Below are 288,358 nucleotides of genomic sequence, written 5' to 3'. Positions count from 1 at the left end.
GGAGATTTTGCAGTATCTTTTCCCTGCCACACCCACCAAGCCACGTCAAGCCCACGGGAACCGGTAGTAAAAAAAAATTTGAATCCCACCACTGCTTAAGAACCTAACTTAAACCAAAGAAAGTGGTATCTGGAAGTTCAACCTATGCTTATGACAAGAGAACCCTTGGGATTTGGGCTCTGTCAAGCGCCCTTCTAGTCCAGAAAGAAAAAAGAGCTGGATTGAATGCTGGACATATAAACAGAAAGGCATGTTACAGATTCAAAAGTAATTCAACCCATCAGCAGATTACTGGAAGATTTTGGTAACTGGTCACTTATAAGTAGTGTGTGCTCTTGGGGCACATCATTCTTTCACACGCGTGCAATAGGTGTTAATAGCAACCACCCTGCAGCCAGCTAAAAACCCACAGGTTTCAGTGGCTCTAATCATGCCAGGTTCTGCCTTGGACTGCAGCCAGTTTGTGGCAAACGATGATACAAACACCAGCACGCTAATTCTGCCTGTTGACAGAAACTGGGCACAGCTGACAAGCGCTGAGAAATGCAGAGTGTGGGAAGGAGAGCGGTTCCAGCTGGTGCAGGACCAAGTGGGAGATCTTCAGAGGGTGGCTTTCCTCAGCTTCTGGAGCTCCAGTTTCATCCAAGGCCTTCCCCAACTGCAGATCTGAATTGATTCCAGCTGGAAAGAAAGAAAGAAAGGAAGAAAGAGTTTCTATAAAACTGATCTAAACACACATTGCCCCCATTTGGGAGAGGGTGGGCCACCTCGGAGTCACGCTATCTGACTCTCCTATCCCTGAGAGTGCCATGGGATAGGATGAGGCATCTGCTCCACCTTCCACAGGCTTCCTCAGCAGAAAAGGAGAGAGATAAGCCTTTTGTCATATGGAGTGCAGCTCCTTCTCCGTTCTAAAAGAATCTTTCCGGGAATGACTTTTTATCATTTTCATTAAAACGGCTCTCTTGGTAGAACAAATCAGGTGATTTGTTGTCATATAAAAGCTTAGGAAAGATTGACTGGGAGCGGTGGGCCTGTTAAAAGACGGTAAATTCCATGCCTACAGATTGTCTTCTTACTAACTCTGTCATGTGGTAAAAAAGCACAAAGTGTGGGGAGGATATTGTGCAGTTCATTGACTAAGGTTTAATGCAGACTTTGTGGGGCAAAAATCTCCATCAAAGACTCCTGGTATCCAACAATCTATCCTGTATTCAGGCTTACCTACACAAGATTCGCACATATCCCCTATAATTGCCTGGGCACAAGGACTGGGGGGTTGCTAGTCATGACTGTGTCTCCTTTGCACATCTCTCACTCTCATTATAAACGGAGGTGGGGAAAATCTGGAAGCTTTCAGATTCAGGTTAATGTCAGGGTTCCAAATAGCATCCTCAATCCAATAAGAATCCGAGGCTAGAGATTCCTCAAAGTTCCAATTTATTAGAAGAGCCATGTTGGCACATCTGGGAAAACCCGAATCTGAAAGCTTCCAGGTTTTCCCCATCCAGTTTAAAGTTCAAGACCCGGCCCCAGCACCCACAGAGATGAGCACCTCTCCCTAGAGTTGGGAACGACTATCACCGTGATGGCGAACCTATGGCACGCGTGCCACAAGTGGCACGCAGAGCCATTTGTCAGGGCACGCAAGGCACTGCCCTGTCAGCTGGCCAGCGCACATGCATCAGCTGGCCAGCGCGCATGCGCCCGCTGGCCAGCTGAGTTCACCTTTTTAAAAGCTATTTTTCGCCTTCCCCAGGCTCCAGAGGCTTTATTAGGAGCCTGGGGAGGGCGAAAAGAGCCTCCCCCGCCCCCCCGGAGGCTTCAGGGACCGTCCCTGAAGCCTTCGGAACGCTTAAAACCACCCTCCGAGCAAACCGGAAGTGACTTCCGGGTTGCTCAGAGGGTCGTTTTAAGCGTTCCAAAGGCTTCAGGGACTGTCCGAGGCTTCCCTGATGCCTTCGGAGCGCTTAAAACGACCCTCCGAGCAACCCGGAAGTCACTTCCGGTTTGCTCGGAGGGTGGTTTTAAGCACTCCGAAGGCTTCAGGGAAGCCTCTGGACAGTCCCTGAAGCCTCCAGAGGGGCTCCGGGGGGTCGGGGGAGGCTCTTTTCGCCCTCCCCAGGCTCCCATAAAGCCCCTGGAGCATGGGGAGGGCAAAAAAAAACATGTAAAAATGGGGGGGGCGCGTTGCATTGTGGGTGCGGCACGCCCACACCTGATCCCCCCTGTGCTCCCCCCACTTGTGGCACGCGAGCCAAAAAAGGTTTGCCATCACTGGACTATCACATATGTGCGAGGAGAACCTTTACCTTTACCTTTAAGTCTGGAGGAGCTCTAACAGTGCAGTGGTTAGATTGAAGTATTGCAGGCTAAGTCTGAAATTTGATCCCGATGGGCTCGAGGTTGACTCAGCCTTCCACCCTTCCAAGATCAATAAAATCAGGACCCAGATTATTGGGAGCCATATACTGACTCTGTAAGCCACTTAGAGAGGGCTGTTAAGCATTATGGAGAAGTTTATAACTCTGAGACTAAACAATCTACACCAAAGTTGCTTGACCCACACAGGTATGGGCAGCAGCCAATCCTCTTTCTAGTGTCTGATTTACGGTGCTCCTCCATACAAATACAATAACAGTGAAAGGAACCAAAAAAGAGGGTCAGGCAAGCAATGAAGAATACCTCTAAACCCGAAGTGAGAGAGCAAACAGAACCCTTTGAAGGAATCTCTGCACATTTTATGTGCTTCTTAGCTCATTCAAACTAGGCTTCTACAGCACAGGGCCGGGGATGGAAATAGAGTGAAGCAGGAAAGAGAAGATAAGAGAAAAGAAGAGAAGAGAAGAGAAGAGAAGAGAAGAGAAGAGAAGAGAAGAGAAGAGAGGACAGAGGGCGGCTGAGGGAATTCACCAATTCCAAATAACCATTCACAAGGAGAAAATAGTTTTTTACTATCTTCTTGTTGCACTGTCAAGTCCAGACACAAACATCCAAGCACAGGGCCCCAAAAGGAACTGTAGCAGAAAAGCAATTTGGAAGGAATCAAGTGCCCCTGCAGCTGTTGCTGTTATCATCTCTCCCGCTGCCATTTCAATGCCAGATGTTGACAACGCCAGATGTAGCAACAGCAGCAGCAACATGCAATGGAAACGGAGCCTTCAGAGCCTTGGGGAGATTGGCTTCTTTTTCTCACTTGGCTGCTCCTTCCTTCCTTGTGAAGGAACCAACTGTGCTGCAGAAATGTGGATGATTCTCATAGCTGCCATCTAGTGATCATCCAGAATTCTGCAATTCTGGTAAAGTAAGCTTAAAAGGGAAAGACTTTCAGGGGCCTTAAAGTCTGGTGGGTCTTCTGAAGTAAGGAAGGGAGTTGAACAGGAACAAGGACACTTTGGGTGATTGAGAAGCAAGAGGACAACCTAGGGAGGGCAACCTGCTTGCTACAGCCTGTGGGTGGTGCCCAGGTTGCCAGCATTCGGGGTGCCCCATCTGATCTTGGATCCTGGAGAAGTCCTCATACAGTCTAGGGCAGACTTCCTCACCGGATGTCCAGCCAGCACTGTCCCCTTATTATAATGCAAATCATAGTTAATTGGAAATAACAAGACACTCTTTATGACCAAGATAGAAGGTGAGACAGGAACAAACTGTAGATGCTACCTAGCCTGGTAACCAAACATTCAGAAACCAACCCACAAGGCTCGGAGAACAAACCTTCATCCTCAAACTGAACAGTATTTGTTTCTTCCTTTTCAGTAGCAATTATTAATAACGATGCTGCATCTTAATAGATCAGATACTGATTCTGAAGCAAATGCGTTTGACCCAATAGGCAGCATGTATCAATCTGATTACAACCTTCCACAACCCCACCCCCCACCCCCAAGTACATGGCGGAGAATTATGCTGCTTCTCTTACTGGCCTTGAAACCTAATTTTTGGCGTGCTGGAGGTTCTTTCTCTTCATCAGTCACATTTGCTTAATAACCTTGTTGCGTCTCTCCAGAGCAGAAAATTGACAGGGTCACATGAGGTATCGGTGAGGCGCTCAGCTGGCAAGAAAACGCACTAGATGGACTGTCGCTCACAGCCCCCACCCCACCCCTCCTTGGGAGAGCAAATTCTCACTAATTTGCTCACCCAAGGAGCTACAGGAGTCAGCTGCCCCTTCTAAAGTGCTTCACCCTGCGTCATGTAATGGACTTGGCAGCCACGAATGTATAATACCCTGGGTGTGGGTTGACTGACAGTGTGTAGCTGTGCTGTAATGGCATACCAAAGATAATCATGGTTGACACCTAAGAAAAGATTACACATGCAGCCTATCCATTCATTAGCTCATTTTGCTAGGAGGCGCTCTCATTAAATGAAATCACAGCTGCTCTCTGTAAACTATATTTTAGATATCCTGGGTAGAAAAATGATGAGCCAAATCCTATCACCTCTACTCCCAACGGGTTGCTTTGTAAGCCTGATTCTCCTATTTGTCTGCTTGAGGTTGCTGGGCATAAATTTGGTGGTGGTTCCCCCCTCCCCCAGTCCTCCTTGCTCAGATATCCTTCCCTTTATTATTTCATCTCTCCTCCTTCTTAGACCGCTATTATCGTAACACAGTATTGTTATAGCTTATAAATCTTTTTAAAATTCATCTTGCCGCAGCATAATATTCTGCAAGTAAGGGCTATAAAATATTTTGTCCAATAAAAGTGTCACAGAGAGAGCTGATAATGCCACTTGGTGATTTCTTTAACTGAAAAGGGAATAATGAAATGCAGCAACCTATCTGAATATTTATTTATTTATTTTAAATAAACAAACAAACAGCTTCCTTTTACTATCCTAACTGAATGTATGGACACGGATTTTGCATTGAATGAACCTCCAGGTTACCCCCACCACCCACCCCCACCACCCAATGATTTTTTTTTAAATTGAAAAATCCAGCATTTACATCCCTCTGCTGGGATCTCAATGTCTTGAGTTACAGTTCTTCAGATTTCCAGCTATACACTGTTTCTGATATTTTGCTCAATCTGGGACAAATACAGCCCAAATGTAGATACTGGATTTTTGTATGTAAACATATCTATTTTTCCCTCCTGAACATAAAAGCTATCACCTAATCTAAATACAAACAGCTGCAATAAAGTAAGCTGGGAGGAGTAGGAAGTGGGCTTTATGTGTATGTGTCTCTGTGTGAAAAGAGTCTGCACTTGGTTACGATTTGGCTACACAACATAGCAGAAAATAAAATTGAATTTCACACTCTCAGCAAATCAGATATGATTATACTTGTGCTTCTGTATGCCATTCTACCACCATCCATTTAATGGTCTTTTAAATTAAAATATATATAAAAAATTTAAATCCAAAATTAAAGTATTTATTTATTTAGTGTTTTGAATTAGTGCTGTGACTTTAATCAAGACTTGATCAAGAATAATCTTCAATGCCTAAGTACTATAGAGCTAGAAATAAATATACCTCCAGCCCATGGAAATCTTATTTTTAGATTTCTATAGGACTTATTTTTAGATTTCTAAAACAGTCCTAGGCTGCATTAACAGAAGGACATAATCAAGATCATGTGAAGTGTTAATAACACTTTATAATGCCTTGGTAAGGCCACACTTGGAATCCTGCATCAAGTTTTGATCGCCATGATGTAAAAAAGAGGTTGAGACTCTAGAAAGATGATTAAGGGATTGTAGGCTACAACGTATGAAGAACAGTTGCTGGAATTGTCTAGTTAATGAAAAGAAGGACTAGGTGTGACATGATAGCAATGTTTCAATATCTAACGGACTGCCACATAGAAAAGGAGGGTCGACCTATTCTCCAAAGCACCCGAGGGCAGGACAAGAAGCAATGGACAGAAATTAATCAAGAAGAGAAGCAATCTAGATCTAAGGAGAAATTTCCCGACAGAAGAATTAATCATCAGAATGACTTGTCTGCAGAAGTTGTGGGTGCTCCAACAATGAAGGTTTTAAAGAAGAGATTGGATAACCATTTGTCTGAAATGGTATAGAGTTTCCTGCCTGAGCTGGGAGTTGGCCTAGAAGACTTCCAAGATCCCTTCCAACTCTGTACTTCTATTTTTTGGGGGGGAGGGCTGTTTGCATGAGGTCCCGCTCATATTTATTACAACACATATGAACTTTCAGTAGCAAAACTCCTGTTTTCTACTTGCAATTTTCTGAATTTTAGTATTCAGGTTGCTACTTGCATTATATTACTTTATATAATTATAATATGTCATTGAGAGTCTTGAAGTAGCATACAAAACCCTGTTAAGAAACACCATACATGCTCACTGATAAATCCTCAACCCTCAAATTTTTAACTAAAATACCAAGAAGAAAATGTCACCCAAGGATAAATCAACTCTCACATTTTAATTAAGTCATGTTTTAATTAGTCACCTTGTATGTTTTAATTTTCCCAATTGGCTTATCTGCTTATTTTTCAAAGTACTTCAGTTCAAAATTGGAGGGTTGTCTTATCGGTGGATGAACCTATCTGGGATTATATACAGGTGCTTTAAAAAGGGATTACCTTTTTATATTTACAGATAAATCTATCTGTGGATACGCCAGACTCAATTTTGCCAACGTGTTTTGGAATCTAAACTTCTCAAGTTATCCACAAATACTGTATAGAATAGTGATGGAGAACCTTTTCAGCACTGAGTGTGCATGTTTGTCCGTGCATAGACATGCTGGAGCACCGGAAACCCAAAGACCAGCTGGCTGGCGCATGCATGCCTGGTTTTTGGCCATTGTTGGCTGGTTTTTTGGCCGTTGGGCTGTTCTCTGGCTGTTTTTTGGGCTACTTTTGGCCCCCAAATGGCCTGAAAACGACCCAAAATATGGTCTGAAAATGGCCCCAAAACTGGCCGGGGTTTTGGCAGTTTTTCGGGCCTTTTCTTGGAGCTCTGGCACCCATGAAGTCCATCGGGCTGGCATGCCACAAACCAGAAGAGCAGCTGGCGATGGCGTGTGTGCCATAAGTTCGCTATCACGGGTATAGAACAAGGGTCCTCAGCTCTGTGGACCGCACCAGGCCGCAACATGCCAGAAACTGGGCCACACAAACAAGCAAAGCCACATCCACAGGATGCAGGCTGCATGGAAGACCACGCCCCCCCCCCCCCCCAGTCCACAGAAAAACCATCTCCACAGAACTGGTCTCCGGTGGCTAAAAGGACTGCCACTGGTATAGAGTATAAGGGAAATGTCACTTGGACACTTCAGCAAAGCAGTTTTCATCCATTAATCTATTTTTGGATTCCAGCTGACCTGGCAGTCATTGTGGGAAGCTGAAGCCGAAAAGATGAGCTGGCTATAGTTTGGCTAGTGACTGTCAGTGAATGCAAAAGTCTGAAGTGGATCACCAGCAGACAAGTGGTGGGATTCAATTTTTTTTACTACCAGTTCTGTGAGGGTGGCTTTGTGTGCGTGGTTTTGTGGGCGTGTTAGGGGAAGGATGCTGCAAAATTCCCATTCCCTCCCCACCCCACTAACCTGCTTTCCAGCTCTGTTCTCCTGTTTAGGGCAACAAAAGATGCTCAGCTGGGAGGCTGCAACGGTGGGGCCAATCTATTTGCCGGTTCTCCAAACTACTCAAAATTTCCTCTACCAGTTCTCCAGAACCTGCCAGAACTGGCTGAATACCACCTCTGCAGCAGACCACACTTTGAGAATTAGAATAATAGAATTGCAAGGATGGAAGAGACCTTGGAGCTCTTCTAGTCAAACCCTCTGCCAGCAGCAGAAGTCTTTAATGGTTGTCCAATCTGTTCTTGAAAACCTGCAGTGATGGAGTACCCACAGTTTCTGGAGGCAAGTCATTCCATTGATTGATCATTCTCAGTGTGAGGAAATTCCTCCTTATATCCAGGTTGCATCTCTCTCTGAGATGGCTTCCACCCATTGCTTCTTGTTCTACATTCTAATAAAAATGAAATAGATTCCAGATGTCTGTGGTTTCCAGTGGTGGGTTTCAAAATTTTTAGAACCTCTTCTGTAGGTGTGGCCTGCTTTGTGGGAGTGGCTTGCTGGCCATGTGACTGGGTGGGTGTGGCCAACTTGTAAAATGTGGTGAAACTCACTTAACAACGCTGTTGGTCCAAAAACTCTGGCATTTGAAGCACACAAGTCTTAAAGCTGTCAAGTTACAAGACCCTTGCACCCCTAGCCCTTTAGAGAAAAAAAAACTCAGGGGTGTTCACACTTGACAGCTTTAAGACTTGTGGACTTCAACTCCCAGAATTCCTCCTCTCGCTCTTCATCTTGATGATGTGCGGACGGGTGGGGGGAGGGAGCTGGAACCGGTTCTAAATGGCACTGTAGATTTGTGGAACCTTCTCTATAGAAGAGATTAGAACTGGCAGGAACCCACCCCTGGTGGTTTCCCACCCTTGGCCTAAAAAATCAACTCTGGGATTACTTTGGCGAAGTTAATTACCATAAGTTTTTCAGTAATTCTATTGCTGCAACTTCCAACACAGTGAATGCTGCATTATCCTGATTTCACGGAGTGGGAATGCTTCATTAGTGCATTCATTCCGATTAGCATTCTTGAATTCCCTTTTTCAGGGCATAGTTTTTAAGGGAAGATGCATCCAAAGAAAAATCTATCAACACTGATGCACAAAAATGGGCAAATAAGGAACAGTAGCAATCTGATAATCTCAAAGGATCTTGAACTTGCATTCAATACTGTGAATTGAAGCCAAATTCAAATTGGTTTGCTAGCCATATCTACTGTATTTTTAATTTTTATTTTATAAAAGGTAACTAAGTACCTTATACAAAAATTTCTTAAACTTATTTTGCTAAATTACTTTCCTCCAGTCCTGGGTAAAAACTAGGAGGGTTAAAAGTGGTATTGAACTGCTTTCATTCTTTTTCATACATTTCTGAGGCCTCAAGTACAATAAGCTTGTTTTTTAAAACCAAAATCCAAAAGCTAGAGATTTTGAGCAAGGCACTCAAGAAAAGAAAAGTCATTCATCTTTTTTTTAAAAAAATAAAAAACCTATTATGATGGATTCAACTGCCACATTACAGCTAATGGGTAATATGAAATAAAACATAATTATTTGAGTGTAACATTTTTTTCTAAAAAGCCTTGTGTCCATAGAAACCTCACCAAAGCCAGCAGATTTATTTCATAGAGAGGGAGGGAGGAAGAGAGGGGGGGAGAGGGAGGGAGAGGAAGAGGGAGGAAGGAAAAGAGGGGGAGGGGGAGAGAGAGGCAGGGAGGGAGAGAGAGGGGGGAGGGAGGAAGAGGGGGGAGAGAGAGGGAGGAAGAGAAAGGGGGAGAGGAAGTGAAGAAGAGTGGGGGGAAGTGGGAGGGAGGGAAAGGAGAGGGAGGGAGAGGGGTGGGGAGGGGGAGAGAGGGGGGAGAGGGAGGAAGAGAGGGGGCGAGAGAGGGAGGGAGAAAGGGGGGAGAGGGACAGAGAGAGGGAGGAAGGAATACCAGAGTCACTTGCTAAAGTATTGAATGCTAGGTAGGTGTAGTATAATTTAATCCAAAAGTCATTGCTATCTTCTCTTGATAGCCCACAGCAGCACCTTTTTAGGGGATCCTGAGATCATCAAGCCCATCCTGAATATTGATGATCAGGCCAAATTGAATATTGTATGCAAGTGTGCGTAATGGGCTCTAATCTCCATAGAACTTTTAACTGTTCAAGGGGTGATTTTAGAGAATCATAAGAACAAATGAACTTGATCATCATCAGAATCAATGGGGTTCACATTGGAGCCATAATTGCTTGGGGATTGACCAACTTTCCATAATTAGCTATCCCATCCCAAGCTTTAAGAGAGAGATCATCTCTTCAGGCGACCTCTCAGAGGACATGTCCGGTGTGAGAGCAGGGCTTACTGGGAAACGCTACCTCTTGGTTCCTTGTCTTTTTAATCTCCCTATATGACCATACTTAGCCACTGCAGACTTTTCAGGCCAAACAGACAAGAGATGTCAAAGGCAAAAGGGGTGTACTATACTCTCAGCACTCTTTGCTATGACAGGAAATAATCCCTTCCCCATTTGTGGCGCATCGCTGTTTGTGTCTTGCTGGTAAGCAGGGGTAACTGCTCTCAAGGCCAGCCTCCACTGAGGAAAGAGAAATCTTGGCAGAAGAATAAGGATGGAAAAGAAAAAAGAGCAGACAAGGAAGCAACAAGATCTTCTCTCTTGTTTTCCCCTCCTTGTTGTGCTCCAGAGGCATACTTCTGAGGCCAAGTGTAGGTTCAAAAAGCTTGTAGAAAAGAATGATTTCAATTATAAAATGGGTTTTCTTAATGCAGAAAAGTGAAACACAAGCTGTATATAGACAGACTCATATCTAAACATATGAAGAAAGGCTGCAGGAATTCGGTATGTCTCGTTTAATGAAAAGAAGGACTAGGGGAGACATGATAGCAGTGTTCCAATATCTCAGGTGTTGCCACGAAGAAGAGGGAGTCAAGCTATTCTCCAAGGCACCTGAGGGTAGAACAAGAAGCAATGGGTGGAAACTAATCAAGGAGAGAAGCAACCTAGAACTAAGGAGAAATTTCCAGACAGAACAATTAATCAGTGGAACAACTTGCATCCAGAAGTTGTGAATGCTCCAACACTGAAGGTTTTAAAGAAGATATTGGATAATCATTTGTCTGAAGTGGTGTAGGGTTTCCTGCCTAAGCAGGGGGTTGGACTAGAAGACCTCCAAGGTCCCTTCCAACTCTGTTATTCTGATTTTCTAAAAACAGGTTATATTTTGCTAGGCTTCCCTGGACATGATGAGATAGTTGATATTATGTTGGCTTCAGATCTAGCATGATTACTAATCCAGATCAGGAGGTGACACAAGGTGTTCCCTTTAGCTTCCTTTGATGTCCACCTTATTCTGAAATGCTATTTCTGGTGTTTCTCTTCTCCTTCCCTCCAATCAACTGGAGATCCCCCAGACAGAATGAATTCTTCATTGTATACTTTCATGCATAAAAATTCTTGCAGCAATATTTTGGCAGAGGTATTGACTCAGAAAATGACCACAACCCTAACCTCCTGAGCTTTCCCACACATTATTCACATAACCCCACATTGATCTAGGCTTGGCCCAGTAAGAGCAGAATCTCTCTTCAAGGAAACCCTAAGGTGAAAATATTGGTGGATTTTGGCTGGAAAGAGGCATAAGTTATATAAACGTTTTAAATGAATAAATATGGGTTTATAGTTTTACTACAGCTTTTATACTATTTTAACTGTTGATTAGGAGCCAGCAAGAGTTGGTTATAAGTTGAGGGGGGGCAGAGGGGGGTTCCTACTGGTTCAGACTGCTTTGACCAAGTAGGTAGTAACTTGGCTGGCCACGCCCCCGAACCGTTTTTATCGGCGACGGTGCCATGGGCACCGCCATCTTGTTTTTTTGCTTCTGCGCATGTACATGTGCCGGAACCCACCCCTGGGTGCGGGGAGGCTATATAAATGTTTTAGACAATAAATAAATAAATAAATTTTGTGTGGCTTGGTCAATTTGAATAGGTTTTATTAAATTCCTAAGTAATTGTTAGGAGATCTTTGTATTACAGGTTATTCTTTTTTAAAAAAAAATTCATCGATACAGTATTGCAGGCCTCTTCAAGGTGAAAACTCTAATTCACAGTAAAAGTTTTTGTTATGCTGTTATAGCAATCTCCACCAAGGAAGCAATTTAACGATCATGCAGTTACAAAACAAAATATTTGGACAAAAAGGCCTTATGGTTTCTTTCTTTTTTTTTTTTTTTTGGCTTGGTAAATTGTTATGTTTTGCGGTTTAAAGTAATGCTGAAACGAAAGCTTGCAAGCTATTTTAACCCCAAATGTTGCACCTTAGGCTGAAGTTAAGGTTACATTTTATATTGCTCACATTTCACAGGTTTTTTTTTAAATATTCAAACAATAAAACACCTGCCTAATTTTATAAGCTCTTCAAGAAGAAATAAAGTGTAGAGAACACCTTCCCCGCTATCGGATCCCTTTGGTTGCTTAAGGAAAGATGCTTTTGAATGCAAATGAGAACTGGGTCATTAACTGTGGAAATTAAAACCAGACAATAATTCCCAAGTACTCCGATTACAGAGTCAACCTCTGCTGAAATGTATAGCACTTATTTTATAGCTTACAAAGGGAGCATTTGAGTGAAATATAAAATTCTTTTTTTTTTCAAAGAGAAGTCAAGCCTGAATTCCAGTTTGCAACTTGTATGTGCCCATCGCTTGAATGAAATGCAAAGGTGTGTGAAAAGAAAACCCTCAGGTGGGTTAGGAGGGTTTCACGAGAAGGCCATGCCAACGTTAATGCCCTCCAACTTCATTTCCTGGTCCTTTCCCCTTTTGGCTCACACCCAAAGAAGAGGAATTGCTTGCCAGAGCCCGCTTGTATTTATTTTCTTTCTTTGTCATCCCATTTATTGCATGACTAATGTCTGCTTTGCTTGATGAGAAAAGAGGGGGGGATGCAAGCAGTTGCCTTTATTTATTTAATTTTAGAGTTGGGAATCGTCTTTGTTTCCAGCAGTGCCAGAGTGACCCAGGTGGTAATACACCTGCCACTCAGGCTGGTGCCAAAAAGCAGATAGAAAGAATGCCAGAAGCAATAAGATTCAGTGTGACAACTAGAGGAAGGGCAGAAGGCGACTAGAATCCTCTTGTCTGAAAACACCAGCAAACAAAAATATGCCATGTGAATTTCAGTGCCTAAGACACTGAGCTTGTCGATCAGAAAGGCTGGCAGTTCAGCAATTCGAATCCCATATTGATATCTTTGATAGCTTACAAACAACTAATTTTACTGTTAGATGCTGATACTACAGAGGAATGCAGTGGCTCAGTGGCTAAGATGCTGAGCTTGTCGATCAGAAAGGTCAGCAGTTTGGCGGTTCGAATCCCTAGTGCCGCGTAACAAAGTGAGCTCCCGTTACTTGTCCCAGCTGTTGCCAACCTAGCAGTTCGAAAGCACATAAAAATGCAAGTAGAAGAATTGAAACCACCTTTGGTGGGAAGGTAACAGTGTTCTATGTGCCTTCGGCATTTAGTCATGCCGGCCAAGGAGATGTCTTCGGACAATGCTGGCTCTTTGGCTTTGAAATAGAGATGAGCACTGCTCCCTAGAGTTGGGAATGACTAGTATATATGTGCGAGGAGAACCTTTACCTTTAGTTGAGAAAGAGTCAGTCACAAGCAGTCCTAGTCCAACCTTAAAATAGAATACGCAAAATGTATCCGAGAATGTGCATTGCCCTCTCAAATATTAATCACAGTAAATTCTCAGTAGCCTCCTTTGTCTCCCTAAGTCAGGGGTATCCAAACTTGGGAACTTTAAAACTGCAGAATTCCAGCTGGGGAATTCTAGGAGTTGAAGTCCACAAGTCTTAAAGTTCCCAAGTTTGGACACCCCTGCCCTAAGTCATCCATAAGTGGAGTTTCTCTGTGTGAGGAGATGCAAACTTATTTTCTTTTCCAGACCATCTTGGAGACTAACAAGTTGATCTGAACTTTTTGATTGTCCAAAGAATCTAAGAAGTTGGGAACATAATTGAATCTGTTCTGTACTAACTATCTAAAAGATCTCAGGAAAAGTAATGACAAGTCAAAATCCAGAATCAAAATGAAGTGAATTACTTTTTTTGAATCTGTGATGCCTTCAAAATCCTTCTTGATTCTTTGTTATTTCTATTTCATTTCCTTTCTCATTTCTTGCTCCATTTTTTGGTTTTATATTAGCCATATATAGGGTGTAGAATAAAAAAAACATGCCAAGTCTATTTACCGTGGTGTTCAAGAACTGGAGTGTTTTAATCAAATTATTGGGTATACGTGAAGCTATGAAACTCACCCAGAGCAGCAGACTTTGGGAAATATTACAGTGAATTTTCATTCATACTAACCCATTGTTTTTATCCAACTTTCAGCTTATCAGCAATTCTATTTCCTCCCCACATTCCGGCAGATGTCTGTCCTTGAGAAGGACATAATAGCTTTGTAAAGATACCTCTACATGGAATCTCTGTAGTGGTTCAGGAACTGTTTCCTATGAAATCATTGGTATTTTGCAGCTGAGTTGCTGCTTTTTTTAACTTTCTTTTTTGAAACTGACCAAACAGTCTTTCCTTTTGCATTCTGCAGGCTTGCAGCTCTGAGTGAATGTAATAAGCAGGTATCATCACTGTATGGATGATTCCATATCCCAAACTGTTGAATGACTCCTGAGTCAGGGAGGGTCTCCTGCTTGAGCAGGTGGTTGGATTAGAAGTCCTCCAAGGTCCCTTCTAGATTTATTCTGATTGATTGATTGAGTAGCTTCATTATTTATTTGTTTCCTAAATAAATATTATATGACTGCCCAACTCACGGTGACTCCAGGTGGCCCTCCAGAAATAAAACCACAATACAAAACCCAATAAACCCCCACCCCACACCTTCCCAACAACAATCAAACCAACCACTTGACAGCTCTGTATCAACCTGGTATCCCCAAGCCCTCTGACAAAATCATGTCTTAAGGGCTTTTCAAAAGAGAGTCAAAGCTAATCTTATTTCTCCAGGGATGACATTCCATAGGAAGGAAGCTACTGTCAGACCTGGAAGCCATCTTTTACCTTTTGGACTTCAGGCTTGCCACATTTTCTACTGTGGGAAAATGGGAGGGGGGATTATACAGAGTGTGGATGATATATAGCCATAATAACATTCTTTCTCAGAAAGTCAAGACCATTTTGCCCTGCATTTGCGATGAGGTGACTGGGAGGCATCTCCTGTTTTGGATGGTACCTGATTGGATCATGTGATGGACACATGAGTGCTGGACAGGGACTTGAACTTCCTTTTGGGTGGGGAAAACCTGGAAACTTTCAGATTCACGTTTCCCCAGATGTGCCAATATGACATCTGTAATAAAATGGAACTTTGAGGAAACTCAAGCCTTGGAGTCTTCTTTCATTACTTGGAACCCTGACACTACTATGGGGAAGGCCCTTCTTTGTCCCACCAGATGTCTCTCCTTTAAAAAAGGCACCAGTAACATATCCTACCTCCCTGCTCTGGTGGGTCAAGTAGATATAACTTGGAAAAGACAGTCCTTCAAATAAGGACCTTCGTAAAGGTTTTAAATAAAAGAAGGAAGAGGCTTAAGCCTTATGGTGCTCCATAATGGTGCATCCAAGGGCTTCTTTGTGTCTTGAGGATTGATTCAGGAAGGATTGGAACCATTGTGAAATGATACCCCCAATTTCCAACCCTTGCAGACAGCCTGTAGTCAATTGTATTAAAAGCTGTAGAGAGTTTTAGTGATTTAATATGGTGATCTCATTATCTAAGCCTTACCACAGACCATCAATGCAGTTCCAATTTCTTTCCCTATGCCTGGGTTTGATTTAAAGAGTCCAAATAATCCACTTCTTCCAAACGTTTTTGCACTTGCCATCTGCTCAACATCCTTCTCTGAAAAGGAGATGTTGGAGAATGTATGATCCAAATAGAGTGGGTCAAGCTCAGCCCCTTATGGAATGGGCACTCAAATGCCATCTTTGAAGTTATTAGCAACTTCCTCCTGCAATAAAGTGTTCAGAATAGCCCAGATTTTATATTCCTGTCTGTGTTGTGGCCCGCCTGAAGCCAGCAGAGCTGGCAGCAGAGTCGGACAGTGAGGAGGTTGGGGAGGAACATGGGCCAGTCCTGGGGGCTGAGGAAAGTTCAGACGAGGGCTCTGCATCAGAGGCAGAGAGGGAACTAGACAGCAATGAGGCAGAGGAACAGCTGGAGCCTGTTCACAGTGTGCCCATGCACAGAACTGCAAGAACAACTAAGAAAGCAAGGTTGACTTAGAAATAAAGCCACACCTTGGAGGTGATTGGCCCCTCCCATAGGAAACAAAAGAGGAGCGAATGAGAAGTGGACTTTCGCAGGAAACAATTCATTCATTTGGTCATTTCAAGTGTGGAAAGTTCTGTTTGTGACTATAAGAGACTGTGCCAAGTTTTGCCTTGCCCTGCATTTGGAAACTAGTGATCTGGCATTTCTCCAAACGAGATAAGGTTTGATAAATATTCCTCAGAAAGACTGTTTGCTAAGTTTTGCTGACTGTGAATGAAAGGGATTCACAGACATGTACATAAAAGGGATTTTGCCGGGACCAAGACTCTGCTTCTTGCTTTTAAAGGAAGCCTGGATCAGAATAGTCCCATCCTGGATCACATATACTAGCCAACTGGGGCAATGTGTCGAAGACAGACAAAGATAGAGCTGAGCAAGTATGTTCACCTCCTCAGAATCAATAGGTTCAAATTCTTCCCAGGTAATATCATAAGATATATTCAGCTTCTGTCTGGTAAGCTTGCAATTCTAAACAAGCATGAATGATTTTGCCCACAAAATGATCCATATCACAACAGCTTTTCCAACTTGCCCTTGTCTAAAAGGGTACTTTAGAAAGAGCTATTGGAGAACAGCATTCCACCGATACGCTAAGCGCATGAACTAATTCCGCTTTCCCATCCTTACCACCATGGTATAAGGCTGAATTTTGGTTCACACTTGTTCCTGTCAGACTCACTCCTAGTCTTTGAATAGTACAGCCCCAGACAAGTCTTCTGGTGCTTTGACTCTTGGAACTTCTCAGAGGAACAAAGAACTGCTGTTGAAGGACAGGCTTATTATCCAGTTATCTGGTTATAGAATAACAATCGATCTTAGGAGCAGGTTGTCCTTTAGACTGCTTGTTCAATTACTTTTCAGAATGAAACCTGTTTGTATTTATTAACTTAAAGGATTATTGGTTTGTTGTTAACATGCATTTATTAATTTCTTGTTAATATAATCAAGAGAAATCAATAAGTCCATTTTTATATACCTATATTGATATATTAGGATACAAGTGAAGTAAAGAAGACTTATCCCAATTTATCTTACAACCAGAATGTTTTCCAAAATATTGCACAATCTCTATAAAATTAGCCAAAGAGGTAGAGTATGGATTGAAAACTGCCAAACGATCACCATCATACAGAAATAATTCATACACACTGCCAATATAATGACCATAATATTCAAGGATTGCCTTACCATGATTGACCAAAGTTCAAGGATTAAATTATAGAGCCAGGGCAAAGCAGTACCACATTGAACTTAAACTGAAAAGAAGGACTAGGAGTGACACAATAGCAGTGTTCCAATATCTCAGGGGTTGCCACAAAAAAGAGAAAGTCAAGCTATTCTCTAAATATTGTTGCTGAGGGCAGGACGAGAAGCAATGAATGGAAACTAATCAAAGAGAGAAGCTACCTAGAACTAAGAAGAAATTTAAGAAGACAGTTGGAATAATTAATCAGTGGAACAATTTGCCTCCAGAGTATGACATCATTTGATTTATTATAACTCTGGCACAGGGTTGCTATATGTCTAATAGAGTGGGATAATAAATCCCAATCTACTGGACAAATTCCACAGAAAATCATATTTACTCATCACTTATTTTAAAAATGTAACCAGAACCAAATCATACTATTTCTTAATTTAAAGATACTAATATAGCAGAGTTTATTTGATCCATTATACCAATTAATAACTGTAAAATGCCGATGTTTGATAAACTGGACTGGAAAAGATTAATTATATCTGGTAAGACCTTCTGCAAGCATCTAGCCATTATGGTAGTTAAGATTCACGTAGACTAATGAAATAGGTCTATAACTAGCTCAAAAGTTAGGATCTTTTACCTCATTTTAAAATCAATGTTATAAAATAATGATGGCAATTTACCATCCTGGAAAAGATTCATTATACGATTCCAGAAGACATGCTAATGCCTATATTTTGTTCATTTCAGATCAAACTGCGCCAAACTTAGTAACCTCCTTTTCTCCTCCATCAGTATTTGGAGCCTAAGTTTACATAACCATGTTATTAAAGGGTTGTCTGAGAAAAATGGGGAGGAAAGTAACAATAGAGTTTGAATAACAAAATTTAAAATCTGAACAATAGAAACAACTTTTGTGTTGTTGGTTTTTTTTTACCAGAATCTTGATGAAAGGAAGTGTTTGACAAAAATTAAAATGAATACTCAGCATCATTTTTCAAGCCTTAGCTTACTTCTGATTGATATTCCTATATCCAAATCCTGTCTTTGTTAAGCTATGAAAACATTTCTGTTCCTTATTTGTTTTTCCTTTCCTAAGTAGTTTGCAGCTGTGATGTTTTGACTGAAAATGTCCAATTCCCGTCCATTTCAGTTACCGCTGCCTAAGATTTCAGTGTATACTTGATTCATTTCATTTTTCAGTATGTTTAACTTTTACATGTTCATAATTTTTTATGTTAACATTATAATGTTATAATTATATATACATTATAATTCAATTGTTATATTTTTGCATACAGTATTCTTTCTTCTGCAGGGTCAGCAATTAAATGTCCCAAAGGGTTTAATCTAGCCACATCATAAACTCCAATTCTTCCTCGGTAACATGTTGAGTGCTATCCAGCCCAAGGGACCTATCAACCAGCATTATATAATCCAGCACTATAATCCTCTCTTTTGTAAGCTTGACATGGCTGCTTTGAAGGCTGGTTGTCTATCCTAACATGTACATGCGCAGGGATATGGCTGCTTTAATACTTAAAAGGTTAGGGTTACATTTCTGCTAGATTTTGCACAGGCCTAGTAAACAAGCTAGCAATATAAATTTCTTTACCACTTTAAGAATGTGATGTAAAGGCAAGCGGTTTTTCTAGTAAAAGTTTTTGCCACACCTTTCCTCTCTGAAATTAGTTTTTAAGTCACTTCCATAATTTTCGGAATCTTTAAATGATTATCTGTTACTATGTTTTTGAAATGACTTCAATCAGTTAAAAGATGTCCTTTAGAATCTACAGCGTTTTTTTTTAAAGAAATTTTATTTTTCTCAATATTTGTTTCTCTCTCTATTTAAAGGAGCAATGCAATCAAATCTACCAAAATGAACAAAACACCTACATGTCCCAGTACTTTTGACAACATTATCACACAGAACTCCTCCCCACAAGCAACATTATGAAAGTAAAAGTCTTCTTCGTGGTATCTATTAGCAGGCGTAGGCAAAGAAACATTGCACAATTCTAAATTTATTTTATTTAAAAAATAATGTTGCATTTTTACATATGCCATGCTTGCTACTTTTTCAAGTACAAAACATGTGAGGTTTAGAAGAATTAGCCACTTTCCATGAGGGAAATGTACATAGTCCTAATATATGCCTAAGGAAGCTAAGTCCTTTTACGTAAGTTTAGCTTTGGGAACTACACAATTATACCAAATATTTTGTCACAGGTCCCATCTAAATCAATATAATTTAATGGCTAGAGATGACAGCAATTGTCCTGTTGGACTGAGTGAGAGCTGCAAGTATGGAGTGTGAAGACTTTAGAGTCTTGTGAAGACTATTTCGAAATTCCAACAAACATCAATCCGGCAAATATGACCAGTTCCTACCCCTGAATTCTATCCTATGGTATCATGCAGAAAAATAAGTCTCCATGTGGGGATGACTGTTAACATCAAGATGGTCATAAGAATAAGCAGATCCAAAGAGTACAGCCAGTTTCAAGCATCCATCACATTTTGAAATGATGATATAAAGCAACGCTGAAATCTGAAGCCCCAGATCTTATGATATGAAGTGTGAACTTGAAGATACAACCTGTAGTCTGGAAATCACCTATACCTCCCAATGGCTTTTCATGGAGATCCCAGACTTTACCTGAACTACGTTCTATAAATAATTCACTTTTATGATTTTATGACGGAGTAAAGCAGGTGAGAGTGAAGGGGGAAAAAACCAATCTAGGTCTGAAGTTCAATAAATGTGATACTCTGTATATATCCATTTTCTACTGTTACCTTTGCTGCAAGCCACAGTCCAGGAGTCAAAAAATATTATGAATCTATAATTTAGGCCCTTAATGGGGTTTGGAAAATCAAAAGGCTACTTAATAGCAGCATTTCTCTTCAAAATCCCTTAAAACCTAAGCCCATGTTGCTACATTATTGTGTGGATTGAATCCTCCAATACATTGTTGTTTTGGTCACCACAATATAAAAAGATGTTGAGATTTTAGAAAGAGCACAGAGAAGATCAGCAAAGATGATTAGGGCACTGGGGCTTACAACATATGAAGTATGGTTGTGGGAATTGAGCATGTCTAGTTTAATGAAAAGAAGAACTAGAGATGACATGATAGCAGAGTTCCAATTTTGAAGGAGCTGTCATAAAGAAGAGGAAGTCAACCTTTTCCCCAAAGCATCTGAAGGCAAGACAAGAAACAATGGATGGAAACTAATCAAGGAGAGAAGCAACCTAGAACTAAGGAGGAATTTCCCGACAGTTAGAACAATTAATCAGTGGAATGACTTGCCTCCAGAAGTTATGGCTGCTTCAATAATGGAGGTTTTAAAGAAGAGATTAGACAAACTTTTGTCTGAAATGGTATTGGTTTTCATGCTTGAGCAGGAGGTTGGACTAGAAGACCTCCAAGGTCCCTTCGAACTCTGTTCTGTTATTATTACCTTTTTTTTAAACTATCAGTGATGTTGATGAATGCCCATTTTACACCGAAAAGCAGTTGTTAGAACAACTTGTGATCATTTTAGTTTCTCACAATTTTTAATAGGATGAAATACATCCCAATTTCACAAAGGCAGGGGCAGTCCTTCACCCCCAAATTCTCTCATGCTTGCCACCTCAGTTTGTCAGTGGCAATAAAGCGTTGTAGAATAAATGTTCTCAGTCAGTCGCTTTTACTTTAAATCAGACTCCCATAATCTCATGATAGCATAGACAGAAAAACCATGATGGGATTACATCAGAGGTGGGTTTCTGCAGTAGTGACGGTGGTGGAAAGCTCCACCCACCTGCCTGGATGCTTCTGCACATGTGCAGAAACATCGCACAGGTGCGTCGCAAGCAAAACTGTAGTAAAATAAATTGAACCCCCCCCCCCCCACTGGATTACATCTAGAAACATCAAGTTTGAAAAGGGCTAGGATAGGATATATGATTCATAATATCTAAACAGCTGGAACCAAATGTTTCTAGGAGTCTTTTTTAAATGCAAACGAGGCTTCAACAGTTAGTATTTGCCTGTGAATGGATTTACCTGCTAAATTTAACTTGGTAGGCAAAGTTGCAGTTGGTATGGGACACTGCTAAACAGTCGACAGCTGCCTCTTCAAGGCTGTGGCAAGCTTCTCTGGGAACATGCCACACAGGCAGCTTTATATGATTTCTTTCACCATTTGGTGTTCAGTCAACAAGCAAATTTTGCCATGGTAACGACTCTAGCAGAAGAGACATCTGCAGCAGTGTTCCACTCAGCTAGCATGCGTCTTCTTTGACTCTGCCGAGCAATTCCTTTGGCAGCAGGAGAAACAGAGCTGTATTTTCTCGCTTGGCTTCCCTCTTGTCCTTCCATTACCTTTTTTAAGAGGGCAATCTATCCCCACTGACTTGCAGGGGCAACAACCTCTGAGAAAACACACACAGCAAGTTTATTCTGCCAATCTTTTTCCATAGAACGTGCACCGGGAGCTTAACTCCAATTCTGTGGCCATAGGTGTGACTCATTGAAAATGATCCCACTCTTAGTGGAGAGGAGAAGACGGAGGAAGACACTGAAGCTGGTGGGCTTCGTGCTGTAGCAAGGTTAGCATTTAATGGGAGTGAAACAAGCCTTAACTTCCCTCCCTCTGAAAGATCTCTCCATTCAAGTACAGTACGTGAAATCTAAGAGTTTTCTCGCTAAATCTCCTATGAAAATTTGCAAGTGAGAATGCAGGCACGATTGTTGATAGCTCATCTTGAGGGTCAAAAGGTGCAAATTTGAGGAGTTTGGCAGAGTATATCATGTTGTTGCAATCTGCTAAAAGCTATTTGAGGATTCTACCAGGTTCAGGTGGAGTATAAATACTTAAGCGGAAGGCTTGGAGACAAGTTCCCTTTTTATTCTTTCTATGTTCGGAAAGAAATTAGGCAAAGAGGTTTAGGATTCTGTTTGAACACCAGCAGGGCAACAATTGAAAAAAACAGAACAAAATAGGACCCAGTTTGACTATGTGGGGAAAGCCAACGTAGCTCATAAATGGGTCATGCATAGCCTAGAGGGCTAAGCAGGTGGTTGGACTAGAAGACTTCCAAGGTCCCTTCCAACTCTATCATTCTATTCTATTCTATTCTATTCTATTCTATTCCAGTCCATCCCATCCCATCCCATCCCATCCCACCCCATTCCATATACAGCCAGGAGCCAGTTTCCTTGGGGCCACTCCAACATCTCAACCACTGCACCAATGCACCAAATCAGGTTTCATTTTGGGGAATTCTTTTCTCTTTAGTTCAAATCTACCTTCAACTGTGACAGGTCCCTGAATGATTTGGGAGCAGTTTCCCACCTGAATTCACTTCATGAGATTGTTGTGTGGGGGAAAAAAGTAAGAATAATGCTATACATATTACCTTGAGTTTCTGTATGAAAGGCATGATATGATTCTACTGGTGAAATACAAAATAGAGGAGATGGGCAGAATAAAAATTTAATAAATAAAAGAGATATATGCCAGCTGTCACTGGGCAACAGCTCAGAATTTTTGCTATATTTATTGGTTTATGGATCAATAAAATTGTGGCTTTGGACAATGAATTCCTGCTTGGTCAAAGGAATCTTCTTGTGCAGAGATAGGGAATCTTGAGCAATATTTTTATGTTCTATGAAGCTTCCCAGCCCAGGCTCGCTTTGACGACACAATTTTGGAGCCAGATTTTGAAGAACTCTCTGTCCCTGGATCCACCCTGCCCATCAGGATGGGAAAGTTGGGAATGTTATGGGTCCCATTGATCAGGGGTAGGACCATGAAAAAGGACATTCTCGGTGATGGCCCCTACTGTATGGAACATCTTTCACCCCAAAGTTTGGTTGTCCCCAACTCTGTTGCTTTTCCAAAAGCCATTAAAGGTATAGTTTTGTCAACAGGTCTTGGGACAACGAATGGAGATAGATGGTTTACTTGATTGTGTTGCTGCTCTCATGGAGGAATGGGGGATTCAGTTTTCCACCCTTCCGAGGTCAGTAAAATGAGGACCCAGATTGTTGAGGCCAATATGCTGACTCTGTAAACTGCTTAGAGAGGGCTGTAAAAGCACTGGGAAGAGGTATATAAGTCAGGGGTGCAATTCAGCAGGTTCTGACAAGTTCTAGAGAACCGGTAGCGGAAATTTTGAGTAGTTTGGAGAACCGGCAAATACCACCTCTGGGTGGCCCCAGAGTGGGGTGGAATGGGGATTTGCAGTATCCTTCCCCTGGAGTGGGGTGGGAATGGAGATTTTGCAGTATCTTTCCCCTGCCACGCCCACCAAGCCACGCCCACAGAACTGGTAGTAAAAAAATTGAATTTCACCACTGATATAAGTGCTATTGCTATTGCTACTGCTGTTGTGTTGTGATTTTTAATGTTAGTTTCCTGAGACACCTATGTATGAATCAGACAGCCTTATAAATTTGTTTAATCAATAGTAATAAGTTAATACTGCACTGCTTTTCAGCTGTGCATTTCCCTTCCCTTTTAATGGTTAATATTTTTATTAATTCATTAATTAATCAAAGAAAGAAAGAAAAATAATACACACATACACACACAATCTCTGTAGGCTCGACACATCTATTCTCTACTGAACCCTGCCCAGATTTCCAAACAACAGTAACAATAACAAACAAAACATTTAACTCTGCTCACCTTAGTGATACCAGGCACGTTCCTCAAACACCTGAGAGATTATTTTCATTTATTGTAGTGAAGCTCTTAGCTGCAGAAATGGGACTTGCCCCTGCTTTATTTTCTGCCAACAGTTGATAAAGAGATGCTCGAGCTGGAGTCCCATTGCAAACATTATTTGCAGAAAATTACCTTTACGGGACTATATGCACATTCTCAAATGAAAACGCGGTGGGTTGGATTGCATCCATCTATAATTTTTAGGACCCCCGTGGTTTATCCATTTAATTAATATCCTGGCATAGACAGGCGTTTGCAATTGGGCAGGCAATGAGCATAATCTTTTTCACATTTTCACTCCTAAAACATGACCTCAGTACTTGAGAATGCTCTCATGTGTTTCTATATGACAGTATAAATGCCTCTTCTATTGATACTATTACTTCATTTGGGATTAGCACAGAATCATTGCAGTGCTTTACACCCGATTGTACATTTCAGCATGGCCATAGTTCACAAAAGGAACACACTTGAAGCACATGCTTTCATGCTCTCACACACAAGCATAATTCGACTGCTGGTGCTGTAATCTTGTTCTGTGACCAGGGAGATTTACCTCCCGTCAGGCTTAGTCATAATGGATTCTCTGTGGTGAAAAACATTTTCAGCATGTCTAGATTTTGCTTGTTGTTGGTAAGCCATAATTTATGTCTTGATCCACAAAATCAAAATAAGTGCCAGACCTCACCACTAAGAAATCCTATCTCCAAATGAAGTTCAGCTGATAGCATTATTTGAAAGGCTGGAAAACAGTATTTACTCAAGAGCCATTGTACATATAGTTGAGCAAAGATTATGTCAATATTAAGTTGTAGGCAATTGAACGAAGTGTAATGGATTCTGTTTAATATATCTTCATTTGACATTTATTCATTTATAATTTAATTCAAATTTCAAATTTTTGTTAGTTACGAAGTCGTGTTCAACCCATCGTAAACCCATGGACAATGTTCCTCCAGGCCTTTCTGTCCTCTACCATCCTCTGGAGTCCATTTAAGCTCACACCTACTGACTCCATCCAGCCACCTCATTCTCTGTCGTCCCCTTCTTCTTTTGCCCTCAATCTTTCCCAGCATTAGGCTCTTCTCCAGTGAGTCCTTCCTTCTCATTAGGTGGCCAAAGAATCTGGATTTCTAAAGAGCAGTCAGGGTTGATCTCCTCTAGGACTGATCCGTTTGATTGCCTTACAGTCGAAGGGACTCGCAGGAGTCTTTTCCAGCACCATATTTCAAAGGCCTCAATTCTTTGGCGCTCAGCCTTTCTTATGGTCCAACTTTCACAGCCATAAATTGCAACTGGGGAAACCATAGCCTTGGCTATACACACTTTTGTTGGCAGTGTGTTTGCAATTTTTGTTTGTGTTTGTTGGCAATTTCAGATAGTCCTTGACTTATAACAGTTCATTTAGTGACCGTTCAAAGTTACAATGGCACTGGAAAAAGTGTCTTATGACTGTTTTTTACACTTATGACAGTGCCGCATCCCCAGGTTCACATCATCAAAATTCAGACGCTTGGCTTCTGACTCAAATATATGATGGTTGCAGTGCATGTGATCACCTTTGGCAAACTGCTGACAAGCAAAGTCAACAAGGAAGCCACATTCACTTAACAACCATATTACTCACTTAACAACTGTGGCAAGAAAGGTTGTAAAATGGGGCAAAACTCACTTAACAAAAGTCTCCCTTAGCAACATAAATTTTTGGGCTCAATTGTTGTCATTAGCCAAGGACAATGTGTATATTTAGCAATTATATAAATGGCTTGTCAAACAAATCTGGGCATCAGACAACATTACCAATAAACAAAGAAATGAAAATAATATAAAGTTCCCAAAAGGAGAGGAAGTATCCCAAAGAAAATATGTAAAAATATCAACATCACTGGGGTCAACATTCATGCCATACATATTATCATAGTCTGAAGCCACGACAACATTCTGGACCATTCTGGTCAAAGGAAAAAATTTATTTATTTATTTATTTATTTATTTATTTATTTACTGCGCTTCTAGACCGCCCCCTCTCCCAAAAGGGACTCGGGGCGGTGTACAGTCCATACAAAAAATACAACATAATATAATTAAATAGCTGAACAATTAAAATTGTTAAATAGGTAGAGTTAAATATGGAGGAGGTTAAAAAGAAAGTTAAAAAGAACTGTACAGCTGAGTAAAGTGTATATAAATATAATTTTAAAACCCCTAAAAATATCACACAAATTAAATTTAAAAGCAATTCCCCTAAAATAACCAGTTAAAAATATGTGAGGGTTGGGGATGGCAAAAATGAGTAAAAAACAGGCTACTTTTTGCTCGTTTTTGCCCCCCCTCCCCCATCCCCAGGAGCACTTTGCAGGCCTCTCAAACTCTCTGCATGCCCTGTTTTTCACAAAAAATAAGGCATGCAGAGGGTTTGGGAGGTCTGTAGAGTGCAAAGACTTTTTTTAAAAAATTATCTCTTCAAAATATTGGTGCGTCTTATAGTCCGAAAAATACGGGTAGATAACAACATCAGTCTTCAGGGCTTTCTAATGACCAGCAAGATCAGAACCATCTGAATCTTGGGGTGGGAGTGTGGGGGGAGGGGCAGGGGGGCCATGCTGTTCCATGGGCAGCTGCGATGATAGTGCAAGCAAACCGCCTCAGTCCTATCCGATTTCAATGGTTAATAGAAACGTTTTGGCTGGCCTGCCCTGCCCTTTCGTTACTTGTTGATTGACAAAAGCAATCAAAGGTAGATGTGCCTTGAAGAGTCCTATAGCTGACAATGACTATCTTGAATTGTACTTGTAAGCCTATCAGGAACTACAGCAGCTTGTAGAGTAGTGATGATACATGGGCATACAACAGGAATAATGTTACATGGACATACACCAAATATCCTAAATACCTACAATGTTGCATTCTGGAGCAGGTTTACTTTCCAGGTGTTATTCAGCGGCAGCCACAACTTCATAAAGTGCAATTGCAACAATAAGAGGTCACCAAATCACATGGGTGATTGTGAACAAGGCCTCTTATATATATATCCACTGTTATTTATTTATTTATTCAATTTATAAGTCGCTCCCTCTCCACGAAGGGACTCGGGGCGGCGTACAATTAAATATATAAACATATGGTATGGAAGAGGTATATACATAAAACATTTTACAATTTCATAAATAAATAGCTATGAAGTTAAAACAGTACAATAAAATTAACAATTAAAATACCCAAAAATTTACCATTTAAAATTGCCAGGGGGGATTCGAGAATATAGTTCTTATTTAAGCCAGGCCGGCTAGTTGGAACAGGTGGGTCTTGAGTTTCTTACGGAAGGAGCGGAGATCGGTAGTTGTCCTAATGTCGGTGGGAGGTCATTCCAGAGGGCCGGGCCCATCACAGAGAAGGCCCTACTCCTGGGCGCCGCCCTCTGGCACTGCTTAGTGGACGGCACCCGGAGGAGTCCCTCTCTGTGAGAACGAATTGGTCGCAGGGATGTATGGGGCAGGATGCGATCCCGCAGGTAACTAGGTCCTGTGCCATGGAGCACTTTAAAGATGGTAATCAACACCTTGAAACGCACCCGGTAGACTACAGGGAGCCAGTGCAGCTCGCGCAGGAGAGATGTTACATGGGAGTACCTCGTACTCCCCATAATTGCCCGCATCCAGCCCAGTCATTCTACTTCTCTCAATGTCAAATTAGTTCTGCAAAATTATTGCACCTAATTCCAAAAGCATTACAGTAATAAGAAGCCCAAATCAGCCAGGTAAATAGCACAGCCATCAAAAATACCAAATCTTAACAATAAAAGCCACCATAGCTGAGCACCCTGTTAAAAAAAAGAGCACTCAATCAATGGAAGCTGCTTTTTTTTCAGCCTGCAGGTGTAATGTGAAAAAATGTCACTCAGTGCATTAACTAAGGGAATTCAGATAGAAATGAGACAAGAGTTGGAAAGAAAGTATCAGGCTAGAAAGTGGGAGATGTGAGTTCTAGTCCTGCTTTAGCCACGAAAGCCATCTCAGTGACTTTTGACCAGTCTCTCTCTTTTACCCAATCCACTTCACAGGGTTGTTGTTGTGGGGAAAATAGGAGAAGTAAGGTGTGTTGCATAGGTTTTCCACCTTGTTGTTGTTGTTAGTTGCAAAATCATGTCCAACCCATCACGACCCCATGGACAATGTTCCTCCAGGCCTTCCTGTCCTCTACCATTCTCTGGACTCCATTTAAGTCACACCTACTGCTTCAGTGACTCCATCCAGCCACCCATTCTCTGTTGTCCCTGTTAGATATTAACATATATCGTAGCAAGTCTCCTCTCTGGTCCGCTGCTACAGCAGGAAACAGGTATCGTTCTGATTGGTCGAGGGGCGTACCCGATCCCTATAAAAGGGGAACCCTCTGACCACAGAGCAAGCTGGATCACTATTACTACTAATAAAGAGCTGTTAAGTCACTTCGTGTCTGCAGTCTGTTCTCTCGTTGCCCAGATCTAACATTGGCGACGAGGATGGGATTGAGAGACAAATAGGACGAAGAACGCTACTTCAGAATCTCCGGATTCGATCCAGCCCAGGAATTCGGCAGAAATTCCGGCAGCCATCTCAGGACACCGCAGCGCGGCAAAATCAAACGAAAGAAGATGGCGATGAACACTCCGCCCGCTCCATTCGACCCAGCGAACGACGAATGGGAAGCCTTCATGATTCGTTTCGAGTGTTTTCTCGAAGCGAACGAATACACGGGGATAACCGACGCACGAAAGAAAAACATCTTCCTCGGCTACTGTGGAAAGGAAGTCTTCAATACGGCCAGAGACCTCACCGCGCCTACTCCAATACAAGCGGTATCATGGACGGCATTGCAACAGGCTCTACAGACTCATTACGCGCCAAAACCTTCCCGCCACGTTTGCCGCCAGGAATTCAACACGCGGAACCAGAAGGCGGGAGAGTCAATCAACCAATATGTTGCAGCCTTGCGTAAAGCAGCAACTCACTGCGAGTTCAGGGATCTGGACGAGCATATACTAGCACAATTTGTCTGTGGGTTAAGAGACATTTCCCTACAAAAGAAGCTGTTGGCAAACCCAAATGTAACCCTACAGATAGCACTAAACGAAGCAAGGGCATCAGAGTCAGCAGAGAAATCATCGGTGACCATACAACGAGGGGCCAACGTAAACCAGCCAGCACCGAGGCAAACCAGAGTTCACTACGAGGACACAAACCCCGATTACGAGGATCCCGAGTTCGAGGACAGTCACCTGATGCGGAGCAGTCACATGAGGCCAGGGGGGAGACCCGGATCCCGCTTGCCGCCCTGCGCAAGTTGCGGAGGGAATCACCCCCGGTCTACCTGTCGGTTCAGGAACGTTGTTTGTTCAATCTGCAACAAACTTGGGCACATTGCACGAGTGTGCCGGAGCGGAGTCCCTGCCTCATGGCAGCCACCTACGTACCGCCAACAGAAGCCCAACCCAGGGGCTAGGCGAAATCAGAAAGGGCGCCCAGAGAGAAATCCACAAGTGTTTACCCAGAGAGAAAATCCCCAAAGAGCTGAGAGAGCGTTCTATCAAGACGCTCAACAAGAGTATTTTCAGGATACAGATGCTGAGATAGAGTTGACCCAGAGAGAGGAATTGCGAACGTATCTCACCACAATAAGTCAGGTCCGCACCAAGCGGCCTAAAAAGCTGAAAGTCACAGTCCTCTTGGAGGGCTCACCTTGCGAGCTAGAAGTTGACACAGGATCGTCCCTGACGATCATTTCATGGGCATCCATGAAACAGGCTATCCCTAGCCTCAAAAAGAGCCAACTACGCGCTCCAGACATCCTGCTACGAGACTACCAGGGGAACCGAGTCCCCATCATGGGCCAAGGCACGTTCCAGATCCGTTTCAAGGACATCGTAGCACAGCTGCCCGTGACCATCGCCAGTGCACCGTTACAGAACCTCCTAGGACTGGATTGGTTTGAATCCTTGGGGCTAGAAGTCACCGGAATCAACGCCGTGGAGAACAGCAGCGCCGAGCAGATTTTTAAGGAGTTCGAGGATGTGTTCAGCCCCGGTCTTGGTAAGTATGTGGGTAAACCAATCTCATTCAATTTAGACCCCAAAGTGGCGCCAATCCGACTTAAACCGAGACGAGTGCCTTTTGCACTCCGCCCAAAAATAGATAAGGAGATAGATAAGTTAGTGGAGCAGGGAATCCTTGAGCCGGTGGATCACGCATGCTGGGAAACTCCCATTGTGACCCCAGTCAAGCCAGACGGATCTGCGCGGACTATAAATGTACAATTAATGTCGCGCTACAACAAAGCGCATATCCTGTGCCAGTAGTACAACACCTATTGCATTCGTTGGGGCCAGGAAAGATATTTGCTAAGTTGGACATGGCACAAGCTTACCAGCAGTTGCCCGTGGATAGCGCCACAGCGGAGGCCCAGACTATAGTGACGCACAGAGGAGCATTCAAATGCAACCGGCTACAATTCGGTGTGAGTATTGCTCCAGGTCTGTTCCAGAGCGTCATGGAACGGCTGTTGCAAGGGATACCGGGAGTCGTCCCCTACTTCGACGACATCTTGGTATCCGCTGCAAACGAGGAGCAACTATTAAAAAGAGTCAGAACTGTTTTGGCCCGAATCAGAGAGAAGGGCCTCCGCCTTAAAAAGGGAAAATGCCAAATTAACGTGCCTAGCGTAGAATTCCTGGGATATAGAATCGATGGTCAGGGAATACACCCCACTTCAAAGAAAATTAAGGCGATCCAGGATGCCCCCACACCACGAAATCAGACCGAGTTGCAGGCCTTCCTCGGACTACTTAACTTCTACAGCGTTTTTCTGAGACAGAAGGCGACCGTTGCTGAGCCATTACATCGACTACTCCAGAGGAACGCACCATGGAAATGGGGACGATCCGAAGCAGCAGCTTTTGCCGCAGTAAAGCGCCTGCTCACCACTGACTCACTGTTAGTCCAATACAGCCAGACACTGCCGCTGGTATTGACCTGCGACGCATCACCCTTTGGAGTTGGCGCAGTCCTTAGCCACAGGATGCCAAACGGAAACGAAGCACCCATCGCCTTCTACTCTAGGACTCTTTCATCGGCCGAGAGGAACTACAGCCAGATGGACAGGGAAGCGTTAGCTGCTGTAGCTGGAGTAAAACGTTTCCATGAATACCTCTACGGCCGTGATTTTGAACTAATTACAGATCACAAACCGCTGCTGGGACTTTTGGCGGGAAACCGCCCCACTCCCGTCTCCCTTTCTCCACGCATGACCAGGTGGACTGTTTTCCTGGCTGCGTACTCATACAAGTTAATTCATCGACCGGGCTCCACTTTAGGACACGCAGACGCACTCAGCCGTTGCCCATTACCGGACCTTTTGCCAGACCCCACTCCCGAAGTACCGGTGCTGCTCATTGACTGTTTGGACTCAGGACCGGTTTCTTCCTGCGACATTGCAAGGTTCTCCTCTAAAGATAATATAATAAAGCAAGTGCAAACTTGGGTTTGGAGGGGGTGGCCGAAGGGAAACATGGGCCCGGAATTCAAAGTGTTTTGGTCAAAACGGGATGAACTCTCAGTGTTACAAGGTTGTTTATTGTGGGGGGATCGAGTTGTTATTCCTTATGCGTTACGTAGAAATGTGTTAGATGCATTACATGTGGGTCATCAGGGGATTGTCAGGATGAAGGCGTTAGCAAGAAGTTACGTTTGGTGGCCAAACATGGACAGAGAGATAGAGGAATGGGTGGCCACTTGCGATCCATGCCAGGAATCGAGACCAGCACCCCCGGAAGCGCCCGCCACAGAATGGGAGAAGCCTAAAGCACCCTGGTCGAGAATACACATCGATTTCGCAGGGCCAGTTCAAGGTCAGACCTTCCTCATAGTTGTGGATGCATACTCCAAATGGCTAGAAGTAGTCCTAATGACTTCAACCACGGCAGAGGCAGTCATTAAGGTTCTACGGCGACTTTTCGCCACTCATGGCCTGCCCGACCTCCTGGTCTCTGATAACGGGCCCCAGTTCACGGCCATGCAATTCGAAACGTATTTAGCTGGTCAGGGAATTCGGCATGCCCTCGTCACGCCATTCCATCCGGCATCAAATGGACAGGCGGAAAGAATGGTGCGATCCGCAAAAGAGGCCCTCGCTAGGATGGGTCCAGGTGATTGGCAAACACGCATTGACCATTACCTATTAATCCAACACATTACCCCCAGCGCAACGACAGGTAGGAGCCCCGCCGAGCTACTCATGGGCCGCCGGCTACGGTCTCACCTGGACCGTCTTCACCCAAATTACTCTGCCACAGCACCCCCAAACTCCACAAGCAAAATTCGGAGTTTTAGCATAGGGGATTCGGTATACGCCCACAACTATGCAGGGGGGACATTGTGGATGCCGGCAAAGGTCATTGGCATCACGGGTCCACGATCGTATCTGTTAGAACTGGAAGATGGGCGGAACTGGAAAAGGCACATCGATCAACTTCGGGGTCGCCTGGCGCACTCAGATCTATGAACCGAGAACGAGAGCTACCTGCCAATGCAAAGTCAGCCACTCGAGAGCCCCAACACAGAGAACTACGACAACTACGAGCCCAGAACAGAACAAGAGGTCGAGCGCGAAACGGAACAACCCCCACGAAACGAAAGCGAGCAGATCCCCGAACGCCAAAGCAACGAGAGCCTGCAAACGCCCGGAAACGAAACACAGAAAGCAACCAATCCTGCAACTACTTCTAACCAACCTGAACTGCGACGCTCCACCCGAGTAAGGCGAACACCAACGTATCTTAAGGACTATATTACTAACCGCAACGTTCCGTCTAGGAGGGGAGGGGTGTTAGATATTAACATATATCGTAGCAAGTCTCCTCTCTGGTCCTCTGCTACAGTGGGAAACAGGTATCGTTCTGATTGGTCGAGGGGCATACCCGATCCCTATAAAAGGGGAACCCTCCGACCACAGAGCAAGCTGGATCACTATTACTACTAATAAAGAGCTGTTAAGTCACTTCGTGTCCGCAGTCTGTTCTCTCGTTGCCCAGATCTAACAGTCCCGTTCTTCTTTTGCTCTCACTCTTTCAGGCTCTTCTCCAGTGAGTCCTTCCTTGGTGTTTGCAAAAAATTATAAAAGTGGGAAGAAGGAAGGAAGGAAGGAAGGGGGAGAGCAAGGATAACAAAGCTTCCTTTGCACATAATTTGTTTGGCATGCATACCATATTGCATTTCCAGTGCAAAATTAAATCAAGGCTGTAATTTATATTAGACAGAGATCAGACCTTGGGAATTCCTACTGACTAATCTTATTTTAATGAATGGGAGCCACACAAAAATAGAATTTTGTCAATGTCTTTTCTTTTCAATTATCCACATCCAAACGAAGGCTCATAAAGGTTTTACCCATTATGCTTAAACCAACTTGCAGCTCAATTTAGCTTTGAGTTGGCTTTTGCTTTCGCTTAAAAGGAGAGACTCATTAAGTCATTTATGCCTGGCTTGCCAGTTATTTAGGAGATGAAGAGCAAGTCCACACTCATTTTGGAGAAGGCAGCTCATAGAAATAGGGACTGAAAAAAGTTTGGACATGTGGCTTCTTCTCCTTCCCCCTGTCCCTCACCCCCAGATTCAACTGCTTAAAGAAATCAAGCAGAAGAAACTACAGTTGCTTCATTAGCACTTCGTGCAATACTTTGTGTATTTATTATTCATTTATTTCGTCCTCTGAAGTTTTACATTAAAAAGTTAAAACAATACTTCCTTCCTTCCTTCCTTCCTTCCTTCCTTCCTTCCTTCCTTCCTTCCTTCATTTATTCATTCATTCATTCATTCATTCTCCTTCACTTGTTTATGGGACAACCAATGCCAGTACAAATTAGTATCTTTATCTTAGGGCATACCTTTCAAAATAAGAAAGTTTATTCGGTATAATCTAAGGAGAGTGAAGTAATAATCATCTCCATTTTCCATACTGGTTCAGTTGTGTTAGTGCACTAAGCCATATACATGGTTTAATAATTAAGGAACAACTGCTAAGTCAAAATTAAGCAATATTATGGCTTAGCATAATGTGTGAATCCAGACCTTTGGTCTAGCAAGACTTCTTGTATTATTGATGTGTTTGATAGCTTACAAACAACTAATTTTACTGTTAGATACTGATACTACAGAGGAATGCAGTGGCTCAGGGGCTAAGACGCTGAGCTTGTCAATCAGAAAGGTCAGCACTTTGGCGGTTCGAATCCCTAGTGCCATGTAATGGAGTGAGTGCCCATTACTTGCCCCAGCATCTGCCAACCTAGCAGTTCGAAAGCATGTAAAAATGCAAGTAGAAAAATAGGGGTCACCTTTGGTGGGAAGTAACAGTATTCTGTGCGCCTTTGGCATTTAGTCATGCTGGCCACATGACCATGGAGATGTCTTTGGACAGTGCTGGCTCTTTGGCTTTGAAATGAAGATGAGCACTGCCCCCTAGAGTCAGGAACGACTAGCACATATGTGTGAGGGGAACCTTTACCTTTACGATACTACTTTTCATTTTTGTATCTGTATTGCATGGTATATTTCACTTGATTCATACATAATCCTAACTTTTAATATAATTGGTTTGTTAGCTGTTGAATCTATCCCAAGAATGATCTCAGAGCTAAATTTTGGCAGCATACCACAATCAGAAACCAGTTTCTTCTTCTTTTGTGAATTTTGGTTGATTTTTACAGTGACATGCTGTCAGGTCTAGAAGAAAAATCATGACTTATTGCTTTGTTTTAATGCATCAGCTTTTTATCTGGGTAGAGATAAACAGAGAAAACTGATCAGAAATCTGCTGAACAAGCCATAAAACATTTAAGACTGATTCCATTTTACTTCGGGCTTCTTCACCAAGCGCAGGGTTAAAACAAATCTTGATGTACAGGGAAAATGCAATCACCTTGTATTTTCATAAGGGTCTTGCTTGTGTAGATATATTACATACCGTGTTTCCCTGAAAATAAGACAGTGACTTATTTTCTTTTGACCCCCGAAATAAGCACTTGGCCTTATTTTCGGGGAGGTCTTATTATTTTTGAAGTGCAGAGGTGGCGAGCGTTGTAACCTCATTGCTGCTACTGTGATGCAATATTTTCGGGGAGGTCTTATTTTTTTGGGGAGGGCTTATTTTAGCACATGCGCCCAAAAACCGATTGGGCTTATTATCCAGGGAGATCTTATTTTCGGGGAAACAGGGTACTTCCCAGATAGTCTGGCTTTCTTCCAGCATGGAGCAGGAGACTTTCAGATCAACAGAGCAAGACCTTCTGATCTCCAGCAAGCTGGCCTGCCCAAATCCTGCCAAAGAAAACTGGTGATTTTGCAAACTGAACTAAGCCATTAGTCTCCTCATCGTTCCTATCACCCAACTCTTCCCACTTATGACAGCAGGACTGTAACTTTGTTGCTTGTATCCTTATGATTTATATTGATATTGTTTCCTGATTGCTTATTTGTACCCTATGACTGTCATTAAGTGTTGTATCTTATGATTCTTCATGAACGTATCTTATCTTTTTATGTACACTGAAAGCACATGCACCAAAGACAAATTCCTTATGTGTCCAATCACATTTGGCCAATAAAGAATTCTATTCTATTCTATTCTATTCTAAACCATTGCTTCTTGCTGAAAGCTGTAACTTCAACAAATTGTCACAAACAAGTTTTGAATTAACAGAAACTTCTGCTTTTAAAATAGAGTTGCAGCACTTTAGATCTTTCTTTGCTTGTTCATCACTGAGATGTTTATTTTTCCTTAATGAAAAGCCTAAAAAGCATCAAAACTCTCAAGAAACATAAATAATAACCCACAAAAGTTATGCTGTTCGATCCTGGTGTTAGAATTGTCACCATTTCCTCTTTGGACAACTGATTGCAGAGTTAGTAGTTTTGTGTATATTCCAAAAGAAATATAAGTAATCCAAAGCCAAAAGCAGTATTCAATTCCTTGGTGCCTGAAGGAACAAAAGAGAGCAGCCAGAGCCATTTCACTGCCTCACCCTCAGCTGGCACATTCTGTTTGTGAAATGAATATACAATGTAGCTCCTAGTTGTCCTCTTGCCCTCTGAACTGGGGCCTTTCCCCTTGACCTGTGCTCTCATCAATGCAAGGAGAAAACAAAGAACCACATTCTGGCTCCTCCCCATCTCGGGAAGGGCTGCTTGGGGAGTTCCACGGGGAAGGATTCAGCCCCGAGCACGGGCCAGCTGGCCAAAAGTTCACCCAAACAAAACTATGACGGCCAGTGTTTTGTCAACCTCCAACTTTACAAAAGATGGAAACTTGCCAACAAATCCGTCTCAGCATCTTGAGTTGCATTTTTAAAAATCCGTGTGTGTGTGTGTGTGTGTGTGTGTGTGTGTGTGTGTGTTCAGCCAGCAAGGTGCCAGGGCTGATTTGCCTTAGGAGGCATCACTGTTAAAGAACAGGAAGCAGCCTGGCAAATGATCAGTACAGTAGCAGGGTGCACGTTTCCAGTCTTACTTTATTACTCAACCGAGCTCTAAAGGATCAGCTTTCTTGCTATCCTCCATAATTTTTCATTGACCTAAATCACAATGCAAATTGTTTGTTTCTCCTTCCAACGATCTGGTTTCTCCCTCACCTCTTTCCAACAGCATTCACAGCCCCCAGAAATGTTTTCCTATAAATTCCAGCAGCTCCTTCCTGTTGTTTTTCAGCAGTAAATAACAAACAAGCCAATTCCTGTAAAAGCACCTGTTGAGGCTTGAAAAAAAAATAACCAAGACAGCTCCTGCCTCGATATTAACTTCAATCTCTTGGTATTTTGCGTTTTACTTTTAGCTACCTTGGGAACAAATTTGAACAGAAAGACAGGATATAAATTAATTGAATAAATGAATAAATAAATATCTCATGGCCATAGACCTTTTTTCAAAATCTAGAAATGCCTAAAGAACTCCCAAAGGTGCTTTTTCAGGAGTCACTTTCTTGTTTTTTTTCTTTTGAAGATGTTTCGCTTCTCATCCAAGAAGCTTCTTCAGCTCTGACCGGATAGTGGGGAATGGAAGGATTTATATTCCTTGCAGACAGCTGGTCATTTGAATCCTTTTAGAGGATCGTTGAAGCACTTGGAGGTTTATCATTGTCCTCAGGGTCACCGGAGTGGTGCTCCTAGTTCCTGTAGTATGCAATTCTCTTCTTCTTCTGGAAATCCATTCCTACTCCCACACCATTCAAAGGGTGTTCATCCCAAACTGTAAAGCTAAACGTCGGTAGAGATTCTCAGTCTATACAATTTGGGATGGACGCCCTTTGAATGGTGTGGTGTAATAAGTGGCGGGCTGCTGTGTGGTCGCACGGGTTCGGGCAAACCCTTAGTTTTGAGCACTGGCTGGGACTGCCTACCTGCCCTTGTGCTAAGCTATCCATTTATAACTAACTTTCTGGCTCATTCCCTCCACTCTCACTGCCCAGCTGAGTTTTGCACTGCCCCTGCTTTACTCACTGGAGCTGCCTGAGCTGATTACCTGATTCTTTGAAGCTCTGTTTCACTCGCAAAGGGGCGTGCACACGCTCACAACCAGCGAATCGTTTGTGAACGTAAGTGCAGCCCACCTCTGTGTGTAATGGTGTAAAGAACTCCTTCTTCAGTGATACCACTTTGTCAGTGGCCCACTGCCCCATCCCTGTTTCACAAGCTTATGCCTTTCAATAAAATGCGCTCCCAGACTCCTTTTGATTTTCCACCAATGAGGAAAGAATGAGGAGCCCTTAGTGCTCTCTGAGCTTGCTTTTCTTGCAGATGTTACATTACCCAAACCAGATAACATCATCAGCTAGCACAAATATTCTCATTTATTGAGGAAAGAATTTTAGACAACTTCTCAGCAGAATCTGCATTCTTCTACCGATGGGTCCAACTACTGTTCTGACCGAGGCTTCCCAAGAGCATGCAGCAAACTCTTTGACCCGTCCAAAACCCCTTTTATTGATTTACGGTGAATTCTGCTCAGTCACATCCAGCAAAGTCTTTCAAGGGAGGATTTACAGTCACAGACCTTACCTGGCTTGGAGAGCTGCCAGGTCGATATCTGTAAAACTTGGCAAGGAGTCTCAGAGATTCACAAACCAATTAAGCGAACTAATTGACTCCTGCAAAATCCTTTTGTTCCTCTTTAATTTCCTCTTGGAGGGGCCATTCATCATCCACGTGTGGCCTTACTCCCAAGGGGCCTTACTCGACCCCTGTTCTTTAGCTGTTCCCTTCATCTGGCAACTCTGCGCATGCGCACACTGGGCTCTATGAGCATGTGCATGCACAGGCTCCAGCTGTTCACCTGCCTAGCTGATAACTGGCAGACGGCCCTGTCCCCCTCTCTGCCTCCGACAGCCCTCATCAGAGCTTTCCCCAGACTCCAGGACTGGCCCATGTTCCTCCCCAACCTCCTCACTGTCTGAATCTGCTGCCAGTTCCGCTGGCCGGCCACAACACCTACTTCTTTCCTTTTGTTGCTCCTGAATATCCTGCATTTTCCTTTCAGAAAATACCAAGGCATCTTTTCTAGTTAGGCTATTTCTCTGTGACCACGGGTGCTTGTGGCAAGATTCAACCAACTTTGAGCCTTTCAGCTTTCCTATTAGAGATTCACATCCCCAACACTGTAAGAAGAGAAACACCTCATTCACCACTTTACGATTCTCTGGTATTATATCGCCCAAGAGGTAGAATAAAAGTCTGATAATCTCTCTCCAGAGCAGAAAATTAAGAACTGGAGTCAAAGTACTGGTTGCCACTGCGAAAGCCCAGGTTTTGCGTTTCCAAAATGATAAAAGCAGAATGGGGCTCTGGGAGTACATGGCGTACGGAGTATATTATATCTTTATCTTCTTGGCAGGTAAAGATGCAATTGATTTCCAACCTCCGCTGGGTTTGGCTCAGCAGAAGAAAGCAATTTCAAGAGGGAGGCAAGAGCACAATTAACAGACCATTTTGGGGGACCAGAAAGCAAATTCAAAGGGTGCTGTTACCTCAGGAGAGAATGCTTTCACACTTCATATCAGAATAGTCAGTGGACTGCACATCTGTCTTGATGAAGAAGACATTCCCTGAGACTCAGACAGCCTCAAAATTGTCAAGTACTTGAACTTAGGGCAACAGCAATTGTTCACTTTGCACTGGCACCTCATTGTGTGGGCACCGTTTCTAAAAATGTTGAAAGAAAATTGCTGAGTTTACTACGCTGCTGCTACAGATGGAAGCAATCATGTGTCAGGGAAACCGTTTCCAATAATCATTCTCAGCATTTCAACTCAAAGAATAGGGCTTCGCCATCAAAATTAATTGAGGTTAAAAATACACCTATTTGAGATTTCCAGTATGATTGCTTAATAAAGGAAACCTGAAAAGAAAGGAATGTCTTAGTTGAAATGCCTGGGCCAGACCCTGCTATTCACAACAGATTTGACCTCTCTCCTTCCCTCCAGCAGTCTTTGAGAGAGGGCACTATTTGCCTCCTGAAGGGATGGGGGTGTCCATTGGGACTCTTGTTTTCAGGTGCAGCCAGCATTACAAACCAGCACCACCCGCTATATTGAAGAGCAGGTCACCCCAAACAAACATTTGTGCAAGAGCCTGCATCAGGATTAGTAATTGCAAGGCAATGTTCAGTAAATTCCAGCATAGATAAAGGAGAAAAGAAACAAGTTTGCAAACTTTGGACTTACTGCATAAGAGCTTAGCACACATTTGAAACACTTGTGTTGAGCATGCATCAGAAAGAATGGAAGTTGGCACTGAGAATATTATTTTTAAAAATTTCATAGTTAACTGTCCAAGGAATTCTATCGGTTTATGTTGAGTGTAAAATGGGGCTGCCTCCAAGTAAGACATAGTGGCTGCGGCTGTTTAGCTGAACATGCTTCTGCTGTTGAGGTCTATCTTTTGGTCGAGAACCAAGCCACCATTGTGGTCAAAACGTAACTTCAAACATGATTAGCAAGATGTACTTCCAGCACACAAATTCACTTGTGTGTATTCCAATACACTGGTGTGTATTTCATGCATGACGTGAAATTGAATCCATTTGTTGAAATTCCAGAGAAAAACATCTCTGCTGCGAAAATGCTGAAAAGCTTGAGCTCACTTCACACCATCCTTCTTAAACCTAGGGCAAACAGCTTCTTGTTTCTGAAAAGTTATGACCAGCACACAGTGGAGAGACAGGGGGGAGGGAGGGAGGGAGGGAGAGAGAAGGGGGAGAGAGAAGGAGGGAGGGAGGGGCAGATTTGATGGAGTGTGGCAAATTCTTTGCTGAAGTTAACTGTCTGTAGGACACATGCCCAGAATATGTGGAGAAGATACCTGCAAGATTTCTCTTGCTTTCTATGGGATTATCCTGAATGACTCTAAACTGAAGTCCGCTGAACTTTCTGTCAAGATATGATGATCTGCCCTTGTTCAATCAGCTTAATGGAATATTGAAGAAGGGTCAATAATTCTCTAACACAAGGGTGTCAAACTTGATTTCATTGAGGGCCACATCAGCATTGTGTTTGACCTCGGGGGGCCAGGATAGGCATGACCAGGGATGGGCGTGGCCAGCTAGGCGTCATTTGTGTTGGGGATGCCTGTGGTGGCCCAAGTGCTCTGCCAGCGAAAACAGGCTCCTGATCTCTGTTTTCAGCTGCGACGGCCTCCTGCAAACCTCTGCCAGTGAAAACGGAGCCTGCAGCCTCCCGAGCTCCATTTTTGTTGGCGGAGGCACCATCGGTCCTTTGGTGTTTCCAGGGCAGCCCTGCAGGCCAGATCTAAATAACCCGCAGGCCAGATCCAGCCCCCGGGCCTTGATTTGACACTCCTGCTTTAACACATCAAAAAAGAATAAAACATTTTGACAATTCTAGAAATATTGAGTGTCGCGTAGAACTGTCAATCTTATTTACTATTTCCTCTCGTAATGCAAATGTAGGGCAGGCTTCTCACCATGCAAAGCCTGAGAACAAAAGAAAGAAACAACTTGTCTGCTGAGTCATTGAAAAGGGATTCTACTCGTACAGTACGGTTTCAGAAAATGTTACAGTGATGAGGTAATTTGATGCAGTGGAGTGGAACCCCATCAAATGATCATTTCCAGACTTCCAACCACTTTCCCAAAGAGCAGGTTCCTGGAGTAGTGGGTGGGTAGGATCAGTAATTCTCCAACAAAAAGCTCTGCCTAGATTTCATCCTTTTATTCCCCTGTTCAAGAGCCTCCTAGAAACCATCTACTCACTACTATCCATAAGGAGCACAAGAAAATGCCCATGCTCAACTCCCAAAATCCCAGGAGAAATAGGACCAGGAGGCCACAAACTTCAACCAGCTGCAGAGACCTTCCCTCCTCCTGACCAAGATGTCTTCTCGAGAATTGCTCAGGAGAACCTTTTGAGTCCTACCTGAGAACCCATCATCCGTCTTCTCTCCCCACCCCACCTTTCTGGTTCAGAGGCAGGGGCAAGAGGCACAATGAATTCAGGTTAGTAGAGTGGCACTTCTGGCTCTAAATTTGTTCCTGTGAAGGCTGTAGGTTTTTCCTGTCAGTTCCATTCCCAACAGTTGCCCTAACCAGTTGAAGACAGTTGGGGTGAGACATTGTTGTCAGAGGCTACAGCAGTCTTGTTCTTTCTGATTGTTATGCCACACAATCCCACTGCCATAGCTCTTCCAATCCAAGACAGTGGTGGGTTCCTACAGGTTCGGCCCAGTTCGGCTGAACCAGTAGTAGCTTGGTGGCCTGGGTGGCTGGAACCGGCAGTGACACAGTCCTGCCACGCCCCTGAACTGGTTCTCCCAGCACCGCCATCTTGCTTCTTGCTTCTGCTCATGCGCAGAGCAATTTTCATTGTAGTGTGCATGCACACGCAGCGTGCATCAAGCGCATCTGCACGGCGTGTCCCTGAGCGAGCCAGCAGTAGCAGCTGCCAGAACCCACCCCTGATCCAAGACATCTGCAGTCAGTTTCCCCCTCCGCCCCGCCAAGCTACTCCAAGTGCAGACAAGGGGCCTTTCCCCTCTGCCTGAATTAAAGTCTTTCCACAAATCCTCGAGGAAAACTTTTGTTATTGTAAAGTTTTCTGCTGTGGTGGCGATTACTCTCTTGCCTCTGTAATTTCATTTACGGAGTCCAAGCCTTTTAAAAAAAATAAGGGGGTTAAATGGTTTTCTTGGCTTTGTTTTGCTGCCTTCCCACCAAATGTCACCCAGCCAGCAAGGATCCACCCACAGTCAGCTTTTCAGCTTGGGATCAGGATGGAAAGAAGGTAATCTCCCAAGATAAGTAAAACGGCGTTGTGCAAATATTTGGCATGGGTGTATTCAACAGGAGCCTGGCCAACAGCTACTTGCACTGGAGACGATTGTGTGTTAGAGAGGGAGGGAGGGAGAGAAAGAGAGAGAGAGAAGAGAAGGGAAGGGAAGGGAAGGGAAGGGAAGGGAAGAGAAGAGAAGAGAAGAGAAGAGAAGAGAAGAGAAGAGAAGAGAAGAGAAGAGAAGAGAAGAGAAGAGAAGAGAAGAGAAGAGATGAGATGAATGACTCTCCCCTTTAGGAGGCTGCTACCACAACCCTGGTCAATCCTTTTGAACAGGCGTTTGTTCCATGGTCAAAAGAAGTAAAAGCTGTCCAGGATTTTCTGGGGGGTGGGGGTGGGGAGAGGCAATGAAGAAAGGATGATAATTTATTCTGTCTTGCCCTGTGTGCTGCTTCCCCCAGTGCCTGTGAGTTTCTAATGGAGGTCCTTTTGAAGACGTACTGAACATCCCCTGTGTTCAACAGCAGCTTGCCTAACAGCTGCCTGGTACAGCTCAGCTGTTAGCTGGGCTAATCTATTTTTCAAAGCCAAGTTGCCAAAGCAATTCTGTATAAAGGTCTCTGGTGTGTGCAGAAACAAAGTCCCAATTCCAAACAGTCTAATTCTCATAATGTTCTAATCTAACCTGAACAACCCACAATGTACAGTGCAAGTCCCTTTTTGTTTCAGGGCAGGGGTGGGTTCCAGCTTCTGTTACTGCCTGTTTGCTCAGGGCTGCACTTCAGGCGCATGTACGCTTGCTACGTGCTATGCATGCATGCACAGTAATGAAAAATTGCTTCTGTGCATGCGCAGAAGAAAAAACAAGGTGGCGATGCCTATGGCGCCGCCGATAGAACCGATTCAGGGGCATGGCCGGCCGAGTTGCTACCTACTTTGGGTGAACTGGGCAAACCAGTAGGAACCCACCTCTGGTTCAGGGTGAAAACAAACCTCTCTCTTCTGTAGTGCTCAAGCTTCAAATTCCCAAACACTCTAGATTTGCAAGCTATTCCCAAAGTACAGTCCAAAAAATGAAGTAGAAATGCTATTTCGACAGACCCACCCAAGCTCCGTCTGAGAGCTTTAAGCGTACATATTTGCCATTTTAGACGTGCCATTCAGAATACAGCCGTGTAGAATAAAGCTAACCCAGGCAATCCTAGCACAATGGTGTGAGTGAACACCGAGGACGTTAGTCAGGGTATATTAATTAACCATTAGGGACATTAATTTAATTAAGTCGGTAACAGAATGGTTCTCAGCTGGCCTTCCCCTCCCTCCCCTTGTTCTTCTTTAGAGGGCAAACTCACTTGGCCTTGTTCATTTCCACAAATTAGCAGGACTGTATAAAAATTGACATATGATCTCTAACACTTATGTCGGCCAACATAACAAACACAACAAAGAAATATATTAATAAGCAAGACTAGCAGGACCATGTGCTGGAAAATCCATGGGGCTCCGTTCCAGCCTAGTCTGCACCCAGCAGACTCGCCCCAATTCCTATATCCGGCTCAGAGCAAACACAAACAGCTCAAGTTCAGCTAGCAAAAAAATAGAACTTGATATTTATTCATTCAACGTTGGCAAAAAAAAAAAGTCGACAGACAAAAAACATACTTAGACAGGAATTTACCATCATGAAAGACAGGCAAGAATTTGGATTATCTAAATATCTGTCAACAAAACACAAGACTTTCCAGAGCTTCTGGAAACAATATATGGACAGTTAGCATGGATGTTCCCATAGGCAGAGAGTGTTGTTTATTCCAGTTTCAATCATTAAGGACAGCAGAAAGAGAGGAAAAGTAGGACACCAGGTGATCCTTTCTCTACTCTGCACCATTTTAAAAGTTAAACTTTGTCTTAAAAGAACACAATATAAGCAAACTAACCCTAAGTGGGTTTAGATTTCACCACTGTTTAATGGATCTTGAAGCTCCATTCACCCAAAGTCATTAAGTGTTGCCAGGACTCAGCCAGAGACTGTTGTCCCCCCATCTAGGCCCCCACAGCTTCCACCATGAGAGGGCAGTTATATTTACCTTATCCACATTTCCTGGTAAAATACATGGGAAAATCCCATTGGGGGAAAAACCCGGTTAGGGTTAGCTCCCCCTGAACTCGTACAGCAATATGGACATCGCCAATAGATTTGGAGCGCATTGGTATGCTTAGGAGGGCAATGACTTTTCCAGCCTACCTTATTCACATTTCCTGGTAAAATAGATGGAAAAATGCCATAGGGGGAAAAACCCACTTAGGGTTAGGGTTATCTCCCCATGAACTCGTACAGCAAAATGTACATCGCCAACAGATTAGGGGTGTGTCAGTATGCTTAGGAGGGTGCTGACATTTCTTGCCTGCCTCATCCATCTTTCCAGGTAAAATACATGGGAAAATCCCACAGAAGCAAAACCCACTTAGGGTTAGGGTTAGCTCCCTCTGAACTCGTACAGCAAAATGGACATCGCCAACAGATTTGGAGGGTGTTGCTATGCTTAGGAGGGTGCTGACATTTCCTGCCTACCTTATCCACATTTCCTGGTGAAATACATGGAAAAATCCCATGGGGGAAAACCCACTTAGGGCTAGGTTAAGCTCCCCATTAACTCATTCAGCAAAATGGACATGGCCAACAGATTCGTGCGCGTCGCTATGCTTGGGAGGGTAGTGACTTTTCCTGCCTGCTTTATCCACATTTCCTGGTGAAATACATGGAAAAATCCCACAGAAGGGAAAACCCACTTAGGGTTAGGCTTAGCTTCCCATGAACTCATACAGCCAAAGGGACATTGGCAACAAATTTGGGGTGCATCGGTATGTTTAGGAGGCCGCTGATTTTTGCTGTCTGCCTTTTCCAGGTTTCCAGGTAAAATACATGGAAAAATCCTATCTATCATTGTCTCCATGAAATGACTGAGATAAAGGGAAGAGTTCTCATATGTGACGCAGAGTCTGAGTCATGCTAGTAGCAGAAGAAAGTGAGACATGTGGTCTAGTGGCTGGAATCAATCTTTTAGATAAGGAAATAAAACAGTATCTTAGGGGCAGAGGAACTTAACAAGGGATGCCATGCATTCTTGGGGCCATGGAGAGGCCAAATGGTAAAGCACAAATTCAGTAAACATCTACTTACAATCAAACAAAAGAGATACTATTAATACGTAGAGGGAAAAATGAATCTTGCATATCCATTGATATAAGCCACATCCCTTTCTCCAAGAGAAGAAGAATGAAGACGTCATTATCATCCTGTAAGATGCTTTAAATCACAGTTAAGATGGCAAAGGTCCAGTATATGTTCAAATTCATCCTTCACTGGGACAGTGTCATATCTAGAAAAGAAGACAGAAGCAGGCATGCATGTATAAGCACACACCATTTCCTCAATTTGTCCCTTTTTTGTATAAGGAAAGAAACCTCTTGATGTAACCCTGGCATATTTTGGACGCTACACAATATTTGTGGAGCCCAGTGGTGGGATGCAACCGGTTTAACAACCAGTTCAGTTGAGCATGCGCTTTGCGAGTGCACCCAGTGTTCAAAAACTGACCTTTTTAAGCTTCAAAACTTACCTTCTATGTCAACGCCTGTGAGTAAAACAGCTGATGCAAGGCAATCCACTGTGTCTTGTGAATCAGCTGGGGTAAAAGACAGGGAAATATAGGACAGGAAAGTGCAGGGGCAGGTGGGTGGGTGGGGCCAAATGCTCACCAGAACTACCGGTTCGCCCGAACCGGCTGAATCCCACTACTGGGGGAGGTCTTAAGCATCAATGGTCCTAGTCAGTAGTTGGCATCTCCAGGGGCATATAAATGTATGAAACACTCATTCCAAAGAAGGGTATTTAATAGGTATAGAGGAATGGCTGCAGTTATGACAAGGGTGTTATTACAGGGACTAAAAGGGACAGCAATTCCAAATGTGCAAAATTTCGGACTCCAATTTAGTGGTATGGTAGCATGGGCAATCCACTTCCAAGAGGTAAGAAATCTCAGGGCTTTGGTTAACGTGCATTTTCTATTTTCCTGCATGCATATGTTTGTTCATGCGTGTATATATATATATATGTCTGTGAAAGAAGTAAGGACATTGAAAACCTTGCATTTCAGTTATAACATTTGCCAATGCTATAATTGGTAATAACAGTAATTATAATCCTCTCAGCTTCCAATTGAAGGCAGTTTAAGAACCAGTCACACACTAGAGGGAAATATCACCAGGTTTATGAAATTCCCAAGGCTTGTAGAGGCTCACAGTTCTGTGATGGAATAAATCGAGTAGGGGGTGGGGATTGGGCAATGACTAAATCCCACAATACGTTTAGCAAGGCAGGCCAGGCTGGTTGTAGAACAGAAAACCTGATTGGGAGAATAATTGGAATTGTTACAGGGAGCAGGGAATTGATACAGAATAACAGCTTATAGGAGCATTCTCTCCTGCAATGTTTTGTTGCAGTTAACAATAAGAATAATTTAAATCAATGGACACACAATTGCCATACATCAGTAATGCGGAATGGGGATAACTTTTATTCTATAGGGCTTAGCTTATAGAATAAAGCTTATAGAGTAGACGTGGATAAGACTTCACTGTTAGGAGTATATTTATTTATTTGTTGTGGTCACAAAAAAGACATTGCTCTGAAATCCAACTCACAAAACCTAAGATGAAAAGTCTGCAATAACCTCCCCCATATTGCTCTATATACTACAAAACTACAAGGACGATCTTGGTCTTTCTCCTGGAGAGCATCACTGACTTATATGTGAAGAGGATATAAAGAAGCAGCCTTCATTTGAAGACTCAAGTAGTAAGTTTTTGCACCAAATTATATAGGAGACTGAAGAAGAATATAGTACTTATTCCAGTGAGCAGCAACATTTTGCAAAGAAATTCCATTAGGCCTTCTTAGATCATTAGAAGTTCACTCTTTAGAATTCAAAACTCTCCCTCCCTCCCTCCCTCCCTCCCTCTCTCTTTTAGGTGGGTGACATGATTAGAAATTAGATAGGATAGAAAGAAAAAGCCTTTTAATAAAGGATTACAGGATTAAAGATAGAAGAAGTGATAGAAGAAGGAGGCTCAGAGGCTGAGATGCTGAGCTTGTCGATCTGAAAGGTCAGCTGTTTGACTGTTCGAACCCCTAGCGCCGCATAATGGAGTGAGCTCCCATTACTTGTCCCAGCTTCTGCCAACCTAGCAGTTCGAAAGCATGTAAAAAAAAAAGCATGTAAAAAATATAAGTAGAAAAATAGGAACCACCTTTGGTGGGAAGATAGCAGTGTTCTGTGCGCCTTTGGCGTTTAGTCATGCCGGCTGCATGACCACGGAGACATCTTCGGACAGTGCTGGCTCTCCGGCTCTGAAACTGAGATGAGCACTTCCCCCTAGAGTCGGTAACAACTGGCACATATGTGCATGGGGAACCTTTACCTTTTAAGTGATAGAAATAAGAGAAGGGGGAATATTAATATATACATTTTTATATAATAAAATAAAAGTAACAACAAGAGAAAACATGGAATAATTGAATAACGATAGATTGCAACCTAACATAAATGTGTATTATTATTATTATTATTATTATTATTATTATTATTAGGTATTATTATTATTATTAAAACATAAGTTGATTGAATGCAATAATTATGATTAACTTTATTAGTTTTACTTGTATTAGAATGCATGATACCCAGGTACCACGCTGTTCACGCATCGATTTGATATATTTGTAAAAAATAAAAATAAAAACTTGAAGAAAAAAAAGAACTCAAAAAGAGAATAATATTCTGCAAAGGAAAAGGAAATTTAGACTATTAAGAAGGAGAAAGCTTTGGTATATTCAACGAATTATTTATAGTTAAGCCTCTAGCCAAAACACAGAGCACAATCTACTGTTTTCATTTGCAACATCCTGATTATCACCACCCCAGAATGATCTAGTGGGAGACTCTGGGTCCTTGGCAGAGTAGAACAGTTTATTCTGCTGGGAAGGAAAGACCAGGTCCTTCAGTAGTGAAAAGCGATAGCAATGATTTCAGCAATGCTATGCTAGTTAATCCTCACGAAGGAAATGAGGTAATAAGCCTCTGCTTGCTGTTGTGGCTATCTTTTGTTGCACTGTCTGTCCTCAGTCCAAGGTGTCCTTGATCAGGAAAGTCCACAGCTGTGATTCTCTGAAGGCTAATCGCAATTAAATATATAAAGAATAAGACCACCAACTTTACAAACTTCTCTTTGGATAAGACAGAATAACAAACACTCCCTATCCTCTTGGAAGGATGGTACGTCCTTGGTCATGATCTGTGAAATGAAGATTATAAAAACTACAAGAAGGAAACATCCAAACTTCACATGGGAACAGCCAGAACACAAAGGAAAAAAAAGGGAGGGGGGGAATCCCTCTCTCTTGGCTCATCCCGCTAGATCACATCAATAAGGGACTCGTTGTAGCTCTAACTCAGTGTTTTTCAACCTTGGCAACATGGAGATGTGTGGCCTTCAACTCCCAGAATCCCCCAGCTTCTAGTATGCTGGCTAGGGAATTCTGGCAATTGAAGCCCACACCTTAAAATTGCTGAGGTTGAAAAACACTGCTCTAGCTCCTGGATTAGAGGTGTATCACCTCCCCCCCTCCCCAAGGACACAGTTTGAGTAATTACTGAGTGGTGCATTCCAACAAATGGCAGAGTCAAAAACAGAGCGGAGGAGAGAAATTAAACAGGATTTCAATTAATTCAATATAATCAACCCCACTATTCTCTCTTCATTTAAATAAGTTCTGCATTAAATGTTACAATTTGGTGGCAACTTGTGACGGGCTTCTGCAGCTTCAGGAGGCCACATGGGTCCCCAGGATTCTGCATCTCAGACTATTGCTGGAGAAAGTATTTGATCTACCTGGAGTGCAGGCACAGGAAGTGTTGAAACAAGAGCACCCATAATTAGTAAAATCCGTGCTATTTTGGCTGGGCCTCTATAGCCCAGGACTGACTCCTAGGACCCTACTATTGCCTCTTCATATTGGAGGACCTTCAAGCATTTCCAGTGGTGAAATTCAATTTTTTTTACTACCGGTTCTATGGGTGTGGCTTAGTGGTGAGGTCCTGTGACTGAGTGGGTGTGGCCAACTCAATGTCACTCATAGCCGTGCCCACTCAGTCACAGGCCCCCACCACCACCAAGCAGAGAACCCAGTAGGAAAAAATGTGTGTATTAGTCCATTCACAGCGGTCTGCTGCTCCCTTTATGGTCCCATTCCCTCCCAGTGGTCAAAATACTTCAAAGGGACAGTAGCTCTGCTGTGTACAGAGGGAGAAACGTATGGATTTTCTCTGCTGCATTTAATGTTGAATTCTGTGGCAGAGACAATCTGAACGTTTTCCATTCCATTCACAGCAAAGCTGCTGCTTCCTTTATGGTCCCCTCCTCCCCCCCAGTCCTCTCCCTCCCGGGGACTATCTTAAAAGGACAGGCTGCAGCAGCTCTGCTGTGAACTGAGGGGAAAATGTTCGGGTTGGGTGAGTGGGTCGATTGGCTGAAAGAGGTGAGTGGCAATAGAGAGACCACGTGGGCATGGGCAGGGCCACCAGGGATTTTTGCCACTGGTTTGGAGAACTGATGCCAATCGTCCCTGTCGGTTCGGCTGAACTGGGAGGATTTCACCCCTGAACATTTCCCCATTAAGGTGGGAAGTTCTATATCAGCTGATCTTTGTAGCTTTACTTCACATTCTTTCTTCGCAATTTTCTGCCTAACAGAGGAAACTTTTCATCAATCCAAAGGACAGAAGGCATGAGTTACAGTGTGCCTCCCCCACCTTCCCACATGCCCACATGCCTGGCTCCCAGCCTAGCAAATGAGCTTCCCTCTTACAGAACTCAGCTGTTTAACAGAGAGTTCCCTGCCCTCTTTCAAGCTGGGCTCTCTACAGCCTCTTAAACCACACAAGTCAACAGTGCTCTCGCTCTCAAAGGCAGAGCCAAAACATTTTATCACAATTTTGTGATGCCTGGTGCACAACATGTTACAAGACCGTCTTCTCCTAATGCCGTTTCTTCTCAGCGTTCTACTTTTCCCTAGACTTTTCTTTTTCAGTGATTACAATTTCCATTTCCATGTGCTACTGAGTTACGTGCACTCTAATCTAACAGCAGGTCTTGCCAGCAGGAACGCAATTAAAGCCATCCAACCTGTTTTGCAACATTTTTCCCAACCTTCCTGTTTGACCTTAAGGAGCCATAACGTCAGGCAGAAAATCTGTGGTTTTTTTTTCCCCTTCTCATCCCCCGGGTCCTTTTGTACTAAGTACCTTCACAGCAGTGCAGCTGTGAATAACTACACTATATTTGTAAACTTGCACTCTTGCACAGCTGTGCAGGTAGTTCCTGGACTTAACCTAAGCAACAATTTGGAATAGCATCAGGATTGCTCTTTTCTCCTGCAAACTCTGCACCTTGCACTGGCTGGTATTACTGGCTTCTGTAGGAAGTTAAAAGCCACCCCTCTCCTAGAAAAATGAAATATCCTGGGAAATATTGAAAAGGCAGAATATTATAGTTCCCTGTATAAGAAATGGGGAAACATGTTTTTAGGCAGGAAACAGACTCAAGCCATGTGATCTTGTCCACCATTAAACCATCCTTCCAATCAGCCTCTATGTTTCCAGTGTCTTTTTCCCCACTTGGAACTGAACCCAGAAGGACATTTCTTCCAACACTCCTTTTGTAAACTCAAAGAATAAAACACTTGTGACTTTTCAACTCTGCCTATTTCCCCCCACAACTACAACACCATCTATGCATTGCTGTGTGGAATTGGATTGCACGAGAAGCACAATGGCTACTATGCTCTGCTCTCTAAAGGAACAATCATCAATGAAGAGAAAAAATTGGCACAGCAGGACTTCAGAAACACAGATATTCCAGAGTGGATCTCACCCTACATACTTTTTTCCCTCTTCTTGCTCTCAAATATCTTCTTGGTTAGTCTTATAAATTCAGCAACATCTGTTTACCACAGATGAGATGATATTTTCCTTTGTTCTTCAAGACATTTTTTAAAACCTTGGATATTTTTAGATCACAAATGTATGTGTACACTACACACACATACTTTGAGACATACGTTGAGACATACTTTGATATTCTTTCTAAAACTTCTTGCAAACCACTTAAATCAGTCCAGCTCTGCTCAGCTTCTCTCCAAACTTACAAACCTGCTGATTAACGATAAGCCATTTTTACCCATATTAGCAGAGAATAAATCAACACATCCTTCATTGTTATTTTTCTTCCTAAATTAGCAGTGGGGTTAATATGTTTATAAAATGTATTTATTGGATCTTTCTTTTCTATTAAAAAAAAAACCCACTAAAACAAGACCAGGAAGAGACTGATGGCACTTGTGTTAGAAAAGCGTTATTAATACACGAATTCAGGCTGCACATGTGGTGAAAAATTGCCAGGATTAAGAAAGTAATAGTTTTCTGCTCTGCAGCAGATTCTTCACAGTGTGAGGAAGGAAAATGAGTGATCATGATATCCAAGAGCAAACTGAAAACCTTTTTGAGGGTCATGAAGTCTTATGAAGAAGAGTTGAGGAAGCTAGAAATGTCTATGTTTGGAAAGAGAAGAGAACAGAGAGATAAAATAGCATTTTTCAAATATCTGAAGGAGATTCATAGATGAAAAGCCAGACCATCTGGCTGTCACGAAGAAGAAGAGGGGGTCAATCTATTCTCCAAAGCACCTGAAGGCAGGACAAGAAGTAATGGATGAAAACTTATCAAAGAGAGATCTAACTCAGAACTAAGGAGAAATTTCCTGACAGTGAGCAGTGGAAAGGCTTGCCTTCAGAAGTTATGGGTGTTCCATCCCTGAAAGATTTTAAAAAGAAATTGGACAACCATTTGTCTGGAATTGTATAGGGTCTCTTACTTGAGCAGGGAGTTGGACTAGAAGATTCCAAGGTCCCTTCCAAGTTTATTATTGTTATAGTGCTCAACAAGAAAATAGAGTCCAAAGGAATGTTAGAAAAAGAAAAAAAATCCTAAAAACACTGTAGGAGCTGTCTGACAGTAGAACAAATTATCCAGAAATATACTAATGTGTTCAGTTGGAAGTGAACAGCTATTTTCACACAGTGCTTCATTTGGTTTATATGGTTTGGAGTATAAAATGCTCCAGACTATAAGATGCACCTACCTTTTGGGGAGAGGAAAACAAGAAAAAAAATGTCTTTGCCTCCCAGCATCCATCTGGTATTCATCTGACCCATTCAGTGCGGCCCGTTCGGTGTGGCCCATTTGCTGGAGCCCGTTCACAACCAGCGCAGCCCATTCAGTGCGGTCCATTTGCCTCTGTCTGTTCGCTGCCACCGCAGCCCATTCAGCAGTTCTAATCCCGGCCGCCTGGAACCAGCTAAAAATGTAATGCACGAAGGCTGAAAATGCAATGCATGGAGCTGAATGGTGGGGCTGGTGGGTGGGAGGGGCTTTTGCAACATTCGGTGTATAAGACGCACCACAATTTTCACCCACTTTTAGGCGGGGGGGGTGCGTTTTATACTCCAAAAAGTACGGTGTATTGGATTTGATGGCCTGAATGGTTTTTTTTAACACTGGGCTTCTCTAATCATTTCTATTATACTATTCTTTGGACATTTTATTGGAAACACAACCATCAATTGCCCATTGGTCATGGAACCAAACTAGATGAACATAAAGATTTACCAACTGGACATGATAGATACTCTGAGGACACCAGGCCAGTCTTCAAACTCCTAACAGCAATGAGAGCTAAATGTCGAAATAAAAGCAAAGGAGTATGTATGAACATCACATAGAGAATAAAAACAAAACTAAAAACAATTGAAAACTGATATTATAATGTATTCTGTATGGTTCCAAAGATCTGAGGACTGCCTTAAAAGGAAATTCAAAATTAGAAAGCATAAATAAAATAGCTTGGCATACCCATAGCGAATTCTTTATATTTGGCTCAACAATTCAGAACAATGCATTTCGGGTATAGAATTATTATACAGCTGTTGTTTTTCCCCAATACATTTCACCTGACAACTTAATCTTGACAATCATGATTGTATCATAACAAACTGTCTTGTCCCAGTTGGGCCTGAAACTATCAGTTACCCAAAGCCGTACCAAAAATTCAGAAAATCAGTAAAAGAACAGAAATCAAATCAAAGCTGGAGATAGCCCACCTGAACGATGTGATACTGAAGCATCTGGTAATATCTGCACAGTGTCTCTAGAATCTATTTAAGTATCAAGAGTTTGTGTTTCATTTAATCAATCAAGAGCAATCAGTAATGTGGGAATGCCAGAGGTTGATAGCAGGTGTAGCTTTCCTGACTGCTTATTCTGAATTGTCAGGTTCCAAATTGGGAGCATATGGCTCTGTTTAGACTTCATCTACCAACCATTAGGCCAATCTGAACCAATCTGTAGGGATTGTTCTGAAATCATCAAGGTTGCTTTCCTAGAGATGGGTAGAACTCTTCAGCTTTTTTTTTTCTGTCAATCCCAGAGGAGAACCTTCTGCCTTGTGGTAGACTGATGTGGAATTTTTATAAAAATGTGTGTCAATCCCTGACATCTCAATTTAGAAAAGCTCATGTAGCAAACTATGTAATCCTAGAAAACCACAGGCAGAAAAGACAATATAATGCTGAAAGGCTGACCTACGGTAAAATAATTCCCTGTGTCCTTGCTTGGTCCTCATAGCTTTCTCATAGAATATTATTAACAGGTTGAACCAGACCCAGAAATCTAATGGGTAGGACACATGAAAGGCTCTCCATGACATTACATTACTGGTTCAGACAAGCAATTGCATATGGCAGATCATCCAAAGGGACCAACAAGGATGGATTTGTCAGATTTTGTACCTAGAACATTAACCAAATCTCAGAACAACTCTATGGAATTAAATGTTTTTGAAAGATAGTCATTTTTTGTCTAGTGGGACCAGAGGTGCATTGCTAATCTTTTTACTACCGGTTTGGGCATGCATGCGCCAAAGCATCCAGGCTGGTGGGCAGAGCCTTCCGCCACCGCTACTACCAGTTTGGCTGATCCAGGCCGAACCGGCAGCAACCAACTTCTGAATGGGACTGAATCTAGGTTTTGAACCTCTATTTAATAACAAATAACATTTTAATAATGAAAGCAAGTTTCTCGTTTCTCTGCAACTGATCGCCATTTGTTATTCCTGGGCTCTTCACTGCTAGTTTGTTCAACATTTGTGAGATGTGCCAGCACCCTTCATTAGATTTTTAAAGATGAATGACTCAATTCTTCTGTCAATCTCACAAAGCAGACATTATTAAACTCAGCCCAATGTTTATGGGCTATTGGATATAACTCATGTACAGGCAAGTCCTTGACTTACAAACACAATTGAGCCTAACATTTCCATTGCTAAACAAGACAGTTGTGAAGCAAGTTTCCCCCCTTTTTATGATCTTTCTTGCCAAAGTTGTTAAATGAATCACTGCAGTTGTTAGTAACACAGTTGTAAACGAAACCTGGCTCCCGCATTGACTATGCTTGCCAAAAGGTCACAAGCGGTGATCACATGACCCCAGAACACTGCAACAGTCAAAAATACAAGCCAGTTGCCAAGTGCCCAAATTTTAATTCCATGACCACGGGCAGAGGTGGCATTCAGTAGGTTGTGACCAGTTCTGGAGAACCGGTAGCAGAAATTTTGAGTAGTTCAGAGAACCGGCAAATTCCACCTCTGACTGGCCCCGCCCCCATCTATTCTCTGCCTCGCAAATCCTAGCTGATCGGGAGGGAATGGAGATTTTGCAGTAACCTTCCCCTGCCACACCCACTAAGCCACACCCACCAAACCATGCCACACCCACCAAACCACACCCACAGAACCAGTAGTAAATTTTTTTGAATCCCACCACTGACCACGGGGATGTTGCAATGATCATAAGTGTGAACAATGGAGAAAAGTCACTTTTTTTCATTCTCACAACTTTGAACGGTCACTAAACGAATGATTGTAAGACCTGTATCTGTATATGGTAATACAATTGATAACAGTTTGCATCTTTCAGGGCTTTAAAACAAAAGACTGGATGAACAGGAGACGAACCCAGTTAAATTTGAGCCTTTTCCTGTACTCTTCTGAAGCACATCAGTAAATTAAGATGTTGTATCCGGATACCGTTTTCTCCTTTCAATAAGCAGAAGAAAGCTGTCTACACCCGCCCTGCCAGAACTGCCTAAAAAAAGAATTTGCAGAAGGCTAAGGCTGAAGTTACAAGCATTGTAGTTATAGCAACAGGCCCTTTAGTTTATGCAAAAGAGCACCATAAAAACAGTTACGCAACATCCAACTTCGCATGAAGAAGGGAACATGCCAGAAAAAGGCTGTGATCACAGGAGACAACAAAACGCTGGTAGCGGGCAAGGGGAAGATTGCTGTCGGCAGTGAAAGGATCCCTTGAGACTGACTGCCCCTGCTTGGCTCTTATATTTATTTAATCCTGGAGTCTCACTTATTTCTCACTTGGAGACAAACATCTCTGTTGCCGAAGCTCATTCATGCCCCGGTGTAATCAATCTTCACTGCAGAGGGGAAACAAGAGAGCCCTCCTACATATGGCTTGTGACTGAATGTCACACATACATTCTCGGAGGCAAGCGGGGTCCTTAAATTACACAGCACTGACTTTCTCTGGCTCATGGCAGGCAGGAGAGCTGCTGGCAATTCAAGAGCCCCTGCTAGAAAGGCGAGAGTCATTTGGCAGGATCCTGGCTATGGAACAGGCCTACTGCAGCATCTCCAAAGAGGATGTCAGCTATGGAAGCCATATCAATGCTGGAAGCTTCCACACTGCCACATTCTTGTCCCTGGTAAAGCAGGAGGGGGGATTTAGTAGAGGGGGTGTAGTTAGATAAAATAGCATTCTTCTTTTCGGTCAAGGTCATGGTATTCCTGCACCTGGAGGAGGAGTGGTTGGAGTGATGTCTCGAGTTGGGATGGATTGGGATTGGATGAGGTGATGGAGTGATGGGTGCCAGAGATGGGTTTGGACTTTTGACTTACTGAGGGAAAGCCCGGAAATCTCAGATTTGAGTTTTCCCAGATGTGCTTGTATACCTACTCTAATAAATGGGAGCTTTGAGAACATGCCTGTCTCAGGGTTTCATTGTAGTTGGGGTTTTCAGGAACGCTGACAGAGGATGCTTATAGTTCCACATCTCTGGATCGCACACATTCATTTTGAAAATGTGGTACCTACAAAATTCTCCACCCTTGGTTCCACTCTGGTCCAGTTCTCCCTTTCTTCGTGTTAAGCTGTCCAAACATCCCTCTGCAACCTAAACCTGTCATCTTTCACACTCTCATCATGGACAAGGTCATCAATGGTGAGGTGCGAGCAAGGGTGAATGCTGCATTCAGTGTGTTATACGACAGACAAATGCCAACCCATCTTAAATCTAAGATTTACAAGACAATCATCCACACTGTATGGCACTGAATGCTAGGCAGAAACAACAGGGACTGAAAGCTATTTCCATGCCACAGAAATGCAAATGATCCATTGGATATCGGGCATCTTCCTTCTTGACCGCATCACAAATGACACCTTTCGACAACATTTTGGTGTGGCCCCAATTATAGAGAAGATGAGAGAAAGCCGACTCCACTGGTATGGACATGTCCAAAAGCAGCACCTTTCAGGTGGCCAGGACTGCCCACCAACTAGAAGTCAGTGGTCATGGACCTCATGGACATCCAAAACAGAGATGGCAGGACACCATCAATAAAGATATGCAAGCCATGGGTTTGCGCCCTGGAGATGCAGCCGACCATGCAAAATGGCATTCAATGATCCGAAAAGCAGACCCTGCACCTGTGGGAATACGCTAAGAAGAAGATGATGATCATGGACAGGCTGATGAATGAAGTTAGGTTGCCATTCTGCAACATATTGGGTGAACACTATCCTGCAAAATCTGCAGCTTACCCAAACCCAGGGCTCTTCACAAGTCAAGGTGTAATCAACTCCATGCTTGGGTTATACTCTCATAGTAGAGGGAGCTGCCAATCAGCTGGAATGTCATAAAATGTATAGTAATTCTGAATTCCTTCAGTCATATGTTCTTACCTCAGATCTTATAATTTTTCTAAGCACTGTAATTTATTTATTTATTTTCACCTCCTCTATATGATACTGTTTTGATTGTTGCTTTTGTACGTCGCCCCGAGTCCCTGTGGGGAGAGGGGGCGACTAATAAGTTCAAATAAATAAATAAATAAATAATAAACCCCAAGCTGAACTTCATGCATGTTACTCCTTTATGATACTTTCAAAGTTTGGTTTTCAAAGAAGTCCCAACGAGCAAAAGCCAAAGTCCACACAGGGACTAGTGGCTTGATGTTGTAGTGCAAAGTCCAGAATTTTTGCTGATGTTAGCTTCCTTGAGAAATTCCTTACTGAAAGAGAAGAAATCAGCATTTTACCTCTTGAAACCCAACCTGCACATTTAATATCAGAAAGGTAAAATGTTTATTTTTTTTCTACCCTACCCAATAGATGGAAGCAATGCAGGTTTACATCTCTTTGAAGCATCTCTCAAAGGAGGGGGGTGGGTAGAAAAAGACTGGCTTTCCCCCCAGGGTGTTGCTTGTAATAATGGGAAAATTAAGACCTCTAATCTGTTTCCAATGTAGAGGTTACAGAGGGCTATTTGGGAAGGAAATTTTCTTTCATTTTGCCAGTGAAGAAAGTTTGCAGAAATCAGCTGCTTAGCTACAAAGGAGTCCTCCAAAAAAGGACCCCCCACCCCCTCACAAGCAGCTGGCAGCCTTATCAGAACAAGAGTGAGCTCCATTGACCATCTGGGGAGACTTGAAGAGATAAAGCTATCCCTCCACCCCGGTGCTGACTTTGGGGATAAATCACCCTGTTCCCTGCTCTGCGCCATTCCGCCTAACCTCTACTTGGCCCTTACCAATTCTTAGACAGCTTTGCTCCACAAGCCACAACAAATGAGCAAAGCATCTGCAAGTTTCTCAAGCTTCTCCATGCCAGGTGCAGCACACAGAGACAAACAAAAATGTAAGAGAAGGAAGAAAGAACATCTGCTTAGCATTAAAGAGCAAAGTAGCCCCATTATATATGGTTCTATCCCAGGAATAGCCTCAGGCTGCCACACTTGCACACACAGAGGCACAGACAAGAGAGGTGAGAAGGTAAAAGCTGGGGAGAGATGAATTACAGAATAACAGAGTTGGAAGGGACCCGGAAGGTCTTCTAGTCCGGTGGTCACCAACCGGTGGTCCACTGGTGGTCTGTGAGAAAATTTTGGTGGGCTGCAGAGAAATCTTTGCATTTCTCTCGAGGAGCTCAGGCAAGGTTTTCCACGCCACTCACGCTTCAGCGCTTTGACTCCCTGGGACAGGATGGGGTCCTTCAGGCAGTTAGCTTGTTAGCAGAGAGAAGCGCCCTGGGGTCAACTCTTGCTTTGCTGCCCATTGCAGCTGGAAATCTCAAATACAGCTGAGAATGAACATTTCTCTTATAGCCAGCCTGGACGCTAGATCGGCTCTCTGAAAAACTCTCATCTCTCAAGGAGTGCTCTTTGAAGCAGTGTGGAAAACTTCGGCCATTGTCTTCGAGAGACAAGAGTTTGCAGGAGGACGATCTAATATAATGGACAACAAAGCTAGAGTTGGCTCCAGCTGCTTCTCTCTGCTGTAGTGCTACCCAGACAGTTTACTGCTCGAAGTCCCAAGTGGCAGGAGATGAGGGCTGCCTTGGGGTCACCAGCTGGCACAAATATACCACAGTGAAGGCGGAATGCAAATGCAAGTAGCGCTTTGCTCCCGCGCCTTCCAGCCATTGCCACTGCCTCAACAGCACCATTACTTCGTTCCAGCCGGCGAGGGCTGCACTCCTTTTTGCACATTATGCCACCTGCAAAGTTGCACATGGCACATGCTACCTCCTATGGTGGAGATTTCCAGCCCCACCACGAGCTGGTCCCATATTCCAGAGCTGTAGTAGTCACAAGACTGGCCCTTGGTCATCCCGGAGCAGCTCCTCCACCAGCTCCCCTGCAGGCCAGTGTACCTGGGTGGAGGAACTTCTCTGGGATGACCAAAGTGTCAGTCCTGTGATTACTACAACTCTGGAATATGGGACCAACTTTCCCACCAATGTCAGCAAGCCACCATCAGTCTGCCCATCTTCATTTTCCTTCACTCAGATTGACCAAGCTTCTTGAGAGAAGGAACACAAAAGAGGTTTCCGGGCTGTGTGCCTGGACCAGGCGCTTTCTCACTTGCCTCCCACCTGGAGTCCTCACAGAAGCAGACAGGGAGGCTCGAAAGACTGCTGAGCCTCCCCCCCTAGTGGTCTGCATGATTTAAAATTATGAATTTGATGGTCCCGGAGGTCCAAAAGGTTGGAGACCCCTGTTCTAGCCCAACCCCTGCTCAAGCAGCAGACCCTATATCCTTTCAGACAAATGGCTGACCAGTGTCTTCTTAAAAACCTCCAGTGATGAAGCACCCACAACTTCTGAAGGCAAGCCGTTCCACTGATTAATTATTCTCACCGTCAGGAAGTTTCTCCTTATTTCTAGGTGAGTTTGGGGTTCACTTTACACAGATGCCAAATACATTTCCCCCCAAAAGAATTAAAGCCTTATGGATAATGTATCATTTACCCAACCTTCAGGAACTACTAGCCCATCCGCAAGGGATAGCTATGCTTTTTTTTGAGAGAGAGAGTGTGCAAACTTGTTCCTGACCTCAATTTGCACGTAGTTCCCGGATAAGCTCTTGGAGCAAACTACCAGATCAAAGAGCAGAATTCCTGAGTCTATCGGCAGAGCTTCTCCACAGCTCAGATGCACTTTGGTTTCTTAATCAGTCATAGTTTTATCAATATTTTCCATTAGGAAATTAGACTGGCTATGAGATCCTTCTTCTGCCCCATTTTATTCTACTAAGCCGACAGAGTTAGGGTGTCTTTAGAGCCTCTGTCAAAAGTGTTCGTGGTTGCTTTGTATGTTGGGAATGCTATTTTTGTCCAAGCAACTCTATTGTTTTAGCTGGATTTATAACTTATGTATTGCACATCATGTAAGCTTCCCAGAGCCCTTCTGATGTTTTATTTAGGCTAAGAAACTTAATTTTTTTTAAAAAAAATCTACAGTGAGTCATCTTACAATTTTTCATAGAAAAATACATGTGTAGGCAATACTGCCCCTCCTATTTACCTTTACTGACTTCAAATCAACCTTTGATTCTAGCCCAGTGGGTAGAATCTGAAAGAAACTGTTCACCCACGTCTATTGATTGGTGACTACTGTTCCTGATTAAGATGCTGGGTGAAAATACCGTCAGTCCAGTAGTGAAATTCATTTTTTTTTACTATCGGTTCTGTGGGCATGGCTTGGTGGGCATGATGTGGCTTGGTGGCCGTGGCAGGGGAAGGATACTGCAAAATCTCCATTCCCATCCCACTCTGGGGCCAGCCAGAGGTGGCATTTGCCAGTTCTTCGAACTATTCAAAATTTCCGCTACCAGTTCTCCAGAACTTGCTGGATTTCACCCTGTGTCAGTCTCATTTGGAGTGACAGAGGGATTCTTTCACTCCCCCGTTGCCTACTATCCATGTGAATTCAGAGTTTGTCATAACCAAAAGGAATTCCAACCCCCATAACTTAATGCCAAGCAATTGGCAGAAAAGCTGTAAGCTGATGATGCAGCTACTCTTTCTCTTGCTTAGGCCTGGAAGCCCTACCAGAATTCTCTGAGGAAAGAAGGGCTTAAAATCAATTACTCTAAAACCAAAATTATGGTTTTCTTGGGAAGACCCAGTCACCGCAATCATCAACAGCAAATTAGAAATAATAGAATTAGACAAGATCCAACCTTTAAATACTTTGGCATAATTTTTCAAGCCATAAGAATTGGGCGGGAACAAATTAGAACCATTTCTCCCAGAATCAACAACAGTGTCAAGGCAATTCTGGAGTTCTTTCATTCCAAAGGAGACAGACAGCACAAAACATCGTGGGCTTTCCCCTGATACCACTAGATGAGATCGCTAGGGTTCGCTGTCTTAGAAGAGGGAGGAAAATCCTCAGGGATGACTCCAGGGCTGGGTTCCTGCCAGTTCTAACCTCTTCTATAGAAGAGGTTCCACAAATCTACAGTGCCATTTAGAACCGGTTCCAGCTCCCTCCCCCCGCCGATCCACACATCATCAAGATGAAGAGCGAGAGGACGAATTCTGGGAGTTGATGTCCACAAGTCTTAAAAGCTGTCAAGTTTGAACACCCCTGAGGATTTTTTTCTAAAGGGCTAGGGGTGCAAGGGTCTTGTAACTTGACAGCTTTAAGACTTGCGTGCTTAAAATGCCAACATTTTGGTTGCTGAGCAAGAGCGTTGTTAAGTGAGTTTTACCACATTTACAAGTTGGCCATGCCCACCCGGTCACATGGCCAGCAAGCCACTCCCACCCGGTCACATGGCCAGCAAGCCACTCCTACAAAGCAGGCCACACCTACAGAAGAGGTTCTAAAAAAGTTTGAAACCCACCACTGGACGACTCACGCCCTGGATGGCTCTTCTTTACCCTCCTATCATCAGGAAGGAGATATAGAAGCATAGCCAGCTGCATAAACAGGCTGAAGAACAGTTTTTATGCCACTCTGAATGGGAAATAACATCATAACTACCCAGTACGATGGACTTTCAAGGCTGGTGCAACGTGTAATATGTTCACACTGGTGCAATAGGACTGGGTCCTATTAATATTAATATGATCTATTGGGTTAGGGATATTCTGTCTTCACTGTGAGTTGTATTGTGTTGGGGGGAGGGGTTTGCACTGAGGGAGCTAAACCAATTGTCAGGTTTCCAAATAGAATCCAAAAATAAATCAGAGTCCAAGGCAAAGTATTTCTCAAAATTCCAATTTATTAAGAGAGCCATGTTGACACATCTGGGAAAACCCGAATCTGAAAGCTTCCCAGTTTTCCCCACCTAGTTGAAAGTTCAAGATCTTGCCCCACACCCACAAATCCATCACATGGTCCAATCTCCCATTGCCATACTGGCAGTTCCACCCATCCAGTTCCGGTCAGGTGCAGAGGCGCAGAGACGAAGGATGACCTTGGCTTTCTAGAAGGAATTTTGTTTTGGCTATACATTAAGTAACTCCGTACAGTCCCCCCTCCCATTTTCCCACAATAGAAAAAGGCATAGTAGAATAATAGAACATGTGGTAGGCCAAAGATCCAAAACAAAACTGCAGGCCTGACACCAATCTCATTGTACACATGTTGTGCACTGACAAAATAAATAATAATAATTATTATTAGAGGCATACCACAAAACTTTTCAAACTAAAACTGTATCCCTAATCCCTACTCCAACAGGTATGTTCCTACAATGATTTAAAGCCCTGAGGCATCATTTGACCTAGATTTTTATGAGGGTCCCAGGTTTCAAATGCTTTAATCCCCATGGAAAACTGGTATGATCCCACTGAAGGTGAGATGTTGCGTTGGTGTTGGATTAAGCTCCTACTTTAGAGCAGCTCATTTGGCCCATTTATTCTTCTTGATGGCTTTTCATCCAGGGGAAAGGGGGAGAGAAGCACTCTCAACTGACCTATGTTGTTTTAGCCTGTACTCTCTGCGGTCTCTGAGTTTAGAGAGAGCGAAAGCCAAAATCCCTCAGTCTTTGACATCGAATGGCAGATGGATTTGAGCATTGTGGTGTAGAAAAAGACCGAGATGGTCTTGAATAAAATATGCAGCAATCATTACAAAAACATGAACTTATCCCAGAAAAGTGGAAAGCCTGGAAAATAAACCGAAGACTGCCCTGCTTTGACTCTCTTGGGCGTAACAGTAGGAGAAAAAGAAGCTCTGTTAGGCTTTCAAGGTTCTGTTATTATAATCTATATTGATAAAGTAGAATTTTAGAATTTCTTGTGGTGCCCTGTTTCTGGTTTACCTTGAAGTGCTGGCATATAGCCAACCTTCCATGGAGGCTTCCAAGATGAAAAACGTTTGCATGACTGTTGTGCCTTTTCTTTGGATCATTCCACTCTTCACTTTCAGCTAAAAGCTGCGGTGGCACAGTGGTTTGAGTGCAGTACTGCAGGATACTTCTGCTGACTGCCGGGGGGCAGGGGCCCTGAAATTTGGGAGTTCAAATCCCACCAGGCTCAAGGTTGACTCAGCTTTCGAGCCTTCCGAGGTTGGTAAAATGAGGACCCAGATTGTTGGGGAAAATATGCTGACTCTGTAAACTGGTTAGAGAGGGCTGTAAAGCACTGTGAAGCGATATATAAGTCTAAGTGCTATTGCTAAAAAAAAAGGGAACACACAATAGGACTCTATCTATGGAGAAATGCTTAATATTAGTTTACTAAGTAAACCCCAACTATCCGGCTTTGCTCATTTATGATTTATATTTTTATGCTGCTCCAATGCAAAGACTCTCCATGGTTTACAAGCAGAAATATATCAGTCTGTCAGAATATAATGATAAAACGTATCAAAATCCGTCGATATAATTAACAATTATGCAGGTGGTTCCAAACTTATAACCATAATTGAGCCCAAAATTTCCATTGTTAAGCAAGGCAGTTGTTAAATGAGTCTTGCCCTATTTTACAACCTCTCTTGCCTCTATGATTGAGTGAACTACTGCAGTTGCTAAGTGAATAACATGATTGTTAAATGAATCTTGCTTCCCATTGACTTTCTTGTCAGAAAGTCACAAAAGGTGATCACATGATCCCGGGACGCTGCCATCATAACTACATGCCAGATACCTACTGTCCACATTTTGATCATGTAACTATGGGGAAACTGAAATGTTCGTAAGTATGAAAAATGATCATAAGCCATTTTTTTCCAGTGCCATTATAACTGAATGGTCAATAAAGGAATGGTTTTAAGTCAAAGAGTACCTATAATATTATCCAGGCTAGTAAAATGAATACTTTGCTTCAGGAACAATATTTGTCTCCAAAGCAGTGTTTCTCATCTTTGTTGACTTTATGACAGGTGGACTTCAATTCCCAGAATTCCCTAGTTAGCATGCTAGGTTTCTCACCAAGGAAGTTAAGGACCATGACACTAGACAACACCCACCGACCCACCCGGTATTTCTTCATGAGGGCTAGCTGGTTACGGCAAGGATGCCTTGCTCTGCTCAGGACAGCAAGGAAGCCAAGTAAACAGTGTAATCCAGACACGAGCATTTTACGGCCCCTGGGCCACATCCAGCCTTTTCTCTCTTCCTGCCTGGTCTGTGTGGGGTAAAATGGAAATTAGGAATAAAATATTTAAATAAAACAAGCATGCTGTAGGGGGCAGGAGAAGAAGCCCAATCAGGTCCATGTGTTCCTTTAATCATCTGGCAGCCGCAGGATGGTGAGGAGAGAATGTGCTTCTCTGCGCCTGCGCAGTGCTCAGGTGCTCATCCCTTACCAGGGATGGGATTCTACCAGTTCATCCCAGTTCGGGCGAACCGGTAGCTCCAGAGATCAGATGAGAGCGAACTGGTTCCCTCCTACCGCCTTGTTCTTTAGCCCAGCTGATAGGCACGGCAGAACCAAAACAGATGTTTTGCTGCATCTTAGCTGCAGTAGAAGCTAAGTTTTTAAGCTTTGTTTAACCCACTGCGCATGCTCAGCGAACCGGTTGTTAGACCGATTGAATCACACCACTGCCCCCTCCCCCACAACAGCCTGTGGAGTTGAGGTGACGAGGTTTGAAGGTGTCAGCCTGTTTTGCTTGCTATCGGCTGCCATAGGAACGGGGGGGGGAGGCGTGCATAAGCGCACCAGAGTGCCTACCGCCCCTGTCCTACTGTCCCCATTTATTTGTATTCATTTCCTTCGTTCATGTCCATGTTCATTCCTCATCCGTCTGCCCTGCTCTTTTGGCACCCTCAAATGCTGAAACTTATTCGGCAGCTTAGAATACCATTTGCTCTGTTCTCAGGGGCCTTTAGGATTGTCTAAATTCCTTCCTCTGCCAACAGTGTCCTCTTAGCTCTGCAACGATGCTGTCTGCTGCGTTTCTGCCCTTTTAAATTCCAGGGCAAGAAGAAAAGTAACAAAACCAAAACCAAACCCAGCAATGACTCAGTGAGGGCTGGTGACACTGCAAACCACCCCCCCCCCCTCTTTCTTCACACCTTCAATCTCTGTGTAGAAATTGCACGGGGGAGAAATGAAAGTAAAATTCTGAAGAGAGACCGGGTTTTTTTTTTTTAAAGAGACGCACCTCCTTTCACTTCTGCTCTCCCACCTCTTTTGTTCCTGTTGCACAATACAGGTTGTAGCCAAGGGCTGTTAGGGCTAAGTCCACCCCTTCTACCTGCATTGTTCACGGGATTATCATATTTGTACAACACGGCAACTCCACCCATGACCCATTTAAGTGTGTCAGGCAAACACAGCCCTTGACCTTGGACAAGGCTCATTGCTGTCCTTCTCTACTTCCTTCTCGCTCAATAGCCTAGCAAATCTGGAAGGGAGGATTAAAAATATGGAGGGGATGAAAAGAAGATGCTGTTTTTTGTAGGGAAAGCTTAAGGAAGTAAAAGGAGAAAGTCTGTCAAGAAGCCACAAGCAATTTGGGTTCTTTAAAGGTGAAAGTTGTTACATCACAAAATTGGACATCCAAAGAAGCAGTTGCAAAGCTAGCCTTGAGCTTGAAGCACCTTGTTGTGATTGTCAGCAGCATAGGTCCAGTTTGAGTGTTGGACACCCACAAAACTACTCCATGCTTTCAGATCTTACCATTAATATCATCTTTGTTTCTGGGGTCCTGTGACTAATGATCTACAACAACAATAAGCTGCCCGTATCAGATCTTTCTTCTCCAAAGGGAACATCTTCCAACAGCTCGTGGTTTCCTTGAACACCTCCCCACCCCCACTTGAAAAAGAATGAAATTACGGGTAATCCTTAACTTATAAAACCCTAGTAAGACCACATCTGGAATACTGCAAGCAATTTTGGTCAACATACTACAAAAAAGATGTTAAGTCTTTGGAAAAAGTTCAGAGAAGAGCAACTAAGATGATCGAAGGCCTGGAGACTAAAACGTGTGAAGGACGGCTGCAGGTTTTGGGTATGGCTAGTCTAATGAAAATAAGAATTAGGGGTGACATGGTAGCAGTATTCTGGTATTTGTGGGGCTGCCACAAAGAAGGGGGGTCAAATTATTCTCCAAAGCACCAGAGGACAGGACAAGAAACAATGATTGGAAACTAATCAAGGAGAGAAGCAACTTAGAACTGAGGAAAATTTTCCTGACAGTTAGAACAATTAATCAGTGGAACAGAAGTTGCCTCCAGAAGTTGTGAATGCCCCAACACTGCAAGTCTTTAGGAAGATGTTGGATAGCCATTTGTCTGAAAAGGTATAGGGTTTCCTGCCTAGGCAGGGGGTTGGACTAGAAGACCTCCAAGGTCCCTTCCAACTCTACTATTGTATTGTATTGTATTGTATTGTAATAGTGAGGACAATTTAACCGGTGGAACAGCTTGCCTTCAGAAATTGTGGATGCACCATCACTGGAGGTTTTTAAGAAGAGACTTCAGTCACTTGCCTGAAATAGTATAGGTTTTCCTGCTTTAACAGGGGGCTGGCCTAGAAGACCTCCAAGGTCCCTTCCAGTTCTATTCTATTCTATTCTATTCTATTCTATTCTATTCTATTCTATTCTACTCTACTCTACTCTACTCTACTCTACTCTACTCTACTGTACACTACTCACAACAGGGACCAGAATTTCCATGGCTAAGCACATCCCTACGACCAATTCGCTCACACAGAGAGAGACTTCTCCGGGTGCCGTCCGCCAAACAGTGTCGGGGGGCGACACCCAGGAGCAGAGCCTTCTCTGTGATGGGCCCAGCCCTGTGGAATGACCTCCCCCGTGACATCAGGATTATTTCCGATCTTCGCTCCTTCCGTGTACAGTTGAAGACCCACCTCTTTCAATTATCTGGCCTGGCTCAACCGTAATTTTTCATATTCCTCCTGACTGTCTTTTTTTTAAATTTTAAATTTTTATTGTATATTGGGTTTTTATTATTGGGGTATGTTAATGGTTTTAATTGTCTAAATGTTGTAATCTATTACCTCCTCCGTGCATGTATGTCTTTGTATATATGTATGTTTATATATGTCCTAGTGTACGCCGCCCCGAGTCCTGTCTGGAAAGGGAGCGGCTAATAAATTCAAATTTATTATTATTATTATTATTATTAAGCAAGGCTATGGTGCAAAATAGAGTTGTGCCCAATTTTAATACCTTTTTTTTGCTCGTGGTTCTTAAATGAATCATACAGTCATTAAGCAGTTTCCCCTATTGACTTTGTTTGTGGGAAACCGGCTGGTAATATGTAATCATATTACATGCATCAAATACATGCCAGCTGCCAAGTATTCAAAGTTTGATCATGCTACCATGTCGATGCTATGATGGTTGGAAGTGACAAGTACCAGTTGTAAGTATTTTTTGTTCAGGATTATTATAACTTGGAAGAATCACTAAGTGGTTGTAAACCAAGGACCACCTGTATCATCTCAACTCTAACTGATCCCTGGCAGAAAAATATTATGATACCAATTTATTTTAAGTGTACTTACAATAAACAATTCTGTTGCCCACTTCTCTAATGCATCTCTAAAGACAAAGACATTTACCACTGGGATTTAGACACCAAAAGGGTGGGACTGACAAAGAACAACTTCTAACATTATGCAACAATTAGGAAGATCACCAGAAATAGAATTGGGATTCCTGGGAAAAATTAAGCTACACGTTTCTTTACCAATTGACAGGGAGGATCTTATCATTTCCTTATTTTCACATAAGGATCAGGTATTGAAATGTGTAAAATTCTCTTTCCAAATAGCAAGATAATAGAGAGAGGTGGTCTAGCCAACGATTACACCGCCCACACAGAAATAACATTTGGATTTAAGAGATGCTTGATGTTCAACCAGGACCATATTTAAACGTTCAAATTAACCCAGGTGAATTTTCCTGCCTTTTTCACACGAATACAGAAAAATGTGTTCAAATCAATATACCACATGTACCAAGTTGGCAACCTAATTATACTACTGAAGTGCTTTAGGCTTGCGTCTGATAGTGTAAGTTAAGAGTTTCTTAGCATGGCTTGCATTTAAGCACATTGGATCAATTAAAATCAATTTGACATTTACACACTTCAGGGCTTGGCTAGTTTCAAATCAATTAAAGTCCTTATGACTTTACGATTAGTACCCCAAGGTTATAAAACATTAATGTAAAACTTATTTTTGAACAAAATGCACATGTATAATTCCAGACTTACATTTTGAAGGGGGGAAAAAAGCTTCACTGAACAAACACTGAACTATTTTTAATTAGGTTTAGACTTCCCTCCACCCCTCCCTTTCTTTTTTCTTTTTTCTTTTTATAAGCACAAGCTATAATTAGGCTGTGTTGGACAGTTAAATGAAAATGAGGAAGTAGAGTTAACTAGTCCTCGTTGGCATGAAGGCAGCCAAAGAAACAGAACTGCCAAATAAAAATGTAAATAGTAAACAGAGTAGGTAAACAGAGTCATTTGTCTTTGCTTTCATTTGCAAAAATAGATCTTAAATCACAGCAACCATATCTCAGCCATCTCATTTCGTTGAGCTCTGGCACAATTCTGAATAAAGCAAGCTATCAGAAGGGTTGGGAAATCACAATTTCCAGAGGGCACTCAGCGTTCTCTTCCCCTCCCATCTCTACATCCAGATCAGAGCAAACTCACAGGGTACTTGGTTCATATGGCAAAAAAAGAGGAGGTGGTGTATATTTATTCAATATCAGCAAAATAGTTAACTGGCCACATGGGATAAAAGGTAGGCAAAAACATAGACAACAGATAACACTGGACATCCTCCCTCCCTCAATATATCAAAAAGACAGAACTGGAAATAATTCTGCAGGTAACTGGCACAGATCGTCCAATGGAAGTGGCTTTGATTATTCCAAGTTTTACCTTTTTTATGTCGATAACAACAGCAGGATAGAGATGGAGAGCAGGACACCAGGTGATCCCTCTTCTATTTTACAATGTTAAAGGAAACAATTGACAGATGGGATGTTCTAGCCAACATTCCCTCCTCGCCCACACTGTGCATCCAGTAGTGAACCATAATCAATGGAAAACTAGAACATTGTTTCCTGCTCTGCATCCTCTCAGCCAGAAGAAGCAGTCTCTTGCCTAATACTTGCTGAGTGCATCTGCCACTCTATCGTCAACTGGATTTCCCTTTTATTTGTCCTTTTTCTTGCATGTCTTTCACATGTGTAGTTGGCTGCCTATGTGTTCAAGCACATTGTGTTTGAACTGCTTTGTGTCTGCAGTTAGCAACAGCACGTAGACTTATATATATCGCTTCACAGTGCTTTACAGCCCTCTCTAAGCGGTTTACAGAGTCAGCATATCACCCACAATAATCTGGGTCCTCATTTTACCAACCTTGGAAGGATGGAAGGCTGAGGCCACCTTGATGCTACATCTCAAGTTGTCCTCTGATCAGGTGGTATTCAGCAGGTTCTGACCAGTTCTGGAGAACCGGTAGTGGAAATTTTGAGTAGTTTGGAAAACTAGTAAATGCCATCTGACTGTCTCCTCTGCCATCTATTCTCTGCCTCCCGAGTCCCAGCTGATTGGGAGGAAATGGGGATTTTGCAGAAACTTTCCCTTGAAGTAAGGAGGGAATAGAGATTTTACAGTATCCTTCCCCTGCCATGCCCACCAAGCCACGCCCACCAAGCCATGCCTACAGAACCAATAGGAAAAAAAAATGAATCCCACCACTGCCTCTGATGATGTGGTTGGGCAGTTTTTTCAGTTTGAGGTCTAGCAATAGTTTGTGCAGCTTGCATGCTTGTTCTGCAGTTTGTATTCAGCCTCTATAGATCACAACGTTTTGTTTCTTGCTATATCTGGTAACAGGTGCAGCCTCATAAAGGAATATATATTCTGTAATTGATTTCTTACCAGATTTATCTCCACCCTGATCCAAATCTGTACTGTATATGCAATAAGTTTTGAATTATTAGTAAGAGACAGTTTTAAATTAAATTCCTTTAATGCATTTGCCTGATCTTTTTACTACTCCAGTCCTCTTGTGATGGCTCACTAGTCTACTCAGCAATTCAACTGCACTGGCTATGTCTGATCTACTCCCAATTGCGAGCTTTCCCACAGCTCCCCTGTTCTGCTTATTATTGATAACTGCTTTGGACCCCTCATTGTTCAGGTATTTGGCTTCCATGGGCATATAGGTAATCCTTGACTTACAAGGATTTAGTGTAGGGGTACATCAAACTCAATTTCATTGAGGGCCACATCAGGATTGTGTTTGACCTTGGGGGGGACAGTGTAAGCATAGCTGGTGTGGGCAGGATAGCTCGATATCAATCCTGTTGGTGTTGCCTGTGGTGGCTCGAGGAAGACTGGGGTGATCCATTGTCTCCAGTGGAGGAAGGCAAGACAAGGGAGAATGCCAAACTGTTGTCCTCCAAAGGAGCCACATGGAGGAACTCTGGATGGAGGTGCAAGCTGTCTAGAGCCCTAAGCAGTGGAGGGAAAGTGCCCAGCCCAGCCCTTGAGCTCCCAGGGCACTAGAACTCCCCAGCCCAGCCCAGTCCCACTTTCCTGAGGGAGTCCCTGGCTGCACTTACCTCCTCTAGGATGCTGCTTGCTCTTTTTGTCCAGGTTGCACATGGTGTGTGTGGGAGGGCAAAGTGTGTGGGTCAGAGGGAGGCCCACTCCCTCTCCAAGCGAGGAGACCCAGCTTTTTTAATCAAAACATCATCAGCGATAGGATGGGTCAGGCCGAGGCACCGCCAGCTGGTCCTTCACTGTTTCTAGGGCAGTCCCGCTGGCCAGATCTAAGCATCCCCACTCATCTTCCATTTTTTTACACTTATATACAAACAAGGATAAGCTTTCCCTTGTTCAAAGTGCCTGGTGTGGAACTTTTGATGTAACTGATCAGAGCCTGCTTTAGCTGCTTGCTTTAGCCCGTATGTGGATTTTGCAATTTATAGCCTTATTTCTCTGACTATTCCAGATCTGGTGTTTGCATGTAGATCACCAGGCAGAAATATGGTCTTAATTATAAGTGCTCCACATGCAGTCTTCGAACGGCGCTACCCTTCGTAACATTTTGATGCTTGCCATTTTAATTACAGCTGCAAAAACTTTGTCATAGCCCCATCGTATTTGTGTGTGTGTAGCCCTTTACTTAGAACATCAGGCTTTGTTTTGAAAGCCCACCTGGAGCCAATGGCTTTCTGGATGTTTGGTAGCTCAATTAGAATCTATGCTTTGTTTTTGTGCAAGAGTTATATTTTTGTGCTACACTGTCCCTCTTTGAATTGGGATCAGGCACATCCTTTGCTCTGACTGTGCCCCTTATTCCCTCAGATGGGCTTTCTTTCATTAGAGATCTTCGTAATTATAATTCTGTGTCTGACCACATGTTCTCCTTCTAGATCTGATGTTACTCTTCTGACTTTGCTCTAACAATATCACTTAGATGTCAAACTCACAGCCCGTGGACCAAATCAGTCACGTGTGGGCCACACCCACCCCTGGTTGAACGGGGAAATATGTCACATTACAACAACATGTCATCGTGCTTTTGACACCCCTGACTTAGACTTATATACTGCCCTACTGTGCTTTACCCTCTGGTCAGTTTACAGCATTAGCATGTTGTCTCTTAACCATCTATTCCAAGTAGCTGGCCTGGCTCAACTTTGATCTAATTATATCGCTCCTGGCGGGTTTTATTTGGGTATTTTAATTGTATTTAATTTTTTAGGGGTTTTTAAACATTGTATTTGATTGTTTTTTATTAGCTGACCTCCTCCTGTACATGTCTTGTTATATGTTTTGGTAATATGTATGTATGTCTTGTCTATATATTTATTTCATATGTTTTACTGTACGCCGCCCCGAGTCCTTCGGGAGAGGGTGCGGCTAAGAAATAAATATTTATTTATTTATATTTATTATATGGGTCCTCTTTTTATCGACTTCGGAAGGATGGGAGGGTGAGTCAATCTTGAGCCCTGCCGGGATGAAAATCTAGACCCGCGACATCTCAAGTTGTCTTCTGATCAGGTGGTATTCAGCAGGTCCTAGACCCGCGATGCCAAACCTATGGCACAGGTGCCACAGGTGGCACGCGGAGCCATATTTGCTGGCACGCAGCAGCCCTCAGCTCTGGTGCACATGCATGTGCTGGCCAGCTGATTTTTGGCCTTCTGAAGGTCTGAGGGAGGCTGTTTTCACGGTCACCAGGCTTCAGGAAAGCCTCCGGAGCCTAGAGAGGGCAAAAAACTGGCAAACCAGAAGGTCGTTCCTGAACTTCCGGTTGGGCCATTTTTCACCCTCCCCAGGCTTCAAGAAAGCCTCCGGAGCCTACAGAGGGTGAAAATCCTGCCCCCGCGTGTGCGGGGGTTGCTTGCGCATGTGCAGGGGGGTTGCTCGCGCATGTGCAAATTGGGAGTTGCTCACGCAGGTGGGTGGGCACACACATGTGTGCAATAGTGTGTGCACACACAATTTTGGCACACCTTCAGAAAAAGGTTAGCCATCACTGCTCTAGACTGTGGCCAGAGTTTGCCTGAAATACTGTATTCTAACCACTGCGCTACCAGGGCTCCCATTTTTATTGCTGTGCCGTTATTTTTGCCATTGTTATTTGCTGCTTTCCTTTCTGATCTTCCTGGGTAAATCCAGGTGCTCTTGGCAAACCCAGACAGCTTTGCACTAACATCTGTGTACTAGGGTTCATCTGGGATTATTCTTTCATTTATTCATTTAAATGAGCAACGCTGCATGTGTTTATTTTTCCACTCTTTAAGGACCAAACCTATTTGTTCCCAGCATTATTCCTAACGGCGTTATGCAATTTAATTTATCCCTTTCTTCCAATTTCTAAATCCTAATCCTTTATTTTATTTTATTTTTAATCTCTGGCTTATCCCTGTGATCAAATCTCCTATGCCATTTTGCAGGAGTATTATTATGCATGCATTCTGCTGCTCTGTTTGCTGTAGGTCAAAGGGTTTCAACCAATTTGCTTCAATGTGCTCTTTTTTCAACATTTCTTAGCAGTCCTTTGCAATTCTGCAAAGTCCATTTTAAGCACAATTTTACAAGTACTTGAACTTAAGATAACATAGACATGTAATTTGCATCAAATTCAGGAAAACTACTATTAGCTTCTTAATATATTATGTTTCTGCTTTCATTATGATTTATTAGTATCTTAGTTTACAGACACACACACACACACACACACACACACACACAAACCCATACAGACTGGTAAATACTTATTTGCTGCAAAAACATTAAGCAGATGCGCCACTATCCAGCAAAAAATCTTTTTTTTTCTCTCAGAAATTACTCTGCAAAGTTTGACTAACTCTATAATTCTCTGGCAACGACTGTAATTTATTTATTTATTTATTAATCAAATTTATATGGCCGCGAAGCTCACATAAAGTGGCTCTGGGCAGCATACGGCAATCAATTAAAACTGTAAATGTATAAGGCACTCATTATTAAAATATAAAAAAGCTCACAAGGCACAAGAGAGAACAAATGTCAACCGCAATAACGCACCCCTCTTAAAATTTCACTGGTCCTTCACTGGGGCATTCAGGCCTAATATCAAAATCAGATCTTGAGAGACTTGCAGAAAATTAGCAGGGATAGAACTAACCAGTGATGGATTGCTGCGGGTACGGCCCGGTATGGCCCTACCGCTAGTGGCTGGGAGCAGCTGAGAGTGTACAGGTTTGGTGGCTTGTTTGGCCTGCCGGCCTGCCCGCACTCTATAGGCTGTTTTTATGCCAAAAGGCACACTGCGCACGCATGCACAGCGTGCGGTGCCTGTGTGGACCCTGACAAGCAGCTGGGTGTCACAGAGGCAGTGGATTGTGCATGCATGCACGTCACACTTGTGCCCAGCTCATGTCAGGCTTGTGCAATCAGCGTACCGCAACCCACCACTAGAACTAACCTCATTTTTTGGGCCTGCGGGGGTGGGGGGCACAATATTCCATAAGGTCTGTGCCACAGCAGAGAAGATCAACTTCCTGGAACCTGTCAAGTGTAGTTTTTAGCACATGAGGCCCACAGCAATGCTTTTCTATCAGATCTGATGGGACAGACAGATATAATATAATGGCGGTTCTAAAACATTAGAAAGCTTCACACTGTTTTTTTTAAATCTTCTAAATAGAGAGATACTCTGACAGATGTTCCATTAATCTTCCATTTCCTGGTGCTTTCAGATGTATGAGTTGCCTGCATTAAAGTATCATAACTCATTCTTGAATATCCATATGTCTGTCTCGGTTCATCCCAGATCGCCTTTCCTGAAGCATGGTTTTGAATCACCTTAAAGTTTGTCACCTTTAGCTTCAGGATTATTTTTTCTGTAACCCACCCTTTTTCATTCAAGCGATCCTGCCTGAATGGCATCTGAAACACCAGCATTTCCTGGTCTTTTGTGAGGTCCAGTTTGTCCTGTAGTACCTCCATCCTCAAGCTTTTTTCTTCTCATCTTCAAGCATGAGATATTTCTGGTATCATGTCATACCCATTTTTTAAAATGCTATGATATTTTTGAAGTGGTGAAAAAAACATTGCTCTTCAGTTAAAATGAAGCCCTACTACACAGTGGTGAGTTCCGGACCCCGGCACAGCCGGTATGCTGCGCATGGGGCCGGGCGTCTTAGATGAGGACGACACCACCCTGGGACACCCAGCTGCTCGGAGGAGGTTGCGCAGGCATTGCACACTGTGCGTGCATGTGCAACAGGCCGGTCGCATTATAAACAGCCATGGAACGCGGGCAGGCAGGTGGGCCAAACAAGCCACCGTACTGGTACGGTGGCTGCTGTTCCCACCTACTACCGGTACGCCTGTACTAGGCCGTACCACCCAGAACCCACCACTGCTACTATATATCCATATTGTGTAGGTTCTGAGCTGATGCTTGACTAAGTGTCTTGAATTTAAGAAATGGAGTATTTTTTTTTATTGGATGCTGTGATGGGTTCAGAACAGAGGTGGAATTCAGCAGGTTCTGACCAGTTCTGAAGAACTGGTAGCAGAAATTTTGAGTAGTTTGCAAAACCAGTAAATACCACCTCTGACTGCCCCCCCCCCCATCTATTCTCTGCCTCCCGAGTCCCAGCTGATCAGGAGGGAATGGGGATTTTGCAGTAACCTTCCCTTGGAGTGGGGAGGGAATGGAGATTTTACAGTATCCTTCCCCTGCCACGCCCACCAAGCCACAGCACACCCACAGAACCAGTAGCAAAAAAATTTGAATCCCACCACTGGTTCAGAATTTAATTTTGGGTCCTTTCTAGGTTCATAAGCCTTATGATGGAATATTATTATTGGTAATAGTTCCATCCTCTATTCTGCACCATAAAGGGATTAATTTGGTGGATGGGATGATATATACAACAAGATGAAATAGACCTTAACTCAGATTCTAGCCCAGCTATAAAGTTCAGGAACCAAACTTTTTTTTAATAATAGGGTGGTTATGATCATTGTTTGACATCACATTTTGCAAGGGTTTTTTGGTTTTTTGTTTGTTTTTGGTTTTTTTAAAAAAGTAGGAATGGATGACAGGTGGTAGCTAATTTAAATCCTGTTCTTAACATTTTATGATAGGGATTTTGAACAGCTGGGGGGGGGGGCTGTTTTGGAAATATTCAAATCAGAGTCAGCATGGTGGATTTTTTTTAACATTAAATTTATATGCTGCCCATCTCATTATCCACTTGGATTAGAAGGAGGTACTAACTCAAAACTCCTGCTCGGTAGAGAATCTTCAACACGTTAGTCTCTGTTTAGATATATCCATATTTCTCTTGGTAGTTGGCTCCACTCTCTAACTTCTTTTACTGTAAGGAAAACGTTTATATATAAAATTCAGTTGGACTCCTTTCTCCCTATTTTGCATTCTGGAAGGACAGACATTTTGGGTGAGACATCCTTCGAATAGTTTGAGAGTGCCATAATATCTGCCTTAGACTCTTCTTTTCAAAACTAAGTGTTCCCAATTATTTCAATCTTTCTTCATTGTTAGATTCAATTCCTTGATCATCCTCGTTACCCTTGTCTATCTCAGTTAGAAATCTTGTCAGACAGGGAGTTACAGCCTGATCTCTCCCACTGGATTGGGGAGAGTATTCTGTACTGGCAAAAGATTCAATCCCATTTGTTGAATTAGCTGATTCATAGCTGTAGTTAGAATAGCCATCTGTACTGCCACTTGTTCTCCACGTTATAGCAAGTCAGTAGCTAATCGTTTAAGCGTAGTTGGCAGCCCTCCATATGCGTAGCCAGTGCTTTGGCTACTCTGTCCTATGCATTCTGAATAATGAACTCTCCTCTTGCTGGTAAGGGAGTAAAGTCTGATATATATACTATATGTGTGTGTAGTGAGAGCTTGTCAAGCTTTAAGATTTCCTCCACAGGCAATTAGTCTTTGGCTAGGAAATATTGATTGCGTACAGGAGGCAGCAGCCATATTGGATAGCTGACCATCTTTGAGCAGGTGGGAGAGATTTCATAGAAGATCTACCCAGTCCACATGCTTCAGACTCATTAATAGAACTACCCCCTGTTAAGGTGGTTTTTTGAAAAGGCAACTGGGCTTTCTTAGTTTTTTCCCTTGAAAGTGTTTTGCTTCTCAACCAAGAAGCTTCTTCAGTTCTGACTGAATGGTGGGGGATGGAAGGATTTATATTCTTTGCAATTAGCAAAGTTAGCTCTCTGAAAGTCAGTCTTTAGCTCTCTGAGAATTGTTGAGGCCACTTTTGTGGCCCGCCAGCAGCCAGCGGAACTGGTGGCAGACTCAGACAGTGAGAAGGTTGGGGAGGAACATGGGGCAGTCCTAGAGTCCAGGGAAAGCTCTGAGTGCTCTGTGCTGGAGGCAGAGATGGGGCCAGGGCCATCCAACAGTCAGATACAGATAGAAGAGAATATTTGTAGCTCGGGTGTTGAACTGTGGGGTCCTTGGTGCTCTCTGTGCTTGGTTGTTTTCTTTCAGACGTTTCATTACCAAACTAGGTAACATCTTCAGTCCTAGCTGATGTTATCTAGTTTGGTAATGAAATGTCTGCAAGAAAACAACCAAGCTTAAGGAGAGCAGCAAGGACCCCACAAACATGTCAGAGTTTGTAACTCATCCAGCAGTTTGGCACATGCCTTCGCTGAAGTCAATTTATATTACATCCACAGGATTCCCACAAAAGGCTAAAAAGATATCCAGATTAAAAAGTTGACCTTGGGAAATTATTGCATTTGTACTTTTCCGGAATCAGTGTCAATCTCATTGGTCCCTGGTACCTCAGATACTCCCAGCCACCCACCCATTTTAGAAAACATAACATTAATCTTCTTTCCGTCGGCTGGCTCTTCGTTAATTCTTCAGGCTGTTAAAAAATAGCATGTCCAATTTGAACAGATGAGAAACAATTTCTTTCAATACTCTAGGACAGTGATCGCAAATCTTTTCAGTACCGAGTGCCGAAAAGGGAACGTGTGTGTGATGAAGCATGCACACCAGCCGATCATTGCTTTGTGCATGCTTCATCTGGGCTCCAACCTGTAAGAGAAGCTGTCCAGGGGGCATGCACATGCTGGAAAATGAACTTCCGGTTTCTGGCGCATGCATGCACACCGGCCAGCTAGTCTTCCAGTTAGTGGCGTGCATGCATACGCAATGATCAGCTGGTGTGCATGCTCACGCTGGTAAATGGAGGAACAGCTCTTCCAGTTTCTGGCACTACCACATGCACGAAGGCCAGCTGATCGTCGCACGCACATGCATGGCAGAAACCCAGAAGAGGAACGGGTGCCAGGTGACATGGCTCCGCATGCCACTTTGGGCACGTGTGCCATAGGTTCACCATCACAGCCTTAGGATGAAATGTATCTGGATTTGTAGATTTAAACTCACCAAAACAAAATTCTCTGACTGTCACAATCACAAGTGTCATCCAGTCCCTTCTTTGTGCTCTTCAAAATTACCTAAAGTCAACATATATTTCCGTGGTTTTGAGCCTTGGTGGCACAGTGGTTAGAATGCAGTACCGCAGGCTACTTCTGCTGACTGCCGGCTGACTGCAATTTGGCAGTTCGAATCTCACCAGGCTCAAGGTTGACTCAGCCTTCCATCCTTCCGAGGTTGGTAAAATGAGGATTCAGATTGCTGGGGGCAATAGGCCATCTCTGTAAACCGCTTAGAGAGGACTGCAAAGCACTGTGAAGCAGTATATAAGTCTAAGTGCTATTGCTATATATGTTCTTTTTTGAGAAGCCTGGGGAAAAAGACTTGTGTTGATCTGTCCTTCTTTGTTCCAGTGTTTTGAATGTATTAAAAGATGCTCAATAGGTTGTTGTAGGTTGTCATTATCAGTCTTTACCAACATCTGTTCAATTTGAACTCCCCCCCCCCTTTTTTTTGATACCCTCTCTATGTCTCCAGACTAGATGCCTCTATTTTTCCATAGAGACCTGCCTTCCTTTCCAGCTCCTAAAAAGTTCCCTTTCTTGCATTCAGATTTTCATGACACATTGGGGTTTTTGCTCTCCCCTCCCCATTTTTTTCTCATTAGTATTGAATATTTTTCCTGCTTTTTAGGGTCTTCCAACCACCTTGAAGTTATTTTCTGATTAGTTTCTCCTGCCACAGTTATCCCTCCTATCATTGCACTGAATTTTTTAATAATCCGCTTTTTTTTTTTTAAGTCCAGGTGATGTCTTTCGCCTTGAATTATTTCCTTTTAGGCAATTTTCCACGGTGGATTATAAACTCCTTTTTGGCAGTTTTGGATTGCGTTGTGCAGACTGATCCTTGGGGGTTTTGTGAAGCCAAATGCACTTGCTTATTTTGCAGGAGGTGTAAGAGTATAATCTGACTCTGGGACCAGAGTATTTATGAAACTCACTGGGCGAAACATAGCTAAATTTGGCTCCTTTTGCAGCCTGCCACCATAGTTATGCATGTGATGATCTTGAGAAAGATCTTGGAACCTTTGACTTAAATGTATTTTAAACAAGCTACCGTTAGCCAGGCTTGTTTTTCTGATGAGTTGGTTATCTTGACAGAGTAGACAGACTGTACTTTTACATTTTTGATTGCTGTTTGGTTTTGCTGCAAAACTACAGACCATTTTAACGCAGAATAGAAAAAAGAAATGCCAGTGCAGTCTCTTTCCTCCTTCTAGTCCAGCTCCTTTCCCTAGCAAATCTCCAGGTTGTCCTTCACTGTATTTCCACTTCACTGCTTCAAATTGCTGAGACAGTAAATCTTTAAAAGTGCTTCTGGAGAGACAAGACCAAGAGTTATGATCAGGCACTGCTGAATGATTACAGTTCAAAGTCTTCCCGGATACGGGCGAGTGGCAGAAGGGGCTGTTATTTGGTCAGCAAAGGTACAAGGGGGTCATTAGTGTGTGTGAGCATGGCAGATAACTGGGTCAATTTGGATTTGCTACTCAGCTGACAAGATGGAATTGCCACTCTTGGTCTGCTATCAATAATTAGGTTTTATACCTGCCATTTAGAACACTGGCAGGCTATGGTTTCTTGCTTGGGTTGTGAAGGGGATGCCGTGTAAGTGTGGGTCTGTCTGTGTATGTTGTGTGTGTTTGACAGAAATTCAGCTGCTAGAAGTAGCCTTTGTGAAAATCATTCATTCAACTAAATGTAATTATAAATTTATTTATAAATTTACCTCACTTATAGCCTACAGGCAGGGCCGGATTTTCCTATAGGCTAACTAGGCTTCAGCCTAGGGCCTCAAGATCAAGAGGGGCCTTTTATTTTTATTTATTATCCGTGCCACATTTTTTATAAAGGTTAGTACCAATTACAACATGTTTCATTTAATATATTGATATATATCACAGTAATGATGTATTTTATTATCTCTCATGTAATTTACAAACTTAAAAATGGGAGGTGAAAGGGCCCCATAAGTGGAATAGCCTAGGGCCTCTTTTCATCTAAATCCGGCCCTGCCTACAGGTAGTCCCTCGACATACAATAGGGACCAGAATTTCTAAACAAGGGAGTTGTCAAGTAAGTTACACCCAATTTTACAACCTTTTTTCACCATGGTTGTTAAGTGAATCACTGGAATTGTTAAGTGAATTACGTGGTTGTTGAGCAAATCCAATTTCCTCCATTGACATTGCTTGTTGGAAGTCAGCTAGGAAGGTTACAGAGGGTGATCACATTATTCTGCACCATCATAAACACTCGCTGGTTGCCAAGCCCCCTAATATCGATCATAGAACTGTGGGGATATTGTAAGTGTGAGGAACAGCTGTAAGTCATTTTTTAAATTGTTGCTAAATGAATGGTTGTAAGTTTAGGACCACTATACATACAATTGAATAAAACCAAGAAAATGGATTGTCCCTGTTGGGCATGTTCTGTTGTCCGTTGTGACTACCATGTTATACAGCAGGGGTGTAAAACTCACATTGTCATCACATGACGTATCGTGACTTTTTCCCCCTTCGCTAAAACGAGGGGGGCGTGGCCAGCGTGTGACGCATCCGGCCTACAGTCTGACAGCCCTGTTATACAGGAATCATGTGTGCATCTTTTCAGGGCAAGGCCCCTCCTTAGTCAGTGAATGATATCCTGCCATCTGCCCTTCAAAAACAGGTGGTCGAGCTGAGGATAGAAAAGCAGTGGCAAACGTATCATTTGATGCAATGCAATTTTAATTAAATTAAAGATAGCTATCATGAGGACACCTCAAGTTGCAAATTATTACATGGTTAAGCTTTCATTTGACTTAGATATGGCATGGGAGATGTGTAACTAAACCCACCTTGTGCTTTAGTGGTGTATGAAGATATCCAATAGCCAGCAACACCTCTTTCATTATACTAGGAACTGTATATAGACGGCTGATGGGTATGAACTATTCACATTTTTTCATCTCAAGGGTCTTTTCAGACAAATATGAGGATGCATAAAAAGAGAAAGAGGTTATCTTGCCCTCCAGAAATACTATAGAGTCAAAAATTCCTTTAGAAAACTGATGGGATCTGTTGCAGTGAAACCCTCACATTCTTCTCAATCTTTATATATGTATAAATAGACAATATATTACAGGATTATCTTAGTTTACCATCACCATATATAGTTACTAACATCCAAACAAATTAGTTGCAAGGAAATTCCAAAATGTCTTATTCATTGTTCATATCCAATGGCATATTCAGATACCTGCAGCTTAGAAATAGATGTATAACACGGTAGCCCATTCAATTCTCAATGGCAGAAATGTAGTTTGATACATAAATATTATTACATACTGGATTTTAACAGTAATTACAGTGTGCTCAATTGACTCATGAAAACAATTGCAGTCTTAAGAATGACATACAGTAGATACTTTTTTAAAATGCTCTCCTGAACACATTTTTTACGTTCCCAAGTGGTCTAAGACAGTGATCCCCAACCTTTCCACCTTGGGGGCACGGCACGGCCCCTCCTGGCCCAGCCCAGTGCGGGGAGGGCATGTGAATGGGCGCACACAGCTCCATTGGTGCGAGCAACAGACATGTGTGAATGCAGCTTCGCATGTGAGCAGAGGATACTTGTGCTCACGTGTGAAGCTCCACTCACATGAGCGATGGGCAAGCACATGCATATGAAGCTCCTCTTGTGTGAGCGGTGGGCTGCACCCTGGGGGCTGGGGGTCCCTGGTCTAAGACACTCAACAAATATCACTATTTTTGCTTGGTGTGTTACCTAGAGTCTTTTGTATGCTCTTTCCCTGTTTGCAAATTTGTTCTATGGTTATATAACTAGCTTAAAAAAAATATTCCCCATATTTTATACTTTATACTTCAAGAAGTTAAGAGATTCAGCTTGATATATCTGTTTGGATGGAAGTTACTATGAGCTGAATTTTTGCTGTTTAAATATATGTTGCTCAGCTTACAAAATTTGTCCCACCCAAAAAGGCATTACCAGTGAAAAAAATTTCTGAAGTGAGCATTTCATTTATAAAGAAAACAACTTTTTTAAAAAAATGAAAGTGCTTGCAAATATTTTGGGGGGAAATTGAATGCCTTGTCTACTCCAAGCTCTAGTTCTGCCTGATAAAGTTAATATATACTGTTTTTTTAAAAAAAATAAAATAGTAAGAGAGAGATGTATATAAACCTGAGAGGATTTGGTTATTTCAAGGATAAATTCCATTCCAAAATCAAACTTTTTCTCTGGGGAATAAGCTAAAATGTTTGGCATTTTAGAGTGCCCTGTACAAAGCAGACCTTCATAGTTTTTAACCATATGGTTTTAGTTCCTACAAAATTGTATCCGGTCCCTCCTAACTTCCTTTGTTTCTGATACACAATTTATTACAGGAAGAAAGAATGGGCTTTAAACTAAGTGATCATATGAGAAGGAAACCGTAGTACAGCCTGAATGTTTTATAGAACGAAAATATCCCATGTGCCTGCACAATACATGCTCACACCAAAAATCTGAGATGCAGGAAACATATTTTTATATATTACAACATGTTTTTTTAAAAAAATCTAGTTGAAAAGAAATGTAAGAATTATTTCAGGATAAAAGGGAGGGAGGGAGAAAGAGAGACAAAGGTACTATTTTTATCTTCAAAATTGGCAAACAAATTTCAAATTTAGGTAGACTTGATAGTGTTACTTTAAACTTTGCCATCTTTTTTTGCAAGGAACCAGAATCACTTTTGAAGCTTGCTCACATTCCAATTCCCCTTCCAGTTTAAACATAATGGAGCTTCGGAAATCTCTGCCCTAGCTAATTCATTGCCTTGCCTGCTGGCAACAAGCTGTGACTGATTGGATAGATTAGGCAATAGATTCATAACATCTATCTATTCCATTTACCCGTTTAAATAATTTAAATTGTTTTTATACCACCCGTGTTGGCTTCTTTAAGTGATTGTTTGCCTAAATTGCTGCTGTCCCTGGACAATTACCACAAATATAGGAAAAATATCGCTGTCGGTAGAATGTATGCATATTCATTCATAGTGCATGTCCTTAGTAGACAGCCATTCGTTTTCTAATCACTGGGATTTAGTGTCAGTTCTTCTGTACTACAGAGGAGCACAGAGGTGACCTTGGAGAAGGTATGCAGCAACTGTTAATGAAACATGAGCCTAGCCTGGAAAAACAGGAAAGGATGGAAAAGAAACTGAGGACTAATCTACCTTGCCTTGACCTTTTTTGGTCTAAGAGGAAAGGAGGAGAAAGGTTATCAGGCTCTAAAGATTCTGTTATTATAGCCAATACCAATAAAATGGAGTTCTCATGGTACAGCCTACGTCTTTTAGGAATAATTGTTAGGCAGAGAAGGTGCTGACCTTTTGCCATCCCTGAATAACATGGCTCTCCTCCTATATTATTTATTTATTAAAACGTTGGCACCTATAAGCCAATTGGTTTCTACTGTATTGTCCTTGGGACTGGAATGGATCTGATTTTTATAGCCATTCCCCCGTGTTTGGCTGCTGGTCTGCAGTTGCACAAAGTAATAGAATTTTTATAAACCTGGGATCCTGAGGAACACTTAGGTTGCAAGCCCTGAAATATTCCAGCTCCCTTGATCTATATCATTTCTCATATATAGGCAGTCCTCAACTTACGACCACAATTGAGCTAGAAATTTCTATTGCTAAGTAAGACCGTTGTTAAGTGAGCGTTGCTTCCTTCTTGCCACAGCTGTTAAGTGAATCCCTGCCGTTGTTAAGTTAGTGACGTGGTTGTTAAGGGACTTCTGGCTTCCCTGTTGATTATGCCTGGTCGCAAAAGGTGATCTCATGATACTGGGACAGTGAAACTATCATGCCAATCGCCCATCACCATGGGGATGTTGCAACGGTCGCATGAAAAATGGTCTTAAGCCACTTCTTTCAGTGACGTTGTATCTTTGAATGGTTATTGATGAATGGTTGTAAATCGAGGATGACCTGTAGGTGTTTTGTTGACCCTCTTTTGGTACACCAACCATATCTCTGAGCTTCCAACTCACACTCCATCCATGATTAACACTTCCCCAAAAACTTCTCCCTTCCTGGTGGATGATCCTTTTTATAGATGGATGCTTCGATTCCTTCTAGGAAACTTATGGCTTTTCCTGGCTCTGCACTCCGCAGCCCCCCCCCTGCCCCCCCGGCCCCAGGTCCTGCTTGGCTGGGCGCTTCCCGTCGCCACCATTCAACTTACCCATTACAGGAATTTAATGAAGCTGAGCGGCTACTCTGCTCCACCCAAAGGCATGAAAACAGAACGCAAAAGGAGAAACCCAGGGTGGGGGTGCCATGTGCAATTGCAGGGCACAAGCGTGCATGTGCAATCTGGGCTCTGCGATTTCCCATGGCCCCCGCCATGCCTGGGGGTGTTTTGGGGCGGTTGCAGCCAGTTCCTCCTCCCCACTTGTCCAGAGCCACGATTGGGTGAACTTTCTTCCCTCCCTCTCGCCCTGCTTGCACAGACCAGCACCTTTATCTGGACTTTTTCCTATCTCCCACCCTTTCCTTCCCATTGTTCTCTCCCCCCCCAATTCACCCACCAGATTTATAAACACAGGCATGGCCTCTGGGCTGCAAAGTTGATTGCTTTGATTCCTTCTAGAAAACGTACGACTTTTCCACACCCTATATTCTCCAGCGGTCTAATTTGGGGAGTTTTTCTCCTCTCTCCCCCCCCCCACTTTTCCTTCCTTCGCCACCATTTTGGTGGGTGTGGATTTGGGTGGGTCATGTGACTGAGCTTGTGTGAGTAATGTCAAGTTGGCCACGCCCACTCGATCACATGCCTACCACCTAGCCATACCCACAAAACCAGTAGTAAAACATTTTAGAACCCACCACTGAAACTAAGGTACAGACCACATCCCTAAAGCACCAGCTTCTTAATTTCTTACAGGGAAGACAAGTAGAGATTGAGGACAAGAAGCAAAGGATGGAAACTAATCAAGGAGAGAAGCAACCTAGAACTAAGGAGAAATTTCCTGACAGTGAGAACAATTAATCAGTGGAACAACTTGCTTCCAGATGTTGTAAATGCTCCAACACTGGAAGTTTTTAAGACGATATTGGATAACCATTTGTCTGAAATGGTAGAGGTCTGTGATGGTGAACCTATGACATGCGTGCCGTAGGTGGCACACAGAGCTCTCTCTGCGGGCATGCCAGCTGTTGCCCCAGCCCAGTTCCCCCATGCAAGCGCGAGCACACTCCCGTGCCCCATTTTGGGCCTGGAGAGCTTCCTGCCCCAACCTGGAAGCAGAAAATGTGCAGGGGGTGGGGAGCATGCACATGGGATGCTTTTGCATGCACGGGGGGAGGGGAGCATGCGTGTGGGGCAGGGTTCATGCATGGGGGCGTTTCGCACGTGTCAAGATGGTGGCTATGACACTTTAAGCTCCTCCCCTTTGTTGGTGTGTTACATGCATGGCAAAACAGGAGCAGGATTTCAATTGCATGTGTGGGATTGTTAATTTCCCACCCCCAGCCTGCAGATGCCCTTGACCCTTCACCCTTAGAGAAACTAATCAGAATATGGCCCATTTTGGTTTGTTGGATTTGTTATCACTGTTTGGTTCTATCAAAATCTTAGCAGATTCTAAATCAACTGCTTACCCTGTTTCAGGTTTAGGTCTGCATATTGGGAAAGTAGTTTGCGTAAGAATAATTAAGCAATTTATCCCCTCCCCAGTTCTTGTAAAATGGGGTTTCTTTTAAATTAAAGTGGCTAATTCCATGTTTGAATACAACCCCTTTCAGGAGCAAGTTATGATTTCAGTTGACATTTCACAGCTAATGAAAAAAAGAAAAGGCTGGGCACATGATCTACTCATATGAGAAGTGTAATGTCATAGCAATTAGTGCCTGAAAACTAGACTTACTCTTAATCATAAACTTTGGCATTACCCTGCTCTTGTGAACAGACAGCTGGTGGCAGATGTTCAAGCCCTTATTCTGTCTGGGTTGCTGAGATGTTCTGGGGCTAATCCTCTAGAGCCAGTGAAGGTCAGAGCCCTGTAGTCCAGAGAACCTCAAACTTAATCGTCATGTATGTCCTCGTTGGCAATTGCAACCTAACTGTTTTTGCAAAATGAGGAAAGCAGCGTTGTGCTTGCTTTGCTTTTCGGTATGCTGGTTTAGGCCAGTCTGACACGGTCCCAGGTCCAGGTACACAGACAAGTCTTCACAGCTATGCAAATGGCCAACAGGATCAAGGTCATCCTGATATTTTAATAGAGAAATATTCCTGAGGGGAGGAGCTACAACCAAGAATGTAAGTGTCGAGCCCCAGCGCAGGGCTCTCCATACCTGAGGGGGATGCAGTGGGAGCAACGAGCAAGGCAGCGGCTTGGTGGCGTCCCGACATCTGACAGCGTCAAATGGCTGAGGCATTCCCCTACGAACCCACACCGCCCTCCTGATTGGATCTGGAAGCCTTCTACAGTGGCTATGCACCACCCGGCGGGCCATTCTGGGCAACAAGGAAAACCATTGCCACCAGATGGGTGTTGGCCCTGGTGGCTACCGCAGCGGCTGGATATGCGTAGCCCCAATGCTGCTGGCTACTAGATGGTGGTTACCAGTGGGCATGGGCAGCCGGATGGACCTGGGGTGGGATCCAAACTAGTGGTGGGATTCAATTTTTTTTACTACTGGTTCTGTAGAGGTGGCTCGGTAGGCATGGCATGGCTTGGTGGGCATGGCAGGGGAAGGATACTGTAAATTCTCCATTTCCTCCCCACTCCAGGGGAAGGTTACTGCAAAATCCCCATTCCCTCCCGATCAGCTGGGACTCGGGAGGCAGAGAATAAATGGGGACAGGGGCAGTCAGAGGTGATGTTTACCGGTTCTCCAAACCACTCAAAATTTCTGCTACCGGTTCTCCAGAACTGGTCAGAACCTGCTGAATACCACCTCTGGTCCAAAGACCTAAAAGGTGCTGGGAGGTGGATGCTCAGTCAAAGTACTTTGCAAGGAACATGTTACCTACTTGTCGCATTCTGAGGCTCCAGCCTGTTTGTGGGGATTAAAGCTGAGTTTTGCCGCATTGAAGTGCGTGTCTCGGCTCCCTTCTTTTTCCCTACCAGATCTGGCCTAGACTAGCTGAGAGCCAGTTTCCTACATCTTGCCAGCCAGTGTTCCTTGGCTGATGGGACTAGTAACACACACACACATCTTGCCAGACAGGAGTGGATAGGTAGAAACAACTGGGAGAAGATGGTCCCTTAGGCAAACGGACCCCAAGCCATGATGTGCTTTATACACCTATAACCAGTACCTTGAATTGTATTAGTGTGAAGTTTTTTTACCTCAGATTATGCTGTTGATAATCCTTTATCCTTGAGTGGAAGAGGTGCAAGCTTCAAACCTTTTGTTTCAGATGAAATATGCCTGTGCTGGATTGCCTTCTTCTATCAGAGCTGTTTTTCACAATCAACCCACTTTATTTTTTTTTTAAAGGGAAGACAGTCCATGCTGAGGATCTCCACCAGTGATGTGCAGTCAGGTGAGGCAAGTGAGGCACAGCCTAACCTCTCATCATCAGGGCAGCGAGTCATTCGATGGGAAACTTGCCTTTTGGGAGGAATGTCCCAGCTTGGCTCCCACTTTCGATCTGCCGCCCAACGACCGAACGGAGAAGTGAAGAGGCAGGAGAGACAAAGCAGGAGCCAAGCCGAGTCATTCCTTCCAAGAGGCAAGTTTCCTATTGAATGACTCGCTGCCCTAGACTCGAGGCTCCAGTCCAGCCTGCGGTGCTTGCAGCCCCCGCCAGCTCCTCCAGGGACTCCCAAGCTCGGCACCAGAGAGCCGCCGCGAGAGAGGCCGGCCAGGTTGCCCGGGCGGCAGCAGAGGTTCCCTTCGTTCTTTCGGGTGTGGGAAGCGGGGGGGCGAGAGGCTTCCTCCACTCCGTCCGCTCACCATCTGCGCTGCCCTCGCCCGACAAGCACGCCCCGGATTCCGCGCAGCTCTGGCAGGCGGTGCCGTGGCCGAATCCCAGGGCGGAGGGCGGCAGGTCGCAACTGAGCATGCCTGACTGTGGAATTCTGGGAGTTGAGGTCCACAAGTCTAAAAAAATTGCTGCCTCACCAGCTATAAACCTCACCGCACGTCACTGATTTCCACAGACTTCTTTGCTTAAAGTTCAACTAAGAATGGTAAAAGTAAGATGGAAACAGGAGAAGCTTAAGCAAATGTTTGTTCAAGCTCTCTTCCAGGGAATTCACAAGAGATTCTTGATGTCTGGTCTTCTGCCAGCCTAGCACCAGTCTAGTTATTAGGCAACCTGTTGGCTTACCAGGAAATTACAAACAAGTTAAATCCTTCATACAGCAATGTGGTATATTAAGCAGATGAAGAATGGATAATATTGCAAGTGGGAGCCAGAACATGCTTCTAAAACAAGACGTCATGATTCCTTTATGCACAATAACTTCCAGAAATCATTTCTTTCCCTGGTGGAACTATACCCCCAGTGAGGAATAGTAAGTAATCAAGAATAATACGGGCGAGTGAAGAGAGATTCAGATTAGTTCCGTACATTGGGCTGAGGAAAATCACAAGGCCAATGCAGATGAAATGATGAATGTTCAGCCTGAAAATGAGATGATTAAATATCAGTTGAGAGGAAAGCACAGATGGGGACCAGTCAAAAGAACAACCAAATTAATGGTGAACACTAAAAATGTCGGCGACCATGAATGCTGCAAGGGAAAGAAATCTTACTTTGTGATGTTTTAACACTGACTTTTTCAATCTACTGCTTGGATGCTTTTTCCTAAATTTTTCATGAAACTGCTTTTTCCTAATTTTCTCTTTTTTTCCTGCTCTGAAAACATTATCTGAAAATAGGGCCACACAGAACCAGTTAATACAGTAAGCAAATATGTTTGCTCCGCTCCTTTTGTGTAAAGCTCAAGACCCACCTATTTCAAGTTGCTGGCCTGGCTCAACTCTGATCTAATTTTATCGCTCCTGACGGGTTTTTTATCTGGGATATTTTAATTGCATCCAATTTACTTAGGGGTTTTTAAACATTGTGTTTTTACTTGTTTTTATCTACCAATTCACCTCCTCCTAGTATATGTTTTGTATATGTCTCGGTATATGTTTTTGGTATATGTATGTTTGTCTGTATATTTATTTCCTATGTTTTGTTGTACGCCGCCCCGAGTCCTTCGGGAGAGGGTGCGGCTAAGAAATAAATATTTATTTATTATTATTATTATTATTATTATTATTATTATTATTATTATTATTATTATTATTATTATTATTATTATTATTAAAATATTGATATTTTCTTCAACCTGAAAAATATGAGGTGGGTGGTTTTAAAAAATGTAATATATTTGACCTCTGGAATATAGCTTATAATTATTGGGAAAGGAAGGAAGGAAGATAGATAGATAGATAGATAGATAGATAGATAGATAGATAGATAGATAGATAGATGATAGATAGATAGATAGATAGATAGATAGATAGATAGATAGATAGATAGATAGATAGATAGATAGATAGATAGATGATAGATAGATGATGGATGGATGGATAGATAGATAGATAGATAGATAGATAGATAGATAGATAGATAGATAGATAGATAGATAGATGATAGAGATAGAGAGATAAATAGATGCAGAAGGATTGGAGCAAGAGACCTGGAAAAAATATTCCAACAGGAAACCAAGATAACCAGCTCTAGAGTTTGGGATCAAACTAGATCCTGTGACACTCCTCTTTACCATATTTTTATTTAAACAAAGCAGTAATGACCATGGGAGGAGAAGAATTCAGACAGAAAGCACTTTATCTGTTAGATCGGGTAATGGAAAGGCACACTCAAGCTAAAGGCAACAACGGCTCTTTATTATAACACAACAAGTAAGAACAATCCAGTGAAGGTTGAGTCTGACAGCAGCCCTTTTATAGGGAGCTGTCAGACCCTTCAACCAATAAGATTAAACCTCTGTTCCCACTGGAACAGAGGAGCTTGGTGGAAACCACCATAACTGAAGCTAGTATCTAACACTATCCTTCACTGCTGACTCTTTCTTCCAATTGCCCTGGAAAAGCAGAAAAACGTCCCCCAAAGATCAAACCTCCACTATATCCCTGAATCTTATTCCCACCCACCCTGAGACTGGCTTCTAGGCACTATGCCAAGGTTGGCCTTATCATGTTTCACCAAATAAGCCCCAACAAGCTGAATTAGTCCAACATCAGCTTAATTGCATTTTATAAATTGCAATGGCTGGATATCAAACTAAAAACAAGCATATCCCATTGTGAGATATATAAACCAGATCACACACAATAGTTTTATCTTTTTAAAAAAATATTCACATCACATATTTATAAGGAATGCTTGACCTCATATATGGTTGCTTATCAGACTGCAATTTAAGGACTCTGCCTGGTACTCTGTCATAGAAGGGTGCAACTTTTGCTACAAGATTGCTGAAGAGTAAGCAATGTATTTACAGCAGCTAACATTATCTCTTCCCACCCCCTCCTAATCTTTGGCATCAATATATGCAAAATATATTCAGCTAGTTTTTAATTTCCTAGACTACTTCAAAAGTTTTTTATTAGGACTACTGGATCTGAAGTGTGAAAATCTGGATGATTATTAGAAGGAGGGAAGGTATTATATTTAAGGGGTCCTTGGTGCTCTTTGAGTTTGGTTGTTTTCTTCCATATGTTTCATTACCCAGATAAGATAACATTATCAGAACACGTCCTAGTTACCTAGTTTGAGCAATGAAATACCTGCAAGAAAACAACCAAGCTCAGAGAAAGACCCCTCATTTTAACACTGAACTACAAATATTCTCCTTTATTAGAATTATATTTTTCAGTATCTTTTTTTTTTTGCCAATCTAGAGGTCATCTAGATTTTTTGCTGTTCAGATCCGGTGGTCTTACCTTTTTAATATATTTTTCACAACAAGCTTTATTATCCTTGCTTTAGGGATTTTCTTAAAATTGTTTCTCCTTACAGAAAGAGACAGGCTGAAAGAGGAGGCGGAATCTTGAAAGCAGAGAAAGAAGCAATAGATAGGCCTGATGGAAATAGCAATTTTCTTCACCATTGTTCTGGCTTCTTACTGGAGATTTAAATTCTGAGAAAAAGAACAATACTTTGTAAACACCTCCTTTGTAAACTTTAAAAGAAAAGAAACAGATATTGATGAAAAGGATATCATAAATGCATGAGAATGTTGGGAAATGTGTTGATTGTTTGTGGACTTGTGTGGGTGTGTGGGTGTTTATTTGTATCATGTGATTTATATGCTAGTCTAGTCCTGCCTGACTCTGAGGGACTTAAAGACCTAACCCACAATAAATTTAAAACTGAAATATAAGAATATAAATGTAAGACAATAATCTGTGCTCCTCTACAGTGTAGAAGAACTAGCACAAAATCTTAGTGATTATAAAATTAATGACTCTCTACTAAGGACTTGCACCATGAATGAATATGCATACATTCTACCAAATGTGATATTTTCCTTTTAGTTGTGGCAGTTGTCCAGAAACAGACCCACAAATTATGAATCAACTCTCCACAGATAATCACAGAGTGAAATATGGAATATTTATGGCATCAGTTGGCTTTCATACTGAAAGTCACTCTGTTCTTCTGGAACCAAGTTGAATCCTATTCATCTCTATACAGACATTCAATGCATAACCAAACCCCATTTCCCTGTTTAACTCAGAGGTGAGATATACCACCAAGTAACATCTGCATATTATGATTAAGGGACTGTAGACTAAAACATATGAAGAATGGTTGCAGTAATCTAGTTTAATGAAAAGGACTAGGGGAGACATGATACCAGTGTTCCAATATCTCAGGGGTTGCCACAAAGAAGAGGGAATCAAACTATTCTCCAAGGCACCTGAGGGTAGAACAAGAAGCAATGGGTGGAAACTAATCAAGGAGAGAAGCAACTTAGAACTGAGGAGAAATTTCCTGGCAGTTAGAACAATTAATCAGTGGAACAGCTTGCCTCCAGAAGTTGTGAATGCCCCAACACTGGAAGTCTTTAAGAAGATGTTGGATAGCTATTTGTCTGAAATGGTATAGGGTTTCCTGCCTAGGCAGGGGGTTGGACTAGAAGACCTCCAAGGTCCCTTCCAACTCTGCTATTGTATATTGTATATCAACAAGCTGCTTGTATCAGGGGATGATCTTACCAAAAGCTTCATGGAGACGTTAAATAAAAGACAGCAGAATATATATTTTTTAAAGTGGGAGAATGTTGAACCCTGTGGCACCCCACTCAAGGTCAACTTCATACCACCCTAGCTGGAATTCTCCACTGCAAAATAGTTCCCCCTGGTTCTAATCCTTTGAGTAATTCCAGAGAAAGGCCACGATCCATGGTTTAAAAGTTTGCTGAGAGATCAAATAAGACCAGGACAGTTGCATTCCTCCTATGTTGTCCCACCAAAGATAATTCACAACAGTGGCCACTGTGTATTTGGTTCCATACCCAAGTCCAAATGTGAAGAAAAATATAAAGTTCAAAGCACAAATATCTTCTTTATTCTTTATTGTTATTGCATGTTAAAGAATGAATATGTTCATTCACTTTATGCTTATAAAGTAGTATAGGGACACAGTGGAAGCAAAGTTAGTTTGTCAAGAAAGACGGTCTGCATTTAGCTGCATTTATAGTGAAGGGCAAATCAGTTTGAACTCCATAGAAAGCAGTATTCATCTAGTGCTCGATGTACAACCATTAGTGACTGTTTCAAGTTACAAATTACAGCACTGAAAAAAAAAAGATTTATGGCCGTTTTTAACACAGCCGCTGCAGCATCTCCATGGTCACCTGATCAAAATTAAAATGCTCGGCAACTGGCATGTATTTACGACGGATGCAATGTCCCAGGATCATGTGATCATCCCCTTTTGCAACCTTCCGACAAGCAAAGTCAGGGTGGAAGCCAGATTCATTCAACAACGGTGTTACTCACTTAACAACTTGGGATACAGAATTTCAGCCGGAGAGAATGAATTTCTGCATATAGCAAAGAATACAGATGTGCTGTATTCTTATCCTAACGTATGTAAACATTAGGCATTCCAAAGGAGACCACATGTGGGAGAGACACATGTGGTCTCCTTGGGAATGCCTAATGTTTTCCTTTATTCACACAAAGATGCAGCTAGCTGACAAGTTCAAAGCACAGAGCTGATGAATGAATCTTTCAGGAAATTCCTGCTGTCAAGAGTAAGGAATGTCTCCCTGTGATCTATTCTTAACGGAGCTAACCAACTCTTTAGCCCTCTTTCAGCGGCAGTTCTTTATATTTGTGCGGGGCTTTTAAGTGCGGTGTATTTTATTGCTCATCCTATATGCTTATTCCTGCATACAGTTTTCAGCTTTGCTGGTATACAGCTTCACTTTGATCCAGCAGGGTCATTTTTGTACTTTTGGCAGCCAGCTCACTCTGACATATTTGTAACCCAGTGGTGGGAAATGGGTTGTTAAATGCAGAAATGGCGAAGGAGGCTAGCCGTAATAGAAACCGTTTGACTTTGGGCAGACAATCGGTCCACATTTGGGGAGCTTTCTGGCTAAGATTTCTTATTACTTCCGGTGTTCTGCTGTTTTGGAATCAATAGCTGTAGACACTTCCTGAGGGAGTTGTAGTACAAAGCACTTAAGAGGCCCCACGCTGTCTCTTTCTGATCTGAGATAAAGAGAAGGTAAGTTTGATATAGAGATATATGGTATGACAAATGGTGTAGATCTGATTTAAAAAGCATCGGCATTCTTGAGTCAGTATGTGACACTGTGCTATGCCTCTGAAAAATGCATAAAATTGCTCTTCCAGCTTATATGCTCAGTTTTGCCTAGCAGCCTTTGTTCCTCCTGAAGGCTGCTGGAATAAGTGAAGCTTTCAATCTCAAGAGGAGGAGGGGGGGAGAAGAATGAAGGAGGATGGAGGGGTGGGGTATAAGTTGCATCTTAGAGTCCTTGCTGAAAATCAGCAAGATTGCTTTGTAAAATTATAACCCATTAGGAACATGGAGTTTTACAATGGAAAGAACTGATCTGGAATCATTTCAATTTTTTTAAAAATGCTTGTGGAAGTTGTTCATCTCAAAATCAAGAATACTAACAATGAAAACCTGAAGTAGTATAAGCATGATTAGAGAACTTAAGACTGGAATTACATCCATTTGTCTCATTGTTCTCCCCAAATTAAAGGTTTCTAACTGTTGATAAGTATTTCATTTATGACAATATAGTCTCTATTTGCACAATACGATAACCTATCATTGGTTAAACTATGATTTATTCAATTAACTCAGAGGTCTGGATTTCAATACAATACAAAATAACCTCACAAACTAGTTAGAGTTAGCCCTGTTTCTTGGGGTTCGGGAAAACAACAGTGCCCTTTCCCCTCACTGACCTTGAATCAGGGCAGGCAATGTGCAACTGCTCCAGCCAGATGTCTAGGGACCGTCTATTCAGAAGTGTAAGCTGCTAGCTGATGATGGAAATAATAAGGGACTTTTCTCCTGAGATATGGATGGGGTCAGCTGCCAGCATTTGGAGTGAGGTGAAAGGTTAGGTGAAGCATCCCTCGTGCCATAAAAGTCACTTAATTGCTCTTTAGGAACTGAGTATTCAACATTGCCTATTAAAAGGGAGATCGACAAACAGATGATTTTGTGAGTAAAGCATTTTTTGGTTTGGCTGTCTCACAGCTGATAAATTTCATTCTCAGCAACGTCACCCTGGTGCCAAAAGAATAAGCTGTTCACAGGGGATTCTTTCCGAAAGACTTCAACACTTCACTTGAGGCTACGATTTTTTTTTCTAGTAAAGGACACAAATAATGGATATCTTTTTGAAAGGATTGTATGTTTCTAGCCATGAGCAATTATTTGCAAACACATGGCATTTATTTTTTTATTTGAGGGCAGGGTGTTTTTTTTCCTAAGCCAGCTTTTATGGATCATACATTTGTGCCCTACATTCATCAGCGCAAGGGGAAAAAATGCTTCACTTCTTCATCTGCTTTGGCTGCAAAGCCAAACACGGCCCTAGATGTATTTCTCTGGTTTAAATCCAACGAATCAGAAGTGGAATATTGTCTGCTACAATGTCCTACCTGTCAACAACTTCTTCAGCTTCAACCGCAATAATACACGGGCAAACAATAGATACAAACTCAAGGTAAACCACTCCAAACTTGATTGCAGAAAATATGACTTCAGCAACAGAGTGGTCACTGCCTGGATTGCACTACTTGACTCTGTTGTTACATCCTCAAACCCCCATAACTTTAACCTTAAACTGTCTAGCGTGGACATCACCTCTATCCTAAGAGGTCTGTAAGGGGGCGTGCATAAGCGCACCAACATGCCTACCATCCCAGTGCTATTGTTCCCATTTATTCGTACCCATTTCGGGCGTTGATGTCCATGTTTATACTTATACCTGTTATCTCGTATGTTTGACAAACTAAATAATAAATAAATAAATACATACATACATGTTCTGACCCCTCCCCCTCCGTCCAGTAATGAATGCCGACACAGGCTTAGCTGGATGCCACACTTTAATAACAGGACTACAATCTTGGTGACTGAAAGCCCAAACACGAACTCATAGATAAGACCTTGGCAGCAACCCAGACTCCAACAGATACAGATAATAGCTTCTCCAGCATGTTACAAACAGAAACAGATCAGACCAGACGTACTGCAGATTGCTTTAAACGGTTGTGTCCTGCAAGAAGTCTCCTTCCAAAATCTCTGTTTATATAAGCTCTTGGGAGGGGCCACACCCCAACCACCTGAGCTTCATTATTTTTTATGAGCTTGTTTCCGGAGCAGCTGTTGCCTTCGTTTCTCCGCCCTTCTTAATCTGGTGTCAGAAACAAACTCCCTCCGATCTTCCCCACTGCTCCATGCCTCAGGCGCCTCCTGGTGGCCAACCAGCCTCTCTGGTCCCTGCTCTGCGTCTGAAGCCTGCCCAGGGTCCTCCACCTCCTCCATAGCCGACTCATAGGGTTCGTCGCTATCTGAGTTGCTCAGCAGCTGCAAAGGATCCTGCTGGGTCACAACCCATACATATAGAAATAGTTATCTTTATTTAGTTAAAGAAGATAGGAAGAAAGCACTTATTTACATCCATTCAGGAGATGAAAATGGATGACAGATCTATTTTTAAGAGGGAAACATGTAATATTAATGAGATGTAGTTTAATTTAATTTGATTTGGTTTAAATTAAACAAAGCACATATTCTGATAGAGAGACGTTCCCAAAGGATGGGGTCTAGCATGAGTCCGAAAGCTCAGAAGATTAAAACCTCTGGTCCTGGTGACCGACCCAGACTGGATCTCGAGACTTCATTTACTTGTTTTATTATATGCTTACCTAATATGATAGCCACTTGTTAGTTTGACAAACAGCGTCTTCTCACCTTAGCTACAAAAAGAATTGAGAGTCCGATAGTGGTCACCAATGCTGCAACTTCTCTCCATGTCAAAATCAGACTCCCAAATAGTAGGTGGGTTCATAGTTTATACAAAGCCATAATATAACTTGTCTAGTTTTGGCTTAGTATGTTGTGGTTACACCAGTAATTGTGTAAATGCTTACACAGCATGGTTGATGACTTAGTGCATTGTACGAACCTAGTAAATTACACTTTATTCATTAAAACAGGGTTTTCTGTAACATATGAAAGTGTCACTGAAATAATGCTAGTTTGAGGAGGAACTGTGGCATGTTCGCTTTCCATAAAATCTTTAGCTCTTCATCAATTAGACAGGTTTTTATTGAAGCCTTCATACCTGCCTATGACTCATCTGTCTTGGTGCTTTTTACTGTATTTGCCTAAAATATGTAGCTCAGAGGTTGTATTTTGCTTGTATATTGGTGGGAAGAAAGTGTCCTACTTAGGATAAATAAGGTTTTGAATGTTGTTGTTCACTTACCCATAGGGATAATTGGATTTATTTATCAAAACATTTCTATGCCTTTGATTCCACCTAAACTCTCAGTGGTTACAAATCTTTACATCAAATGTGTGAAACAAAGATATAATATAATTAAAATATATCCATTCTCTTAGCATCCAGCTACTCAAAATATTGAAAATGCTGTTTTCCTTGTTGTCTTAAAGGCCATCGTGGTGAATGCTAACTAAGAATAAAAACATGATCTCCTGTATCTGTGTTCATGAACTTCATGTGAATGGATAGAAGTTGATGTTCCTTATACTTAACACATCATGGCAAAGATGTCCTTTGTTAGATAAGGCAGGGATTTCCCTTTGTACAGTTGCTGCGCTGTTCTTTCTTGATTGGTTACTCCAAATATTTATCTCTTTGGCTGTTACTGTTTGTGCCTAAAAAGAAGCAGGGGAATGTTTTGTGCTATTTCCTGGTGGTTTGTAAAATTTGTCACAACAAAGGACACCAATCTTTATGACTGTTTTGCCACTTTCTCAATATTCTAAGGCAGTTTCTTGATGAAATGACATGCCTTCTCCTTCCCTGATGGCAAAAAAAGTACCTTTTGCTATAGCTAAACATAAATCAATATGAATGACTTATGAAAATGAATAAACATAAATCAATATTGAATGATTATATGGTCTCTATATAAATTATCACATCTTACCCAGAATATTGCATTTTACCACAATACTACTACATTATTCTGGAACATGCCTAACTAAGATAAGATTTCAACAACAACAACAATAATTTACTATTACAATCTTAGACCAGTCTTCTTGTTGTTGATAAGATTTCACATATTCTGCTAAGCAAAGAAAACAATGTTTTGAATTGGATCAGTGGGCTCAATAAAATTGTTCCTATGCTATTTCTGTACTGGGTAGTGCATAAGGAATGGCTGTGATTTTATGGAATTTTTGATGGGGCAGAAATTTCTATTTATAAATAACCAATCTACTTCAAAGAAAAGAGCATTATGTAAAGGCATCAGTGCACTACAAGAAAGCAGATTATGGAGACAAATCCTTCCATTAATTCTTCCCACAGTTCACAATGAATGCAGCTTTATCATAATTCCGCAAAACAAAACAAGGGAAAGCATTCAAAATTATGACTCCACCTTCTCCAACCAGCGGTGCCACAATCTGTTGTCACCTTCCTTTCCTGATCCTGTTATTGCAACTTATTGAACTGGGCCTGAAACGAAAAAAGTTTGTGAAACTAAGGAAACACTTTTCTGAAAAACTTTGGAGAAAGCAAAATCATTTTTTTTTCAAGAAATAAGAATATTCAGCTCTGATTTTTTTTAAAAAAAGTTAAGGATCGTCATAAGGTACTTTATGTATTTTAAAGAGGTGAGCAGGGAATGTGTTATCTGTAGGATCTTCAGTAAAGGATTCAAGAACCACACACATCCAATCACATAACAGGTAATATCTAGAAACATTTCAGAAACAGGCTTCTAACTGGATAAGAGGAATCTGGAAAGTGGGTTCTAATTAATTAAAAGTCTGTAGAGATTCTCAGTCATCCAGGTCATGGTTGTCCCAAAGGTGCTTTTTCAGGAGGCGACTGGACATTCTTGTTATTTTCTTTTCTTTTCTTTCCTTTCTTTTTTCTTTTCAAGAGGTTTCATTTCTCATCCAAGAAGCTTCTTCAGCTCTGACTGGATGGTGGGGAATGGAAGGATTTCAAGGCATGAAGGAATATTAATTGCAAGGAATATTAATCCTTCCATTCCCCATCTCCATTGAGAGCTGAAGAAACTTCTTGGATGAGAAGTGAAACCTCTTCAAAAACAAGAAAGTCCACTTTCCTCCTGAAAAAGAACCTTCGGGATCTAATTAATTAATAATTAATGCAATTAATGTCTGAATGCACTATAAACTTATCACAGCCGTCATGGTACATGTATTTTTTTCTACACAAAATAATTGTGCGTGGTCCTTAGTAAGGAGTAAGTCCAAAGTAAATCCTGCTTCCTTAGGATAGCATTGAAGAAACTACCTAGGGCAATCAGGAGGGTAACACTGAATGCTATAAGAAGTGGGTGAGAAGAAAGAAGTACTCATTTGTGTAAGTTTCTGTGATATTACAACCCTCATTTTTGACTCTTAACCATTCATGGGGTATTCATGTGTACTAAAACTGTTACGCTGCTTTTTGTTATGTCCCTGTTAATCACATGAAATCTAAATACAATCAGGCACCTTCTCCTCCTTCCTTTTACATGACAGCAATGGACTAACTTGTGAGTCTTTATCTGTCACACAAACAAGAATTGGGAGCGGAAGGAGAATGCTAAGTGACGTTAGTAATAGCAATAGCACTTTGATTTATATACCATTCCATAGTTCTTTACAACGCCCTCTGAGCGGTTTGCAAATGCCCCCAACAATCTGATTCCTCATTTTACTGACCTCAGAAGGATGGAAGGCTGAGTCAATCGTAGGCCCTGTCAAGATCAAACTCTAAGCTGTAGGCAAAGCTGCAATATTGCATTTTAACCACTGCACCGACATTAGATAATCCTTTAATTCTGGTGGAATCGGTGGCTAGAGTAGAGAGGGAATAAAGAGATGATCTAGTTTCTCCATGGCAGAAAGTAGCAGAGGCCAGATTAGTGAAGTTTTTATTTGCCTGTTCCCAAGAAAATGCAGTTAGTCTGGTGAAATTCTTTAAATTGTTCAACAATTTAAAAACCCTAACATGAAGTTGTTCTAATTCCTTGTTCCTGTGCCAATCCAGATAAGTGATAGCAGCAGGAACTTCCATCAGTTGCACCATAGCAGAAAGATGGCAGAAAGGGGGCCAATTCTAGAGGTCTCTAGGAGAGGACCTGGAGTTCTCTGACCTTTTATCCTGGGGTGGGGGACTTAGACCAGTGGTGGGTTCCTACTGGTTCAGACTGGTTTGGCTGAACCGGTAGTGGTTTGGCAGCCTGGGTCACTAGAACCGACAGCGACCCAGGCCTGCCACACCCCCAAACTGGTTCCCAGGGTGGCGCCATCTTATTTTTCAGTTCTGCGCATGCGCAGAACAATTTTAATTGCACGGCACGCACACAAGGAAACCAGCAGTAGTGCCTGCCGGAACCCACCCGACTAGAAACTTGGGGTTCCAGCTGCCAGATGTGAAAACTCTGGAACAGGAAGGAAGTCTTAGCTCCTCTCTCTGGCATGGGTTTGCTTCTTCTTCATTTGTATCAGAATAAGAGCAATTTTCCTAACACTAGTTACAAAAGAGTCCTATTTAGGATATGATTCTTTTAAAAAAAAAGTGTTCCAGACTGAAAACCATGAAATCCAATTTCAGTTCAGGCTCACAACAGGTTTTTTTTTCCTGCTCCCTCAGAATTTTCACAGGTTGAATCAATTTTTCATGTTCAGAAGGGATTGAACAATCTACACTTTGCCCTAATGAGATGTAAATGTGATCCCTTCTTTGTATGAAATGTTTCAAATCATTTAATAGCACAAACCAATATGCTTTACGTAGAATAACATGGGGGAAATTCAATCAGCAATATATTTCTGCTGCTGGAAAAAGCTACACATTAAGCTATTCCACAATGGCATGCTGCTAAAAGTTTACCAAAAAGAGTGGAAATAAAATATGAGCCCTGCTGTAAGTCATACAGAAATTTGGGCAACTTTTATTTTTCTTTCTGTCCACAGAAGTACATTAAACCTGATTTTTTCCCCTGTTTTACTTCCTTGTCTGTGCCGTTTTGGCCCCATGGTTAGAATGCAGCATTGCAGGCTAATTCTGCTGACTTCCCATTGCCAGCAGTTCAGCAGTTCAATTCTCACTGGCTCAAGGTCGTCTCATCCTTCCAAGGTCAGTAAAATGAGGACCCAAACGGTTGGCGGCAATATGCTGACACTCAGTGGCAGACTAAGGCTCACTGGTGCCCTAAACACTCACAAATCCTGGTGCCCCTCCTTTGTGCATGCTATGAAAATGTTTTTTTTTTCCTTTCTCAACTTTGTGGTGCCCCCTTGGGCCTGGTGCCCTAAGCATGTGCTTAGTTTGCTTAATGGTTAATACACCATTGCTGACAGCTTAGAGAGGGCTGTAAAGCACTATGAAGCTGTATATAAGTCTAACTGCTATTGCGATTTTAGCTTTATTGGATTCAGCATAATTATATAGAAGGAATAACTTTGTATTCTATTATAAACTGAAATAACTATTGTATCTTTAGTTGTTCGTTCTGGTTTTATGCCCATGATTATGCAAGCAAAATACATTTGTTGATTGCATATTCTTTTCAGTTTTTTCTTTCCTTCCTCTTCCCTTCCTTTCCTCTTTTCAGTTCTGTTTCCTTCCTTTTGCACCTAAACAGCTGGACAGATGTTCACAGTAAATCCATCTATTGACTGTGACAACTAAGCAGGAATCTGAACCCATCCTCCCAACTTCTCATTCAACACTTGAATCATACTTAAGAGTGTCTCTAAGTGTTTGTTTGAATTGAACATTACAAAGATAAGAGTTGGTGAAACGGCTAACTCTAATAAATTCCTTAGCTGTTTTCTGGAACTCAACCCCCAAAGCACCAATTATTCACATTTAAATGGATCTGGGGGCTTTCAGTCTAAACACAGAAATCGACTGTGTAGCAGACACATTCCCTGTGTTTGGCCTGGCTCACCTTCATTTGTTCTTATCAGCTGATGGAAAACGTAGAGACGGGAGGAGGCAAGCAATTGATAAAAGATGGAACCAGACCCACTCCGGCTAGTGGAAGCAGTTCAAGAAGCGCTGGTTCCCGCTGGGTGAAATTATGTGCAGGAGAGGGAGGGGAAATGTCTTCCCAACTGCACAAAGTGCTGCTCACCCAGCTCAACTTGGATTTCTTGGCCTGCTGTTGAACCATGATGGCTTAATGTAATATATAAACAGATGTGGATTTGCTTGTGGTTTATGTGATCTTGTATGAAAAGAACCAAGATAGGTATCATGGTCTCCCCCCCCCGCCCCCCCAGATATAAAACCACAATTTGAACTCAAGGCTTGTTGGCTTACAGTCTGCAATTGCAACTGAGTATGAATGTAAAAGGGACGTGGTGGCTCAATGACTGAGATGCTGAGCTTGTCGATCAGAAAGGTTGGCGGTTCGAATCCCTAGCACTGTGGAACAGAGTGAGCTCCTGTTACTTGTCCCAGCTTCTGCCAACCTAGCAGTTCAAAAGCACATAAAAAAGCAAGTAGAAAAATAGGAACCACCTTTGGGGGGAAGGTAACAGCATTCCATACACCTTTGGTGTTTATCATGCCAGCCACATGACCACGGAGATGTCTTCGGACAGCGCTGGCTCTTTGGCTTTGAAGTGGAGATGAGCACCACCCCCTAGAGACGGGAATGACTAGCACACATGTGTGAGGGGAACCTTTACATTTATGAATGCAAAGAGGGACAAACCATTTGTTTATGGCTTTCTTCGATATTCCTGGTCTGTTTGATTTCTCACTCTCAAGTTAATATGCAGAAAAAATATTTTTTTTAAAGTAAGCTGTATCCAGAAAAAGCTGCTCATGCTTTGCTCATCTGCAGGACTGACACAGGGTTATTTCTGGCCACTTTGGTTAAAACGAGCAAAATACAGATAGTCCTTGGCATATGACCACAATTGGGACTACCTTGTAAAACAAGGTGGCTGCTAAATGCATCACATCCAATTTTATGACCTTTTCCCCCCAGGGTTGTTAAGTTAAGCACTGTTGTTGCTAAGTGAATCAGGCAGTTATTAAGCCAATCTGGTTCCCACCATTGACGTTGCTTGTCAGATTTCAACTAGGAAGGGTTGCAAATGTGATCACATTACCTCAGGATGCTGAAACATAATCATAAATACATGCCAATGGCCCAGAGTAAAATCAATTTACCTTTGCTACCGGTTTGCAAATATGAGTGCACGCTCCACCTCCACGCATGCGCAGGACCCTCTGCACATGTGTAGAGTGTAAAAAAAGGAACATGATGATGTCTGGGCGGGTGGGCGGAGCCTCCTGCCGCCACCGCTACCGGTTTGCCCAAACCGGATAGAACCGGCTGAATTGCACCTCTGCAGTGCTCAAATTTTGATCACGTGACAGTAGAGTTGCTGCAACAGTTGTAAGCGCAAGGACCAATTGTAAGTCACTTTTTTTCAGCACTATGCTAACTTTGAATGGTTGTTAAATGAATGATTTTAAGTCGAAGATCATCCGTACTGATGCATCGTAAGAATGCAGCCTTATATTGAAAATATTGTGTTTGGTCCCAAATGCTGATTGATTCACATGATTTTGTCCATGATATGCAGAAACATTTTGTTAGATTAGGTAATGGATAGGCACACACAGGCTTAATGGTAAACAACAGCTCTTTATTGAGTACAACAAGTGAGAACAATCCAGCGAAGGTTGAGTCTGACAGCAGCCCTTTTATAGGGAACTGTCAGACCCTTCAACCAATAGGATTAAACCTCTGTTCCCAACGGAACAGAGGACCTTGGTGGAAACCACTGTACTTAGAACAAGTATCTAACACATTTCCTTCCCCAGACTGATCTGATGAGAATATAGGAGTAGAAAGCAATAAAGGCCATCCCAAATGAAGAGGAGGTATGGCTCCATTTTCTTAGGATTAACAAAAACAATAAGGAGAAGAGATATAAAGAGATTTGAAATGCAAGCAAAAAATTTTGGCAGTCACCACAACCGAGAAATAGGAATCCATAGTAATGATTTATGGTGGAAGTGCTGGTTAGGCATCTCTTGGATGTGAAGCAGCTGCTATATTGGAGAAAGGTGGCTTATAGTCAACCATCAAAGACTAAATTGTTTCTGTCATTTAGACTGCTTTTGGATTCAGTGTAATGAGTAATTACTTGTACTACTATAAAACACAGGGAAAACTAGCCCCTTAGCAATTATTCCACCGTAAGTGTGAATACTCAAGTGCTTTCTTGACAGATGTAACTTCAGGGTTTAGGACTACCTGTAAGATTTAATTGCCAGCATATTGGAAGGAGGTTCTTCTGTGTTGGAATGAACTGTCTATTTACAGAAAACAGAAGATTTAAAAGAAAAATCTCAGAGCTGCGTTGCCTCTTTTAATTGTATTATAATATTTGGATGACTAAAAAAATTAGGAGATGTTTGCCTGCAGTCATGTTCTTTCTTCCCCAAACCAACAAATCACAAAAGCAAATTGGACTTCTGTAAATATGACTTGAATGGAGGAATTGTGGTTGTTAGATAGGGCAATGAGAAGGCAGACTCTGGCTTAACGCAACAACAGCTCTTTATTGTAACAGTCAAGTATGTACAATCCAGCCACAGTTTGGTCTGACAGCTCTCCTTTTATAGGGAGCTGTCAGACCTCTTAACCAATCAGATTAAACCTCTGTTCCCGCCGGAACAGAGGACTGGAGTGGAAACCATAGTAGCTAGTGTTAATATATAACAATGGTAGTCTTCTGAACGCCACATCATGTGTTAAATGTATAACTCTAAGCATCTTTCTAAATCAGATTTGGGTTCAGGGGCACATCTGAATATAATTACATAAGTTCAAAAAATTGCAGAGCTGAGGTGGCGCAGTGGTTAGAGTGCAGTACTGCAGGCTACTTCAGCTGACTTCTAGCTGCAGTTCAGCAGTTCAAATCTCACTGGCTCAAGGTTGACTCAGCCTTCCATCCTTCAGAGGTGGGTAAAATGATGATTCAGATTGTTGGAGGCAATATGCTGACTCTGTAAACCGCTTAGAGAGGGCTGTAAAAGCACTGTGAAGCAGTATATAAGTCTAAGTGCTATTGCTACATGTATTGTCCTGTTCAGAAGGTTTATATAAATTCTGAATTTAAAGCAAAGAATAATTGAAAATTAAGCTCAACCTTTTCACACAGTGGCTGGGAATATTATAACACATGTTTTATCTGGTTTGGAGAAATGAAAATGAACTATCTAAACAGTGTCATGCTTAATGTTGCAACTCTTAATGCCTTTTTGCTTTTTCCAGTTTTCTCTATTGTATTGTGTAAAACTTGCCTCTTTGCCTCTTCACACTTTACAGAGATGAAAACATCTTCATCCATTGAAGAGTACTTGCAGTTAACCTGTATATGCAGTTAATTTTTTTTAATCTTTCCAAGCTACCAGAATATTTGAAATAAATTATTTAAAGGGGATCCATCAGCAGAATAAGTACTCAAACACTGAAACAAATGTAAATGGTATAAGGGAAGAAACCAACAGTCAGTTCCAACAATGGGTTGGATTCAAGTGGGTGCTACAGAGAAGAAGAAAAATCAAACAAATATCAATAATGCATAGAATATTATTACATAATCTTATAATTTATTACAATATATTACATTAAATCTTATACTTGGACTGTATGTTTATCCATTCTATTCTTCATACTAGATCATCCTAGCCTTGTGGAAGCACAAATTAAAATTTCCTACATGGCCGTGACAGAAAGAGTCGTCTTAATACACACATCATACATTTCTCTGCATTACTATCTGTAGAGAAAAACCATTCCCGAAAAAATTCCCTCCAGTGCATGGAAAAGCCAAAAGGGTAGAGAGTCACATGATTGTCATATCCTCCATTCTAAGATAGCCCCCCCCCCTTTCTTCCTAGCTATGGGACCAGATTACAGCTATTATGAAGAAGTTGGAAATGATTTCCAAAGTCATGCTCCATATGTCTTGAGTACCTTACTCTTTTAATGATACAACATCAAAATTGTGGCTACCACATTGGTTGCTAATATGCTTCCAAGTAGAATTCAAAGTCCTGGTTTTAATCTATGGATTCTTTCATTGCTTAGTCCCTAGGTAACCCCGGTACCATCTTCTTCAAGTAAAGCCAATTTGTGCAGTGTACCTTTCCTAAATTGGGATGTTGAGGGTTCTCCTTATGTGAGGTCCAGGGACATGAGGACAAGATACTACGTTTCTCACTCTTTGCTCCATTCTTTTGAAACAGCCTGCCCCATAAGTTATGGCTGATCATACTTAGGAGAGCAATAAAGGCAGATTTCCCCCCCCCCCCAATGCTCTTGGGATTCAGATGTCATGATTTGGAAATTCAGGTGCCAAGAGGGCAATTTTATGCACACACAGCTTTGAAGCCAAAATATTATGAATCCGCTCCCTCTCTATGAGAGGCAAAGTGGGGCAGCAGCTCAGAATATTGCTGACTCTTCCATGTTTAGCCCCCTTCCTTTCTGCCTTCAGGTCATGTATTGGAGTAAAGCTATTTTTCAGGAATTGTGTGTGTGTGGCGTGCAGGAGACAACAACTGGGAACATGTAAAGAATAAAGGATATGACCTTGATAGAAACATGCAAGAATTTTTACCTAGGCAAAGAGGACTGGGAAATAGGATAATATTCAGAAACAAGTCAGGCAAATCTCAAATTCACCGAATTATAAAAGGAGAAGGGAGGCTGGCAAGATTCTGTTATGGATAGTCCTTGATTTACAACTGCAGTTGAGCCTAACATTTCCATTGCTAAGCAAGATAGTTGTTAACTGAGTCTTGCTCCATTATACAACCTCTTTTGCCACAGTGGTAAATGAATTGCTGCTGTTGTTAAGATAGTAAGGCTATTGGTAAGTAGCTTCACCATTGACTTTGCTTGTCAGAAGGTTGCAAAAGGCAATCACATGTTCTGGGGACACTGCAACTGTCACAAATACATGCCAGTTGCCAAGTATCTGAATTTTGATCACATGATTATGGGGCTGCTGCAATAGTCATAAGTATGAAAAACAGTTATAAGTCACTTTTTTTTTTAGTGCCGTGGTAACTTTGAATGATCACTAAACAAATGCTTATAAATTGAAGAGTATTTGTATTATAACTAATGTCAATAAAGAATAGCTCAAGTCTTCCTGGGGAAATTGATTTTGTGATCTGGTGTACAGAGTGAGGCTGACAGACGTTGCATGCTTTTCTGGTTTGTTTATTATTGTCCTGTTCATCATTTGGCCAAATATAAGGAGAGAGTAATCCCCCGTTTCTGAGTATTATCCTATTTCCCAGTCCTCTTTGCTTAGGTAAATTGTTTTTGCATATCTCTATCAAGGTCATCGCCCTTATTCTTTAAATGTTCCCAGTACCCCTACCCCTACCCCCGCACACACAATTCCTTAAAAATCCCATATCTTCCTCACTGCAGCCTTAAACATTAAATCAGAAGATCTCAAAGAGTTGTATTCATATTCATTTGGATGAAAGTACAGTATGTCTGTCAAGGCGATATTTCTATTTATTTATTTATTTTTATTTATTTATTAGTTTGTCAAACATGTACAAGATAGCAGGTATAACATGGACATGAACACAGGAAATAGGTACAAATAAATATGGATAGTAGGACAGGGATAGTAGGCACGCTGGTGTGCTTATGCGCGCCCCCTTTACGGACCTCTTAGGAATGGGGTGAGGTCCACAGTAGACTGTTTGAGATTGAAGCTGTGGGGGTATGAGGCTGTAACAACAGAGTCAGGTAGAGCATTCCAGGCGTTGACCACTCTATTGCTGAAGTCGTATTTTCTGGAATCAAGTTTGTCAACTTGATTTTGTTGCAATCAATATGTCAACTTGCTTTATTCAACTCCTAGATTTATAATCATTCACAGTTGCATACATTTAAATCAATAGTTCTCTGTCTTTAGCAATGTTCTAGCAAATGTCACATTAAATATATAATTTGGTGGCAACTTTGGGTTAGATTCTGGGGCTACAATATCTGTAACACTTTCAGGAAACAAGTGGGCTCTGAGGCTTCCGGTTGCACACTCTTTGGTTTAAATAAACACACACTGGTTTAAAATGTTATGATCAAACAGTAGCAACAAAAACAAATTAGGGTCTTCACATTATTTTTCCTGGGCTGGGTAACAAGACCTTACAACTTTGATTTGGAAACTTTCTCTTATGAATTTGTGAGAAGGGTTGGTTTGTTGTGAAAGTCTCATTTCAAAAGGAGTAAGAAGAAAAAGTGTCAGAAGGAGAAGAATGCAGAAAATCCATCAGTTCAGCTGACTGCTTCCCATATGTTCCATGGAAGTCAGTCACCGTGTCAGATATTCATTGATTTGCGGGCTAAATATCTTTTTCATTTCTGAACAACTTCAATTTTCTCTGTGACTGAGGGAATAGTTTATGAGGAAATAGGACTTGGAGAATGGACAGATGGAGAAAAATCTCTTCTCCTCACACAGCTGATCGCTGCAATCTTTCATCCCCTCAAAGCAGACTCAGCCTGCTGGCATTCAACTCCTTCTTCTCAAGCAGTCTACTCATAGCTGAAGAGTGCGTGGGTGTAAATGACCCCAGTGATTTATTTAGAGTGCTTTCAGACAGGCTGCAGTCATCCCAGTTCTGACTGACACTGGCTTGGCTTACAGTCAAAACAATCCCTCCTACAGTGCTGAGCTTCATTTTTTGTCACTGAAGAATTGACGTAGGTCAGCTATTACAGGAAACATCCGGTTGACCCGATCTTCTAGTAGCTTGGGAAGGATATGACATGTGAGTGTGCTGGCATCTACTCTTCTGAGGTAAATCTCATTCCTGTCTCATGTGCTAATCCCTTAGTATCTTGCTTGGTATAATAGGAACTCAAGGCGCAAGTTCACGCAACATCTCTTATCATAATTTAAAAGGTATTTTCTAAAGTATTAAAATTATAATGAGTTTTGTTTGTACAGAGATAGCTTGGTTGATTTCTCATGCTTTCCACCTATCGAGAGGACTTTACATTTCACAAACAAATTTAACTGATAAATCTATACTTCCAAAAATCAGATGAATATGAATATTTTCTGGATTCTTTGTCCCAAGAAAGCCTCAAACCTCTATCTGACAAGGATCAACATGCATGTCCTAGACCTAGAGTGTTTCAATCAGGGCATGGAAGGAAGTCACCTGCTAGAGGGTTAATATAGGTATCCATCTATTATAGCCTCCTCTCCTCTCCCCTCCCCTCTACCAGAATATTCCAAATCGTGTGTGTATATATTGTATGTGTATATATTGTATGAGTATGTGTGTGTGTGTGTTTGTGTGTGTGTGTGTATGTATGTATATATGTGTGTGTGTATACCAGGGGTTGTAACACAAATACGTAACACAAATACATACATACATACATACATACATACATACATACATAGTGTGTGTGTGTGTGTGTGTGTGTGTGTGTGTAAATCTATATTTCGTAGATTTTCATGGGGGTGGGTATGCTGGTCTTGTTGTATTCGGGTCTTTTCCCATGTAAGATTGAGATTGTCTATACATGGAACATTTTGAAACTAACCCCTTAGATAAATCTGTATACAAACCCAATCTCTGGCTTAGATATGTAGATGATGCTTTCGTAATTTGGCCACATGGGAAAGAAAAACTGGACAACTTCCTCACACATCTCAACAGTCTACACCCCAAAATACAATTCACCATGGAAACAGAAGCAAACAACCAACTTCCCTTTCTGGAGGTCCTAATCTACAAAAAACCCAATGGCTCCCTAGGACACACCATCTACCAGAAAAAAACACACACCAACCTCTACTTAAATGCACAATCCCATCACCACCCTGCACAGATCAACTCTGTAGCCAAGACCCTCATCTCCAGAACCAAACGCCTAGCCGACAAAGACCACCTGAAAACTGAATTACACACTCTCACAAACCTATTAATCTCCAATGGAAGATTACCAACTACCAACCTAATCCAAAGGGAGACTCCCCCCAAAAACCAAGACACAGAACAGGACAACAGCATCACCCTCCTCCCTTATATCAAAGGCACCACAGATAAAATCAGCAAAATTCTCCACAAACACAATATCAAGATAGCCTTCAACACTGACCAAAAAATAGCCAACATCTTAAGAAACCCCAAAGACAAAATCCAGCTAGAAAACCAAGGAGTCTACAAAATACCATGCAAAATCTGCCCTGCAACATACATAGAACAAACGAACAGGAGAATAAATGCACGGATCACAAAACACAAGAACGCAGTAAGAAAAAAAAGAAAAAACTTCCTCCCTTTTCCAGCACCTTAAAGCTACAGGACATGAAATTAATTTTGAAGGAACCAGGTAAATCTCCAAAACAGAACACTTCAACAAGAGAATAATTATGGAAGCTATTGAAATAGAGAAACACCCCCACAACATGAATAAACGTGACGATACCTCCCGCCTACCAGACATCTGGAAATCAGCCCTAGTCAACAAACGAGCCCCACCCACCACCCAGGCCGTTACAACACGAAACAACAATAGACACACAGCTAGCACCAATCAGCACCAATCTACCAATCATGATACAACCACACAACCAATCATTCCACTTACTGAAACAAAGCCAGCACTCCACACACCCTCACCAAGATATGTATGTATGTATGTATGTATGTATGTACGTATGTATGTATGTACGTACATGTGTACATATATATATATATATATATATATATATATATATATATATATATATATATATATATATATATATATATACACACACACATATATACACATATATACATACATACATACATACATACATACATACATACATACTGTATGTATGTGTGTGTGTGTGTATATGTATATGCCACCATGCACTCTCAGTGACTCTGAGTGACTTACAAGAAATCCAAAAGCTTGTATGCTATTTAGTGACATTTGAGATGAATAAAATCATCACCCCTAAGCTAGCCTGGGGAAATCCCTTGCTTTTTTGCCAAGGTTAGAGTCTGAAGACTCTGTCTAACTGGTCAGCTTTCAATACTGTATCTCCCTCTTAATTCTATGGCCTGATCTGGCTTTTGCCTTCCCTTAGTGGTTTTTCACAGGAGAATGAAATCACCATAAAAAGCTGCTGAAAGGATACTGAAAATTAAGGTCCTACCTTGCCTTACGTAGGGAATCTCTCCTGGCGGGAGGTCACAGAGCAAAGAATAACATGTTTGCATTGAGAAGAGGCTGCCCAAGAATAACTGTTTGTTTTGGGCGATCCCTGTGTGAATTGCCTGCCTGATTCTAAATTACTGGCACTTGCTTTAAAAACTCCACTGGAAAGGGAGATAGATATGCCTATTAAAACAAATAAAGTGCCATGTGCCACACTTTCCACATATATTTAGTTTATTGACAAAATTGGGGAGATTTGAAATGGTGCGATGTGAGAAGATTCGTGTCTTTGGACATTGCTAATATTTGGAGGGAAGTTGATCACAAAACGTGCTTGCAGTGAACCAGTACCATCCAATACAGGAACCCACTCCTGGTTCTTCTGGAGCTTTTTTGCAAACTCAAAGTGGACTTTCATGTGTTTTGCACTGAGGAAAGGCTTCTATCTAGCCACTCTGCCATAAAACCCAGTTCGATTGAGGGCTGCAGTGATGGTTGTCCTTCTGGAACTCTGTCCCATCTTCACACAGGATCTCTGTAGCTCAGTCAGAGTGACCATTGGGTTCTTTGTCACTTCTCGCTAGTGAAAGAAATCTAGAAATGAAAGTAAGGGGAGGCTACAGAACCCAGACAATACACTATTAAATGGAAAGGGGGGGGGAGGGAGAACAGAAAAGAAAATACTAAATATAGAAGTACTGTATATATTCAAGAGTGAGATATAAAGAGAAAAAAACAAAGTTAGGTTAGACTAGCGAAGGAAAGGGAACAAGAACTGATAGTATATCAAACTATATCTGAGTTTGCGGAAATACCATCCCAAGAAAACATAAATTGAGATTTGAAAGAGACACCTATAACAACAGAAAAAGAAAGGGAGAGCAGAGGAGAGGACAAGGGTAAGAGGAGAGAAGGAAGAAAGCAGTAAGGAGAGGAGAGTGGAAGGGAGAGAAAGAGAAGGGTAGGAAGGGGAAGAGGAAGAGGAAGACTAGGGAGAGGTCAGGGAAGAAGGAAGGGGAAGGAGAGGAGGAAGGAAGAAAGTAGAGAAGGGAGGGAGGGAGAAAAGGAAGGAAAAATAAGGTGGTGTTAGAACAGTTGGATGGGATGGTAAATAAAGCAACCCAAACTGTATATTATAACCATTTAAATGGAATAACAAATGTATGACAAATGTAAAGAAGAAAAATAACTATGTAAATGTATACCTATAATTATATGTAAGAGAATAAAAAATAAAAAAACAACAACAAATAAAGTGCCGTGTGCCACACTTTCTTCGTCACTTCTCTGTAAAAAATGAATCTCAACAACTGTAGAATTAGGCTGCAACAAAACAAAATTGACAAAAGTGAAAGAGGTCCGAATACTTTCTGAATGCAATGTATTTGTATATTTGTGCATAAAATACCAAGTTCAAATCACATATTTAGAATCATCTTCATCCTTCAAATGCTTCAGAATTACTCCTTCTTCGTATGAGATTCTGAATTACCTGGGGGTGGAGTCAATATTTAAATATTCATTGCATTGCTTCTCCTTCTCTGGGAGCTCACAATCCAGAGCAATTGAACAGGGCTAAACATGTAAATGAATAGGAGTAATAAATATGAACTTTGCCAATGGAGCTTTGAAAGAAGTTGAAAAGGAAATAAATTACAGAGCAGCTAAATTCTTTGAAACATAATAGGGATTCTTGTTACTGAGGTTTCTTGGCCCAGTGAAAAGGCGTCTAGATGATAATTAAGCATCTAGGAAAATTTAGAAGCAAGGCAGAAGGGTAGGTCAAGAAATTGTTCTCTTTTTCTCAAAACAAAGTTATTTTTAGGTTTTAAAAAATGCAGTTAGGAAAAGCAGTTATAAAGATAAAAATAAAGCAGGGATGAGAGTCGCATACATCTAACTGTTGAGCAGGAATTATGGATAGAAGAAATGTGGGGAATGACAGAGGAGTATTAAATAATGCATGACAAAGGAAATATTCGGCTTCTTGCAAAATACAAGAACTTGGGACATCAAAATGAAGGTAAATGACATGAGATTTAGGACAGACCAAAGAAAGTCTTCACACAATTGGTGGTGTAATGACGGTCTACATTTTGTTCTTTTAAAATATAGCAGACAAATTCATAGAACACAAGACCATCAAGTAGCCACTAGTTAAGATCAGTACATAAACTCTGCAGTAAATTTAGTAATAGTTGACTTGCATAGGTGCTTCTCACTGCCATCTGTTTGGCAACTGTTGGAACAGAATATCACATATTTATATGTCTTTGGTTCACTCTAGTCTGGCACTTCTGATGATTTTAACGTCAAATTCCTAGCCTCATTAGCATAATCCAGAAAAAATTAGATCCAGCCGAACAGAAATTCAACAGTTAAATTGCTCCGTTCAGAATATGACAGATTGGAGGGAGCAACAGTGGTGTGATTGAGAACCTGTACTAATCACATCAATTGATATAAATTACTTTGACAGCTCCACTATGCAGCTGCCAGTAGGATTTACACCTCATTAAGCTTCCAAGAGCTAAATGAATCAATAGGCTCAGCTCTACCATTTTTAATTAATTGTTCTAGTAATAGGGCAAAAGGAACATGGAAAGATTTCATCAGAACTTTGCTTCGCTTTTGTAGCTCCAGACAAATTCACAGATACAGTCTATCAATTTGAAGATGATTCCTTTTAAAAACTAGAACAATAAGCAATGCATCGTTACTCGTGATTGATGTTGCCCTTTTGGCTGTCCAAAACACACAGTAATCCTTGTTTCATTCAAACCCTTAGATCTCTGCTATGCTTTTTAGCAGACATATCTAAGCCCTGGAAACTGAGTGAAGGAGATGATGAATTCAAATGTTACATTAACTAATGGTTTAGTATGATATGAACAAATTGTACTGGATGTTGGTATTAAGAGCTCTGTTTTTGCCATTATCTTTTCATGTCCAGCTCTAAGACTTAGAAGTAAGGATTCACTGCTAAACTATCTCTAAATCTGGACATCCAGACTCAGTTTTAATCCAGGGATACATATAAACTCCATAATATGAGTCTTTAAGGTGAAAAAATCTCATTCAATATAAGTCGAATCTCTATTCCTTTATCTGCTTTTCTTTTGCTTGGTTGAAGCTTGAGCCATTTGTCCTTATCCAGTACATTAGCCATTGATTTATAACTTTGAGAACGGGAAGAGGCTGCCAATGGTTTGTGGGATGCAGCTGGTGTGTCTCTAGTCTTGCAACTTTTTGAGACTGGAAGATTGGAGACAGACTAAAAAAAAATTCCAATTTGACGGTGCAGTAAAATACATATGAAGGTTTCAATTCTTTTTCTTTTTTCTTTAAATAGGAAAGAATCACCCACACTGGAATCACAACCTCTTTTTAAAAAATAATTATGCCTATTCGCTTAGCTAATTCCCCTTCCTTCAACATATCACCTAGTCTTATTAAAGCATGTACAGTCTCATTTTCCCACAGAACCTATCCAAATTTAAAGAGAGTACAAAGTGAACCCCTGTCATCCATCCATGGTATCTAAAATCAGCGAGATATAGTTTTGGTTATGTACAAAATATTGTGCAGATGTATCAAGGCGACTGATTGACTAGGCTCCTTATATGACTTAAAACTAAATAGGCACTTTGATTGTTTGGGAAAAGAAAGTATTGTATGTGTGTATTGTATGTGTGTAGAAATGTTAGGAAAAAGGAGAGGAATCTTAAGAACATAAGAAAAGCCCTGTTGGGTCATCTCAACCCATTCTTAGCCAAAAAAAAATTTCTTATAATGGTTCTGAGCTGCTCACCAGTAAAACGTGGATGTATATCCCTCCCTCATGGCTCTTCCTTTGCGAGTAGTATTTGGAAACATGCTATTCCCAACTAGGAGTAACAATCAATCTTCAAAACCAATAGCTTTTGATATATCTATCCTCCATTAATGTATTCTATCACCTATCTTTTCTCTCTCTCTCTCTCTTTCTCTCCCTGCCCCACCATATGTATTGTATACTAGCTGGTAACCCGGTGTTGCCCAGGTATTTATTTATAGGGGGAAATGTCTGGACCAAACGTAATGTCTAATGTTGGATTTTCCCTCTGATCAGAGGGAGCCCCCTTGTGGAGTACTGTGAAACCATTACCATAGCAACTCCACTGCGCTGTACAGTAAAATCCATTTTATGGCAGTACACTAGAATCCATTTTAAGGCACAACAGGCTGTAACTTAAAAGAACACACACACCGAGGGGTTTTGGGGATGTCCTTCCCCCACAGTGTTTTTTTCCAAAGAGTAAGTCATCTGTGTACCAGTTTGGATGAAATTGTTCGAGGTGTTCCAGAGTTATGATGGAACACACACACACACACACACTTTGCACTATGTGAATAAATGTTTTGTTTACTTTCATTCTTAAATGATATGCTTGGAAGGAGTTGAAAAATAATGGGTAATCGTGGATGGAATCAAGCATTTGGGGGGAATCCATAAACTGCTCATCTCCGGTCTAGAATTCACAGCTAATTACATACCTAGGGCTAGGCATTCTCTCCCAACAGATAACTTTGTTACTATGTACAGATTAGTTAGGGAAGTGCTTGTGCTTCTCTAGAATTTCCAAAGCTTTGAAATATCTGAAATAGAAGATAGTTTTATTTGCGTTTACTTAGAATTAACAACGAGGATCGTAGAATCTGATATTTGGCAGCTACCTGTGCCCCTGCACTAATATCACTCTTTATTTATCCTCATGGGTGTTGTTCTTATTATTCCTTTGATCAGGAGCAAAATGCATCTGAACGACATATTGAAAACAAATACCCGGAATGGCCATTGCCAAAAATTCTACAGACTAACAAAACATTCAAAGTTTGCTGTCTTCACTGCAGAGATGCCAGAAATTCAAATGAGATCTTATTGGGAATCTACTTCTTTTCTTTATAAAGTTGAATAGTAGCTGCCTCAGTTTCTAAGATACTTTTCTCTTAGTTTTTCCATAAGCTTTATAGTTCGTGCTCCTCAGTTGAGAAACTGGTGCTCAGGATGAGTCATACTGAAAAATAAGGGATTTGAATTTCAATGGAAATTTTTTAAAAGTTAATTAATACTCAGACAGCTCCATTTTATTAATGAAAAATACCAATAAAGGGACACAGTGGCTCAGTGGCTAAGACACTGAGCTTGTCAATCAGAAAGTTAGGCAATTTGAATCCCTAGCGCCGCGTAACGGAGTGAGCTCCCGTTACTTGTCCCAGCTTCTGCCTAGCAGTTCGAAAGTATGTAACAATGGAAGTTAAAAAAATAGACATGGTGGGAAGGTAACAGCATTCCGTGTGTCTTCGGCATTTAGTCATGCCGATCACGTGACCACGGAGACATCTTCGGACAGCGCTGGCTCTTTGGCTTTGAAACGGAGATGAGCACTGCCCCCTAGAATTGGGAATGACTAGCACATATGTGCAAGGGAACTTTTACCTTTACCTTTTTACCAATAAAGGAGAACATTTATAGTTCAGGTTGAAATAAGGGATCCTTGGTGCTCTCCGAGCTTGCTTGTTTTTTTGTAGATGTTTCATTACCCAAAGCTCAGAGAGCACCAAGGATCCCTCATTAATGAAAAATATTCAAGAAGTCCTTCATTACTTATTTTAATTTAAAATAGTAAAATCACAATTGGCTTATCATTTGTAAAGTCAACTCTGTTTCCATTCCTAAGCTAGAGAAAACTACTTTGTGGGGTGGGTAGAAAACAGAGAAAATAACTGGGCAGTTTTTGGAAGTGCTCTGAATAAACCCTTCCTATTCTGCTTGACGGTTTTATAGAGGCAGCTAATAAGTCATCAGTGAAACTGGTTGGTGGACTAGATGGAGCATGAATCTAATCCAGCAGAGTTGCTATTATGCAATGCTTAATAGTTCATCGTTCTTGCTGGTGTCCTGCCCTCTGCTTTGGTTCTATTCCTAGGCAGACGCAAGAGACAGCAGGGTGATCTTGGAAACAGCAGCACATACCATGCTTCTTGTCTTAAGCTGCTTAAACCAGCCTGCTGGTCCTGAATACAGCGATTACCAGTATGAAGTGATCAGACTTTGTATATGGAAATGAAATGAAGGGGCATCTCCTTCCTAGTCTCTGGAAGCAAAATCTCTTTGTCTGGCCTGCCCATTAGCAACTTTGGATGTTGGCCCAGGGGTGTCAAACTCAAGGCTCGTGGGCCAGATGCAGCCCATGGGGTGCTTAGATCTGCCCGCAGGGCTGGCCTGGAAACAGCAAAGCCTCCTGCAGCCCTCTGCCAGCAAAAACAGAGCACGGGAGGGGGGGCACAGGAAAGGAGAAAGAGGGAAGAAAAAGAAGATGGGAAGAGAGCAAGGAAGGAAAAATAAAGAAAGAGGGGAAGGAAGAAGAAAGGAGAAGGAAGAGAGAAGGAAAAAGAAGAAAAGGAAAGAAGGTTATAATGAGAATGAAGGAGAGTGTCAGGGAAGTCCTGCCTTAGCACTTGGCCACTACAGGTGCCCCCGACATGAGTCCCGTGTCATGCCCACCATGGCCAACCCCCTAGGCTACCCCCCCAGCCCTCCAAGATTAAACACAACCCTGATGTAGCCCTCAGTGAAATCGAGTTTGATACCCCTGTCTTAGGCAGTCAGTACATGAATAGGGCTTTGCTGGGCTTCAAATTCTAAGAGGGTAAAGGCAGCCATGTTGGAAACTCTTTAACCACATCTTTTCTCTCTGCAGTAAAATACTGGGAAAAGGTACATGTGATTAAAGGACTTGTCTACACATGTTCCAAAGCACCTTTTCCCCTTCAAAACAAAGCACTGCCAAGCCCAATAGGAGTCATGACATGATATCATGAATCCACTATTTAGCTATTTATTTCTTCTTATGATGATGACAATTGGACCAGAATTTCTATTGCTAAATAAGGCAATTGTTAAGTGAGTCCTAACCTGATTTTATGACCTTTTTTTGGCCATGGTTCTTAAGTGAATCACTGCAGTTGTTAAGTTAAACACGGAATCATTAAGGGCATTTGGGTTTTCCTATTCACTTCGCTTGTTGGAAGCCGGCAGAGAAGGTTGCAAATGGTGATCAGATGACCCAGAGGATACTGCTACCATTGTAAATATAGGCTGGTTGGCAAGCACCTGAATTTTAGTCACATAACTATGGGGATGCCACAGCAATGATAATTCACTTTTTTTCACTGCCGTTTTATCTTTGAACAGTCGCTAAATTGATTGTTAAAGTGAAGGACTATCTGTAATGACTTTCCCAGATCACATTTGGAAAGAAGGCATATTTCAAATTAGGGCTTCATGTTCAAATCTTATTCAAACGGATTTTTAACTAACTGGTGCTTATCTGTATAGCCCAAGATTTCTACCTTGCAATTGGGCATCGTCAATTAAAAAAGCATTTTCTGAAATACTATCATGAGACAAGGAGATAATTTGTTTTTAATTTCCTTGTTTGTTTCATTTCCATCTCAAGGCCTCTCCTTGCTCCCATTTTCTCTTTTCTTTCCATTCTTTCCTAGATTTTTCACCCAATCTGTTAATCCTATGGAGAGTATAAACTCCTGGAAAAACCCAAGACCTAGTCTCGGTTTAGATTATCCAGAGGAGGGGATGAAGGAGATGTGATCAATTGCTGACAATTGCTTCCAAAAGCTCAATGAATATAGGCCAGTGATGGCTAACCTTTTTGTTGTCGAGTGCTGAAAATAATGCAATGAGTGTGCAACCCTCCTGCATGCCACGCCCCCAGGCATGACCCCCTGTGCTTCCCCACCCCCTGCACATACACACGTGACCCTCGCATGCACCTTGTGCATGCGTGTGCAACCTGTCAGCCCTGCACATGTGTCCCCCACGCATGTGTCTCCCGCATGCACCCCGTCCTCCGCACATGTACGTCAGAAACCTGAAAACCAGCTGTATTTTATTTCAATTATTACTTAAACGTTTGAACAAGAATTCCTTCCTGCTCGAAATGTCACTGGTTCCTAAGTTAAATCCTCATGATTTCCTTTGCAAATACAAGAATGTTTAAACAGTATTGATTCTCCTGGATTTAAACCACGTCCATAGAGAATAGAAATTCCTCTGCCCCATTCTGACTGCACATACATTTCTGAAAAGGTGACAGATCCTTTTATACACCCTAATTGCTTTGGGGTTTCCACTCAGAGAGTCCTACTTGGCAACACAAAGCAAGGAAAAGCATGAAAACCACGTTCTTCTGTGGAAAGTCACTTCACACCTCAATTACAGCTTCTGCCAACCACTTCAGATGTGAAGTATAATGTTTTTTTCCAGCAAGAGGATGCTATTAGCACAATATGCTGTTAACACTGAGGCTGCAAACTGAGCAGTACCAGGGGAAATCACCTCACAGTGGAAGCTCTGCAGATGTCAGCTTTCATACCACTCGGAGGAATTATTTCCATGGATTCAAATGAGCCTCTACCACAACTACTATTTTGGCCTCAAATGACCCAGGTTTGTGAAAGGATTCAGGTCTGAAGCTGCCAGATTAGGACCGTACATGTTTGCAGAATGGCCTTTTGGGGCAGCTCTGAAACGTTTACACCAAGGGTGTCCAAACTTGGGAACTTTAAGGCTTGTGGACTTCAACTCCCAGAATTCTCCAGCCAGCCATGAAGTCCTTATTCTCCCCCACTCTGCACTGGTGAAGCCAGACCTGGAAGACTCTGTACAGTTCTGGACACCACGTTTCTAGAATGCTATTGGCAGGTGGAAGTAGGCTTAGAGAAAGTCAACAAAGATGATACAGGAACTTGAGGTTGAAGATGTGCTTAAACTTGAGGTGGTGCTTCAGGATAGGTTGAAGGAATTTGGGATGTTCATCCTGGAGAAAAGACAACTGAGGGGAGACAAGGTAGACAAAGTGGCCAGTTATGACGGACCTCTCCACAGCTCCTTATGAACCTATTTCAAATTCTGTTGGCCACCCGCCCGCCCTTCTCATAGTAACATCATTGCATTTTGGGTGCTTGGCAACTGGCCTGCATTCATGGCTGTTTGCAGTGTTCTGTGATTACGGGACCATGGTTTATGTCATTTTCCCTGGAAACTAGTGTTTACATCTGGCAAAAAAATGTTCATTGAGTACAATGGATTTGTTTAATGACTGCTGCAAAAAACTTGTAAAGCCAGACTGTTACATGGTGATCCACTTAATTACTGGTGTGACTTATGGCCATGATTCCAGTGCTGTTGTAACTGCAAATAAACGAATGGTTGTAAGTCAAGGACTATCTGTATATTGATACTGAAGTGCAGGATTTTCACTGAAAAAGAACCTATTACAAAAAGCAGGACTGAATGGATAAAATTGAACTGACCTGAAGTAAGAGATGGATGAGTCTGAGAAAAGGGACTGCTAGGAGAGTCTGAACTCCAGGCTTCAGCTAAAACATTATAGGCACACAGCCACACTAATGGAAATGTACAGATTTTTCTTGCTACAAACACCAGCTCCAAAAGCATCACTCCCAGTAAGAGAGAGGGCCAGAGAAAGTGATCTCTACCTATGGTTCGCTTCTCTGCATCTATTGCAATTTCAGGATTCAGGGAAACACAGGAGCTCAGCACCCTTCTGTCCAGCTCCCACCTCTTTCCTTTTCCCGCTGCTTCCATTTTGCTCAAAACCCTTTCCCTCTGTAGGAAGTTAGCACACACCCCTCTCCTAGGAAAATGAGATATTTTAGGAAATATTAAAAGGGCAGAATATTCCCCCTAAAAGGGAAGCAGAAACTCAGCCCCTCCCCTTTGTCAATGGACCATTAAGGCCTGAGCCAGTCAATTCTACATAACAAAGACCTACCTTCTTCAGGCAGAACCATAGTACGAATTGCCCAAAGCCAGAAGTGGGTTCCCACCGGTTCAGCCCGGTTCAGCTGAACCGGTAGTGGTATGCCAGCCTGGGTCACAGAACTGGCAGTGATCCAGGCTGGACACGCCTCCAAACCGGTTCCCTGGTCACCACCATCACCATCTTGTTTTTGAGTTCTGCACATGCGCAGAACAATTTCCATTGAGCTGCATATGCGCATGCACTTGCAAAGCATGCACACAAGTGAACTGGCAGTAATGCCAGTCAGAACCCACCCCTGCCCAAAGCCCTTTCATTACATCATCACCCCGCAAGAGTCAACCAAGCTTGGGACACAGGACAGCCTACAGAGTTGCCCTGCATGGCAGAGTCTGACAACCAATCAGAATACAAGCTCAGATTCAAAAGCCCAGAGAGGGCATAAAACCCAGGCACTCTCAGCATCTCGGCCCTTTTTTTTATTCACCCAACATCTTCAAGGCATGTGATCCTGTCCACCATTAAAACCATCTTTCTAAACAGCCACCATGTTTCCAGTGTCTTTCTTCCCACTTGGATCTGAACCCAGAAGGACATTTCTTCCAACACTTCCAAATCACTGAAGCCCACAAAACCAGGTGAAACTAAAGGAGAAAATCATGACAGAAATTCTTGTTTCCTTTCAATTCTTCAACTACAGTATGCTTAGCGGGACAAATTCAGCACTGGATGATTTAAAATGACTCAGCAATGAGGCTGGTGTGTGTGTGTGTGTGTGTGTGTGTGTGTGTGTAGGGGCACAGGTGTTCATTTCCCCCCACCACACCCGGAAGACACAGTCTGTTCCAGAGACACCTGTGTGAGAGATGCCTTTTCCTGCTCGCTATCCCTCCCCCCATCGTGCCCGCTTCTCTGGCCTCAGCTCTGCAGGAACAGATGGGCTAATCATTGTTCTCCTTCCACAATGAGCCCCCCTGCTGTAGCTGTAAGCCTTCTGCAGTTGTCATACAACAGTGTACAGCAGGCAGAGTTACGTCCAGAAAAACACATTCACTCTGGTTGATTCTAGGCTCACGAATGGGACTCTTTCTCGCCAATTACTACAAAAACTGTGACCAGAAACTCATTATGCCAGTGCTGGGAAGTGGTATGGAGGGAATGGGAGGCCTCTCCAATCTTGGCCAACATCAAGAATATTTAAGGGTGGAATTTATGGGATTAGTTCCTCGTTTGGCTCGCAAGTGATTTATGCTTACAAGTCCCATTAACATTTATGACTCACTGACTGGAACCATCTTTGTATTCATGTTTAATTAGACAGCGCATTGCTCCATCTTGTCCCTAGCTTCAAGTGGAACGGTACGATTATCATTCTGTGCAGCCAGACTCCATGCCAGGAGGCTACTTGCTGCTCATTCACACATGAAACAGCATCATCAGGAAGGTGGTATCCTTGTGCAAAACTGCTGCCTGAAGAGCTCCCAGACAGCTTTATTGCCTGACGTCTCAGATTCTCAGCTTTTCAATACGGACAACTCGCAGTTCAGCTGCCAAGATGCTAAGCAATCTGTTATTAAAACCATGGATAGGCAAGTGCCCACTGACTTCAATTAGGCAGAAGGCTGCATTGCTGTATTGGTGCTGCTGCACGTTTTTTACTTCGGGAAAACTGATAGGCATTCACAGGACTGGAGGATTAAACACGCAGTAAGTCTATATTTATAGAGACAAACACAAATGACATCAAATAATACCAATTAAAGGCACAGCTGATATCCAGTTTGATGACTTATGGCCGGTCACTTAATAATAGTTTGAGATTACAACAGACACTCCTCCCCCAAAGGTATTTACAGCCCTGCTCCAATGGCTCCACCCCCCCACCCCCACCCCCCACCCCCACCCCCCGCCAGGCAGTCATGCCACTGTATTTCAAGTGCTCAATGACCAGTCCCCATCTTTACGGCTGTTTGCAGCGTCCTGTGATTTATGATGTTTTTTTTCAAAAGCCAACATTTAATTTTGATTTTCAGCAAAAATATTTCATGCCGAACAATGAGTTCGCTTAATGACTGTGGTGCTCGCTTAACAACTACAGCATTCACACTACAACCGCCACATTCACTGAATGACTTCTGCAAAAAAGATTGTAAAATCAGCTGAATCATGTGATAACTTGCTTTATAACTGTCACAACTTTTGTAATTGGCAGGCTCTACTAATGTGGCCATTAATCAAGGAGTATCTGTTAAGGCATCAGGCTTGAAACCAGGAAACAGGGAATTCTAGTCACGCCTTGGGCATGGAGCCAGTTGGATTACTTTGGGCCAGTCGGTTCACTGAAGATGTTACTTAGCCTGATAACAAAATGTTTGAAAAGCAACCCACAAGCTCAGAGAATAAACCATCCTCATAAGACCCACCTGTTCAATTTAGCTGGCCTGGCCTAATCACAGTTTAGTCCCTCAAGTCTGTATTTTAAATTTTTAGGGATGGGTTTTTAGGTTGTTTTTAATTTTTATCACTTTGTACAGCCTATTGTTTAATTCGATTTTATGGGAATTTAAGGGTATTTATTTTTTATTGAGATGTCTGTACACCGCCCCGAGTCCCTTCGGGGAGAGGGGGCGGTCTATAAATCTAATAAAACTTAACATAACAGCAGTTCCTTTAGTAACCATTCAAAGTTACGACGGCATTGAAAAAGATGACTTACATTAATTTTTTACAATTGTTGCAGTATCCCCGTGGTCATCAGAGGTGGGTTGCTCCCAGTTTGGCCCAGTTTGGATGAACCGGTAGTGGCGTGGTGGGAGGCTCCGCCCATTTGCTTCTGAGCATGTGCAGAAGCATTGCACATGCGTGCAAGAGCGCACATGAGCACGAGTGAACTGGTAGTAAACCGGTTAGCAACCCACCACTGGTGGTCATGTGATCAAAATTCAAACACTTGGCAACTGACTCATATTTGTGACGGTGATCCCCTTTTGTGACCTGACAAGCAAAGTCAATGAACCAGATTAACTTAATAACCATGTTACTACTGTTAACAACTGCAGTAATTCACTTAGCCACTGTGGCAAGAAAGGTCATAAAATGGGACAAAGCCCACTTAATGACTGTCTCACTTAGCAACATAAATTTTGGGCTCAACTGTGGTCATAAGGCAAGGACTATATGTAATTGTCACTTGTCACTAATGGACACAAGCCACTCTTTTTCACATCCCCTGAAATTCCACCTCGCACCCACTAGGGATGTGGGCACTCCCAGAGACTGGAAACCTGTTTCTATGTTCATTCTACTCCTCTGAGCTTCTTTGAGGGTGTCCTGCCTGATCAGAGAAAGTCCCGCATCCATTGTCCTAAACAGCCAAGCCATTTATCTGCTTTGACCTACATTTCCCCCGTTTTCGTTGGCCTTGACACACAGTTTTCAGAACATTTAGCTCTGTCATTGATGGCAAGCTGCACACTCAAAAGTTACAAATCAATTGCCCTGGTACATTCATTGCTTATTGAAACAACCCGAACCTCATCAACGTTACCTTCACTTGATCCAGAATAAATTCTACATAGGTTTCCAGGACAAGAGAGAAAGATTCAAAGTCAAGTAAAAACTAATGAAGCACATTAGCATTTTAAGAGTGTGGGGTATCATCCAGAAGGCTTTCCTCCCCTGAAAGTTTAGTCAGAATTTAATTTAGATAATCTGAATGGACAGGCCTTCTGTTTACACTAAGGCACAACTGATTTGGCCCAGTAACTCATTTGAAAGGATTACTGAATTGACTCTCACATGACTTCAGTCTAACCAGTATTCTGCTTTATTGTACAGTCAATTGCCAGACATACTGAGAAGCAAAACATAAAGAAAGACTAATTCTGGGTGGGTGGGGGGGTTTCCCCCTTCAATAGATCATTAATAATAAACAATGACTCCATTCAGGCTATGCAGAGGCTGAGGGGCTATGGCATTCAAAATAAAATAAGACCTGCTTTTTTGTGGTTGTTGATCCTGCTTCTCTGACCAATTTGCTCTTTTCTAGAAAAAAAATATCACCTCAGATTACATCTGCAATTATCAAGTACCAATAAAAGATTAATATTTATTAACATGAGATAGAAAGTTTAACTACCGTATTCAATTAACCTTGGGCTTTTAGAAGCCAACTCAAAGTCACAGTATTTTCAGAAATGCTATAGTTCTGTCACGCCAAACTTAAGTTCCAGGCAATGGAAGTTCATCTCTGCATATTGTGTAACATACACAGCGTTGTTAATTTATTTTTGCAGGATAGTCACATGCTTTGATGTTTTTGCTTCAACCAGCTGATGGACTGCGATCTCTGAAAATTTAACTCGGGGGTATCAATTGGGCGCGACTGACCCAGGATGGCTGGGTCGGGACAGAACAACTCGCACTGGCTAACTCGATGTGAGGACAATTCAGTCCACCTCAACTCTCTTCAGCCTCAATGGTGGGACTTCTGCTGGACAGGGCTGCTGCTGCTGCAGTGGGGTGAGGTGAGGCAAGGAGAAGGACGGTACCGGCCTAATGCCCTTTGCTTATTTGATGCGCTGGACTCACATCCAGCTGGCCATCACTGCCGGCCAAGGGGCCAACAGCTGCAGCTGCTGCCGGGCACCACCAGCCTGTGCGCTCACCACCTGTTTGTGCACCTAGGAATGCCCAGTCGGACTGGGGTGAGCCAAGGTGGTGGGGGCTGAAGAAGAGTGGGGAAAGACGAGGCTTGACACAAAGAGGAACGTCCAACTCTATTTTATTCACAAGAAGCAATGACAAGTAATACAGGAGAGAATCTCCGTTCCTTAGCCTGACAGCTATTTATACGAAGAGCTGTCAGGCCGAAGGACCAATCAGGAGAGCGGAACAGCCCGCCTTCAGCCATGCTGCGCCTGATTGGCTAAGGCGCAGCATGGCTGTTGCTGGCTGACAACAGAGGGAATCCCCGGTCGTATGTCGGGGAGGAAAGGAATATAACACTCCTTCCCCCCCAGCGAGGACGCATGCGCGACAGCGGAGCATGCGTAGTCGCTAAGATAGGCTGGACGGCGACGGACACGCCCAGAACGCCTCAGAACTGGGCAGATCGCCGGAGGAGGAGGTGGTGTCCGTGGGAGCTCCTCCCTGAAGGGAGTGGAGCTCCGGGCGCCATCTTGAAGGCCTATCTCAGACGGAGGAGGAGGCGGAGACTCAGGGACAGGTAGGCAGGGCCGGGGTGGCGCGGCCGCTGGCGGGCTTGAGACAGGGAATTTTGAAAAACAACTAGGGGAAGGCTGGCCTGATTGAGGGAAGGCCAATTTCGGTTGCAATGGTGGAGCTGGTAGCCCAACGGGGGCTGGAACGATGGAGGGCTGTGGAGGGCGGAAGGCGCCTGGAACAGTCTCTGCCGAAACTTCTTGTGGCATGGGCAACTGCCACGGCGGGGAAATCGGGTGCGGCGCCAACCCCAGGGCCTCGGGTGGCATGGTCGAGGCCGACCCTGCGGGGTTGTTGTGTGGATCCGAAGGTTCGCGACGCCTTAATTGATCCACGTGGCGGCGCCAGTCTGCACCGTCGGCGGTCCGGACCCTGTAAGAGCAGGGGCCGGTTACAAAAGTGACGGTGGCAGGCACCCACTTAAAATCCCCGGAGAAGGCCCTTGCCCATACTGAATCGCCCTCACGGAAGGAACGGGGAGGGGGTCCCAGGTTGCTCGGCTGTGCCTCAGCATAGGTTGGGTGCAACCTATCTAAGGTGGTCCGCAGGCGCCGGCCCATCAGCAGCTCAGCAGGGGTTTTCCCTGTCAGTGGACACGGGGTGGAATGCTGAACCAGTAGGTAAGCAGCCACCCTCGTGGGCCAGTCGCCCTTGTCCATTCGTCCAAGGGCGTCCTTGGCCGAGCGGACAGCGCGTTCCGCCCGGCCATTGCTGGCCGGATGATAGGGAGCGACCGGGGCGTGCCGGATGCCCTGGGAGGCCAGGAACTCCTGGAACGCGGTGGACGCGAACTGAGGCCCATTGTCCGACACAACGACGTCTGGCAAGCCATGGGTGGCAAACAGGCGCGTTAGTGCTCGGACAGTGGCCTCCGCTGTGGTGGAGGACATGAGGATGAGCTCCACCCAGCGCGAGTAGGCGTCCACCACGATCAGGAAAACCTGGCCCCGGAAGGGCCCAGCAAAATCCAGATGCAGGCGTGACCATGGGCCGCGAGGAATCTCCCACTCCCGCGGCGGGGCCGCCGGAGGCGCTGGACGGGAGACCTGGCAGGTGGAGCACCATGGCAACCCAGGTAGCTATCTCGTCGTCCAGACGGGGCCACCAGACATAGCTGCGCGCCAAAGCCTTCATGCGCGCTATGCCAGGGTGCCCCTCATGGAGGCGAGACAGCACCTGGTCACGCAGGGAGGGTGGAATGATCACCCTGTCCCCCCACAGGAGGCACCCACTGTGCAGGGACAGCTCCAACTGCCTAGCCTTGTAGGGGCGGTGGTCGTCAGACACCGGCCCCCCAGGCCACCCCCGCAGAACCCAGGTCATCACCTGTGAGAGGGTGGGGTCGGCCAGAGACGCTGCCGCCACATCGCCCGCAGAGAGCGGCAAGGCGAGGTCTGCAATGGCCAAAACAGACAGGCAAGGCACTGTCTGAGGGTTGGACACGGGCAAGGGGCAGCGGCTGAGGGCATCAGCGTGCCCCAGCTGCTTGCCAGGGCGGTAGACCAGGGCATACGAGTATGCCGCTAGGAACTCCACCCAACGTGTCATCCGGGGTGACAGAATGGGAGGGGTCGGACGGTCACCGGCCAGAAGCCCAAGGAGCGGCTTGTGGTCATTGAAGAGCGTGAAATGCCGTCCGTAAAGATACTCGTGGAACTTTTTAACCCCGGACACGGCAGCCAGAGCCTCCTTGTCAATCTGGCTGTAGTTCCTCTCCGCTGGAGAGAGTGTCTGGGAATAAAAAGCTATGGGGGCTTCTGAGCCGTTGGGAAGGACGTGGCTCAGGACAGCCCCCAAACCCACGGGGGAGGCGTCACACGCTAGAGTCAGGGGCATCCTGTCACTATATTGGACTAGGACTGCCTCTGACGTCAGCATGTCTTTGACAGCCGCGAACGCATGCGCTTCGCGGCTGCCCCAGCGCCAGGCTGCCGATCGGTCGAGCAACCGATGCAGCGGCTCGGCTAGTGACGCCTTGTGTGGCAAAAATGGCGCGTAGAAATTTAAAAGCCCCAAGAACGACTGCAGCTCCACCTTAGAGGTGGGGGTGGGGGCGTTCCTGATGGCTGCGACTTTTGCAGGGGTGGGGTGGATTCCGTGGGCATCAATGGAGAAGCCGAGGAAATCCACTTTAGGCACAGCAAATGAACATTTGCTGCGCTTTAATTTGAGACCCGCGCCCCTAAAACGGTCGAGGACCTTCCCCAGTACTTCGAGGAGTCCTGAGCGGCTGGATGCAGCGATCAGGACATCGTCGAAATAGGGTACCACGCCAGGGAGCCCATGGAGCAAACGCTCCATGAGGCTCTGGAAGATCCCCGGGGCCACGGAAACGCCAAATTGAAGGCGGCGGCAACGGAAAGCCCCTCGGTGGGTGACGATAGTCTGCGCAGCCGCCGCTTCGTCATCCACCGGGAGCTGCTGGTAGGCCTGCGCCATATCCAGTTTCGCAAAAATACAGCCCTGCCCCAGGGAGTGGAGCAGGTGCTGTACGACAGGGACTGGATAGGGGTTTGCCTGAAGGGCCAAATTGATGGTGGATTTAAAATCGGCGCAGAGGCGTATGGAACCGTCGGCCTTCACAGGGACCACTATTGGGGTCTCCCAACGCGAGTAGTCAACAGGCTCCAATACGCCCTGCGCCAACAAGCGGTCAATCTCCTCATCAACTTTGGCCCTTAAGGCAAAAGGCACCCTGCGGGCCTTCAGCCTAATGGGAGCAACCTGGGGATCTAAGTTAAGAGAGATGGGGGTGCCCTTGTATAGTCCCAGCTGGCCGTCAAAGACGTCCGCGTAGGCGGAGATGACGGCAGCTACGTCAGGGGGCGTGTCTGAGATGGAGTGCACCCCCTGCACGGAGAGACCAAGGGCGGGGAACCAATCTAGCCCTAGCAATGCGGGGAGGGGTTTCTCAACCACTAGGATTGGCAGGCAACCCGAAAACCCCCCATATTCAACCCTGACTGTATGGCAGCCTAGGGTTGGGATAAGTGACCCCTGATAGTCCCTTAAGGCCACGGGGCTAGCAGACAACTGGCGTTTAAGGACGCCAGGGCAAAGTTTCTGAAAGTCTGCCCAGGCAATCAAGGAGCGGGACGAGCCGGAGTCCACCTCCATTACGCAAGGCGCGCCCTCAATGAGGACTGACGCCTTGATTCTGTCCGCACCTGCGGAGGCCTGGTAGATCGCCTCAGCAGGGGCAGCTGCTGGGCCTGGCTCCACGGTGTAACAGCTGGCCTTCGAGCGCGGCTGGCGGCGGGGCTGCTGCTGCGGTCCGGCTGTCATCTGCTGGCCTGTGGCTCCCTGGGAAGGCGGCGGTGGTAGCACAGCTCGGCAAACTTGGGCCAGGTGCCCTTTTTTCGAACACCGGCGGCAGATGGATGCCCGGAATGGGCAGGCTGACCGGTCGTGGCTGCCCCCGCAGCCAAGGCAGGCTGTCACAGTCTGGCGCGGAGGTCGCGGATTGCGGCGTCTCTGCAGTTCTGCCAGGCGAGCCACAAGTTCTTCCTCTTCCTCAGCCGGGCTCGGAATGGGCACCAGCTGATCAATGAGGCAGGTCTGCGCTGGGGAAGGGTGAAACGGGTGGCGGTCCATCTCAGCGACGGATTGCTCCGACAACTCCGCCGCCCGTGCATCAGCGACCGCCTCTGACAGGGTGATTTCTGGCCGAGCCAGGAGACGCCTCCTCAGCCGTCGGTCCCTGATGCCGCTGACGAATTGTTCAACCAGATTGTCCTCCAAGTCAGGGAACTCGCAGGGTATGGCTGTGGTCCGCAAGGACTGGAGGAACTGGCTGACGTCTTCGTGCGGCTTCTGGACGCACTGACGGAAAGCGTACCGCCTGGTGATCTTCGATGGGGTCGGGGCGTAATGTCCCTTCAGCTTGGCCATCAGCGTGTCCCAGTCGAGGTCGTGGACTGGCACAGGGGCTGCCAACGCCCGGGCGGCGTTGAACATCGGGGTTCCGCAGCTACTGAGGAAGAAGCTGCACTTCTCCTCCATCGGAATACCCCGTTTTCCGTTGGCTCGCAGGAAGCACTCAAAACGCTCCAAAAACCCCGTCCATCCTTCTCCGTCGGTGCCGAAGGGAGCGAACGGGGGAAGTGAAGACATAGCGGCTTGGAGTAGTGCGGCTCGGGGAGCTAAAACAAGCGGCTGTGTAAAAGAGGTCGGGTTCCGTCAGGGTCGTCGCCTCAGCAGGATCCCACCTTCGTCGCCAGTGAAGAAGAGTGGGGAAAGACGAGGCTTGACACAAAGAGGAACGTCCAACTCTATTTTATTCACAAGAAGCAATGACAAGTAATACAGGAGAGAATCTCCGTTCCTTAGCCTGACAGCTATTTATACGAAGAGCTGTCAGGCCGAAGGACCAATCAGGAGAGCGGAACAGCCCGCCTTCAGCCATGCTGCGCCTGATTGGCTAAGGCGCAGCATGGCTGTTGCTGGCTGACAACAGAGGGAATCCCCGGTCGTATGTCGGGGAGGAAAGGAATATAACAGGGGCCACTCCCTCACCATCTCCAGAGTGGCCGTGTGGGCCAGATCTAACCATATTGAAGGCCAGATTTGGCCTGCAGGCCTTGAGTTGATTGAAATGATTATACATTAGGTGCCACCAGACCTAATTTTTGTTAAGAAGCTTTAGGATTTAATAGCACTTTGACTTTGAGGAAGAACATGAGATTTGGATTGAATATATTGTATGTGAGCATGTAGTTCTATCAACAACTCTTGGGAGCAGTTATATCTGTTCCTGGATTTGTGCAGCTGTTTTGGAATCAAGGGGAAATCAACCTGTTATGTTTCAGGTGTTGCTAAAAATGCTAATATTTTACATTAATAAATACCAGTAAACAATAATCTCATGCATCTGTTGTGGGAAAGTATGAAGACGACCTGAGTAGGAACATCTGCCCCAGAGATGTTAAGTAAGAATTGGTGGCATCATAAAGGGAAGCATGTTTTTTCCTTATAAGTATTTTTAAAAATATAATAAATGAATACATTTGGAGAGAAAAGCAGTAAAGATTAACAAAGATTGACAATCATCTGATATCTGAGAGGGCTGTGATAATGGATTGTAGGGTGGTTAAAAGCCACACTGAAATAGGAATAAGATTTGATTGAGTTTTGAAGGGATTCTGATCTGTGCACTCTTTAAAAAAAATATTTATGTTAAACCTATATTGGGCTTATGCGGAAGGAGTGTTGCTACATTATGATCTCATGGCATAACTGTTACTGATTATTGTAGGAAAGCACATTCTAATATTATTTTAAGGAAACACTTGAACATAATATGCTGTTTTCAGAGGCAGCCTTATGCCATGCCTAGAGCATAATTCAGTCAAAACAAAAACTAGTTCTAGAATTTCATATATTTCTAAAACATAAAGTGAAAGCTGTTGTTTTGTTTGAGGGACGAACAATCATAAATATTGGGAGTCAATCCCCAAAGTCACAACAAAGGCAGATTGAAGTAAAGATTTTGATTATGTAGGAAAAGGGTGGAATAAAAAGTGTATTTTCATCAATAGAGCAGTCAATTCTCAATGAGGAAGCACACTTCATTGCCTGTCACAAAATGGCGGGCTGAAAATGAATAACGGGCCACTTACCTTTTGCAGTAACAGTTCCAGTGCTTGAACGTATGTATACATGATATCTCCACAGTTTTATTTTCAAATTTGCACAAACTAAACATATTGACCTAGCTGGTGTCTTAGGTGCATTTTCTATGTAGTTTATTATTATCACTAACCACTGTGGAAGTACATTGTGAAAAAATGCAAATAATATGAAAAAGTATGCCAAAGTATGAATACAGACATGCATATTGTGCATCTTGGATGCAAATGAAAAAATACAGCTTTGCCAATTAGTAGCAAAGAATGTAAAAAAAGAACATGATTGGGGCATATAGCCCTAAATGAAAAATGCTCATCTCTGCTCATCACACTCATCTTTTATTAAGCCACTGGTATAATTACAACTATATTATTTCCTACAGTTCAGATCTGCATTCCAGCCAGCAAATCACATTTTCTTCAGCTGAGCCATAGACCAGTAGCATAAAGATAATCTACAATCAAATGTTTAACAATCAGCAGTGAAATATAAATATAGTCACATCTCACAAATGAGGATTTTGATGGATAGAAATCTATCAATTTTACTCTCCATGAGTTTTGATCCCCCCACCCCAGTTTTTAAGTTTCCTAATCTTATTTTTACATTTTTAGCAAAGATTGGTAAGAATGTATTTGTACTTATAATTCTCATTCATCCAAATATACATAAGATAAGGTGGGATTTTTGGACTATATATCCAAAGAGAATACATATCAATTCCTTCTCTTTTTTGTCACATATCTGTAGCTAAAACAAATATCTTAGCTGTTATTGATTTTCGTCAATAACGTTTACATGTATTTCTCCTAACTATACCAATATTATTGATTCAGCCTCCAAAATTCGCGTATTGATTTCCTCTGTGGTGGTGAATTATCACAATAAAATATTTCAATATATATCATACACACTCTATGATATAGCTAAGCATACTCACACAACCTAATTTATGTTCAAATTTTTGAGGAGATAATTACATTTCGTAATTTGCATAAAAATAAATATTGAGAGATATCTCGATTCCAATTTGTGTATTGTTTTAAGAATTGAATTTAGATTGGTTCATAGTAAATTATTAACTGAACCAATTTCTTCCCCATCACTGTCTGCAGTAAGTCTCAGTAAATTCCACAAAATTCAGTGGAATGTAAATATCATTACATTAATCTGAACAGATATTGAACATGCTGCATATAGAAATCAACTTGAAAGTCAAAGATACTACATGCAAACATCTGGAAACTACAAGTCTTTTTACTTCTACTCAGGCACAAACACCTCAAAATAAACAAGATATTAAGCTGTTAACAGAACTAATTTTAAAATACAAAAACAGTCAAGCATACTTTTTTCCATAAACCAATAACCTTCTTCCACATTTTATACTTTCCTAATGCAATTAAACTATTGTAATGTTAAGATTGTAGAAAAATCTTACTTTAGGTTTCAAAATTAAATTAGACTTTACTATTATATATTTATAACACCTTTATCTCATAAAGATCTTGATGAGGGACACCCATATTAAAAAAAAATACTAGTTTTGCTTCCATATGTCAACAAATTCTCCCTAATTATTGTCTAAGAAGCTTCATCTGTAATACCCAAAAACTTTGGAGTCACCTCCAAGAAATGTTCCTTTCAATTAGGATCCAGTAAAATGTTCCTTGTACTTAGGATCCTCCAGGCTGAGCTGTGCAGTTGGTTCCCATGTCTTGCGAAGAGCTGCTGCAATCCTGGCCATCATCCCTTAGAGAAGGTGCAGCTTCAGGCATCTCCGTCAGCCTTACTGCCGCTTGCATTTGCTTTTCTAATTCCTCTATCAGTTCTCCCGAAACAGATGTAGACTGTAGAGAAAGCTTTGATTTTTCATTACTACCCTCCAGTGTCAAAGTCCCTGTGTCTCGCCTTAATCCATTATCGTCAATAAGTGGGGCTGTCCTCTCCTCTAGGAGTGTGCATTGCGAAGGATTTACTTTCCCATCTTCACTGGCTGAGGACTCTTGTTCATCCGAATCAGAGACTTCTGTCTCGTATGATGAAGTGCTGCCCGAGTCCTCGGATTCACTGGCATCTTCTCGGGAGGGAGGAGGCAACTGCTGCTCAGAATTGCCTGCGTCAATCGCTTTTAACTCTTTCTCTTCCTCGTGTACCAGAAGCGCGGCTGTTTCCAGCTCATTTAATTCAAAACCCAAGTCCTCCTTACTCAGCTCTGCTTTCTGCATGGATTCAGCGAGCGTTGCCAAGTTCTTTGACCTGTGGAAGGGAAGATCCAAAAACATTCAGTGTCTTGAATGGCACAAATGCAAAAGTGGCTAAATCAGTGGCTCCCAACATGGGCCCAATGCCCCACAGGGGCCAATTTGATTTTTAATGTTTACACCATGTTAATGGCTATTTAGGCTTCCTCCACATGAATAGAGTTCACTTTTTGAGTAAAGTAAGAATTATATGTCACGGGGAGGGGGGGAGGCATCAGGATTTTAAAGATGTTTAGGTGAGTCATGGCCAAAAAAAGGTTGGGATCCACTGGACTAAACCAATGCAAATAATACACAAGACAATAGGTAACAAGGGCTCCCATGAGTAGATTTTCTGATTATTCATCAGCGGGGGGTCAATCATGCTTCTGGTTCTTTTTGTCTGTTTGATTTATAAAAGCACCTTTCCCCTTAGTTCCACAATTGCTAAAATTTCTCAGTAAATTCAGTACTGATGGGATGAAAGGAGAGACAACATTATTCGGGGGGGGGGGGGTGAAAGCTTTGACAGCTGCCCAATTGTTAGGCTTGGCAATGGACAATGGCTTTTCTTCCTCTCTCCCTTCCCATTGTTCCTCTGATAAACACATATCCCTGCAGACTAGATTTATTTTTGTACTTGATGAGTTTATATAGCCACCCATCTCACACACATGCCTGTGGGTGGTATACAAAGATAAAAACACAAAAACAAAAAATGAAACAACAACAAAAAAAGCAAGAAAATTCCTTTTAAACTTAAAAATAATACAACCCATTATGTGAGAAGCATAATTTGCAGGACGATGAACTCATTTTCAAAGTAGCAATACAGCCACTCTGCAGGCTCCATACCCACTTCATCAGGCCTCCCCAGACCTTAGGGACAAAGTCATCACTTCAGGTCCTTCTGGGAGGCCAACAAAGTTGGGGCCAATCTGAATGTCAGGGAGAACAACGTTGCAAAAAATGGGTGCCAATGCAGAAAAGGCTCTTCTCTTGGATTCTATCAGGCAATACTACTTTCTGGATGGGATCATCATGCTCTTTATGCTAAATCTGATGGGGCAGGTAAAGGTAATTGGGGAGAGGTGGTCCCTCAAATAATCCAGCCCCATGTTATATAGGATTGTAGCAGTAATTACCAGCACCATGACTTGAACCCAGAAGCAAACTGCTAACCAATGTAGCTAGCAGAGCAGAGGTGTAAAGTGTACTGATCTAGGTTCCCACATCATTCATTTTTGTACCAGCTGGAGTTTCCAGATGCTATTCAAGGCCAGTCCCATGTACATCATGTTACAGTAATACATGTGGGAGGTGACAAGGGCACGAGTGACTGAGTGCAGGGTCTCCTGGTCTAGACATAAGAGCAAGTGGCATACGACCCAAAGTTGTGCAGAGTTCTTCCCAGCTATGATTGCCATTTGTTCATCGAACATGAGTCATGAGTTCCACAAGGATCACCAGATTGTGCACCGAGTGTGTCTGGAGCAGTACCACCCTACCCAAAACTAAAGATGGTAAATTCTCAAGTGCTGGTGGCCCTAAAAGCCGCCAGTGTTGGGCTGAAGCCTCTTGTCCCCTATCTAAATCCCCAAGTTGATATCAAGACAGGATATCAATAGCATTGCTTATTTCACTTGATGTGAAGCAAGCAATTTGAAAATAAGTGTGATGCATAATGATGATACCTCACACCATGGCTAAAGATGACCTATATCAATTGCTTCATGGAGATCAGGGGTGTCAAACTCACAGTGTCACATTGTCATCACGTGATGTATCATGACTGATTTCCCCTTTGTTAAATTTGGGATGGACGTGGCCAGCTTGTGACACATCCAGCCTGCGAGCTACAAGTTTGACACCTCTGATGTAGATGTTAAACAGGACAGGAGATCTTGGCTGTGTCAGGATAGTTAGAAGAATAAAATATAAAGTACTACCCTCTCCCACTGCTCTTAATCAAGATCAATGATCAAACCGTATTTTCAGGATTAATGGCAGTATCCCTCTGAATAATAACTGGTGGGTATCAGATGAGAGAGGATGTCTTCTGCATGTCCTAGCTGCAGAATTGCTGGCTAGCAGATCTTTATAAAATGCTTTTCAGACTCTAGTCATTGCATTGTTTTATTTAATTATTTTATTTATTGGATTTCTATGTTGTCCATCACAATCTGGTGACTCTGGGCATTTTTTACAATATGGCAACAGTTAAAAAGTGTTTAAGAAGTTAAAAAGCAAAAAAACCCCAGTTAAAATAGAATAAAAATCTACAAATTAACATTAAAAAGCAAGCTGATGATCAGCTTGGTGGACCTTTTTCTCTATCTCATCAGCCACCTTCAATGTAACGGACTCCTGTCAGGGTACCAGGCCAAAAGGTAGACACGTTTTTAGGATTTCCAGAAAACCATTAGTGGGAGGGAGGGAGAGATTTCATCTCTGAGAAGAGACTATTCCAAAAGGCTCTTCTCCTGGATCCCTCTAGTTGCAATTCTTTGGCTGATGGGACCCGAAATAGGCCCTTTCCACTGGAATGAGTGAGGTAGGTTGATCCCATAGCACTTACCCTGACATTCTCCCTTAAACCATGTGGATAATAAAAGGCTGCATTGATTTGTAATCTGGAGAAATATGAATTCAACAAACTGCAAAGGTATTTCTAAAATATTAGAGGGAAAAAGAGCCACCTCCTCCCCACAATATTCTAAAATCACTTCCTGATACTATTCAGCAGCCTGTAAACCACTGGACACTTTATGCCATATCTATTTACTCATGATAGCCAACAACATTTTAAAAAAATATAAAATTAACATAACTCTGAGATCAATTAACAATTACAAGCCTGATTAAACAGATGCAGGTTTACAGATTTTCTGTTTCCTGAAAGGGCCAGAGGTAATTCTTGAACGCTTTGTTACCAAAAAGGTCAATATCACCCCTTCAAATTATGCTTGAGAGGGAACTGGCAACAAATGCCCAACACCCTATTATACAAGCTCCACATGATGCCTGTAAATTCAGTGACAGATGACGATCAAGTTGCCTTTTCAGAGTGAATACAGTATATATATTTCTTTCAGAAGAATGCATGGCTGTTTGGACTTTAATCCTAAATCAACTCTCTACTAACAATGGCAGTCTTGTGCCTGGATTAAATGGTAGCTTGTTCTCCCTCATCCGTGTATCACTGTTTAGACAATGCTTCCTTAAGAGTAGCTGGAAAGCAGAAACAGATCATTCCAAGTTCTGAATGATCACCCTCAGTGTTTCATGTAGCTATTGAATGTCAAGAGGGATAAGTTGGAATCTTACAGGCTATTAGAGGTCAGAAATCCAGGCTCATATAGTAAATTGCAGTATAGTGCTTAATATCCAATCCTTCCTGAAAATCCTGAAGGATAGTCTTAATAACAGAAGTTGTGAGCAGTTCGGGAAAATTAGCAAGTCTGCTTTTATCCCATCCAATTTCAACCAAGACATTGCAGTACTTATCTTGGTTGAAAGCCCACCTGAAGTGAATCCAGATAGTACATTTAAGCACCTTTACTGTTGGAAGCAATGTGTGCCAAGACCATTATTCACTCAGCAAATGTAAACTGTGGTCTTCTTTACTTCCAACATCAACTCCCACTACCAAAAATTAACAAGGGATTTCCCTTCCCACATCAACTTGCCCAGCAGCCAATATGGGCATCTCTAATCTTCAGACAGCAAAGGAAAGGCATAAGAGTTGTAGTGGTGCAGTGGTTAGAATGCAGTATTGCAGGCTAATTCCGCTGATTGCCAACAGTTCAATTCTCACCAGCTTAAAGTTGACCCTGCTTTCCAGTCTTCTGAGGTCAGTAAAACGAGGACCCAGATTGCTGGGGGCAATATGCGAACTCTATAAACTGCTTAGAGTGGGATGTAAAGCACTATGAAGCAATATATAGGTCCAAGTGCTATTGCTATTGTTATAAATGGCTGCTTGTGGTGGGAGATGGAATCTCAGGAATGCCAAAGAAGGGAAGAAAGATTTCATTGTAAATTAAAATTCTTCAGCCTCGCTTAAAAAGCACAGCGCAATTAGAGGATGTGGAAATGTGCTTCTTAAAGGGCCCCCAAAGAATGTTAATTTGTAATACTTTGTGCCAATGCCATTTTCTTTGTGTGTGTATGCTTGGGAATGTACTTCCCCTTTTTCCTGTTTACATTTTTGGTCACATTCATTTCAGTCATGGCATTGCTTCAATTTGGTAAAAGCCTATGAATACAGGCACATGCAAACTGTTCAAATTAAAAAAAGAAATGGCGCATGCCTCTTTATCACTCTCACTGAGTAGGAACAACAGTCACAATTAGCATCTCTCCCTGTCAGCGTGGCATGAATGGTATGTTTGAAGGCATGACAATTGTATAGATGAGCAGATGCAAGTGAGAATTGTTTCTTCTGCAATCTTTCCCCATTTTATGAAAGCCACCTGCTTCTTAAATTAAAAAAAATGTACAGTCTGCACACTTATTTAAATACCTTGTCTCTATAGCTAACTATGTCACACAGGAACAAAATGTTTTAATTGCATTAAGGGAAACTGAACTGAAATTTTTATGTGTCGTTTTTTTCTTAAAGACTCTGGAGTATTCAATGTTATTTGATCGCTTTTAAATATTTCTACATAGATAATATTTAGGGAATATAGACGAGCAAGGGCAAATCCTTCAGCATAATTATCATCATTATCTCCCACTCGCCAGGTCTGCAACAGCTGTTTCTCCAGGCCCTGGTTCCTCAGATTCTTTTAAGTGGCAGCATCAGGAATCTGAACTTAGCATGTGCTCTCCAGACTTAGCTGCTGAGCTACCACCTTTTTCTTAATAGTCTTATAATTGGGGTTGAATATTCTGCTGGAACATGTTTTCAGAGGCTGCATTGCCCCCTGGAATGAAGGTAATTTAGAAAGGGCTGAGAACATTAAAAAGAAAAAAACCCACGCCATCCAGTTGTCTCTGTCCTTTCCACGCACTTATAAATAAAATTCCTTTAGGAGATTAAGAAATGCTCTCTGTGTTATACTGAGTAATTATCCCTCCTGGGAACTAGAATATAAAGATCTTTAAAATCATTCGGCTGAGAGAACAAGCACTTTTAACTTTTGCCTCACAGGAGTCCTGTATTACATTATCAGCTGCTCGCTCTGGTGTCACTGTGTCATGCCTCGCAGGTTAGTAGACTTTGGCAGAGGAAATGAAACCCAATCAGTTACAGCGGGATTTATTGCAGACCTGCTGTTGCAGGAAGTGGTGAAAAGTTGATTGATAGCCTGAGAAAAAAAAAACCCCAGTGCTGCAAAAACAAAATAAAACCCGAATAAAAAACTACAACTAAAACAAAAAATGCCAGCATGTGTCTGCTATTCACGCCTGATTTCCTTTTCCTCCTTACTCTCACTCTTGCTCATTTCATGCAATACTATTGTTTTATTCTCTTTGTAAAAAATGTATTTACATACACCCAAGAACTCCACAAATCAACCAGAAAGTAATATATTTAACCTACCAACATTGTAGAAATTTTTCTACCGTTTAATTACATGACAGGACAGCTGACTTCTCTTAATTATGGTCTCTATTTTAAACCACTTGATCTCAAGTTTTAATAAATATCCAACTTATTTATACCACCACTCCTTTTGAACCAAGAGGTGAATATACATGTCCTAAAAACCTCCTAGAGTCAACAACTTAAATACATTAACACATACCTGAGAGGCTGATAAATAAAACAACTAGCATCTTAGCATAAGTCTGGATCAATGTCCTTTTCAACGTTTCCAAACATTTCATGTTCCAGTAAATTGGAGCTGGCCCACAGTTTTAACTAAATCTACAATTGTACAATCTACAGCCATACTTAATATAGGGCTGGTGTTTCGTATACTTTGGTTATTCTAGAAATGGACTGATGTAAACTTGCCATTTGTCAGTTATCTATCTTTGACTATGTAGAAAAATAAACTTCCTATGACCTATATACTATTTAATCTCCCTATAGTCTTAAAGAGATATACAATAATTTTATTATTTATTTATTAAAGACTTTTTTGACACATTAAAAAGCATTTGTAAATCAGTTGCAGATTCCTTTTAAAGAGAAGAAAAAAATACTGGGTTCTTTGCTGTAATCTTTCTGTTTCCTCAGCATTAAAGATGGAGAGCTATTCAAGTATTTAAACTCTCGTGTGCAACAAAGAAACCTCGTAACAGCAGCCGTTCCTTTCAAAAGACAAACATCCATGTTATCAGAATGAATATTACATATGTTTGGCTGACAGCCAGATCAGCAAACTTCATAACACCAGGAGCATTATAAGCACTTCACAATTCTGGCAAGGAGTCAGGCAAACGTATGACTCATTCAAACAAGACACTGGTGTTTATTTTTAAAGATACAGACATAATCTCTTGTCTTCCATTTGTGCTGCAAATCAGAGTTCTGACATCTTATCAAAAGCAAGGATATAACATGCACTCTGCTCAGAAAACAAGCACAACAGGCAGAATTTCCTGTCACATGGGTACCTCCAACATGTGTCTCTTTTCCTGACAAACAAGAGCAAGTAAAACAGGCCTTTTTCAAACAAATTCAGCCACAAAGTCAAGAGGATGACAAGTACATGCCATCTGAGGAAGACAGTTATATTATCAAGAACCATCCCTCGGCTATAATTCCTGAGAAGGAGAAACCTCGCCTGAACCAATTTCAAGCTATTCAGGGGGCTTCTTGGTGTTGTTCATATGAAGGAAGAAGCCTGGTTGAGGTGGACATAAATCCTGGTGAATACAGGAGCACATCTGTGTATCCTCTTCACAATAGGTTGGGGATGATTTGGCGTGGAATATTTCCTCTGGAAATATTTTTCAGCTTTCCGGTCTAGTCATTCCAGCATATGTATTCCCTGGGTAAATAGTAGGGTGTAAAGCTAAAGTTCACCTTACTAGCCTTATCATTTAAAACAAATGGAAAAATTATCATTGGGGAAGCAAGAACATGCTCTTAGAAACAGATCTTCAGCTGTGCTTTTAACACTGTTCTTTTTGTCCTTTAATTTTTTAAGCAGTTTTAAAAAACCTAGAATTTGTTTCTTGCTCCTAATGGTTTGCATCAGTTTCTGTCTCTACTTTCCTGTCCACCTCAACCTTCCCCATCCAGCAGATCCTTTCTTTGAAATAATCTTCCATCTCTTTCTTATCCAGCCTCCATGCTTTCTCCTGAGCAGTGCAGGTATCATTTTCCTTGAAAGAAACCAGGAATAGACCCATTCAAAGTAATTCCACTACAATTTCATTACTATCACCACAAAAATTTCTTTGCAGATTTTTTCCCCTTAAATGAAGACAAACATGTAGCCAAAACCCATTGTGCGTATGTTCCATTTATCAGAAAAAGAAAAATAGTGCTTTGATATGAGATAAGACCTTGAGAAAACAAAATTCATGCTTCCATGAAAATATTGAGTTTACTATAGGTAGTCCTCATTTGTTCAGCAATTGTTGAAAGTTACAACAACACTGAACAAGGGGGACATACAATGAGTTGTGGCTACCAGAGCATCCCCTCAGGACATGATCGTGATTCAGGTGCTTGGCAACTGGCTCGTACTTACAATATTTGCAGCATCCTTGGTTAACATGTTTGCCACCTGTGATCCTCACTGCTGATTTAGAACAAGCAAAGTCAATGGGGAAGCCAGCAGGAGGTCACAAATGGCAATTATGTGATACCATGCTTAACAACTGTGTGGGATTGAATTGATAACAGTAACCAGAACTGGTACATTGACTTTCATAAGTTGTTGTGGTCATATCACATTGTGTTTTATGACTATGTCACTAAGCAAGACCTCCCGGTGCCAATTACCGTCTTTAAACTATGGCTATTTTTGCTGTAAACTGTATTTTAATGGTAACAGACATATAGAAATGTTATACTGTACCTATACAGAAAAAAACATGGGTTGCATGCTGGCTGAAATATTCCATAAAATGGGGGCCATCATTGAGAATGTTTGTTACCCAAACCATATGCCATGAACTCACAAGGTGAGAGCTACAGTAGGCCTTTTCTAGATTATTGGACTGGATGGATTCAATTTTGCCATTCAATGTTGATGTATTCCAGTGTTTGCTGTCAAGCTTTAAAATACTAACCAGCACTTGTACTATACCAAGATGTCTACTGAAAACTAATGTAGTAACTTTAGAATAGGTATTATTCTTGCTTAACTGCACTAATCCATCAGGAATCTAGTAGCTGCAGTTTGCACCAACTGTTCAATAGCTTCTAGGTCACCCCCAAAATAGCCCCACATTGCACTAATCAAGTCTGAGGGTGGTAAGTCATTTGTTACGTTGTCAGGACTACTTGGCACTAGCTGAAGCTGGACAAAGCCTACCTTGCCCGTGGCTTTCACCTGCTATTTAAGAAGGAAAGCCAAATTTAGGAGAATTTCCTAGTCATGAAACAACTCTGTGGGGAGAAGCATCACGCTATCCAGAGTTATCTTTTGGAGTAAATGTTATAAGATCACTACAACGTCTATGGATGACAAGAAATTCATACAGAGGTTCTAGGGGCTTCATTACTGTAGGTCAGTAATGGCTAACCTTTTGGCTATCACGTGCAGGGGGGTCATGTGCAGTGTGCCAACATCTATAATTATATGCATGTGACCCACCCCCCTGAACACATGTGTCTACAACCTCTGCCCTCCCCCTGCTTTTGGCCCGCGATGGACCCATTTCTCACCTTTCCCAGGCTCCAGAGGCTTTTTAGGAGCATGGGGAGGGCGAAAATGGCCTCCCCCGCCCCCTCTGGAGGCTTCCGGAGCGCTCTCCGGAGACGAGGGAGAAAAACGGCCCTACGGGCAACCCAGAAATCCATTCCGAACTTCCGGTTTGTGTGTTGCGAAAAACAGCTGAAAATGAAAGCCAAAGTCAGCTGGCTAGCGTGTGCATGTGCGCTGGAGCCGACAGGGCAATGCCTTGTGTGCCCTAACAAATGGCTCCGTGTGCCACCTGTAGCACCTGTGCCATAGGTTCGCCGTCACGGCTGTAGGTTTTCAAAAAAAGATTGGACAGCCACCTGTCTGAAATGGTATAGGGCAGTGATGGCGAACATTTTTCTCCTCGGGTGCCAAAAGCACACGCACAATTGGGCTCGCTCGCATGCCCACCACATAATTTAATGCCTGTGCCATGCCCCCTGCGCATGTGCGCATCATCCCCTCGCTACCCTGCGCATGGCTTTCTTGGAGCCTGGGAGGGTGAAAAAGAGCCCAACACCCAAACTGGAAGTTCGGGAACGGACTTAAGGGTTGCCCACTGGGATGTTTTCCTTCCTCTGGAGGTCTAAAAACAGCTGAATGTGCAACCTGGAAGTCTGTTCCTGAACTTCCTGTTTGTGTGTTTGGCGGTTTTTCACCCTCCAGAGGCTTCAGGAGGCTTCCCTGAATCCTCCAGAGGACAAAAAACAGCCCAACTCGCAAACTGGAAGTTTGCGAACGGACTTCCGGGTTGTGCATTCAGCTGTTTTTTGTCCTCTGGAGGCTTTAGGAAAGCCTCCTGAAGCCTCCAGAGGGCGGAAAACCGGCAAACACGCAAACTGCCCACTGTAAGATTTTAAAAGCATATTGGCTCAAGCTGAGGTAACTGGGGATTTTTGCCACATTAATGATATGTCAACCATATTATGAATGATCTTCCCCCGAAATTTCTAGTAAGTGTCAAATAATATGGGGGTTGAATAATATGGGAGAAAGCACCAAACATCATAAAACCCTATATTGGGGTTTCCAGAAGTTTTAGTGCTATTCCCTGCTATGACAACTGATTTAGAATGCTCATTGAATTAGCGATGGAAGTACGGTAAAACAATACCCACAACCTGTAATTCTTGTAGACAATTTAGAAGGATTGAGACTGTCAAACACCATTAAGAGAACTAATAGAAGAATGAGTGTAATTTCCCTATTGAAGTACAGATGGAACCAACCAGAGTCACCAATGCAGTTCCTCTCCTATGACCAGATCCAAATCTTCTCTGGACAGAATCTAGGGAATCCATTTTCTCTAACTAGTTTGCTGCCACCTTTTCAACTACATTTGTAAGAAAGGGAAGATTGGAAACTGGATAAAAGTTGCCATATACAATTGCCTTCTTTAAGGTGTGATTTAATATTTATCAGACCTGAGGAGTACGGAGGATGTAGAAATCTCTCTTCTCTATTACAGAAGAGAGTCTTGAGCCCAAGGGAGGAGAATTGTGAGAAAGAGATTTCAGCAATTCTGCTGTCTTAAAATTGTGAGGGAGAATTACTCTGGTAGGCTTTCAAGACTTTCTCACATTACGCTTGCTGGCAGTAAAAGTCTTTCCAGAAGTCCATGTAGTTTTGGTTTGCGAAGCTTGATAATGAAGTAGTATTGTAGTAATGAAGTAGTGAGGGTATAACAAGAAGCAACGGGTGCAAACTAATCAAGGAGAGAAGCAACTTAGAACTAAGGAGAAATTTCCTGACAGTTAGAAAGATTAATCAGTGGAACAACTTGCCTCCAGAAGTTGTGAATGCTCCAATACTGGAAGTTTTTAAGAAGATGGAGAACCATTTGTCTGAAATGGTATACGGTTTCCTGCCTAAGCAGGGGGTTGTACTAGAAGACCTCCAAGGTCCCTTCCAAATATATTATTCTATTCTATTACAGCCTCATCACTGACTATCTGTTAGTGCCAGCTGCTCACACCTCTTCCAGCATCCAAAAAAAAAAGAATCTTGCTTCAGCCTGCAGGTGGCAGAATTCAAACCATAGAGAACACTGTTAACTTTTTCAAGCTCAAGATGAATCAAATCCCAGGTAGCAATGGGGGGCGGGGGGGAGATACTTTTCATTAAAATAGATTCTTCCTAACTGGAGTGGTTATGAACAACTTTATCAAGAAACCTGAAAAAATATATCCTTCATACCAGTGGTGGGTTCCGGATCCCGTTGCAACCGTACTGGTTGCAACCGCACTGCAACCGTACTGAACATGTGCAGCATGCGCATGCATCTTACCATGCGAGTGCTCAGAAGCGCCAAAGAGTTTAAAAAGTTTAAAGGAACACGGGTGGGCGGGCCCTCCGGAGCACCGTACCGGAACGGTACCCGGTGCTCCGGGCAGGCTCTGGTACACCCTACTGGGGCTTACCGCCTGCAACACACTACTGTTTCATACCTATGTTTTATCCAAAATCTTCTCTAAAAGATCCAGATCATCTCAACGGCTGCAAGTGGACATCAGCAGTTAATTAAGTATTTCTATATTTAAGCTCTATGCTCTTACTATCACTATGCCAGAGTGCTGAGTTCTTACCAGCATTCAGTCATGTCAACTAGTTTTCTCACTGTTTTTTAAGTCCACCACAGCTGTTTAGTAAACCAAGGGAATGCTAGGGATTGGTAGCAGTCTCCTCAGTTCAGTCTCATATAGTCGTCTTCCCATTCCTGAAAACTATCAGACATGAGATGGAATTGCCTTTACAGAAGAATAACAAAATCCATAATAAGGTGTCCCACTATTCCTGACAACTTCCTAGCTAAAAGGGAGCATTTATTTAACAGCTAAATCTCCACCAATGAGAACAGCTGTTATAAGAATAGTACAAGCAGTTAGTTCAAGAGGGTTGGGGGGAAAGGGAGGAAGGAAGATTTTGCTCCATAAAAACTATGCATTAAAAAAAAGTTAAAAGATGGAGTTTGCCTGTGACTTCAGGCAGCTTAACTAATTATATAAAAAAGATGTGTCTAAAGCAAGGCATAGAGACTTGGTAAACGTACCCTGAAGTTTTAAACTCCTTTGATAATTTAGGAAGATTAACGTAACTCATTTTAATTTTCCCATGCGATTAATTGAACCTAGTGAATACATTAAGGTGTACTCTAATCATATGTACGTTTACAGCAATGATAGCTTGTTATTATGCCAAGAGTGATCCTACATAAACAAGCATAATACAACTTTTTCAAAATGTTGTTAGTGGTAATTATCCGTTGCTGTGCTGCTAACCGCTTAAGGAAAATGTTTAATTGCAAGCTAAATGTATGCACGCTTTTATTTAACATGTAGCTTTAGGGAGCAGTCAAAGCAGTGAGAGGCAGCTTCCCAAAACGCGCCCATACATCAGGCATAACAACTGATATTTACCACTGCATTACTGTGGGTGGGCCTGGTAGTTGCTTGAGTTACCTGCCACATTAAAAGGCTTTGAAAATTCTGCTGCAACGTGACTTATACTTTTCCTGTCTTATCCAATTCAGTAAGATAGGTTTATAACATTTTTCAGTGCACAGAAGAATGGAATAATGCAAACTCCTTTGCTTTTATATCCTGAACCAGCCTTCTGTTTTGAGGTAGTGGCTTGGTAACTACTATCATAAGCTACTACCATATAGGAGGCATATCACCTTAAGTTCATTCCCTATCTGAGGTGTGCTTGAGACAAGAGGCTTCATTCCTTGGGTTGCTTTTCAGGCAATTAAGAAATCATAATGTTAAAAAAGGGAGAAAATATTCAATAATGCCATTTCTTGCAGAGGCATATGACTCACTAGAAAATTCAGCCTTTCCACCTCCAAACTTTGTTGATGATAAAGCACAAACAAAATCAAACTTTATTTTAAAATAGATTACATCTTCTTCCCTTCCATTTAAGGTTAAATTGTAAAATACAAATGTAAATATTTGGTGTTGAAGAAGAAAAAATAGACATCGCCAGGTGGACAAATGACAACTGGCAAATTGGTGAAAAAAACCCCAAAATATATAAACATATATACTGCTCCTGATAGTCCACAAGATGGCAGTGGTATGCTATAAATACAGTTCTCCCTGCCAGGGTCTCTTGAAATAAATTAGAAAGAGTGCATGAAACATTATAGCGTACAAGAAGATTCTAATGTTAATGTATAGCATTGTGAAATAACTGAGAGGCTGAGAGCAAACATCCAATTTCTTAACTTGTCCACACAAAGAGAGATTATGAGACTTTAGCATGATGCAAAAAATATAAATAAATCTAGCATAAAGAAAGAGCTATCTTTTTGGAATGAATATTTCTTTGCTTCAGTTACTTCTCCAATTTTGGGGGATATTTCAAGTGTTAATTCAGAAGCTACTGGAGAAATGGAAAACCTCACATCACCCACTTCAATCCATAGATACTTCCCAAGCTTTCCTTTTGTTTTTTTTTAAAGGGCTAAATTGAGGTAACTTGAGTGTAGATGCAGGTATCACATTTCACTAATGGGGTATGGACTCTGCCATGCAGACTCATCACAAGAAATATATATATGAAATGTATTCTATCAGCGCATGCAACAATTTTTGTTACTCCTGTATTACCTATAGAAGGCAGCACCAATCTAGACATTCAAATTAATTATATTATTTAATCTAGTGGTGGGTTCCGGGCGGTACGGCCTAGTACGGCCATACCGGTAGTAGCTGGGAGCAGCGGCCACCGTATCGGTATGGTGGCTCGTTTGGCCCACCTGCCAGCCCGCATGCCTTACTGGTTTTTGAAGCAAATGGGCCAATTCTGCACACGCGCACAGCTTGCGGCGCTTGCACAACCTCCGCCGAGCAGGTGGGTGTCACAGGCCAGTGGTGTGCGCATGCGTGCATAGTGGTGTGCGCATGCGTGCACAGTGCGTATGCCCGACTAGGATGCCTGGCCCCATGTGCACCGTATTGGTTGCGACGGGATCTGGAACCTACCACTGATTTAATCTCCTTGAAAATATATTATTTTGTGTTGGAACTAATAGATAAAATTGAAGGCTCTTCCTTTGATATTGTCAGCTTTCCCAGATAAACCAGATAGGAAAGCCAATCCTGCTTTATTGTAAGGCTGCATTAACAGAATCTTGCAAGTCTGAAGGTACAAACTTGATTAATTAGAGTGAATACTTCCAAGTTTCTTTCTGCGACTGATATGCAACCATAAGCTCATTCCTCTCTTGTCTGATTCATCTGTAGGCAGCATCTCTTCCCCTCTTCCCCAAGGTCAGAGCAATGAGCAGAGTGTGAACAAGTCATGATAATGTTCCTGCTTTGCCTGTACAAGCCAGATAGTTTTCCTTTTTTTAAAAAAGCAACCCTTTGGGTTTGCTTACAATCAATCCCACCTCCATTTGAGGTGACATGGCTCTATATCTGTAATCAGTATTTAATATGTATTTGATGAGGTTTATGAGAGGATGATTAATTTGGGAATAGAGAAAAATGGGAATGGAGAAAGTACCTGACACAGAATGCAAAGTTCAGAATATTTAATTATTTAATAGTACCTTCTCCAAAAAGTTCAAGATAACTGCAGTTTTCCCAATTGGGTGTCCCATCAAATAGTTTTGGGGCAGTTGATACAGATTTTATCTTCTTCCTCTACACTGATCACAAAGATGCAGCCTGAAAACTTCACTCAGAAGAAACTCTGTACAGGGCCGTGATGGCGAACCTATGGCACGTGTGCCACAGATGGCACACGGAGCCTTTATTAGGGCGTTGCCCTGTCAGCTCCAGCGCACATGTGCACGCTGGCCAGCTGACTTTGGCCTTCTTTTAAGGCCATTTTTTTGCTCTCTGGAGGTTTCCTTGAAGCCTCTGGAGCGTGAAAAACCAGCCCTACAGGCAAATTAGAAATTCAGGAACAGACTTCCGGTTTGCTCATAGGGGCATTTTTTACCCTCTGGAGCCTTCAGGAGGCTTCCCTGAAGGCTCCGGAGGGCAAAAAAAGGCCCTACAAGCAAACAGGAAGTGACTTCTGGTTTGCTCATAGGGCTGTTTTTCGCTCTCCGGAGCCTTAAGGAGGCTTCCTTGAAGGCTCTGGAGGGCGAAAAACGGCCCTGTGGCCAAACCGGAAGTCATCGTTCCCAAATGTCCGGTTGCCCGTAGGGCCATTATTCAACCTCCGCGGGCTTCAGGGAAGCTCCTGCAGCCTCCGGAGAGGGCGGGGGGTGTTTTCGCCTTCCCTAGGCTCCTAGAAAGCCTCTGGAGCCTGGGGAGGGTAAAAAAAGCGTGCCAAAAGCGTGGGGGAGCACTGGTCGAACACACGTGCGCCGGGGGGGGGGGGAAGTGTACCCATGCACGCTGGGGTCACATAGTATTATGTGTGTGGGCACGCTTTTTACACGCGATCCCAAAAAAGGTTAGCCATCACTGGTATAGACTACCCCCCCCTCTACCAAAGGAGAAGTGGAAGTCAAATATAAAATAATATGCATAGTAGCTTAAAGGAAGTTGGACCATATACTGTACATCATTCTGATAGTCTTCTGAAAACTTCAATTGAACTTGGTTTCAACCTATTTAGGCTGAACTCCCCCCCCCCAATTTTTTCTCTCCAGGTTTGGTGAAACAACTGGTTAGGAATTCTAGGAGTTGTCATTTAAAGTTTGTTAGATGGAAAGTTTTGTTGAATAGGAAAAAAAAACCCTCTTTGGAGCTTCAGAAAATATGAAATGTAAGGTATTATATTTCATTGTGCATTGGCTAAAGTTTAAAATACTCACAAGTATTTCTACTTCTACAGTTGATTAATTCAAACATTCATGTAATCATTATGAAACATTCCTTTTGAAGTGTCTACTAATTTGAATTATCAATATTTATTAACAAGTTGTTCATATTATTAAAAATGCTGAATGGGTCATAACAGTATCACCCAAGGAACTACACAAATGCCACAACTCAAATGACACCATTCAGCACATTCTACATTGTCATCTTTATTATCAATTGTTATCTTAAACCAACATTATTACAATCCATCTTTTAAAACATAATTCTCAGTACTGCTCTCTCATCAAAATACTGACCTGTTTTATTCATTCTATCCTGCAATAAATGGTACTAATTCAAAGTGTTGACATCTAGAATCTCTTTTTTTCAAAATGTTTTAATAATTATACTATCTACTCTCAAGAGAAAAAGATGCTCTCAACAACAAAAAATCTGCCTGGCTTGTCTCAATATTGTCAAGACAATTTTGGGAAAAGTATTTTTGAAATGATGCTCACAAATAGTTGACTTTAGTGGGGTGCACTATACAGTATCATTAAGGAACTTGCCAAGTTAAAAGGAGGTAAAATTAATGTGACAAGATTTCTTTATGGCAAGCTGGAAGGAGGAAGAGTAACTTTATTGTCACTTTGAATGTACACTAATCAACATACATTAAAATGAAATTTCATTGCAAACAGCTCTTAAAGGGTTAACACCTCCAATATACACTAGATAAACATGACAAAATAAATAAAAAGTATGCATATATCCACATATATGACACAGAGAAACAACACTGATGTTCATGTTTGATCATTAACAGTTTTAAAGAGATTACATATCAGTCTCTATACTGTAATTAGCAATCTTCCCAACTACTGATGGTCAGATTGACTGGTCCTTAGTTTTCTGTAATTTCCCTTTTGTTCTTTTTAAAGATAGTTATATTTTCTCTCCTATATTCACCCAGTACTTCCTCAGTTCTCTAAGATTTCTAAGTGATACTACATAAGGATTCAATCAAACTGTTTCAGTAACCTAGGGTGCAATTAATTTGCTTCTGGGAGTTTAAATGTATTTAAGATAATGGGGTTTTCTCTAATCATACTTCTATCAGTCTTAAGATTCAATCTGCCCTTCACAATCTTTTTTGTTGTTGTTGTTGGAGAAGACAGAACCAAAATAGGATTCTATCTTTTCTTTGATAATTGTTAGCATTTGTTAGCTGTCTTGGTTGAGCAATCACTATACATGTTTTTTTCTGTTCCTTTTATTTAGAATGTATCAAAGGGCATTTTTGTAATGCTTTATATTCCTCGGTAATTTCTTTTTTCTGAGTTTTTGCTTTCCTGAAATTAACTTTATTGTTCCAGCATGCCTATGTAATCTTTCCCTTTGTCATCTGGCATTTTTCCACCATTTCCAATATAGATTCCCACCCCCACCCCCACCCCCCAAAAAGCTCATTTTGATTGTAGCCAAATTGACTTCTTTGTGGTACTCCATTCTGATTCTTGCAAATGTCTGCAATTATACTTTTAATATCTCATTCTTTAAGAACTCCCACTCACCTTGGGCAACTTTTAACATTAACTTCTTCTTCCATGAGATCTTATTATATATTTTGGGAAGTCTGTGCAATTAACTATACTCACTTCTAATTTCCCTTTAAAAATGTCAGCATTATATAGTCATTTTCCTCCAATATTTCTGCTACTTCTTAAGGAGAAGCTGAGATAACACTAGGTTGGTGAATATTTTTCTCTCTCCATATTTGCTTGGTTAATACTGAAAGTTTACAAAATGATTATTCCAGCTGGAATCACACAGCTTAAAAGCATACCATATAAAACATAACATAAAAACTATACATAGTACTTCCAGACAGATAGCAAACAATTTAGCATAATTTAACTAACAGAAGCTGCAACTGTACAAGAAGAATGGAAACATTGATAAAAACTCAATTAAGCTGAGTTTAATTAACTTAATTTTTATGGGTTTTCAGGAAAGAAAAAAGGAATCCTGAAGTAGTACTGTATCACAGTAATATTCAGGAATAATGATCATGAAGAATATCATTTATGTCAGAATTTGTGGTGTGTGTGGATGATAATACTATACTATACTATGTATCTGGATTAGTCAACCGTTTTTGAGATGTGGCCATTATCCAGTCTTCAGATGAGTAGATTGTGTTGTTGTTAGTTGTGAAGTTGTATCCGACCCATCATGACCCCATGGACAACGTTCCTCCAGGCCTTCCTGTCCTCTACCATCCTCTGGAGTCCATTTAAGCTCACGCTTACTGCTTTGGTGACTCCATCCAGCCACCCTATTCTCTGTCATCCCATTCTTCTTTTGCCCTCAATCTTTCCCAGCATTAGGCTCTTCTCCAGTGAGTTCTTCCTTCTCATTAAGTGGCCAAAATTCTTGAGTTTCATCTTCAGGATCTGGCCTTCTAAAGAGCAGTCAGGAGCCTAGATTGTAGGAGGCTCCAAGTATCATGTGGTCAGAGAAGATGTAGGTTGAATAGTGGCAACCTGGGGTTTTTAGGGGAGTCATTTTTAGTGGGGAGTAATTTAAAGAGAGAAATGGGAATAATTTCACCCTCTAATGGCCTTTTGGTCCCATATCTACACTTATTTTTTGATTTTTTTGGCCAAAAATCACTGAAATTGCTGATCAACAAATGATAAAGAGGGTATGCTGAACAAACTCAATGCCCACTGCTATCCTGGGTTGGAAACATGGTGAAAATTCTGATTCAGCATTGAGAAGCTGTTAGGCTATGGATGAGAATAAACAAATAAGCTGAAACTGAACCATTTTAAGAAACGATTAGATACGTTGCTTGTTCCAGTGATAACTCTGGCTTCTAGACTTACAGTGACTGTCAGGCAGATGGAGACCATAATTAGTGGTTGCTTTGTCAGTTTTAAATGGGGCATAATTGCTTGGGATACCCCATAATCTCATCTGTTTGTAGATAGCCTACTGCAATGTACTTGGATGGCTTCCTGAAGGCTTCAGCTGTTGAAGACACCAGCCTTTTATCAGTATCTGCTTTCCTGTAACTTAAGTTCATTATTCTGTGACCTAACATTTGGAATAATAAAGAAATCTTGAACAATCAATTAGATGTAGCATTCTTTCCACTTCTTCATCTAAATTATTAGTGAAAATATTAAATGACAATTGGCCCAGGAACAAATCCCATGCCTCATTATTTATGCTTATTAATTGAGAGAACTGTTGAGCATTTTAAAATTTGCATTTGTTACATGCACATCCCATCTTTCTACAGGGAGTTCAAGATTTTTCTTCATTTTATCACGCAAGCAACTCTATGAAACATATTCAGCTGAGAGTGAAACTAACCCAAGCCATCTAGTAGCTGGGAATGGATTAGAACAGGAGCTCCTTGTCAAATATGTAAGTCACTGTACCATATTGGTCTCCATTTTCAAACTATTTGTGAGTCCATGTAATGTGTATTTAAAAAATATCAATGCTTAGGTACTTGCCAATCAGCATGCCATGGATTTTTTTTGTCAACCCATTTATTAACATTCAGGTATGTGATGTCCATTATGTTTTCACATATGATTAAGAAATTCAGGATCACAATGTAAAGACTTGTTCATGATCACCTCATGCTGCCGTTTAAGAACTATCTCAATATTTTCAAAGCACTTGCTACTCAATTGCTTTATGAACTATTCTAAAAGCTTCTCAGATACCCATTGTCAGGCAGACTGATCAGTAGCCCCCCAATCCTCTTTTTAAACATTGGAACTCCTTCAATAATTTGACTTATCCTCTGTTCTCCAGCATTTTACAAAAATGTTTCTATTTGGATTACACTGATGTTAGCAACAGCAAGTTTCTTCAGTGTCTAAGATGTAACTAATTTGAGCCTGGAGAGCTAATAGCCTTTAAACATATTTCAGGGAATATTCTCAGTCTCGAGATTCAATCCTGTCCCTTCATCATGCTTTCTACAATATATTGGATTGGAAAAATCAATAAGTCATTCTGCTTCGTTTTAGTTTCCAAGATATATGAAGTACATTTTGCTGCTTAATATTTGCAACTTTGGCATTCCAGTTTCCAGCTGCAAGCAGTACATCTTCCTTGCAAGTTCTGTCAATTTCAGATTGACCTTGACAATATAACTCAACTATTTCCTCTTCTGCACCAGTAGAGTTTAAACTTGAATAACTCTCATATTAGTTGTTCATGAAGTCTAACTGTTGTTATTCAGTCATTCACTGCATTGCATCCAAGCCCTATCTTTGCTATGTTCTTTCTGAATTTTTAAAGCTCTGAATAGTAAATGGACTAATCTTCTGAGTGAAAGTGCCCAATTGAAGTCCCTTTCAGTTTGCCGATACCTAAGTTGTCAGTGTGTAATTGATTCATTTTATCTTCTACTGTGTTGAGCTGCCTGTTTGTGTTTTTTGCGTTTCATATTCCCGCTGGATTTCTGCCCTTGCAGCTTGAGGTTTTCTTTTCCTCCTGGGTAACATCAGCAACTAGATGTCTCAAAGGCTTTAATCTTGCTATGTCATAAACTCATTAGTATTCTGAAAACGCCTCAACTCCCCCTCAGTACCATGTTCAGTGTAATCAAATTTAGGGGTCCCTCATCCAGCACTATAATATAGATCACTTTATAATGTTTATCAAAGTGTTTTTCATGATAAAGTATAGTGTTTTACTATGCCTTCTCCTGTAAAGTATAAAATCATGCCTGTTTTTCTCACTAGAGTGGTTAACTACCTCCAACATCTTCCCATATTGGTGCTACCCAATATAGGTCTGAATATATCTTGGGGTTTACTGCTGTTGTTCACCATCATCCTTCCAAGGAACACTTCTCCTCTATTACCACAATGAGCCAGGCACAGCAATGAGAAGTGGGGAAGAGTTGTTACTAACAATTGAGATTCTTTCTTTTATTAGCTGCTAGCATTTTGTGGTCTTCACTGAGCAATTGCCATATAAATATATACATTTTTTAAAACTTTGACTATATCAGAAGAAACCCATTTTTTTGTCCTTGACGATCTTCAACAATTCCATTTCTGACTCCTTACATTCCAGCTTATCTCTCTGTTCTCTTTCTTGATGGTCCCTTCCTCTTTTGAATGCTGGCATGTGTCCAACAGAATGCTGGAAAGAAATTACATGCTGTAATGTGGCTCGGAATTCAATTTCCAGCTACCTCTCCCGAATAAAACAAAAGAAAAATCAAATTTGGTGTGGCAAAAGAAAGACTTTGAAATTGGCACTTTGAGATTTGGTTGGAGATTGCAGAGAAAAGCATTCCAGAAAAAAATATATATCTTCCATTGCATCTTGAAATGTTGCCATGTGCTCTATTATTTTCTCCCATTTCTAGTATACATGAACAAAAATGTTTATGTATATGCATATGTAATCTACCTTATGCTTTCCATTACACACATAAATACACATAGATACAACATGAGGGGAAAATAAGAAACATACAGAGGCAACTTATATACAACCAGTCTTAATAATATCAGTAGTCCTTGAAAAAAAAGTAAATATACTTACGCAGACGCCAGCCATTAATTACACAGAAGAAAACATGGTCACCAATTTGCAAATAAGTTGGGGAGAAAATTCCAGAAGCCATGTTCTTCATGCTTTCCCTATATTATTGAATTTCATATTTATATTAAACTTTGTGAGAAAACACAATGGCTTCTTTTACCATCACCCTTTAAAAAAAAAAGATGTTAGCATCTGTGGTTCTGGAACTTTTTTCCCCTTCTGCTTCTTCTTGGAATTCCCACTTATTTGAAATTCTTTTTTTATACATATAGTTTTAATAGAAGAGATGGTATGTAGCTCAAGGTAGAACTGTGAAGTCAATCAATCAATCAATCAATCAGAATAGAGCTGGAAGGGACCTTGGAGGTCTTGCAACCCACGCCCCTGCTCAAGCAGGAGACCCTACACCATTTCAGACAAGTGTCTGTCCAGTCTCTTCTTAAAAACATCCAGTGATGAAACACCCACAATTTTTGACAGCAAGCTGCTCCACTGGTTAATTGTCTTCACTGTTAAGCAGTTTCTCTTTAATTCCAGATTGCTTCTTTCCTTGATTAGTTTCCATCCATCGTTGCTTATCCTGCCCTCTTGTGCTTTGAAAAATAAGTTGACCCCTTCCTCTTTGTGGCAACTTCTCAAATATTGGAATACAGCTATCATGTCCCCCCCTAGTCCTTCTTTTCTCTAGACTCACCAAACCCAAATCCTGCAACCGTTCTTCTTATGTCTTTGTCTCCAGACCTTTAATCATCTTAGTTTTTCTTCTTTGCACTTTTTCCAAAGTTTCAACATCTTTTTTATAACGTGGTGCCCAAAACTGGATGCAGTATTCCAGATCTGACCTTACTAAGGCTTTAGAAAGCGGTACTAATACAATACAATAGTAGAGTTGGAAGGGACCTTGGAGGTCTTCTAGTCCAACCCCCTGCCTAGGCAGGAAACCCTATACCGTTCCAGACAAATGGCTATCCAACATCTTCTTAAAGACTTCCAGTGTTGGGGCATTCACAACTTCTGGAGGCAAGCTGTTCCACTGATTAATTGTTCTAACTGTCAGGAAGTTTCTCCTCAGTTCTAAGTTGCTTCTCTCCTTGATTAGTTTCCACCCATTTCTTCTTGTTCTGTCCTCAGGTGCCTTGGAGAATAGCTTGACTCCCTCTTCTTTGTGGCAACCCCTGAGATATTGGAACACTGCTATCATGTCTCCCCTAGTCCTTCTTTCTCTTAAGCTAGACATACCCAGTTCCTGCAACCGTTCTTCATATGTTTTAGTCTCCAGTCCCCTAATCATCTTTGTTGCTCTTCTCTGCATATGTCATAATTGACCTCCATTTTTCTCCATGGATGCAGATTGACGAACAGACCGTGAATTACTGGTGAAAAATGTAAATGTTAAAATTAAACTGCAGAAACGTAGCAGCAGAATTTGAACTGGAGGACACACAGTTACGTAGAAAGTTAGCACCCACCCCTCTCCTAGAAAAATGAAATATTCTAGGACTATGATGGCGAATCTATGGCATGTGGAGCCATTTCTGAGGGCACGTGAGATGTTGCCCTGTCAGCTGCAGTGTGCATGCGCGCACTGGCCAGCTGATTTCAGCTTTCATTTTCGGTCATTTTTCACCCTCCGGAGGGTTAAAAACAGCCCAACAAGCAAACTGGAAGTCGGACAACAATCTGCTTCTGGCCCTGGAGGGCCTCCGGGTGGGGAGGCCATTTTTGCCCTCCCCAGGCCTACTAGAAGTGGAAAAATTGGCCGTTTCTGGCATCTGGAGGGCCTCTGGGGAGTGCGGAGGCTGTTTTCGCCCTCCCCAGGCTCCAAGAAAGCTGTGCGGGCATGTGCAGGGCAGCAGCGGTGTGTGTGTGTGTGTGTGTGTGTGTGTGTGACGCGTGTATGTGCAGGAAGCACGGGATAGGGGGCCATTAAGTTATGGTGGTGGGCACACACACGCTGGTGCTTTTGGCACCCAAAGTGAAAAAGGTTCACCATCACTGTTGTAGGAAATATTAAAAAGGCAGATTATATTTCTCTAAAGAAGAAACATGAAGACATAAACTCAGAGTCTCAGCTCCCCCCCCCCTCCCAGCAGATATTTTGGTGCCAACCTATCTACAAGACAAAGGCTGGGGAAGCTTATCTACAAGACAAAAGACATGGTCCTCAGGACATGATAGGATTAACCCTCAGTCAAGATCCAAACTAGTCATTAAGCCAAAGCCCCTTTATTACATCATCAACCCAACAAGATTCAACAAGGCCTGAGGCTCAAGACAACCTACAACCAGAAGCTCCAAGGCGGGCTTTCTCCCTCTCTCACCCATGTGCTCTTTCTTGCCCAGGACCTCAAACCATGTGATCCTGTCTACCATTGTTGGAAGTTATCACCCAGCCCTCTCCCAGAAAAAATGAAATATCCTAAGAAATATTGAAAAGGCAGAATATTATATTTTCCTGGATGTGAAAAAGGGAGAAACACATTTTAAGCACAAAGTAAATTCCTGCAGCTTCCGGCCCATCCCCACTTTGTCAATGGGCCATTAAGAAGGCCAAGCTAGTCCACTTTACATAATAAAGAGTTCTCCCCATCAGGTCCAGGGGGATGGGATTAAGGCAGGATAATATTGCCTTTTACTCAACTGACCACATGGCATCTGAGAACTCAACCAAACCTGGATTCAAAACTCAGCCAAGGGGTTGCCCTTGCCCGGGCCCATGGGAGTCTGGCAACCAATCAGAATACATTTCTTACACAGGAACAGGAAACAGATAGGTGGGGCAGAACAGATTATAAAAAGCCCTGCAAGCCCTTCTTCAGGGTTCTCTTTCTCTTCTCTTCCTTTCTCTTCTTCTCCACCAACACTGAAGCATGTGATCACTTTTTCTGTTCAGGACTCAGGCCATGTGGTCCTGTCCACCATTAAAACCATCTTTCCAAGCAGCCTCAGTATCTCCAGTGTCTTTTTCCCCACTTGGAGCCGAACCCAGAAGGACATTTCTTTCAACACCATTAAACCATCTTTCCAAGCAGTCTCCATGTTTCCAGTGTCTTTCTTCCCACTTGGAACCAAACCCAGATGGACATTTCTTCCAACAGTTAGAATATAAAATCAATGTAAGGATAGGCTCAGTATAATTAACAAGCAAAAGAGAATCTAAGGAGTAAAACATAACAAATACATAACACTGAGAAAATCAAAGAAGAAAATATTCCCAACATTTGATGAAGTAAAGATCCAAAAGGCTTTCAGAGCAAGACAGATAAAGAAAGATCTCAATCAAGAACATTAATAATAAGAAAACACAAAAAGAAAATAAAAATGATTTTTTTCAGAGGTCCAGGGAAATCATAGGAAAATGTATTTCGAAGGGTAATTATGGAAATCTCATTAAGTCAAATGGGGGGAAAACCCATTTGGAGATAGTAAGTGTATTCTGGACAAATTGCAATAGGGACTGAGGTAGAACATGAAATAGACCAGCTGCCAAGTAGGAATTCAGTAGTAACAGGTTGACCCAGTGACATTTTTTAATCCTGTAAGAGAAGAATCATTTAAACTGCCCCATGGTCCTATCTCAAAAGATATGGAACAAGATGATATGGCAGAGAAATAGGAAATAACAGCCATCTATCAGTTTTGAAGAAAGAGAATGCAAGTGTGTGTGTGTGTGTGTGTGTGTGTGTGTGTGTATTTGTCTAGATCCATTTCAAGCTATTTAGCTCTCATCAGCTAGCCATACCCTTACTGGGATTTGAACCTGGGCTGTATTACATATTAGGCAGGAGTCTTAGCCACTAAGCCACGGGCTCCCCCCCTTTATCAGCTGAGCCAGGGAAATAGGTATGTATTTGTGTTACAACCCCTGGTATGCCCAAATATGGGAGGAAGCTCACTACTCCCTCTTTCTGTCCTTCGGCTCATTACAGACTCTTGCCTAATATGTAATACAGCCCAGGTTCAAATCCCAGTAAGGGTATGGCTAGCTGATGAGAGCTACATAGCTTGAAATAGATCTATACTAGTCTCCCTTTATTTATTTATCAGCACAAATACAACACAAATATAAAAAGGCAACATTAAAAATAAAAATATGGTTTTCTGCCTGGATGGTTTTCTGAATTGAGCCGAAGGACAGAAAGAGGGAGTAGTGAGCTTCCTCCCATATTTGGGCATACCAGGGGTTGTAACACAAATACATACCTATTTCCCTGGCTCAGCTGATAAAGGAGGAAAGCCTGTGGCTTAGTGGCTAAGACTCCTGCCTGATATGTAATACAGCCCAGGTTCAAATCCCAGTAAGGGTATGGCTAGTTGATGAGAGCTAAATAGCTTGAAATGGATCTATACTAGTCTCCCTTTATTTATTTATCAGCACAAATACAACACAAATATAAAAAGGCAACATTAAAAATAAAAATATGGTTTTCTGCCTGGATGGTTTTCTGTATTGAGCCGAAGGACAGAAAGAGGGAGTAGTGAGCTTCCTCCCATATTTGGGCATACCAGGGGTTGTAACACAAATACGTATGTATGTATGTATGTATGTATGTATGTATGTATGTATGTATGTATGTATGTATGTATGTACAGAAATGATTGCACTAAAGCAAAACCATATATAGAAAAGAGGAATACCAAGTGAATAAACATATTTCAGAAAGCAAATAACACAAGATCAGAAATTGCAGTATATTCCATCTTGAAGGAATTAAGAAACCATGCAGGGATGCCATAGAATTTGCAAGAACTGTTCCATATATTGTGTGGTAATTGAGGTGTGATTGGAACATTTGAAGGATTGAGAAAAGAAGGGAAGGAATTTCACAGTTTCTATGTACCCCATGGCTGCCCCAGAGCTCAACAGCAGAATACCCAAGCAAATATCAGCAACCCCTTTTCTAACAGAGACCTAAGTTTGTGTTTCTATTGTGAAGCCAAGGAAAAACTAGCCAAGACTAGAAAGGTTAGAACTCTGAAATAGTTGCAAAACCTACTGGCCACATATCGTAAGCAAATCTTCAAATCCTCTTTGGAGAGCTTTGCAGACTCATTTTCCAAGAACTCAGCAGGAGGTTTCCTCAGATGATTAAAAAGAGCTCAACGGCCAACCACAGGCCAGTACATTTTATTATCCTTGTTACTCTTCATACAATCTCTGGCTTAGAAATACAACTCTCCACTGTTTTAGATAGAGGGGTAATAACCAACTTCATAGATAAGATCACAAAATAGCAATTTACCTTTGCTTATGAAAACGATTGAGGGCAAGCAATTTGAGAAGATCCTAACACCCAACATCCAACACCTTGGCAACTCACAATAAATAATCATACATAATTATTGTCACTGTTATAACAACCTTATGTGTTCCCTTTGTGCTGAACACTGATTGGCTGTCAATCCATGATCTAGAGGTCTAGTGGAAACAAGGGACAATTTATGTGTTTTTAATCTCAAAACTGCCAACTGCACAATTTGCAATCTTCCCTGTCTTACATGTCTTCTGCAACCCTGAATCCCACTCCTTTCTAGAAAAAGTATGAAAAATTTGCTGTTTTTTTTTTTTTTTTGAATGGTATGGGGGTAGAGGGGAAAAGAAGCAAAATATGGCATGTTTATGTTAAGGCATGTTAACATAAACATGAAGCTCAATTGGCATATTTTGATTACAGACAGAAAACAAATGGTAGATGCAAAAGCTCAATCTCTATTACCTGACAGGCACTTAGAAACATGGAAGGATGTCCAACATTCTCAGGGTTTTATAAATGTTTAAAGAAAGTTCTAGCCCCAATTGTGGTTGTATGTGGAGAACTTTGTATAGGGGAACAGTCAACTGTGTAATTTGAGACTGTGGGTTTCTAATTACAATACTTCTAAGTTTGGAAAACTTTAGTTTAGTTATTAGATAAATCAGATTTATTTGTCATATGTAAATCTTTAGCCTCAAATGGAAAACTGGAGAGGAAAAACCAATTATTATAACAGTACTTAAGGTGCTATGCCTCTTATTAACAGGATAAACAGACCAAACTGTTGATTCTTGCAGAATTTGCCTATAACACATTCCTCCATTGGCAGCTGTCCCTTTCAGGCAGTCTGTGGCTGCCACCCCCATACCTTGCCCTCCAGAAGTCTCCTATCTGCTGTTCCTCATGCCTCCAATTTCTTGTAGGAGAGATAATTGCTCAGCTCCTCTTAAAGGAACAAGATTTGGCAAAAGCTGCACACAAACCTGCTACAGATACACACAAACAAGAGTCTGATAAGATTGTGGATAGGAATTTGGTGTGTGACATTCCATTAAGTTGTTACCTTCTGCCTGCCTGCCTATAAGCTGGATTCAACGTCTCTTGGTCTCTTCCCAGTTACCCAACAAAGTAACCCTTTCATAGGCAATTGTCTGCTTCAATGAAGATTCAACCGTTTTTTATCAGTTCCAGCTTTTTCATGAGAACAAAAGAATAGAAAATGGACTTTTACTTTTTCTCTAACAATCATAGCAAGCCTCTGGATACATTGTGGAAGAATGTGGAATATATTAAGGCTAGTGAGTGCACCAAAATATCTGCTTATTCTTCATTTACAATGAACAAAGATCCTGTGATAATTGAGTGTAGAGAAAGAGATTGGACCACAATATGTAAGGGACTGAGCCAAGGGGTGCATTCTTCACTTAAATACACAGACATGTATTATAAGAGTAGCAGCATTAGGAAATAATTAAGTTGGAATTGAGATTGAAGGTTGAAAAACTAAGAGTTTAAGATATATTTTGTTAGCTAAAGTATAGATAATTTAGAGGATCCACTCCAAAAGTGAAAAAAATCCAGATTAATGTTAAATATTAAGAAGACAAGGGTAACGTCAATCAGCATGTTTACTGGACTTGCAATGGATGGGAAGAATTGAAGTTTTGTTTCTAATTGTCAAGAATAGGCAGACAACGAGTCATTGAAGTAAAGAGGGGAGTAGTTCAAGGGAGAAAGGGACAATCATAGAGAAGAGTATGAAGGATAAGCAAAGATCAAACAATGGTCTTCCACTGTGGAAAAGAAAATCAACAGCTTTTGAATTATGGGTTTGAAGATAGTACTAAGAGAAACATGGGATGTAAGACTATCAGGCAGTCTATCCTGGATGAAATACAGTATGACAATTCTTTTGTAGTGACTGTCGACAATCAAAATCTCACATACTTTGGGCAAGCATCATTTGGCAAGGTTGGCAAGGTTTGGAGAAGTATCATGGATAAGATGGATGTATGGGATTAAGAAATCAGTGGTATGTTTTTGTGAGAACTTTAAACTGTTCCTATAGATGATGACAGCGTTTGTCTACATGATTGCCAGGTGTTTGATGGTACTTATTTAACTGTAAGGAAAAATGATGGACAAAAAAGAATAGAAGCAAAATCCACACAGCAAGCATTAAACCAAAATGCCATCAAAGGAAGAGTCTATTTAAAGTCATGTTTCCTAAAATAACACGGGGCTACATTTTGGACCATAAGTAATATGGTAGAGTGACAAAAGACGCTAAAGACAAAACCCAGAAAATTATGAGAATTGAGCTGAGTTTCTACTGGAGCCACAGTCCCTTATGGGTGTCACCACAATTTTCCAAATATACAGTTGGGAAAAAAAAGACAGAAAATAAATGATATAAATCAAAAAAGCTTTTTTTTTTTGCCTTGCGTGGAGAACCTTGCAAACTTGTATTATATCAACTACAGAATTTGAAGAAAAACAGATAAAATTGAGTTGGCTTGAACTCTCTCATCAAATGATACAAATTTATATCAATATATCCATATAGATGGATGGATAAGGATGGACTTTCAACTATCTAATGGGCATCTTACATTAGCTGCTGCCATAGATCACAGGCGTTTTTCTTCTTGATAATATAGAGAATGATTGCAGAAGAGCTGATAGCGGAATGACATACCCACCCAAACCAGAGATTATCACTTCAATATGACATTAAAGGAAACGTGTGAAAGGAACAGTTGCTCTTACTTTCTTCCTTTTTTTCCTGCCTCTGATCGCGCCGGTTAAGTGGCTGATGGCAGAATCGCTGTCAAAGGATGTCAGCTCCTGACAAGCCTTAGAACAGAACAGAAAGATGCTATTTGCATGGAAAACAGCTCTCTCTCTTTGATCACAGCTGCATACTGCAAGCTGCACCTGCTTAAAAAAAGAAACAGCTTATGCAGGCTACATGTTGCCTCTGTAGTCAAAACAGGAGAAACAGCGGATAAGTGCTGACTGAAAAGAGAGGACATGAATTGCTGACCCCCTTTTGCAAGTGAGTGACAAACTGCCTATTGGCATGCAACGTCAGAGAAATCAAAGCCCAAAGAGACATCATTCAGGCAGACGCTCAAGGAACAGGGCAGTGGCGGGTGGGGATTGTATTAAATAGAGAAGAAAGGCAGAAAGCGAGGAAAAAATGTCAAAAAGCAATGTGAATAAGTAGCTGGGACCATTTAAAATGCAAGGTTTTAAAATCCCTGGTCTTTGGGACTGTTACGATCACAGATATCCACAAAGAAGCATAAAACACCTATTTTGCAACTCATTCCTTTCAGATCACAACCCAAAGGTGCTTTTTCAAGAGGCAACTAGACTTCCTTGTTTTTCTTTGAAGAAGTTTGCTTCTCATCCAAGAAGCTTCTTGAGGTCTGATTGATTGGTAGGGAATGGAAGGATTTACGTATATTCTTTGCAGACAGCTGGTCATTTGCATTCTTTTAGAGAGTTGTTGAGGCCACTTGGAGGCTTGTCTGTGTCCTCCAGTTGCCAAGCATCTGAATTTTGATCATGTGACCACGGAGATTTTACAACAGTTGTAAGTGTGAAAAACAGTCATAAGTCTGTTTTTTCAGTGCTGTTGTTAACTTTGAACAGAACAGTCAATAAATGAACCGTTGTAAGTTGAGGCAGATGAAACCACCCCCATCCACGGAGAAACATTCATTACTGCTCAGACTCTACCACCTGCTGTGACTTGTGGGAGACCTTAATCAACCTAAAACTCAAGTGGCCAGGTTCACAGCTCCAGTGACCGTGCCCATTACATTAGGGCTAACAGTTTTGAACACTGCCCAGATAACTGGGCATGGATGTACCCCAGGAAATTCCAAAGGATAGGTACAGCTGGAGTAATCAACTTTGTTAATTTAATTATTTTGGTTTTGTGGAAATTGCTTTGTGCTGTTTTTGTAAACTGTCGGGAGTCACAATGAGCTTGCAGAATGAAAATACTTATAAGTAATAAGCAAATGTGGTTAGCTGTTGCTTTATCAAGATTAGGGGTGAGCACTGGGAACATATTAGAACCCATAGCACCTTGAAAGAATGGAAAAGATGAAAGCTGACAGTGAAGACAGAAGCACCGAAACGAAAATGTTGTAAGTATTGTAGGAATTTAAAATCCACCCCTCTACTAGAAAATGAAATATTTTAGGAAATATTAAAAGGGCAGAATATTTCCCCCTAAAAGGGAGGCAGGAATTCATCCCCCGCTGTCAATGGGCCAGTCTATTCTACATAACAAAGATGTACCTCCTTCAGGAGGACCCATCTAGCAAACAGAAACTCACCGCATGACACCTGGGAAGATTACACCAGCCAGCAAGGCAAACAAGCTTGGGTCTCAGGACAGCCTACAAAGTTAGCCAAGACCCCCCAACCCCCTGGGAGTTTGACAACCAAGCAGAATACATTTCTTATACAGGAACAGGAAACAGAGAGGTGGGGCCCAACAGAGAGCATAAAACTCAGGCTCTCTCAGAGTCTCTGCCTTTTTCTTTTCTGCTCAGGAGCTCAAGCCATGTGATCCTGTTCAGGAACTCAAGCCATATGATCCTGTCCATCATTAAACCATCTTTCCAAGTAGTCTCCATGTTTCCAGTGTGTTTCAGTGTGAACTGAACTCAGATGGACATTTCTTCCAACACTATAAGCAAATTAATATAGAGTATGTACCTATCCAATAGAGGATATTTTTCACCCAATTTACTCTTAAAATGGGAGGACTGTTTCACTTTGCTTTTATTTCTTTTCTAGGCATTTTCATAAATTGCAATTTATGAATGCCAAGAAGTGATCAGAAGATACATGATACAGCTGCATTGCTGAAGCTCAGTTCCTGGATGAGAGAGGTGCTAAGAAATCCCTTAAAATTCTATTATGAAATAAATTATGAAATCTGAAGATAAAGACTGGAAGCCTCATCCAGAATTTCAGGGAAAAGTTTCCCCTCCCCCTTCTCATCAAATCCTTCACAGAACCTCCTGAAATCAGCATGCAGTAAAAATTTAGAAGAGGTGAAGTCATGGAAAATTGGATGCAGGAACCATATTGTTCTTCCTTTGTTTGCATTTTTACAGAACACTCAGTTTTACGTAGTTGAGCAGGCAACCATTCCCCAAATCTTGCCTGGTAAGAAATTAAGGAAAGAAGGATCAGTATGTGTGTGTGTCCTTAGCACTGATTTCATTCCTGTTTGGCATAGTTTTATTTTTTCTTTTAATCTAGCAACTCTGTGTCTCTTTTATCAGATTTGTCTCCTTTTGGAATTTCCAACGTAAGATTTTCTAATTTATTAAAGAGCTGGATTTAGAGGTTAGTGGGGCGGGGCGTAGGGGTGTTTTCAACTTGCTCTTCTCCATTCAAGTCAAACCCTTCAGTTCTGAGCTTAAGTCTTAGGTGTTGGTGGCACTTTCTTAAAGATCACAAGATTTGTGATCTTTGTCTTCAGCTGAACTCACTCCCAAAAAAAGCAATGCCGGGAGGTAATTGCTATGCTCAAGGCACAACTTTTGGCTGCTTTCAGTGAGGTTTAGCAGAAATTTCCAGGTGGGTCTTTTAGCAGCTCTGTATGTTACAGAAGTCCTGACTGTACATTCATTAAAAGGATCATACAATTCAGACTAAAGGCTTACTTAGTCCAGGATTCTGTTTGCACAGTAGCCACCCGGAAGCCTGAGGGAAAAGTCTTTTTGAAATAAGAGGAATTTAACTGACGACAATGATCACTTTAAAAAAAATCAGTGATGGCTGATATGGTTGATCATGGGCTTTTTCAGTCCATTAATTTAGAAGATGAATCCACCTGATTTCTTGATGGATATAACAATTCTATTAGTTGTGTTTGCTGTTTCAGTTCTTCTTCAAGAACCTAGAACTTACTCTATAACTTTACTTTAAACGTGCTATGAAATGAACGTATATTAGAATTGGTTAAACTTGCAGTGCATTACACTGTAGACATTGCAGACATTTATAAAATTCTGTTTTCACTTTGTCATTATGGGGTACTGAGTGTAGGTTAATGAGGAAAAAAAGGAATTTCAGCAACTGTAGAATCAGGCTGCAGCATAACAACATAGACAGAAGTGAAAGGGGTCTGAATACTTTCTGAATGCACTGAGTATGAAGGCTTAAATCAAATTCAGATTACAGGTAGTCTTTGGAAGCCTCAAGCTGTCGTAAAATGTCACACTGCACCTTCTCTGTGGTCACATGACTGTATTTTGACCACTTGGCAACCATTTATTCCTTAACACTCTCTCTGGTAGCATTCCTCTTTTAAAATGCGTTTTCGCTGGATGTACTTTAGCAAACATTTATTTTACTTTGGTTGTATTATTTTATCTGATTTTTTATGGATTGTAAAGATTGCTGTAAGATCTTCTAGGTCAAGCTTGTACAACATACGGCTTGCCAAGCAGCTTTGCAGAGCGTGCCAGCTTTTTCTCTTTTTTTTAAAGCACAATAAATTCACTCCTGTCAAATAATGCCATCAGGAGGGATCACCAAGCCTCTGAAGGATATGCTATCAAGCATTTCTGATGCATGCAAACCTCACCATCATTGCTGCCTCCGATGCTGCTACCATTCTGCTAGTCATGGAACAGCTGATTGGCATGTCAGATATTCCTATGTGGTCCCTGATTATTTTTAATTTATCAAAATGGCCCCCTCCAGGGGTGAAATTCAGCAGGTTCTGGAGAATCGGTAGCGGAAATTTTGAGTAGTTTGGAGAACCGGCAAATACTACCTCTGGCTGGCCTCAGAGTGGGGTGGGAATGGAGATTTTGCAATATCCTTCCCCTGGAGTTGGGTGGGAATAGAGATTTTTCAGTATTCTTCCCCTGTCATGCCCAAGCTACGCCCACAGAACCAGTAGTAAAAAAAAAAAGTGAATTTCCACACTGGCTCTTTCCTCTCTAGAAGTTGTGCAGACATGCTCTAGATGGTAGAAAGAGCATAAAGCTTTTTAAAAAAATTACATCCAGTTTGATAAACCATAACAAGTGTCATTTTTGTGCCCCCGTACATTATCATATGACCATAACCTGTTTTTCAAAAATCTTATATATGCCCAGGCAAACCATCTTTGCTGATGGCTAAAGCTTCTTCAGTTAGAACTGAAGAAACTTCTTGGATGAGAAGTAAACACTTAACCCCCCCCCCCCCCCCAAGAAAGTCAATTTGCCTTTTGGAAAAATCTTGGGACAACCATGACCTGGATGATTGGCAATTTCCATAGAGATTGAAGTATCGAAGACCAATTCTAAGAGGCAATGAGAATAGATTGGAAGTATTTGTAGAATAGCAATATCATTTAGACTTATATACCACTTCACAGTGCTTTACAGTCTTCTCTTAAACTGCTTACAGAGTCAGCATATTGCCTTCAACAATCTGGGTCCTCATTTTACTGCCCTCGGAAGAATGGAGGGCTGAGTCAACCTTGAGCCGATGAAAATCGAACTGTTGGCAGCTGACAGTCAGCAAAAGTAGCCTGCTGTGTCACCACAGCTCTGCTTCTCCATTAAATGGAAATGGAAATTAAATACATGATGAAATTCAGAGAATCTTATGAGGAAACACTTAAGATATCTCCAATCACCATGCAAATCCAAGCCTTAGTCTTAAATCCATTCTATTTTTAGGATACTTTGATAGCTAAGTACATTTTTGCTTACAAAAAATTACACTGGAATCCAAAATGCATGAAAAAACAACTGCTGCTAGAGCTTTACTGACCATAATCAACTGCTGACTGTAGTTAATCTGTTTTGTTTACAGGATGTTGTGCAAAGTTAGCCTGCTTGGTTAAATAGCAAGTTATTTGGGCAAACCCGGTCCTTAAGTTGTTGGAGGGGAAACAGATTTTTATAGCAGATGTATAAACAGAAAAGGTAAAGCTGGCTAGCATCCATTAGATTTCCAAGATATACTTGTAAGAATTATACTATTGTTCATGAGCAACCATATGATTTCATAGGTTACTATAGGCATCAAATAACAAGACCATAACAGTAAGGTAAAGGTTCCCCCGCACATGCGTGCTAGTTGTTTCTGGCTCTAGGGGGAGGTGGTCATCTTCATTTCAAAGCCGAAGAGCCAGCGGTGTCCAAAGATGTCTCCGTGGTCATGTGGTCGGCATGACTAAATGCTGAAGGCGCACGGAGCGCTGTTACCTTCCCACCAAAGTGGTTCCTATTTTTCTACTTGCATTTTTTGCGTGCTTTCCAACTGCAAGGTTGGTAGAAGCTGGGACAAGTAACGGGAGCTCACTACATTATGCAGCGCTAGGGATTTGAACCCCTGAACTGCGATCTTCTAATCGAAAGCTCAGTATCTTACCCACTGAGCCACCATGTCCCTTAACATAATGGTAAACACTCATAAATTAAAAATTAAAAATAATTTAAAAATAGCCCATACCTCTCATCGAATTGACAAATGTAAGATTTTATTTGAAAAAGCAGGATTATTTTTTATTCTTGCAATTACAGAAAACATCTAGGTATGTCATGAGTGACACAATACCATGGGCACTGCATTGCCAGCCCTGATGTGATGATGAACTCTTTCGTATAGTCCCGAATAATTCAAAGTCAGTAGAAGATACAGTAAATTCAGCTATAACTTAGAATTCCTCCCATCTAGATGATGTCATCCAAATAGGAAGCCCAACATTTGAATCTGTTCAGCTTCCAAGATTGGCCAAGTGGTACCACCTGTTGCAATGAATCAAAAATCTCCAAGCACCTTTGCCTAATTTTAACCCTTGCAATGAGATTTTATTAAAAGAGAAGGCATGCGTGCTTTCTTAGGAACATTTTCTAGAGAGAAATGAAAAATAAAATCTACTAGACGTTTCTTTCTGCTCCTTTGTAAAATGGAAGTTGTCCAAAGATGTTTGCATCTGTTCACAGCCATACAGGCAAGTTACTCAGGCATAGAAAGAAGATATGGTACAGTAAATGGATATAACCGCAAGATTGGTTCTTCATTTATGAATACCAAATGTCACGCCTACAATATTTTTGTAATCAGCTATCAAGAAAAATGACAGATTCCGTGACATATTCCAAGGCAGTCAGGAAGTGGTCAATTCTTCCCACAGCTTACTTACAAACCCAGTCAGCCAATCCACAGGAAGACAGAGATTATCTCCAGACAACAAAAGCTAGCTCAAGTAACCAACTCCATAGATCAGAGTCTAGTAAATCTGAAAATCTACAGGAGAGGAAGGAAAGGAGAGGGGGGAAAAAAACTGGCATATTTTTATTATAGGAGCCTTGACTTAAAACCCCTTTTTTAAATATATTTTTCTTTATCTTACTTTCTCCATTTTCTTTGCTTGCATTTTTTATTATTTTTCATTCTCTCGCTGGGTTTAATTTTCATTTGCTTTTACTGCTGTAATCTAAATAATAAAATCATTTTTAAAAATGTATTAATCATTATTTTTTTACTCTTCAATATTTTCATTAATCATTTGGATGTTTTTATTAGAGCAGGCTGGACTTAAAACCACAGGAAAACTAACTTCAAAATTCTCAACTAAAATTATTTTCTTGGGATTGATTTTCCAAGAATGATTCATGTAGGTCAGCAATGTAACGTAAGCAAGGACAAAGCAGAAAACAAACAAACAAAAAAAAACCATTCACAAAATAAAGGGGACTAAATTTTGTTTGGCAATGCCAAGTCTTACAATGCTTTCTTAAGTATATCTCCCACCAGATACAAAAGACCCCAGGTCTTAATGCCTTAATGGTGATTCTCAGTCATCCAGGTCATGGTTGTCCTAAAGGTGCCTTTTCAGGAGGCAACTGGTCTGTCTTGTTTTTCTTTGAAGACATTTCGCTTCCCATCCCAGAAGCTTCTTCAGCTCTGACTATACACAACATATATGCACACTGTAAGCTCAAGAATACACTAAGGCAGAAGCTTCTCCACCCCAAAGATAAAACACCCAGACACAAACTGAGCAATGTGATATATGCAGTGAGCATGTGCGGATCTATACATTGGAGAAACAAACAACCACTTCACAAATGCATGGCACATAGGAAACCCATCAGGACAAGATTCAGCTGTCCATCTGCATTAAAAAGACAAAGTCCACTCTTTTGAAGACATCAAAGTCCACATTTTGGACAGGAATGCCAATTTGAAAGAACGGTCAGAGGCAATCTATGTCAAAATTGAACAGCCTTCTCTCAACAGAGGGAGTGGGATGCAACATCATCTATCTCATGTCTACAACACAGTCCTTTCAGCAGTTCTAAGAAGGCTCCACACCTATTTGCACTCCTCAAGTGATCCTGAGGACACAGATAGATCTTCAAGAGACCTAAAGGACTCTTTAAAAGAATGCAAATGACCAGCTGTCTGCAAGGACTATAATTCCTTCCATGCCCCACCATCCAGTCAGAGCTGAAGAAACTTCTTGGATGAGAAGTGAAATATCTTCAAAGAAAAACAAGAAAAGTCCAGTTGCTTCTTGAAAAGCATCTTTGGGACCTCAGGACTTAGCTTGAATTTTTTAGAAAAATCAAAACAATATCAAAGATTGGCAGCCAGGAGTATTATAGACTTGTTTAGCAGAAGGATCAAATGGGAGTGGCAACGTGTTATACGAGCTCAGGGGTTAAAGATGCAATTTTCCACCTGGGCGCACCTGGCTTTTCAACATAAAATGCTGACAACACCTACAGAGATCCTTGGATGACCTGCTTCCTATGTTTGCCATGTAACTACTGCAATTTGGAAAGAGCTTTATTACCAACTCTATTCATGTTTCAAAGATTTTTTCAAGAATACATAACTGCTCAACTAATTACAATGGAACATTTGGTGGGGAGTATACAATATAAGGGAGTATATAAGACAATAAGCATTAGAAAATTATTGGGCACAGGGTATATTATTTACGGTGCTGCATATGCTGAATCTAATATTGCCAAATGCTTTATTGAATGAAACATGAAAAAAGATCTTGGAAAGGAAAAACAACAAAACGAAAAAAGAGGCCAATTAAGCTTTTCAGGCTAAAAGGTTCTTTACAGGGAAAAATATTTTAATTTGCTCATTTTTTAACCCCGTCCAACACAAATTAACATATTGTATAACTGAAAAATGTTGGTTGATGCTTTTGCTTGGGTCTGTAACCACTGGAGATTTTCTTTTGAAGAATTCACAGGAGAATTCAACATTTTCCATTTAGGGAGTTCAACCATATCCTAAGTGAAATCAAAACAAGTGCCTGGGATGGCAAAATTAGGCAGCTACTAGCCTTGTAATAAATCATGTATAAGAGCAGCCCCCAACCTTTTGGGCACCACGGACCAGTTCTGTGGAGGGCAGTTTTTCCACGGGCTGGGTAAGTGTGGTTTCACACACTGCCTGGACCCCACACATGTGTGGATGCGGCATCCCTTGGTTGTGCAGCCCAGTTCCTGGCAGGCTGTGGATTGGTGCTGGTTCATGGTCCGTGGGTTGGGGACTCCTGATATATAATAGCCAACCTGAAATGATCCAGACTATGACTGGTAAATACATACATACAATAATATGGTTCAAAGGCATTTAACTTTCCAGATTGTCCCTCAAAAAATGAATCTAAATGGTTGAAGAATAATTTGCTTAATGCAGATTTATTACATTTTGCTTAAAAACTACTTACTGTGCAAGCTTATTGAGACACAGTTCTACAAATTATTTACTTTAGCATAAGCATTATGCAATATCATTTTCCAGACAATGGTAATGTAATTCTCTCCCTCCGTATGATGCTCTAAAATACATAGGAAAACATTTCAACCACATTTGAAAGGCAACAGATTGCGGAAGATAAACTAGAAAATCAAAACTTTAATCAAAAGGAAATAGGCAGTCTACAAGTAATTGAACAATTTGAGAACCTATGATCACATGTGCCCTGATGGTTCTCCTCAACCCACAAATAGAGCAATGACATGATTATTCTATTGGGCTGGAGAATAATAATAAAGAAGTGAGGTTATTTTCAATTTAATTATTTTTCAATTAAAGGCAATAACAGGGACTGCAGTGTCCTTTGCAAAGGGCACTTATTAGAACGATAAATCCCTTCACAAGAAAGGTGGATTCATCTACAAGGATTCATGGTTCTCTAAAGAACTTCCATAAAAATAACTACCGGTAATAGATCTAAAATATCCAAATCATCACAGGATAATTGTCTTCTTCCTAGGCATGTTCCTTCAGCATGTGGTAGTTGACTGAATTAAATTTATTGAATTATTTTCTGAATCCATTTCAGCCAGTATTTAGAACTACTTATAGTTTACAAGAGACCTTAGTTGATTTGTACAATGAGGTCTTCTATATCTGCAAACCACAGGCATGTTTTAACAGAACAGTAATTTTACTTTCTGTTTTCTAAAAGTACACAGTTTATTATGGCATTCACTCATATATATCGGAGTGCTTTAAAGTTCTAACTTATCAGGAACTAAATAAGCTGATATAAAACATCCATTCTGCAGGATCTTCCAGTCAACAGAGGAAGCTGCACTAGTGTTTGGTTTAATTTAGGGTTTTTAAATGTTTGAACTAGTGAGACAATATTAAGATTTTGGAAGATATAATGAACATTTCCCCAAAATATCAATGTATCAGAAGAAAAAGTTGATCCTACTTATCCTTTTTCAGGCAGCTCCCTCACCTCAACTTACTTTTATCCTTCTTCAAGCTCCTTTGGGCACACTTCCAATAAAAAACAATCAGCTTCAGTCTATTTGTTTTATTTTTGAGAACAGCTTTGGCACACATGCAGTTTGAAAGCATGACGGGAAATAAAAATGTACAGATGCACCTCATGTTGAGTTTAATTCCAGTAACTACATGAACATATCAATTAAGTATTGTGGACAAAAATACTTAAAATGGTTTGTTACCTGTCTTCTGAATTTTTTTAAAAAAATCTAGCATTCTAATGTAGAATTTAACCCTGGAATTCCCTGTTAGTTAGTTCTAGGATGGGGTGCTAACTTTGCTTAGTTTACCTCAGAAAAGGTAAGCCACATATTTCACCTGCTGAGACTTTCTTGAGAATAAAAAACTGTGTTTGATACTGACTTCCATTTGTGGCATGGGAGCTTCCTGTTTGTTTTATTCTAAAGGTATCAGAAAGGGCATGATACTCAATGGATGCCAAGTGTCAATGGACCTCCAGAATTTGTGGGCATGATATTCTCCCAAGAAGCTGGGATCATAACTAAGGGCTTGGCGACTTACTATTGTGAAGAGACTCTTATATTTTGGAAAGCCACAAAGATGTCCTTAAACTTGCTATATAGAGACAGTTACAAAAATGTTTTAAAGCCCAACAAAAGAAGAAAGCATTAAAACAAAACTAAACTAACTGCCTTCTATTCCCTGGGGTATGAGAGAGGGAGAGAAGGAAAATCAGTCAGTCTTTCCAGATTCTGTTATCATAGATCAATAAACTTCCAATCATTCTTGAGCAACTTGTTTCCTGTCTTGGGGAAGGGATGATAATATAGCAAGCACTTTTAAAGTACTGTACCCTACATATCTAGTGAATCAAGACTGAGAAAGGAAACTTGTCCATTGTGCTAAAGTGCTTATGCAATTTATATCTCAAATGCATATAATAAGTACCTTAATAATAGCTCACGTTTCTAACACTCCCACAGATAATCAAGAGGAAAGCACAGCAGAATGTTTCTCAACTAAGGCAAACATTGATTATACTGTAGTGATACTAGGGACAAGGAAAGCAGTAGTTAAAGGACATATTAGCAGCCTCGTCTTACTGCTGCTTCCTCATCAGTAAAGCATGTTAAGTACGGAAAGCATGCTAGACCGGATTCTTGGAAGGATAAAAAATGTAGATTTTTGGGCCTAAAATGTAAACTCTACAAGAAAAGAGTTTGTAATTTTTTTAAAAAACGAGTATCTCTCAAAGTCTGTCATTTATTTTCCCTACATGTACTGAGGCTAAGTAGCTTCATGACAGCATAGCTTTATTTGCTTATCCTGCTTATCCCCATATTGGTACTCTTTTACTTAACAAACCAATGCAATTTTAAACACAGAACGTATAACTGTTTAATAACTAAAATTTAAAGCATCTTTCTAATTTACACATTGTAATGAGCCACAAATCTAGTAACCAGAAAAAAATTTGGTGGGTTTTTAATGATATTTTTAATCCCATGTTATTATTTTTATACATAACTGAAGGCAGTAAACATATTTAACACCACTTAATGTTCCTTTTTCCCCACAACAACCCTGTGAGATGAGTTGGGCTGAGACAGAGTGACTGGACCAAAATCAGTCTCCTTGTTTCTAGCCTGGAGCCTTAATAACTAGACCAAACAGGCTCGTCTTCTGTAAACAGGAAAAGGGTGACACTGTTATATTCCAATATGGCAGGTTTTCTGACTATCTTCCTATTAACCCATATAATTTTCTATCATAGTTGAGCATATGTATGAATGTGGGGATATTACCTGCAATTTTTTGAGTCATCTGTAAAAGAGAGTCCTGTGATGTATAGAAATGGTTAGCCTGCATCCCAGGTTTGATGTATAAAATTGGAAGCAGGAGTTTTAGGAATGCTTGTCCCCTTGAATTATGTATAAAAAGATAGGATAAAAGCCAACAATGGCTAAAGAACTTGCAGCTGTGATTTCACCTTTGTGTGTATATAATTTGTTTATCTATATTCCACACTTCTTAGCCATCCATTTTCCTCTGAGTAGTGTACAATTTAAACAATGACTACAAATAACAACATGACAAAGTAGCAACAATGGTATATTGGAAAATCTGCAAGAAATATCATTTGCCTTGCAAGCATAAACTGGTGGGAGCACAAAACGGGCAAATAGAAATTGAAGAAACTAAAGTGCTCTTACAATTCAAATAGACAAGTATCTGCAATGCAACACTTAACAATTGTTGATAAGAAAGACAAAAAAAAAGTCTGGATAGTGGATATTCAAGTACTTGGGTAAGGCACAATAGAAGTAAAAACTGGGGAAAAAATAAAAAACATACATAGATTTGCGAATAGAAGTAGAATGACTAGGAAAAGAAAGCAAAGTAATAGGAGCCTTGGTTCAATCCCAAACCAACTGTAGCGCAGTGCTTGAACACATCAGTCAATCACCAAAATCAATCAATTGAAAAAGGCAACTTTACTTGGAACTATCTATGTCCTGTGACAATATCTTTAACACTATCAACAACAAGATCTGCCTATCCCAGGTCCTTGGGAAGAAGTCAATAAGTGGATAAAAATGCCAAGTCCGGTCTAAACTGCTGCCTGCCTTTGTGATCAACTATAATAATCTGTCAATTACAAAAGGCCATACTGCTTAGATCCGCCCATATACTATGCCAATATATTATGACATTCCAAGTTCTTGGGTAGAAATTAATGTGTATGAAGGCCAACTCCAGTTGAAAGATTATAAGGTGCAATTTCACATTGTGGTGTATATAATAAACATACTTTCAACAGACCTTTTTACTTCTTTTCTACAAAATAAAACACCCACAATCATAAAAAGAACTACAGATTTAGAACTTACTTAGCTTTTTGAATCCAAATGCAGTAATCTGTGATGTAAAGGTCATTGAGAATATATGCAGGATCATTCTCCCGAAAAATCTTGTGAATATCTAGCAGACACTTCAAAATGGCACTTTTACCTGAAAGAGGAAAGAAAATATTAATTCATATAATTACAATTATCAATTTATCACAACAACTACTCAAATACTTGTCGGCAGAGTAAATTGTTTTAAAGATACCAGGGGAATCATTAATTGTAAATGAGGTCTGTTCCATTCTTCCACCCCCATCTTTCCTATCACAGGACAGCAAATGCAAAAAGAAAAAGGCAAAAGAATCACAGCTAAGATTCGGGGGGCAGTGAACAATCACAAGCTCTTTGACCAATTGTAGGCACAACGAGATTCTCTCTTAACCCGAATGCATCTCTATTTAGTATGACACCCAAGGTTTTTTTTAAAGCTTTCAATTGTTAATGTTACATGCAACATTACTTCTCATCTCTTAAAACTGATTTATATTATGGTTTGCCACACAGTCAGCCAGACTGGATTTAATTTGAAATTGATATAAATCTGCAGCATATATAATCTACAGCATAATTTGCAAAGTTCAAATTGTCAAAACTTCCACCTTTTATTTTTATATAGAAAGTCTGGAATCCATTACTCTCTAGCATCGTTTTTAAGACAATGCATTTACACATTTAAAGGCAACAATATATACTGTTAGACCTGGAAGCCATCTTTTGCATTCAGCCTTCAGGCCTGCCACTATTTCTACTGTGGGAAAATGGGAGGAGCAATTATATGGAATATGGGTAAGATATAGTCAAAATAACATTCTTTCTCAGAGAGTCAAGGATACCTTGCCCTGCAGCTGCAATGGTGTGACTGGGAGGCATCTGCAGTTTTGGATGGTGCCTAATTGGTTCATGTGGTAGGCACTTGAACTTTCATTTGGGTGGGGAAAACCTGGAAACTTTCAGATTCGGGTTTTCCCAGATGTGCCAATATGACATCTCTAATAAAATGGAACTTTGAGAAAACTCAAGCCTCGGAGTCTTCTTTCGTTGGGGGTGTTACTTGGAACCCTGACATATACGTTTAAAAATAATAAAATGTTCTAAAAAATTATTGCCGAGAAATGAAAAAAAAGTTTCATATCTCCCAATTTTCTTTAAAAATCTGTGCTCGCTTTGTTGTTAATGTTTGCTCTTCTATGTCAGAAGCCTTTTGGCAAATAAACGCGGCAGGTTTACAGTATATTTCATAAGTACCATCAAACCATACCAAATGACTTACTTATATTTTATTTTAAATATTGTTTGGTAGTCTCTATTACTACAACAACTCATATTCACTCAAATTGTCAAATAATGTTTTATTATTTGCCTCAATTCTTCTGAAATCCATAATATAATTATGTACCAAGTGTAAAAGCTGAAAATTCACTCCTATTAACTATTTGCTTAAGAACATCCTAAGTTACTTCAATTCCATTCATAACACGAACAATGAACCAAATGAGCCAATCACATTCCATCTTACAATAGTTTCCTAGGTAACCTGAGACATCCAAATGAAAGTATCTGGCAATATGGAAAGAAATTAAACAAGTTTCATGTTGACTTTAAAACTGCTAAACATTTTTAATGAGTAGAGAGGCAAGACAACTCCAGGGGATACAGGGATGTTTGGCTTTACCTATTCTATCCAACAATTTTTTTTGTTCCATGGTCATTTACAGGTATTCTAAAAAGGCTTTCAGTAGCACATCTTCAGAATTTGATCATAAAAATGATACATTATCCTTTAATTCTCATTGAAAAGTTGACTGACCTGAATTTCCCTCCCCTTACTTGTGAATGGATCAAAGACTTCCTGACAGATTGTCCACAAACAGTAATGGTTGGATCCTTTACATCTTCCACACTGAAGCTCAGCACAGGCCCCCATCAGGGCTGTGCACAACACAACCTGTACTCGCTGTATACATATGACTGCATATCCTCTGAAGCATCCAATATCATACTAAAGTTTGCAGACGACACAACATTGCTGGGTCTCATAACTGGAGGGGATGAATCAGCATACAGGGAAGAAATCCAGAAGGTATACGCATGGTGCTCAAGAAACAACTTACATCTAAATACTAGTAAGACAAAGGAGATGGTGCTAGATTTCCGGAAGCACAGAGAGGAACCTGCCCCACTGTGTATCGAGGGAGGCTGTGTGGAGAGGGTTTCCTCTTTTAAATTCTTGGGAGTTCTTATTAGTCAAGATCTCACCTGGAAAAACAACATGTCTCTGGTGATTGGAAAGGCCCAACAGAGACTTCATTTCCTTAGAGTCCTGCGAAAAAAGTCAGGTGGAACAATGGTTGATGACCTCTTTCTATTGGTCCACCATCGACACATATTGTATTACAGTATGGTATGCTGGTTTAACAGCTGGGGACAGGAAGGCCCTACAGAGAGTGATCAATTCGGCATAAGAAACCATTGGTTGCCCTCTGACACCACTGACATCTCCGGATCTCGCTGCTTTAGCAGAGTAAGGAAGATACTCAGAGATGATTCATACCCTGGTCAGTGTCTCTATGCACTTCTACCATCAGGCAGAAGGCATCAAAGTATAGCCAGCCGAACAAACAGGTTTAAAGATAGTTTCTGTCCTTGGGCTGTGAAACTTTTAAATACAACCACAATCACTCCATGCACATGGCAGTTCTTTTTTCGTTTCTGTTATAATTTTGCACCAGTGAGGTTAAAACCAATTTCGTTGTATTAAGTACAATGACAATAAAGATGATACTTATACTTACGTAATGTACATTTATGCAGCCTTCTATACAAATGGTAATGTTACTCATCTGAAAATCTTTTACTTCTTGTTCGGTCTATCAAGAGGACATTTACTGGTGAAAAAGAAATCACTTCTGATAAGTGATCCATCAAAGGGAAGGACCTCTATTCCTCTCTGCATGAGTTACTTTTTGTTCACTGTGAAATTACTATACCTACTATTTCTATATCTACTCTTATCAGGCCCAAATTTAACTCTAGAGGATTTGCCAAATAAACAGGGAATTACAACTGGTTTTATATCTCAACCTGTATTATATACATAGATACCGTATTTTTCGGAATATAAGACGGATCTTTTTCCCCCCAAAAAAGAAGGTGAAAATCTGGGTGCGTCTTATACACTGAATACAGCATTTTGGCCTCTCGAAACCTCGCCCCCACGCATCCCATTTTTCTCAAAAATGCAGGGATTGCCATAGCCTATTGCCGCCTCCACAAGCCCCATTTTCCCATTTGCTGCAAGGAGGTAAATTGCTGGGAGGCAGAGGCCAAAGGGCTGGGGCTGGTGGGTGGGCAGGGCTACATTCGGTGTATAAGACGCACCCAAAATTTCACCCTCTTTGGGGGGGGTGCGTCTTATACTCCGAAAAATATAGTAGTTTCTCCTGCAACTCTTCTGGTCCATTTATTTATTAACACCACTAGTTCAATTGAAGCAACACAAAGATCATTGGCCAAGCTACCACCAACATGCTCCTGAGTTCATCGAAGCATGGCACTCCACAATCAACCAATTCCATCAATAGACACGCTGACCTACATCCAGCCTACAAACCCCTCAGAATCCAAATCAACCGCCCAACTAACCAGAGACAGCATTGACCCTCAATGAACTCACGCAAACGTCCCACAACAAGTCCTATCTCTGAAGTATCTAAAATATAGATGTAACATTCAACTCAAAACCATTTGATAAAAATATATTATCTTACCTAATTTCAATATCATTATTGTGTCATTCCAGGCTCGTATCACTAACCCAAAGTATCTGTAAAGTGGGTAGCACAGAACTCTTCTTCCAAAGGATATAAGGACTTCCGAAATGCTAGTAAAACTCTGCATGGAAGATTTAATAACAAATGGTTATAAGAGATTTTTTTAAAAAAATATTTAGTTCAGTATTGGTTAAGACTAAAGATTAAAAAAATGCCTGTAAAAATTCAGAATATAAACAATCATGTCTTTAAAGAAATTTCTACTCATATATCTAAATGTATTTTCTTTAGAAAGATAATTTTAGAAATTATCACACCTCCAACCAGCATAAAGTTGAGCTCAATTTTCGTATGTTCCATGGTGACTCGACCTTAAAGAGAAGGATATAGAGAGGTCATTTATAACATAATTCTATAAACTGAGCTTAAGAAAAGATAACATTATGTTTATTTATGCCAATCCTGAGGATAAGGCTATTGCTAAAATAAAATGAAACTATAATGAACATAATTTTGAATCATTTCCTACATTGTTTGAGCTTGTTAGTTTTCTGCTATCCAAACAAAATTGACTAAGACCCAAATGTCTGAAAAGGATTTTACAGGACAAGTTTTTTTTTAAAAGAAATAATTAGAAAATATTAATTATTGTTAATTATTTTATTATTAAATAAAAATAATTATTAATTACTTTAGCAATGTGATCTTGTGTCCTTTTGGAAGAATTTTTAAAAATATTAAAAATTCAACAACAATCCTTTTCTTATCTACCATATTTATCCCAAAACATTTCTTTGATTATTGAATGTCATAGAATAATAGATATTTTTGGCATTACTAAAGAATGTAGAGTACACAGTAGAAGCTATGGAAACCACCATATACAATAAGAAGTTGGAGTAAGCATTTGCATCACTCAGGTAGAAAAGTGGATACCTAATTCTGGGGTAAATAAATTTTGGGAGCCTAAGATTGCATTTTGGGTTTGTGTGTGTGTGTGTTTCTGGGGACTGCAAAGTTGGTAGGATTGGACACTTGGAAGAGGTGATCAAAGGTAAAAGTGAGTACTTCAAATCATTTTTTCTCCAAATAGGGGGAAAAATCAGCCTTCTGAGGAAGGAATAGATCAGGAATGGCTAACCTTTTCCAGACCAAGTGCCCAAAGTGTGCGTAAATGCAAGCACGCATGCTCAAACTCCTAAAATACAATGTTTGTGCCTCCCACACGTGCCCCGCCTCCTGCACATGCGCGGCAGAGACCCGTAGACCAGCTGGCCAGTGGGAGGCAAGCACGCATATGCGGCATAGCTAAAGTGAGGTTATGGCTCACATACCCACAGAGAGGGCACTGCGTGCCATCTCTGGCATGCATGCCATAGGTTTGCCATCATGGGAATAGATCCTTTCTCAAGGATCTATTCCTTTAATAGATGCAATGGGAAAACTTGAGTCCCTTACCTTATAAGTTGAAAAACTATTTCACACATAGAGAGAATGGGATTGTAGGAGCTAGAAACAGGAAACCTGGGTTATATGCTCCATGTCTACCCTTGTATTATGTGAACAACATAAAATGGAATACAAGAATGCTTTGCAGGAGGGCTGAAGTACCGTATTTTTTGGAGTATAAAATGCACCAAGGTTTTGAAGAGGCAATTTTTTTAAAAAACTAGGTAGGTAGATAGAGGGATTGAGAGGGAGAGAAAGAGAGAAATACAGTAGGTAGGTAGGAAGAGAGAGAGAGAGTAGTTAGGTAGGTAGATAAAGGGAGGGAGAGGGAGGGAGGGAGAGAGAGAGGGAGGGAGAGAGAGAAATACAGTAGGTAGGTAGGGAGAGAGAGAGATTAGGTAGGTAGATGTTTCCAGGTGTATTTATCCATGTGCTGGAGAAGGAAATTGTTGATAATCTGCAGCACCTAACTTTGTTTCTGCTGGCATAGCACTTGATCAATGTAATTCTCATCAGTTAAAGAGCTTCCCAAAAGGGGAAAATTTTTTTTTTTCTGCAAACCTCCAAAAAACAGCCTGTTTTTTGCGAAAACGAGCTCAGTTTTTTTTAAAGGCATGAATAGCCTTTGGGAGGCTTGCAGAGTGTTCCTGGGTGGTTTGGGGGGCCAAAAAAAAAGCAAAAACAGGACTGTTTTTTATGAAAAAATTGCACGCATAGCCTTATGGAGGTTTATAGAGTGCTGCTGGGGGTTGGGGAGGGGGCTTTTTTGCTCATTTCTGCCCTCCCCAGCCTCCAGGACCTCTTTGAAAGCCTCCATAAGGCTATGCATGGCCATTTTCGTGAAGGGGACGGGGCTTCAGGAGGCAAAAAATGCTGTATTCAATGTATAAGACGCACCCAGATTTTCAGTCTCTTTTTTGAGGAAAAAAGGTGCGTCTTATACTCCAAAAAATACGATAAATTTTTAATCTCCTGGCATTTGCCTGGACAAGTCTCTGTAATTCACTTGGCAAGATTTTTTGGAAATGGTTTGCCATAGTCCAGCGATGGCGAACCTTTTTTGGGTCGCGTGCCACAAGTGGGGGGAGCGAGGGGGGGGGTCGTGTGCGGGCGTGCCGCACCCATAATGCAACGCGCCCCCAGTGCGCATGCGCGCACAACGCGCCCATTTTTGCATGATTTTTTCGCCTTCCCCAGGCTCCAGAGGCTTTATAGGAGCCTGGGGAGGGCGAAAAGAGCCTCCCCCGCTCCCCCCGGAGGCTTCAGGGAACGTCCGGAGGCTTCCCTGAAGCCTTCGGAACACTTAAAACCTCCCCGCCCCTCCCCCGGAGGCTTCAGGGAACATCCGGAGGCTTCCCTGAAGCCTTCGGAACACTTAAAACCTCCCCCCCCCCGGAGTCTTCAGGGAACGTCCGGAGGCTTCCCTGAAGCCTTCAGAACACTTAAAACCACCCTCCGAGCAACCCGGAAGTGACTTCCGGGTTGCTCGGATGGTCGTTTTAAGCGCTCTGAAGGCTTCAGGGAAGCCTCGGGACGGTCTCTGAACAGGCACGAGACGTGCGTCTCCATCGCCCGGGCCCGGATTGCCTCCGCTGCGCGGCGCCTCAGGCTTCACATCGCTGACGCCGCCACCGCCGCTAGGACAGGCTCGGCCGAAGGGAAGTCCGTCAGGGTTCGGCCGCGACGCCCTCGCCTCCTCCTCCTCCTCCTCCAGCCGCGCCATCGCAAGGATTAAGGCGAAAGGGGGAGGACGGGGAAAGCGAAGGGGGGGTTGTTGTCCTCCTTCTCCTCCTTTCCCCCTCCGGCTCGAACGTGGCGCTGGGGCCCGGCAGGCAGCGAACGAGTCGGAGCCTGCCGACTGGAGGAAGAGGGTGAGAGTCGGGTCCTGTGAACGGCGGCAGCAGCGGTGACAATAGTCGCAACTCGGCTGCCTGCTGCCTTTCCCCTTCTTTGTCTCCCAGCCGGGGCGGCCCGCCGCCGAGTTACGACTTTTGCCGCCGCTGCTGCCACCGTTCACAGGACCCGCCTCTCACCCTCTTCCTCCAGTCGGCAGGCTCCGACTCATTCGCTGCCTGCCGGCGCCGCGTTCGAGCCGGAGGGGGAAAGGAGGAGAAGGAGGACAACAAAGCCCTCTTCGCTTTCCCCGTCCACCCCCTTTCGCCTTAGTCCTTGCGATGTAGTAAGGGAAGCCTCCAGACGTTCCATGAAGCCTCCGGGGGGGGGCGGGGGAGGCTCTTTTCGCCCTCCCCAGGCTCCTATAAAGCCTCTGGAGCCTGGGGAAGTCGAAAAAATCATGCAAAGCCCTCTTCGCTTTCCCCGTCCACCCCCTTTCGCCTTAATCCTTGCGATGTAGTAAGGGAAGCCTCCGGACGTTCCATGAAGCCTCCTGGGGGGGGAGGCTCTTTTCGCCCTCCCCAGGCTCCTATAAAGCCTCTGTGGTGGGTTCCGGCTTCTGTTCCAACTGGTCCAGTTGGAATGGCCCTGAAGTCATCCACAAGCACGTACGTGGTGCACGCATGTATTGTAGCATCAAATGACGCTTGTGCAAGCCTCTGTGACGCTCCAGCTACTCGGTGGAATGCCATGCGCATGCACGGAAGCGCCAAAAGCTTAAAAGCACAGCTAAGGAGCTCAGGCGGGCGGTTGGGCCCTCCGGAGCACCGTACCGGAACGGTACCCGGTGCTCCGGGCAGGACCCGGTACGCCCGTACCGCCTGCAACCCACCACTGACTAGAACTCACATTCTTCTGGTTTCTAATCTGTGCCTTAACACCCGGTTAGACCAAAATGGTTCTCTTATGCTTTGTTTTGCTTATTGAACTAAAAGCTGGGAAGAAAAAAAATCTTTATATTGAGGCAATGTTGCTATACATTCCTAATTCTCATTTCTAATTTTTATTTATCTTGTACATATTCTGAACTTGGAAGTCCATACTGAATGCATCGAATACAGGCATTCTTAAACTTACAACCCTTCTTTTAATGACTGAAGTTACAATGGCACTGAAAAAAGTGAATTATGATTGGTTTTCACAGTTATGACTGTTGCAGCATCCCCAGGTCCACATGATCAAAACTCAGGCATTGGCAACTGGGATGTATTTATGACATCTGCACTGTCTTGAAGTCATGTGATCATCATTTGTAAACTTCCCAGCCTGCTTCCAACAAGCAAAGTCAATCAACTTACTTAACAACTGCCTCACTTAACAATGGAAATTTTGGGCTCAATTGTGATAGCAAGTTGAGGTCTACCTGTAGTCATCTTGCCCTGGTTTGCTTGTTTCGTTCAAAAAGAAAGTCCTAGTTTATTTATATGAACGCCATCAACTGCTGTTCCGAAAATATGTCTATACTTTTCCAACACACATTCAAGCCGCATTTTCTCTCCAAATCCCCCCTTCATTTTCTCTTCTGCTAAACTTAGTTCAAAATACCTGTCAGACCAAGATTAAATCTCCTATTCATTTCTGTTTCTTCACACAGCAAGCTACCCAGTGATAATACCCTGCAGTTCTGTACTTCAGCAAAGAACAAAGTCTAGTTTAAGAACTAAACCTCCCAAATTACAGAGTAGCTCTCTATAGTTTTCATGATGGAGCCACTTAACTAAAATACCATACTGTGAAGCAAGTGAAGAGAAGAAAGACTAACTCACATTATTTTCTCCTTCAGTGGCACAGACCTCATAGCAATATGCTAAAAGTATATCAATTAAGCTCAGATAGACTTGTTGGCTGGTTGTTTTATCAAGCAGGAATGTCTTGTTAGTGAATTTTCTTAACTGTTCTTTCTCATCTTCTGTAAAGGAAACTGAAAATAGGAATGTTACTTTAAGGCACAGTATGCATAGCCATTCTAAAATATATTTATCCATACCTTCAATTGACAAAAGAGGATATTGATGAACATGTTCTCTAAATTCTGTAACTATTCTTAACTTAAATGCTTGATTTTCTCAGCACCTGGCCAATTATTCTTTCTCATTCAGAAATAATTGTTAATACATTTATTTGCTTCTCCTCCCAAAGGCGCCCAAAGCGCCTTTAAGCACCTTAAAAAAGAAAAGAGTCTTTCATAACCATAATCAAAACTGAGTTTTTTTAATTTAAAAAATACATTTTAAAAAAGAAAACAAAGTTCCTTTAAAAAAGGAAAATAATTCAATTTAAAATCAGTCTGGTGTTAGGGTAATTTTAATGCCAGAATGCTTAGGTAAATAGGAATGTCTGAAAAAAGAATGTGGGATAGCTAAACATCCACAACTACCTCATACTTGGTTAAGCATTTACATACTGGCTAAAGTCACATAACACACTAATGTTATTACAATTTGTGATTTGTTTGGGCTTAACTTGGAATGTTGCCTGAAGCCTGTTCTTGCAGTTGGCATGATATAGTTTATGACTTAATGTGTTGTGCAATGCTCGGCAAGTGTAACTTATTGAAACAATTCTTAAACAAATGACAACATAACATAATTATGAATCCAGAAACAAAACAAAACAAAAAAATGAAATTACCCAATGTTTTTCATAGGAAACATGGTTTTCATTTAAAAGATAATTCTGGACCAGATGTAGCTTTAGCATGCACAAATCCAATAGGAATCAGCCCATTTCTAATCTGCAGGTAGTTTGCAGGATTCAATCTGGGTCGGTCACCAGACCAGATATTTTGTATTCCAAGCTTTCAGATTCGTGTTGGAGACCATCTTCAGGGAACGCCTCTCTAGAATTGCTAGATTGGATCCTGCAACATTATCCTGAGACATGTATATTTACCTTCATTTGTGGGTAATTTACTCAAGTAAGGAGTTGTGTTTTAGATTTTAAATATTAGAAAAATCTATTTTTTCGTTTTTTTTCCTTTTAATTTTAGAGACATCAGTTCAAGATAAATCCTATACTCATTCAAAGACGCACAAAACTATATATTGAATCATAGAACTGGAAACATTTACTTAATGTTGCTTTAGGATTGAAGTAATTTGGACTAGAGAAGTATAGAAATGATAAAATAAATAAGCACCATTTTATAGATATTGATAACTAATAATAATACAGCTCCTACATCAAAATAACAATCTGTAAATTTCCTTTTTAAAGTTAAGAGTGTGCAAATGCCCAGTCTTTGAAAATTAAGGGAATGTACAGTGTTGATTTCCAAGTTAATTAAAAGGTTATACACTCTTATTACAAGAACTTGAACACAAATCTAGAATCCTGAAACAAATATAAGCTTGAAGGGAAGTCAAGAAATAATTTTTTGAGACATGGAAAGGAAAACGTGGAAAAATATTTTGCAGAAGTAAATTCTAATAGCAGTGTTATGCTTGAGGGTTCCAAAATGTGTAGAGCATAATAATACTATATTAAAGTCATAGGGGAGGAGATCAAGAATGGGAAAAGGAATAAAGAAAACCTATATGTTCCTTTCTCTTTATGGGTATGTCCAAGCTATTCTATGTAGCATTTTATGTCTGAGTTCCATATCATCCTAACCTCATGCAAAGAAGCACCTATTTTGTTTTCCTTTCACTTTTGTGCAATAGCTCATATAGAAATCAAATAAAATACCAACCAATATTTGAAAGTGAGTTTAGGTTCTGTAAAGAGGGACATAGTTCAGCATACCTACACTCTCTATATAATTTGTAATAATAGGCTAGATTATGTCCCGTCAAGTTGATGTAAACTTAGTGACCAGATATATTTTCTCCAGAAAGATCTGTCCCACCAAGACTCTTTAGGTTTTCCACTGGTACACCCATAGACATTTTAATCCAATCCATATACCTTGTTTCTAGTCATCCTTCTTTTTCCTTACAAATTTCTTGTATAAAGTTTTTTATTTTTTCATTTTCATAACATGTAACCACATGTATACTATTACATAGCCAACATCGTATTGTATTATTAAATGTTTACATCAATTCATCTTACCATCAACTCCCAAAACTATTGGCTCTTCTGCTCTCCATACACCATATTTCTACCTTATCCATCACTTTCTTCTCCCTATCTCCTCCTCCTCCCTGCCTTCTTTCTTCCCTCTGTCGTCCTTCTCTTCTTTACTTCCCCTTCCTCTCTCCCCTTTCCACTCCTTCTTTCTCTCCTCCTCTTCCCCCCCGCCCTCTCTCCTGTTCCTCTCTTCTTCCCTTACCTCTCTACTTCACACTCTTCATCTCATTTACTTGGTGTATTTCAGCTTCTGAGCGAGATCCATTTTATGTTGATGGTATTTATAATTCCTTTTCAATATACATATTTAATTTTAACATATATCTTCCTCCTTCTTTTTTTAAAAGAGAGAGAGAAAAAAGTATACATATATAGTAATTGTACTTTTAACCCCCCCACACACACACCTAATTTTGGCCGAGATGTAGATCTGGTTACAATTCCCAGCTATTCTCATTATTATATTTATGTAATTATGCATCCTTACATGCCCCAACTTTGTTATTCTGTCTTTAAATCTCAATAGTTTCCCATTATAAGTATATCTCATGTTCCCTCTCCATTTTTCCATATCTTGGTTTAGGTTACTCTTTAATTGTCTATAAATGCCAATCCTTACTGTTCAATGTTCATTACAATTCCCTTAATCTACTATATAGAATAACAAGCAGTACAGATCTCACTTTGTTCATCATCTTAGAAGTTCTATATATGTCCATGTTTTGTATATTTTAACCCATGCTTAATTATCCTTCTATTGTCATATTCAATCAATTAGCAACTCAGTTTAATTATCATGTATAAAAGTGAATCACAAACCTCTGCTTTACAATCTCCCCATATCAGTTTCATATTTGTCCATATTCCATATATTTTAACCTTTATTTAATTATATTTCCATTATCATATTCAATCAGTTAGTAACTCAATTTTATTGACATATTTAGGAATAAACATCTTACCTTAGCTTTATATTTTCCTGTATAACAATTTCTAGTTGGCTGCTTTTTTCCTAGTAATTCTTTTGTTGCACTTCTCTATTTGCCTTCTCCCTTTTCTTTGTTTGACAGATCCACCCTCTTCAATCTTCCCCAAGCCACCGTCAAAGAAATCTTTTATATTTCCCTTTGTTGGGGCGTAACCTCCTTCTTCAATTTTTTCTTCCAATTTTCCTCATGCCACTGCCAACCTCAGAAACATCTTTTGTCTGCTTTTTATTTCCTTTTGTTGGGACACATCCCCCCTTTTCAATTTTCCCCATACCACTGCCGGACCCAATGGAGATTTTTGTCTGCTTTTTATTCCCACCGCTTCTACCCCTTCATTATCTCTCCCCCTTCTTCTTTAAATACCTGCTTCTCTGAGTTCAGAATTCTATTTAGGCTTGATTTTAATGATTTGTGCAGATTTTTTATAATTTCACATAGTTCCTCAAATTCTTATCTTTCCATAATGTCCAGTTCCAAAGTTAGTTAATTATACAGTTCTTATTTCAGAGTTCTGGACCACCTTAAATTTATCTAATTCAACTGTTGTGGAGAAGAGCAACGGGAGCCATCTTGGTCTTTTGTTCTTCCTTAATGTCCAGTTCCAAAATTGCAGTTAGTTATACAGATCTTATTTAGAAGTTCTGGTCCACCTTAAATTTAGCTAATTCAACTAATATGAAAATGGAAGAGAAGCTGGAGCCATCTTGATCTTTTGCAGAAAAAAAAGAAAAAAATCTTTGTATTTCCCAGTTCTTGTTTTTGTTATTATTTTTTCCCCTTGCTACTTTCCACCTGTCTTTAGTTATAGTTGCGAAAAATATATTAATTGGAACAAACTTGCATACAGCCAAACTTGTGTATGTTTCTCTTCGCTTTCTCTTCACCTCCTGCTTTTCCAAGTTCTGATTTATGGCAGTTGGTTAATAGGAGCTTCCCGCACAGGCAAGTTAGGTTATCAGTTGTCAGTGAGAAAATAGTGCTTTTTCTTGATCTTTCTCCCTTGTTGCATTCCACCTCTCATTAATTAGAGTTGATTAAGATATGTTAGTTAGAAGAAACTTGGATGAAGTAAATCTTCACACTCCTAGATTCCTTTAAAAACACAATCTTTTCAAGTCCAAAATCAAATTTAGAGTTTGTATCTGAGTGTGTTTGTCACTTCTCTACTTTCTCCTTTCTGTCCAAATTGTTTCAAGCAAATGGCTCTCATTTGAGCTTGTGATTCAACCCTCCATTTTTCTTTCTTCTTTCTTTCTTTCTTTCTTTCTTTCTTTCTTTCTTTCTTTCTTTCTTTCTTCTTCTTCCTTCCTTCTTTCTTTTCTTTCTTTTTGCCAAAATCCCAATCTGTCCATCAATATTATTTATGCTGTCAAGGTTCTTTGCCTTTTCCAAATTCTGATTTATAACTGTGGGTTAATAGATCTTCTTACCAGGCTTTCATCTCACCTCAGCACGCTCCTGCTCAGCTGCTTTGGCCCGAAGCCAGCTTCTTGTGCAGCAATGTTGCCATGCTGCCGCCCCAACTCTGATTCAGAGGGCAAATCTCTGACCTATGAGGGACCTGTTGCACTCCCTCTGGGTCTGATGAGACACTGCCCTTTCTTCATCCCCCTCCCCCACCACAGGGAGGTTCTGATCCAAAAACAGATCTCAGAATTGGTTTGTCAGACAAGGTTCACCCCATGTCTGTCCAGGTAGAGAACTTCTGGTCAACTCCCTTACAAATTTCTTAAGGAAGCTGAGACACCCCAAAGACTTTAATCTCACCTCAAAAATTTCAGAATACTATCTGAAAAATAATCAAATCTTCCTCAATACCATACTCAGTGACATCTGACCGAGAGTCCATCAACTGGCATTGTACCACCATATGACTTTCTTAGTGGCCAATATTTAAAACAATTCCAACTATGAGGTTTTTTTGGTATTATTTAGAATATTGGTAGTAAAGCCCAGAGAGATGGGAAAGATTAAATAATTATCTGCTTCTGAAATTTCTATCCTGCGCTAGTTGATTCATCTTGCAGGGTTGCTAAAATCTCTGATAGGAACATTTCGTGTGGGAGGAAAGGAAATACTTTTGCTTCAGATCCCATTTGTCTCCGTCACAGTATACAACTTAGTTTATTTTCCTGCTTCTTACCAAAGGCTGTGGCAATTTATTGTTGGTGTCATACAGAACCAAGTTGTAGGTAGCATAAATGTCTTAGCTTAAGATACTGATCGTATCACAGAGATTCAGTAATAGAAGATCTTCAGAGTTTTGTCTTTACTACCACAATTCTGTAAGACATTGTCACTGAAGCAGCTGGTGATTTACATGGTTTACACCATCAAAAGTAGGTGTTTACCTGACAGGTGAAAAAGTGATGCAGAAATAACACAGCTTTTGTGATCTCCTTTAGATTCTACATAGAGCATAAGTGCCTGATTTTGAAATCAACTGTTAAAATGAAACTTTAATAGAGTAACTGAAATAAGGATTTGCACATAGAATAAAACTCAAAATTGATCAAGTTATTCATATCATAGAATTTGAATACTGAATGAAACCCAAAGCCACTAATCCTTTGCTGATGGCAAGTTTCAATCACATATCCATCACACATCCAGATGCAGTACACCGGAGATGGTTTATTAAGGTTGAGTGAAGCTTCAAATAGGTGCTTCACTTTTATGAAGCTTTGAGCAAAAGATGTTCTCAAAAGTGCTTCAAAAGTAAATGAGGTTCAATACCAATTTAGAGCACATTCTGCACTCTACACTGGAGAGTGTTCAATTGTTCTTCTTCTGCAGAGCATGCCCAATGGGAAAAGATGAAGCTTTTTTTCCTGCAGTGTTAAATCAGGAATCTTCCAGGCTGCACAGCTAACACCATCACTCAACAAAACTCTCTTTGTTTAGCCACATAACACATGACAGCCCACCAAATTCTAAGAGGCTTCATGTTGTGAAGCTCAACCACTAGACAGCTGGAATGTGGTTGAAAATGTATTTCACGTGCTGTTGTCCTCTCTCAATCATTCACCAGGGGTCAGAAGACAACCATCAAGAAAGAATTGTTGCCAGTGCTGCAACTGCCTAGGTTTGAAGAGCCTTGGGATGTAACAAGGAGGCTCTAGACTAACTGCTTCCACTACACAATGATACTAGTCACCACTATTGTGGTGACATGCCTCCAAACATGCTGTGTATATATGGAGAAGGTTTTAAGGAAGAACTACTCGTATGTGCTGACAAGAGTTTTTTCCCATAGCATTGCCATGCACAAACTGAAGTTCTACTAGACCTGATGGAGTATTTGTTGAGGCCATCTCCCTGTACGCCTTTAAACCACCATTCCTGAAGCTATCCAGGGCGCCATTATTTTAGGAAGAAGGGTGATAGAAGTCTTCTCCTGCAGTACTGAAGATAACTCAAATTGTTTGTTGAAGTGAATTAAGTGGTCTCTTTGCTTCATCAAAGCAAGTACCTCCTAAGGCTGACCCATCACAAAATTAATGTACATTTTTTAGCACAAAAACAACTTCAGAGGATCCAAAAGCCAAGCTGCCAACTCTGTTTAAAGCACTAAATTAGGCAGTCCAGAGATTTTAAACTTCTGAATATGCAAATTAAACATATGCAATGCAATTATCTCTGCATTTTGTAGAAGATTTTTAATACTGATAATGAATAAAAATGACAACAGCCTGCTCTTAAATTATGTTCACTTGTACTTTTTAAAAGAATTCACAATGTAAGATTTCTGGCAGAATCTAAAAGGAACTCCACTTTCAATTATTTAACTGTGAAACTAATTATCTTTCAGCAAAAAAACCCTCCACAAACTTTCAAGCAATTTGCTCAATTTTTTTTGAGGTTTTTAAAAAGCATAATTATAGATACCTTTTTTGCTTTTCTTGAAAAAAGTATTTATCCCATATTGTGTTTGTAAGTATTATCAATTTAGAGCCCCTAGCTTGACAGTGTTTGAAACATACAGCATTGAAAATGATATTTGTCCTTTTGTTATTTTTCCTCCTTGCGATTAATACAGCTGCATAACTTTAAATGACTTGTAAAAAATATATTAAGTCACTTCTTAACACTGTCATTTATTACAACAAATTTTCAGATAGTAGGCCATAAGCTAGGAGAAAAAACAGATTTATCAAGAATTTAAACATAACAAAAAGCCCCTTGGCCACAATTTTGCTCACTTACAACAAAAGGCAGCTTTAACTTAAAAACATATTTTTCACCATAGGTTCATAAATATGTAAAATGATCTTTAATGTCTTCTGTCTCATGAGTATATTCAAAGGAATTGAGAGCTCAAACCTTTTGAAACTGTCATGAGTTGAATTTCTGAAATTAGTTATTTGTTAAACTTAAGCATAGATATTAAGGATGCACAAAATAACAATAGCATTCAGACTTATACACTTACAGCCCTCTCTCTAAGCGGTTTCACGAGTCATCATATTGTCCCCAATAATCTGGGTCCTCATTTTACTGACCTCGGAACAATGGAAGGCTGAGTCAACTTTAAGGCTGGTCAGAACTGAATTCCTGGTAGTGAGCAGTGAGTTGGCCTGCAACACTACTTTCTAATCACTATACCACCACAGAGAGAAATGCAACATTTCTCTTCTGGACCATGCTGTTCCAGGAGTGGTCCATTGGTTTTCTGAATATCAATCCTCTGAATCAGCAGTTATTTGTTCAAACATGATGTTCAAGATGAAAAAGAGTTGTTTGGGTTGAATAGCCCTGGAACTCCAGAGAACTGTTTTATCAATCCCCCACAAATGGGCAGATTGGGTCCAGAGTAGGGATAGAATAGTAGATTTTACCAAATCTATTAGATATAACTGCTTTCTGTATATGTTTTGATGCACTGTAATTTTTCCTCAGATTACACTGGTGACATTGATGCAAATGTTTAGTCCTGACTTGTTTGTCTCTTACTTCCCCCCAGCCCTTTGCAATTTGAAAGTGCCTCTGCTTTGCTCAAGAGCAACTAAATCCAGCCAGTAACATCATTTGGAATGAATCTATGCTGCATCCACTCCAAGTCTTGAAACTTGAAATGATTTTGAATTGGTGAGAACTAGTGGGCTTTTTTGTGATGATGGGGAAGAGAAAAATGAGGGCAAAGGGGGGAATTCAAGAAAGATAATAATAGATATCCAGCAATTCATAATGTAGATGATTTTCTTAATTTTTATAGACCAAGAATGGGTAATAGTTAGTATATCAAGGGCCACGGCTTTGCTTTTAACCTCCTGGAGAACTCACAGAAAAAACATAACCATAGCTCTGTTGATTATGCTATGCTGATCCCTTAATTTTGAAGGGGGAAAAAAACCAAGAACAGTTTCAAAATTTATCAATTTCTCTACCAAAAATCATCATAGGATGCTTAGAATCAGAAAATACATGGCAAGAGGAACAGGGCCTGCATGCAGTCCACAGACTATCCATCCATTACAAATATATAAATATCAGAAAAACTCAAATATTGTCAAGTAAATTTTCCAGTACTTAGAAAAAAACAACTGTGTTGAGTTCCTTTTACAACAGTGGGAGACCTATTATGTCAAGTAGCACAGACAAGAGGGATTTATATAAGCTGTAGAAGTACAATCCTACCAAGTGAGGATTGATTGTACTTACTCCATGAAGTGCTTTCTTGAGCATTCATCATCAACTCGTAGGCGTTAACCCACCAGGGCTTATAGTTCAACAGACGGTGAATAGCTTCATCTTCAAAAAAATCAGCTCTGGAAAGAGAAAAGCTTATGAATTTGATATGAGGATTGTACACATGTAGTCACAGTAATCCTACCTTAGAGACATCTCAGCCACCTACATCAGCTTTAGACTCTTAAAAGAGTACAACTTCAATACAAACTGAGATTTCAATCTAAGTATGAGAGAGATTTAAAATACTCATCATTTTGGTACACTTAAAAAGTATGTCTGATTTGATATACTTCAATATATGCATATTAGTCTTCCAATATTCGTCCATGATCTGTAAAAATTAGAATTTGTTTTGTTTTGAACAACCCGGTTTGAGAAAGCAGCCACAGAAGATTAAAGAATCGTAGCAGATAAATTACATTGGGAAATGTATATACATATGATGGCGAACCTATGGCATGCGTGCCACTGATGGCATGCAGAGCCCTCTCTGCGGGCATGCAAGCCGTCGCCCCAGCTCAGCTCCACCGTACATACGTGCGGTGTCCAGTTGGTTTTGGGGTCTCTGCCGTGCATGCGTGGGGCGTGGCGCATGTGCAGAGGTTGCACACACATATACAGGGGAGTGCAGGGGGAAGCGTGTGGGGTGTGTGTGTCATGCACATTGCATTATGGCTGTGCTTTCAGCACGTGACAATAAAAAGGTTAGCCATCACTGGCATATACACGTGTACTGTAGGTGTCTACACACACGATCATGTAGCCTCAATCTCTCATACCAAGATCTCTGAAATCTCCTGTTGTATTTTTTTTCCTGAAATTTATGTGCTCTATTTCATACAGCAATAAACAGTACATCATTTTAGTCTCTTGAAAAGTTAATGTAAATCTATGCTTTTTCCTGGGTTATGAAGTGCTGCATCTGCAAGAGAGGTTTTTTTCAAAGAATTTTTTTTTAATGGTCTGGAAAGCTTCCAAGCGAAGTGCTAATCTACAGCCATCTGCCTTTCTTACTCTACAAAACATTTTAGTGGCCCACCTGAGATTTTTTTGTCAATATTTGGAACTTGGGCGGTTTCAAGGAAGCTTATTATAAGTTTCAGGACTGTAACAGCCCAAACATCTAACTAAATCAATTCATGCTAATCAAGCAGGGTTATTTCATCATAGAGAAGGGGATAAGGTAAAAATGTTAATTAGACCTGTAGCTTTTGATTGTGCAAAGGTAGATCCTGCTGTAATTATTTCATTAGGAATAGCAAAACCTTTTAAATTAAATTTATTAGGGAAAATTTTATTTTTTCCTTTTTTTAGTAATTCTTAAAGTGGATTAGATTTGTCTTCAAAGTTGCAGAAGAGAACTAGAGGGATTTTGTTTAACAGTTTTTTATTGGACCGGGATTGTCCTCCTCACCCCCTTTAATTTAGAACTTCAAGATACAGACATGGCCAAAAGACTGATACCCCTCCACTTTCTCCCAAAGAATCCCAATATTTTTATTTTTCACAATTCTGAACCGCCGTCTTCCTCAGAGAGGGACTCTCTGAGGAAGTATACAATAAAATGTTAACAAGGCAGTATACAATAAAATGTTAAAATATAAAACAGTATATTTTTTATCCCAGATTGGATCCTGCGACATTATCCTGGGACACATGTTTGCCTTCATTCATAAAACAATAAATGTAAAAGTTAAAAAAATTAGGAGGAACAACAGTGATTAAGCACTATGAAGATTAGTTCAAATGGAGGGTTTGCAGGAGACTATCCAGCTTTATGGCTCTGGGCTACTCTGGGCTCCCCACGCGAGGCAGCACAGCCATCCTTTAACGCCTTTTGCAAGGTCAGGGAAGAGGTAGGGGGGCTGCCTCACCTCCGGGGCAAGAATATTCCACAGAATGGGGGCAATGACAGAGATCTCCCTAGACATTGAATTTTGCAGAAATAGGTTGAAATGGATGCAAATAAATCGTATTCACCAGTCTTTATTCCATAGTCCATAGAGCAGGCACTTTGCTTTTGATGTATGAATCAACATACTCATGTAAATAGTAAAACAATTGAAAATAGGACGGACATGACTATTAGTGATTACAGACTGCTAGACTATTGGAAGTTAAAAAAAACACGATTGTATTTTAGTGATCCCTCAAGCAGGAGCTTTAATTAGCCCCACTGGTGTCTTCAATCACATCACCAGTCAGCATATTTGAAGGAAGAAAAATGAACACATTATTGTCTGCAGCATTGTGAATGTGGAGAAGGGAAAGAAAAGCAGAAAGTTGTCTGAGGAGGAAAGGAAGAAAGTAGTAGCCAAGCATGGTAAAGGCAAAGGATACAAAACCAATGTAGAGAGCACAGGAAATGGCCTTAAAGGAGAGGAGGAAGAGCTTCCACCAAGAGAAAGGTCAGATGAAAGAGGACTTAAGCCCAGGGCTGGAATATAAGTTGAATAAATGCCTTGGAAATGACCTTCCCTAGTTCTCCCCAAAAATAAAGGGATGGAAGGGGAAAGCACATTTAGACTTGCAATTTTCTTTTATTATAGCTTTCCAATAAAAGTAGTATTGACCTTATGACATTGCATGCCTACTTCGGTCTATTTTGAAGATTACTATCTCCAAAGAGTGACCAATGTTGCTAATATTACCAAGAAATGTAAGGTCCAACTTCCTGGGATAAGGATGCAAGAAGAAAATTAATTCCAACCTGAAGAGAAAGATAGTTTGAATGTTGGAGAAAGAATCAAGGAACACTTCAAAACAGATTCTGGCTGACCTCCAAGATCAAGTTACAACAATATCAATCTGTCAAGAATTTTACTGAAAGTAGCCTCCATGGTAGAAAACCTAGGAAAACCCTCTTCTGAAAGGTAGGAAGAGACCCAAAGCATTTGATGCTTTCAAAGAAAAGGATGTCATCCTCGCTGTCAAAAATGGAAGGAGCTTCATCATGTTATGGGATTGCTTTTATGCCTCTGGCACGGTCTACCTTCAATCTATGGAGAGCAAAATGAAAAAAGAACATTGTTCAAGGTGCTCTAGAGTGAAACATAATCCCCCCGTTAGAAAGCTCTGACTTAGAAGCAAGTCATGGGTCCCCCAGCAGGACAGTGACCTGAAAGTTTCATCTAAGAAAACCCAATAGTAGTTGAAAAGCAAACACTGGATTGTTCTGAAGTGGCTTGCTATGTATGAATCCTGATCTGAATCCAATAGAACAGGGGTCTCCAACTTTGGCCTAGGGGTCTCCAAATTTTAAGCCTGGCGGACTTCAACTCTCAGAATTCCCTAGCCAGCTCTGAGAGTTGAACTCCCAATTCTGGGAGGTGAAGTCTGCGAGACTTAAAGTTGCCAAGGTTGGACACCCTGGCAATAGAACACCTATGGAAAGAGCTGAGCCTCACAGCTGGGAGAAAAAAACAGCTGGAACAGCTTGCTCAAGAAAAGTGGGACAAATTGCTCCGCCTGAGTATAGAAGTCTTATTCAGAGGGTAGAAAGCATTTGATTGTCATTATTTGTTTGAAAAGGTGCACTATGAAATGTTAGGAGTACAGATAATCCTTCACTTACGACCACAACTGAGCCCAACATTTATGTTGCTAAGCAAGGCAGTTAAGTGAGTTTTGCCCCATTTCACAACCTTTCTTGCCAAAGTTACTAAGTGAATCATTGCAGTTATGGTAAGTTACACACATAACACAGTTTGTTAAGTAAATCTGGTTTCCCCATTGACTTTGCTTGTCAGGCGGTTGCAAAGGCTGATCACATGACCCCCTAGGACACCGCAACCCGTCGTAAAAAAAGTCAATTGCCACGGGTCTGAATTTTGATCATGTGACCATGGGGATGCTACCATGGTTGTTTAAGTATGAAAAACAATCATGTCACTTTTTTCAGTGCCATTGTAACTTCAAATGGTCACTAAACAAACTGTTGTATGTCGAGGACTACCTGTACTGATTATATTCATGTCATTTGCATTAGTTTTATTATTTACAAGAATACATAAATCTCCTGCTCTGTGGATTGTAGAATAAAGAATGATATATGCTGTTTACTTGTATTAGTTTCAATTTATTTCATGGCAACTTGAGATTCTTTGGGAGAAAGTGGAAGGATACCAATACATCTGGCACAGTGGTGGGTTGAAGGTGGTACATCCCGGTACAGGTGTACCGGTGCCTGCCCGGGGCACCGGGTACCGTTCCGGTATGGTGCTCCAGAGGGCCCATCAGGCGTCCTTACGTGTATTTGAACTCTTTGGCGCTTCCGCACACGGTACCTGCGTGACCCTCCGCCGAGCAGCTGGAGTGTCGCAGAGGCTCACAGAGGCATTGATGGAGAATAGGATGCATGTGCACGCCCTGCACGCATCCATGTAGTGGACGCCGGGCCCTGTTGCACCGGGATCCGGAACCCACCACTGATCTGGCGGCATCTATATAAGTTTGATCTACAGTTTGATGTTTGCAGGTAAGGAGTATACATTCCATTATATCCTTTCTTTCTTCTGGGAGAGATCATGGTCACTTACAATAGTGGGGGATGTGTCTTCCTACTTTTATCTACAAAACAATGACCTTGATGCTGAGAAAGGGTGACTGACACAAAATTGGCAAATGAACTCTATGCATGCCTGAAGGCAGTACTAGAAGCAATGGGTAGAAACTAATCAAGGAGAGCAGCAACTCGGAACTAAGGAGAAATTTCCTGATATTCTATTCTATTCCATTCCATTCGATTTCTATTCCTATTTCTATTCTATAGAGTCTTTAGTCTTCTGTTGCATTTATTGATAAATCTAACTCTTTCATACCAACATACATACAATTAACCAAAGCCTTTTTTGGAATATGTTAATTTGTTTAAATGTAAACTGAGGTGGGAAAGTCCAGATGAAGGAATAGGAAAACTGAGAAGGGCAATGGAGATCAATGGGAAAGGTTAGAGAAGATTTAAATGCATTTGCACAGTATAATCCTAAACTATTTATTGCTAGAACACTTAAACAGGGATAAACATACAGGTAATGATCAGGATCAAACTTGGCATCTTCTGCTGCAAGTCGTTTTTCTCTGCGCTCAGATGCAGATGTTATGTCAGGGCTTTTAACATCAACAACTTCATTAAGTTCATCCTGTAAGGAAAAGAACAAATCAATTAAGAATCACTGGCTAAAAAAAAAGAGCAAAACATACATTCTATAGACTGAGTTTAGAAAGATGTACATCAAGATCATAAAGATGCTTTGGAGGTATAAAGAATTCTTCATGAAAAGCAGTCAAATATTATAAAACACAAAGAGCTGAAAGATAGCAAGAATACATTGATCTATCAATCAGCTGTACTCTTCAGTGCAACAAAAAACTTCAGAATAGTCCTGGGACATCAGACTTAACGACTATATTTATATTAACCTCCTATTTCAAGTGGATACGTTATTTTCCATGCCTCACTAACCATGGATTAGGTTATCTTAATCATTTTAGTGGATATATATATACATATAACTTTTATTTGAGATTAGATCATAAACAAGGCACTCAGTGGTGAAATCCAAAAATTCTCCCTACTGGTTCTGTGGGCGTGTCTTGGGTGTCTTGGTAGTCATGTGACTGGGTGGGTGTGGCCAACGTGACATCATTCACATCACTCACTGTTAGATCCAGTAGCTGCACATTCTGAAGCACATTCTGCCCTTCTGAAGCTCGCTTTGAGTTCCCCTCCGCCATCTGGCTTGACTGCCCAAGCGAATCTCAGAACCTTCTCTTGCCCCACTCTCCATCCCGGAGAGCCTCGCCTCCCTCCGTCAATCATCCATACAAACTGCCCACCCTGTTTCTGCAAAAGCAGAGTCCCCGCTTGGAAGATGATCCAAAGAGGGGAAGGGGATGCTGCAGAAAAGGCCACCTTCCACCTGGGCCAGTGTGCCTCCCATGCCCGCAGGCTTGGGGCTCTGAAGCAGCCCACTGGCTTCCCACCCACCCACCTGCTCTCTTTGCAGATCGGCCCAGCCAACTGCTGGTGCCACTCCGGGAACTCGGCCTGCAGAATACGGTGCTCTGGAACAAGGAGACTCAGCCACGGCGCTGCTTCCCAAAAAAGTGGAGCAAGAGGTGTGGAAGCTGTTGGTGGCTGGGCGGCAGCCCCTCGCATGGGGAGAGGACCACCATTGTGGAGCCTGGGGTGCTTTCCCTTCGTTCTGGGTGGTGGCCTGCGGCACTTTCTCTTCGGCCTTGGCGGTGGTGCTTCATCTTGGCAAACACGTCACTGCACTTGTAGTCATGTGGCCGGCCAGAGTAGGATATGGTACGGAAGGAGAGACTGATGCAGCCCCCGCCAAGGCAGCCCTGGCCAAGCGATCACCGTGCCTCCCCAGAAACAGGTGCACTGGAGCCACCTTACCCACCTTGCCCGCATCCTCCATGCACTGCGCTTGGGGCCACTGCCACCGCTCTCGTCACCCTCCCTCCCTGCCTGGTTGAAGACGTCTGCCTGCCTTCCCGGACTAACACCACAGAAACACTGTTCACTTTTGCTTTGTGGCGGCAGAAGGAAGAAAGCGAATGGCAGTTCCGTGTGGTGATTGTACGGCCAGGGTTGCCTTGCGGGATCTGCATCAGCCTCTTCCTGCGCTATGTCCCATTCCAGCTGATTCTGTGACTACAAGTGCGGTGATGTGGTGTTTGCCAAGATGAAGTGCCGCTGCCTAGGCTGAAGGGAAAGTGCTATGGACTGCCACCCAAGACAAAAGGAAAGTATGTGGGCTCCGCAGTGTCGCGGTGCGGCCTAGCTCCTCCCTGTCAAGGGGGCTGTCACCCATCCGCCTGCCAGTGGCTTCCACCCCTCTTGCACTGCTTATTCGCTGGCAGGAAGTGGCGCTCGGCAGTTGGCCAGATCAATCTGCAAAGAGAGGAGGCAGGTGGCTGGGTGGGAAGCCAGTGGGTTGCTTCGGAGTCCCAAGCCCCATGGAGCTGGCACAGAAGGCACGCTGACCCAGGTGGAAGGTGGCCTTTTCTGCAGCATCTCCCTCCCCTCTTTAGATCGCCCTGCAAGGGGGAGGGGCTCTGCCTTTGCAGAAATGGGTCAGGCACATGTGCAGCAGCCATGGGATGCCTGCTTGCCCTCCTGGAGCTATGCTGCCCCTCTCAGCCCCAGCGCGTCTGCATTTCCACCAAGGGTCGCTCGCCCACCCACTAGCTGGGCCAGGCTGGACATCAACCTCGGAAGGCAAGCAGGCATGGAGAAACACAAGGAAGACCATGTGGAAGGCAGGCAAGAATGGCAGGGCTGCGATGAAGGGAGCAGGCTGCTAGCTCCCTTCCCCACAGCCAGCTGGTCCTGACATGTTTGCCTGCCTTCAACGTGGCCCTCTGCTTGCCTGCCTTCACAAGCTGGCAATGGGGTCACTGGGGAGGTTGCGTGGAAGGCAGGCAAGCATGGCAGGGCTGCGGGCCATGAGGAAGGGAGTAGGGGAGGCAGGTTGGGATGGTGGAAAGCAGAGACAGGATGGGACGAGCAAGCATCGATCGGGGAACTGGTTCGGGGTGTGGCAAGCCAGCGGTTCCTACTGGTTCGACGACCCAGGCCCAATGTCCGCTACAGTCTGAACCAGTAGGATTTCAACCCTGAAGACACTCCTTTCTCAAGTGTCTGATAACAGAGAATAAACTAGAGTATTGTTTTTAGCTTAAAACCTAGGTGCTAAATTGTGAATAGACTCATACTTCACTGAACAAGGATTTATTAAATAAGCAAAATTGCAAATACTAAGCTGTAAATAGACAGGTCTTGGCATCTGCTAAGACTTCCTGTGTTACTTGATTTTAACATTTTGATATTTTTTAGTCACAAAAAGGGGCACACCAATATATGCTCCACCCTGATGGAAAGGGTGTGCATTTCCGCCCATAGTCCCAGTCTCTCCGCCTTGAGCATGAGGGACTCTGTGCAGGGAAAGGAGCACTTTGGTGACATCCAAATCCTGGTTTTGGAGCTGCTGGCCCGATGGTATGGGAGCAGGAACCATTGCAGGGTGTGAGCTTGAGGCCATGCCCAGGGAATGATGTCTATGCAGAAAATAATTTCCCCAAGAATTGGGAAAGAACCACCAAAGTTACTGACCACTGTGTCCAAAGTTGGTTCACTAGTGACCAGATGTTGGATTACAGTTCCTGGGAGAGGTAGACTTCGCAGGTGTCGGTATTGATCACCACGCCCAGGTGGAGTAGATTGGTGGAAGGCAACAGATGGCTCTTTTCCAGGTTCACTGAAAAACCAAGTTGCTGAAGGATCATGATGTGAAGATCTCGATGCCTGAAGCAGAGACGATTGGATCAAAATGTCATCGAGGTAGCATTGTATCCTCATGGGCAGTGAGCTGAGGTAAGCCACTATAGCTGCCAGGAGCTTTGTGAAGATCCTGGGGCCCAATGACAGGCCAAACAGCAGGGCCCTGTACTGGCAGTGGCACTCTGCGAAGTAAAATCTCAGAAACCTTCTGTGAGACGGATGGATGGGCACATGAAGGTAGGTCTATTTGATATCCATGGATGTTAGCAGGTCTCCCTGACGAATGCATCCCAGGATTGATTGTAGGGGCTGCATTTTGAAGCGTTTGTACCCCAAATGGATGTTGAGCTTTTTCAAATTTAGAATGGCTCTCCATCCCCCCTCCCCAAGTCCTTCCTGCCCTGATGGAACCAGCTCAATAGCGAGGATGGATCTCGGTATCCATAAGGTCGTTCTTGACCTGGCACTTGGGAACGGGGCATGCGATGAAATGTCTTGGGGGGCTGGTAAGAAATTCTAGCGTGAGCCGGGAGGTGTGGCCAGTGTCACAGCGGTACGACACTTTCTCTGGGTGCTCTAGAGAACCGCTGAAATCCTTGCTGTCCCAAGGGTCCCGAGGACCATAACTGTCTCGGAGGGATGGTGAAGAGAGGAGGGATAAGTGGATGGGGAAGGCGAAGCAGCAAATCCCCTAAAATGTCCGAAACAGCCTCCAGAGTCAACAGCAGGGAAGCCATTGTGAGCTGTCAAAAACCTGGGGCAGGTTCAGAAAAGTGAAAGAATCAGTGTGGTGGAACATGTGGGTGAGAATATGAGATTTGTTTGAACTACAGCTTTCCTTAATTTACTTTAACCTTCTGGTTGGAAACTTAGAAAAGAAAGAATGGCAGAGAGAGGGGGGAGGGATCTGGCTGTTGTCAGCTCCTTAACTTCTAGCCTAGCAGCGAAAGAGCGAGGCCATTATCTACACAAAGAATAAAATAAATAATGGACCCTGAGAAATGTTTAAGGAATAGAAAAGAAATTGGAAGGAGAGATTTTTTAATTTTTTTACCTTGTGATTTTAATACTGAGTGATTTGGAAAACTCTTTTGAGATTTGCTTTTGAAAAACCTAAACTTTAAGGCTGAATATAATTAACTAATTGCCTGCACGGCCATCTAGTCATATTAGAAGGGAATTTAACAATATTAAATTGAATTGGAGAATAAAGCAGGCTGATAAGAGGGAATAGACCTTGGACTGGAACTGAGTAATAGGCTGATGCTAAAAAAGTCCTGCTAAAAAAGAAAATAAGACCAGCTGTGTAATCAGTTTGTTTTTTAATTTTTTACCATCTTACATTGACTACTGAAAGTGCCTTTCTTTTTTTCCCTTTGTTTTTCCTTTTGAAGAAAACCTGGATAATTTGGATAATTAGTTTAAAAGTTTTTCTTTTTCCTCTTTTTTTTTCTTTTTTCCCCGTGCCTCTTTTACACGGGGTGTGGATCACAACTGTGGATTAATTTTGTGGACTCTTTTTATTGCCTTTTTGATCCTCTTCTTTTTAATTGGCTTTTATTTTTTAGGGGAAACTCTTTCTTTTTCTTTTTCTCTTTTTCTTTATATTGGTGTTAAAAAGTAGGTGGATTAAGGTATCAAGAACCTGAAGATTGTGACCTGGAGCAGAGATTGGTTTATTTGGGGTTTGAGTTTTGCTGGTGCGGGTGACCCCTGGATTACAATTAAATTTGAGTCCCGGATTATAAAATTCAAATACAATTTAAATATAAGAATAAAGTACCAAGATGAAGAAAATAACATAATATGCATCAGCAACATCTCCCAGTTCTGCATCACAGAAAGCAACAAACATGACAACGGGACAAGTTAAAACCACTTTGGAGTTAAAAAGCATGTTACAGGCCATGCATGAGAATCTTAAACAGCAAAGAAATAAAGTGGAAGAAAAAGTGGGTAAAGTGGAAGATGAGTTAAAAGAAGTCAAGGAAATGATGGGGAAAAACAAACAGCGACTGCAGAGAGTGGAGGAAAAGATGGAAACAACAGAGAAAAAAAGTAGAGGAGATGGACTATAGATTGACAATAACTGATAAGAGCTAGGAGAGAAATAACATAGTATGGGAAATGGACAAAGCTGACTATTATTTAAGATTTCAGAATACAGAGAAAGGAGAGTACTTAGCAGAGGTCGCAGAGATTTTATCAGAGGCTATAGAGTAAGTAAAAGATATTAGATGGGATTGATGAAATATTTAGTGAATATACAAGATATGCAATAAGAAATAATTTGCGTAGAGAGGTACATGTAAGATAAACTAAGAAAACTTTGTAGAATGAAATATTGCAAGTGTCAAGAAACACTATGATAAAATACAAGACTAGAGAGATAGTGGTGCTGAAGCAAGTGCCAAGTAAGGTTACAGTTATAAGAAAAGAATACCACTTCCTGACCAAGATTTTGATTAAAAAGGGGGTGAGCTTCAGATGGCTTGTGCCAGAAGAGATCTTGGTAATTTGGCAAGAACAAAGGCACAGATTAGACTCCTGAGAGAAGGCAGAGTTATTTTATGAACAATACATAGTATTGCAGGAGGAACAGTTGGTGAGAGAAGAGGTAGGAGCTACATGTCAGGAAGTTAAGGAGACAAGGAAAGAAGAGAACTCATCTCCCCAAAAGGAGAAGAGGAAAGAACAGGAAGAGAAAGCATTAAGAGAAGGGGCAAGGACAAAGGTGATGAAAGACAGAGGGAGATAAGAACTAGATTAGCTAAACTATAAACAAGTAAGATATGGAAGAAGAGATAAAAGTAATTTCCATCAACATAAATGGACTAAACTCGCCAATAAAAAGAAGAATATTTAATAAATTAAAACTATTAAAATTGGACATTATATGTTTACAGGAAGTACATATTAGAAAACATTATAATTTTTTTTTGAAACAGGTAAAATTGGGCAATCCATATATGGCATTGGCTGACCAAAGTAAAAGAGAAACAGTACTATATATCAAAAGGGCAATACAATCAAATCAAATATTTGAAGATGAGGAGGGGAGAATATTGATGGTGGAAATAATGATGAACTTTAGAAAGACATTATTAGTGGCAATATATGCTCCAAATGAAAATCAAGAAGATTTTTTGGGGAAATTGCACAGAAAGATAATAGAATATGAATATGAGGATGTATGTATACTAGGATACTTTAATACAATTGCAAACAATGAATTAGACTACAAATCTACAAAAATGAATAAGAAACTGAGGAAAACCCTCTCCAAAATATTCCTCACAATGGTGGATGAATTAAATTTGCAAGGTGCTTGGAGAATAAGACACCCAAAAGACAGTATACATTTTACTCAAATAGACACTTGTCAAGAATAGACATGATGTGGATGTCAACAGAGCTAATACTTAAAACACACAAGATTGACATAGGAACAAAAATATGGGCTGATCATAACCCAATGACAATGAACTGGAAGGGACAGAAGAAAGAGGGGAGATGGACATTAAATTCAAAAATATTGAATGAAAAAAGCTTCCAGCAATACACGAAAAAAGAACTGACATTTTTTAAAAGGAAAATAGAAAAGAAGATACAACACTACACAACGTATGGGATACAGTAAAGCATATATCAGAGGACTTGCAATGACAAAATACCCCAGATGGCAAGATACAGAAGAAGAAAAAAACAAAGAATTTATGGATTTAAAGAGAGAAACTGTCAAGCCTGTAGTTATGTTTCTTTTAGGATCTTTGGCCTGCCACACTTTCTATTATTTTCCTATGCTGTTTCTTTAGTGCAGTAGTTGGGAGGGGGAATAGAAAGGAGTAGAATTGTGGAATGTGTTGTTGTCATTCTTTCTAGAAGCTCAAGGTCATCTTTTGTCTCCGCACCTCGACACCTGACCGGAAGCAGAGGGGTGTAGATGCCAGCGTGGAAGAAGATTGGACCATGTGATGGATTATGGGTGTGGGGATAAGATCATGAACTTTCAACTGGGTGGAATCCCAGGAAGCAAATCAGATTTGGGATTTCATAGCACAATGCCAACATGTCTGTCTTATTAAATTGGAGTTTTAAAAATAACTCTGCCTTGGACTTTGATTTAATTCTGCATGATATTTGGAATGCTGACAGAAACTTTATTAGCAGTACCATTGATAACACTACCGCAATCAAAGATAAGCTGATTAAGGAAACAGAAGAAGGGCATCGAAATTACATGAGAAGTTTTATAAACAAGGAGTTGCTAAGAGGAGTCCATACAAAGTTGATTGGGACTGAAACCACAAATGGCAGAAGATATGAGGCTGTTTTGCTACTGGAAAGATACAGGTTGATAGATGGAAGAGTATAATTTAAAACTAGTTAAACTTAGTGAAATTTAGTGACAATAGATATAGTTAAATAAATAATTAATAATGATAATAATGTATACAATGTGTAGTATTATGATAAGTAATAATTGGATATGAATATTGAATGGTACCCATGAAAGGAAGATTAGAAAACTTTTTGGATTATATATAAAGGTTAATAAAAAAAGAACTAAGTTAGATACAGTTAAGTCTTGATTATTAGGGGGGAAATGTTATGATACAGGATATAGTTAAATAAAGGAGGGATAATGATAACAATGTATATATAGGTATGGGTACAACATAAGGAAACTGGATGTAAATTGTAAACTGATTTGGAAGGAGGATTAGAAAATTTTGTTATTAAATATTATGGATGTTTAGCTAGAATACAACATAAGGATTCAGTATTATTGGAGGATTTTAGAAATAGTAAATGAAATGCCAGTATGTGGCTATGTATTAAATCTTGGTATATTTTATGATGAAGGACGTTTAAACAATTATAGTCAAATGAAAATGGAGGTATGATGATGGTAACATGTATAAATATCTGAGTTAAAATACTTGAGTTAATATGAACTATGTTTGTTGACGGTGGAAGAGATGCACGAAAGCCTTTTTGTAACCAACTGATACACTTTCTACAGTATGTAAAGAAGGATGTGTTGTGTTTGTTTTGAAAATTTTTTAAAAAATTATTATTAAAAAAACTAGGCGTGGGAGGTGGCGGCAATCCGCCGGTCCCGGGAGAGCCTCCACGCATGGCACTGCACAAATGCTGCTATAGAAAGGGCGCAAAAAAAAATAGTCACAAAAATTGCTCAAAGATCACTGGCGTCAGAGAAATTACAAGCCTCGGAGTGTAACCCAAGTGATCCGGCAGTGACTCCGGATAGCCTTGGGCCAGTAGTCAGGCTGTGGGGAGCGTTGCTATGTGAAAACAGGCCAGCGTACACACAGTAGCGGCCGCATGGCAACGTGCATAGAAGGAAGCAGCCCTTCATGGCGGTGGTTGTCCCCCTTTAAATTTGGCGCAGGAGTGGCAAACCGACTCTCTCGACACTGCAGACAAGGGGCGGTTGCTGTAGAACAGCCCAAGTGATTGGGCCGTAGATCCGGTGCTGCCAGGGTCCCCGGGCTGGAAAATGATGTTGCGGCCTTGTCTGCTTACCAGGAAGCTGCGCATTCACCAGCAGCCGAATTCCTGGTCGCAGATGCGGGGACTCCTGCCTGCTCCCGTTGAAAGGAAAAACATCTTGCAATGGAGAATCCAAGCTGGGATATTTTCTGCTCAAACTAAGTAAGGAGAAAAAGAATTCACATCTCTCTAGGTTAGACTGAGTTGAAAAAACTGAGCTCAGTCAAGCAGAGGATGCGTGTCCAAGACTTTTTCTAACTCAGTCTCTGGGCAAATAGGCAGAAGTTAATCCATGCTTGGATTCTCCAAGCAGCGCACAGAAGAATATAGTCAATTCTTAATGGCATGCTAAATAGATTTAAAAGGATTGTTGTGCCATAAAAGCTGACTCATCAGGTTCAGATTTCAAATCTCTTTCTCTATTTATTAAATAGAGAAATATTGTATTTATTACAGAGGCTTGGTATAATACTGAAAAGATTATTTAGGTTTAAAGTGATGTGGCCACACACCATTTATCAAACACTGTTAGCTGTCCTTGTCTAAAGTTCTTTACATATCTATAAAAACGTAGTCACGATAAAAAGAAATGGCTACAATTATTGCTGCAATTTTGCAGCACAATAAACTCTTTTAGACTGACAGGTATATGACAGGTGTAAACAAAGCCACAATGATTCACTACAGCAGAAATTATTTTGTTACACTTCTATAGTATAAAAGAAAAAATTCCCAAAGAGAAGATAAAATCAGGGATTTGATTAGTTATCTTTTGTTTAACAGTTAATCATTTTCTTTAACTTTAATGACTGTTCAGTTCTCAGCATCCTGATATTTGGCTAATATCAATGCATAACTAACTGAAAAGTGCCCCTTGGAAGCTATAATGCTTTACGATAAGGATTAACATTCACACAACCACATAACATTTGCTTTTTGATAAAAAGAGAATAACTTAATTTCTTCTTGTAAGCCTGTGTTCACCTGTCCATGTGCTACTTGTATCATTTTCTCTGGAAACTCATTCTTTGTTATTTCCCTTTTCAGTTTGCTGCTGTGTTGAAAAAAGGTCGTCTTGAGGTTTTGAAGAATACATCTATAAATTTGGCCACTTTAAACTTACCCTTATCTTCATGTTATTTAAGGGAACGTATTAAAGCACATAGCAAAACATAAAGATGTATGGATGTAGAGGATGTCATAGTGATTAAAGCAAAATGGTTCATTCATCACTAAAGTTTTCCTTTCCATGTTTTATCTTTTTCAAAAATGTGTTCACTTTGGCTTTTTCTCTTCAGTTAAACAGAAATATCTTTCTTAAAAACAAAGCATTAGAAAGTCTGCCACGCTGGAGCAATATGTTTTAAGGTTTACAACTTACACTTTTTCATATAAACTGCATGATATAGAGTGAAACATCTCTTTGTCCTCACACTGTTTTCCATTAAAGGGAAGCTACTTTTAGACCACAAAATGCCATAAAATGGCAAATTATAAAAAGGAATTTTATTAAGCTCATGAAGCAAGTAAACATTGTCATGGGACTTTGTACGCTTCTGCAGAAATTCCAAACAAATAGTGACTGCATAGTTTCAAAGTAATCTTTACAAATATACATATACCCATAGTCATCTCTGAATGTCCCCAATTAAGACCAGAATTTCTGCTGCCAAGTGATGCGGTTAAGAGAAACGTCATGTGTCCGGGACTGCGTAGTCTTGACAATTTTACTAGGCACAATTACAGTCGTTAGGCCCAGACTGTGTCACCATTAGGCCAGGACTTTACATTTTTTCCTGCTCTGCTGCACTCGTTCCCATCTTTAGCAGAAGAGATGGGTCTATATGATTTATTTTCTTAAAAGAATTTGGGGAGCCTTGTTTCTCTATTAACATGCACTGGAGGCGAAGAACTTTTATTTAAATAAAAGAGTAATGCTCTTTCTTGCTGGTAAACTATTGGAAGATGCCTTTTAGCACAGCGGTCACCAACCTTTTGGGCACCAGGGACCGGTTTCATGGAGAGAGGGTTTTCCGTGGACCAGAGGTATTATAGTTTCACATGCTGCCTGCATCTCAGGGATGGGGCTTCGCTTGTTTGTGCAGCCCAGTTTCTGGCAAGCTGCAGCCCAGTGCCGATCCACAGACCAAGGGTTGGGGACCCCTGTTTTTGCATATTAAGAAGTGGTTTATTCTCCTTGTTTTATTGAATAAAGTGATAAATTCTATTATGGATTGGATGTTAAGTAAAAGATTAAAAAATTCCAACTTGGCTCTTAATACCTCTACTGTAGAAGTGGGAAATACTGCACCAAGAAATATGGAGACCAGGTAAGACAGACAATGAAGCATGAATCTGGCTTAATCTGCTTTACTACTCTGAAGTGTGATCCTTTTCTGCTGCTATCCATGCAGTTCTGGTTACTAAATATTTTCCACCTGTGATCTAAATTGAGGATATCACTTTCCCACCGTCTACCTATCTCCTTCCCCCATCTCTGTCCTGTCGGTTGGAAAGTATCCAAAAAGGGCCAGTAGCTGCCCCAGGCAGGCAGGCATACTTCATCAGCAGTGGAGGAAGAAGATAGTGAAGGTCAGCTAGAGGAGACGGACTAGTCACGGGCGTCAAACCCGCGGCATCACGTTGGCCATCAAGTGACGTATCGTGATATTTTCACCCTTCACAGAGCTGGGGTGGGCATGGCCTGCACGTGATGCATTCGGCCTGCGGGCCGCCAGTTTGACACCCCTGGACTAGATGGATAGTCCAAAGGGCAGACGTGGAAGCGGGGGAGATAGACAGATAACAGGGACTTGAAGCACATGCTGCAGTTGGAAATGCAGGTGGACCATCAAGTGCCTGAATTTTGATTACTTAACTGCAGGAACACTGTAATCACTGCCACTTCAAGGACTGTTCACTCAGTTCCATCTTAACTTTCAGTGATTACTGAACAAATGGATGTAAAGCAAGGCCTACCTGTATTGCATTTACATATGCCTCAAATAATTTTTGTGTAATGATAATTTTTCATCATAAATATATTAGCATTCATAAAATTCTCGATTTTACAATTAACTGGTCGGATCCAAACTACTGTTATGTTTAGTATAGATCTACTGACATCAATCATGCTTACAGTAGGCTGATTGAAAACAGTAAGGTAATTTATTTATTATTGTCAGGCAATTTATATACTAATATAGATTACTAACATATACTATATTCTTCCTAAACTGTTGTGGAAAGACCATTTGCTTACCTGAAGGGTCCTTTTCTGTGCACCGCGGGAAAGTCCAAGCAATGGTTAATTCAGTCTGGTTGCCCTTGGACTGAGGAACTTTTTTTCCTTGACCACACCTCCTAGTGTGGCCACGCCCCCAGAATTTTGAGATGGTCTGGAATCGTGAGGACGGAACGAAAGCGTCCAAGAAGGTAGTTCCTGCTGACACGAAGACCACAAATCCCTGGACGGATCATCCAGGGTGGGTTGGACTCTCCCGCGGTGCACAGAAAAGGACCCTTCAGGTAAGCCAATGGTCTTTTCCTGTGCACTGCTTGGAGAGTCCAAGCAATGGGACATACCCAAGTTATTGTCCATCTGGGCGGGCAGAAACAGAGTCCCGGGATTCGGTCAGAGACGCAACCGCCTGGAGCACCCTCCTACTGAAAGATGCCTCAACCGAGGCAAACACGTCCAGTTTGTAATGTCTGACGAAGGGCGAAGGGGAAGACCACGTAGTTGCCCTGCAGATGTCGGTTATCAAGGCCTGGTGGCCCAGGCCGCAGACGTGGCCACGCTCCGTGTCGAGTAATGCCTCGAGGCACCGACCTGGACTGGCTCTTGTAGGCAGAAGCGATGCAAGCCCGTAGCCACCTGCCTACCGTGGGAGACGAGACCTTCTTGCCCAAGGAACCTGGCTGAAACGAAATGAAGAGGGCCTCTGACCTCCGGAACTCCGAAGTGCGAGCAATGTAAACTTTCAGAGCCCTCCTAATGTCCAGCTTGTGCCAAGTGCGCTCTCTGGGATGCGACGGGCGCGGGCAAAAGTTCGGTAGAATGTTTGTTTGTTTGTTTTATTGGATTTATATGCCCCCTTCTCCCAAAGGACTCAGGGCGGCTTACAACATTAAAAAACACACATCCCGAAAGTTAAAAAGAAATTAAATACATATCCAAAAATGATGTCCTGCGCCCTGTGGAACAAAGTGTTGACCTTTGGGATAAAGGCCGGGTCTAGTCTCAAAACCACCGTCAGGATGGACGACACATAGGTCTTGGCGAATGGACAGGGCCGCCAGTTCTGAGATACGATGAACGGACGTTATGGCAATGAGAAAGGCTGTCTTGAAGGTAAGGTGACGTAGGGACGCTGTGCGAAGGGGCTCAAAGGGTGGAGAAGTGAGTGCCTGAAAAACCACAGAGTTGCTCCTGGAGGCCCTCTGGTGGGGTAGGAGGAGCCATTGAAGTGCCCTGAAATGGAGTCGGGCCCAGGGGACGATCGAGATGCAGGAGATCATTTTCCCCAACAGCTGCGACAGAAGGACCACTGGAACCTGCCTCGTATGCATCACCTTGTGGGTCATGGACACCAGGCCCTCTAACCTGTCTTGGGAGAGGAACACCCTGCACAAGGAGGTATCTATCACCGCCCCAGGTGGTTGAGTCTGGTGGTGGGAGCAAGATGGCTTTTCTCCAGGTTTAGGGAAAAACCGTGACTCCTGAGGGTCCTCATGGTGAAGCAGAGATCCCGCAAGGCCTGCTGCCTGGATGACGACTGTATGAGGATGTCGTCTAGGTAGCATTGCAGCCTTATGGGCCTGCGCCTGAGCTGGGCCGCTACAACCGCCAGAACTTTGGTGAAGGTCCTGGGCGCCAATGACAGGCCAAATGGGAGGGCCCTGTATTGGAAGTGCCGGCCGACGTAGAAGCACAGGAACCTCCTGTATTGGGGACGGATGGGGATGTGTAGATAGGCCTCTTTTAGATCGATAGAGGTGAGGAGGTCTCCCTGACGGATCCTCACCAGGATGGACTGGAGGGACTGCATCTTGAACCTCCGATAAGCAATGTGCCTGTTGAGGTTCTTGAGGTCCAAGATGGCCCTCCACCACCCCCTCAAGTTCTTGGGTACCAGGAAGAGGATGGAGTAGAACCCCCTCCCCTCCTGGTCGGAGGGCACCTACTCTATCACATTTATCACCACGAGATGGAGGATCTCCTGGTTCATAAGTTCCCTCTTTATGGGACAGGAGGGAGTCGGACACCGGATGAAATTTCGGGGTTGGGGGGAACAGGAATTCCAGGGAGAGGCCCTCCCTGACATCTGGAGGACCCAGGTGTCCTCCGTGGTTTGAGCCCAATAGGAGGCAAAGAGCTGGAGCCGACCTCCTATGGGCGAAGTGTTCGGGCAGTCACTTGAACTTGCGGAATGGCCTGTTAGAGGCCCCACCGCGGTTGAACTTGCGGAACCCGAACTGTTGCCTACCCCTGTCCCGAAAGGCGGGTCTGTCCTGAGCTTTGCCCCCCGACGGTCTACTGGGGGAAGAGAAGGAGGAAGAGGTGGAGGTTTCTGAGGCACGAATGGGCTGCCTTCTGGGGTAAGGAGCGAACTTGCGGTCTTGCTTCTTGGATAACGATGGCAGGACCTTCCTCTTGTCCTTTGACTCAATGAGGAAAGGATCCAGTACCTCCCCGAACAATTTGGACCCCTTGAAGGGGGCAGAAGCCAACTTCCATTTATTTTTCTGGTCGGCCTGCCAGTGGCGAAGCCAAACCAGGCGGCGGGATATAACGTTGGACGCCAGGGCCCTTGATGCGAACTTGGTGGCATTAAGAGACGCATCGGCAGCATACTGGGAAGCCGCAATAATTTTGGATATATCCTGGCGGAGGCGCATGTCCCCCACCGGGAGTTTGGTCAATAGTTCACGCAGCCAGATAACTGAGGCCCTATTGAAAAAAGATGCGGAAGAAGACGCCTTAATGGCCCAAGCGGCCGCAAGGTGAGTCTTGTGGCAAGCCTTGTCCGCCTTTTTATCCTCCGCCTTAAGGCCTTCCAACAGATCTGCTGGGAGGGAGGAATTGGAGGTAAGGGCAGCAATGGGCGGATCCACGGATGGGAGGACAAGGAGATCCTCCAGGGCGGGCTCCATTGTGTACAGCTTCTTGTCCACTCTGCTAGGAGAGGACAACGTGGCCGGTTGGGTCCACTGGCGTTGTATTATATCTAGGAACAACCCAGGGACCGGCACCAGTTCCTGCTGAGGAGTATGAACATCGAACATGGCCGCGTTAGGGTTGGCCGGAGTCGAGTCACCTGGGGCCTGAGCGGGCTTGGGTTTGATCCCTACCCTGGTAACGGCCTTAACCTTGTGGAGTATCGACTTAAAGAGACTTGGTTTAAAGAGGCCTGAGAATGTAGGAGAGTCGGGCGGGAGGTCCTCGTCCTCCGACAGTTCCTGTCCTTCCTGGTCAGGATCCTCAAGGGCGGAGGCCTCACTGACCACGGAAGACTCAAGGGAGGGATGACGGACCCGTTTAGCAGGCAGGGGGTCGACTGGACTAGGCTGAGAGGCTCTGGGAGCCACTGGAGGTCGATCCTGCTTCCGCATGCCATCCGCGATGCCCTTGGCGATGGCACGGGCAACTATGGCCTTCATACGGGGCGAAAGCTCGGGTTCCTGGTCAGACTCGGGGTCCTGATCCATGGAATCCTTCAGATGAAAGGGAGCAGCCTCGGGCATATAATCCTGGCTCGGGTACTCAGGGACGGGGTCCTGCTCGCAAGTCCAAGAGGGAGCTGGGGAGACTGGCTTCACCAGCGACCTGTCGGGGGATAGGTCCTGAGACTCCACTTCTTCGTTTATCAATGCTAGAGGGTCACCCTGGGGAAGGAGAAAGGAGTCCCCAGGGTGTTTGTGTTGGGGGGGCTCCTTGCCAGCCTGGCGCCGGGCCTTTTCAAATTGTTTGTCAAGCGCCTGTTGGCGCCTCTCAGCGTCCTTGACCTTGGCCGTGGACGGGGCCCTGGGAGCATGTTTGCCCGTGGTCCCCACACCGCCTCTGCCAGCTCCCCCGCCTCTAGTAGAGGGAGATCCCTTGCTAGGGGCCTGGGGAGGACCTGGTCTAGCATCTAAGGAACCTGATGGGCCGGGCAGCTCCATGGCCAATGACCGCACAAGGTTGAATGCAGAGGCACTGGCAGGTGGCTGGGAAGCCGGAGGCTCCGACTGGCTACGCTGAAAGGACAAAAAAACACAGAAGAAAAAATTGTTTAAAATAGCAAAGGCAACTACGATTTTGCACTGATATAACAAGTGGCTACCAGCCATATAACAGGAGGCAGAGCAAAAGGAAGGGGCCTGCAACCAAGGCTGCAAGGCCCAACAGGAGAGCAGGGAGAAACAGGCTGTGAATGGGAAAAAAGCAGTTTAGAGGCCTGCATGATGAACGTCCTCCCTGTGCCGGTGCAATGGCCACGAGTGGCCCAGGCACCAGCGCCGACTACTACGTGGGGCAGACGGAGGCGAAAGCAGCGACCGCGAGTGCATTCTGCGGCTGCACGCTCCTCTGCGGCGGCCGAGAAACTAGCTGGGGAAGTGAAAAAACTCGAATAAAAACAACAAACGCAGAATGCGATCACTTAAGCCCTCGCCGCTGTTGCCGCGTTCTTTTAAAAGCAAGTGGCAAGGCCTCCAAGCCAGCCCGACGGCGCGGCTATGGAGCACCACCACCACCATCACACTTACCTCCTGGCCTCCAAACAGCACGAAGCAGCTGTAGAATAGAAAAGTAGGAAGGAAAAACAAAGAAGAGATAGGAAGGGAGAAAATTATGGGAAAAAAGGAAGAAATTATTAGGAGAGTCCAAGCCAAAGGGATAAATTCAGCTGGAGCTCACAGATAACAATCTGAACGGGCAGACTGAGGAAAAATTCTGTGGGAGTGGCCACACTAGGAGGTGTAGTCAAGGAAAAAAAGTTCCTCAGTCCAAGGGCAACCAGACTGAATTAACCCATTGCTTGGACTCTCCAAGCGGTGCACAGGAAAATCAAGGGTTATTTATCCAGTGACGTTCAAGTTCCATCTTTTCTAAGTATTTCTTTCTCTCCAATTTAAGATTCAAAGATTATAAAATGCTTCTTGTCAGGTCCAGCCCGAGAACAACATCAAACAATTCAGTTAAAGTGCAGTTTTGTTCATACCATAAAAACAAAATCTTGCCAGACTAAACATATATTACTCTCACCCTAACATATATACCCCAGGGGATTCTAGGAAGTGGCTATCCTAAATTACTTCCTCTGTCTCCTATCCAGCTCTGGATACTCTCTTGTCTCACCCCTTCCTTGGAATGTGCTCCTCCCTCATTTCTGGGAAACTGCTGCCATTATACCACCTCCCCCTTTGTAAACACATTCCAACACATTTCCCATGAATCAATTTCTATTTCCTATTGATTTCTAACAGCATTTTAAAAAATAAAATTGAAAAGATTTAAACAATCTTTTAGACATCTTAACTTACACAGCAATTGCCATCAAGAATATGGCCATAGGGAGCTGTGGTGGCGCTGTGGTTAGAATGCAGTATTGCAGGTTAACTCTGCCCATTGGCTGGAATTTGATCCTGACAGGGCTCAAGGTTGTCTCAAATCTTCCATCCTTCTGAGGACGGTAAAATGAGGATCCAGATTGTTGGGGGCAATATGCTGACTCTGTAAACCGCTCAGAGTGCTGTAAAGCACTCTGGAACAATATATAAGTCTAAGTGCTATTGTTTTGCTATATTTTATATTTATATTAATCAGCACTTTTTTAGATATCATTGTTCTGTGATGTGCAAAATATACCAAATATCTATGTTTATGTAATGTTTCTTACCTGGAGACGTCTAAAAACTCCTGATTTCTGACTTCCAAATCCATAGGAACCAGTTGGACACAAGGAATCCTCCAAGTTATCTTTCTGAGGAGTTTGTTCTATTTCCCAGTAAAATTCTTCCTCTTCCTCCATGTTCTCATCTAGAGCATCTGAATAAGCATTGCCATCAAGTTACTATTACAGCAATATTAAACTTTTGTATCATTTAGAATGTATTGCATGAAATTCCACCTAAAACATATATTTACTTAATGAACAATTCTCTTAAAACATTCTGAAAGAATCAGGATCATATGATTTACACTGTTTTTCAGATTAACCACAAACTCATAAGCTCAGGATCAAGATTTCACCCACTGCCAAAATAAATAAAATAAAAAAGAAAAGAAACCACCTAGTCAACACAAAAATACTTCTTAGTAGTTCAAACCTACATGATAAAAAAGCTCAGAGTTACCAGATTGTATGATCTGGCTAATATTTCTCTGCTCAATAAATCACAGAAAAAAAGTATACATGTGAAACTATGTATAAGGACCTTGTCTTAAAGTCTAGTTTAATGAAGAAATTTACCTTAGGCCTGTTCTGAGGGAAGGTTTTCCCCAATCCCCACCGATTTACCCCATCCTCTCAGCCTTTCTAAAGCATTGGCTGCCTAATATATATGTGAGAGGAATAATAGAGTTGGAAGGGACCTTGGAAGTCTTCTAGTCCAACACCTCCCCCTCAGGCAGGAAACCCTATACCATTTTAGACAAATGTTTGTCCAATCTCTTCTTAAAAATTTGCACGTTGGAGCAACCGCAACTTCTAGAGGCAAGTTGTTCCACTGATTAACTGTTCTAACTGTCAGGAAATTTCTTAGTTCCAGGTTGCTTCTCTCCTTGATATAGTTTCCATCCATTTATTCTTGTCCTGCTCTCAGGTGCTTTGGACAACAGCTTGACTTCCTGGCTTTTAAATCTCCTTATAGATACTTATGGCTGATTGTTAGGCTACCTGTATTTTAGCCTGGGGTGTTTGTGTGATTCGGTGTGTTTCTGTGTTTATATTCTTCCTAGTTTTCTATATTGCCTAGTATCCAATGGAGTTGGGTGAACAATACATTTAATTATTTTTTAAAGAATTTCTAAACCACTAACATGGTTTACTTGGGTTTAAAATGATGTCATGTGTCAATTGATGTGATTTACTTAACAAATAATAGTGAAAACCATGACAGTGGAAGTGGAATAGTAGCCTTTCACAATTCTCCACCAGCTTGATGGAAAGCTATACCCAAGGATAAGTACTGTATTAGTTTTAGCTCTTCTTGTTTCTAAAAAAAAGAGCAAAGCAATAGCCTGAATTTAGTTCACAGATGGAAGATATTCAGTAACCAAAAATGTAGAGATAGCCACAGAAAAGGATCACAACTCAGTAGTAAAGCAAATTTAAAAGATTAAACTCAGCTCTTAATATCTCTAGGTAGAAATGGGATATATGACTACAAGAAATCATGGAGAAGAGATAGGACAGACAATGAATAATGAATCTGGCTTATTTTCCTTAACATCCAATCCATAATAGAATTTGTCACTATATTCAGTAAAACATGAGAATAAACCATTTCTTTATATGTTAGAAGGCATCTTCCAATACATTTTTCATCTAGAAGCAGCATTACTATTTTATTCAAATCAGTAAAAGTTAACTTATAAAATGTCCTAACCTCCAATGTATGTTACACAGGGAAACAAGAGCCCACAAACCATTGTTTAAAAATAAAATCATACAAACCCATCTCTTCAATTAAAGGTTTAGCTGATCGGGATTTCTTTGGTGCTAACAGAGCTGTCAACATATCTAAGCCATCAAATTTCTCTCCAGGAGTTTCTTTGGGAAGGTGAATTGTAAATATCCCTGGAAATAAAAGGATGAAATCAACCAAAGGCATTCCCTCCCCCCCCCAAATGCTTTGTTTCTTATCTATTTCTTAAATGCATTTCATTAAGAAACACAAGGTCCCCTCCTCTGCTTTTTTCATTTTCTCTAAAAGTTTGGAGGGGCAGAGGACGGGGATGGGATTGGATTACTTCTTACATTACCACACATTCCTCCAAAACCTACACCAGAGGTCTGAGGAATCCTTTAGGGCAAATTCTAATAAAGTGAAATAAATGTAGGGATTGTAAGATAATGAAAAACTCAACAGTAAATGTAGACTTCCATTTACATAATATAGACATTAGCTTTTTTTGGATTTGGTACAACAAAGAAAACCTTCATCCTACTTGGCTCAGCTTGGCTTTCCTTCCTTCTATAAAGGGAAAGATCAGGAAATCCTATTTCCTTTCATTTATTATTTACCCATATTCAGAAAAAAGAAGAAAATGGGTGCACCAGCAATTCAAGTTACTTTCTGAATAGGGTATGAGGTTATTTTGGTGAAAAGATATTTGTAACATGGGAATCTTCCTTATCCTCTGTCTAGTGGACATAAATCATTTTAAATGTGTTGTTTATCTCTCTGCAGAACAGCATTTTAAATCAAGGACCTGCCAGAAGCCAAGATAACATGAATTATTGGTGAAATTGGAAGTAAATATATGCTGCTGCTGCAATATATCTATATATGAAAATATTTGCAAAGCAAACCTGAATCATCATAGGATGCTTTCTCTCTTCCATCTTCTACAACTCTTCCAGGAAGTGTCAATCTGTCAAAGAAAAAAAAAAGCAAATATTTTATTTAATATCTATTATTAGTATAAGAAAAATGAGCTAGCAGTGTTCAGATGTAACAATTTGAAAAAAATCAAATTACACAGACTCTACAATGTATGGTAAAACAAGTCCAAATAGTAAGTTATATCTAGATGGTAAACAGAAAAGAGAATATGATTTGTGAATGGACAATTACTAGTATTACTTTTATCAGGAATGTCAGAGTAATCACCATGTCCTTGGCAGAGTTGTGAATGGAACATGCTGAAATTTTGTCACACTTCAGCACTGTTCAATTTTTCATTTATTTATTTATTTTGCTTTCTCCGTATTTTGATCTACTCAATTCAAGAAGAAAGCTTGTTTTATTTATAAATTCAAATGCCAAAAGATTCAGGGCACTCCGTTCAGTTCCAGATAACATTTATGCATGCTATATAGTACTGCAAAATTAAAAGCAACATCCAGTGACATAAAAAGCAACTATTACAAACATTGTTTCAATTCAAAGATATGTCACATAGGATTTAAAATAAATTATTTCATTTTCTCTCCTATGCAGGAGCTGTTCTGCATGCTGATTAAACCACTTCTAATTTGCATATGAGATACTGTGATATAAACAAACCATGTTTAATTGCCCAACATAACCCCCAAACCCATAGCAACTTTGTCTGTTATTAGTTAACAATCTATGATCTACGATATTCAGCTGTGCTGAATATTTAAAAAATAGCAGTAATACTCACAAAAATAATTTATTAAACTAAATAGACAAAATTAAGTTGAGAGATTAGATGATAACAATATAGATGATAACAATATAGATGAAAACTAATATGGCTTACCTGAGAAAGTAAGGTTTTCCATAAAAATGAAATGAATTCCCTTCAAAATGAAGGTCAAATTCTGAAACTCGTGCATAAGGTACTTTGATAATTATTGTGAGAAAATCTGGATCTTGACTCAGTTCAAATACTGGAGTTATCATGATGAATATCAGAAAAATCAATACCACCACCTATAAAACAGTCAGAAAAACGAACAAATTATTCTTGGGACATGTATATCAATAGCATGTGAACACCTGAAAATGACTGAACATTTCTAATAAAGTATTTCCAGTTAACTGAAAGTTATTCATTATAATCAAAGAAAACATATTTGTGGGGTAAGATTAAAAACATCCCTATATTTACTTATGCTACATTACTTAAACAATATATTTAATTTTATACCTCATCATTCTTCAGTTAAGGGAGGTACGATAAGTTCCTGAATAATCCTTATTCAGAACAATCAGATTAAGTTAGCTGTATAAAAGTCTAAGTTCATTTTTACTTCTTGGAAATCTACAAATTTGGGAAGGGCCTATTATAATGAATCCAGATTCTTTTATTCAGCAGGCAGCATTGTTTGCAAGCTGTTCTACTCAAAAGAATCCTAAAAAGTATTAATCTTTGTTGATGCTGTTATTAATGTTATGGTTCCTTCTGCAGTCTCAGCATTGCTACTGGTAAAAAGCTTGGGTCTCGAGCAACGCCCGGTCCCTCTTGACAATTTATATCTTTCTAAATTATTTTAATTTTAGAAACAAAGAAACTGTCACGCTGCAAGGAAAATGTCATCTTTATGTGCAGGATTCTCAATACCCTATACCAGCTGCATTTTTCCCGTTTCTATTATTTTTAATATTTAGCAAAGAAAACACACACAGAAACTTTAAAAGCTCATATAAAGGTAGTCCTCAACTTATAACTAATAGTTTGTGACTGTTTGAAATTACAATGACTTACAACCACTTCTTGCACCTATGACCGTCACAGCATTCCTACAAATCAAAATGTGGGTGCTTGGCAATCAGCATGTCCTTATGACAGTTGCAAGATCTCAGGGTCATGTGACCTTCGGAGCTAGCTTCCCACAACTAAATGGGGGAAGCTGGATTCACTTAACATCCACATGATTAACTACTGGGAGGATTCACTTAACAGTTATGGCAAAAAAGGTCATAGAATTGGCCAGGATTCATTTCATTCATTAATTCTTATTTAGCAATGGGAGTAGTATCTGCTCTGTTCCAATTAGGGTCGTAAGTAGAGGACTACCTGTATACTTTTAAACTGAAGACTACTTAAATATTTAAGAAGCTCTAAAATCCATATTTTGTAAATTAGACAATTATCTCATCTGGCTGCCTTATCACTATCATTTAGTATTGCACAGCAGACCTTTTCCATTGAAGACCTGTATACTGCACGAGTCAAAAAGAGGGCTGTGAAAATATCTATAGACCCCTCACATCCTGGACATAAATTGTTTCAACTTCTACCCTCAAAACGACGCTATAGGGCACTGCACACCAGAACAAGACCCAAGGACAGTTTTTCCCTGAATGCCAACACTCTGCTAAACAACTAATTTCCACAACATTGTCAAATTATTTACTAAGGTTGTATTACTATTATTCTTCTCATCCTTCCTAGTACCTATCTCTTCCCACTTATGACTATAACCATGTTGCTTGTATCTTTACATTTTATATTGTTTTGTTTCCTAGTATGATTTGATTGCTTATTAGTAACCTATGGCTATCACAAAGTGTTGTATCTTATGATTCTTGATGAATGCATTCTATTTTATTTTTCTTTATGTACACTGAGAGCATATGCACCAAAGACAATTTCCTTGTGTGTCCAATCACACTTGACCAATAAAAGAATTCTATTCTAATTACCTAGAAATTATCCAGTGTTGTCATTGAAGTTACAGATCTATAAACAACATATGTCAACTGTAGCCACAGCTGTATTGTTTGGTGTCACAAAACCATTTTCTCCCTAGAAATGATAAGACACTTTACTAAATAGACAATCCCAAAATACAGAGATTATATATATGCTACACCACCTCTTCTTCTTCAAAACATTAAATCTGCTAGCTTAAACATATATTAGCACTTAAAAGTTTGCTAACCCTAGCCCTTTTGAATATTCGGTATTTCTGCATAAATATGACCTAAAACATTATGGGTTCTTCCACACAAGTCCCAAAACTATATAAAAAGAAACAAGTTATATAAATAAGGCAAAAACATTACACTTGTTTATTTACTGAAAAAAATGACCCAAAGATACATATTTGTGTATGGAAAAAGTATGTAAACTTTTGCTTTCAGGAACACCACACTGATGGCAATAATTGCAACTAAACATTTTCAATAACTGTTGATCAGTCCTGCATATCAGCTTTGAGAAATTTTACACTATATCCCTCGTTACAGAACAGCTGCAGCCCAGGGAAAATCGTAAAAATCCTAACATCAACTTCAGATTCTTCCGTAACATTTTTATAGAATTATAGTCAGGCCATTAACTTTGTCATTTCAAAATATTAACTTGGTTCTCCTTTAACCATTATTTGATTTTGTGGCTTGTGAGTTTTGGATCATTATCTTGCTGCATGACTCACTTTCTCTTGAGTTTCAATTCATGAAAACATCAATATTGGTCTCTATATCTCAGGCCCATTGGCTGGATATGTGCTTCCCACAAAGGAATTTGCCCAAATAATGCCTAACACATTCAAAAAATGCATGTCAAGTTTTGGGGGTTCCTTATAAACATAAGTTTGTACATCCTGGAAAAATACATTTAACATGCTTTATTAAACACAAGTTTAGCATTCTTTCAAAAGAGCTTTAGACTTGTTTTAAAAAACAGATATAATGCTCACTTCAGACCATCACAATTCTTGTGCTGCACAGAAAGTTGATTTAACCCAATTAAAGGATCCAGATAGATGCAACGGCATTCCAGATTCTTATCCTGGTAAGTGCATTATAGGTAGTCTTCGACTTACCTATGGTCGAGGACTACCTTTATGGAGCCCAACATTTCTGTTGCTGAGCAAGACAGTTAAATGAGTTCTGCCCTATTTTTTAACCTTTATTGCCACAGTTGTTAAGTGGAATCACTGCAGTTATTAAGTTTGTAACATGGGAATCTGGCTTTCCCATTGACTTTGCTTGCCAGAAGGTTGCAAAAAGAGATCACAGGATTCTGAAACGTTGCAGCTGCCATAAATATGAGCCAATTGCCAAGCATCTGAATTTTAATCAAGTGACCATGGGGATGCTGCAGCAATCATGTAAAAAAAAAAGCTGTCAGTCACTTTTTTCAGTGCTATTGTAAGTTTGAAAGGTCACTAATGAGTAATTTCACAAGATTATACTTGTTTTTAAAACTTGAAAAGAAGTGCTGCCCTTTTGCCAATAGACTATATCTGGTTGCTGCCATCCTTGCTATTTTGTGGCAGTAGAAGGCAAGGATGAGGCTGACTCATCACTGATGGGCCTGGTTCACTCTGCACCTCTCTTGTTAACTGGACTGGCAAATCACAACGGAGATCTGGAGTGAAGCAAGGATGAGATATTTTGTGGGAGAGGAAATGAATCCCTGAGCATTCAACAATCACTTCCACTTATCCAACATTAAAACTTAAAAACAGCACTACTTTCTGGGCTGGCTATTTGGCCTTCAGTTTAATTTACGCTTATGCACTCAAGAATCAGACCGGAGTGAAAGTTAGAAAAAAAAATCCCTTCCTGCCAGCCGATAGGCTGCCTGTATTCTCTGTCAATGAAAAAATGACCCTTATTACTTTTGTAAGGCTATGTACACACACATGTGGCTTCCATGCCTTTTTGAGCGGACCTTTGCTCAACCTGGCAACTAAAAAAAATTTTTGAGACTCTAGAAAGAGTGCAGAGAAGAGCAACCAAGATGATTACAGGCTAAAACATTTAAAGAAGGTTGCTGGAATTGGGTATGTCTAGTTTAATGAGAAGGAAAAACATGACATGATAGCAGTGTTCTCAGGGGTTACTACAAAGAAGAGGGAATCAAGTTATTCTCCAAAGCACCTGAAGGCAAGACAAGAAGCAATGGATGGGAATTAATCAAGGATAGAAGCAACCTAGAATTAAGGAAAAATTTCCTGACAGTGGAACGACTTGCCTCCAAAAGTTGTGGTTGTTCCAACACTGGAAGTTTTTAAGAAGAGATTGGACAGCCATTTGCCTGAAATGGTATTGGGTTCCTTGACTAAGCAGGGGGTTGGACTAGAAAACCTCCAAGGTCCCTTCCAACTCTGTCATTCTATTCCAGGGGTCCTCAAACTAAGGCAGAGGGGGGGGGGAATATGGCCCGCTGAAGCCATTAATCCGGCCGGCGCAGGACCACGAAGTGGCTCCGCCCACATCGGCCCACCTACCCGCTGGCCCCCACCCACCTTCTGGAGACAGGGGAGGCCAAAAACGGGATGCACGGAGGGGGGGGGGGAGAGATACACACACAATCAGAAGTCCCTCACCCCCCCCCCCCCCCCCAAGCAGCCACATCCCTTCACTAACCTGCTTTCCACCCCCAGGAGCATAACAAATTTAAGTTTAATTTGTGTGTATTGTTTAATAGACTACTATATTGGCAAAGTGCACCCAATCACACGACTACCTAGCGATGCCCCCCCAGCCAGTCTGCCCCCCCAACAGTCTGAGGGACTGTGAATTGGCCCCCCGTTTAAAAAGTTTGAGAACCCCTGTTCTATTCTACTTCCAAATATGCTTGCAGTTCAAGCCTATGATTCCCAGCATGGCCAACGGATGGGGATGGTGAGCTCTGTAATCGAACAGTTTACAGGAAGGCAGTTAATATATGGAAACTCTGAGTTGCGCCCCCTTCCCCCCCCCCTACATTTTGGATGAAAATGACAGACGACCGCTATTAATTGGCCCTTTCTCTACGGGCTGCCCAGCCTTTGACTCCTGCGGTCCCTCCTTCATTTACTCGCTGAGCAATTAAAGTAAGGAAGGAGGCGTGCCGCCAATGAACCCCTCGCCAACACTCACCTATCTTGGAACCTTCAACCACTTCCACGCGCATCTACCCGCGTTTCCGCAATTTGTTTCTCCGCCTCCAACCTTTCGATTCTCTGACGGCGGTAAAGGCTCCCTACGGGCCCCAGCCTACCGCCAATCCAACTGCTCTTCAGCAATAGGAAACCGTAAAGCGTATAGGAAGGCGGGCTCGGGGAGGGGGGGAGGGGGCGGATAGAGAGTTCATTGGAAGAGGTTAGCCAATCAGAAGTGGCCAAGGTAGCACGAAAGTGATACGGATGCTGGAAAAGGGGGAAAAAACAAAGCCGAACGACCCATGCAGCCGGGGATCCACGTGACAGATGCCAGGGCGGGAGGAATGCCGGAGTTCTCGTTCTGCGCGTGCGCTGCATCTGAGCTCGCGCGGCTTTTCTTCGGTTCTGGTCGTACGAAGAGGGGGAAAAACCGTGGGGAAATCGGCTTATTTTTGACTCGCTTTGTTGATCGACTGTTATTAGCTGTTTTACCAATACGGGCGGAACGATAGGCCATATTGACTGACTGTGTTAACGCCATCTAGCTAATGGCATTTAAATAATGGAACCTAAGGTGGACAAACCACGATTAAACAATCCTTAACGAATGAAGAGGAATCTACGTGTCTCAGGATAATGTTGCAGGATGTAATCTGGGTGGGTTACCTCTGGTCCCGGTGACCCACCCAGATCCTTATCTGGGAGGTTTTCCTTGCACGGGGATTTAAATATCAGCAGTTAAAGAGTAGCATCCTTTGCACGTCGTTTCACGAGAAGAGTCCTGAGCTCCTTTCAATAGAATACCTTATGCCACCAGACTTGAAATTTTGGCCTTAGACAATTTAGAACTTTGCCGTCTTCGATCTCATGTAATCATAATACCTAAAATTACCTGCTTCAATGTCCTACCCGTCAATGACTACTTCAGTTTCAACCACAACACACGAGCACACAATAGCTACAAACTCAAGGTAAACCGCTCTAAACTCGATTGCAGAAAATACGACTTCAGCAACAGAGTGGCCAATCCCTGGAATGCACTACCTGACACTGGTTTCTTCCCCAAACCTCCAAAACTTTAACTTTAGACTGCCTACTATTGACCTCACCACTCCATTCCTAAGAGGTCTGTAAGGGGCATGCATAAGCGCACCAAAGTGCCTACTGTCCCCATTTATTCGTACCCATTTCAAACGATTGACAAAGAAATAAATAAATAAATAAAAGCATGAGAAAACGAGAGAGGCTGCGCTGCAGACTGCCACGTGCACGCTGCGCTGAAGACCGCCACGTGCACGCTGCCCTGGCATGAAACCCGTGCCTGGTACGGTGCAGAAGCTATACCGGTTAGACTCGTCCTCAGCCCCGCCGCTTTGTAGCCGAGGTGGTTTTCTGAACTTTACGGTAAGGGTCTTCCTGGCCCCTCCCTGCTTGGCCGCTGAACTGCGGGGCCAGTGTGGCGCTGCTGCGCGCCGCCAACTCCCTCCTTCGCGCCCGACGCTTCGGGCGGCGGGCGAGCGAACGAGCGAACGAACGAGCGAGCGGCTTTAAAATGTCAAAGCTGGATGCAATTTGCCAGCGCGGGAGCGAGAGGATGAGGGGGACGTCTCTTCGCCGGGGCTGAGGCAGCCCTTGCTTGCCGGACGATGAGGCTCTCTTGCAAAGTGGTGGCCCTGGCGCTCTGCCTGGCGCTCCTGCTGCTCCTCTACCTCTTGGTGGGCAACGCCGACGAACCGCCTTTGCCAGCGGCGGGGGAAAGCCCCTCGGGACCCGTGGCCGCCGGGAACGACGTCGCCCCGCCGCTCCAGACTCGCTTCAGACCCGTCCAACCGGCGGAGCCAGAGAAGGAAAAGGCGGCTCGGGTTTCCAAGCGGGAGCCACGTCCCCACCGAAAAGCAGGCAAACGCAGCGCGGGTCGAGCCAGAGGGAAGTCAACGAGCCTTCGGTAAAGCCTTTCGAATCGATCCCTTTCTTGCGGGTGGATCGTGTCTTGAAACAAAATGGGTGGGTCGGTGGGGATTTGGGAGAGATGGGGCCTCATCCTTCTCTCGGCTCCTAGGGCGGGAACCGGGTTTCTCCGAGAGGTACGCCCTGAGCCACGCTGGTAAACTCCGTGGGTTTTGCTTTGTAAGAGGTGGGGGGGGGGGGGGGGGAGTCATCGAAACTTCATCCGATTGCGGTTGGAATTCTTATTTGAGGGATTTTACTCCAAAATACAGATTGGTGCCTTCCGTATACTCTCAAACATGTGAAAGATGCATGGCACAAGTATATTCACAGGGATACTAAGCCAGCATGCAGTTTGTATTTAATAGTGTAGAGTCCAACAATCATGTTTAATGTGTCATTTAATCATCAGGATGTAGTGGTAGGGAAATGTATATTTTTATGCATAATTTGTAAAACTGCTGATTGTATGTGTCGATGTTAGAACTCTGTGTGTGTGTGTGTATGTGTGTACACACACAGTGAAGAGCCACATCTCTTTTTCTGGAACATGCATATTTGCTCATAAATATAATGTTTTGTGAGGTGGACTCACAGCTGTATACAGGATGTTAAGCAGCCTTTAGAGATCCACTCAATCTCAATATATTCTCCAGTTTTATACCCATTGACTAGTAGGTGGAAAAAATAATCAGTTGCCCAAACTGATTTCCTGAAAATGTTTCTGTATCAGCAACTGAAGTCCTCCATGCTTAATCCTTTGTTTCTGGAATGTTTATACTCTTCTCTGCTTACTATTGTTTCACCCTTAATGGTTTTCCTCTATAGAGATAACAAAGTTTTGAATTACTTGGAAAAGATGACATGCATTGGCTTCCTGTCCTGTGTATCTATTCCAACTAAATGCTTATAGTAATGTTCATAACTGCTAGTTTACATGTTGCTGGAAGCTTTGTGGGAATTTGTCAGCAGTTCCACATTGGAGTTTTCTCATGTCTGCTCATTTGGAAAAAGGAATGAAGAAGCATGGCTTAACACAATATTTGAACTAATAGAGAGACAGTTTGGTCAAATGATTAAGGCACCAGGCTAGAAACTAGGAGACTTGAGTTCTAGTCCTTAGGCATGAAAGCCAATAGGGTGTCACTGGGTCAGTCACTCTGTTAGCCCAGCTCACCTCACAGAGTTCTTTTTGTGGAGAAAGAAAAGGAAAGAGGAGCATTAGGTATATTCACTGCCTTCAATTATTTAAAAAAAAATAATAAAGGCAGGATATAAATAAAATTAATAATGTCCCAATTCCAGGTCCTTGGGAAGGACTTGACAGGTGGATAAAAATGCCAAATCCAGTTGAAACATCTGTGTGATGGCAACAAACCATAACATTAAAAATAGACACTTAAGTTCTAAATTTTATCAGATGCATGGAGGTTGAACTAGAAAAAGGGAAGAGAAGAGCAATAGAGATGATGAGAGACTTGGATGTTAAATCTTCAGGACAGTTGAAAGGACAAGGTGCTTAGCTTAAAGAAAAGAAGGCTAAAGGGAAGCATGATAGTAATCTTCCATAACTTGAAGGATTGTTGCAGGGAAGAGGGTGTAGATTTATTCACTGTAGTGTCTTAGCATAAAGCAAAGACCAGTTAGTGAGATGCAAACTCAAAATAAGGAGTAATTTTTGACTATGAGATCTATGAAGCAGTGGGATCGGTGCATCCTGGAGTCATCCTGAATGTTCCATCATTGGAATTTTTTTAGAAAAAAGTTGTGTCAGGGTAATGATTTGAGAGCTGACCAGCTGCTACAATGCTATAATACCGGGAATGAGTCAGCAAGCTTTTTGGGCTGCTATCACTTTAAGAGCCTCTAATAAGAAGAGGCCCTGTTGGGGGTATCTCTCTCTCCTTGTATGCTGTAATTGCTGTTTGTTTGAGGTCTGACTAAAGTACGTATATGTATATATTCTTTGTAGATAAAACCACTATTTAAATATAAACCTCGCTTTACTGTATTTGCTTCTTGATTGTCTCACATGTTCACACTGTGCACACTCTGACAGGTTGGTTAGGCATTTCCTTAGGACATGTGAGGATTCCTGCAGTGGATGGACTCAAGCACCAACAATGATTCAGATCAGGATATTGATGCCAAAGCAATTTAATTTTTTTAAAATTTTTATTTAGTTATTAAATTTGTATGCCACCCATCTCACTATCAAGTGACTCTGGACAGCTTCGAGTACCATAAATAACAAAATAAAACAGTTACAAGATTAAAGCATTAAAATATGGGGCATTAAAAGTTAAAACATTAAAACTAATATTAAAGTAAATAAAAAGAAGCAATGCATATTTGGGTGGAAGTGGGACCTTCTGCCAATCTACTAGCCACCTCTAAAATGGGACTGCCCCATCAGGGTCCCAAGCCAGTTTGCCGAACCAGATTTTATGGCTCCTTTGGAAGGTCGAGAAGGTAAGATCTCATCTTGGAGGTCAATGATATTCCAAAAGACAGGAGCCATGGCAGAGAAGACTCTTCTCCTGCCCCCGTCAACCACAGTTCTTTGGCCAATGTGATCTAGAGCATGCCCTTTCTCCCACAGTAAATGGGGTGGGCTAATCCTATTGGGCTGAGATGATTCCTTAAGTGACCTGGATCCATGCCACAAAGGGCTTTAAAGGTGATAACCAATACCGTGAATGAAACCTGAAAGCAAACTGGGTAAAGCAATAACTTATTTTCCCTATGGAAATAATGGTAACCAAAAAAATTGCCATTAGTTTATCCAGCTTAAAAGTCCTATTTTTTTCATATAAAAGATCAGTCTTAAAAAGCAGCTCTTGATTTGTTCATTCTAAAGGTTCCACTGATTACCAAATGTCACGACAGGTGTGTGGCTTTACCGATGCTCGTCTGATAATACGAGGTTGAATAATTAACCAAACAGTCAACATGCTTTTAATTTAGACATTAATTACAGCTTTTTATATAAAGGCAATTAGAAAATCATACTGCAATTTATGCCTGTTATGCTACTTAAGAAAAATAGGGTGAGAATAAAATTGCTAGACAATAATAGGCTTTTAATTTGGTAAAGTACAAATAATTGCTGCATGCTTTCTCTGGGTTGAAATAAATTGCTCTCGCCCCCTTTCTAAATCAGGGCGACCTCATCTATCAAACAAAACAGGTCTGCTTTTGATTCATGGTTGCACAGAAATGTTCCAAATGAAAGAATGCCCCATTTTCTGAGATCTTATTCTTTATCCTATTAAAGCTCCAGGTTCCTAACTTGCCTTGTATCTGATTGAGAAGAAGGAATGTTTACTGTGACCACTAGTGAATCATGGATGGAATTCAAATGGCTGCATTAAAGCAGGATTCTTTTTCTGTTAGCTGCTGTGCCTCCTGAAGTCATTTTTCTTCAGAGCATATCTTCGATGATCAAGAACATTTCAGCCAGTAGCAAATGAATACATTACTGTGGGGAGGGGAAAAAAACCTCTGGTGAAAAGGGCAAGTAAGGATGTAACCTTACATTATAGTTAAGCTGACTTGAGGGTGGTGGAGGAGAAGGATATAGTGAAAGCCCTTTACATGTGAAAAGATCAAGACTCTGCTTTAGCTAAGGTGTTGGAGACTTACTTGGATAAGTTTACTTGAAAGAGGTTGGAAGTGGTTTTCCCTTCCCTTCTTCTCAGTCACTGAACTTTCCTACTGTGCTCCTGTCCATCACTCACCAGTTCTGATCCTGCTCAACTTCTCTGAACTGAGACCAAATAAACTAGATGCCCTCATATGAACACAATCAGAACTCTTACCTTGCATGAACAGAATGTTAACTGTGCCTCTGTCATCAGAAAGATATTGGGGGAAAATGACAGGGATTCGGCACATATCTCTGCTGGTCGAGCAGTTAGAGCAAAGACAAAAGATGAGTAGGATAGAAGGACAAACTACCTTTTGCTTGCTGAATATAGCAGAACTGGGGTGTCGTGTCTGCCACAAAATTGGTGTGAGGGAAAGCCTCCCATTTAGCTGAATAGAAAGGAAAAAGCAATGGTAATTAAGAATAGCTGCTTTCAATGGAGAGCATTCCATATGCCACAATGGAATGTAACCTATGTTGCAAATCAGCACTGGGTTTTAGCAATTCCAACTCAAAAGGTTTACAGCCTTTAAAGTTCAGAAGGGAACTTCAGAAGAAAGACACTTTGCTTAAGTCTGTTTACTGCACACATGTGGGAATGCACAGCAGTATTTCCCTTCCTAGAACATTTATGGCCAGCTGAACCTGGAGCTTCTGTTGTTACCTCATTCAGGGATTTTGTGCTATGAAGAAGCAATGTGCATACAGGGGACCTTCCTTGTTGTAGGTTGAAATGGGTGGTGTATGGTATAGCACCCTTATACAATCCTATCTCTCTTCCTTGCATACAAGTAGTCATCGGTTTACAACTGGTCAATATGTCTCCCAAAAAGTAATTGAGATCTAGTTCTGGAGTTATAACGTACAGCATTGTACGTTATATGACTGCATTTTGGGCACTTGGCAAACAGAGTGTATTTATGGCCATTTGTTGTGCCCCATGGTCATACGACTGTGATTTAATGACTTTTTTTTATATATAACCAATGTTTACTTCTGATTTTTGGCTAAAACACCCCATAGTGAACAGAGGGTTCACTCAGTGATTGCAGCATTCACTTATCAACTTCAGATTCGTGTAATAATGGTGATTCACTTAACTGCCACAAAACGTAATGGTAAAATTGCTTTATAACCATCACAACTTACAATCATAATGGACAGGCATCATTATGATTGTAAGTCATTGGAGAAATGCTTTGCTAGTCTCGCACTGAAAAATGAATACAAATAAGGGAGAATCTCTTAAGGGAGGAGAATAGGAATTTATCTCTTAAAAATTATTTTATCTGTTTTGTTTCCTGAAACTTACAATATTGCCTACAATGCCTAAATTAATAAGTACAGTGTTCTCTAGTGTTACCCCTCTATCATGGGTTTAAAAATGTGTAAATTAATAAGTACAGTGTTCTCTAGTGTTACCCCTCTATCATGGGTTTAAAAATGTGTAGACCTTTTTAACCCCAAATTATACGAAGCACAGCCATTTTTGCCTAATTTTCCATCAATTGAAATAATACCAAGAAAAATCCAGTATTTATTTTATTTCATAAGCATATGTAATACTAGGCAGTTGGTATTATGGCAGCTCGGAACATTAAACATATACCCCATTAAATCATATAACTATTAAAAACTTGGGTGATGAAAAAGAAGTTGCTAATCATCGTGTTCTGCCTTTCCCTAAAATTTCTGTGACTCTGCTTTACAAATTAACTGAGTCACCAGATTCTGACTGATAACATTCTTGGTTTCTCAGATCATTCATTTTCTGCAATTGTTATAATTGATCTAAAATGCTGTCTCAAAGAAATATGAGACCAGTACTATACAAAAACTTTCAGAGTTTTAAGGGTTTTTTCATGTTAAAGGACATTGGTGTGTAAATGTAATTCCCTGCTGTGAATTACACAGATACAGACTCATGTCACAGTTTCTTTCTAAGCTGCTGTTAGTATCCCTTTTGAATTAAAATGTTTTGTAAAGTTCTTTATTGGCACTTATTATTGGCCCCTTCAAACTTGTTCTTGTCCTGGCTCAAGGGCTTATCAGAGAAATCAACAAGGTAATTAAACTGTAGTCTAGTCCAAATGTAGGGATGATATACCATGTTATCCTGCTAGTCATTGAAGTTCCATGGAAAAAATAGGGACAGTTATTAGGTTGAGGTAAATGGTCAATATTTACAGGTAGATAAACAAAATTTTAAGTCAAGCCATGGAAAGTTTTGATAGTTTATGGTTGCATTGCATTTTTTATTTTTTGCTTAATCTATGAATCATTCCTTTGAAAGTTTTCATGTCTGATGTGATGAAATATTTCACATTTGATCTTAAGCAGTTTGTTAACATACTGTATGCAAGTTATTTCTTGATGTTTTACTTTTAAAGACATTAAATTTAATGGCACAGTTCATGTAATTAGTTATAATTACTGTTGATTTCATGGATTGGTCCTTAAAGCCATAGTCTTTTTCTACTGGATTTGATATCTGATCTAGGGGTGAAATGCTACTGGTTTGGACCGATTCGCCCGAACCGGTAGTAAAAAAATGCTACTGGTTGGGGCCAACCAGTAGTTCTGACAATCAGCTGTGCAAACAATCAACTATGCCGCGCGATTTATATTCGCTAGAAAGTAGGAAATCCTGCTTTCTAGCAAATCTAAATCTTGCGGCACAGCTGTTCCCCCCCCCTTCGCTGTTCTACTTAGCTTTGCAGACTCAGAAAAGGCTTCTTAATTCTCATTTTTCAGCGCTGCATGGTAGCGCCTGCAAGTGCGCATGTGTGCGAAGCAAACAGCAAAGCGAACCGGTAGCAGACTTCAGAGCATTTCACCCATGATCTGATCCTGTTATAAAGGTTTTGAAAAATGTTTGTTTTCAAATCAAATGAGCATCCTTAATTACCAGAGGAGTATGGAACCAATACTAAAAATTTAGAAAGAGTTAATGTTTAACAAAGTAGAAAATCAATCAATGGTTCTAAGGCTAGAGAGAATTACCAGCATTTCTCAGCTGCCCTGAAACTATCAAAAGATTGGTGAAATGTTGATTATTTTGTAAAGGTGGAAGGGAAAAGCCTTTGATTTACTTCTTTGTGGTGTTATAAAGGCTAGCAGCAATGTAGTATTGGTGGAAAACAATTTGCACATAGTATGTTCAAATTTCAGAGCATGCTTAGTGACAGTAAATGCAGTACAATATCCTGACTGTGCTGCTTAAAGCATCAACTCAGCTCTGGGTAATTAGCGGCCTTAAAAGATTTTGGCTTTTTTCTGGTATTAATTGGCTCAGTGTGGTATGCTTCCAGGGCACTTTGCCTATAAAGTTTTTCACATCTGCTTTAAATTGGACTCTACATTTTGTTGCATAATCATCTTGGGAGATATCTAAAATTTCACTCCAATCTAGTTGAATTTTATTTGTTCAGGCTGAGAATACTTACAACTGTCTTCTGGGCAACCTCTCCTTTAAATCCTTGCCTACTGAGGCTACTAGATAATTGCAGCTTCACAGATCACGTTTATCAAAACGTTGATCATTCGCAAACATGGGTGCTCTTATGCTAATAAAATAATAATAGCCAGTTAACTATTTTCATTCCCTAAACCAGGGGTACCAAATTCAAGGCCTGGGGCCGGATCCGAGTTGCTTAGATCTGGCTCGTGGGACTGCCCTAGAAGGACTGGCTCACAGTACCTCTGCCAGCGAAAACTGAGCTCAGGAGGGCCACATGCTGCCCTCCTAAACTCCGTTTTTGCTGGCAAAGGGTTGTAGGAGGCCGTTGCAGCCGAAAAAGGAGCTTGGGAGCCTGTTTTCTCTGGCAGAGCACACGGGCCACCACAGGCATCCCCGACATGAGTGACGTCGAGTTGGTTATGCCCACCCTGGCCACATCCACTGCATCCCACCCCACCCCTGAGGTCAAACACAACTCTGATGTAGCCCTCAATGAAATCAAGTTTGACACCCCTCCCCTAAACTGTCATTTTTTTTAGTGTTGGGTCCAAGTTAGCAAACCAAGAAGACAGAAGGCTGGAAACAGGAGGATATCCTTCTTCCTTATCCAGAATCTCCTCATCTTCTCTAATGAGCCTCAGCGTAGCCAGGCGTGCTTCCGCTCTTCCACTTTCTTTTCTAGCAGCACAATGAGTTTGCCCTTGGTGCAGATGTAAGCGGGATCCACCTGATGTAGGAACACAAGCATCATATCTTTTGTGCATATCGCCAGACAAGATGTATCCACTTCTATCAATCCCCCAAAGATTGTGCAGCTCCAGCCAGCTCCTCCCTTCACACAGTCTCTTGTATAGACACTAATGAAAAAAAGATCACAAATTATCAGATGAAATTCAACTTCTCTGTTGCTTGCAGTGTCCTTACTTGCCAGAAACCCTACTGTGCAAATTACTTCAGCATATTAGTAATTAGGGCTCCTGAAGAAGAAATGCTTGCATTTGATAGTTGTATTGTATACCTCTTGTACCTAGCATTTGTAATAACTTGATACTTTACTTAAAAGTCTAAAAGTTTTACATTTAAAGAAATAATTTGGGAAAATAAAAGGTTTGATTTGATAACAATATACAATTGATTGTTTGGCTATTAAGTTGCTGCTTAATATTAGGTCTACCTGCAATACTTCTCCACAATGAGGAAGCATTCTTTGTGTGTTACATACTTTGTGTGACTCAGTCCTAGTTGAATTAAGACGGGGTGTTTCTGTCTCAAACATCCTTCTGGGGTTAGGTGTGGCAGTAGCCACAAGCTCAGACAGTGCAGGTGAGATGTTTGCTCCAATCCCTGATGTCCTTTAGAAGCTGGAAGATATCTGACTGAGTGCTAAAAACAGGTATGAGGACTGTTGCGTACCTTCCTCCGGTGCAGAATAGCAATCCTTGAGTATGTTTGAACACACTATAGTAATGGCAATCAGAGGCACGGTGTTTCAGTGGCTTAATTGATGCTGGAGATGGTCTCAGCTTTGATAGGTCGAGCCAAGGTACTGTGTGGCAGAGTGAACTTTTGTCCACCTTAACAGTTTAAAAGTATTTTCTATGTAAGTAGAGAGGTACGACTTCAGTCAGGAGATGAGCTGGTGCTCTGTACAGATAATCAGTTTTCTGATGACTCTGAACCTTCCCATTGTGCTGCCCAATTGCGAGGCAGCTCTGGGAATGGAGGGCCCTTGGTGATGCTGCAGGAAGAGCTGCATGTCTTTCTCTTTGATGTGAAGCAAGTTTGCCTTCCTGTAGCACACCTCAGAGAGCACACAACCATTTCCTATAACAGTGATGGCGAACCTATTGGACGGGTGCCACAGGAGGCACGCGGAGCCATTTGTCAGGGCATGCACGCGCTGGCCAGCTGAGTTCACCCTTTTTTAAAGCCATTTTTCACCCTCCCCAGGCTCCAGAGACTTTATAGGAGCCTGGGGAGGGCGAAAAGAGCCCCCACCAACCCTCCAGAGGCTTCATGAGCTTTCCTGAAGCCTCCGGAGCACAAAAAAATGGCCCTATGGGCAAACCGGAAGTTCGGGAACGCACTTCCAGTTGGCTCGGAGGGTCGTTTTGAGTGCTCCAAAGGCTTCAGGGAAGCCTCTTGACGGTCCCTGAAGCCTTAGGAGCGCTTAGAACCAAAGGCTTCAGGGACCATCAAGAGGCTTCCCTGAAGCCTTCGGAGCGCTCAAAATGACCCTCCAAGCAAACTGGAAGTGACTTCCGATTTTCTTGGAGGGTCATTTTGACTGCTTTGGAGGCTTCAGGGAAGCCTCCTGAAGGTCACTGAAGCCTCCGGAGGGCTTCCCGGGGGGCGGAGGAGGCTGTTTTCATCCTCCCCATGCTCCTATAAAGCCTCTGGAGCCTGGGGAGGGCAAAAAAAGCATGCAAAAATGGGGGGGGGTCGCGCCTGTAGTTCGTGCATGCTCACTGGGGGGTCACACATTGCATTATGGGTGCAGCATGCCCGCACACGACCCCCCTGTGCTCCCCCCACTTATGACACGCTAGCCAAATAAGGTTCGCCATCGCTGTCCAATAACAAGGATGGTACCTTGACATGTCAAACTACTACTCTCCAATAGGATTGTGATCTCCTAGCTACTGTAATAATGCCACACACTAATAATGATAATGATAATGATAATGATAATAATATAATGTACTTGGTTGATACCTAGGACGCTGGCAGCAAACCGTATCAACCATTAGCACCAGTCACTGGTATTTGTAATGCATTTTTGAATGTTCAGTTGGCTGAGTTTCATGTTTAATGAATAAAGTAAATAATATTAATAATACTAATGCTAATAATAATAATAATAATAATAATAATAATAATAATAATAATAATAATAATAATAATAATAATGGCAATAGAGTTCCACAGATTTATGCTTTTATACTTTAGTTAGCCACCCCTGGTATTGAGCTATGAAGCAACTTGGGACTTTATCCCCATAATAACAACCATGTTGTTGTCCCATGCCATCATGGCTGCAACACATGGGTAGTCACACATTAGGCCTTGTTTTTGTTTCAGAACAGATGGCACCCGATTGGGGGATGGTGGAAATTAACACCTGCCTTTTGTCATAGGCAGATGTTCTTTGACTGCTGCTGGGATGAATAGGGCTACAGATCTCTACAGGAAGGATAGACCTATTTGACCGCTGAGCCTGCTGGAGTGGCATATAAGTGTCAGTAACGAAAGGAATAAAACAAATGCATTTAAATAAGATATATGGAAATATTCCATAGTTTAATTTTCCTGTATTTATAAAGACAAAAAACGGAGGACCCTTTGGGAATAAAACAAAGCTTTTCTCTTGGAGGAGATCACTTCCGGTTCCTGTAGGTGACGGACGTGTTGTTCGCTGCTCGTCTCCCCGGTGGGCTCCTTTCAGGAGCACAGGAGGCCCTGGAGGGGTCTCCTGCCGCAGGGCTGCTTGCTGGAATCCCCCAGACTCGGCGGCAGCCAGCGGGGGTATTTCCAGCCTCGCCCCGGGGAGCGGAGGGGGGCATGAAACAGCTGCCGGCTGCCTGCCCTTTTGCCAAATGGGCTCCGGGAGGAAAGAGTTAAGCAAAAAAAGAGCAGCTGAAGTGCCGGTGGGGAGAGATCCGCCCTAACCTTGATCATCGTTAACAGATAAGCAGCAGACTATTGTAAGTTTTTATTCAATCGATTTGAAACTGGAAGATTAGAGGGGGGTGTTTCTTTCTCTTTACCCCCCCTCGGACAAAGCGGCATTTGAACTATCTCTCTATATATCGGAATGGAGAGAGAATAAAGGCTGACTTGCCACTTGTACTAGCTATGTGAGAAAGATTGATATCAGCTGCAAGAGGTGATTGCTGAGCTGCCTTCTTAAAAGGAAAAAACTTTATGGAACTCCTTGTTCTTCTCCCTGTGAAAGGAGGAGCCAAGATGGCGCTCCTCCGTCTTCGTCTTTGTACTTATAAATGAAGCCTGCCTTTTGAAACTACCTTTGGAAAAAAAAATCTCTGGTAATTGTTTTAATACCCCCTCTGAAGGTGCTCTGGATCTCTCCTGTTACGTGGGCTTCCTGATTAATTTTGACTATTTAACTTTTCCTCTTTCTGGTGTACCTTTGTGCCTTGGAACTGTGAAGGAGAACTAACTTTTCACTTTTGGGATTTGCCTGCCGCCTTGGACCGGCACAGCTGCGCACTCCTCTGACGCCATTTTCTTTGCAAAAGACTTATCATCCCTGAACGCAGATAAATGGAGCCCAAAACACCACCAATGGGCAAGTCATTCTCGGTTCCAGCTTCTGCCACCTCCAGTCCAAGTATGCAGCAGATGAAAATTACTTCATTGTTACAACAAGAAGGGACTGGAGAGAGCTCAAAAGAACTCTGTTAACCAAATGTTTCAGGAAATTGTGAAGGGTCAAAATGAGTTGAAAAAAGAGGTGACAGATCTCAAAGATGAACTCAGAGCTGTACAACATCATATAACAGAAAACAAACTAAGAATTGGGGTGTTGGAGGAGGGGGCAGCTGAATTGGGGGAGGAGGTTAAGACAGTCCGGAAGGGAAATTTAGAACTGGAAAACTTTATGGCAAAAATAGAACTTGAAAGAATGTCCTTTTTTCTCAGATTCCAGAACCTACCAGAGACAGAAAATGAAGATCTTAAGGATACTATGAGTACAATTTTAGCAGAATATATTAAGAGAAATAAAGAACAGTTGTGGTGGGATATGGATCTGGTTTACAGGATTAATTCAGCATATGCTAGAACACACAATGTTCCAAGGGAGGTACATGTTAAGTTTCTAAGGAGGACCACGAGGGATGAGGTGCTAGGGGTCCAAAGGGAGGGACCATTACAATATAAAGTTAAAGAAATTACCATTCTTAAGCAAATTCCGAAAAAAATAAGGGAAAAAAGAAGGAAATATTCCTCTTTATCAAAGAAATTATACAATAAAGGAGTTTGGTTTAGATGGTTATTGCCAGAGGGAATGTTGATTTATTGGGAGGGAAATAGAATTAGAATTAATACAGTGGAGGAGGCAGAAGCCTTCATTAAAAAACTTATTTCTCGCCTAGAGGACGAAAATAGGGGAGGTGGTGAAAAAGGTAGTAATGTGCAAGATATGAAGGAGGGGGGGCTGTGGCTCCATCTGGGGACAGGGAGGAGGGAGCAATATCGAAAAGGCTCAGGTCACAAAAATAAATGTATTTGAAATACATGTAATTGTTGATATACTAGAAAGTGACAAAGAAAGAGATGATTGAACATATGGTTGATATAATGTAAAACAAGATTCTGTTTATGCTTATCTTTTATACGTTATTTTTAACATTGTAAAAATTGTGAGATTTGGGGGGATTTATACCACCGGCACGGGAGCTGCCAAAATTTTCTATGTACCTTTCTTACCTTTCTCTATAAATGTTTAAAAACCAATAAAATTCTTCTTTAAAAAAAGCTTTTTTCTTGATTTTTTTTCAGGCTCTTTCTCTTCCCACCTCCTCCCCTTCCCATCCCAGGAGAGTAGTTTCTTCTGAGTGAACATAAACTGAATTTTGCTATGCCTATACTTAGGATTGTAGTTTCAATTACGTGTAACAAAAACATTGCAAAAGTGCAAATATATTTTCATGCTGCGATTGGCATTAGTTTCAAAATAAGCACGATTAACGTAGACTAAGATATCTGGGGCTGTTTTTAGCAGATAAGTGCTGCTTTGCCAGGCTTTGAAGTGATTGGAAGTTGATAGGAATCAAGCTGAAGATGACTGAAATTCATCTAAGCTTCCGGGAAAGGAAAACTATTCTGTTAAAGTTGGTCTTTTGCCAGACAGTCCATAGGAGATCCTAATAGCAGTGAATCTGCTTGGGGGCTTGAATGGTTGGTATAGCGCCTTTCCCAGAGCAGAAGGAAGATTGTTCTCTGCAATTGTTTTTCCAAGGCTTCACATAGCATTGTTTGAAGTGCTTAATGCTTGCTTAATGCTTGCATTGCATAGACTTGCAGTCGTATTGTTTTTCTTAAGGGATGTCATGTAATAGAGGCACTTGTTAAATTCTTACTTTTAATCTTCATCCAGCCATTGAGAATTTGTCTCCGCCACCCTATGATCTATCCATACCACCCTGTCCTCTCTAAACAATCTGCGTAAGTTCTGCTTATGAGATCTAATGAAGTGAGTCATAAAGCTTCAGTAAAATGTTCTTCTTTTTGCAATTTTGCTGAGTATAGGTATCTAGCTATCTCAGGTAGAAGCAAGGAAAGAAACTAGCAATCTACTCCCTAGTCATGTTGATTCAGAAGGTCTTACCAAGGTCCACCCCATTTGTGCTTTTGCCAAAAGCTGCTACCATTACTGCTAATAGCAACTTATGTGTACGTGTATCTATTCACAGCACAGGGATAATTGTTGTGGTATGCATTACCTCTATTTCTTTTTATGACTTCTTTTATAAAAATATTTTTTGGGGGTTACGTTTTGTCTTTTAAAAGTTAGCTAAACCTAAAACTTAATAAATGTAAATGTTAGGTATTTATTTGGCTAAGGGCACCATGGTAGATTTATTGAGACAATAAAAACGTAGTGAACCAAGAATGTTTGTGAATCTTCTTTAAATCTGAATTCACATCTTTGAGGAATACTAACTTTCTGCACTTAATATAAGGCCAAGATATGATTGTGGAGCAATTTCCAGATTGTTGTCTGGAAATTACTAATCTGGAAATTGCAAGTTAATTGACCAGGAGTACTGTATCTATTTCTTTACTTATCTGAATGTATTCCCTCTACTATCTTCAAAGACTGAGGTCGATAAAAAAACACTCAAAGTACATTTGAAATACTTCATGCATTTAGTTTAGAAGTTGATTTTAAAAATCTAAAACTGCAACTGATCTTAGTGTATAAACAGTTGATGCTGCTCCCTAATGCTATATATAAATTCCGAGGTTGAATTTTGTGTGTGTTCTGCAATATATAATTGTTAGGAATGTTTATAATATTGACAATATATAAAATTACAGCAAACCACTAACTAGGTTGCAAAAGGTGAATAAATTTAAAATAAAACAAAAAGTCTTCGATTGGAATGAAGAATGATCTAAATGAGTCATCCTGGAATAAAAGTCCCAAAAACAAGGTGCTACCACAAAGAAGGTTCTCTCCCTGATATTCAGATAGCTGAATTTGCAAGATCTTACGGATATGGTTTGGTGACTGGGCTTGGGAATCTGGGAGTGTAGCAGAGCCTGTGCAATGGTTACATTGCGTTGATGTTGAGGATTTTGTTTTGACTGCTAATTACACATGTATTGTTGTTTTGCTATCATATTTTTAATATGGTGTTTTTAATTGTTGCTAGCTGCCCAGACTCTTGAAATGGGCAGCTATATTCATTAAAATAAATACTTCCAGCGTTACACACCTGAAATGTGGACAATTGGGAAAGCTAAGTTTTTGATCTGTTTTGACAAGTTGGACTGAATAGTAATTGATGAACTGGTGGCAGGTTTTATTCATTCATTCCTTCCATTTCTGTAAGCGGCCATCTCTGGATGGCTTACAATTCTAAAATTATAAACCAATTAAAATACAGGTAGCCCTCGACTTACAACCATTCTGTTAGTGACCATTCAAAATTACAGTGGCACTAAAAAAAGCGACTTATGACTGCTTTTCGTACATTGCCATTTGTAGCAATAGTACCTAGACTTACATACTGCTTCACGGTGCTTTACAGCCCTATCTAAGCGGTGTACATTGTCAGCCTATTGCCCCCAACAATCTGGATCCTCATTTTACCCACCTCGGAAGGATGGAAGGCTTCTAATCTTGAGCCGGTGAGAATCGAACTGCCGAATTGCTGGCAGCTGGCAGTCAGCAGAAGTAGCCTGCAGTACTGTATTCTAACCACTGCGCCATCATGGCTCTTTGTAACTTTCTAGCTGGCTTCCAACAAATAAAGTCAAGGCGAGAAGCCAGATTCGCTTCACGATAGCATGATTCACTTAACTGCAGTGGTTCGCGTAACAACCGTGGCAGAAAATATTGTAAAATGGGACCAAACTTACTTAATGCAGCCTTGTTCAGCAACAGAAATTTTGGGCTCAATTATGGTCATAAGGCGAGGACTACTGCCATTGGGCCACCAGCCATCAAGGTCCAGATGCATGGCCATAAGTCGAGGACTACTTATAATTAATAAAACAGTAAAAACTTCCAAAAAATACACCTGAAATAATTTATCAAGTAACAGTAAAGGTGATTTCCCTATAGTTTAGTGTAATGGAACCTGTGTTCTTCCGCTACTGATCATCCCTTAGGATTGAGTTGGCATCCAAGACACTGGATGCCCTGATGTTTCCAAGAATCCAAGGCTAGGCGTCATCTTCTGCATAAAATTAGTGTTCCTGGTTAAAGGGTCATTGGCACACTAGACTTTTAGGGGTTTTCATGCTTTAACGGGAATGCATAGGCAACAACCACCTCAGTGTTGCATTTTTGGTATAGAGCTTGATTTACTGACACAATTAAGAACAAGCCTTAAAGAAGTGGGCAAAAGACATAATAGTCAGAAGGGGGAAAGAAAGAGCACACAAACCAGAAGCAACCAATTATACACTTTAATAATTCAGTAGGCTTTTCACTAATTGGCTGGAAAGTAAATACTATTTGCATAAATGCCTTGTGCCATTATTTATCCATTGCAGAAATAGAGGTTTAATTAAGACAGAAGCCTATGGACTTTTAAGCAATTAATTAAATATATTGCATTGCTGAACTAGTGAGGTGCTGAAATCTAATGTCCCTTATGGCACAAGTAGATTTATGCTGCAATATGGAACAGCAGTTATTACTAGACATTTTAGTTTCTTGGTGAGAAAATATGGGCACTTTTTACAGAAGAAATAATCTGAACACCATTGGTATTTTACATTACAAGAGCCAGGATTCTGTGCTGAGAGCCATGTTTTCAGATTAATAACATTATTGTAAATAAACCATTTCTATCTGCATGTCAATTCTGGGCATTTCAGAAGTCCTTTGAATTTGTGGTCAACACAGTGTTAAACGGGGAGCTGCATTTATTGCTAAGTGGTTATATCAGTAATTCAGGCTTATACAGAAAAGGCAGAATGATTAAAAGCTGTGGGGGAGAAAACCATTTAAGTAACTCTGCCTCCAGAACAGTGAGACCTTTGCCATGTTGAGCTGTGGTGGCGCATTGGTTAGAGTACAATACTGCAGGCTACTTCGCTGACTGCCAGCTGCCTGCAGTTTGGCAGTTCAAATCCCACCAGGCTCAAGGTTGACTCAGCCTTCCCATCCTTCCAAGGTATGTAAAATGAGAACTCAGATTGTTGGGGGCAATATGCTGACTCTATACCATTTAGAGAGGGCTGTAAAAGCACTGTGAAGCTGTGTCTAAATGCTATTGCTATCTCCCAATCAGCAAGGCTGCTGGTCTGATGTTAGAACCATTTTCATGTCTCACTTGTGATTATTTTCTGAAGCAACTGAAACTACCCAGATTTTACTTGATAACAGTAAATAATTTTTGTTGCCTCTGCTATGTGGAGTTCCCTCCATATAATAACACCCAAAGTAAATTTGATAGAAAGCAGTTGAGGAAGATGTTATCTTAATCACATGTTGGTTCAGTAACCTAAATGAAAATAAGCGGTGGCAACCTCTTCTAATATATATATATTTCTTTAATCATGGTACCTCTAAAGTGTTGATTATGATCCATGTACATTTTTAAATAATTACTTTTAGGAGACCAAAGGACCAAAAGCATTCTGCAGCCCAGTTTTCTTCAGTGCAATGGATGCATCTTGCGGTTGTAGCATGTGGCGATCGGCTGCTAGAAACTCTCAACATGCTGAAATCAGCAGTTCTTTTTAGCAACAAGAAGCTCAAATTTCATATTTTTGCTGAGGATTCCCTGAAGCCAGAGTTTGAGAAGAAAGTGAGTCTCTTTCAGTGATTTCTTTGTTTAAAAACAACCGCTAAGCCTCAGATTTGTCTAAAAGGCTATAGATTCACTTAGAAAGCTCTGTCAGCCGTGAGTTAATGGTGGCTGAACTTCTGCTCCTAAACTCTCAGTAAAGCTCAGTCTTAGTTAGTACATGATGTTAGTTGAAGATATTTGAATAGCATTTATGCTCCCATAAGCACCCTCCCTGTAATGCTAATTTTCCCTTTCCTTCTTGTGCTTTGCAGTTAGAGGAATGGCCTACCTCTTTCTCAAAGAAGTTTGAATACAATATCTACCCAATCTCCTTCTCAGTTGGAAATGCTGAAGAGTGGAGAAAATTATTCAAGCCATGTGCTGCCCAACGTCTCTTTCTTCCGGTAAGGTACTCAACATGTCATATGTAAAGCTGAAAAGACATAAGAGGCTTTGTTGGTCTTAAAGTTAAAAACCTACATGCAAAGTGGTATTATGGTCCTTATGCCCGCAGTTCCTTTATTGCTCTGTTGTATCTTTTCAGAACAAGGAAATCAAGATCGTAGTTCCATACGTTTGTTCAACTGAATACAGTACAGTAACAAAGAGATGTAACACATAACATCTAACTTGTCTCAGCCAACAACAAAAAGATAGGGATTGATTGGTTTCATGCTTCATTGGTTTTATTTCAAGATTTGTATTATGAGGATATCAGAAGGGTATCAAGTAGATGAAAATATCATTTACTGACTTTGTGGCTGATTGCAGTCTAAATTGAATTGCCTGGTTTAAGTAACCATTCTGAAGATCCAATGTTTCCTGGATATAGGTCCCCAATATCCATCATTCTCATGCCTACTGGGAAAGATGGAATTTATGAACTAACATATATTGGGATTATTGTAACCAAGGCATGAGACTGATGGAAAGCCAGGGCAGCAGTAGAATGCATTGGAAAAGAAACTGATGCAGTGTGGATAGTACATGTTTATTGAACTGGTTCTGATTCTGGTTTAAATTACCTATGTTTAATTATGGTTTGCAGGGGATGCGGTGGCTCAGTGGCTAAGACACTGAGCTTGTCGATCAGAAAGCTTGGCAGTTTGGCGGTTTGAATCCCTAGTGCTGCATAACGAAGTGAGCTGCCATTACTTGTCCCAGCTTCTGCCAACCTAACAGTTTGAAAGCATGTAAAAATGCAAGTAGAAAAATAGGGACCACTTTGGTGGTAAGGTAATAGCATTCCGTGTGCCTTTGGCATTTAGTCATGCCGACCACCTGACCACAGTCTTTGAGGGACCAAAGAGATGTCTTTGGACAGCGCTGGCTCTTTGGCTTTGAAACGGAGATGAGCACCGCCCCCTAGGGTCAGGAACAACTAGCATATATGTGCAAGGGGAACCTTTACCGTTGCCTAATTATGGCTGGAAGATTGTATTGTAAGTCGCACCCAATTAGAGAAGGGATATGGTAATAGTTGAGATTGTGGGAAGGAGAAATTTAGCTTACTCCTCCAGAGCGTGATGTCTGAAGACAATCCATTCTCTGCAGATGCTGCTGCTTCTTGGGCAAATTCTCCAGAGATGCCAGTGGGGGATTTCCTCTGTGCATATATCACACTGCAAGAAAGATTTTCCCATCAATTCTCAGCAGGAGGAAATTAATTCACCTCTGTGCTTTCTGCTATTCTGGTAATTACCAACTCCATCCACTGAAACTATCAGCATTTATAATCAATGAAGCACATAGTGTCTTCTTTGGGGCATTCTTTGGCTTTTTCAATTATCCAGGGTGCATCAGCAATAATGACTTATATTTCTCGGCCTTTTCTAAACACAGCTTGAACATCTGGTGTCTCTTTTTCCATGCAGAGCTCTAATCTGCATTGGATGATCCCAAGTATTATTTTGCTAGCGTGTCAGATTAAGGATATTGCATGATAGTTTAGTTGCACACTCTGTTAAGTCTCTCTCTCTCTCTATCTCTCATATTGGATTGTAGATTGACCTCTCAGTCTCTCAACCACTGTGTCATTCTTCAAATTCGCTGGCATAGCTTGCTTGGAAACTTTACTGATTCTTCTTCTGCTGCTTGTCATATTTCAATGGGTATTTCCATCAATTCCTGTGGCCTTGGTGATCAGTGATTTAAGTGCAGATTTAACTTCATTTTCTGTACTAGAAGTTCTCATAAGTAGGAGATATCGTCTAAGTTACTGCTGTACGGTATTTCAGTATATTCCTTCCATTTTGGTTTGTTCTCATTCAAATCGATCATTATCTGTCAATTAGTCTCCTTTGGCATATCATTTCCAAGGTTGGAACTTGCTTCTGGACTCACAGATTTTTAAAAAATATTTTCCTTGTTATTCCACGTCTCCTTCCACCTCCAGTGTGTTTGCTGATGTTGTTGTAATACTGCTTCTTGTTCTAGCACAGGGGTGTCCAAACGTGGCAACTTTAAGACTTGTGGACTTCAACTCCCAGAATTCCCCAGCCAGCTCTGGCTGGGGAATTCTGGGAGTTGAAGTCCACAAGTCTTAAAGTTGCCACGTTTGGACACCCCTGTTCTAGCAGCTCTCTAAAACCCCTTGTTAAGATTCTGAGATGTTTGTTTTTCTTGGCTTTGACTTGTCTTCTTGGCAATTTCTATGGTTTGTTCTGACATTCAGTTTGCTTTATGTTTCCCAGTTTTAGGCAATCCTTTTTCATATTCATCCTCAACAACTTTTTAAAGTTCACTCCATACTTCTTCTGGTTCTGTTAAGGGCAAAGCACTTCTGAAAAAAGTTGCCATGAAAACTGCAGGGATTTGTCCAGGCAGTTTCCAAGAACTAGACATTGCTGAACGGACACACACAAAAAACAATTACACTAAATGATGTCTATTCCTGTTAGGTAGAGCATCGCTCACATTCAAAATAGTGTGACTCTTAGGTTTCCATGATCCAAACATTCTCATATGTTCTGTACAATAGAATATATATATGAAATTGTCCACTTTAAGAATGAGTTTCTTTCCTTTAATAAAGTCAGTCTGTTAGCCTCACCTGCCTAAATGTAAAGGTTCACCTTGAACATATGTGCTAGTCATTCTCCAGAGTTGGTGGAGACAGCGGTCATGCATGGGTTAAATCAGTCAGTAACCAATAGAACTGAGTCTACCAAAGTGATGTCATCGCCTCTGAGGAGCATGCTCCTGCTTTTTTAGACTCCGTTCGACTGGAACTGGCTGTGCTAATCGCTTTCTCCTCAACTAGTATTTAATAATTGACTATTCCAATTGGATTTAATTGGCTTTTACTCAAAGAACAAAATTTTGTCTAAATTGGAAAGACAGAGAATAAGCTTCTACTGGAACTTTGGAGGCAGGACTCTCAATAGCCCCTGGGCTGCTGGAGAGACATTGCCAGGCCTTCTTCGAGGCTTTTGCCTCCGAACTTGCCTACGGGCTTCTGAGGCTCCCTGGCTAGCAGCGCGGTTTTGCAATAGCCGTTGGAGTCTCCACTCAATGCTGCCACCTCTGCTGCCTTCCCCTGGCTCTCCCTTGCTGCCAACGCCGATAACCACCGCCACCAGAAGCCATCAGATGCCGCAGGGAGCCTCCAAAAGCTGTGAAAAGCCGCTGCTGGGAAGCACTGCTGCTGCTGCCGCACTTTGCCACCTGAGTCCTTTGGGAGAAGGGCGGCATATAAATCCAATAAAAAAACAAACAAACAAACCATTCCTCCATGCTGCCGCTAGACCACCACGGCTTCGCCCTTGGCTCTGCAGCCTTGCTGCAGGGCCTCCAATGCCCACGCACACTTCGCGGCCTCGGCTACCTCATGGCGCCAGTCCATAGGCTCTGTAGCCTCAGTGGCCATCTTGTTTGGGTGCGACAATTGTCTGGCGGCCATTTTAAGCTTCTTCAAGAGCCGTGAGTACAGGCCATGGCCTCCTCTCCTAATCCCGAGCCTCAACTGTCTCCAGTCTCCTTGGCCCCTGCTCCCACCACCGAACCCCCTTCATCTGGGGCCCACAGGCGCAGGCCTGCTCCGGAAGCTACCCCCACTGAGCCCCCTTCCAGGAACCACAGGCCTAATCAGGGGGGTCTAGGTAATCCATCCCCTCAGGAGGAGAACAGTGCCTCTCAGGTCCCTATAAAGAAAGCCAGGGCGAAGACCAAGCACACTGAATCACGCATATTCCAGGCCCAGAGGTCTCCTGGTTCACACCAGTCCCCCTCCTGACTTATCTTCGGATTCAGAGGATGACCTCTCCCCTGCAGTTTCCATTCTCCAGCCCGAGGATGCCAGGGACACAGACGATTTGGCCAACAGTGGGGATGATTCGGATGGTGGCAGAAGCATTACCCCTGATGAGGATCCCCTCTACCAGGAAGACATTTCTCCCCCTCCCTGCCAGCGCCGTTCTTACTCACTGGGCATGGCTGATATGATATCTGAGGCCATCGAATGGGGCATAGTGGCTGGACTTAAACACAGGTCTTCTAACGGTTCTACTCCTCGCAGGTCTGCTTCTTCCTCTAGTTCCAGGCACAGGGATGGCGATTTCTTGGCTTCATCATCGCACGAGCTACCCGGCACTTCCAGTCAACGTCGGTTTTCAGGGAAGAGGAATGCCCTGCAAGATATTCAGATCTCGGAATACGAGGGTCTTCCCCCCCGACCCACCTGCCTTTGTCGGTTTATTTAAACCTGCTGTCTTTCGATTTCTCCTTTTTAAGGCCAAAAAGATTGCGGGCATTCCTTCTCCCAAGACGGTTCAGGGTACGGAGGCAGACAAGAATGACACCACTGATCCTCTCTTCATCCAGCCTACGGTGGAAAAGGAGGTGATTCCGTCGCCGAGACTCTTCATAGAGGTTGTCCAGAATCAATGGGCGTCACCAGGTACAGGTCCCCTCTCCAATACCTCGGACAAGCACCTGTATAATGTCGCTCCTAACCTCGCCAAGCTTTGGAGGTACCTTCTATTGACTTACCTATAATTGGCCTTTCCTCTCCTAACGCAGCCTCAGCAGCTCCTGAGGAGGCTCTTCACCCTGAAGACAAGAGGATAGAACAAACTCTAGTCAAGGGTCACCAGGCCTCAGCTTGGGCCATTAGAGTGGGTACCTCTGCTTCTTTCTTTAGTCACTCCGCTCTGTTATGGCTGAGACAACTTCAAGCTCGCCTTCCAGCCCAAGATTTTAGGGCTCGCAGGGACATTAACAAAATTAAAGCGGCCCTAGAATACACAGCAGATGTCTCTTTGGACACGGCCCGTTTTGCGCCCAAAGCTATTGCATCCTCCATCTCCACCCGCCAGCTTCTTTGGCTGAAGCAGTGGCAGGCAGAAGCACGGGCCAAGTGGAGGCTTGCCTCTTCTCCCTATTCTTCCTCCCTTCTCTTTGGTCCCCCATTAGAGCCCCTACTGGTAGAGTCTAAGGATAAGCGGAAGGTTCTACAACCAACCACAAAAAAGCAGGAGGGTCGGAACCAGTCCTTTTATCGCAGGCAGCCCTTTCATGGCCAGGACGGGGGTGCCACCAACTCCTGTCCGCAATGGCAGGCCGCATCCAGACAGGCCCCCTCCTTCTCTAACAGATCAGGCAGAAACAACCAGAGATTCCAGCCCAGAAAGCCTATCAGGGACAATTCCAATCGTTCCTTTAAGAGGCAGAAGTGACTGCCTGGAGGATCTCCCAATAGGGGGGCGTCTGGCGGCCTTTGCGGATCGTTGGGATGACATCGCCAACAACTCGTGGTTCAGGTCCACAATCAGATTCGGCCTTCTCCTGGACTTGTGCTCCAGCCCTCCGAACCACTTTGCCACGTACCCGATCTCCAGGGACCCTCAAAGAAGGCTCCTAGTAGAGCAGGCCATTCATCATCTGCTCCAGATTCGGGCCATTCAACCTGTGCCTCCAGGCCAGGTGGGACGGAGGTTTTATTCTCGTCTTTTTATCGTGCCAAAGTCTTCAGGGGGCTGGAGAGCAATCCTCGATCTCAAATTTTTAAATCGATTCATCAGATACAAGAGATTCAAAATGCACTCTCTCCTATCAATTCTGGAGAGTGTGCGCAGACATGATCTCCTAACATCAGTGGACCTCACTGAGGCTTACCTCCACGTGCCCATTCACAGGCGACACAGCAGTTTCCTCCGCTTTGTCCATGCGGGCCGCCACTTCCAATATCAGGCCCTTCCCTTTGGGCTGTCGTCGGCCCCAAGGGTTTTCACGAAACTTCTGTCAGTCGTAGCAGCCCACCTGCGTGCCAGGCCCATCCGGATCTTTTGTTACCTGGACAACATTCTTTTGTTGTCCAGGTCATACAACCAGGCCCTCCGAGATCTCCAGGACACCCTACAAGTGTTGCAGGAGGTAGGGTTCTCCATCAATCGGGAGAAGAGTCACTTCGTTCCCACCTCTCACCTGGTGCACTTGGGAGCCCTCATCGATTCATCTCAGGGCAAGGTCTTCCTGTCTCAGGAACGCCAGAGCAGTCTCAGGGATTAGCCAAGGAGGTGCGAAGGAGACAGCGGGTCCCTCTTCTCCAGATGTCTCAACTGCTGGGGAAGATGGTCTCCTGCTTCTCCATTGTCCCTTGGGCATGATTTCACTGCCGCTGTCTTCAGTGGTTTCTTCTGCCATTCCAGAAGACCAACAGCAGCTGTTCCCTAGTGAAAGTCAGCTTGACTCCAGAGGTTCTGCAATCTCTGGACTGGTGGATCTCCCCGGCCATAGGTCAAGGCTCCCTCTTCAGGGAACCTCCGCGTCTCGTAGTTAGGATGGACGCGAGTTTGACAGGTTGGGGAGCTCACCTGGAGGATCAGGTAGCTCAGGTCTCTGGTCCGATTCCGACCTATCCCACAGTATGAATTGGCTAGAGTTGAGGGCCATCCATCTGGCCCTCCTTCATTTCCAAACCTCTGTTCGAAACACACGTGCTAATTCGGACAGACAATACTATGGCCAAGGCGCATGTCAACCGCCAAGGGGGGACGAGAGCGGTATCTCTCATGGAGTCTGCCATTCGCCTAGGAACCTGGGCGGAAGCCAACCTTCTCTCTCTCCACGCTGAACACATCTTGGGGTCCGACAACACCAGGGCAGGCTGGTTGAGCCGCACAACGATCGATCCGGCAGAGTGGAGACTGAATCGTCGCATTTTCCACCAGCTGTCATCTGACTCTAAATCTCTTCCAACAAACAGCTGCCCAGGTACCTGTCTTGCTACACAACACCAGGCGCGGAAGGGACAGACGCTCTATGGTGCAGGTGGTTTCACAATCTTCTGTACGCCTTCCCTCCCTTTCCCCTGATACAGAGGGTGATTCAGAAAATGATAGAGGAGGAGGCCGAGCTCATTGTAATCGCTCACCATTGGCCACGTCGACCATGGTACGCAGACCTGGTCAATCTTTCCATGGAACCTCAGTGGCTTCTCCCAATGATACCGTCCCTCCTTCATCAGGGCTCCATTCACCATCCCAACCTGCGCTGGCTTCCCCTAACCGCTTGGAGGCTGAGCGGGCGGTCTTGAGGGCAGCTAACCTTTCCGAGACAGTAAGTCAAACTATTCAGGCTTCCTGCCACCCAGCCACTAATATAATCTATGAATCTACGTGCCTGTCTCGAGGGGAGGAGCCTCTGAAGGCTTCGGTTCCCCAACTATTGGAGTTCTTGCAACAGGGGCTTGATAAGGGACCCTCCCTGAACACCTTACGGCGGCAGGTGTCGGCTCTTTCCTCGGTTCTCTCACTTTACCAAGATGAACCCCTCTCCTTGCACCCTCACGTCCGCAGGTTCCTTAAGGGGGCTTCTAATTTCTGTCCTGTCATACATCGATTTCCCTCATGGGATCTGACCAAAGTCCTTGACTTTCTCACTGACCCGCCCTTCGAACCTCTCAGATCGGCCTCCTTGCATCACCTCACGCTTAAAACTTCCTTTCTGGTGGCCATAATATCTGTGCAGAGGGTTTCAGAATTGGTGGCTCTTTCCATCCATGCTGACTTGTGTGTGTTCCACCCAGACCGTGTGGTCCTTCGCATCTACCCCACCTTTGTCCCAAAAGTGAATTTGGCATTTCATCACCTCTGGATCTCACTCTTCCAATTTCTGTCCTGCTCCATCTCACAGTCTGGAGCGCAAATGGCACAAACTAGACGTCAGGTGTGCTCTTAAGATCTACATCGCCAAGACGGCAGTCTTCAGATGCAGCGAAGCTCTCTTCGTATCTTTCCACCCTACAAACAAAGGGTTGAAAGCTTCTCCATCTATGATTGGCCGATGGATCAGGTCTGCCATTGCAAAGACATCACGCATCACCTCACGCCTTCATCCAACATTACGGCTCATTCCACGCGCAGCGGGGCTACGTCAGCGATGTGGGTGCGGCAGGCCTCGGTGGAAGAGATTGCAAGGTGGCTACCTGGTCTACTCCTAATTCACTTATACAACATTATAAGGTGGATCGGTATGCGTCGGCGGATGCAGACTTCGGAAGGCGGGTCCTTCAGCAAGTTCTTCCTTCTTCCAGCTCCTAAGCCAGTCTCATTCCCTCCCGGGGACACCCCAGCTTTGGTACGTCCCATGCATGACCGCTGTCTCCACCAACTTTGGAGAATGGGGACGTTGGTTCTTAACCTGGTAAGCCCCTTCTCTGGGCATTTCAAAGCTGAAGAGCCAGCGCTGTCCAAAGACATCTCCGTGGTCATGTGGCCGGCATGACTAAACGCCGAAGGTGCACGGAATGCTGTTACCTTCCCACCAAAGGTGGTTCCTATTTTTCTACTTGCATTTATACATGCTTTTGAACTGTTCGGTTGGCAGAAGCTGGGACAAGTAACAGGAGCTCACTCCATTATGCAGCAATAGGGATTCGAACTGCCAAACTGCCAACCTCTCTGAACGACAAGCTCAGCGTCTTAGCCACTGAGCCACCGTGTCCCTGGTATGCATCACGTGCCTACCTCAAGGCAAACTAAGAATGAATAAGATGGCACACTCAGTTTTATATTGCAGCTATTTTCATTGCTGCATTCAGAATCAGAATAGAACTGGAAAGGATGTTGGAGGTCTTCTAGTCCAGTCCCCTGCTTAAGCAGAAGGCTGTTTATAACATGGATTTCCAGACTTTTCTTAAAAACCTCCAATGATAAAAGAGATCTGTCCTGTCCAAGTTTGCCCCTCTGATAAATTTTTCAGTATTTTTACTTAAAAGAAAAAGAACATAGACCAAACCTACTTTTATAATCATGTGCATTCTGGGAGAAGTTTACTCATCCTATCTAACTTTTCAGATATAATACTTTGGTGAAATTGCACCAACTCTTCCTAGGTAGTATCTTGAGAGAGCAATATAAGTGTTTACGCAATAAGATTAGAAAGTCATTATTAGCAGGAGGTATTTTCTCCAAGAACTGTAGCATCCAGTTGCTGCTTCAATTTTTTTGTCATTGTACTGTTTAGGGGCTTGCCACTTTTTATTTCAGTGTACTGCTCCTTTTCAGTTAATAAGACTCACAGTTCATGCTGTCACCCCTGTATAGGCTTTAATAAAGTGCTGTTCATATTCTGACACAGATAATATGTTCGTTTCTTGCTGACTCGCAACACAATCTGCTTTTTGTTTTGGAACTCTTCAGCACTTCTGCTTATTTATTAGTGGCAGTTTTATAATGTACTTTAGCCAAAAAGGCTGCTAGAATGACTAATGTATAATCACTAATATAAGACAGTCTGTGCCTTGGTTTCATTTCCATTTTGCTTTTTTAACTTCTTTGTAATATGAAATAAAAAAGAAAGGAGAGAAACAAAATTAATGTATTTTTCATGTTACGGGGCAGACAAGCTTTGGTGACTAAATTTCAGAGAAGAGGGGTGGGATGGGGGCTTTTGATTTAGATTTTGCCTTAGGTTTTTAAGGCAAAATAGGAATCTTAAGCTTAATGGAGGCTTCACATACTTTCTGGAAAGAATGGAAAAAACCCTCAGTACAGGTAGTCCTCGACTTACAACAGTTCATTTAATGACCGTTCAAACTTACAACAGCACTGAAAAAAGTGACTACCGTTGCAGCATTCACGTGGTCATGTGATCAAAATGCAGACGCTGGACAACTGACTCAAATTTATAATGGTTTCAGTCTCCCGTGGTCATGTGATCACCTTTTGCAAGCTTTCCGACAAGCAAAGTCAATGGGGAAACCGGATTCATTTAACAACCACATTACTAACTTAACCACTGTGGTGATTCACTTAACAACTGTTGCAAGAAAAGTCATAAAATGGGACAAAATTCATTTAACAAGTGTTTCTTTTAGCAGCAAAACCTTTGGGCTCAGTTATGGCGTAAGTTGAGGATTATCTGTAGATGGCACATTAAACCTGGTGAATACTTATGTTAAAGACATAAAAGGGTTATATTTTGATTCAATGAGAAGAATCTGAAGAAGTCCTAGAATTCCTTAGTAGAATATCGGGTTCTGTAAACATCTTGTGTAAATTAATCACTTGCAAACCAATGAAAGCCCCCCCCCCTCCCCAAATAATCATTTGGTTCAGTTTATTTTGATTATTTAACCTGTCACTTTTGGTTATAAGAGTATGCTCCCATCATTACTCAAGAAAGGCCATGTATTTTAAAAAATGGGATGTTGATATTTCAAGGCTCATGCAAAGGATGTCTATTTGTTCGTTTAATTTCTATGGATGCCGATCTCTGTCTATGACTCTGGGAGGATTACAATTCAGTTGATTCAGACTTAGCTTTTAAGAGTTTTCTTTATTGCCTATATTCTATGTCTCTCGGTCAAGGAGATGGACGGTTTCTAAATTAGTTAACTAAAACTAATTAATTTAGTTTTAAATTAATTAGTTAAAACTAATAAATAAAACGTCTTTTAAAAAAACATGGCAGCTAAGCTTTTACATCTGAGTACATTCCATTGTTATTGCTAGCCTAAAGATATACCTGGTTTTATGTATTATATTTTAGCTTACCGATGCTGCAAAAACAAAAAGGAACATGGGGTTCCATCCCCAACCTTCTATTTTTAAGTTAGGGTAGCAATATTTAGGGTTTGCAAAGGTAGAACTTCACTGTCGTATTCATGGTATAGTGCCAGCAAATTTAATCAGAAAGGTTTTTTGGGGAATAAAGAGAATTAAAAGTTTTTTTTTTTTTTTTGTAAAAGTTAGAAGGGAGATAGGGAAGAGGCACTATGCAAAGCTTCAAATCTACTCTGCTGTGTTGTGTAAAATTATTGAAATTAGGGATAGATTTATAAAGAACATGATGGCCATAAGAGGGTATATGACAAACAAGAATTAACAACCTGATTATCATCCATTCATTTGATATACTGTTATCAATATAACTAGTAAACCAGTGTCTTCCATGACAATTCTTTCCAGCAGTTCAAGCTGGGCAAAGAGCTACAGCTCAATCACAGAACGCCCTGCATGTATGCTGAAAGTTTGGAATTCAGTTCTTGATCACTCATTTGTTATAGGAAGATATCTGAAACAACATCATATTCTAATAAATCCACCTTCCCTAATTTGGTTCCTTCAGGTGGGCCAAACATAAGCTATCACCATCTCCAGATGAGGTAATACATCAGGTCTGGGCAAAGTTATGATTTAGTAACATATGGATAAGGCAGAGAGTTTAAAAGTCGAATTGGATCATTGTATGGCAGGAGATCAAAAGGAAAAAAACAAATTGAGAAAGACTGAAATGGAGTGCAGATACAATTGCTTTTGCCTGAACAAGGGGATATAATTGGATCTTGAAGTTTGTCCTGCAATCTGTGCTTAAAGGAAGGGTTGTTGTTCTATTATAAAACTCTGGGTGAATTAACCATGATTGGCTCTCTTCCATTCCTGCTCGAGTGGAATGCTTTGTAAGGAATAGTTTGTAGACTGTGTGCCTTCATAAACTCTCTACTGCCTGACATGGCTTAAGACTTGAATAGATGTAACTTGGTTCGTCTCTCAGCCCTCTAAATAAGGCAAGAATAGGAGGGTTGGCAATTAAGAAGGGAAGACATTGCTTGCCATTCAAATGAGAATTTGTGAAGCAAGTAATGGATTCCTCTTACAGGTTTGTTGTTGTTAGTTGCGAAGTAGTGTCTGACCCAGGCCTCACTTCTTTAATAACTATCAATTCTAAATCTATTTTCCTTGTAGCTCTTCCTTGTAACTGTTAGAAAGTAACTTCCTTAACACTAAAAGGAAAATAAAGCTGGTGCATTTGACTTGTTTGGGGGGCGGGGGAGTGCAAACTACTGAGCAGCATCTGACCTTTCTCCTTCTCCCCTCTCCCATTCCTCTTGCCTTTGTTCCTGTCTACTTGACCCTGAAGTATTGTGCTAGAACCTCTTTATTTGAACAGAAAGGCAGGTCAGAGGTATTGCCTTGTGATTGGTATATATCCGTTCGTGAGTCTTCAATATATTTATTTTTGTTTTCCTGTGTATATGGCTTTCTCAACCATCTGGGCTTTCTCAACCAAGATGATTTTGAAGGATGTGGATTCCCTTCTGTATGTGGACACCGATGTCTTATTCCTGCGACCCATTGATGACATTTGGGGCTTTCTGAGAACTTTTAATGCCACCCAGCTGGCTGCAATGGCACCGGAACACGAAATACCAAAGATTGGCTGGTATAGTCGTTTTGCTCGCCACCCATATTATGGAACCACTGGGGTGAATTCTGGTGTCATGCTAATGAATTTAACCCGAATAAGAAATACTCAATTCAAGGTAAGGAGATCATTTATTTATTTTGGGAAGAATATCTTCGTTGGGGTATAGTTGATTTTTATTCCATTTCTTGTTAGTCGTGCAAAACTTTGACAGATTGTGGACTCTAGCTTCTTTCTGTACAGATGGCATTGGCATGATGAAAATTTAATTAATTTAATTTAATTTATTAAATTTCTAGACCGCCCCCTCTCCCCAGAGGGACTCGGGGCGGTGTACAGGAATAAATTTAAAACATACAAACAATCATACACATAGGTAAAAATCTAATTAAACAACCCCTGTACAATTTATAAAAATTAAAAACAGACCTTAAAACCAATCTTAAAAATTTAGAAATAGAACTGAGGTGGGATAGGTGGAATTAGGCCAAGCCGGCTAGCTGGAATAGGTGGGTTTTAAGTTTCTGACGGAAGGAGCGGATGTAACATGGACTATGTTTTTTTTTTAGAAATGTGCACCACAGAGATCAATAAGTACACAAACGGTTCTAAGACAGATAGTGAAAGAATAGCTATTTCGGCAGAAGACTTAGAGGACTTAGAATAACTTTATTGTCACTTTGAATGTACATTAATTGGCATACATTAAAATGAAGTTTTGTTGCATACATCTCTTAAAGGGTCACCACCTCCAATATGCACTACATAAACATGACTAAATAAATAAATAAATAAATAAATACATACATACATACATACATGCATACATACATACATACGCATATAACCACATATATTATATGACACAGAGAAGCAACACAGTCTAGTTCAGATGTATACATGTACATGGTGAGAAAAACGAATCTTGCAAATTTACCAGACAGATGGCATAGGGAACAAAGCTGTTACAGAATCCAGTAGTCCTGCTTTGAAATACTTTGAAACCTCCTCCTAGAGGGGAGGAACAGAAACAGACCATAAAGTGGGTGTGTGAGGTCTCTAACAATGCTTTAAACAATAATCACATAGTGGTTATAAGCAGTATTGTGAATGACAGGAAGCGAGCTTCCTATAATCTTCTCGCCTGTCCTTACAACTCTCTGTATAAACTTTCTATCTGAGGCACTGCTGCCACCAAACCAAACAGTGATGCAGTTTGATAAAATGCTCTCAATTGTGCCTCTGTAAAAGCGCACAAACTGTAGGCCTTCAAATGCTTCTACACAAAGGATTGCCACACTAAGAATACTATCAGTGTAGCCAGTCTTTCTGGTACCCTTTGGATATGTTAGACTTCAGCTCTCATAATCCTTAGCCATCACATCCGGTGGGGAAGAATGGTTGAATATTTGTCAGTCAGAACACTAAGGTTCTTGTTTGTCATATCTAGGAGAAATGAATTCTCATTCCTATCTTGTTGAAAGCAACTTTTTTCATACTGTTTAGTCACTGAACCCAGCTAGAAGGTACACCATGGCTATAGCTTCCTCCTGCTACAATTGTAAATTTGTGGTTACAATTTCTTTATCAAATCATTTATTTCTCTATTTCAGAACAACTTGATACCAACAGGCTTGAAATGGGAAGAGATGTTGTACCCTTTATATCAAAAGTATAAAAATTACATTACGTGGGGAGACCAGGACTTGCTAAATATTATTTTTTACTTCAATCCAGGTGCATACTTTATAAGTATATAAGATATTGTAATATAATGATAGCACTATTTTAACTTTGAGCATAAAATAATAATTTTAAAAAATTGAGACTCTCCAAGTATGAGCATTGCATTATTGTTCCTTTATGCCATAATACTTTTCTACATCTTTTTCCAATCACCTTTTGCAAATTCTATCTCAAAAACCGTACTGATTGGAGCAAGCAGGGGGAAAAAATCAGAAGTATATATACTTGGATTCATCATTTATATGATATTATTACAAAATCATTTTTTCTGATTTCTTTCCATGTCTTGTATTTAAAGCTAATTCCTATACATCATTCTATTCCTGAATAATAGAGTAGTGTGGTGCCTAAGGGTGAAGACGGTCGCCTGCCATTCAGAAGGCTGAGAGTTCAATCCTATGTAGTGGAAGATGTTTCTCTCCTAGGACAGAAAGAAAGAAATATCTTTTGCGAACTCCACATGGTGTCAGGAAGGACATCTGGCCAATAAACTCTCAGCTTCATCCAGTCTTTCCCCCCCCCCCCCCAAAAAAAAACTACGGGGTTACAAGGTCATAAAAAAAGAGTCATTCTACTCTTGGCTATTTTTTCCCCTCTCTTTTATATGTTTTACTTCCTTTTAGAATGTCTCTACCTCTTTCCCTGTCAGTGGAATTATCGACCAGATCACTGCATGTATGGCAGTAACTGCAAAGGAGCAGAAGAAGAAGGCATTTCAATTCTGCATGGGAATCGAGGGGTCTATCATGATGATAAACAACCTACTTTCAAAGCACTCTATGAAGTGATACGTGATGTAAGTGATGTCAAAACACAAGTTCTTGCATAAAATAAGGCTGCAACATATTGAATCAGTAATGGGTTTTATTGTTACAAGAATCCCGGAAGGTAGAATAGGCTAAGAGCTTCTAACTTACTCAGAATTTCCAGTGAATGTTATACTTGCATGGATGCTTGAAATTAGGACCTCTTGCTCCTATTATAGAACTCCATCCATGATACCCTATTTGTTCTCAGAGACTTTTTCAATGTTCTTGCTGTAATTCAATGCCAGACATATAAAACACAACTTCTTCAGTCAGATTCAGAACCAAGAGCCCCAGTTCAGTTTATCCCAATGTTCAAGTCAAAAAAAATGGAAGGTGGTACTTTTCTGGACTAATGCTTAAATATGTGATGACAAAAAAAGAACAAAGAGTTGGATGATAATGATAGCCAGTAGATCATATTAAAGTAATATAAGGGATTACTAAAGATGAGGATGAGGAGATGGAATAAATAGGAGTCAGACTATGTGTTTTGTATTGGTGCCAAGTAGGAGATGATGACACTTATAAGTATCAACCATGGACCACGATTTAAGGTTGCTGATTACATTTTTGTATCTTTTTCCTCTTTAGTTTTCCTTCGAAGACAATCTCTTCCAATCGATGTACTATCCTCTCCAGACCAAGTTCCTCAATACTGTACACACTTTATGTGGGCGAATTCCACAAGTTTTTCTGAAACAAATTGAGAGAACCATGAAGAAGGTCTATGAAAAACATGTGATTGTCAATGTTGGAGCCAATTTCAGATTATAATCGTAGCAATATATTTTAATGGAGCTTTTATCGCCCATCATATCCCACCCTAGGGCTGTGAACTGAAAGTTCTGTGCTGTTTTTTTTTTCCCTACAGTTCTGTAAACAGTTACCTGGGAGTAAGATTCATGAAGCTTAGTAAGACATTTCTGACTAGACATGTATAGGATTGCATTGAGTCAGTTGTTGCTTAAGCAAAATGGCAAGGCTTTTATTTAATTATAATAATGACCATGCCATTCTTTAGCTTGATGGTGGCTATGGCAATGGTTTGAATTCTGAAAAAAGAAAAGAAAAGAAAAATACTGTTGCAGGTAAGATGAGGAACATAAATACGTATTTGGAAACTGTTAAGACACAGATACAAGGAGAATTTCTCTGTAATTCTGCGAGAAAGCTCTTACAGATACAGTATTTCTTGTGCTGGAAAATAACTGTGCTGATAATACCTAATTATATAACTTAGGTTGTACAATGACAGAGGAATGGATTTTGCACCTCATCATTCAATGTATGTTGTTGCTTTGATGCTTTGCTCTTTGATGTTTGTAACTTTTTGGATTTTGGCATTCCATACTATCAACTCTCTTCAAACCTAGAGTAGAACATGCCTTTGGGTTTTATTATCCTTCTCTTTACACCAATTCACAGAGAGTATTCACTTTTGGTACCATATAGTTGTCTTTGAGATGAACCTAGTCTATTCAGCTGTTTCAGCAGGGGAAATTAGCCTTCCTCTCTCCTTCCATTCATGGCATTTGATTCACCACATGATATTACTTATCTTAAAACCAGTCCCTTTAGGACATCATTGAAAACGTCTTTGTCTTGCTTCTAGACCTTCTGCAGATTAACTCTCTTTTGTTGCATCATGGTCTTGATTGCCAAACTGACATCAAGACCATAATTTGAATCTCATACTCTTAGATGGTTTCCAGCAGATTGCAGTTGGTCAGAGCTCATGTATCATTTCACTGAGTAACATCTATCTCTCTGGTATTTTAGGAACCATTATTATTATTATTAAACCATATGGGGATTCTGTTTCAGCAAATTTAACTGCTCCAACTATTTTAACCAGAAGGATTGTCAACCTTGCTACTTTGACACCTGAGGATAGTGAGGTGAAGGTTAATTTCTTCTTTTTGCTAAGGTTTACATGATGAAATCAGCAACTCTTGCTGGTGTTATTTCTTTACAGATTGGTGGAAGGACTGTATGTAATAAACCAAGTAGATTCTCGTCTGAAACATGTTTTCACTAGTTATTAAGGTGATATTCTCCACTTTGCATGATGTAACATACAATTGTCTTTATTATCTCACCAAATTTTTATATATCAATTTTGTTATCTGCTATCTTTGCTACACTTGATTAAGACAGCTATCCTTCCAAACACCTTTATCCATTCCTGGGTTAAAATGCAGAACAATTTACAGGAATATTTTTTTATATATATCATTTTACATATGAAATTTGAGGAAAAGATTTTTCATATAGAGTTGTACAATATGTTCTAGATAGCTTTTTTCTGTCTCAAATATTTTTGTAGTAAGGAGAACATACGGGACAACTGTATTTTTCATTATATTACTATCTGAAGCAGCTTTTGAGCTGTTTCCTTCTTTACATTCTTGCCAAATGTCTGCTAAAACATAGGACAGAATTTACTACACGTTGAACAAAATATCACTTTAGTAATAAGATGGTCTATGGGGGTGAATTTGATGTTAGTTAGTGTGCCCTGTTATGACTGCAATCTGACCTATAGAATGGAACCATATGAGATGGTGAGCTAAGAGATCAACCAGAGGGTAAAAGAAAATCTGGTTGGATTTCTATGTGTCACCCTGTGGATAAGTTAAGTGAATTTGAAACTGCTAGTATACTAATGCCAAAATAGTTTGATGCTAGCGCTCCTTAAAGTATAATACAAAACCAAAAGGGTAACAGCATGCCACATCCTCCTTTGTGGATTTGTGTGTTTTTTGTCTCTCACAAAAAGGTCTTCCCTTTTGCACCTGTTTTTAAAACTGAAATCTCACTTGAGTATAACTTAACTGCAGGAAAATTTGCATAGCAATTATTAAAAAGGTAGATTTTTATAAGAAGTATTAGAAAATCAAGCCCATGGAAGAGGAAGAAGAGCTACAGTAAATGCTTATTTTATAGCAGATATAATATTCAAAGGGATGAAAAGATCTAATATTATCCCCCAAAAGATGGAATTTTTAAAAATGCAAAATTGGTGTAATTTTGAAAAGTGAGTTTGGCCATTTTTCACTTTGTGAATTACAGCCCTGGATTAGTTGCTCTCTGCTAAATCTCCATTCATGTGCAGTATCTCAGGTGTCCTGTAAGATATTTCAAAATCTAATATTGCAAAGATTTTTAAAAGTGGTATTTGATACAGTATTTGATTCCAGGACAGATTTAGAATTTGTCCAGTTCAATTTCTCAAATAGAGTGTATTTGTTTAACCTTTTTATATCTCCTGTATGATACTCACAAGCATATACACATCTCAAAGAAGATTGAAAAATACTTGGATATGCATCACAAAACTCTTTGAGATTTGCCATACATTGAAGCAACATTGCTGTTGTGGTTTTCTTTGGAAGAAAAATAACCTAAAGTTTGTAGTAGGAATTCTGCTCCACTTGAACATTTGATTTGAGTTACTTTAGTAGATGTATTGGAAATTGAATTCAAAGCATAGACATGAGGATTATTGTTATTGTTCAAAGTCAATAATGAATTCTGGTGTGTTACTAGAGCAGGTTTTTTAAAATCATTTTTGTGAATTCAAATTTCTTTTCAGAGATAGTGTGATTTTAAACATAAAGAAGGAAACAATTAACTTACTTGTCACATAAAGTATTATCTCTACCATATTTTGATATGTTTACAAAAAATGTAACGTTGCATTATATTTTGGGTTGCTTTTTTAAAAACAAGCAAACCTAAAATACTTTTTATATCTTCGCTTGATTTATAAAGAATTTAATTTTCTAATAGTGAATTAACACTAACAGTTCTGCACAGTATTAATAGAGTTATGCAAGGAAAAATATCAGTTTGCATTCTGTTCTTGGGGCATTGCTGGTAGACCACATTGCAAATCTCTTAAGAAAAATTTTAAAATAATTATATAAATATATTTACTGGATAAATGCTTAACTTGTTAAACAAATAGATTGCAATTTTCAGCACATTTCATATTATAATTTTAATAACATTTTTCAATGTTATTAATATATGCAAAATATTAATTACTGATTTAAAAAAAATAACCATTACATATAGAGCACATATAAATATTTATTTCAACTTCCTCATCTACATGCTGTGTTATTTTTTATATTAGGATATGAGAAGAGGATTTGCTACCTACTGTGATTCAGTAGAAAGACTGCCATCAAAATAATTGTAAACCAAGGTAAATTAAGGACTGGAGAAACAAGGGTGAATTTATATTCTCATTTTAATAATTTTGTGGTAAAACTATACTTTAATTTCTAACTGCCTTCTAGTTGTTTAATTTTTTCTGGTTGATGGCTCTTTACCTTAAACTCTGTCAGTAACTGAATAGCAAACACCCAAATAATGAACTACAGGGTTGTAATAAATTGTGTACATCTACAATTAAAAGGAGAATAGTTATATTGATGAACTGTCACCAGTTCCCATCCTAAATCTCAATCTTAAATACATTTCTATCTGCAAAGTATTACCTATAGCTGATCCTTTGAGACCTAGATATGTCTATACCTATTGATTTTAATGTTGAATGTGCCAAAATTCCTTTTAGTGCCAACTGCAAGTACACTTGCTTTCAATAGCTGCCAGATTATTATCTCAAAGACTTGAAGAGTCACAACTCAAGATAGCCTGTCAATATAGATACAGTTCTTCAGGTATGTCTATAGAGATTCTTAGTTATCCAGGTCATCGTCATCCCAAAGGTGCTTTTTCAAATGTGATCTGATGTATATGAATTTAACCTTGATTTGGAAGGAATTTGTCCTATTGCCAAATTGCTTTAAGGGGTCCTTGGTGCTCTTTGAGTTTGGTTGTTTTCTTGCACACTTTTCATTGCCCCAAACTGTTGTGTAATGACTGCAACAGTCACTACATAGGACAAGCAGGTAGAAGACTGATAAAATGTATCCATGAACACCAACTAGCAGTCAGAAGACATGATGAAAACTCCTTAATTGCACAACATATGGGCAGACTTAACTATAGTTTCAACTGGGAAACTGTAGCCATCCTAGACCAAGCCAAGTTCAAAAATGCTAGAGAATTTCTGGAAGTCTGGCACTCTGACAAATTAGCCATCAATAGAGACATAGACATAAACAATATCTACATACTATGCAAAAGAGACAATCAACAAGCCAAAAAGGGAACAAAAAGACCGAAACACTCCCCCACCCCAACAATTAGCACCCAGATGAATATAGATTTAACTCCAAGATTAACATCAGACCAACAATCAAGAAGTAAACAATATCCCAATCAAGGAATTCCCAAACAAGCTAACAGTAAGCAGGCCAGCACGGAACCTGTAAAATCACTTCTACCAACACTGACAGGGCAAATCACTAGAATATAAACAGAGATCAAATCCCACTCCTTGCTAGCCCTGATATTATTATAGAGTTTGTGTAATAAAACATCTGCAAAAAAAGCAACAACCCTCCAAGCTCAGGAGGCACGAAGGACCACTCATTTCAACCCTGAGTTACAAATGTTCTCCTTTATTGGCACACTGCTTTAATTTACTAGAATAATATCTTTATAATTTTCAGAATGCCAGAGTCACCAGAATGTTGATACAACTAAAAAATTCATTCTCACCTTTTTTTTTTGTTCTAAATCCAGTCATAGTCTAAGAAAAAACTATTTTTAGCACTAAGAAACTTCTTGATGAGATGTAAAGTACAGGTTTGATCTTCATCTGCTTCTAAAGTTAGTTGATAATTGTGTACCTATAGGTTTTCTACGTGACAAACTGTTGCAGATTTCCATCTAAGTGGAAAATGAAAAATGGAATTTGCATTACTTTTGTCTGTGTAAAATTGCAATCAATGTCATGTCACTTTACTAACTTGTATATTTCTGTTTGATGAAGTGCACTGAATATTTATGACTCCTAAGGAGGCAATTATAGTGTATTTAAAGTCATTTATAATTTTAGACCTTTCAGGTAAATAAACCAACTTTCAGCAAATATGAGCCTCTGTTTTTCTAGAACAAATTAATAGTTGTGTTCAATCCTGTTTACATGCACAGAAAACACATTTATTCTAGTTATGAATAATTTATATGATAAAGTTATGGTTGGTTTTGCATGAAAATATTAAGGGTGTTTTCTGATGTTGATATCCAACCAATCTGGATATTTGACAAACTAAACAATAGTATCACAAAAAAGGACTAAACAAAAAGAAATAGAGGATAGAAGGCATAATGGGACAAGTTTCTGTTATTCTGAATAAATAAAGAGCAACGGATAATATGAAATGTATTTGGCATTGCACACACACGGGTTTTTAAAGGGAAAACAAACAACATACAATAGAGCTCTTGAAAGTAGTGAATAAAGCTGTCTTCTTGCTTGCTTCTTCTATATACATCTTCTATATCAGCAGGTAATGATATAATTTTGATTTGTTTGTTGTTTGTTTGTATGTTTGATTGGATTTATATGCCGCCCTTCTCCCAAAGGACTCAGGGCGGCGTACAACATTAAAAAACACACATCCCGAAAGTTAAAAAGAAATTAAATACATATCCAAAAAAACCAAACCCAATTTATAGGACAATACATTTAAAAAATAAGATAAAATTAACAGGCCAGGCCGGCTTGCTGGAAAAGCCAACTTTTTAGGGCGCGTCGGAAGGCCCAGAGGTCAGGGATTATCCGGGGACAGCTCATTCCAGAGGGAAGGCGCTCCCACAGAGAAGGCTCTCCCCCTGGGGGTCACCAGCCGACACTGGCCGACGGCACCCTGAGGAGGCCAACTCTGTGGGATCGTACTGGACGGTGGGAGGCTACTGGTGGCAGTAGGTGGTCTCGCTACCTGCCTGGGCCTAAGCCATGGAGCGCTTTAAATGTCATAATTAATACCTTGAATCGTACCCGAAAAACAACCGGCAACCAGTGCAGGCCGCCTAAAAGGGGTGTAACATGGGAGCACCTAGGTACCCCCATGATAACCCGTGCAGCCACATTCTGGACCAGCTGAAGACTCCGGGTGCTCTTCAAGGCCAGCCCCATGTAGAGAGCGTTGCAGTAGTCCAGGCGAGAAAGGACGAGGGCATGAGTGACTGCACAGAGCATCCCGATCCAGGAAGGGGCGCAACTGATGTACCAGCCGAACCTGGTAAAAGGCCCCCCTGGTCACGGCCGTCAGGTGTTCTTCTAAACTAAGCCGCGTATCCAGGAAGACTCCCAGATTGCGAGCCTTCTCTGAGGCAGCTAAAATTTCTCCCCCTATCATCAAAGATGGAACAAGATGCACAAATCGGGATGACGGAAACCACAGCCACTCAGTCTTGGAGGGATTGAGCTTGAGCCTGTTCCTCCCCATCCAGATCCGCACAGCCTCCAGGCATTGGGACATCATCGAGGGCATCATTTGGGTGGTTTGGGATAGAGATGAAAAGTTGGGTATCATCAGCATATTGATGATACCGTACCCCAAAACCACGGATGATCTCGCCCTGCGGTTTCATATATAGGTTGAACAGGAGAGGTGAGAGAACCGACCGCTGGGCACCCCACAAGTGACGCGCCTGGGGGTCAATCTCTGCCCTCCAGTCAACACAAACTGCGACCAATCCAACAGGTAGGAGGAGAACCACTGTAAAACGGTGCCCCTCACTCCCAACCCCCTGAGTCGTCGCAGTAGGATACCATGGTCGATGGTATCGAAAGCCGCTGAGAGGTGTAATAGGACCAGGACAGAGGAGCAGCCCCTGTCCCTGGTCCGCCAGAAATCATCAACCAACGCGACCAATGCCATCTCCATGCTGTGCCCGGGCCTGAAACCCGACTGAAACGGATCCAGGTAGACAGCTTCATCCAGGTAATGGGGAAGCTGACGTGCTACCGCACTCTCGACAACCTTTGCTACAAAGGGAAGGTTGGAGACCGGACGATAGTTGGCTAAAGAAGCTGGGTCCAGGGAAGGCTTCTTAAGGAGGGGCCTCACCACTGCCTCCTTCAAGGCGGTGGGAAAGCACCCCTCTCTCAATGAAGTGTTGGTAATCGCCTGGAGCCAGCCTCGTATCACCTCCCGGGAAGTCGAAACTAACCAAGAGGGACACGGGTCCAGCACACAAGTGGCAGCACTGAGTCTCCCCATAATCCTGTCCATGCCTTTGGGGGTCACTGGATCAAACTCATCCCAGATTGTCTCCTCAAGATTCATCCCGTTGGCTCGCCCGAATCTACCCAGTCAGAGTCCAAGCCTGTCCGGATCTGAGCGATTTTATCCTGCAGATACTGAACAAATTCTTCAGCCCTACCCTACAAGGGGTCTTCCCCAGTTCCTTGGTTAAGTAAGGAGCGGGTCACCCTAAACAGGGCGGCTGGGCGGTTATCTGCGGACGCTATAAGAGCGGGAAAATGTTGCCATTTTGCCGCTTCTATCGCCACTAAGTAGGATTTAATATGAATTCTTACTAGTGTTCGATCAGATTCGGACCGGCTGGCCCTCCAGCCACTATCTAGGCATCTTTTCTGGCGTTTCATCTCCCGGAGCTCCTCGGAAAATCAGGGAGCCACCCGGGATCGACACCGGGTCAGAGGCCTCAAAGGAACAACGCGATCCAAGGCCCCAGCAGCCACCTTATCCCAGGCTTCCACTAGGGCTTCGGTCGAGTTGTGAGCAAGGGATTCAGGAAAAGTCCCAAGCTCCATCAGGAACCTTTCGGAGTCCATCAGGCGCCAGGGGGGGAACCATCTAGTCGGTTCCGCCTCCCTGTGGCGAGGGGTAGCGGTATGGAAATCAAGCCTGATGAGGAAATGATCAGACCATGACAAGGGTTGAATAGAAATATCCCCTAAATCTAGATCATTCACCCACTGCCCAGAGACAAAAATCAGGTCGAGTGTGTGTCCCCCATTATGGGTGGGGTCTTGAATTAACTGAGTTAGGTCCATAGCTGTCATGGAAGCCATGAACTCCCGAGCTGACTCGGATGTCTCACCAATGGAAGGCAGATTGAAATCCCCCAGGACCATAAGCCTGGGGAAATCAACCGCCAATCCAGCTAACACATCCAGAAGCTCCGGCAGGGCCGATGAAACGTAGCAGGGAGACAGGTACGTAACAAGGCCCCACTTCACAAAAAGGGGCTCACACCCGCCTATCTGAGGCACAGTGACCTCATGAGGTCTGAGACTTTACCTAATAACCACCGCCACCACCACCTGCCCCTGCCCTGGGCTCTTGGCTGGTGAAACGCCTGGAAGCCAGGTGGGCATAGTTCGCTAAGGGGCACACCCCCCTCATGGCCCAACCAGGTCTCCGTAATGCACGCCAGGTCCGCTCTACCCTCTTGTATGAGGTCGTAAATGAGGGGAGCCTTATGTTCCATGGACCTGGTGTTAAGCGACACCAGCCGGAGACCAGGGTCCTGTAATCCCGGGCACCCGGGGGTGCGAGAAGGGCGATGAGGGTCGGAATGCGCAATTGCTCTTAAGCAGCAAACCCGCGTCCTCCGAACATCATTTGGCCCTCGGCCCCCACCATATCTGCCTCTCCCACAAACAGTAGAGATGGTGAACCCCCCAATGGAATGGCTTAATGTCTCCCCCGGAATCCCTCCCAACCCGCGCCCATTAGTTAGTGCCCTGGCAGACTCCCCCCCCAGCCTGTCTGAGCCATCCGAATCAACCCCCCCTCCCCCCCTAAAATTTGGTTTAAAAACCCCTGTAAAAAACCCTTAAGAAGTCTCTTCTTCGCATGCCACCTCTCGGGATCCCAAGATCCGTCATTAAGGAAGCGTCTTGATAGGCCAGAAGGCCATCCCCGGGAAAGGGGGAGTTTCCGGAGGGAATAAAGTTCTGTTGCAGTATGGCATAGAAGAGAGTGTGGCATCAACCAAACGGGATGACATCATGGGGAGATGTAATGAGATGACATGTCCACGAGGGGTGGGGCAGCCGGCAGTGTTCAAGGGGGTAGCAGGAAGCTTATGTCCATCATAAAAATAGTGGGGACAATATGTAAGGGTAACGGCCAGCTGTCCAAAATCGCAGCAGATGCTAGCTTGCGAGGTGGTGAAGCGGCCAGAGATGGCGGCAACAAGGACAGTGGCGGCATTGGCGGCTGCTCCAACTCCGACTCTAACAGCTAAGCTCCGCCCACACCAGCCGCACTCATATCCATCGCCAGGGCCGCACTCCGTTGACCCAATCCATAATATCACAGGAGTGGGGGCCAAATGGCACAGTACAGTGGCCCAGGCAACAGCGGTAATACTGGGGGGGCACAACAAAACCCCCCACTCCAACCGCGCCCACGCCAGCTCCCGAAGCCATCTTCCGCTGGCATTAGTATCCATGCCAGCTGCCTCAGCCACTCCCTGCTGATCTAATTTACCATGTTCATAAGCAAGGAGTGGGGGGGGGGAGCAACCGGGATAACACCATGGCATGAGGAGCGGCAGCTGTAGAGACCCCAGACCGGGCATCCCGTCGCCACCGCCGACCATACCCATGCCGGCTGCAGAGACACCAGGCCGGGCATCCCGCCGCAGCTGCTGACCACACCCACACCAGCAGCCGCCGACACTCTCCATTTTCCTTTCACTCCTAACCGCCCCATTTCACTCACGATGTTCCGGCTATAAGGCAGGACATCACAGCTCAAGGGTATCCCCCGAGGTCCCAGGAAGTTCTCATAGCTGGACCTGGAACCAACCATGGAATAGGGTACCCCTGCAAGCCCCAAGAAGGACAATCATCTCCCCGAAGCTCTCCTCAAATGCGACAGGACACCATCTTGGGTATGCGTAGTAGAAGAATCTTAATGACAAGTGAAAATATCCTTTATTTCTGCTTGCTAATTTATTATGGTAGCATTTTTATTTCTTCTTGCTAATAATTCATAATTTTAGCTATGAGTAGTTTTGTTCTTAATCCTCAAAGATAAGTGATTGGATGAACAGAATTAGGTACAAAATTGACATCACAAGTCAAAGCTTAGCAATGCATATTTGTCTAGCTCCAAGATTTCCCCAAAACTTTTTCTTTGAAATTGCTCCCAAATTGTAATAATTATTAATAATCTATTTAAGATGACAAATCATAGGGCATATGTCCTCAGAACCTGATTACCATAATCCATCCATCCATGTCTTGGCTAAGGATTTGATTATAGCTTGAATAGTCACAGCTTTTGCTGGAATATGTCTTAATGAGTGATGCACTTTGATATAAATTGGCAATCAATGTTCATAAAACTATTATTTATTAATCATTCTTTTTGAACAAAACCTGTTTTTCTGGATTTGCACAATGTTTCAAGTATGAAGGATGGTTTTGCAAGTCATGTTTGGGTTAATTTGGAGACTATATCATGCCTGATCATAGAATATTGTTAATCATTACGTAAGTATTAGTATGATCATATGATGTGAATCCATTTAAATGTAGCCTATTCAACAACCATGTTGTGTAAGGTTACCATGTTTCCCCGAAAATAAGACAGGGCCTTATTTTCTTTGACCCTCGGAAAAAACGCTTGGCTTTATTTTCAGGGAGGTCTTATTATTTCGGAGGTGCAGGAGGCGGCAAGCGTAGTCACTTCATGGCTGCTGCTGTGTTGCAATGTTTTCGGGAAGAGCTTTTTCTACAATTTATCTTTAGAATATGGATCAAGGAAAATAACTGGTTCTTAAAAAGTGGCTGTCTCATTTTTTAGTTATTCGTGCAAAAGTAGATTCTGTAATTTGTATTCAATCTTGCTACTAATTTTGGTTTGGATTGCTGTTCATTTAATCTTGCTTTCATCTGAACCTACTGTCATTGTGTTATTATTAATTTACATTTCATGTTTTAATTCAGAGAACTGCAAATACAAGACTATTTATAGTCACAATAAATAATTAAATAAAGTTCCTGAAAGGATTTTAGAAAAGAGAGTTACATGGGGAAATACAGACAATAGTTTCGACTTCACTGCCCAGTTCTATTTGGGAGCAGATTATGCTACCTTTTTCTTCACTTAAACTTCAAATATGAGACACATTCAGTTTTAACAACAACAAGATTCACTTTGTGCACTAAACAAGCCTAATATGGTTTAGTTTTGGCTTAATTAGTTTTATAGACTCAGTGTAATTTATAATCCATAGTTATATTTTAGCTTATTGTGCAAATTAAGACATCTGATATTCAAAAAGAATTTTTATATTTTGGTGTAATATGCGTACCTAGTCATAAAGTGTCCCTTATTTAAGATTGAAAAACTAGCTAGCATTTAAAATATTAGTAGGATATTACATCTCTTGGTTACATAGGCCTTTGGATTTAGAATCCAAAGAAGACATTTGCATGAAATCAGTTATCTTTTTAAAAAAAACACCAAGTTCCACCATTGCATTGCACAACCTACTTAACATTAAAAAAAATGATTTGGAGATGTATGATGCTGCATCTGTACTAAATTCTCATCCACGCTACTACAGATCGTTATTTTACTAATGTTCTACAATTCTGGTGTGTGTGTGTGTGTGCCCCCGTGTCCTTGAGGACCATTGTTTCCTCTTCTTATTGGACACTGAGACATAATGTGTAAAACTACCAGGAAGAATTGTTAAAGATGGATGAGTGCTGTCATTTCTTACATGGAATGACAAATTGGCTCTGCCATTCTGAAAATTGCAAAGAAAAAAATTCTCTATGAGCCCTGGGGTTGTTTTAAAAGTGACTTCCTTTTAAGTGTTATGATATTAATGGATAAGATATTCAGTAGATGACGGGGATCTCCTTAAGAGGTTCATTCTAACTTTATCGAGACAGATTCTGAAGTATAGAGTATTAACATTTTAAGGACAATTCACGGATGTTTCCTCCCTTTATTTTAGTAGTACTATTTCTGCAAGAAATTAAAGGAAGAATGAATAATGCTGAACAGTGGAAGAACACAAAAAACAAATATATCTCAAGATATATTTGTTTCTAAAAAGATTTAAACTTCCAAAATGCAGGATACCCAAAAAAATCAACACTTAGCTTTTTAGAAAGGCTTTTGGTCAAAAGAAATTGTACAATCTTTATATAATAAATCTTCCATGAACCTTTCTAGTATATTTTGTCAATCTGATGCCCTCTTAGATGTTAAACCACCTGACTGATATTTATGACATTGTCCTGAGTCATGTGATTACCTTTTGCAACCTTATGCAAAGCAAAGTCAATGCAGAAACCAGATTCGCTTAATGACCATATTACTAATTTAACTACACTGATTCACTTAACAACTGGCAAGAAAGGTCATTAAATGTGTTGTGTCCTCTGATTGGTTACTGTGTCCGTGCCGGCTCGAGGAAAGAGCCTCATGTTCCTATTGGTTGTCCGTCTGACAGGTTGGTTATAAAGAGCTGTCAGACGGGAGAGTTTGTTGATTCTGTTACTTGTTTCAGTCCGGCTAATAGTTACAGTTACCATCTCTGTTCATTGAAGCTCTAAGGAAGAGACATAAAACTGGCGACGAAGGTGTTTTTAACTGACCCACCTACATTATAAACGTGTGCAGTATCAACAATGGCTACCGCAAAAATTTTGCAGAATTTAAACCAGAGAAGGAATCATGGGAGGCCTTCCTTGAACGATTTGAATGCTTTATTCAGGCCAATGACTTAACTGGAAAGGAAGAGAGGGTTTTTTTCTAAGTTACTGTGGCCCAGACATGTTCGCAACGGCCCGTGTGTTAGTAGCTCCGACTCCTGTGCATGCCATACCTTGGGATTCGTTGCTGACTAAACTGAAGACACACTATGCCCCCACACCTTCTCGTTTCACCCGCAGACACCTTTTCCATAAATGCACGCAAGCAGAAGGGGAATCTATCAGCCGTTACATTGCCTCTCTGAGGGTTGCAGCCATTCACTGCAAATTTGGTGACCTAGAGGCATTGCTGGAGCAATTTATTTACTGTCTTAATGATATGCGTCTGCAACACCGCCTTCTTGCGAGATTTGAATCGATCTTGAAAATTGCCATTGATGAGGCGCGAGCAACTGAAATGGCTGAAAAATCAACCTCGGAGATTCAGTGCTGCCATTTGGCTGCCAACCTCGCTTCCCAAGCATCGTCGGTACACCAACAGAATGAAAACTTAGAGGATGACCCTGAGGCGGACATCGATGTCAGGTGCCTCAAACTAGTCAACAATCGGGGAACTGTACCTAAAGGAGATTGGAAAAGGTGTTTAAGCTGTGGTGGCAAACACCTGAGGTCTCCATGCAAATTCAAATTAGCCGTGTGCTGGCGTTGTGGCAAAAAAGGCCACCTGGCTAGTGTGTGCCGGGCTTGGCTACCAGACAATAGGTCTATCGGGTCATCTTCTGTCAGCCACCCGAACACTGTCAAAACCAGTATATGCCAAACTAACTGCTGCAGTAGCATTAATAACGATGACAACCTATCAGAATGGACCGTTGACTCTACATCTACGGAGGGGAACAGAAGCGGAAAAATCCACATTACCATCGAGCTGGAAGGCAAGCCCTGCCCCGTGGAGCTGGACACCGGGTCAGCGAAATCGATCATGTCATGAGATACACTGCGCTACCTCCTGCCGTCCCTACGCCGGAACCAGCTGCTGCCTGCCCGCTGCCGTTTGAGGGACTACCAAGGAAACCCCATTCCAGTCATCAGCTGCGGAAACTTCAGGGGTCAACTTCCCCTAATCGTAGTGTCCAAGCCATTGGCTTCTCGGTTACGCATTGATTGGTTTAGGGCACTAGGTCTTTCAATTTCCGGGGTGCATTACACCGTCCAGGGGGATGAATTTGAGGCTTTGACACATGAATTTGCAGATGTCTTCTCACCATCCCTAGGTAAATATAAGGGCACACCAATCTCATTAAACCTCAATCCTCAGGTGGCACCCATTCGGCTTAAAGCCATTGCCCTGAGGCACAAAGTGGAACCAGAGCTAGACAAATTACTGGAGCAAGGGGTTTTATAACCAGTGGACTACTCAAAGTGGGAAACTCCTATCGTAATCCCTCTGAAGGCGGATGGCTCAATAAGAATTTGCGCCGACTACAAGTCGACATTAAGGCATTACAGGTGCACCCTTATTCTGTCCCAGTAGTGCAAAATGTGTTGCACTCACTGGGTCAGGGTAAGGTTTTCACAAAGCTAGATTTGGCACAAGCTTACCATCAGTTATTGGTAGATGCAGAGACTGCGGCTGTGCAGACGATTGTAACGCACCGCGGCGCATTCAAATGTAATCGCCTCCAGTTTGGAGTGTGCGTCGCTCCCGGGGTATTCCAGAGTCTCATGGAGCGACTGCTCCATGGAATACCTGTGGTCATTCCGTATTCCGTATGTTGTGATTGCTGCTGACAGTCAATCACAACTCGTTGAAATGCTTAGGCAGGTATTTAACCGTTTCAGGGAGGCGGGGCTCAGATTAAAGCAATAAAAATGCAAATTAGGAGTGCCCGCAGTGGAATTCTTAGGGTATTTAATTGACAGCCAGGGCATTCACCCACACCAGCGAATGTGGAGGTTATTAACGCAGCCCCAGGGCCATCCAATAGGACGGAATTACAGGCTTTCTTAGGGCTCTTGAATTTCTATTCAAGTTTCATTCCGCACAAGGCTTCGGTGGCAGAACCCCTCCACTGTTTGTTAGACACCTCTACTGCATGTAGTTGGACCAACTGCAACGCTCATGCTTTCACGGCTGTTAAGAAATTGTTAACGACAGCACCAGTATTAGTGCAATACAATGAGCACTTACCGTTAATACTGGCATGCGATGCCTCCCCCTTTGGGGTTGGCACCGTATTAAGCCATGCATTCCCAGATGTCCTGGAGACTCCTATAGCTTTTTACTCCCGCCCTTTATCAAAGGCTGAATGTAATTATAGTCAGCTGGATAAAGAAGCTCTAGCAGCCATGGCAGGAGTAAAAAGGTTCCATCACTATCTTTATGGACGTCCATTTCACTTAGTGATGGACCATAAGCCACTGCTAGGTATTTTAGCAGGGGATTGTCCTACCCCGCAAATCACATTACCTAGCATGTCGCGTTGGGTGGAGTTTCTAGCCGCTTACACATATACTCTACAACAGCGATGGCGAACCTTTTTTGCCTTGCGTGCCATAAGTGGGGGGAGGGCAGGGGGGGCGTGTGCGGGCGTGCCACACCCATAATGCAATGCGTGACCCCCCCCAGTGTGCATGCATGCCCTACAGGTGCGACCCCCCCATTTTTTGCATGCTTTTTTCGCCCTCCCCAGGCTCCAGAGGCTTTATGGAAGCCTGGGGAGGGCAAAAAAGCCTCCCCAGCCACCCCGGAAGCCCTCCGGAGGTTTCAGGGACCTTCAGGAGGCTTCCCTGAAGCCTCTGGAGCAGTCAAAATGACCCTCTGAGCAAACCGGAAATCACTTCCGGTAGCTCGGAGGGTCGTTTTGAGCGCTCCGAAGGCTTCAGGGATCTTCAGGATGCTTCCCTGAAGCCTCCGGAGCAGTCAAAACGAATCTCTGAGCAAACCGGAAGTCCATTCCCGAACTTCCGGTTTGCCTGTAGGGCTGGTTTTTTGCACTCCGGAGGCTTCAGGGAAGCTCATGAAGCTTTGGAGAGCCTCGGGGGGGGGGGGGAGGCTCTTTTCGACCTCCCCAGGCTCCTATAAAGCCTCTGGAGCCTCAGGAGGGCGAAAAATATCTTTAAAAACGGCTGAACTCAGCTGGCTAGCACACGCATGTGCGCTGGCCAGCTGACAGGGCAGCACCTCGCGTGCCCTGACAAATGGCTCCGCGTGCCACCTGTGGCATGCGTGCCATAGGTTCGCCATCACTGCTGTACAACATAGGCTAGGTAAGCAAATGGGTCACGCAGACGCTCTGAGCCGTTGCCCATTGCCCACTTTAGTAAGTGACCCGGCTCCCATAAACAATGTGTGTATACTTAATGAACTTAAATTGCCCCTTTCAGCAACTGATATTGCCCGTCATTCACAGAAGGAGCCTATCCTACTTAAAGTGATGGATTGGATACGCCGAGGAGGGCCATTGACCCCTGTGAGGGCAGAATTCCTCCCTTTTCATCGCTGAAGGAAGGAATTGTCAGTGCTGCAAGGATGTTTGTTGTGGAGTTGTCGAGTAGTAATTCCAAAAGCACTGAGACAGGTCATGCTGGCCGAACTCCATGAGGGGCACCCAGGCATAGTAAGAATGAAGGGCCTCAGCCGCAGCTACGTTTGGTGGCCCTCCATGGACAATGACATCACAGACTGAGTACAGCACTGTCAACCGTGTCAACAAGTCTGACTGGTGCCTGCCGCCGCTCCTGTCAGGGACTGGGACAAGCCCTCCACTCCGTGGAGTAGAATCCACGTTGATTTCATGGGTCCTTGGTCAGGGCAAACTATTTTCCTCGTCGTTGATGCACTGTCAAAGTGGGTGGAGTTATTCCCCATGTGCAGCACCACTGCAGAAGCAACTATAGCCATCCTAGACAAGTTGTTCACCACACATGGATTGCCGGACAGTGTCCGACAATGGGCCACAATTCACAGCAACTAATTTTTAAGCATATCTAGCAGGGTTGGGAATATGACATGCACAGGTAGCACCATATCACCCTGCTGGAAATGGATTAGCAGAACATGCTGAGCGTTCAGCTAAAGAGGCATTAAGCCGAATGGGAAACACACCGTGCCCACTACCAGCAAAAGCCAAGCCGAGATTCTCATGGGACATCGGCTGTGTACTACTTTGGACAGACTCCATCCCACTTATTCACCTCGCTGCCCCTTAGAATGAGACATCCCTAGAGTATTTACTAGGGGGGAGGGGATATTTGCACAGAATTTTATGGGAGAACCTAAGTGGATACCTGGCTGGATCACTGAGATAACAGGGCCCTATTCTTACAGGGTCCAGCTCTGCGATGGTCGGCAACGGCGGCGACATATAAATCAGCTGCGCCACCGGGAGATGAGGACGACACCTGGCATAAAGCCCCATATGGCCATGGCTAAATGCCAAGACAACGCCGGAGAAGCCATCCATGTTCCGTTCTCGGCTGAGGTTTTACCAGTTGAAGAGGCCGCGGCTTCGAATGGACAGTTGTTCGTCCTGATAGTGCCACCTGCACGGTTATCAGAGAGGGACAACATTCCTCCTCCGATTGTTCATGAGGCCGAACTGCGACGTTCCCAGCGCAGGCGGTGAAGACCTGCGTATCTGCAAGATTACGCGTGTGCAGTCCATGGGGAAGGTTATAAAGAGCTGTCAGACGGGACAGTTTGTTGATTCCGTTACTTGTTTTAGTTGGGCTAATAAAAAGTTACAGTTGCCATCGTCTGCTCTGCTCATTGAAGCTCTAAGGAAGAGACGTAAAAAAATGAGGCAAATTTCAAATGTCTTGCTTAGCAAATTTTGGGTTCAATTATTGTAAGTCGAGGACTACCTGTAGAAGGAACAAGGCACTTGCCTTACATCTTCTGCTTGTCATTCAGTCAATTATATTCTGTGTGTGTATTAAACAGATTAATAAATGGTAAACAATTATTTGAAAATTGATTTACTCATAACTGATCCTCATTCTATAAAAAGCTGTATAATGGACCCAAGTATATTTTCCTTAAATTTCTGCCTAGCTTCCAATCTATTATCTGTCCAAAAGTCTAAAGGTTAGGTAAGCCTAAATAATAAGCTCTAATAATTTGAAAATATGTTGAAGTTATAAGAAAAGTGATGACTAGAATTTTAACAATTTTTTTCAGATGACTAGAACTCATTATTATTAATCCTCTTATTTTAATTATTTGGGCAGATTCCTGTAGTAAGTGTTATAAACATGCTTCCATATGGCAATAAAAATAAAAATTAAAGCTCTGTGGGAAATCTGTGTTTTTCTCCATTCTTCTTGTTCCTGCTGTGGAATAATAATTTCACACTCAATGAATAGAAGAAGCCAATACATATGATTCCGGCAAACATTCTTAAAAGCGAGCAGGTCTTCAGCCAATGTAATAAGAAGAGCAAAATGTTTTATTTTTCGTTCCCTAAATTGCTGTTGTAAAGAGATACACTCACAATAATGTCTGGTCAGAATCAAGATGGACCTTTTTCCAGCAGCACTCCAGGCATTTTCTCCAGTACTTCATTTTCTTACTAAGATCCTAAGGAAGAATCGGCAGAATCAACTGAGCACATGGAGAAGCCAGTCCCAAAACCCAAGTGCCAGATTATTCCACTGAACTAGACCAATAAAATATGACAGCGCACACGCACAGGAGCACCAGAAATCGGAAGAGCAGTTCCCTGGCACCCATGTGAGTGCCGGGAAGCTAAGCTTACAATTTCTGGCGTGCATATGTGCGCTAGTCACCTGGTCTTCTGGTTTCTGGCATGCATGTGCACACAAAGACCAGCAAAACCTGGAAGAGCAACGAGCGATGCCGAGTGCCTGGAGAGATGGGTCTCCGTGCCACTTCTGGCACGTGTGCCATAGGTTCACCATCATGGAATTAGACTCAGTCAAACTGCTTGCTAGATCCCTGAAGAATTCCCTGAGCATTCTGAAAATTCATAGTATCCGTTAAGAGATCTGAGGCAAAATAAATCTAATGAGTCTTTCCCCACCATAGACCAACTTGCTGTGGCCAATTCATTACACCCATTACATCCATAGCAATCAGTCCAGGAGAAGGGGCACAGTTCAACACCCACCCACCCACTCCACTTTTAGATTATGTGGAGTCTGCCCTGAGAGACCAGAACTAGTATTTTTCATGTTTCAAGCTCTCAAATGAGGTCAGGTTCACAGTTGTCATGGCCATGAACCTCTGGGCTGCTGACTGAAAAAAATGACAACAGCTACAGCACGCCACCCCACCCCCACTCCCCATAGAGAGAATGTGGCTGGTGTCAACCCAAAATCCTGGTGGACAAATTTTGAAAGGGGACATAAGTCTCAGTAATACATGCCAAGTCTGCCCCCTCATCCAAAATTAAGTCATAGATGACTTAATTTACTTAAGTCAAAATTAAGTCAATTTTATATAGATAGATCTGGCAGCAGCTAAAACTCCTAGGCTTAAGGATCCAGAATCCTGGCATTCAAAATGAGGTGAAAGCTAGAAGGAAGGGCAGTTTGCTTTCAGCTTCCCATTACACACACCCCACACACAGCCAAAATCCTAACCTAGGTGCTCTATAATAATATATAATCAATGTATGATCCTAAACTAGGTGCTCTAATCCACTTATGGCAAGTGTGCTAAACAAACAGCAGATGTCAGTATTTTCTTTTTGACATTTATTCCCCATTGTGTGCTTAGGGAACTCTCCAAAAAATGGGCAAAAACTGAATTGGATTTAATTATTTTAATTTGATTAAATCCTGTTAGATTTAAAATTATTTGAAACTGATTGAAATAACGTAACAAAACAGAAGGGCATGGTTGTTCTGCCTTTATTCAAGCATCTCCCCTTCATGTCATATTTAAGCAACTTATGGAAGACTCAACTGGACTGCAGATTTCCCAGCTTATGATATGAAAGTGTTTGTGACTCCTAGAACTCTGCCAACTACCACCATAATGGCTGGGAGTTCTGAGTGTTATAATCCTAGCAAATTAAGTTTCCAGAACAGCATAACTAAATATATTAAATAAATAAACTGAAATAAATATCTGCTCCCTTGAACCTGATGCACTGTGCATGCATGAAAATGCATGAAACTTTACCTCCCATACCTCGTTTTGAGAGGTGAACTCCAACACCTTTGGAAGGCACCAGGTGAGAAGAGGCTAAATGTAAGCCCCAGTTACTTGATTGACTTGGGCAGCTATAGAAATTGAATAAATAAATAATCTTTCAAAGACAGCACATCTCTTCTAGTAAAAACCCTTCTATACCACGTGATACTGGATGAAAAATCCGGGTCCAGTTCCAAACTGGGAATAAAATGGAAGCTGCTTAAGAAAGTAAATGTATTGATGAACAGAACAGTGGTGGGTTTCCAATTATTTTACGACCGATTTGCTCATCCTTGTGCAATGCTTTTGCACATGCGCAGAAGTATCCGGGCGGGTGGGTGAAGCCCCCTGCCGCCACCACTACCAGTTCACCCTATCTGGGCCGAACCAGTAAAAACCCACCTCTGGAATAGAACCATCACACACACAGCATGCAGTTCTGGGACAACTGACAAAACTTGAGAATGCGTGGGTTTTATACCTTGATTCCTATGGGTTCATGGCTGGCTATAGGCAAAAGGGGAAATGCAAATCCTAGGTCAGAGGTCTTCAAACTTGGCAACTTGAAGACTTGTGGACTTCAATTCCCAGAATTCTAGGAGTTGAAGTCCACAAGTCTTAAAGTTGCCAAGTTTGGGGACCCCTGCCCTATGTGTTTGTCTGAGCTAATCTTGACCACCTTTGGCTTGCCTAGTTGTGTTGCTTATCTGGCGTTTCCATCTGATCTAGTCTTTCTGAATGGATTACCAAATTTGCATTTGTAAAAGCTGGCCTCCTACGTTTCTGCTTGGGGGAGGGGGACTGGGGCTGGTTTCTGCCTCAAGATTTTTCCCCATTTCTCCTTTAGGGGAAATATTCTACCCTGCCTTTTAATGTTCCCCAAAATATTTCATTCTCTAGGAGTGGGTGCTAATTTTCTATAGTGGCTACAAGAGAAAGTAATTTCTGTCTATAGGAGAAGGAAGAAAAAGGTGGAGTGAAAATAAACAGGTACACCTCAGCCAGATAAATACCTTAACTTCAGCAAACGATAGGCGGACTTCAATTCCCAGCATCCCCTAGGAAGCATGACTAGGGAATTCTGGGAGTTAAAAAATCAGCCCATCTTCAAAGTTGCTAATGTTGAGAAACACCACCTTAAGCGCTCGTCTGAAAATATTAACATGCGAATGTCCGGGTCCTCCCAGCCCACCCACCCCATCATCTTTGCAAGAGAAGCAAGAAAAGGGGAGGAGGGAGGTGAATCCAACCCCGAGGTAAAAGAGCACTACCGAGTTTTCGGCGCTGAAGCGGTCTCCCGCCGAAGCTGCGGTGACGTCATCCCCGACGGCCCCGCCCTCTCCTGGTCTCCACCCGCCTCCCCGAGCGCGCTCCCGAGCCGGCGGGAAGAGGAGAGGCAGAAATCGGTGTGTGCTTGCGAGGAGGGTCGGGAGCGCGCACGGCGACGGCTTAGGCGCCATGTTGGAAGGCTGCTGAGCCCGGCCGCCGGGGAATCGCTTGTTACTTTCCTTCTCTTTCTCTCTCTCTCATTCTGTCTCTCTTTCTCCTTCCCCCCCTTTCTCTTTCTCCCCCCCCTCTCTTCTCCCTCCCCCCTCTCTCTCCCCCCGTTGGAGCAGCCGCACCTGAACTCCCTCCGCTTGCGCGGCTGCCTGTTCCCTGCCAGAGCCCCGGGAGGCAGGAGGAGGAAGAGGAGCGGATCATGGATATCGAGAGGCTCCAGGAGGCACTGAAAGGTTTGCGGCTGGGGTTGAATTGGGATAGACGCGGGGGAGGCTTACCTCGAGGTCGCGGGGAAAAGGGGAGAGAGAGAGAGAGACGAGCCCCCGACCTTGGGAGGCGGAAGAGGAGGCCTGGCCCTTAACGTGGCTTGGGAAGGAAAGGCAATTCCCTTGGAAAAGAGGGGGGGAAGCGGCGGTTGGGGGGGGGATCCCACTTCTACTCTCGCCACAGTCTGGGCTGCTCTGCTTTGGGGGAGCCTACTTTGGGCTTCCCAAAATGTGTGCTGAGGAGGGCAGGACGGGGACATCGTCCCCCACCTCCTCCTCTCCCGATTCTCTCTCGCTTTCCCCTTAAAAGGGCCCTTAGAAGTTCCTTCTTCGAGATTACTTGCACCTTACTGATACTGTACCCCGGGTTTCTCAATCTGATATTTCGGGTTTCTTTCTAACCCCCGGTCCATTTTATACTACTTCCTGATACTTATTCCTTTTCCTACCTTGCCTCTTTTGCTCCCCCCCCAAAAGTCAAGAGCGTATGGACAACTTTGAAGCAGGTATCTATTACAGACGATGAAGGGAAACCTGAAAAATTACCTTCCAAATTCATGTTACGTGTCTTCTGAAGTTTGAATGTTGGGGGGGGGAGGGGGAGTTGCTATTTAGAAAAAAAACTGGGGCAAGGAAGCTGAGGATACAGAATTCACGAAGTATGTTTTACATTTCCCCCCCTCTTCTATTTCTCCTCCCATTTCTATAGATTTTGAAAAAAGAGGGAAGAAGGAAGTCTGCCCAGTATTGGATCAATTTCTTTGTCATGTCGCCAAGACTGGAGAGACTATGTAAGTGATTTTAATTTGACTGATAGTCTTTATCTGTGTCCTTGAATAAATCCAAAAGATATCCCAGATTAAGAGTTTCCTGTCTTTTACTATTCAAATAACTTTATTTCAATTTTAAAAGTTGATGTACTTAATAGTTTGCTTATGAAAGTTGCTTTACTTATTCATAGTATACATCTTTCAAGAGCTGTGTTTATCTGACCTAGATCTGATTTAAAACAATAAGTGTGATGCTTTCCCCCTGCATTTCAGATAATATTTTATTTGTTTTTTAAAAAAGCTATATGTGGCAATCAGTTTTCAGAGTTGAGAATAAACTCAAAGTTCAGCTGTTGAGTCAGGCTATTGCTACATTTCATAGCTGCCTGTGTGAAGATGTGTACTGATGTGATATTGGACTAAGATTAGATTTTGATCACTAATTAGTATAAAATGCCAGTTTTCTTACATAAAGGTAAGAAAAGAGTAAAACAGAAGTTTTATGTAAATTTTGGTTTGATAGCATTATATAAATATGTGCCCAACTGAAGTCTAAAGTCTGAGCTGCTGGCCTTTATAATTATTGTCAATAAGAAAAGCCCATTTTAATCTTCCAGCCTTCACAGAATCATTTTAATGATTATTTATTCTGATGCTATTTTATAATGGATTCTGTTCAGTCTTTGCAAAATCTTATAGCATACTGTGCAGTAATTTCTGTCTTTTTAACTTGGTGCCATACTTACCACATCAGTTTCAAGAACTTATGATTGAGACTATGGGTAGCTTCTATTTTATAATATATAGATGATGAAGAATGACAGAGAACCAAAAAACATAGCTTCAGTCTGGCTTCTTTGGCTGTAGACTGGGGTGAGGTAAAGAGGTAGCCTGGTTCACAAAACTGCCTATGGGAGGGGGGGGGAATGAAATTCGGTTGATCATACAATTTGTGTCAATGGGGATCCTTTGAGAAAGAAAGTGATATGGTGGAGAGTTTATTTCAGTTTCTCATACTAAAGTTTAATAGAAAATGGAGAGTAACATGCTAAATGCTTCATGGAAAATTCAAGTATAGATTTGAACTGAAGAGATAAGCGATGACACAAATAAGAATGTAGTTTATATATGAGCAGGAGTATGAGAAGACATAGTTATGGTACATTTTGAAGGTAAGAATAGGAAGTGTATGCTAGATCTAGGAACAAAGTAAGCATAGGGATTTCTTGAGCAGTTCAGAATAATAAGCAAAGTATGATTCTGTGGGTTCCTCTAAGTCAGTCAGGTTTACTGTCTGGATTGATGGTGAATTTCCAGGGTTTACAGTAGTGTATTAATGTAATATACTTTTTTCTGGTGAATCTGGGATTTTTAGCTTTACAAATTTATTGTAAAAACAATCAAGCTACACTTATTAAACATACTAGATAGGGGAAAGATTTCCAGCAAGAATATGTTTATTCCAGTGAATATCCTTGCCATACTACCCTTCTATCTTAAAAGAAAAAATATTTTTTGCTTTCCGACTTTTTTGTTTCACTTTGATAATAAATTATTATTCTTTTTTTATATATTAAAACTAAATCAGTAGTTGGCATATAACTACTGTTTACTGGCTGTATTAGCCTAAACATGTACTTTTTTGTTCCTATCAACCTTTTAATGTGGAATTTGAAAATATAGGGCCCATGGTCAAGTTATTTCAGTACCCATAGTAGTTTTGATTGATATATGATTATTGTAATAAATTGTATATTGCTGTTCTGTATCTTGATTACATAGTGAATACATGACTTAATGAGACATATTCTTTGGTTTATTTGTCTTAGGACTTTTATTGATACCTTGCTATTTCGGCTTTTGAAGAAGCATATCTACTATTTTAATTTTTTTATCTATAGACTTTAGATGAAATTTTAGGAATTTATTGTCAGAACTACTGCAAGTAACTAAACAAATATTAAAAAATAAGCAACATTAATGAAACTTATAAAATCTGTGTTTGTGTTTTATGTGAATTAAGGGTCTCCAAATGAAATTTTAATCTTGTATTTGAAAAAGTATGTAGGAATATATTGGACGGAAAAATATTTTGAATGTTTAGAAGATAAATATTAATAAATAAATGTTAATAATTAAAAGTGATATTTTATCATTGTTATGTAGAATATAGAAATTAGCAGTGATTCTTTCTTACAATAATGTGAACAAACTCTTCAGAGGTAGCTCTCTGTCCTGAATGTTTTCTTAAAATTATTTTTAAAAATATGTGTGCAGTTTTCTTTAAAATGTGTTTGCTCTCTTGCTATGTAGTTCTGATAGCATGTACAGTGGTACCATCAATTGGTTCTGGGAGGTGCAGTGATTATCAAAACAATATTAAACAATTTTTTCCCATAAGGAATAATGTAGTGAGTCACAAAGCAGTCAACACCAACCAGATCTAGCTTGTATGTCAAGTACCAAACAAATGCTAAATATCGGGACAATTTTTTTTGCATCAAAATGTTGAGTACCAAATTCAATGAGTTTTAAAGCAGTTGAGTACCAAGGTGCCACTGTACTTTTAGCAACAATGTTCAAGGGTGGAAATATCTGGATGATTTCTTGTTTGAAAAATGATTTGATAAATTTTGGTCAGTAACCCAACTTCAGAATGTGTTTGTTTTACTCTAAATTTCAAAGGAGGAAATAATTATTTTAGAAGCAGTATTAATCTACGGTATTACTATGGAAAATTAAAAGGTCTGTTGCTGAACTATTTAATGTAGAATTGGTCTAATTATTTGGCAAACAGATAAATAATTCTGTATGTTATTTAACCAGAATCCCTTTATCTGTAAAGACAATTTATAAGAAACTTACATCACATTGTAACGTTTTAGCAGGGTTCACAAAATTTGCCTCATTAGTGCATTGTCTTAGTAAATTGAAAAGTGTGTCTGGATTGTGTACTGCTGTATGGTTGTATTGCATGGCACTGTACATAAAAACTTCCATAAACATCATGAAGTAGTTAAGATAAAACTAAAATACTACTTTAAAAAAACTAGTTCTTTGTATAGGAAACTCTGGAAAAATACTATGTCTGTAGAAGATTTCACATATAATCTCAAATAGACCTTCAATGTTATTGGACTAGATGTCTGTTCAGGATTTCTTTGGCTTAAGATACTTAATTATCTGTTAATTTGAAAAGACATCTGGAATATGTTGTAGAATTTTTAGTTGATGAATTGGTATGCATTCACAGTAGGAGCCTGAAAACCTACAGTCCCTTTTCTTAGGTTAATCAGTTGGGAAATATGATTGCTTTTATTGTCTATCACTCTGAAATACACAGTAAGCTGACTAATAATTTAAGTTGAAAATTATTCTTATTTGTTTTCTAAATTGAGCAGACTTTGAGAGTTATTCATAAAGGCCGTTAGCGTTCTGACATAAAAGGCTTATGAATTTAATATTTCAACAGTAATAGTAATGTACTATTTAACTGTAGAATGTGTTGGTTTTGGGAACAGTTCTAAACATATTCAGACAAGTTTCAGAAAGGATATTTATTTGAAAATATATTATACTATTAAAATATCAATTCATAATAAACTAAAAGAACCACTGCAGATGAGATAATGAAAATTCTGGTATATTCCTGAAGAAGGCTTAATATAGTTTTAAAAATAAAGAATATTCCTTTCTCAAAAGTGATGAAAATTCCCAATCTTGTTACAAACCTCAGTAATATTCTGGCTGAAAGGTAAATAAAACCAATATGCAGGTAATCCTTGACTTACGACTTGTCACTTAGTGACCATTTGAAATTACAGCAGATCCCCTCAGAAGATATTTATGACTGGTTTCAAAGTTCCAGTGTCACCCTCCCAATAGTCACATGACCAATTTTGGGGGCTTGGCAAAAGTACACCCCACAATCATGTGATTGCTATTTATGATGGCTTTGTAGGGAGCCAGCATTCACTTCTGGTTTTCAGCAGAAATCCTAGTGAACAATGGGTTTGTTTAAGAACTGTGGTATTTACTTTACAACTGCTGCCTTTAATTCACAACCACTGCAAAAATGGGTCACATCAGTGACATGCTTTATGACCATAATTGCCATGCTCAGTTATGGTCATAAGTTGAGAACTACTTTCAATTATCTTAGATTGGTACACACATTCAAGATTGAGTAAATGATTGTAATGAAATGGAGCCACAAGTGATGTTTATTAGTAGATTCTGCTGTGCAATTAAGCTGATGCAAATGAAATCTTTTTAACCTGCATGAAAAACTAGTTCACATAATTTGTGTTCTATTGAAAGAAAATAGATGTAACAGAATTAATAATGAACAGATTAATAGCCATCCAATTATTTTATCCAATCATTTATCATTCTTTGCCACCTTTCTTTTTCTTATATTTGTTTTTTACTTTTTATTTCCGTAGTCAGCACCTATATTCTAGCTTGATTTCTAGTTCTAAAATAGGAGTGATGTCTTTTTGAAAACACATTTAGTGGGTTTTTCAGAACAGAAATTTCCTTTAATGAAATTTGGCTTTCCAATAGAATACTTGCAGTGGTCACTGATGGCAATTAAAGTTTGATCTGTTCAATTAAAATATCGTGCTAGGCGTTATATGTATTATCATTCAGCAGTCTAAACCAACCAGTATTCTGAAAGTGACTTTAACCAGTTTTGAGCAAAAATATTATCTATTGATTTACTCCATTTAATTCAGACTAAGAGCAAATATTTATTGATGCATTGTGTCCTAGAACTGTGGATGCTATAATTGCAAGGTTGGTTCTTCTCCGTTAACTCAGATTTAATAGAGAATTGTGTACTTTATAGTACATTGTTCTTTGCCAAGTACGTTTAGTGACCAATCTTGCAATAAGTAGGATAAGCAATAACTTTTAAACCGATTAATATCAATTTTAAAACATATTACTTGTGAGTTAATTACATTGTAATTTAGAAAGAGTTGCTTCTTTGATCACATTGTTTCTTTCCTGCTCCGTATGCCAGTTTTTAGGTACAGTTTGAACCTGCACACCCTGGGGTTTAATCACAATTGAAAGAAAGCATTGAAGAAATACTTTGTTTACAGATAGTTAATGGCTGTAGCAGCATCCATTCACTTTCCCACCGGTCACATGATCATGATTCAAATGCTTGACAACCAGTTCACAATTACGATTGTTGCAGTGTTTTACGGTCATGTGATCACCATTTGCAACTTTTCCTGCC

At 41.8% G+C, this 288,358-nt stretch overlaps 3 protein-coding genes across 5 annotated transcripts in view; 2 read left to right on the top strand and 1 right to left on the bottom strand.

Moving 5' to 3' along the window:
* Nucleotides 1–132,351: 132,351 nt before the first annotated feature.
* On the bottom strand, nucleotides 132,352–225,849 carry SHQ1 (SHQ1, H/ACA ribonucleoprotein assembly factor). Of its 2 annotated transcripts, XM_081956412.1 has the most exons (12): nucleotides 225,569–225,760; nucleotides 220,509–220,681; nucleotides 219,592–219,653; nucleotides 218,734–218,856; nucleotides 216,955–217,103; nucleotides 199,288–199,400; nucleotides 194,230–194,336; nucleotides 185,275–185,429; nucleotides 180,484–180,537; nucleotides 180,164–180,287; nucleotides 176,379–176,499; nucleotides 132,352–134,293 (listed from the first exon to the last, which is right to left on the bottom strand). In XM_081956412.1, exons 2-12 carry the CDS (start codon nucleotides 220,649–220,651, stop codon nucleotides 133,711–133,713), a joined length of 1,734 nt encoding a protein of 577 aa, XP_081812538.1. In that variant the 5' UTR covers nucleotides 220,652–220,681; nucleotides 225,569–225,760; the 3' UTR covers nucleotides 132,352–133,710. The 2 variants fall into 2 exon arrangements, 1 of the variants encoding a protein (XP_081812538.1); XR_014175651.1 differs by lacking the exons at nucleotides 132,352–134,293; nucleotides 176,379–176,499; nucleotides 180,164–180,287; ... (1 more) ...; nucleotides 185,275–185,429; nucleotides 194,230–194,336 and adding an exon at nucleotides 211,335–215,311 and having other exon boundaries at nucleotides 225,569–225,849.
* A 1,081-nt stretch (nucleotides 225,850–226,930) lies between these two features.
* GXYLT2 (glucoside xylosyltransferase 2) lies at nucleotides 226,931–265,834 on the top strand. The gene is made up of 8 exons (XM_081937095.1): nucleotides 226,931–227,515; nucleotides 244,447–244,639; nucleotides 244,894–245,025; nucleotides 257,136–257,387; nucleotides 258,883–259,006; nucleotides 259,639–259,811; nucleotides 260,416–262,440; nucleotides 262,799–265,834. Exons 1-7 carry the CDS (start codon nucleotides 227,217–227,219, stop codon nucleotides 260,596–260,598), a joined length of 1,356 nt encoding a protein of 451 aa, XP_081793221.1. The 5' UTR covers nucleotides 226,931–227,216; the 3' UTR covers nucleotides 260,599–262,440; nucleotides 262,799–265,834.
* Nucleotides 265,835–281,996: 16,162 nt separating this feature from the next.
* Nucleotides 281,997–288,358, top strand: part of PPP4R2 (protein phosphatase 4 regulatory subunit 2) — a 33,305-nt gene continuing 26,943 nt past the window's right edge. The window contains exons 1-2 of one of the 2 annotated variants that reach the window (XM_081936331.1): nucleotides 281,997–282,304; nucleotides 283,047–283,128. In XM_081936331.1, coding sequence (XP_081792457.1) covers nucleotides 282,271–282,304; nucleotides 283,047–283,128 — 116 coding nt within the window. In that variant the 5' untranslated portion in view covers nucleotides 281,997–282,270. Of the gene's footprint in view, nucleotides 282,305–282,809; nucleotides 282,844–283,046; nucleotides 283,129–288,358 lie in introns of those variants that run through there. The other variant, XM_081936332.1, reaches the window with a different exon arrangement.

This window comes from Natrix helvetica (genome assembly GCF_964273705.1).
Source record: "Natrix helvetica genome assembly, chromosome: 1".
NCBI classification, from domain to species: Eukaryota; Metazoa; Chordata; class Lepidosauria; order Squamata; family Natricidae; genus Natrix; species Natrix helvetica.
Note: the sequence above shows the minus strand (reverse complement) of the source record. Positions and strands in the feature narration are given on the sequence as shown.

Coding starts and splice junctions, on each gene's coding strand:
- SHQ1 (XM_081956412.1), bottom strand. CDS start 220,651: ATGATAACTCCAGTATTTGAACTGAGTCAAGATCCAGATTTTCTCACA. Junction 219,654..220,508: donor GGAAAACCTTACTTTCTCAG/GTAAGCCATATT, acceptor TTTCTTTGACAG/ATTGACACTTCCTGGAAGAG. Junction 218,857..219,591: donor AGCATCCTATGATGATTCAG/GTTTGCTTTGCA, acceptor TTTTATTTCCAG/GGATATTTACAATTCACCTT.
- GXYLT2 (XM_081937095.1), top strand. CDS start 227,217: ATGAGGCTCTCTTGCAAAGTGGTGGCCCTGGCGCTCTGCCTGGCGCTC. Junction 245,026..257,135: donor CCCAACGTCTCTTTCTTCCG/GTAAGGTACTCA, acceptor TTCTCAACCAAG/ATGATTTTGAAGGATGTGGA. Junction 259,007..259,638: donor TATTTTTTACTTCAATCCAG/GTGCATACTTTA, acceptor ACTTCCTTTTAG/AATGTCTCTACCTCTTTCCC.